The sequence below is a fragment of the Castor canadensis genome, chromosome 10, assembly GCF_047511655.1.
Source record: "Castor canadensis chromosome 10, mCasCan1.hap1v2, whole genome shotgun sequence".
In the NCBI taxonomy this organism is placed as follows: domain Eukaryota; kingdom Metazoa; phylum Chordata; class Mammalia; order Rodentia; family Castoridae; genus Castor; species Castor canadensis.
Window position 1 is genome coordinate 109,673,725 of NC_133395.1, and position 288,358 is coordinate 109,962,082.

The window sequence follows — 288,358 nt, forward strand, 5'->3', positions numbered from 1 at the left end:
AGTTTGATCCCCAGCACTGCTAAAACAAAACAAAAAACACAAGGTGAGCCAAGTTCACCGTAGAGCCATGACTGTTTTAGATTTGGGGGGTGAGTTTCAGAGCCGTAATCCATCTGTCTTCCTAGGAGAGAGGTGAGGCCGTTACACACTCTCACAGCCCCATTATAATAACAATGAATGCTAATAGTCCAAGTCTACTGGGAGTTAGGCCCTGGTCTAAGTATTTTACAAACACCATATTATTCTGTTCTCATAAGAACAATGTGAGGAAAAGAAGTATTTTTAAAAAAATCCTTAAATTATAGAGGCAAGGTAGTCTGTGATCACTTGCCTTCAGTGTGAGCCAGGATGTGAAGCAGGTTGCCTGAGCAGTCCCTCTTCATGGCACTTCCCCTGGTTTTTAATTGTACCTGTATCCTTGTAATTTTTTGGATAAATGTCTCTCTTTCCAACTACACCAAGATCTCTATGGGGCTGGGAACTTACCTGTTTCTTCAGTTAATTCTGGTGTCTAAAATATGCTCACAAATTCACAGCAAATCCTAGTGGCTTTTAGAGAACTCATACTCAGCACTGAAGAAAAACAACATGCCAACTGACAAGTTGTTCTTTAGAAGAGAGTACCTAACTTGTAGTTTGGAGGTGAACTGTGAATTTGGAATTCAAATCAGTACAGCATAGAGCTTGAGAATATATGGTTGGAACAGGAAAATCTGAAACACTGACAATCCCCACAATTTACAAACCCCAGAAGCAGGGATCTTATTTTCATTCACCTGGAGGGTTATTATAAGACTCCCACAGGTTCAATCCAGAGCAGGCCCAATAGACCTTTGCAAGAGAAAACCGCTTATAAAGGTCCTTAAATCGTAACTATGGTCCTAGCTAGTTTGACAAATATTTTCTGTTTCCTTCTGAATGAGGAAAAGGGAAGCAAACAGCTCAGCTGGCCATGAATTTGCATGCTGTGGACTTATGGCATCACTGACAAGGTGGCGTGTTCCCTTGTGGCAGGATCTAGATGCACAAAAGAAACACTGCTGCTCTGGCAACCACTCCTGGACCATTACACCTGCTGCTTTCCATCACTTGGCTTTGAAGAGATGGGGCAAGACAAGGTTGACTTTTCAGCATGAGAAGGTGCAGCAAGCCCCAGGGTGGAGTCAGCACTTACATGATTCCTTGCAGAGTCTGTGACATCAGGCAATCCATTTTATTTTTCTACCTGCAACTTTCCCATCTGGAAAGGAAGGTGCCAGACTGAATGATCTCAATGACTCTTCTAGTTCTAAGAACACTGATGCTGTACAAACTATGACAAATTACATGTGTCTTGCTAGGCAGGTGCTCTACCACTTGAGCCACTCCACCAGCAATTATGTTTCTTTTTTTTTGCGGGGGGGTGGGGGGAGGCTGGGTTTGAACTCAGAGCTTTGCACTTGCAAAGCAGGTGCTCCACTTCTTGAACCACTTCTCTAGCCCATGTCTTGCAATTAGATAGTTAGATAGTGCCTGCCACTATCACATATTCGGCCATATGTTTTCAATTTCACTACATTTTAAAAGTCATTTATTTTTTTCTGGCGGGACTGGAGTTTGAACTCAGTGCTTTATGCTTGCAAAGTAGGCGCTCTGCCACTTGAGCCACACCTCCAGTTCATTTTGCTCTCAGTATTCTGGAGATAGGGTCTCGTGAACCATATACCCAGGCTGGCTTCAAACCATGGTCCTCCCCATTTCACCCTTCCAAGTAGCTAGGATTACAGGCATGAGCCACAAGCTCATAGCTTAAAAGTCATTGTTTATGATTTCTAGATTTTCACTTTAAACTGCACATTGCTATTTACTTAATAAATTCCTTGGTTGCTAACAATCTGTCATACATTTTATTTCTCAATTCTATACACTTACTTTTAGTCTCTGCTATTTCCTATTCATTTTTTCCTCCATGTGGAGTTCATTTCTGAGCCAAGAGCCTGAGCTACTGGCTGGCGGTTAGCTGGTATTGTGCAGGGAGTTGCACTACTGCCTAAGTAACAAGCTGAATTAATGTCATAAATGGGATCACACCTAGCAAAGGGCCAATGGAGATGTGCACTGCTAGAGCGCACATGGCAGGAAGCGAGTGATCTCTGCCTGAGCATCGCCTAAACCTTGAGGAAATAACTAACAGGACCTCCAGGTGAAGATCACATATGCTCATCTGGCTCTTGCACCTGGACCACTGAACAGAAAACAGGGGTTGCTGAATATTTAGGGATCTTTTAGTCTTCCAAAATTTGAAGGCAATTTTAGTTTAGGGGAAGAAATAATAAGTCTTCAGCATTCAGTTTCTTTTAAAAATAGCAATGAACTTCCACTGATTTTGAAAATAAAATGTAAAAACACATTTCAAAGCTGAAGGAGACCTGTTTGGGGGTGCATATCAGTGAAAGCGGCAAGGGTAAATAAAGAGGCTGAAGGAGGGTGAATATGGTTGATGTATATGAAAACAGAACAATGAAACCTGTTGAATTTTTTTTAAATAGCTGAAGGAGAAACTAAGACTTTCTCAGACAAAACAAAACTTTAGGGGATCTGCTACCTGTAGGCCTGTGTCCAACTCACTACTGGACTGATTTCAAGGCACCCATCACCAGGGGGAAGATCCAGAAGCCTTAAGAGGGCAGCCATGGGAGTCTGTGTTCACTTTAACTTGGTTGTCACTGCCTTAAGCTGTTGAAACCCTACTAAAAGAAGTCAAGCCAGACAAGTGACTTTTTAACAAACCCATTCCACAAGTAATCGGCTCTTCTTCAGAGTAGTCTATTTTGAACTAGAAAATTTTAAGGTTTCATTAAAAGCATGTACTTCTATTGAAGAAATATCATAAAACATCTCTTTTAATGTGAACACTACTTCATACAATGAAGAGCTATTTACAAAGTGTCGCTTCTAGATTAGTTGCTTTTGCATTGTTGTCCACCCGCGTGCTGATACAGCTTGTCTTCAGCCAGGTAGCTCAGTCAGTCCCATTGCACGTTCTCCTTGTCCTCCATGACTTTTCAAGGTCCCTGGGGATCCAGGGAACCTGCTGACTTACATTCTCCTCAGTAATATGGCTCAGAAAGCATGCCACCAAAATGATCTATAATCCAGAGACTCTGGCAACCACAGGTAAGTAAAACGTGTACATTAGCTTTTTCACCAATAAATACTAATTTGACAATTCAATCCATTTCCATTTTAAGAAACTGTTTCCACTTAGGAAAATGTCTATTTCTCAATGGAACTAGAGTGAATAACCTGTTCTTCATAATGGAACTCAGAATGTTTTTGTATACAAATATAGCATATTTTGGCCAGGGATATAATTTCTTGTTAAAGAGTTTATTTGCCTTCACACGCAGGATTGCTACATACATTCACAGTTTTAATAGACTGTAATTAGCTATTCCAGTTGTGCTTTAAAATCCCAAATATTATTCTCATTAGTGAGTGCAAAGCAAATGTTTGACTACACTTGGTCCTAGAGTTATAAACTCCATAACAATCTGTAGAAGCTCCTTTATTCTCCAGTTTCATCATTTGCTTTTTCAGGTATGACTTCCAGGCTCCGGCGTGGCTTCTGAACCTCGGCATTTTCAGTGCCTGGTTTATTCAGTCCACACGAAACAGCAGCATAATGGATTTGTTTCAGGTTCTCCAAAGTCTCATTCTTAGCGTATTTCAAAAGATCTGCTTGTCCCTGTAACAAAACATGCAATTAAACAGTATTAGATATGATCTGATGGATTGTTAGACTTTATGACTTAGGTCTTCTGCTTAAGTATTTTGATTCTGCAGAGGATACATTTATTTCTTACTGGCACTGCATGTGAACATCGACTTTAAAGGACGAGTTTGTTTGGCTTGTTTCAACACCACACTCTTCAGCATGCTGCCCCTTCAGCCTGTCCACTTATGAACCTGAGCAGAGCTCTGTGTGTGTGTGTGTGTGTGTGTTTGTGTGTGTGTGTGTACTACTCCTGTCTAGCCTGGTTAAAATCGTATCTTTTTGTTGTTTTTTAAAAGAGTTTTTATTCTGAGGACACAATTACACAAAGACAAATATAGTAGCAAGAGGTCTCATGCACTCTTTCCCAAGTTTTGCCTAGGGCTACATCTCATAACTACAGTACAATACTGGAACCAGGACATTGACACACTGGTACCATGTGTCCTAGTTCTGTGTTACTTTGTTACATGTGACCACCACTGCAATCAAGACACAAGACTAGCCCACCACCATAAATAGTCACACCCTTTTCCTCTTCTTCTCCTAACAACCATGGATGTGAAGGCATCCTGAAGACTGGCCTTTAAGCCAACACAGCCTCTAGAAAGTGCTGGCAGTCCTGGGCACACAGCCCTCACTGAGCAGCTGCTGAAAGAAGTAATAAAAGAAAGGATCCTCTACTCTGAATAAGTGTTTCTAACCCATTTTTAATTTTTCTGATGAGGTCTGACCATCCACCAACACAGATGCATAAATATTTATATAGGTCAGAAAAAGGTGGATGAATTGAAGCACAGTCATGGGAAGTCTAAAATTTGAGCTGGGGATGGGCCAATGCCAGAGGATTCTTTGGTTGGGGTTGGGGCTGCCTTGTGTATCTAGGATATTTAGCAGCATCCGAGTCTTTGTTCGCTAGATACAGTAGTACCTCCTCAACTGTGACAACCAAAGATGTCTACATACATTGCTAAATGTTCTTCATGTCTGGAAGTGTATTGGCAGTGACCTGCAAGGTCACTGCAAAGGCCACTGGAGTGGGAAAGAGGATATGTACTCCACTCTTGTGGGCTCCAACCTCCTGGCTTGCATTTTTGTTCTATTTTTCCTTTCAGATGTAATCTGTCTTCCACTAACAGTTCTTTGTACTTGCACAATTACCTTACCTTTTTTCTTCCTCTCCTTGCTCACTATATTTTTCCTTCCATTATTGTCTTTATGAGTCTGTTATAGTTTGGGGTTTTCTTTACCACCTCTCTCTGTTTTTTTTTAACTGCTCTCAATATGTATCCCTTCGAAGTACTCCAATACAAGCAGAGCTTGGTGCCAGCTGCAGAGGGTAACGGGTGAGGACTCACCTTGCCAGGCAAATGCACTACAATCAAACTCAGCCAGTGGTGAGAACAAATCGTGCTGCAGCTTTAAACTGCCATGAGGCCCAAATCCACAGTGGTTTCTTGCTTGCCTCTTACTATTTATGACTTTCCTGCTTTACAGAGGCCTTTAATTAGTAACTACAAATAGATGTTGCATTGCTTAAACTGCAGGAGCTTCACTTGTATTCATTCCTCTGTCATTAAACTCATATGTTGAAAATCTTCTAGTTATGAGGCCTTTGACTATAAATATAGCATACTATATCAGAAATGTAATTTCTTATTAAAGTGTTTGCCTTCACAAGCAGAATTCTACATATATTCAGTTTTAGTAGAGTGTAACTAGATATTCCATTTCTGTTTTAACATTCCAAATCTTTTTAAAATTAACTTCAATTAATTTTTTGTGGTATTGGAGGCTGAACTCAGGGCCCTTCCCTTGCTAGGCAGGTGCTCTACCACTTGAGCCACTCTACCAGCCCTTTTTACTTTTATTTATTTTTTTGTAGTAAACGAATTTAGTATTTAGGTTAAAAGTGGGGAGAAATGAAAAAAAAAAAAAAGAGAGAGAAACAGATCCTGCTTCCCATGCAGGAAACAGGATCAAAGACCCCTGTTTTTTTTTTTAATAGGGTTGGATATGGGCCTGTCTGGACCATGATGCCCCTGACTGCAGGCTCCTGCCTAGCTAGGATTACAGGCTTGAGTCACTATGCCTGGCATGAACTTCTTTTAAGAGAAGTTTTAGGTTCACAGAAAAAATAGAGCGGAAAGTACAGAGTTCCATATCCCATACCCTTCCCCCCATGCACATGACCGCCTCCAGCACTGACATCCCACACCATAGAGGTACATTTGCTATCACTGATGAACCTACATTGACACACATCACTAACACTCAGTCTTTTGTTAAAATTATAGAGTTTCCTCTTGGCCTTGTATACATTTGGCAAATGCATAATGACATATCTGTCATTGTGATATCACACACAGCTGTTTTATTGTCCTAAAAATCCTCTACGCTCTGCAGTCATCCCTTCCCATATCTCTCCAAACCTACCCCTGGCAGTCCCTGATCTTTCTTCTGTCTCCATGTTGCACAACGGGAATCATGGAGCAAGTAGTCTTTCTACATTGGGATTCACCTGGTCATATGAACTTAATGTTCATCCATTTCTTTTCAACACTGAATAATGTTCATTTTCCTAGAGGTACCAGTTTATTTATCCATTCACCTACCAAAAGACATCTTGGTTAATTCCAAATTTTGGCAATTATAAAGAAATCTGCTATAAATGTCTTTGCTTGGACATACATTTTCAACTTATTGAGATAAATGTCAAGGAATCTCATAGGCTAAGAATTTGTTTGTGTAAATTCTTATGTAAGAAACTGCCAAACTGTCTTCAAAGGTGACTGCACCATTTTGCATTTGGATTCTCCAAATCCCCACCTGCATTTGGTGCTATCAGTGTTTTGGATCTTGGCCATCCTAATAGCTATATAGTAGTAGTAGCTTGTTTTAATTTGCAATTCTCTACTGACATAAGACGTTGAATATCTTTTCTTGTGTTTGTCATCTTTAAATCTTCTTTGGTGACATGTCTGTTTACTCTTTTGCCCATTTTAAAATTAGGTTGTTTTTTTATTGTTGAGTTTTGAGAACTCTTTGTGTATTTTGGAAAGCCATCCTTTGTCAAATGTGTCTTTTGCAAATATTTTCTCCAAATTTGTGGCTTCTCTTCTCATTCTTTTGACATGGTCTTTCACAGAGCAGAAGCCTTTCATTTTAGTGGACACCATCTATATTTTCTATTGTCTTCTTGTTCTGTATTTTTGTGCTTTACCTTTAGATCTGTGGTCCATCTTGAATTAATGATTACTAAGGGTGTAAGGTCTGTGCTTAGATCCAATTTTTGGCATATGAATGACCAGTTTTTCTAACATAATTTGTTCAAAAGACTCCTGCTCTACTGTGTTACCTTTGCTCCTTTGTCAAAGATCAGCTGACTGTATTTATGGGGTCTATTTCTATGAGTCTATGCTCCCTCCTGTCTATTCTCTTGCAAACCCATACACTGTTTTGATTACTGTAGCTTTGCTGCAAATATTAAAGTTAGGTAGTTGTTAGTCCTCTGACTTCATTATTGTCAGTTCTTCTCCTTCAATATTGTGTTGGCTATTCTGGGTCTATATATACCCTTTAGAATCAGTCTGTCAAAACCTATAAAATAACTTGTTGGAATTTTGGGATAGCATTGAAACTATAAATCAAGTTGGGAAGAACTGGCATCTTGACAATATTGAGTCTTCATATCCATGAACATGGAAATCTTTCCATTTATTTAGTTATTTTATATCTACTATCAGAATTTTAATGTTTTTGTCACATAAGTTTGATATGTATTTTGCTAGACTTATGCCTAGGTATTTAATTTTTGGGGCTGCATAGCAATGTATTTTTGTAAAAAGCAAGTTTTAAAAAATAAAATTCCATTTGTTGGTGTACAAGAAATCAATTGATTTTTGTGCATTAGAATTGAATTCTGTACCTTTCCGATAATTGCTTACTTTATTACTAGAGGAATTTTGATTTGTTGATTTTTTCAGATTTTCTACATAGACAATTATGTCATCTGTGAACAAATTTTCCTTTTCTTCCTTAATCTGTATATTTTTAAATTTCCTTTCCTTATCTTATTGCCTTAGTTAGGACTTCTAATACAATGTTGAAACAACCTTGCTTTGTCACTGATCTTAAAAGAAAGTTTTAGGTCTCTTACCACTAAGTACGATGTCAGCTGCAGGTTTTTTGTAGCTGTTCTTCATCAAGTTGAGGATTTTCTCATCTATTCCTAGTTTATGGAGAGTTTTCATCAAGAATAGGTATTCAATCTTGGCAAATGTTTTTTCTGCATCTGTTGCTATGACCATGAGATTTTTCTCCTTTAGTCTACTGATTTGATGAATTATATTAATTGAATTTTGAAAACTGAACCAGTGTTACATGCCTGGTATAAATCCCCACTTTGTCATGGATATAATTCTTTAGTGTGTGTGTGTGTGTGTGTGTGTGTGTTGGGTATTACCGAGATAGGGTCTCATGAACTATTTGCCCTGGCTGGCTTTGAATTGCGGTCTTCCTGATTTCTGCCCCCTGAGTAGCTAGGATTACAGGCATGAGCCATGGGTGCCTGGTAAAGTGTATAATTCTTTTCATACATTGTTGGATTCTAGTTGCTAATATTTTGTTGGGGGATTTTTTTCATCTACATTCATGAAGGATACAGGTCTGTAGTTTTCTTTTCCTGTAATACCTTTGGCTGGTTTTGGTATTGCGATAATACTGGCCTTGCTGAAAGAGTCAGGAAGGATTCATACTCTTCTATTTCCTGGAGGAGATCATAGCTAATTAGTGAAATTTCTTGCTTAAATATTTAGAATTAAATATTTCCTTAAATATTGTAGAATTGACCAGTAAACATACCTGGGCTGATGCTCTCTATTTTGGAAAATTATTATTGATTCAACTTTATATAGACATAGACCTAGGCAGATAGTCTACTTCTTAATATGAGTTTTGGCAGAGGTACCTTTCAAGAATTGGTCTATTCCATGTAGATTATAAAATTTGTTGGCACAGAATGGTTCATTATAGTTCTTTATGATCCTTTTAATGTCCATAGGATCTGAAGTCTTCTTTTTCACTTCAGACATTAGCAACTATGTCATTTTTCTTTTTTCTTAGTTAGCCTGGATAAAGGCTTATTGATTTTGAGTTTTTTCAACCAGCTTTTGGTTTTGTTAATTTTCTTTGTTTATTACCTATTTTCAATTGCACTGATAGCTACTTTCATGTTACTTTTATTAGTGAAAATTAGTGGGTCTTTGTTGAAACTGCCTACCTGGTATATTCTCTTGGACTTGATACATCCAAAGTGAGTTCCTAATATCCTGCTACTCTCTCTACAACCAGCTCCTTCTCAGTTAAAGCAACTGAGTTTTTGCAGTCACTTGGATCAAAGCCTGGTATCACTGATTCCACTCTTTTTCTTCTACCCCTCATCCCACTTGTCAGCAACTCCTATTGTCTTAACCTTCAAGTCACGTGTGTATGTGCATGTGGATATGTCTGAATACATAAGTTCTTACCACTTTTTTTTTCTTTTAACATCCTCACTGCCACTATTGCAGTCTAAGCCACTATCATCTTTCTCTGGGTTTATGACTACCCTTTTTACTGGTCTTCCTTATTCTCCCCTTTCAACATGACAGCCTGAGGGCTCCAACTAAAACATAGTCAGTACCCACCCTCTGCTGAAAACCATCCAGTGATTCTATGAACTCCATCAGAGTGACTGTCAGAATCCTTACACATAGCCTTGTATGAGGACAGACCTACAGCTGTCATCACCTGTATCTCCCTGCCTTGTTCACTCTACCTGCATTTTACTGGGCTCCTAAATGCTCCCAAATCCAGCCAGTCCTCCCCAGGTCAGTTCAAGGACTATGCACTCACCATTCTCTCTGCAGGCAAGGCTCTTATCCCCAAAAGACACACAGCTCACTCCCTTACTTCCTTCAGGTACTGACTCTGAAATTCTTTTTACATTGGCACCTACCTTGATACCTCTAAAATTAGAACTCCTGCCCACAATTCTCCTTACCCTTTTTGTGTCTTGCCTTTTGCATCACTTTTTATCAACTGAAATACTCTTTTAAAAAAAAATTTTGTCTGTCTCTCCCATTAAATGTGAGCTCTATGGGAGCTGGGATTTTTGTTTCCTGATCACTGCTGAATCTTCAGAGCTTAGAACAGTAAGGAATCAATAACTTTGTTGAGTGAATGTAGAGTAAAATGTGAACGTCTCCTCTTAAATATCCATAGCTGCCTGAAAGCCATATGTTTTGTCTTTTTCTCTACGACTATATATATTACAAATAGGTATTTTTTATGCAAATGGAATCAAGCAACTAATAGTATTCTTTGTTTTCCCTTTTTCTCACCAGAGGTCATGTCTTGGTAATCCATGTCAACATAGGTATATCTATCACATGATGATAAGAATTTAAAAACAAAAATCCCTGATGGCATAAGATAATTAATGGGGTGATAGCAGAGCTCTTTGAATCTTCTGTTTCCTAGTCATCATGGCATCTTGAACAAATCAGATAGGTGTTCAGCCTCAATGCAAATGACATAGAAGGACCTCCCTACACAATACACCGAGGCTTGAGGAGCTGCTGAACTTGGTCCCCACTGCTTTTATTCTGTTCTGTGAGTCTCAAGCTACCTGCCTGCCATGTCTTAGAGTTTAGACATCTAGCATGAGTAAAGAACAGTTCTGGAGGAGGTGGTGGTTTATTGCAGCTGTGTTCACATGTCAAGACTTCAAAAGACTTCTGAAGAACAAGGGCTATTTAAAACACTGCTTTCCACTGACATAGAGTATCTAGGTTTGAAGCTGGCTTTGCAGTGTTTTCAGGTGAAAAACTTAAAGCTCATTCTGTTTTGAACTTTGAAACTTACTCTATTTGGCTTTTGTCTTGAAAGAGTTACAACAACTTTAGGTTCTTACTTTAGCCCAGAAAGTAATCTTTGAAAGGTGTTACCAGGGTACTGGCTGAATCCAGCAGTTCTTTCTGAAAGCCTGGCTGTGGCTGTGGCTTCCTGGAACTGGATCAGAGGTTATGAGCCACCAGGAAAGAAGTGATGGCAGATACCAAACCCTAGAGCTGAGGTCCCAGCTGCACTCAACACTTGGCTTGCCATTGAGCTTTTTGTATGACTAAGAAGATGTATCAGGGTTTTGTTTGTTTTTTGGTGGTACTGAGGTTTGAATTCAGGGTCTCGTCCTTGCTAGGCAGCTGCTTTACCACTTGAGCTATGTCCCAGTCCTTTTCAGGGGCTGTTTTTGCCTGGGGCTGGTCTCAGGCCATGATCCTCTGTGAGATCTATGATCTCCAGAATAGGTGGAACAATAGCTGCATGCTACCACACTCAAATTTATTAGTTGAGATGGGGTCCTGCTAAGTTTTTGCCTTGAACTGTGATTCTCTTCATTTCTGTCTCCAGAGTAGTAGAATCATAGGATTTTGTAATCCTGGGATTATAGGTATGAGCCATCGTGCCTGGCCTTGGCTTTTAATATACTAAAAATATTTCAAAGCACATTTGTTAGTGCTACATAGTTTTAAACTAAAATTAACAATCACAAATCATTGCTTTTATTCAGGTCTAGAGGTAAAACAACAGGAATTCTATACTCCAATTAATTTTTTCAATGCCCTTCTGTTAAGCCATCTACTGGGGGGCAAAAGAGTGCCTTACTTTGGAAGTGAGTGATCAGTGAAGCCACAAAGCCTTCCCCAGCCTCTGCTGCCTACCTATGCAATGTCTCAGGGCTGGGAGCTGGAGTGAGCCTGGGTCAGCAGATACTTTTCCAAGTCAAGTGAAGCAGGAAAGAGAATTTATACCATCATGGAATCTGAGGGAAGCACAAAAGTTCTACAATTTCTTTTGGTGAAATTCGGGTTTGAACTTAGGACTTCATGCTTACAAAGCAGGATATCACTTGGGCCACAACCCTAGTCCATTTTTCTCTGGCTATTTTAGAGATGAGGTCTTAAGAACTGTTTGTCTGGGTTAGGCTTGAACCACAATCCTCTTGATCTCAGGCTCCCAATTAGCTAGGATTACAGGCATGAGCCCTTGGTACCCAGCTCAAATACTTTTGTAAGTCATCAGTGTCTGGTTTTTCCCAATTGAACCCTTGTGCTTTATCTTCCCTGCAAGTCTCCAAGAGGCCTGGGATACCCTCTGAGTCACTCTGAGGTAACTGTATGCAGGTCTAGGGTTCCTCTGTTGTCTGTCATCCAAGTGTCTTCTGCAACCAAAACCAGAGAACTGAACCTAGAAAGCTCTAACACAAAGTTCATGACAGGAAATAAAAGCTGGCTAGATAGGAAGTTATCATTTATTCACTGGTTATGTATATGGCATGTTAATAGTGCACAGTCACAAACATGTGCCTTTCAGTAAATATTTTGTGGTTAGTCACTGTGAAGTGACGGGAGACTCATTTCAATCCAGTATTTCATGAGCAATAATGACATGTCAATGGTAACAAATGAACCATTCTGGTGGGGATGTTGATGGTGGGGAAGGTGAGGTTTGTGTGTGCGTGTGGGCAGGATATGAGAAACCTCTGAATCTGTCTCTCAATTTTGTTGTAAACTTAAAATTTATCTAGAAAACAAGTCTTACAAAAAAAAAAAGAATGCTGTGGAAATGACTTAATATATTTCTTACAACCACAATTCAAACTGGCTCACAAAGTCTGTGAATGTAATTATTGTACTAAGTTTGAAACCGCAGAAGGTACAATATGCCAAAGACAAAATATGAAGGAACACAAAGCAGCAAAGCCTTCTAAGAACACCAGTTATCATTAATTGAGTGATTACTTTGTGCCAGGTACTATATTAAGGCATTTATAAAGATTATCTCATGACAGTCTCTTAATTCTGTCATGTAAATGCTCTTATTATCCCTGTTTTACAAGGAGGAAACTGATTATGGAACTTGCCCAAGGCAGGATCTAAACAGCAAAGCACACTGAAACACACACAGCTTTCTATGTGTATGCTGTCTTTTCTTTTTAGATAAACCGAACTGTAGGGCCCCACCTACAGAGAGCTAAACCCACATGTTGCACACAGTATCTTAAAGCAAGTAGAGTAGAAACTCTATGTTATTAATGTACTCAGCAATTCAACAATTGCATAGAAAATTCCTGTGATTAAATGCAGAAAGAGAAATACAGATTTTTAATTTGTACGTGTTGAATGAGCAGAACAAAGGAATGAAGGGCTCTGGCAGTCTTAGCTACAGCTTGTAAACCACCCCTAATTATCCTTTGATGGATCCCCTTCCAAGTGGTCTTTTGTGGCAAATGAAGGCTAGCACATTAATCAGAATTAAGGAAGGCCTCTTAGCTTGGCCATACAGGCCTACTTCTTGCTGAAGTCTCAACAAACCTTTCAAGTGTGAAAACAGATTCCAGATCATCAGTTACCTAAAGCTAGAGCAACAGGGCACACACTTTTCTGCAGGACATGAGAGTTGTTAAATGTGTCATTACCTTTTCTGTCTTGTGGTTTCTCCTCAGGTTCACTGCCATGTTTGATGGGGCTGCAGTGTGTGCTGCAAGGTAAGCCATCTCACCACAACAGGATGGCTCCTTCCCTCTGACCTATCTCCACCACCCAGGGTGCCGAGCTGCTAGGGGTGCATGAGGTCTTTGGGGAAAAATGGAAAGAAGACACTGTAAACATGGCTCCTGGCCCTGACTTTTTCCTCCTTAATCTAGAGAGACAGTTCAGTTGTGTAAGGCAGCAGCTCAATTAATGGTGGGTCTATCTGAGGACAGTCCACGAGTCTTGATTCTCCCCACACTTTTTTCCACATCTGAGCTCTTATCACATGTAGTTATTCCTCAAATTACCAAAGGTTTGTACAAACACCAGTAATTTTAATTTCCAGTAAGAGATTCAATTTAATTTATATTCAGAAGGAGTGCCATTCTCCCAAGAAACAATTTCATGTTTCCTTCAGAAAAGATGGGGGGGGGGTCTGAGGTAGCATGGAGGAGAAAGGGAAGGTAGTGCTTGATTTAGGCCTCAACAGTAGGGCAGGAAAGGATATTGGGAAGTCTAGGGGCTGTAAAGGGTGCTGCCTTCCACCCTGAAGAGCCCATGACTCCAGGAAATGGTGCCAATGGAGCCCAGACAGCATTTGGTAGTATATTGCCAAGACTACAAAGCTTCCTAAGTTCTGACTTTGTATTTCCCTCTGTTATGGACCCTCAGTGGAAGAGGCACTCTGGTGGCAGAGGTGGGGTGGGGGTTTCAGGAGCAGTCACTCATATCTCTAGACAACACAAACAGGCCATAACATAAACACAGAAGGCAGGAGCTCAGAAAAGGGTTCCAGGTGAAAGCACTAGAGCCAGAGAGGAGGGAGCAGAGAGGAACATCCCTGAAGACATCAGGGGAAACAGTACATGAGCACTTCCTTAGCACCAGTCATCTTCTAAGTACACCTTCTGCATAATCAAACATTAGCTGACTAATCACAAATTCCACATTGGTGGGATCCGAAGGTTTGAGGTTTTACTGTGCTTTTAAATGGATCAGAAAGAATAGTCTGCCTAATGGTGAACACTACTGTAGTTTGATTTTTTGAGCTACCTTGAATTTTCACAGACTAAATAGAGAAATGGCTCTCAGTCAAGTACAGCTTTTCAGGAAAACTTGCTACATATTACATCACCTACAATAAACAAAATAAAACATATGAGAACTGATTCTTATAAGAAAAAGAATCATCCAAGGCCATCACAGTGATTTTCCAAAAAGAAAAAATGCCAGCCTTCAAGCCTTTGCAGCAAGCACTGCACCTTAGGTAAAATGAAGAAAATCTAAACTAATGTCAGTTCAAAGACCATCTGGTTTATTGATTTATTTTTGGCCAAAGTCCTGTGTTCCTAACAGAGAACAAATCTCTAGTTACTTTCAGAGTCTCCTCTTGTAGAATGGCATAGGACAGGAGAGTCAGCTTGGCAGCCATTCATCTGGGCGACATCTTGGGATATAACTACTTACTTTAAGATGTGGTACAGATGCTATGGAAGCCCAGCCACCCTGGCCTCCTAGCTGAGATGCCAGTCTGGTGAATGAAGCCTGTTTCCAGGTCCAGCTGAGCTCCCAGTAGAACAGCGCCTCACGAGTGATCCCAGCCAACACCACACGGAGTAGGAAAACCATTCAGTTGAGCCCAGCTCACACACAGACTCATGGGAAATAAGAAGTCATTGTTATTTTAAGTCATTACTTTTGAAGTGCTGTGTAACACAGCAGCAGAGAACTGGAATAGCCACTGAAGGTGGCTGTTTTTTGTGCTCCAGGAAAACACCTCCCTAGACACAGCAGATGGAAGCAGGTGGAATACCTTATCCAAGGAGAACTAGTACAAGAGAAGGCTTATACTTTGGGACTTCTGACCTAAAGCTAAAAGGTTGGGTTGAGCTAGGAAATACCAATAGATTAAGCATATGAAATAAAAGCTGAAAAGGTACAGTCAGGAGCAGCCCAAGGCAAGTTACAAAGCAATAGAAACTGCATGAGCAGAGATTGCTCCACAAAGGGAGAAGAATGGAGCAGGTACAGAGGTAAGCAGGCAGAGCTTGGCCCTAGAGAGACGCAGCTGCCCTGGGGCTGCCAGCGTCTCTGACAGCTTTCTAGACCTGTGAGGCTGGGCAAAGTTTGTAATCTCAGAGTTCTCTAAAGGTCCTGTCCCCTTTCTGTGCATGCCAGCATTTACCCCTCTTCTGTTAGCTAGTTTGAGTTTCTACTCCTGGTTAAAACATGGTTCTTCCTCATTGAGGCTCTACCATTTTAGGAATGGCGCTGAATATTACCAACAATACACGGAATACTTCAGCCAATGGAATATGAAGGTGAAGGAATGCCTGGGTATGCTGGTGGGAGGATGATGCATTACAGAATTCTCTTCCCACATCCCTGATGAAATGAACACAAACAGTAAAACAGGCAAAAATAAAACCAAGTACAAGCACACCAGCAGCAACAAACTAAGAACAGGGCAATCATGATTTAATAAATGTCTCAAATTCATAGTAGCTACATTAGTGAGTCATAAAAATCTGGAAATTTCTATCTCATACTCAAGCATACTAGAGAGTCACAAACTGAGTGAGTTTCTCTTCTGTTTGACAGAGCAGCAGAAATGATGGGACAGAGGAGAGAAAAATGAAGTAACACTGAAAAGGCAGGAATAAGGCTAACAGAAAACTGGATGAAATGCAGAAAGCATAGACTTCTGGTAGTGTGAGACAGTGGTGGCTGAGAGAAGTGTGTCAACAAGAGCATCTGCCTCCCTTCTCATGGTTCCAGACTGGTGCAGAAGAGCAGGAAGGCCATAGTGGCTAGAATCTGGGGGGCAGAGTAGTGGAGAGGAAGGTGCTCTAAAATAGCTACTGCAAATGTATTATATACATTTAAGAAGGTAGAGGACATGAGCATAAAGAAGAGAGGCAGGAAATTTGAAATAAAAGGGGCTCAGTGTATAGCTAAGTGGTAGATTGCTTTCCTGGCATGTGTGAGACCCATGTTGTAGAAGATAGCAATATTGAAGATATAGCAATATTGCTTGAAGACATAGTAAAAACTATCAAAAAAAAACTGAAACAGGAAAAGACTTAAAAATAAATGACTAAGCATCTGTGTACTGTGGGACAATATCAGGTAGTATGTTACAGAGTGAAGAAATAATAGTGGAAACATTTCCAAATTTGTTAAAAATTATAAACCCACATGTCCAAGAATCTTAATAGACCCCAAGCAGAAGAAACATAAAGAAAATAACATGAATTCACTTCATATATATATATATATTTTCTTTTTTTCACAGTACTGGGGATTGATCTCAGGGTCCTGTGCTTGCTAGGCATGTGTTCTATTACTTGAGCTATGTTTAGTTTACTTTTTCAAATGGTGTTCTACTCTTTTTCCCTGCTGGCCTTGGATCACAGTCTTCCTACCTGAGTCCTCCTGAGTCCTCCTGAGTAACTAGGATTACAAGTGTGTACCATAATGCCTGGCTTGATAATTTTTTAAAAATGCACATCATAGAAAAAGATGCTCAACCTCCATACACTTACTAGAGTGGCTAATCCAACAATTCCAAGTATTGACAAGGATGTTCCAACTTTCATAACACTGCTGAGGGAAATGTAAAGCAGAAGTGATATTTTGTAAAACAGTTTGGCATTTTCTAATGAAGCCTGACATGTACTTAATATCTATGGGTGATAATTCCACTCATAAATATTTACCCAAGAATAATAAGAACAAATGTCCACACAAAGGTACGTGAATCCTCATTGCCAATTTATTCATAACAGCTAAAAATTGCAAACAACTCAACTGTCCATTAACTTTGTATACACAAAGTAGGGTACATCCTTAACACAGAATACTATTCAAGAGTAGTGGATTCCTGAAACATAACTGACTTGGATGAATCTAAAAGTGAAAGAAGCCAGACATGAAAGACTGCATTCTGTGTTAACTCCACTTCATGACATTCTGGAACATGTGAAGATACACATAGAAATCAGATCAATGGTTGCCAAAACAGAGGATTTCACTCTAGAGGAGCACAAAGGAGTTTTGGAGAATGACAGAAATGCTGTGTCATTGTGGTGGAAGCTGCATGACTGTCTACATTTGTGAAAACTCATCAAATTATATGCTCAAAATCAACGAATTTTATTTTATGTAAATTATACCTCAGTAAAGTTGGCAAAGAAAAAAAAGAATATGCTGACTATCTAAGGGAGTAAGATCTTGAGAGCTGGATCAAAAAAGCAATCAGAAGCTGATGGGGATGGATTACACCGTCCTCCAGCTATGTAGCAGAAATCCTAGAATGGGCCATTTTACAAGTTCCAAGAAGAGGAAACTGGGCACATATATCCTAAAAAGTATGTTTGAAATCACAGTTGAGTTTCATCCTTTCTCCTTGTTATTGCTGTTGGAATGATGGAAAGTAAGGGTGACTTCTCCCACTGGTGGTGATGGTGAACTAATTTAATATTGAATTTACACCAAGAAGTATGAGGATTACAGTCTTGGGACCAAATGTGAATGAGTAACAACATGCCTAATTCCCCACCTAAAAACAGAAGACAGTGCTAATATTCTCATCTTTTTCTTTCCCTTTCCATCTTTCTTATATATATATTCTCTCTCGCTCCCTCTCTCTCTCTTTTTTCTTTCTTTTTCCCCTCTCCTACTCTCTTTTTTTTGAAGACAGGACCTTGCTATATACCCTGGGCTAGTCTTGAACTCATGATCCTCCTGCCTCAGTCTCCCACGTGCTGGAGTTACAGACATGTGCCACCACACCCGGTTCACAAATATTCTCACCTTTCAAAGCAGAAGATAAACCAACGGCGTTTGTAACTGAAACATAGCTTTGAACTCAACAAAACGGACTCTTCACATTTTTCAAAATCTCTTATCTTCAGAGGAACTTTTTAGGAAAAAAAATCTCTTATAGTAAAAAATACCTTTGCTATGCTTGACTTTTCTATTAAATAAAATGAAAATTTAAAATTTAAAAGCAGCACTTACAGTAGAATTTTATCTACTGATATACCATTTTCCATCCTATCTGACACACCAGTACTTGTGAAATGTACGGTATTTTATGTACCACTAAGAAAGAAAAATTATTGCCAATATGACTGTGACACCACACAAAGATGCCATGGACTCTAAGATGTATACCAATTTCAAAAATGTCAAAAATAAAAAAATATACTCAGTAAAATAAATCCCCATCCACCCACTCATCCACCCATCCATCCATCCATCCACCTACCCACATGCAAACAAAAGTTCCTGGAGTAAGTCACCAAGGTTTAATAAAGGTTCTTTTTTTAGAGGGAGGATCTGAGGATCTATTTTTTCTATACTAAAAGTCTTTTTAATGAAGATACATTTATAAAAACAAATCAACACTTTTTATTCAAGGAGAAAAATGATAGTAATATGCCAAAATGTGAATAGCAGGTGATTCTGGGTGTGATGATCATAGACACTGTCACTTTTCCCTTGTTTATTCTTGTATTTAAAAAAAATTTTTCCAAATTAAAAAACTAAACAAAGTAAGTTAAGATTAAAAAAACCCTGGGATGAACACCCTTAGACATAATGACTTTCTCAGTGGCAGGTGCTTCTTCTCTGGGTGACCAAAGGTTCTCAGGTCCAAGAATGAGAGCCCAAAGACTTGGGGCGGCTGTCATCCCAGCTCCTTTGTGGTTCAAATGAACAGGGTGAGGTGTCAGAAATGATACTTTTGAGTCTAGACAAAAAGCTCTCTTTTTTTAGTGTGTCTCAGAACCAACTCCCTGAGGGGAGCACCTGTGGAACAAGTAGGCTTCTGGGTGACATCCCTGGAGATTCTAGTCTAGTAGGTGTGGGGTTGAGGTAATTGCCCTGGCCTCACTGTGTCTTCCTAGTCTCCTTCTCCTCCATATTTGGGGTCAAACGAATCCCTCCCTAAGCCTCTGTGCTACCAGGACTCACTGGCTGATATGCAGACCCCAGGGCTGCCACCTCCTCCCTAAGCTCACTGAAAAGAAAAAGAGGATGGAGGGACTCAGGGCCTTCTATTCCCTCCCTCCAGAAAAATGCTAGAAACTCAAATCAGATCAAAGTCTCCTTTTAGATCTCCACAGGTACTCATTCTTCTACAGAAATAGGGAGGGAAAGTCTTCCTGTCAGACAGGAAGGATACACAGAGCTCTCTAATTCTTCCCCATCCTTCACTTAGATTCTACTATATGCAAACACCATCTGTAGCATCCTAGACAAAAAAAAATTTTTTTTTGGTAGAAATGAGGTTTGAACTCAGGGCTTCACACTTGCAAAGCAGGTGCTCTACCACTTGAACTATACCTCCAATCTTGTAAAAAAAATTTTTTTTAAAGACCTTTTATCCTATCCTGCACGTGTATTTCTCTATGAATACAAGTCTGGAGTGTTAATTCTCTCTTCTGGACATAATTCAAAGATAAGGAGATTCTCTGGTACTGCTATTAGTTCAATGGTCTACTTTTAAAATATGGCACACTACTTTATGTTGTATCTTCATTAATATGTTTATTAATACTTTATGTTGTTATCCTCATTAATATGTTCCCCAGCTGTGAAACACGCTCTTAGGTCTAGTGCTTCTTAAATGTTCATAAGGAGAAGACTCTCCTGGACATCTTGTAAAGCTGCAAACTATGACTCAGTGGCTCTGCATTTCTAATGAAGGCGCTCAGGAATCTCACTCCCAAACAGGGTACCTGGTATGGTGATTGTTTTAAATTAAAGGCTCTTAGAGAGCAGTAGATGCTGGAAGAGCTTTACTGTGAAGTTCCTACATCTGCCTGAAGACCAGCCCCACCAAAGAATAAAGCAAACTACCTCTGGTCTCCTCCCTGAGTTTTCATGAAGTAACCTCATATCTGCAGGAAAGAAGATTAATAATGTAGCTAAGATAGACAGATTTTAGTGAAACCTTCTGTCTACTGCTTAGGACTATTTAGTTCCCACAGAGAATCATTTACCACCTACTGTCTGAACAATGGGCATATTCTTTCACCTAAAATCATTTATTGCCTCTCAAAATTGTCACATTGTCCATCTCCTCCTCCCTTATAAGACAGTGTATTAGCATCTGAACCTCACTGGTTTACTGGGGAATCACACTCCTGTGATTGTCTCCCATGCACATTAAGTACTTTGCACACTTTTTCTCCTGTGGTTTCACTGTCAGTTCATTCCAGTGAACCTGCACAGGGGAAGGGGCAGCTGCCCCTCTGAGGCTACAGAACAGACTCCTGACTCTTGGAACACACTTGAGGAGGAACGATAATTGGCTGGTGAAAGTTTGTTCCCTAAGTTTCTATTTGCCTATAATAAAATAAAAGCAAAACAAGTATTTGCTCCTACCACAGGGCTTAAACAACTGTGCTATTTTTTTCAGGGTTTGCAGGAAATGTGTGGTGCACCCCTCACACACACGGAATGAGTCAGCAAGTTGTAAAGCCAAATCCTTTTCATCGTAAATTCTTATGTCTGTTTACTGAACTGCAAACCGTTTAAGTTAAATTATAGTCAGAAGATCTATCTATCTATCTATCCATATGTATAAAAGTACATGTGTAGGAAGGGAAGTGCTTGAAGAAGTAAAAAAAAAGATTTTAATTATAAAAATGAGTACGGGTTAAACATGAGAAAATGCAAATTGGCAAGCTTTGGAAGGGGGACCTTCTATTAAATGAAATCAGAAAAATATTGTCAGCTGCAGGGATGGATCTTTTAACTTAAGGGGGAATGAGGAAACTAATATAGGCAGCAGTGATGATGTCTTTATAGTCTTGAATTGATCTGAGCATACCACAGCATAATTTTACATTTAGTTGTCCAAGACCCAGAATGAAATAACTTCTCTGTGTTATTATCATTCATGTTCCCAAACATGGGGAAGAACAGAAATAAGTGTTGGGATAAAACTAAAAAAAAAATTGAACATACATACACATCATTATTTTAAAAATCATGTCATATATAATATAGAAAAAAACAGACAAGAAGAATGTACAGCAAAAAGCCAACACTAATTGCCTCTGGATAGTGGGATATGTGCACCTTTGCTTATTGCTCTTTTAACATGTTCTGTAATGAAAATTCACTACTTTTATAATAAAAATAATACATGTTAATTTTTAAAAGCAGAAATGCTGAGATAGATATAATTATAGGTAGCTTCTCATTGATGGGAAATTCCTTTCAAATTCTTTTACATATTTCCTTTGACTATGTTCCATGTAATTCTTTTCTATTTTGGGGGGGGTTTCATACTAATTTTAAAGATGTGATTATACTCTATAGTATAATCACATTATACTGAGTAAGTAGGACCTTTAAATTCCCAATTGTTCCTCTGTAATCAGTATTTTCTATGTCACATACACCAACTGGCATTTATAAACTTTAAAATGCTTCTGGGATAACATGAGAAGGTCCTTTGTCACTCTTCCAGAATCCACAGTGCCCCCTACCCCATTAAGTTCTGTGTGTTCCTCTGAGCTCTATGCCAAGCTACTGTACTTACAGACCCCATGGAGGGCAGAGGTCACCTCATGATTTCTGTGACCATGCTAGAGTCTCAATGGCTGATGATGGACAACACAGGAAATGAGATTCTAAGGGAAAGAGGCAAGGTGAAAATGACTTCGCCATCATTTGGCTCAGAAATGACATAGGTACCTTTAAGATGGTAATATTCCAGGTAAAGCTCTCCACAGCTTTCTGTAGCTTTCGTTCCTTCAGACCCTCTTTGGTGCCTATACTGTGCAAGTGTTCATGGAATTCCATGGCTGAAAGAAATAGAAAAGATGATATCACTTCCCCATCCTATCAGTGGTAATGAACTGGCAATGTTTATTTTTCTAGGTATAGCTAAAAAGATTCCAACTTTCAATAGAATTTCATAAATGTGTCCATTTAAAAATATAGTGGTGAGGAAAAACATTGAAAACCTCAAGCTGGAAGGCATCTTACAAGTCAGTAATTGCTCCTCATAGTTTAGAAGGGCAGATGGGATACATGTCATCACCATCATCACCATTATCATTATTTGAGCAGCAAAAGAGACTTGTTTTTGGCCAAGAATAGGAGAAATAGAAGACAAATTGGTAAATTGACTTCTCAGTGTTCAGCACTAGGAGGTTATAGATACAGAGTAAAAGAAACAAGGCAGAAGGATTATTATTACATGATCTTATTTCAGAGGAGAGATGTTCAGTAATCTTCAGAGATAAAGGCTGTTAAGGAGGCCAAGTCTGCAGAATCTCAGAAGGCAGACTTTACCTCTACAGGGGACATAAGGCCAGCCACTGGCAACTGGGACTAAAAAAACTGCAAAGCCATGTGCCCTCCTGTGGAATAAAGGTCAACATGAAGTCAGATACCAAACCTACTATAAGGGGAACAAAGACGCAACTTAAACTTCCCATTATGATTCTGTACCAGGATTTACCTAATCAAATGAATATTTCCTATTGCCCTTCAAAATAGTCTAAGTGGATCCTGACATCAATAATGCAGGGGGGAGGTTATGATGGTCCTTTTTATTTGTGGTTATTTTAATTCAGGTTTTTCAGATATTCCCTTATAGCCAATCATTCCATGTCTGGCCAATGGGAACCCTTCAAACTGGTTCCCAAACCCTTCTGAAATGGCTAATTGGCTTTTGATACATATGCTTCCTTGCTTAGTGGCAGAAGATACTCTAGACTCACAAAATTCATTTTTCCATTGCAGACTTGAAGCTAGATATTTCTTCAAGGAAATTGTATGTATCTATATGAGAGGAGGGCACACTGTGTGTGTGTGTGTGAGAGAGAGAGAGAGAGAGAGAGAGAGAGAGAGAGAGAGAGAGAGAGGGAGAGAGAGAGAGAAAGAGAGAGAGAGAGAGCGCGAGAGCGAGAGAGTGCACGCCAGAAAGCAAGTGAGAGATTACCCCAATCTGGGTGCTCTTTGTTACTGAGTTTTCATTGTTCTGGATACATGCAGGACAAATGTATTTTTTTGGAGTGGCAAGATAAAATCTCACAAATACTTCTAATTCAAGTTTAATTCATAGATTTTTATATAACTTTTTAAACTTTATGCTTATTTTTTTCCCTTAGGTAGAAAAATGTTAGTAGTAAGATTGCTGGATCCAGTTTAGACTCTCCTAGCACATTTTTTTGTCCTTAAGATTATATCCTATTGAGAAGACATAATAAAAATACTATGTGCTAAGGCCAGTTGGAATAATTCCTTTATCTAGGTGCTTACATCACTAACAAAGTACAATTAGGTTCATTTGTTTTCTCACATTGTGTGTATGTGTGAATGTGTGCTTTGGGCATGTAATTTGTTTTAAGACTATATCAAACTACATATCAGTGTATTCATTTAAATCTTGCTTCCTTCCTGGTCTCCTCAACCTTGATTGTTCCTCCCTTTATATACTTTTAATTAGGTTTTAATTCATAAACATAAGCAAATGTATACATGCATTCATAATAATTTCTTATACCCAAGCTGCATTCTGTGTACATTGTTCTGTACATTGGTTTTTTATCCCATAACTGTGCAGTGGAGGTCACTTCATGTCAACACAGAGCCTTTTTTTGCTCATGCTTCTTTTAACAGCAGCAGAGACTATTGTGTGGATGAGCCAGTGTGTAGGGGCCAGTCCTCTACTGATGCATGCTGAATTGTTTTAATTTTCTTGCTACTATAAATAATGTGAACATTACAAGAAATTTTGTGCATTTTTTCCCATAACTGGAGCTTGAATTCAGGGCCTTGTATATGATAGGCAAGCACTCTATCACTGAGCTGCATTACCAGCCTTTAAAAAAACTTTTTTTTGGTGGTACTGAGGTTTGAACCCAGAACCTTTACCTCTTAAGCCACATCCCCAACCCTTTTTTGCTTTAGTTATGTTTCAACGAGAGTCTCATGTTTTTGCCCAGGCTGGCCTCAAACTGTAATCCTCCTATCTATAGCTAGCTGGGATGACAAGAATGTGCCACCATATCCAGTTTTATTGGTAGAGTTGGGGCCTTGGTAACTTTTTGCTTGGTCTGGTCTTAAACCCTTCTCGTCCTGATTTCTTCCTCCTGAGTAACTGAGAGTACATTTGTGTGCCACCATGCCTGGCTTTCTACATTCTTTTCTATATTTTTACTTTTAGGTTGGGCAACTCAGTTTCTAATCCCTTTTCTATGCAATGCCATTTCAAAGCAACTTGATTGAGAATGGATATTCTTTAGTGTCTTTAAACATCAAGTAAAAGTGGACACAAATATAATAAATATAATAAGCTGTCAATTTAGTCTTTTTCTTCTCTATTTTTCCTTCACCTAATAGGAACCACAGTCAAACTTCCTGTCATGCTAATAAGGCATGAGAACCTACCTGGTTCTGAGAAAGAACAGTCCCTAGTAAAACTTATTCTGCTACCTAGGAAACAAGCACACTCTGCTTTTCCAACTTCTCTTTTGCTAATGATGATATCTGAGAACATCCCAACCTGTCCCATCCTGATTAACTAAACCTGCTCCACGCCAGTGCTGTGAGCAGGCTCAGACAGTGGGTAAGTTCTGCTGTTCATCGGATGTGCTTGGCTTAAGAAGCAAAACAACAAAACCAAAGCAAACAACAATGACCATGAATAGGCAGCAATCATGTTTTAAAACTCAAGAGTTAGAACATGAAAACACTCTTTCTTTCTCTTCTTTCTTCCCATCTGGGAGGTTCCCTGGAGTAGGCTGCAATGACTTAGACCTGCCGGTTGGGACCCTAAAGAAAAGGCACTGATGTGCTGGTTCCCTGTTAAATTCGAATACTAGATGTCTGCAAAAGATCTGGATTTTCAAGCATGAATCCCTCATGTTCAGAATGTTTCTATTTCTGGCAGTCAGGAGGCAGCACAGTCTCATGTCACCAAGACTCGGTAGATAGACTCCATGGTTAGAATACAGGAAAGGAAGGCACAGGAAAGCAGTGGCAGGGGAGTAGCACTGTGCAAATAGGAAAGAACACAACCACATGGACTGCATGGTGCATAAAAGAAACTGGAAAAGGAGAAAGTGATATTAACATGAGACTTCTGACTATAATCACCTGACCAGATGCTTTCTCATTACACATTTTAAAACTGCCACACAGGTGTAACACAACAATAGCGGGGGATTTTCCAACCATCCAGGGATGTACTTGGAAGCCTCATTCTTTGGGAGCTAACTGCACATTGTCTTGCTGAGGAGGTGAAGACAGGAACTGCTATACTGGCATCATTCCAACTAACAAATAAGAACTTGAAATCATGTGAGCAAGGGACAGTGGAAGAAGGCAATGCTGAGTGAAGACACACATCTGCCCTAGATTTTAAGATAGCAGCTTTCAGAAAAGGAAAGCTTCCAGACAGGAAGCCAGGATCAGAGGCAGTAAAAGGACAGGCTGCCTTGAGAAGGACTGGGGACCTGAACAGGCATGACCAAGATAATAAAAAAGGATGTTGGATATTGATAAGGAAGAAATATGGAAATACTTTCAAAAGCTAGGATAACTGCATATATGGAAATACTTTCAAAAGTTAGGATAGTTGCATATATGCTTGTTTTCTAAAAACTTCATTAAAAAACTATATTACCTGTCTATTAAAAAGAGAAATGAGAATGCTACTTTATTTTAAACCTAAAATATCTGTAGTATAACAAAATTTCACAGAAAACTTATCAATGAAGATGTTTTAAAAATGGGCATGAAAAAGATGACCAATTAAAAACCAGAAAAATTATATTAAAAATATAAAATCCAGAATTTTAAAAAGTGACCAAGTCTAGAGGTCAATTGTTATCTCATTATTTGATTTGCTGGCTAACACATCTAGTTCTTGAAACAGATATCTATATTACTAATTTAGAGACTGATCTTTGCAAATCCATTGGCGTAAATTTTGCTGATCTACTGATTCGAAGCATATATTGATTTTATTTAAGGACAGAAAAGGATTCTTACTTTCACCTGTATAGCATGAAGGTACCTTCTCTCTCCTCCTGCCCAGATGGCACATAAAGCCCAGTACAAGGACCAAAAGGACTGAGGATGCACAACCAAGGGAACTACAATGCAACCTGCCAGGTACTTACAAAGACTACATAAGAAATATGGAGAATGCCTGCAGAACTTTGTAAAGAAGGCGAAAAAGGAATTGTATCTTGGTTTGTCTGAGCCAGGTGCCCCAGGGTTTTCCAACCACTAAGCATTATTTCTAGACAAAAGCATCCCAGCTTTTTAACAGGAGCTCAAGATATTATTATGTATACAAAATAATTATGCTGTGAGACACAACTGTGGAAGGCCACTGGACAGGTGCTGGCACAGTTCTGAGGGAATACACAGAGGTAGAAAGAATGAATCAAACTGAACCACTCCATATATATAACAAAAGAAATCCAATAATATACCTAAAATGCAAATTTCATTATTCTCTTGGTACTAAATTACTAGGAAATCTAGTCTTCTATGTCACAGGAGGTCTTCTGGAATCTTTACATCAACAGTGAATATAAAGAACTTGTCTGGGTTAGAGGTTAAGTAACCTCCTCCCTATTTTCCAAATTGTTTATAGCAAAGAACCAGTCCAATGAATAAGTCCTGATCTTTTTTCCCCTCCCCCTCCTCTCCCACCCTCTCTTGATCTTATTAAGATCAAGACTTGATCTTAATAACTTGACAGCAGGGTTTCTTCTTCTGTAAAACATACTATTCTGTGTAAAGAGTGGAGTGACCTTTAAAGTAACAGGTGAAAATCAGATAAGCAAAAAATTTAAGACTAAGCCACACAGCTGCCCCAAAGAAACCTAGTTCTTGTAAAACTCCTTGTTCTTTAATTACAGGAAGACGAGCTGTGGGGAGAAGGCAGGGGTTGACCAGTGCTGGGAAGAGCCCTGTGTGGGCCAGAAGTCAGTGTGAATCTATGGCTGCAGTTGAACAGGCAGAGTGTGGCTGCTTTAGTCATCCAGAGAATTTACAGAGTGTGGCTGTTAGTGTGTGTAGGGGTGGAGCTTGTCAGAGGATGATGGGAAAGGCTTCACAGAGACGAGAGTGGATCTCAAACCCAGTGTGCAACAAAATCCCTGAAGGTATATGTTGAAGGTGCAGATCCTCTGCTTCTGGCAACTTCTGGTTCAGGAGGTCTGGGTGGGCATGTACCCCAGGAGTTTTCCAAGCTGGAGGACAGCTGGACTAGGAGTTGAGAAGACAGGACTGAGACTGGAAGTCATGATGAAGATGGAGAACGTATGCACTGGGTACATACGTTCAGAGATGTACCAGAGACCAGGATCAGAGATGTACTTCTGAAAATACAGGAACTGTGAGACTGCCAACTCTGCCCTAGGAAGGGGATGCAAAAGGAAGGGAGGGAGAAACCATGGGAGAGAGAAGTAGGGCAGGGAGTTAAATCTCTACTTATTTTCTTTCTAATGATTCCCAGCTCAGAAATACAGATATTTATTTCCAAGTTTTTCAGAGATTTTCCAAAGACTTTTTTTCTGTTTTCTTGTCACATTTTTATTTAAAAGTCCCCTAACATGAAACTTAATAATGTTTACTTCAAGTGGTACAACTGAACCACTAGCTAAAATTTCCTTACCATTTGGGTTTTTCAGAATACTTCTCTGATTCTGATATTAGTAGTCAATATCCATAACACTGAGATACAAAAGATTTCAGAATTTTAAATGAGAGGAAATTCCTATATCTTGAAGTAAAAACATTAATTGGTCAGCCAATAACATTTATTGATCACACATCATGTGCAGGTCACTTGATTACCATTAATCAAGTGGTTGAGTGCCATTAAAACCTATTAGTAAAAAGCTACAGATTTGTAGGAGAATATATAATAAAATAACTAGTTTTTATATTATCAGCATAACTTTCATAGAAATATTTATAATTTTGCTCTTACGTATAATGGCTGAGTTTATAGGTATCAGTCTAACAAAGATGGCAAGAGTACTGAAATGATGACATAGAAATACACAATAATTTCTTTGTTTTTTAAAATCAATGCCAAAATAAACTCTGTAGGTGTAATACCAAATCAGGATTTTTGTACTATGAAATATTCTATATATGGAAGATTATAAAGACTATATAATATAATGCAAAGCTTTACAGGATAAATTGTAAATAGTGGGTAATCATTTAAAATCAGATTAATCTTACAGGAAAGTTTTAACAAGAGAGGCTGGGAGTCCTTTATCACTCACAGTTACTGCTCTTTGCTAGGCCTCGTCCCAAGGGAAGCAGTAAGAATGCTGCACCTGACTAGAGAAGGCTATCTGCTTGCTCCATCCTCAGCAGTCTGCCAGTCAGGGCTTGGGATGCAGGCATGGGAGCAGTCAGCACAGCCCAATCATGACCATGGGTGAAGGCTGGGCCCAGGATGCTCGAACTTAGTATAATATACTTGACTCAGAAATGAAACCTGGCCACCCAGATTGCTATTCCTCTGGTTAGTCTACTTCCTGCCTTATTAATAATGATGCTAGAAATCCCACCTGGCATGAAATTACCCCTTTGCATTTACACAATGTATGTGTCATGGTTACCAATGTGTCACTTAATGAATGATCATGATTACCATATGTCCTGGTTACAAATGATCACTTATCTTTACCTGGTTGTCTAGTTGTCAGTGCTCAGTCTCTCTAATATGGGAAGTAGATTGATGCATCCCATGGATGCAGTGTGCAGGAGCCCTTATGAGCAAGTTTTTAACAATACTTGTCAAATGCAGCCTTTACAGCTCTTAAAAGGACAGCAAGACATGGAACTACCCAAACTAGCTTTTCCTTCTGAGCAAGTAAGAAGAACACAGATGCTGTCATTCTCTCAGATGCCTGTGAGAGCTGTCCCCACGCAGGGCCCTGTCACCATGGGAGAAGATGCAGCAGACTAAGAAGGCTTCTGTGTGCAGCTTCTGTTTCTTCTGTGTTAGGGGCTGAAACAGAGGTCTTCCCAACTCTAAAACACAAGTAATTTTTTCATGGATGAGTTACAGCTAAGAGAAACCTGCTCTATTCTGAAAATAACTGGAATTTTATTGATCCTGAGAAAATTACATGTATGATGTTCACCTGTAAAATCAATACCTATAAGTTTCTAAACTATGGATTTAAGCCAAAAGAGTCCTAGTATTCTTAAAGAATGTGGTCTTAGGTATGTGGCCTGAGCATTGCCTTATAGACTTGTGGAGAGCTACCAGCAGATATGAGGAGAATAGAGGCGGATACTTTACTGTGTGGCTGCTACTCTGTTGCTGGATAGTGACAGTGAAAAGAATTCCCACGGTGGACACAATCTTCAGGTTCAGAAATAGAAAGCAGGACAATAATAATGAGGGAATAAAACACAGAGGTCTTTTTTTCCTTCAGGAACAGATCTATTTCCCTGTATGTCTCCAAGTACTATGCTAGCATGTTTTCACCATAAATGTATGCATTTTAGAGCCACGAATAGTTTCTCACATAATCTTGACTATAACTAAATGGCATCATGAAAGTCTCAAAGCATGGTCGTGCCACATTTTTCTTAAAAGTAAAATGTAACATCTTGGGGCACTTGGTAAAGAGGTAGGGGAAGGAACTGGAATTCCTTGATTGTTCAACTATGCTGGCACTCAATTAAGACAAGGGTAACAGTTAATTCTAGGCAAAGAAACTGAAATCTTTCCAAGTTTTATTAAACTTTACTAACGAGGTAAATAGTCCTTTGAAAAGTGTGACATAATTGCAATGTACTACATTATTTAATAGTCAAAATATATATTGTGTTTAAAGGTATCAAACAAGGTTTGAAGACTATGAGCATATTTGATGAATCTGATAAAACACATGAATTAATGCTTAGAGGTGGAAACAGTCCAAAAATCAGTGAATGTTCATTGTCTCACCATAGACCTGGCCAGGCCTGGGATGGCTGCTCTTTTGAAAAAGGATTCTCTCTCAGTCTTGGTTGCTCTGTGCCAAAGAACCTCCAATTAGGTTCTTCTGACTCCAGGAACCCAAGTTTCTGTTCCTAGAGAAAAGCAGTTGGCTATTTTTTTTTCTGAGGTGTTAACCAAGGAGAAAGCCTGGTCAAATTCCTTTGTGGTAACAAACTTGAGAACTAAGGAAATAAATAGGAGGTTCAAACAGCAGAGAAAGGACAAATAGAAAATCCATGGTTGGGTGACATCTATGAGAGTGTAATTCACTTCTGATCTACAGGGAATGGAAGATATAGACCATGTGATAAAGAACAAAGGTAGTCTATTGGTCTATGGCCAGGACTGTACAAATCATTTAACTTTTGATTTATAGCTATTGTATTAAAATTTAAAAATTGGTACAGCCACATGAAGTATACTACTGGATTTTTATGTAGAGAAACATTTGGGAAAGTTCTCAGTTCTTTCCATGCCATTTCTCTAAAATCTAAACAGCTCATATATTTGATACATGAAGGTGTTTCACATAATTTCCAATTATTATTTGAAAATATGCTATAAGTTAAATATTTTAAAGACTTATTTTTGTCATTAAAATTTAATGTAATGTTGATAATCATGTTTTACGAAAATTAATAAATGGGTGTAAAATTTCCAGATGGCATAATTAAATTAACTTAGAACATTAATATAACTGCATATAACTATATTGGAATATACTGAAGAGATATTTCCAATTCTATTGTTTCCTGCTTCCCACCACACATAAAAAAACTTAGATGAAAACTAATTAGCCCTAAAAACTAAAAAATATTCATATCTAATAAAAAGATATTAAGAAGAAGCCTTTGCTTTGCAAGGGAGGTGGGACCAAGCCAGGACCATGGCATGGTCTCCTCTTCCAACTGGAAATGAGTATAACTTTCCCTTGCCAAACATAAAGCAGATGACTTGGCTGGGATTTTCCCTACCAATCGAAATGATCTAAGTCTAATATATAGCACATAGCACATGAATAAACATTTTTAGATGCAAATATAATAAAAAACACTCATGAGAGAGACATATTGATCTTAAACTGATATACTTAAAAATTAGTTTTTCAATTGAAAATTCACTGTTATTCTAAAAATATCTTTTATCACAAACATAAGCAGTCCAAAAATATTTCTGTGTATTAAAAGATAGAAACTGAAAGCAAAAGATAAAATCTTTTTCATTTACCTGGAATACTAGATAGATATAATTTTATTTCAAATTCTTCAAGTCAGGTATAGTGGGATATTTTCTGGAAGATGAATTAATTCTACATGACACAGGTGTATTTGGGATCTCATTCAAGAGGTCAACTCGTCAACAGGATTGTAAGTACCTTTATCTAACATGGTCTGCACAAGTACTGTGATGCACCATCATTCTACCCTGAGGACAAAATGCGCACATCTATCATTTTCTCCCACTGTGCAAGACCGCTGGCTGTGCATCCCAACCTCAGGGGTCTGGAGTATGGGTGTACTCAACATGGGGTATCCCACACACATCCTTGTGGAGGTGTGGTCTCTTTGGTAATCTCTTTTTCTTGGCTGCTCTTGGCCGTCATCCCAAATAATCTTGGCATTAACCAATGCTAAATTATTTTAAGATGATTTTGAAATGTTGAATCCTACTCCACATGAGACAGGATAAAGAAGGCCTCTTCAATTTAGCCCTGAGACCAGATGGATGATGAGCTCTCTGTGATGCCAAATCCACAGCAGTACAGTTTGTGAATGAATTACATGAAGGGGAGGGAGGTTTCGTTTTCTGCCAGAATCTTCCATCTGGGTGAATACAGGTAAGGTGAAACTGTGTGACTGTTAGTCCTTTGTGAATCACTTCAAAACACCAACATTCTAAATACATGGGCACCTGGGGGGGTGTTAATGTGAAGAATACAGTGTTTAGCAGGACCTTCCTCATGTCATTTCACTGAGAAACACATAGGCCCTCTTTACCACAATCTATGTAAATAGAGTATTTTGCAAGACCTGAGGTTTGATTTCCAGCACTGAAAAATGAAGTAGGGTTTTGTATGTTATACACACAAACACACATACACATATATGTAATATTTTTTTTGGATTGCCACCCTTATATTGACTCTTCCCTTCTCTCCTGTAATTTGGCATGGTAACTATAACACGCAAAAACCTCCTTACCATACCTGTCCATGATTCTCCTATTTTACTTATATCTCTTCTTAGATTACTTTTTCTGGTGGTGGTACTAGGGTTTGAACTCAGGGCCTCACATTGCTAGGCAGGCACTCTACCATGTAAGCCACTCTACCAGTCCTTATTTTACTTTTTGACAAGGGAATGTCTTTCCTTTCCCCATCTCCTGGTGTCCTTGTTTTCTTCCTGCCAGGCAACTGCTCTTATTTCTCCTCAGGAACATTCCAGAGACAGCAAAGGCTCTCACAAGCACAGTGTCTACTCCCTGCCTCATCTTTTAAATGTGAGGTCTTCCAATCACTGAATGAAAATAACTTAAATCCTAGGATACTTTACCCAGCAAAACTATCATTCAAAACAGATGGAACAATAAAAGTCTTCCATGATAAGCAGAAACTAAAAAAATATATGACCACCAAGTCACCACTACAAAAGATTCTCCAAGGAATTCTGCACACAGAAAAGGAAAGCAAACAAAACCATGAAAGGGCAGGCAGCACCAAACCACAGGAGAAGAAAAGGCAAGAAAGTAAAGAGTAACACTGCTTCAGCTACGCATAATCAAACTCTTAATCAACAAAGACAACTACATGACAGGGATCACCACTACTAATCAATACTAACACTGATTGTTAATGGACGAAATTCCATTAACATTGACACTGATTTAAACTGGATTAAAAAGGAAGATCCAACAATCTGCTGCCTACAGGAGACCCACTTCATCGACAGAAACAAGCACTGTCTGAGAGTGAAAGGCTGGAAGAAGATTTACCAAGCCAATGGACCCCAAAAACAGGCAGGAATAGCAATACTTTTCTCTGACAAAGTAGATTTCAAACCTACTTTGACCAAATGAGATAAAGGACACTCCATACTAATAAAAGGGGAAATATACCAAACGTCATATGCACCTAATGTCAATGTACCCAATTTCATCAAACATACTCTGAAGGATCTAAAAACATATATAAACTCCAACACAGTGGTAGTAGGAGACTTTAATACCCTCCTATCACCAATAGATAGGTCATCCAAACAAAAAACCAATAAAGAAATCCTAGAACTAAATCACACCATAGACCTAGCTGATATCTACAGAATATTTCATCCAATTTCTGCACAATATACATTCTTCTCAGCAGCCCATGGAACCTTTTCCAAAATTGATCATATCTTAGGGCACAAAGCAAGCCTCAGCAAATATAAGAAAATAGAAATAATCCCATGCATTCTGTCTGACCACAATGCATTAAAACTAGAAATCAACAACAAAACAACAGTAAAAAGCACACAAACTGGAAGCTGAACACATTACTCAACAATGAATGGGTCATTGATGAAATAAAAGAGGAAATTAAAAGGTTCCTGGAAGTTAATGAAAATGAAAACACGACCTACCAGAACCTATGGGACACAGCAAAGGCAGTCCTAAAAGGAAAGTTTATAGCCATGAGTGCATATATCAAAAGGACAGAAAGATCTCAAATCAATGACCTAACACTACAGCTGAAACTCCTAGAAAAACAAGAACAAACAAACCCCAAAACAAGCAGAAGGCAAAAAATAATTAAGATAAGGGCTGAAATCAATGAAATAGAAACAACAACAACAAAAAAACATACAAAGAATCAATGAAACAAAAAGCTGGTTCTTTGAAAAAATAAATAAGATTGACAGACCCCTGGCAAACCTGACAAAAATGAGGAGAGAAAAAACGCAAATCAGTAAAATCAGAAATTCAAAAGGAGATGTAACAACAAACACCATGGAAATCCAGGAAATCATCAGAGACTACTTTGAGAGCCTGTACTCTAATGAATTTGAATATCTCGAAGAAACGGACAGATTTCTAAAAACTTACAACCACCTAAAACTGAACCAAGAGGATATTAATCACCTGAATAGATCTATAACACAAAAAGAAATTGAAGCTGCCACCAAGAGCCTCCCAAAAAAGAAAAATCCAGGACCTGACGGATTCACTGCTGAATTCTATCAGACATTTAAAGAAGAACTAATACCAACTCTCCTTAAACTGTTCCACGAAATAGAATGGGAAGGAACACTGCCTAACTCATTTTATGAAGCCAATATTACTCTCATCCCAAAACCAGACAAAGACACCTCCAAAAAGGAGAACTACAGGCCAATTTCCCTAATGAACATCAATGCAAAAATCCTCAATAAAATAATGGCAAACCAAATCCAACATCAGAAAGATCATTCACCATGACCAAGCTGGCTTCATCCCAGGGATGCAGGGGTGGTTCAACATATGCAAATCTATAAATGTAATACAGCACATCAATAGAAGCAAAGACAAAAACCATTTGATCATCTCAATAGATGCAGAAAAAGCCTTCAACAAGATCCAACACCACTTCATGATAAAAGCTCTAAGAAAACTAGGACTAGAAGGAATGTACCTCAACATTGTAAAGGCTACATATGACAAACCTACAGCCAACATCATACTTAATGGAGAAAAACTGAAAACATTTCCCCTAAAATCAGGAATGAGACAAGGGTGCCCACTATCCCCACTCCTATTCAACATAGTACTGGAATTTCTAGCCAGAGCAATTAGGCAAGAAGAAGAAATAAAAGGAATACAAATAGGTAAAGAAACTGTTAAAATATCCTTATTTGCAGACGATATGATCCTATACCTTACAGACCCAAAAAACTCTACCCAAAAACTCTTAGACACCATAAACAGCTACAGTAAGGTGGCAGGATACAAAATCAACCTACAAAAATCATTAGCTTTTCTATACACCAACAATGAACAAACTGAGAAGGAATACATGGAAACAATTCCATTTATAATAGCCTCAAAAAAAATCAAATACCTAGAAGTAAACTTAACAAAGGATGTAAATGACCTCTACAAGGAGAACTACAAACTCTTGAAGAAAGAGATTGAGGAAGACTACAGAAGGTGGAAAGATCTCCTGTGCTCATGGATTGGTAGAATCAACATAGTAAAAATGGCTATAATACCGAAAGCAATGTACATGTTTAATGCAATTCCCATCAAAATCCCAATGACTTTCATCATTGAGATTGAAAAATCTACCCTAAAGTTCATTTGGAAATACAAGAGACTGCGAATAGCCAAGGCAATACTCAGCAAAAAGAGCAATGCTGAAGGTATCACAATATCTGACTTCGAACTGTATTACAAAGCAGCAGCTATAAAAACAGCATGGTACTGACACAAAAAGAGATATGAAGACCAGTGGAACAGAATAGAGGACCCAGATATGAACCCACACAACTATACTCACCTCATTTTTGACAAAGGTGCCAAAAATGTACGATGGAGAAAAGACAGCCTCTTCAACAAATGTTGCTGGGAAAAGTGGTTAGCAGTCTGCAAGAAACTGAAACTAGATCCATGTCTATCACCCTGTACTAGTATCAACTCAAAATGGATCAAGGACCTAAATATCAGACCCAAAATGCTGAAGTTACTACAGGAAGGAGCAGAAAACACTCTGGAACAAATAGGTATAGGCAAAGACTTCCTCAATAGAACCCCAGCAGCCCAGCAACTAAGAGAAAGGATGGACAAATGGGACTTCATAAAATTAAAAAGCTTCTGCACAACAAAAGAAATGGTCTCTAAACTGAAAAGACTACCCACAGAGTGGGAGAAAATATTTACCAGCTATACATCAGACAAGGGACTGATAATCGGAATATACAGGGAACTTAAGAAACTAAACTCTCCTAAAATCAATAAACCAATTAAGAAATGGGCAACTGAACTAAACAGAACTTTTTCAAAAGAAGAAATTCAAATGGCCAAAAAATACATGAAAAAATGCTCACCATCTCTGGCTATAAAGGAAATGCAAATCAAAACCACACTAAGATTCCACCTCACACCTGTTAGAATAGCCATCATCCAAAACACCACCACCACCAAGTGCTAGCGAGGACGTGGGAAAAAAGGCACCCTAATCTACTGCTGGTGGGAATGCAAACTGGTACAACCACTCTGGGAAAAAATATGGATGCGTCTTAAATATCTAAACATGGATCTGCCATATGATCCAGCAATCCCACTCCTGGGAATATACCTAGAATGCAACACAGGTTACTCCAGAGGCACCTGCACACCCGTTTATTGCAGCACTATTCACAATAGCCAAGTTATGGAAACAGCCAAGATGCCCCACTACTGATGAATGGATCAAGAAAATGTGGTACTTGTACACAATGGAATTTTACTCAGCCATGAAGAAAAATGAAATCTTATCAGTTGCAGGTAAATGGATGGAACTAGAGAACATCATTCTGATTGAGGTCAGCCAGGCTCAGAAGACCAAAAATCATATGTTCTCCCTTACATGTGGACTTTAGATCTAGGGCAAATGCAGCAATGTTGTTGGACTTGGATCACGAGAAAAGGGGACAGCACATACGGGAGATATAGGAGTAGGTAGAAAACCCAAAACATGAAAGTGTTTGATGTCCCCACTCCAGAGGAACTAATACAGAAACCTTAAAACAACAGGTTATCATGAGCAGGGTATCAGGAACCAAGGTAAAGTTCAGTTAGAGTTGAATCAACATGGGTCGTAGCACATGGGTACATGAAAGGAATAGTAGGAATCTTTCTGTATAGCTATCCTTAATTCAACTAGCAAAAATGTTTTGTCTTTCTTATTATGCATACGTCCTTTCTTCAACAAAATCAGTGATAAGGACAGAAGGGACCTGCCTGAAACTGAAGAGCGGAAGGGGGAAAAGGTGGGGGAGGGGAGCAAGGTGGAGAAATGACCTAAACAATGTATGCACATGTGAATAAATAAACAAAAAAAGACATATTTCCAAATTAATTACATTAACTAAAGTGAAAAGAACATAAAATGTGTTAATTTCAAACCAATAAAGGAAAGTTAACCACAGTAGATGCATTTGTTTGGATACAGTGAATCGGATTCACTTTTCTAACTTCTATTGAATAAATTGTAAGGTAATTAAAAAAATACTAGAAATAACACAGTTTTACTTTTAAAATAAATATGTGAATGTTTTACGTGTATATGTATATAAGATCTTCCTTTTGTACGTGCATCTGTGCAATGAATATATAGGGAAACGCATGTACACATACACAGATGTGCTTCTCTATTATGGAGGCATAGCGTTCCAGTATAAGGATGGATCATATGCTGTATTAACCAGAGCCTTCCTATTAAACATAATATCGAGTAGTTCTCGATATTACAAAGAAAACTGTGCACAAGTCCTTCCCCAAGTATGTAATCATATCTGTAGAAAAAACTTCAAAAACTGGAATTGCTGGTTCCACATCAAGTGCATATAATTTGTAATTCTGAAATTTACTACCATATGGCCTTCCTGAGGTGTGGACCCAATTTACACTCCCCCAACAATGTGACAGCCATCACTTTCCCCTATATCCTCACCAAGCTGTCATGATCTGCACGCAATAGGACATAGTTCTCTCATTTAGCTTGGATCTCAGGGAGAAAGATGCACCCCTGAGACAAGCCTCATTCTTTCAGCTTCAAGGAGATGAGTGCCTTCCCCAGTCTCTCTGGTCACAGCACCTCAAATGCCTCTGCCTTTTCTTCTCCATCTCCCAATACCTAAGTGCTGGAGAGCTAGGGCTGTCTACTCTACCCATAGTCACTTAGAAGAGGTCAATGTCCCAGTCTGAAAAGCCACCTTGTGCTTACGGCTTCCAAAGTCATTACCTCCAGTCTGGGCCTCTCTTCTCAACTTTATACTTGGAAGTCAGGGAGGCATATCAAATTAGTTTGCACAAGCAAACCCTAATCTTCCCTCTCAAACTGCACCTAACGTGTCTCTCACACTGGTAAATAGCAGCTCCATTCTCCTAGGATAGAGCACAAAAATCTCAAGTCAGACTCACTCCTGTCTTTCTCTTCTCTTACTCCACATCCAACTCATCAGGAAATCCTGTTGGCATGCCCTTCAGAATGTCAGTTTTGGCCATACGGAATTCTTTAATGCAGTCTAACACCCAAGTTTATTGGTTTAAGGTCCTGTTTGAAGGTCCTTTCTGCATCTCCAGCCTCACTTGCTGCTTGTCTTTGCCACGTGATGGCCCAATTCTGCTGGAGTGCAGACATCATTGCACTGCACATGCTCCTCCCTCTGCCTGGAGCCTTTGTCCACCTGCCCTGGCTTCTAAACAAACCACCTTCTTGACTCAACTCCTGCCACAAATGTGGTTCAACTATTACCCCAGGCCAGCTCCCCACTTCTTGGTGTGGTCAGGGTTGCAGAAAAGTGGCATGAACACTTAGACTCACAATTTTGCTGCTCACCATCCTGGACCTGGATACCACCCTACCCCCAAGGCAGGGTCCTTATTCCATTCATCATTTTTTTTCCTTTGAGTGGGGGTAACTGGGGTTTAAACTTAGGGCCTTCAATTTTCTAGGAATTTTCTAGGAAATGTGGCTCTACCACATTTGAGTCCCACTCCCCTGCCCCAGCTACTGTTCATCTCCAGGATGGAGTCTTCAGCTTCTGGTCAGACTGTGAGTAAATAGCTAATCAATGTCTGCTTAATAAATGAATGAATAAATGACTGCAGCATCCTGTGTCCAATTCAACTCAACAAATACTGAGAACCAGCTCTGTGCCACACGCTACTCTTGGTGTTTGGGATAAGCTGCAAACAAACAGATGCCCTGCCCTTGAGGAGTTTATGCTCTGATTGGAAGAAGAAAGATAAGAAACTATTAACATACCATATAGCAATGATTGTTACAGGAAAAAGACAAAGTAGAGCAGGGTAAGGGATCAGATGTGTGAGGATGTTGTCAAGCTTTGAAGACAATGACACTGGTTCTGAATCACAGCCTCAATCATATCCCAGGATTTTCTGCATTTCCTCCTAGCCCCTTCTTCCTTAGAGAATTTGCCCACTCAAGCAGCTCTTCCATTTGGATGATAGCCAATTCTATATGTAGGACTGACCTCTATTCCAAGCTTCACTGAACTGCTTTGACAATCCATTAGCTATTTCCATTTCCCTACTGTGATGCATGTACAGCACACTAGAAACAGACCTTCACAACCTCTTCCTGGGCTAACACTTCAGGCATCTATTTTCTGTTGCTGTTCTGTTCCTGGAGTGTTTAGGAAAGAGATGAGTTGATCAGTGAATCCCCAAGTGGATCCCTAGTTAACTATTTAGTGACCCCATTTCCTATAGCACCTTCCTGAATTGTTCAAGATATTGATAAACCGAGCTTGAAACATGGTTTTATGACAGAGTAAGTTTGGAACACAATAAGCTCAATGGGAGGGTATTTAGCATGCTAATGTGGACTGAGAATCTCTGAAGAGTACAAGTTGTGTTATGAAAATGTGATTGTGAAATTTTTTGCCCATGGAGCATGACTAGTATTCTTTAAATCAGGCTTTGGGAAATGCTGACCTAAAAAATCAACCCAACCCAAATGCTTTTTGCTGAATTAAAAGGCAGTCATCATTGGGCCCAACCTGAATTTCCAACTCTAATTTCTTCTGTTTCCTTCAGACAGGACAACATACTTAACGCTCACCTGGGTGATGAAGCCCTCTAAGCTTTGCCCACTAAAATGTCACGTCCCTTTGCTTGACGTATTGAATCCTGCATGCCCTCTAGCCCCTCCCCCAAGCACCACCTTCTCCCTACCCAAAACCCTCTGGGAAAGCTCCTTCCTTCATATTTCATTTACACCTGTTATTAAAGTCACTAACTGATAGCAGAAATCTTTTATTTTTTTCAACTCCCAAGAATAACTGAAGTAATATCTTGTTTCGGAACACATTCCACAAATACACCACTGTGTTTTTCCTTTACACTGTTAACATGTTATTGACATGGCATTGACCTATAATGAAAAATGTGACTTACACTGAAACAACGCAAGTTAAAGCTGCTTTAAAATTGTGTTAAAACATTATTAGAATGTGTTTTTCACCTTTGCTGAATCCCATATATATGTATATATACACACATATATATCACATATACATATACATATTCCCTTATTACAATCTCTTTTAATTTGGAGGCTACTTAAAAAGCTAGACATTGATCTACCATTTGATCCAGCAATACCACTCCTGTGGATATACCCAAAAGACTGTGACACAGGTTACTCCAGAGGCACTTGCACACCCATGTTTATTGCGGCACTATTCACAATAGCCAAGTTATGGAAACAACCAAGATGCCCCACCACTGAAGAATGGATTAAGAAAATGTGGTATCTATACACAATGGAATTTTATGCAGCCATGAAGAAGAACGAAATGTTCTCATTCGCTGGTAAATGGATGGAATTGGAGAACATCATTCTGAGTGAGGTTAGCCTGGCCCAAAAGACCAAAAATCGTATGTTCTCCCTCATATGTGGACATTAGATAAAGGGCAAACACAACAATGGGATTGGACTTTGAGCACATGATAAAAGTGAGAGCATACAAGGGAGGGGTGAGGATAGGTAAGATGCCTAAAAAATTAGCTAGCATTTGTTGCCCTCAACGCAGAGAAACTAAAGCAGATACCTTAAGAGCAACTGAGGCCAATAGGAAAAGGGGACCAGGAACTAGAGAAAAGGTTAGATCAAAAAGAATTAACCTAGAAGGTAACACACACACACAGGAAATTAATGTGAGTCAACTCCCCGTATAGCTATCCTTATCTCAACCAGCAAAAAACCCTTGTTCCTTCCTATTATTGCTTATACTCTCTCTTCAACAAAATTAGAAATAAGGGCAAAATAGTTTCTGCCAGGTACTGAGGGGGTGGGGGGAGAGGGAGGGGGCAGAGTGGGTGGTAAGGGAGGGGGTGGGGGCAGGGGGGAGAAATGACCCAAGCCTTGTATGCACATATGTATAATAAAACAATAAAAAAAAATTTAGGTAATAAAAAGTTTAAAAAAAAAACAATCCCTTTTATATTTATATTATGTTACAGGATTTGCAGACTATAACATTTGAGAGCTGGAAAGGCCTTAGAGATCATCTAGGCTACTTCACTTAATTTAAGCTCTGAGGATACCTATTAGGTTTTATATGTGTGTGTGTACTTCTAATCTTCTAAATTTTCTAGTATTTGCACAAAAACATGATTTGTCTGTAGACTTGAATTGTGGGGTTACAAAGGAAGGATAGAGGAAGATGAGGTGAGAGAGTGCAGCTTTGGAATTTGAGCACAGGACAGGCACCCTGGGAAGTACAGGCATCCTCCCGACTCCCCCTACAAACCCCGCTCCAAGTTTCATTTGTGGCACAGGGGAAGTTTCATTGGTGAATGCTGTATTATAAACGAGGAGTGCACTATTTTAAAAAGATAACTTGGCTGTCACTCAATCACACAGCCAGCATCTCAGCAGTCACTCTAAGTGCAGAGGAGAGAGACACAGGTCAAAGCATGTACTCAGATGGGGGCCTGCTCCACTCTGTCCTAATCTCAAGACTGATCATGCTTACTATACTTCTGAGCTCACCCCGAAAGAGTCAATATTTTGCAGGTGATGGAAACTGTGTTTTAAACAAGCATCCCCAGATCACACTTAGAAAAATATCATTATTGTGAAAATTGAGGAATTGTATTAACAGCATCTGGGATGAGGACAGGTGAGTCAGAGGGCTTCCAGGCACCAGTTATTTATTTTGAAGCTTTTTCCCTGAATGAATTGTCACCTTTGTGATCATATCCTTTATGCTCCCTTGTCAGTGATGAGGAGTGGGGAGGAGCAGAGAGGGAGGGGAGAACGACTTGACTTCCCACTGGTTTCACTAATTGTTAGTTAATTAATTAGTAAGTGCCTTGGACAGGATCTAAGTAATATCCAGGCTTTAAGAGAAGGGATACTATGAGATCACTGAGGCACATTTACTCTATTCCAGAGGTGAGGACTGGAATCTGTCCTCAGCTTCCCAGCCTGGGAGTCTGGCAGAGCCTCCCAGGGCCTTACCTTCTGAGGATAGTTCTTTACCTCCAAAGTTAGGAGTTAACGTTCCCCTTCAAATTCATGCAATCTACGTATCTTGCTATACCACATGTAATGACTTGCTTAATTGTTAATCTTTTTAAGTAACTGAAATCAAGCCATTCCAAAACTGCTGCTTCTGCAATTGATCTCAGGCCACAACACTTTTGAACCTATAGGCCATCAGGGAATCACAGGCCACTTAGAAGGAGGAAAGTGGGGCACAAATCAGGGCAGAGAGAGCATGACTCTGGTTTCCCAGGGAAGCTTTTACTTCTGTAAATCAGAGCTGAGAAACACTGTGACAAGCACAAACAAAAACTGTAAGGCTCCTGGGTTTCCTTTAGCAAATCTTTTCAAACAGAATCCCTATGAAGTGCTTTCAGAATGAATCCTACAGAGGACATGATGTTGTGTTGGTTAGCTAATGATGTGAATCAACCCAGTGATGATGGAGACTGGTTACTTATTTGGTAATCTCAGCTTCCAGGAACATTCTGAAGTCTGAGAAGTTTGAAAAAAAAAAAATCAAATTCAGAACAGGCAGGTCAAACTCAGGGCCTTCATACTTTCTAGGCAGATGCTCTACTGCTTGAGCCATCACCCTCACCTGCTTCTTGCTAAGATAAATCATCAAGCTTGGTCATGGGGGAGATGCCAACTGCTCAACAGACTATTACAGCAAGAAAGGGGGAAAAGTAGTAAATGAATAAGTGAGAATTAGCAGTAGGAAGTGAGAGTTGAATAAAAGGAGATGGAATCAAATTACTCATGTAGGAATGGACTACACACACAGCAAGCAGGCCACTGCATACAGTGTAAGGAACCCCCTGGTGGATCCCTGCCATAGACTGCAGCCCAGTCACAGATGCATCTCAGGATGACCCAGTCACAATACAAAAGTCCAAACAAATTGTGACAAACCAATTTAAGAAGGCAGGGATGTATAGGATCTTTTATAGAAAAACTTCCATTAGATAGATTAAAATGAAGGGCAACTAAAGCTTTCATTATTTGGAAGGTTACCTTATGTCCCACTTTACTCAGAAATGATGCAACCATGACCATATGGGAGAATTTCTCAGAGCTTTTAGAAAAAGAGGTTCAATTTACAGAGGCCTGGAGTGGGCTGGGTTTTCTCCTTGGTCACAGTTATTCCAAAGGAACAGAACCAAATACCCTGGAAAAGAGGAGCCAGGCTCCCACCACCCAGCACCCAACTATCAGCTCTGCTCTGGCAGTACCGAGACCTTCTGCAAGCCATCTGTTCTGAGACCTGTGGATATGGCCACAATTCCAGGGACATCCTCAGCTCCCAAGACAGTTTCTGTCCTCATTCCTTCCATCTTTTCTTAAAATTTGGTGGTTTTTTTTGGGGGGGGGGGTGGTACTAGGGTGTAAACTCAGGGCTTGGCATTTGCTGGGCAAGTGTGATACCATTTGAATCATGCATCCAGCCTATGTCCATATTTCTAAGTAACGTGCTTAGGTTGTTAAATTAGATTGTTTTCAAGCATTGCTTATTATACTTATTAAATTCCCCATGTAAAGGATGAGACTTGCTCTTGTTAACTTTGCCACTGTCAGTATACAGGGGGCTAATGCTTTCTCCTAATCTAGCTTTCAACAGTTGTCTTTTAATACTATCTTACCGCAATATCTGCAGTTACCTGGCCCCATAAAGTTCTGAGTGGGTGGTCTGCAGGTAATCAGATGGCTTATCAGCCCCCACCCACCTCTATTGCACCACTTGCCCAGGCCATTTCCTGACCCACAGATAAGTCAATTATCTCTTATCCAGTCAATTATCACTTATTCAGCTGGTTTTCAGTTTCCAAAACTGTTGTTCCCACTCTTTATCCTTACGGATTTGTGCTTTAAAAAAAAAAAATCCCTTCCTGACATTTTAATGAGGTTTCAGAAGGGAGAAGTTGAATGCCTGCGTTAATTCATTAGCAGGAAGTATGTCATTGCAGAGAACAATTTATTTTCCATTTGAAAACACCTGATAAAAACACCCAGCTCAGGCTGGGTAGCGTGGTGGCACACACCTGTAATCCCAGCATAGCCAGGTGGATTGTGACTTTGAGGTCAGCCTGGGTGATATAGTGAGACTGTCTCAAAAACCAGAAAACACACAGCTCACTGAAGCAAACTGGTTTGGGTTTCCTTCCAGATCATCTCCTATCCCTTATGAAGCACATCAAAATTCAGTGCTGAGGAAAACTATAATTCAAAGGGAGCCTATGGTTTTGGCCACTGGAAGAGAGAGAAAGCAGCAAAGATTTTTCCCCTGAAAGAATTTAGCAAATTGTACCAACCTTTATACATTTTTATAAAATGAACTGTTATGGTGCTTCTTCCTTTCAGGTTCCTGTTCAGCTCCCCTATGTGTGTTCCTTACCTGTTACCTACTGGGTAATGTCTCTGTGTTCACCTGGGCATTTCAATTTATACATACTCATTGTTAGACAACTGTGCCATTGATTACTTAACCATCTTATTCCCAGAGTGGCCCAGATTGCTCACCCCACTCACCCTGCATCAATCCCTTTGGGTGGCACTGTTGATCCAACTCCGAATAAATGCCCTACAGGTTTGTCCAGGTCCTGGATCCTCTGACCTCCTCACCCCAGAGCTGGGGTTCTCCCAAGGCATTACTTCCTTGTCCATCTCCCCAGTGGAATGCATTCCTCTCTGCCTCAATTTCTGTAAATGTCACAGCTTTCTTACTATCTCGGGGTGGGGGGGGAGGGGGAGTGGCCTTCCTGAGGTAATGTACTCCACGCTGTGCTTCATTCTTGCCCTCCTCACTTCTTCCACCTATAGCCTCAGCCTCGTTGCTCAATTGCACTAGATCCTTCATATTCCTAGGAAGACATTTTCTTATTGAAATTCCCCTTCACCCCTCAATTCTCTGTGCCACCATCTTCTTTCTGAAGAGTGGACTACACAGCTGCCTTGGCTGTCACCACTGAGCTTTTTCCATATTCTCTCCAGGCTCCTAGGGGCCCTCTCCCTCCTGGGGCACACAGGCTAGGAGGAACCTAGGCTGGCTGGAAGTCTTCACTTGCCAGCTTCTCAGGCAGATACATTAAAAACTTAAATACTTTAATACTTAGGTGTTAAAACTCAATTACAGAGCTAGGAGTCTGAACTTGTCCAAATGGAGTGCTCTTTTTAACATGTGATTGGGGGTGGATGTCTGACTTCTTTTTTTCCATTAAATTATTAAATGAAGTTTTATCTCATAAGAGTATAAATTTGTGTTTTAAAAGTTTGAAATACTTTTAAAATAATTCTTTCTTGCAGCACTTTGGTGATCTATAGTATCTTCCTTTAAAAGATTAAAATTCTGCGAGCAAAATAAAAATGACTTATAAACAGTAAAATCTTACCCAAATGTCTTTTAAGTCCAATGCAAATTAGCAATTATTCATATGACTAATGACCTTAAGTCTTTACAATGATTGTAAACATGAAAAACAAAAGACCAAGGGACACTAAAACAAGTACTCAAGATAACAGGAGCCCTGTGTAGACTTCAGCAGTAACTTGGAAACCAAAAGGTAATCCTGACATGCTTCTAAACACCATTAAGCCTGGGGCACCTGGCCATCAACACAGTGGGCAATTCTCTAACCCAACCCACTTACCCCAAAATCCCTAATAGAAAAGAGTCTTTAGCTTTTTAAGCATAAGCAAACACATTTCCTTACTAAAATCAAATAGATCAACATAAAGCCATATTATGCCATAAATTATCACATTTCATAAACCAATGAATTTGCAAAGAATTAACAGTAACTCAAATAGTTGAATTAATGAACAGTTCTTTTCTCTGATAAACAGTTCTTTCTTTAAAGTTCCACAAAGTCCATAATTCTCATATATTTATTTAATAGAATACTTAATAAAAGTCAAATCACATTTAGTTAGTTAATATTCAAGCCATTACACTGCACAGAATGTTAGAACAGATGTCATGAGTAAGATACAGAGCAGCAGCTTAATGTACAATCTTGGTGCCATAGGAAATTATCATCCTGTTTAGAAGATGGAATACATTAATAAAATACACAGTAACTGAAGAAGCTCTATCAACTAAATGGTTTAAAGGGCTGAACAGAATGGTTTAGTAACACGAATCCTGGAATCATGAAAGGCCTTTTGGAAGACTGAGACAATTAAAATAAAGAAAAGGGGCTGGTGGCATGACTCAAGTGGTAGAGTAACTGCCTAGCAAGCATGGGGTCCTGAGTTCAAACCCCAGTATCGTCAAAAAACAAAACAATGGAAAAGTTCGACAGATTGGCGCAGGATGGAGAGATGTCATCTTACTGGAGGGAGAAGGCAGAATACATAGGAAATGGGAAGGGCAAGGAGCAATCGGGATGTGGGTGGCATACCCTCACTTCCTTTCCTTCCTCGCTACTCCTATTAGCACCTTCTTAACTATTGCCAACAGCTTCCCAGTCTGAACCAGACTTTAAAAACTTTGCACATACCTATTATGCCCATTACCTTGCAGCTCACACACCTCCCGTTCTGCTAAAAAATCAGTGGCTTCCCACTGCATCACAAACAGAGCTGAGACTATTGAGTAACACACAGCAAGTACTCAATATTTTGACTGTGCTTACTTTCATATCTCCTGGAGGATTTGAAGTAGAACCTTCTAGAAGGCAAAAACTAGACTTACTTTTTTTTATATTTTGGTATGTCAGAGCTACCCAGTACTGCACGCTTATAGAAGTTCAAAATATATTTGTTAAATGAACAAATGATATAATTAATAAATTTTATGTAATACTGGCAAAATCATAGGCCAGATGGTTGACAACCTCACATGTAAAGTTAAGACTTCAGTTTGATTCTCGAGACCATGGTAAGCCACTGGGTGATTATGTGTTGGGCAGTGATACGGTATAAATACCGTCTGAATGGTGTAGATTGTGGGGAACTTATCTTGGGAAGGACTAGAAGTAAAACAATCATTTTGCTCACAGTCTTTTGTTGACAAGATGAGAAAGATGAGGATTTTGGAGTTTGTTGATTAGTCAATAAACTCATTTACTGAATATTCCTTCAATAAATACCGAAATAGAAAATGGTCACACATGTCATTATCTTCAATCTACTTTAAGCTAGTCCATTTCTGAAATGAGACTTTTTTTTCCATCATAGCAAGAGTTATAGTCTCTTGATTTTAAAGGCAGCAACCAAAAAAACCTTAGAAAGCAAGGGCAGATAGCCTTATTTAAGTCTTACAAATATTCTCCATATTAGGCTATTACAAACTGACACTCAAAATTGGAGAAGTGAAAGCACTCTTTATGTATTTTTGTAACAACGCAGAACATTTGATTTCTTGATTTTATTACACTTAAAGTTAACTATAGCAGTATGTGAGAGCTCCCAGGCAGCCATGTGCTCACGAGGGCCAACAACAAATGCTCTGTAGCTCACGTTACGCTATGCTCTTTAGTAGGTTAGGTGAATGAAGAATATTTTCACTACATTATATTTTCAACCTACAATAGGTTTATTGGGACATAACCCAGGGAGCATCTGTGCATGGTTGTTTATATAAGCAGAATTTTATAACATAGTACAACATTTGGATATTAAATCAGTATTCATCAGCACTTGAAAATAGCAGTGCATTAAAAAGTTGTAACTGTTACCCGTTCTCTTTTCTAAGAAACTGCTCTTTTTCTGCTCAAGCCTGACCATCCTCTTGCATTTTACAAAGTCATGGGTCACTGGCAGAGATCTGGCAGCACAGGCAACACTGAGGAAGAGTTAGTGTGGAGGATCTAAGCTTGTCTACACATTAGAAATGCCTAGGAATTTTTGTTTTATTTTTTTAATTATTTTTTGATATACAGTCTTGCAATGCATACCAAGCTGCCATTGAACTAAGGATCCTCCTATCTCAGCCTCCCAAGTGCTAGGATTACAAATTGTGCCACTGTGCTCAGTTCTCCTTGGGAATTTTTAATAGCTGTTAATTCCCAGCCAATATCCCAAGCCAATTTTGATGTATATTGGAAGCTCTTCCCCCAAAGTGAGTTTGTTATCTAGGATTGAGAACCACTGAGTTACTGTTTTCTTTTGCCATGGAAAAATAATTCTTTTTTTCTTGACAAAGTATCAAAAGATAACATAGTTTTGAGAAAAAACATAAGATGGTATGAATTCTAAAGGAAAGAAACTTTCACTTACCTGCCTTCTGACAATGCACAATCTTTTCATATACAGCATCTGCATTTTCAATCAATGCCTTGAGGGACTGGATCATCTGCAAAAAGAGAACATCAGACATGAGATTACACGTGACAAGCAGGCACCCTCCTGCACTTGTACACAAGGCACTTCTAAAAACTGGCTCACGTGATGATTCAAAATGCTTTTCTGTCTGACTTCCCACGGCTCAAGTTTGCATGTGTAGGTGAAAAATGGTAAAAACTGTGCGTTTCCATACAACAGTTTAAACAAGACTATGAGTAGTATTATGTTCTAAGTGTAGTTAGGCCAGTACAACACTGAACTTGAACCTTGAGACAATACTGAGCCAGGTTTGTTTCACTGTGAAAAGCAATTGAAAAGAATGTCTTGTGTGTTCATATGATCTATGTTTTAAATCATACTTTTGGTTATTGTTTTAACAAAATGTTCCACTTGATTTTACAGACAGCTCCAACATTCCAGTCAAAATGTCTTCATCTGAAAATATCTGCCAGCTACACATCAGACAAAGGACTGATAACCAGAATATATAGGGAACTCAAAAAAAAGTAAATTCTCCCAAAATTAATGAACCAATAAAGAAATGGGCAAGTGAACTAAACAGAACTTTCTCAAAAGAAGAAATTCAAATGGTCAAAAAACACATGAAAAAATGCTCACCATCCCTAGCAATAAAGGAAATGCAAATTAAAACCACACTAAGATTCCACCTCACCCATTAGAATAGCCATCATTAGCAACACCACTAACAACAGGTGTTGGCGAGGATTCGGGGAAAAAGGAACCCTTTTACACCGCTGGTGGGAATGTAAACTAGTACAACCACTCTGGAAAAAAATTTGGAGGCTCTTTAAAAATCTAAACATAGATCTACCATATGATCCAGCAATACTGCTCTTGGGGATATACCCAAAAGAATGTGACTCAGGTTACTCCAGAGGCACCTGCACACCCATGTTTATTGTGGCACTATTCACAACAGCCAAGTTATGGAAACAGCCCAGATGCCCCACCACTGACGAATGGATTAAGAAAATGTGGTATCTATACACAATGGAATTTTATGCAGCCATGAAGAAGAACGAAATGTTATCATTCGCTGGTAAATGGATGGAATTGGAGAACATCATTCTGAGTGAGGTTAGCCTGGCCCAAAAGACCAAAAATCGTATGTTCTCCCTCATATGTGGACATTAGATCAAGGGCAAATACAACAAGGGGATTGGACTTTGATCACATGATAAAGTGAGAGCACACAAGGGAGGTATGAGGATAGGTAAACACCCAAAAAACCAGATAGCATTTGTTGCCCTCAACACAGAGAAACTAATGCAGATACTTTAAAGCAACAGAGGCCAATAGGAGAAGGGGACCAGGAACTAGAGAAAAGGTTAGTTCAAGAAGAATTAACCTAGAAGGTAACACACACGCACAGGAAATTAATGTGAGTCAACTCCCTGTATAGCTATCCTTATCTCAACTAGCAAAAACCCTTGTTCCTTCCTATTATTGCTTATACTCTCTCTTCAACAAAATTAGACATAAGGGCAAAATAGTTTCTGCCTGAAAGCGAGGGGGTAAGGGGGGAAAGGAAGGGGGTGGGGTGGTTAAGGGAAGGGGTGGGAAGAAGGGGGGAGAAATGACCCAAACATTGTATGTACATATGAATAAAAAAAAAGTCTTCATCTGAGAATTAGTTTAAAACATGCAATAAGAGTTTTAAAAAAGGAAAATGGGTAAGGATTTAGTTTAATGTTAGAGTACTCGCCTAGCCCTAGAGTTTGATTTCCAGCACAGATAAAAGACAAAACAAAACAAAAAACACCATTTATGTGATGTCAATCATCAGATACAGTACTAAAAATACCTGGAATTTTCAATGTTTCTATCAATGGCTCTTAAAATATTTAACATCTATTCATTCATTTAAATTTTGTCATGTTTTTCTTCATAGCATTTATCAGTAACTGCCCTAGTAATTATTTTATAGTAATTAAATACATGTAGATTGAATCATATGTATAAATCAGAGAACACCATTTTTTGTCTATACTTATTTAAAACTAAAGAAATCCAACATGCTTCTTAAGTGTACTAGATTCTTAAGTTAGTCTAACAGCATTTATCCATTTCCTGTTCTAAGAAAACCATGGTAATCACTGCAAGTTTACTATGTCTTCATTACTCATGGATGGCCTGCTACAGGCAGCCTTGAACAGAAACTTTATGTAGATTATAGTTCCAGTCCTCAAGAAGTCTACAGCCTACTGGCAGGGACTGTACTTTGGAATTTGGCATTTTCACATTTCATTCTTCAAGATCTGAGTCATTCCTGTAAATTAAAATATCCCAGTTTACAGCTTGACATATTGAGCAGGCAGTAATAAAAATGAATAGTTAAGAACTCTATTATGCTGATATAAAGTCATTTGTGCTATTACAAATTTGCATACTGAAAAGGTTCATACCGTCATCAGTAACCTTTTTCAGCTTTGATATCAAGTCAAATGAAAGACATAAAGAAGCAAGGATTTTTTCAAGGAAGGATAGTGGTTGTCAGAGCTCAGTATCAAAGAACTGGCCAATCTTGCCATCATTGAGGAAAAGGAGAAAGAAAAAAATGCAGCACTATAATGAACCCTGTAATGAAGACAAGGGAAGGGCATTAACAGCATGCAAGATAGAGAATAAAAAAATGGCATCAAGCAGCAGCTCTCACATGCATGCACACTCACAGGCACATGTACACTACTCACACACACACGTACACACACGTGCACTCACACCACTCATGCACGCACAGCACTCACACCACACATGCACACATGCTCACACACAATCAAAATGCAGTGGAAGCTGGGATGGGGTGGGGCATTTGGCAGACAAGTTTAAATGACTTCTAGCCCTAGTCTGCAGTTCATTAGCTTTGACAGCTAGGAGGGTATTTAACCTCACAGAGTCATAATTTCCTACTTATAAAATGAACTTCTTCAAGATATTGAGTGAGGATTAAATGAAAGGATGCATGTGGGAAGACTGTCTCAAGAAAGACACTTGCAAATGGCAGATGTCACGCTCAACTCCTCATTTGCCCAGGAGGCCTGGCAGACCGTTTTTGATAGCCCAAAATTAGCTGAATGAGTATGCCTTCTTTCATATGTTCACTGGCAATGATTCCAACACTCATCACTAATTTTAGTTTTACTTGGAAAGTCTGCTGTGAGAAACAACAGATCTCACTATTATTCTCAGAAGCATCTTCCAGGAGAAAGCATTGCCAAACATTAAATAATTACGCACCTTTCAGCTATAAAATACATACAAGGCTGAAGGAACGCACATTTCAAGTTATATGGACAGGGAAGCCTGTGCTCTGTAACACATACGTGGAGGATCCTTTGTTCCTGGGACAATCTGTGTGTGACACTCTGAGCTAAGTGCTGAAGCAGAATAAGGAATGTTGCTGGGTGCAGTGACTCAGCCCTGTAATCCTAGCTACCCAGGAGGCTGATATCAGGTTTGGGAGGTAGAGACTGGGCAGATGCAGTTCCAGGCCAACCTGGGCAAAAAGTTGAGAGATCCCATCACAACCAATAAAAACTGTGCATGGGGGTGCGTGCCTGTCATTCCAGCTATTCAGGGAGCATAAACAGGAGGATCATGGTCCAGGCCAGTCCACACTTCAATGTGAGATATTATTCGAAAAAAATAACCAAAGCTAAAAGGGTTGGTGGAGTGGCTCAAGAGGTACTGTGCCTGCTTAGCAAGTCTGAGGCTCCAAGTTCAAATCCTAGTACTGTCAAAAAGAAAAAAAAATAAAGAACTGCTGCTGACTCTGGGAATATAGTATGGAAAGAAGACAGATAAATGATAACTACAGTAAAATGTGACACTGCTGCTGTAGTAGCCAGTGAGCTACTGGGTGTGCTAAAGGTAAGTCCTTTCCAGTCATAGCTCTATGGTGGGAGCACTAGTGGAGAGGTACCTGTGGTGTAAAGACATCTATGCTGATGCTTACCAAAGAATCTATTTTGTCTCTCAGATCTATTTTCTATCTCTCAGATTTCAGTAAGAAAATTCTCTCCTGATAATGGGAGTTAATATGCTATCCCCTCCCTTGTCAGGAGCAGTGTGAAATACAGAGGTGTTTAATACACCAGGGTAGAGAACACACACTGAGCAAGGAGCCATTCTTTTCTAGTTTGGAAGTAAACAGCAGCAGGAATTTCTAGAAGGTGTTAGAGGGGAATTCCAGAGGGAACCAGTCTGGGAGAAAGGAGACCTACACAGTAAACAGTCAGCAAAGCATAGACAGGGCAGGAAGAAAACACTCCAGACCTTAGCAGAGATGATTCACTTGTCACACTTGCTATTTAGAGGTTTGCACCATTTCCTCTGGAAGGAGAAACTGCTGATTTATATCTTTTTATATACTTTGGAGGTAAAAATTTATAATAAATCAATGTTTGGTAAACAGTTTCTAGTTTTTGTCCATAGTATGAGTTCACTAATTCTCAACTCTCACAGTATTTTAAGATCTTCAGTGTCAGGTTCTCCTGAGGAAGCCCTCTGGTCTGTGGGTCCCTGGGAGGGTAGAAGGGTAAGAGTATAGCAGGCTAGGAGGGCAGGGCCAGGCTACGGGCCTTCCTGTAGTTGGTTGATATCTTCCTTTCATTCTGCTGACAATTATGATTAACTGTATTGCACATGCACTGAGGATACAGCAAGGGGCAGCAAGGGTTTGGGGCCAGTTGATCTAGTAGGGACCAATTTCTGCTACTTTATAACAAGCTGCAATTCTAAGTAGCACATTGTTGGCTGAGTGAGTCAAGATGAAAGTCACTCCATGCCTCCTCCCCCACATCAAGTATGTGCTTGGTGCCTTCAACTTCATTAGGTGCTCGCATTAGCTAAGTGGTGAGTATTTAGGATGCCAGCTTCACAGACATGAACACAGAAGACCTACCTAAAAGGCAAGCCATTTTCTCAAGGACATTTGGTACTACAGGTGAAGGGACTGTAATTAATAAATAAGGGAACTGGTCTCCCACTTGCCCTCAAAGCCTCTACTTTTTCCACAGTACCATGACAGGTCCTGACATGTGAATTAGCAGTTGTACAATTAAAAAGGAAAGGACATTCCCACCAGAAGGATCTATAAAAGCAGTAGTTTTGTCACTCCCAACAGCTGTTACATGTAGAATGTCATCTCAGCTATTGACATTGATCCAAAGTCATTTTTTTCTTTTTTTCTTAAATTTATTTACTTACTTTGCCATACTGGGGTTTGAGCCCAGGGCCTCACCCACAGGCAAGTGTTCTACCACTGAGCTGTGCCCATGGCCCCATTTCTTTCAAACAAGATTTCAGTGCAACACTTTGAAAAAACATTTTTTTTAAATGACAACAATAAACAAATAACTTGGCTTCACTTAACAATTCATTATTATATTAATGAACCAATAAAGAAATGGGCAACTGAACTAAACAGAACTTTCTCAAAAGAAGAAAGTCAAATGGCCAAAAAACACATGAAAAAATGCTCACCACTTCTAGCCACAAAGGAAATGCAAATCAAAACCACACTAAGATTCCACCTCACCCCTGTTAGAATAGCCATCATTAGAAATACCACCAACAACAGGTGTTGGCAAGGATGTGGGGAAAAAGGAACCCCTGCACACTGCTGGTGGGAATACAAGCTAGTGTAACCACTCTGGAAAAAAATATGGAGGCTTCTTAAAGATCTAAACATAGATCTGCCATATGATCCAGCAATCCCACTCCTGGGGATATACCCAAAAGAATGTGACACCAATTACTTGCACACCCATGCTTATTGCAGCACTATTCACAATAGCCAAGTTATGGAAACAGCCAAGATGCCCCACTACTGACGAATGGATTAAGAAAATGTGGTATTTATACACAATGGAATTCTACTCAGCCATGAAGAAGAATGAAATCTTATCATTCACAAGTAAATGGACGGAACTAGAGAGCATCACTCTGAGAGAGGTTAGCTAGGCTCAGAAGACCAATAATTGTATGTTTTCTCTCATATGCAGACTTTAGATCTAGGGCAAATACAGCAATGTGATTAGACTTTGGTCACATGATAAGGTGAGAGCACACAAGGGAGGTATGAGGATAGGTAAGAAACCCAAAAAACATGATAGCATTTGATGCCCTCAATGCAAAGGAACTAATGCAGAAACTTTAAAGTGACTGAGGCCAATAGGAGAAGGGGATCAGGAAATAGAGAAAAGGTCAGATCAAGAAGAATCAACTTATACTCCAGAGGCACCTGCACACCCATGTTTATTGCGGCACTATTCACAATAGCCAAGCTATGGAAACAGCCAAGATGCCCTACCACTGACGAATGGATTAAGAAAATGTGGTATCTATACACAATGGAATTTTATGCAGCCATGAAGAAGAACGAAATGTTATCATTCGCTGGTAAATGGATGGAATTGGAGAACATCATTCTGAGTGAGGTTAGCCTGGCTCAAAAAACCAAAAATCGTATGTTCTCCCTCATATGTGGACATTAGATCAAGGGCAAACACAACAAGGGGATTGGACTATGAGCACATGATAAAAGCGAGAGCATACAAGGGAGGGGTGAGGATAGGTAAGACACCTAAAAAACTAGCTAGCATTTGTTGCCCTTAACGCAGAGAAACTAAAGCAGATACCTTAAAGCAACTGAGGCCAATAGGAAAAGGGGAACAGGTACTAGAGAAAAGGTTAGATCAAAAAGAATTAACCTAGAAGGTAACACCCATGCACAGGAAATCAATGTGAGTCAATGCCCTGTATAGCTATCCTTATCTCAACCAGCAAAAACCCTTGTTCCTTCCTATTATTGCTTATACTCTCTCTACAACAAAATTAGAAATAAGGGCAAAATAGTTTCTGCTGGGTATTGGAAGGGGGGAGAGGGAGGGGGTGGAGTGGGTGGTAAGGGAGGGGGTGGGGGCAGGGGGGAGAAATGAACCAAGCCTTGTATGCACATATGAATAATAAAAGAAAAATGAAAAAAAAAAAAGAAGAATCAACTTAGAATGTAACACATTTGTACATGGAAGCAATGCTAGGAATCTCCCTGTATAGCTATCCTTATCTCAACTAGCAAAAATGCTTTGCCCTTATTATTGTTTATACTCTCTTCAACAAAATTAGAGATAAGGGCAGAACAGTTTCTGCCTGGAAGCAAAGAGGTAGGGGAGGAGATGGAGGAGGTGGGGGGTAGGGGGGGAGAAATGACCCAAACATTGTATGCACATATGAATAAACAAAAAACCCAAACAATTCATTATTGCAAAAGAGAAATCATTTGTATTTAATGTGAATCTACTAGAATAAACATCTCAGATCAGACAAAAGTAGGTATGTTGGAAATAATACCAAAAGATGAGCAAAAGGGTAAGTTCCTTTAAGTTGTTTTGTTTTCTGTGTGTATAGTACTTTATATGTCAACAGAATGCAAGACCAAGTAAAATGGCTGATTTTATAAGCATTATTTGCATTCATGCAAATGAATTAATTTCACTGATCTCCTTTAAGCACATAGGTATAAGTCTTGGCACAGCAATCAGATGGAGTAACTCAACATATGGACACCAATATTATATATTCAGAGCAAGATACTTTTATGCTGTTTTTGCTAATGGATTTTATATTAGTGATTTGTTTTCCAGTACCTACTAAATTTCTGGAACTAATGCATTAGAAAAGTCTATGGATTTAACATAGCCTGCAAACCCATTTCATAAATTTGATCAACTTCAATATAAGGTTTTAATACAGGATTTAAGCAGATGAAAAGAGAAAGTTTTAACTAAAGACAAAATAAGGATTAAAATCTTATTTTATTAAGCTAGAAGTAAACCAGCAATGGCTGTCATAACAGTGTAACTTTTTGAAAGTAACTCCCCATGTTAATGTAAGGTAATGCCTTTGTTTATAGCTATAGGGATGGAAATGCTATTATGCTATCAATACATTAAACATTACTAGGTTTTTATAGACTGCTCCTTTATTTTCTGCTTTGAAAATTGCTTATGAACTAGGAAAATTCTGTTTTCAGAATACACAATTTTTTTTTATATAAAGCCTTTATGTCTCATTTTAAACAATTTCATTTGTCAGGAACACAGATTTTATTAATAGTTACAAAAGCAGTTTGCCAATAATTTTAGTTCTTTTTTTGTTGTGTATGTATGGTACTAGGGCTTGAACTTGGGCCCTACACCTTGAGCCACTCCAACAGTCCTTATTTTGTGATGGGTGTTTTCAAAATAGGGTCTCTCTGGCTTTGAACTGCAATCTGCCTGATATCTGCCTCCTGAGTCACTAGGATTACAGGTGTGAGCCACTGGTGCCCAGCAATTTTAGTTCTTGAGTAAAGAAGTTTTGGTGAGAACGTCTTCTGGGTTCTAGACTTTTGTCTTTCTGTCTTGTTTTAAACTTGGTTTCAGATACAAAATTCCCACTTCTTAACACTTTCCTCTGTCTGTTCCTGAACTTAACACAGATACCAGAGCTACTTCTATTGTAGCTATTGCTAGTGAGGCTGCAAAGTTGGAGAGGAACTGGAACTAGATAGGAAGACAGTTTTGTTCTTTGCATGGATTCCGTGGTTATTTGACACAGATCATGATTTTCAAACATGTCAGTGACAAAGTGTACCTGGTCTTCCCCACTGAATGCCCCAGGACTGCTGCAGCCACCCTGGAGATCCATGCTAGCCACTTGACACATGTGGCTTTGGGCACCACCAGGCTCAGGAAAGACTCTGGGGAGACTGGACCAAAGGGGTACTTGCCTCAGGACTCCGGGGATAAGGAATGAAACTAAACATGAGTTAAACACAAAGTCTTCAGAAGACAGGAACTAATTCAATCCAAAGGAGTATTTTACTTCTACTCAGAATTGTCTGAATAACAGTCTCTGCTATGGTTTGAATGTGTTCGCTCCAAAATTCAGGTGTTGTCAATGTGATGGTATTGAGAAGTGGGGTCTTTAAGAGGTGATTCAATCATGAGGGATCTTCCCATTAATGGGATTAAGCCCCTTACAAAAAAATGCTTCATGTGGTATTCATGCCCTTCCCCCATGTTTTGACATGGAAATAAGGCCCTTGATCTTGGACTTTCCAGTTTCAAGAACTGTGAGAAAATAAATTTCAGATTTTATATATTACCCAGTTTGTGGTATTCCACTGCAGCAGCACAAATGGACTGAGACAGCTTTTGAAGCTCAGTGCCACTGGTAGATAGTCTCGAACTGCGCAGTTCTGGGAAGCAAATCAGTTCATGAGCATGTCAATGGGACAGAAAATAAAAGCACCATCCTCTCAGGCATTGGTGTTTTGTTTCTTTTCCTGTGCTCTTGAAAGAAACTATATGTTTTTCTTTTTAACACTGTATATAATTTATTACTTTGTGGCTGAAGAATTTTAGAATCAAATGCAGGAACACTGGGATATGAGACTTCTAAACTAAAATTCAGAGGTAAAATTTTCTTTCACTAAAGCTTTAAGAATAGCAAATTGTCACAAATTTGAACTAATGGAAGCAGCACCATTTATAAAGTTATTGTTAGAAAATGGAGCATAGTTTTTAATTTGAACATAACTTAAAAGATATGTATTTGAATTGGGTTACAAAAGGCTTATCTCCGTTGGGAGGTGGGGTGTCTTTGCAATCCCACACCAGTAGAGGACTGTGGCCACATCTGGCTATGTGGGAGAGGGCAGAGAGCTCGCCTCCTGCAAGGGGCTGAGGTTCCCCATGTCACTAAGAGCTGTGGTCATCATCTCTTCCGGCAGGGTTGCTATGAGAACACTTTCTAAATAATAAACCATTTCCAGAGTAATTTGTCCTGGTTTCCTCTTGAGATTTCACTTCCACTACCACAGTTTTCACTATGCAAATTATAGAAAATAATAGGAAAAAATCTATTATAAAACTACAGAAAGAACCTAAAGATTTACGTGACCCGCTGACAAACATAGAAAGGAGCATAGTTGGGTACTCCCACACATAGAACTCTGTTAGAGCAGGATTTAAAACAATGTAAAATATCTTTCAGTTACCTGGATGCTTTAATTCATGCGAAGAGGAAAGCAGGGAGATGTGGACAGAAAAGGAATGAAGGACCAGAATGAATAAAATGCAGAATTCTACACTATGGGGTGTGAACTTCATAAAAGACCTTCATAAAGAATTTTAGAACCACAAATAATTAGTATGAAGAAAGTGATGAGGTACAGGGAGCCTGGTAGTGGGGACAGGAAGCAGGGGAGGCCACTGATAAGCCATGCTGAGAAAGAAGGGACAAAATGAAGAGATTATGCAAGAAGGACAGAGTAAACTTCTAGAACTCATCTGCTGCGGGTACAGAACAGCCAAAGATGACAGAGAGGGTGAACTGTTTAGGGTAAGAGAGATCATAACACAGCCTACAGTTGTAAAGCACTTTTAAATGTGTTAACTCATTTAGGATGTGAACTTGCACTTTAGCAAAGTCGAGCTGGTGGTTGTAACAGGCAAGAATGTCTTGTGAGAGTCTCCAGCAGCAACCAGAAGTTGTGTAAAGCTTGGCTGTGACATTTAGAAAATTGGGAATTTTCTGCACACTGGTAATAGCTGGGATGAAAGAATGTATTTCCAAGGGAGGAATTTTAAAGATAAATGAGCATCACAGTGATGCTCTAGAATCACCTGAATAACAAGCAGAGAGAGGAACACCAAGTATGAGAGACGCAGGAGTGATCAGAGGAGCAAAGAGAGCAAGGATATTAAACAGTCACAGATTAACCAGGAGAGTTTCCACAAGGAGGGTGAGTTCAGAGTACTGGGAGCTCTAGATTTGGTCATTTGGTGATCTTGGGTAATTGTGGAGAGTATAATTGCAGTACCACCACTTGTGTAATAATTCCTAAAAATTACTGCACTATACAAAATTGTGTAGTAAGAGGGCTTATGAGGAAAATAGGGTTAACAGCAAAACACTCAATAATTTTGAAGTGACATATAAAAAGCAGTACCACAGTTGTGTATGTTAAATGGTTAAAAAATGAAAAATACTGCAATAAATGTGGTACCAAACCTTGAAAAAGACCTGAGGGTCGCTGTGGAAGTGGACATGAGGAGGTCACAGCTTGTGCTTACACGTTACTGTGAAGTTGTGCAAGGCGGGCACTCTGAAATCTAAGGGAAAGTAGTAATGCCAGATGCAGGTGGACATAGCTCATAACATGCTCAGTGAACCGAGTTAACTCGGATGTATGGTATGTTCAGTTCATGTAGGCCCAGTTCTGTGGTTGATCAAGTGCTTCTTATGGACAAAACTGTGCACAAGTTAATGTGAAATTCAAGTTATGCTCAAAGTGTTCCCTAAATCAAGTGCATTTAAACAAAAATACATTTTCAAAGCAAGTGTAATCCCAGTACGACTGCAGAGGCAGAATACTTCAAAATCTTTCTGAGACTAGAGACGATAGTAGATTGCAGATACATACCACATTCCTGTGTCTCCAGGACCCAGACATAAAACCTCAGTTACATGGCTACAAGGAAAAGTGGGCATTCTAGTAAACAAAGGAAGGGTACCAGTAAGACTAGACAGATAGTGGCTGGAGAAAATTAAAAACACCAAACTTTGGATCCATAAAAGAAACAAAGAGAGAACCTTATTCAGGTGGAGTCCAGAACTTTGTTGTGGGAGTAGGACTGGATTTGCTCCATCCCTTGACCATTCCAGTCTAGTTTTCTGTTTTGTTTCTGGCAAGAGTCACTTACACATGCTACCCTGAAAACCAAATAACTGCATAGAGGTCTAAGCACAAGCCAGTAAGCCTAGCCCCAGTCACTGTATAGAAAACAACCAGCAACTGTATCCCTCTGCTCAGGGGAAAAGGTGGGCACAGGAATGAGGAAGCTCTGAGGACATCTTAAATGAGGTACATCTCTAAGAACACCACCCAACCCAGTGGTATACATAAACACAAGCCCACAGGTAACCAAAGACATGTATACATGTCCCTAGTGTGGTGGCTGAGTAAAGGCACTAGGCAACTGGGTCTCTGGCCCAAGACAAAGGGTGGGAATGAGGGCAAGCAAGCCAGCTGGCTACAGTCCAAAATGCACCACCAAATCCAGTGGATTTTTGTATAGCTACAAAGGGCAAGAGCTATTTGCCCTTCACTTTGTAAATGAAACATTAAACTGGTGATCTACGTAGGAAAGGGAAAAGTTCACTGTGGACAAGCTGTGTTAAGGTCAAGGCAAGATGTGGGCTTCAAGAATGGGCATACTTAGCAGAGTGCTCCCTGACCCACTAGCTGTGCTCAGAAACCCCTCCATCTACTCACAACAGCTACTTTACATATTCAAAAATTGCCCTATCCCTACCAGAACCCTTATAGAGGAGCCTAATTTCTGGGAGTTGCTGCTACTCCATAACAGCTGTTCCTGGCCCACAGCCTTAACTGGGCATGGAACACCACACCTGGGTTACATTCAGACAATCCAGGGCCAAGAGGGGATTTATAAGCAAACACAACAGGAGAAATGCAGACAGAGGCTGAGGTCCATTGATTGGAGAAAGCATCCACAATACTTATAGAGTCCAGTAGGCAAACACTCTTCTCAGTAAGGAGGAAATATTGATGTTTTTACTTTTTATTTTCTCTCTTACAAATTTTTCTATTTATGGTTTCTTCTACTTCCTTTTTATTATTCTTTACCTTTTTATCTCTTTGCAATCTCTGACACAATAATCATTTTCCACAGTAATTGAACTATATGCCTGCATACTATTATATTGTTTACTTCCAACACACACATAACCCATCTTCTTCCTATCTTCCTTCTTCCTTATTTTTGCCCCCTCCCCTTATTTTTACTACTTAATTTTTTAACTCCTACACAGAATAAGTATTTATCTAACTCCCTACTGTACTGAGTGAGAACGCAATTCCCTTTCATATATAATTTGATTGATGATATTGATGCTGCCAATGCTTTTTTATTTCATGTAAATATTGAGTTTGGTATGAAAATGGTGAATTTGTTATTACTGAGTTATGTACCCAGGTCAGTGGTGAGAAATGGCACATTAACCCTGTCACTACCCAGTCCTGTCAGAACATACAGAATAATTCAACTGAAAGACTTTAGGTGATTACATTTTCCAACCAATGGCTTAACTTCAGATGAGCAAATCCCAATAGAGGAACACAAGATATATGAAACAACAAGGCAACATGACACCTCAAAAAGCCAATGATCACATAACAAAAGAGCTGAATAACAGTGAAGTAGATGCAATGTCAAATATTGAACTCAGGAATGATGATAAGAATGATCAAAGTGAAAGAATATGTTTAATCACCTCAATGAAATCAAAGAGAATACAAATAAACAGCTGAATTAAAGCAAAGAGGATACAACAAATAAATGAATTCAAATAGGATAAAAATAAGCCGCTAAATGAAGTAAGGAATACAATGTAATATATGAAAGGGGAATTTGAAAAGATATAAAAATTCTGAAAAATATTCAGTGGAAGTTCTGGAAATGAAAAGCTCTATAAGTCAAATAAAAATTCAGTTGAAAGCCTTTCCTGTAGATTGGGTCAAATGGAAGACAGAATCAGGGCTTTTCTTGATGTAATAGAAAAATCAGATGAAAATAAAGAAAAACTAATGAAGTACAAAGGAAATATGCAAGAACTCTGGGACTCCATTAAAACACCAAACCCTTGGACTGTGGGAGTGGCTGAAGTGGTATAGTGCCTGCCTAGCAAGTGCAAGGCCCTGAGTTCAAATCCCAGAACTGCCAAATTAAAACAAAAACAAAATCTATGAATCATGGGCACAGAAGAAGAGGTGCAACCTAAAGGCACAGGAATCATATTCAAAAAAATAGTACCAGAAAATTTCTAAATCTTGAGATAGTAGTGACCATGCAAGTACAAGAGGCTTTTAGGACTCCAACAGACAAGACAACCTCATATTATTGTTGCAACAATAAGTGTAAGAAACAATATTGAAAGCTGCAATGGGGAAGAGCCAAGTCACCTATAAAGGCAGATCTGTCAAAATAACAGCAGATTTCTTAACAGAAACATTAAAGGAAAGGAGGGCATGGAATAATATATTTCAAGCTCTGAAAGAAAATAACTGCTGCCAACTTAGATTACTATATCCAACAAAGCTATCATTAATAACTGAAGAGAAAATAAACCTTTCTGTGATATAAACTAAAGCAATTTGTGACCACTAAAACAACACTACAGAAAATACTCAAAAGAATTCTATACACAGAAGAGGAAGATACACACAATGATGAAAATATGGGAAATAATAAATTCTACCAGACAAGTAGATAAGCAAATGAGGTGTAGGGAAGAATGGAATGCTACAAAAGCAACAAAAAGTTAGTAATTAATACATATTTTTCAATAATAACTCTGACAATGGTCTTGATTCTCTAATCAAAAGACTCAGACTGGTGGACTGCACTAAAAAATAAGAAACAATTGTTTCTGACAATCCTCAAAAAAATATTCACAAACCAAATTCAATAACACATTAAAAAGATCATATACCATGGTCTAGTTCATTTCATTCCAGGGATGCAAGGATGGTTCACCACTCACAAATCAATTAATTTAATACAGAATAGAAATAGTATAAAAGATAAAAATTACATGATCATCTCAATAGATACAGGAAAAAACTGACAAACTTCAACATCCCTTCATTACAACAGCCTTTAAGAAACTTAGATAGAAGGAACATAACCTCAATTTAGTGAAGACTACATAGGATAAACCTATTGCCAGTATCATCCTAAATGGGGAAAGACCAAAACCATTTTCTCTAAAGTCAAGAATGAGACAAGGATGTATACTCCCTGCACTGTTATTCAATATAGTGCTAGAATTCTTAGCCAGAGAAATAAGACAGGAGAAAGAAATAAAAGAGATACAAATAGTAAAGGAAGAAGTCAAATTACTCCCATTTGCAGATGATATGATTCTATACTTAAAGGACCTTGAAGACTTCATCAGAAAATTCTTAGATCCAATAAACACTTTTGGCAAAGTTGAAAGATACAAAATCAACATTTAAAAAAATCAGAAAAACAATTACATTCACAATTGCTTCAAAAAAATAAAAAATACTTACAAATAAAACTAAATAAGTAGGTGAAAGACCTCTACAATGACAAGTACAAAACACTGAAGAAAAAAATTGAAGACACTAGAAGATGGAAAGACCTCTTATGTTCATGGATCAGCAGAATTAATATTATAAAAATGGCTATATTATCAAAAGCAATCTACACATTCAATGCAATCAAAATTCCAAAGGCTTATCTTCACATAAATAGGAAAATCAATCCTAAAATTCATTTGGAGACACAAATGACCCCAAATACCCAAAGCAATCCTGAGCAAAAAGACAATGTTTGAAGTATCACAATACTTGACTTTAAATTATAGTACAGAGCTACAGTAACAAAACAGCATGATACTGGAACAAAAACAGACATGTAGCTCAATGGAATAGAACAGAACTTCCAGAAATTAGCCCACACAGTTATGACCATCTGATTTTTGACAAAGGAACTAAAAACTTAGAGAAAAGAGTCTCTTTGGCAAATGGTGCTGGTCAAGCTGGATATCCACATTTAGAAGATTGAACTAGACTCCTATGTCTCACCTTGCACAAAAACCAATTCCAAATAGATCAAACTTCTTAATGGGAGATCAGAAACTTTGAAACTCATAGAGGAAAACATAGGGAAACTCTTGAAGATATAGATGTAGGCAACACTTTTCTAAATAGAACCCTAATTGCTTAGATAATAAGAACAAGAATTGAAAAATGGGATTGCATCAAATTAAAAAGCTATGCAGTCAAGGAAACAGTTACAAGTATTAAAAGAAAACCTATAGAATGGGAGAAAAATATTTGCTTGTTATTCACTGGATAAAGGATTAATATTCAAAATACATAAAGAGCTCCATAATTTAAACACCAAAAGAATAAATAAATGGGCAAATGAATTGAATAGTTTTCTAAAGAAGTACAGTTTTATAAATATATGAAGAAATGTTCAATATCCTTAGCCATAAAAGAATGCAATCAAAACATCACTGAGATTCTATCTCACTCTAATCAGAATGGCTGTCATCAAGAAAAGAACAATAAACACTGGCTAGGATGTGGGGGAAAAGAGACCCTTATTCACTGTTGGTGGGAACATTAATTGATGCAGCCACTATAGAAATCAGTATGGAGTTTCCTTAAAAACAAAACAAAACAAAAAAACTAAAGGTAGAACATGATCCTTCTATACCACTCTTGAGCATATATCCAAAGGACTGTAAGTTAACATATAGTGATACCTGGACACCCATCTTTATGGCAGCATTATTCATAATAGCCAAACTATGGAATCAGCTTAGGTGCCCATCAATCAATGAATGGATAAAGAGAATGTATGCATTCACACACACACACACACACACACACACACACACACACACACACACGAGTATTATTCAGCCATAAAGAAGAAATTATGCCATTTTCAGGAAAACGGATGAAACTACAGACCATCATGTTAAGTGAAATAAGCCAGACTGACAAAAACAAATACCACATGTTCTCTCTCATATGTGGAATTCACTCCTTAAAAATGAGTGACGGAGCAGGGCACGGGTGGCTCATGCCTGAAATCCTAGCTACTCAGGAGGCAGAGATGAGGAGGATTATGGTTTGAAGCCAGCCCAGGCAAATAGTTCCTGAGACCCTACCTCAAAAAAACAGCTGGTGGAGTGGCTCAAGGTGTAGGCCCTGAGTTCAAGCCCCAGTATCGCAAAAAAGAAAAGAATGACGAAAATGTAAAACAGGTTCTGTTTGGGTGTGGGTACCATGGTGGGGGTACTAAATGAGAGCATGAAGGAGGGAGTGAAAGTGGTCCAAGTACCTTATATACATGTATGAAAATTAAACAATGAAATCTGTTGAAATTGTTTTCAGAATGAGGGGGTAGAGGGATAAGGGGGATGAACAGAGGGGGTGAATTTGATTGGAGTATATTATATACATGCATGGAAATATCACAATAAAACCCCTCTGTACAAATAAAATATGCTAATAAAAATGTTTTCAAAATCTTTTCGTAATTTTTTTACAAAATTATCCTATGGAATTTCATTATGAAGTGTAAGTTAAACTCATTTTCTATCATTCAACCAATGCTTGGATCTGGCATTGCATAAGCCTGTATTAATGCTGTATTCAAGTATTTAACAATCATTTCTTGCCAGAGAAATGATTCTATCTGGACTAGATAGAGAGTTAGAGTGACCCAGAGTTCCAACTCAGAAAGCCAAAAATTCTCTGACTTTTCACAAAGTTCATGTCAGAGCTTAGGTGGTCCTTGGGGATCAAACATGGCTCTCTCATTAGTTTTATCTACACTAGCATAGCCTGAACCTCTTATTTATCAAATTTCACATAAAATCCTGTAAATTGACATTTCATCTTACCTAGCTGAATATTCACTGTCAAAAGCCTCCTCTACCATAATTAGTGACTATCATTTCTCCCTCTGAATTAGTATGTAACTATAATCACAAACTTTGGAGTACATTTCACAGATGAAAGCTCAAGTGCCGTCTGTTTTTTTTATTATCATGTTATTGTTGTATTGGGGAACATTGTGATATTTACTAAAGTTCTTATAACAAATCATGGTTGAAGTGCAGTCTCTCAACTGAATAACCAAGTAAATATAAGATGAAGGCATATGCTTAAGTTACACAGTGTATTATAGGCTCTTCTTACTCAAATAACCACTTGGATTCAGCAAAAAAATTCATGAAAATAACTTAGTTGCATGTAGTCAAAACAACTGATTTATGGCCCTACATTACCACTTCCCACCAGTTGCTGTGGTTACTGGTATACATTCGGTAGACCAAGTGTTTATACTTGTGGGACTTTCTGAGAGTCACTTCCAGAATTAGCCACTAGAAGTCCTTAGAAACACACATTTGTTAGAGGAGAAAGGAGTAGAGATAAGGGAAAAGAGCACAAAGAGGAAACTGGGGGGAAATGCACTTTGAGAGGAATAATAGTAATAATAACAACAATGGCAACAGACACAGAAGTGGAACAAGGGAACTTAAAACACTGTTAGATGAGAAAATTTTACTTTATGCAAGCAACTGAATAAACTATAGTCACAACCAAACTTTGACTTAAAAAGAATTCACTCCGAAGCGGAGGAGAACTGAGAGGTGGGGTAGCTGTGGCGGTGTTGGCCTGAGCAGACTACTAGAGACAAGATGCAGGACCCCAATGCAGACACAGAGTGGAATGACATCTTAAGTAAAAAAGGCATCCTGCCCTCGAAGGACAGTCTGAATGAGTGGGAAAAGGAGGAGGAAGAGGAGGAGCAGCGAATCCTCCAGCAGTCAGTGGTGAAAACATATGAAGACATGACTTTGGAAGAGCTGGAGGAAAATGAAGATGAGTTCAATTAGGAGGATGAACGGGCTATTGAAATGTACAGGCAGCGAAGACTGGCTGAGTGGAAAGCAACTCAGCTGAAAAATAAATTTGGAGAAGTTTTGGAGATCTTAGGAAAGGATTATGTCCAAGAAGTTACTAAAGCCAGTGAGGGCTTGTGGGTAGTCTTGCACCTTTACAAACAAGGTATTCCCTTGTGTGCTCTGATAAATCAGCACCTCAGTGGACTTGCCAGGAAGTTTCCAGATGTCAAATTTGTCAAAGCCATTTCAACAACCTGCATTCCCAATTATCCTGATAGGAATCTGCCCACAATATTCGTTGACCTTGGAGGTGATATCAAGGCTCAATTCATTGGTCCTCTGGTGTTTGGTGGTATGAACCTGACAAGAGATGAGTTGGAATGGAAGCTGTCTGAGTCCGGAGCAGTCAAGACAGACCTGGAGGAGAACCCTAAGAAAGCCCATTGGAGACAAGCTGCTGTCCTTGGTGTGGGACTCTGTCCCCACGAGGAGGGACAGCGATTCTGACTAAGGCTGCGGCGCTGTAACTTGGAACTTTCTTGATGCGACATACCACCTGTGTTTTGTTTTTTAACCTTTCTACAATTATGTTCTAAATATTTTATATTTGAGAAATAATTATTAGTGGAAATTCTATTAAATTTCTAGGAACTCTAATAACATTTCTTTAAAAAAAATTCAAATGGGCTATCAAATATCTGCTTTCCCACATATTTTAAGAAGTCATTAAAGTATTCTCTATTTTTTGACATAACTATACATAGAAAGGAATATGGACTTTTTAAAATTATGTGAATAAATTATACAGTGAGAACTGCAAGCTAAGCTTATTAATTTCACTGTTTAGTCCATCAAGCTAGCAACAGAAAATATGTAAAAATGATCTCTAGAGAAAAAAAACTTAGTATTTATCCTATTTAGAAGAAATGAACAAATTTTTGATAGCACTGTTTTTAGCAGTAACTGACAGATTTCAATTTACTGCCATATTTCTCTGGTTAATTTTTCTAGTTAAAATAATGTTTATCTCGCACTGTTGAGAAACCAGCTAATCTGGATGATTGTAAAAGGTCACAGTAAATTCTTTGGGGGAAATAAGTAAGACTTAAGTACCCACAATAAGCAAATTATATCCCAGTACATCAATAAATAAATGTATCAAAAAAAAAAAAAGAATTCACTCCTACTTCTAGTCTAACTGGGATTTGACATTACTTGAAATTTCTATGTGGTCCCAAACATATTTAAATAGATCAGAGCCTGGCAAACCTCCACTGTATAAAATTGCTTGAGGAAAACTGAAAAGGGCTCTGGAAAAGGCAGTGTTTTCAATTCTACTGAAAGATTAATTCTAAAGTCAGCGTGTAGACTTTAGATGGCTATCCCATGACAAACTGTTGCCTATTTTTTGCAATATCTGGACTTTTGGGGTACTGAATGGAGTACTCAGGCCCTCACACTTGCTAGGCAGGCACTCTGTCACTTGAGCCACCCCACCAGCCATTTTTCCATTGGTTAGTTTTGAGATAGCATCTCAAAAACCTAGGCCAGCCTGGACCATGTTTCTTCTACTTTGCTTCTCTGTGTAGTTGGAATGACAGGTATATACCTTGGTGCCCAGCCATTGGTTGAGATGTGGTCTTGCAAATTTGTTTTGTCCAGGTTGGCCTCAAATAACAATCCTCCCAATTTCTGCCTCCTGAGTAGCTTAGCATTACAGACTTGAGCCATCATGCCTGGCCAAATTTTAGTTTAGTTTTAACTCAAACTTTAAGGTAAGAACTATGCATTATTTAATCTTATTTCAGGAAATAAGCAGAATTTCAAAAAATGGAGAGAATTTTGAATATGATCTTGTACTGTTTCTACTTCTGTGCAATATGATATTCATAGGGAAAACCAAAAATGTTGAAATTTGAGCAACAAAAGAGAACTTAAACTACTCTGAAAAGGAGCTACACTGCAATTATAATACCCAGAAAAGCTATAAAGTTTCTACCAGTTCATGTAGTGCTTCACCATGCTGTGCTTTCTATATGGAGAACATCTGTACAGCAACCTCATGTGCACTTAAATCATGATTCTCTTCTTCCTCTATTTTATGATTAACCTTGTGTGACCAGATGTTTTGTTAGAGAAGAACTCGGTGTGCAAAATATCATTTTGTACATCATTACTGTGGTAGGCCTTGTGCAATATTCCCACAGTAAACAGTCCACAGTGCATGGGGAATTGTTTTACACCATGTTTACCTCAAGGATGTACACACACAAACCTCATCCTCTCCTGGGCCTTTGGTCATGTCAGCCTCTTAACACTACCCAACATTCTCTGCTTTTCTAAACTGTAATAATGATGTGTTTACAAGATATCCTCATACTATCCCAGATGGCACGAAATTTAAGTATACACTGTGCTCACATGTCCTCTATGGTCACGAGGAGAGAAAGGGAACTGGGTCAATGTAGGGGGTTAGCAACATGGAAAGCATGGTTGGCAGGGCTTGTGGGGCAGCCAGGTATGGTCCTGTGAGAATGTCGTCTCCACAAACTTCTGCCTCAAGTGCATGCTGGGGAAGAAGGAAAGAAAGGTCAAACCCTTCTGTGCCAACTTCTGGTCTTGGATTTTTAGAGAGAATGAGTTCAGAGGTTATATCTTATATGGAGAGGAGTGTCTCCAAAGAACTGGTGAGAATGGTTCAAAACCTGACCTGAATCCTTCCTGCAAGAATAATGGGGAACTTGAGCTAGTTAAACCCAATTATTCAGAGAGCAAGCTACTTTGGGAGAGCAGTTAGGAACTTCTGGATGCCACATTAACTCTTTCAAGTCACTGAGGACCATTTAGAGTTCTGACACAGTTGTTTAAAACTATTATTATTACATTAATCAAATTTTGGAAGATACAATTAAACAGCGTACCACTGTTATTGCTGTCTATTTATATCAAGTCTTTTCTCCATGGGGTCAAGGTGATTTAGAAGCTCCTAATTAACAGAAGGTAATTCAGTCATAGTCTTTTTGTAAAGTATCGTCAATTTCTGTCAGGTCTGTGATAACCAAGTATAGATGTTAAGAGAAAAAATGCAATTGGAGACTTATCTGTGATGAAAAGCAATACTTTTGAGCACAGCAGAATCTCCACAGTGTCCCTAAGCAGGACGAAGACAGGACTGAGACCGCATTTGAGCAGCTGGGGAGTAGTTACTATATAAACACAGGCACTCTTCCTGGTACTGACCACAGAACTCACGTGTTCCAGCGTCTTCCCTTTTCTGAATAGAGACTACTGCCTAGTGAGTGGTGGGAAGACCTACCTTCTGCTTTTCACTTTGAACTTTAAACATCCCTTATGAAATGGAGTCACTGACTGCTGCTCTGGAGTCTGGGCTCACATTAAAATATGCATTCCTACAGGTCTTAAAGCTTTAAGGGCTGCCATATCTAGCCTTGGAAAAACCAATAATGCCAATGACGATGACTACCATTTACTCAAGATTCCTTTGCCCTGGCTATTTACATGTACTTTTACAGTCCTTTGAGGTGAGACTTGAAGCCCATTTTATAGATAAAGAAATGGGCTTTCCCCACAGTCTCAGAAATAAGCACTAAGTGGGGAATGCCTCATTACTAGGGCTTGTATTCTTTGTTACTCCCCACTCACCACCCATAAAACAAAACATAATCACCCATCTATTTCCTAGGGCACCCAGAGGGTTTCTCCTTCACCCTTTAATTTCTAAAGATACCTGTATGCCTTATATAAAAACAATCTTGTGCAGCATGTTGTTCAGATGCCATGTACATCTATCTGGGTGGTATGTGAATTCCTTGTTGTATTTATTAGATGTGTCCATTGCAAAACGCACTAGGGGCAGCTCCCAGTGGCATGTGAGATGGGGGTAGACAAGGCTCTCCCTAGGTGAGGTTGGAGCTGAGTCAAGGCCTCCTTACCCAGAAGTTCAGGAGTGCTATATGGCTCACCAACCAGGGCCAGTACTGTGGTGCTACACCCGGGGGACAGGAGCCTATGCCTACCTGAGACTTTCCTCTATTTTTCTACCCACAGTCCACATGGTAAAATCACTGCAGTCCACAGTCTCTGATCATTAGTTCATGCAAAAATCTGCTTATGAGCACACTTGGAAAATCATAACAGTATACACACATGAGGGCTGTTCCACTGTTCAGGGCAGCTTCACTAAGTCTGAACATAGGTATCCAGGAGCCAGGATGCCCATGCCTGCCTTCCTCCCTCCCTCCTGTTGTCTGAGCAGCTTAGGCATCCTTCTCCTCCTGTAACAGCCCTGAGCACCTCTCCAGAACATGAGTCTACCACTGAGTACTCAAACTGAAAGAGCAGTGCCCCTATCCCCTCACCAGCCTCCAAACCTCATCCTGCCAAGTGATTTTTTGTGTGCATATACATCAAAATCAAGCGTTGGGGAAGTGTAGGCACACATGGAAGACAGTTGGAAGGTAGGAAGCCCACTGGGTCCTTGAGATCAAGGTCATTTTCATTCATTTATCGCAAATATATTTTTTGTGTCTGCTGTCAGTGCTGAGAAAACAGTGAGCGGGTATCATGTGGGTCCTGACATTCTGGAGCTCAGATTGGGGGAAGAGGTACTTCAGAAACTAAGAGGGCAATGAAGGGCATAAACAATTGCAGGGTATAGAAATCCACAAGGAGCCTCAGAGCATCCTTAGTCCTCCTGGTAAGAGAACTTCACAGGATTGCTCTCCCCCTGCAGCACTCTTTATGGTCCCTTTCTTTACCAGACAGCTTTACAGCCATGAGGAAAGCATGGATTAAATCACTTGAGAGAAAGCCTCCTCCCTGCCTAAAGGGCGGTGAAAGGAAACTGGGGGTTTTCAGAGACACTACAGAGTAGTTTACCAACTCCACCCAATTCCCCTTTCTCTACCCAACTCTTCACCACTCCACCACACCCCAAGAAATGCTTGATTCGACTAAGAAAAAGAACACAGCTTCAACTCAGTTCTTTGGAAGGCTCTTTTTTAATGCTTCATTACCAAGCAGCACAACAATTATAAATATTAGCAAATACATGAGAAGTTCAATTAGTTATGAGTGTTACTGAACTAAAACATGAAACTCTACTGTTACCATTTTCTACTGAAATAGCGTGCTTGCCTCATGGACACTATGATAATCAAAGCCAAGTGTCACTGATATTTCTCTTCTGCTTTTCATCTCTTCTTTGCTCAGGTTTCTGATCCTAACAATTAGGGCTCCCTACTTTCTCCAGGAGAAGAGGACTCAGGCAACCAGCACACCCTCCTACTGGGTCAGCAATAGGATCATGTTCTTTTGCATCAACATTCACAATGCAATGCATACATTAAAAAAAGAAGGAAAGAAAGAAAAACCATAATTTAAGCTAGCAAAGGAAGATTTGGAAACCAATGCATCAAAATTCCCCAGGGACTTTTTCTAGATCCTCTTTTTGATGTGCTGGCATTTTTGTCTCAAAGGGCCAGACAGTAAATATTTTAAGCTCTAAGCTTAAGCTTAATTTCTGCTGCAGATACTCTACTCTGCTACTATAGTAAGAAAGCAGTCATTGATAAAATTTAATGGATGTGGTTATATTCCAACAAAACTTTTTTTATGGATGCTGGAATTTAAATTTCACAGAATTTTCATGTTGTGAAATACTTTTTAAGTCATTTAAAAATGTGCACACAATTTAGTTTGCAGACCATAGAAAAACAGGATTTTCCAACTTCTACTCTAAAATGTCATCATTTGGTAATATTTAACAAAAACTACTCAAGACAATATAGGTTAATATGCTATATACACATTTTAGAAAACAACGTGAAAAATACAGTCAGTATTTTTTAAAAACTTATGGTATACTGGGGCTTGAGCTCAGTGCTTATTAGGGCAGGGTAGGTACTTTACTACTGAAGCCATGCTTCCAGCCCTAAGGACTTTTCTGCTCATATTTTTAAAGGACAAGCATATGATATATGTAGGCAAATGAAAATCTTGGTTATGGAGAATTCTAATATACAATAAAGATAGAGCTTAGTTTTGGGGAATTACCTAAAAATTAGTGGGTACCATTCCAGTTACATGGACCTAAATAAATAACCATTTCCACTTATAAGATTAGAATTTATGTAATTTTTTAGGCATAAGATAAATGACTTAAAAGTTAAAAAAGTATTTCATGCCATTCAATAACATAAATGAGGTATAACTCCATTTGACCTCTTAACAGTGTCGGAGTGTAATAATTATAAAGGAAACTAGAAAGATCATGTTAATTTCTAAGAAAATAGTTGAGTTAAGGATTTCTATAAGTAGATGAAGGATATCCTGCACAAAAGCTCAATATTATGTGTATGTGTATGTGTATAATATTTAGTCTTAAAGACTTGGTCAACACTAATGTGGTAGGGAAATAAATGTTTTAAACTACCTAATGTGTTATTTTTGAGTTCAACTTAACTCTCAATGCATAATATTGTCCACCCACTCAGTTTACTGTGAGAGTAATGTTCTTATGGTTCCGAATTTAAAATGCTCTATTTAAGTTAGAAATGACTTTAAAACCATTACTAAGCGCTAGTTTTGTTTCTGATAAATCCATCTGGTAGTAAAATCAGTTTTCTGGTATTGAAGGTGGTTATTTTAGTGGGGGTGGCATTTGTTACTTCATAGCAATATGGGGGAACTCAGGTGAAAAGAATTAAGAAATGGGTGCTATTAAAACAGAACTTCAGTGACACTCCTGCAGTCCCCACTAGTCAGCAGGCAGTGCACAAAGGGGAATCCCAGCATGTGGCTTTGGGGGGTTTGGTGAGCGTGAGGGCACGTCTTCTCAAGATGTGAAATCAAGAAATAAGGAACCCATGGGCCATGATGAATTTTGTTTCTCTTATAAACTCAGGTCAAATATAACATCAACAAAATATGAGCTTCATAGCTTTTTTTTTTAACTAAAGTGTCAAATGTTATTTATAGGAATATATCTGGCTGTGGAGAAAAATTATTCCCTTATTATTCAAAAAGCTGTGGAAAAATATCTTTAAATTTTTTTCTAGGTCATGACTAGCGACATAGACAGGAAAAAGGTCAGAAATTAGTATACCCTACTGCCCAGGAAAAGATGCTAGAAGATGGTCCAAGTACTTGTCAACAATTATATTTATTCAAAAACAATTCTGAAATATATGATTTGTTATATAAACTGGTTATTTCAATAGCTTCATCCTTATGAAACAGACACCATTTAAATTATTTCATTCCTTTGAGTTGTCTTTTAAAATGCGATTGCACATCTATAAAGTAGATGTCCACAAACACAGAGTGACTCACTGTATTTACAAACAAATCTATGTGGAACAATAATGATCTGTATGTAATTTCAATCCTTCCAACACTGTTCAATTTTTAAATGGAATAAACACAGGCTGCTCTAAACTGCACAAGAATAGGTGGCAACAGATTAGGTAATCTCTGATGAGTGCATCGTGCATTTATAAAGTCAGAGAATCATGTGGAGACCCTCAAGATCCTAAATAACAAAAACTACACCATCACTGAAACTACGTGCTTTCCAAAGCCTAAACTGAATACGGACAACAGGACACAATGAAATATTAAGTAATTCATTCTTTTGACGAGTCTTTGACAAAGAAAATTTTCTCAAAGATTTGCATGTATAATTCTTACTAGTTAATTGCAGGACATGCCTTGAATCCAGCACTGCTAAAATAATCATTCACACAAAATATTTCCATTATCTAGCCAGAAAACATCCTGAATTCCATGTGGCCCACTAGGGCTAAGTGCAGGCTCAGGTGGCAAAAGGAGCCACCTTCCCAGATGGAATGAAGAACCACCACAGGTTTCATATCTCTCTATCTGTATACCCTATTTAGGTCAACTGTGCAAGTTAAGCAGTGAAGGTGCTTTTCCAGGGTCTTACATTGGGTGGGGCCCAGAGAGTATTTTGGTGTTTTAAAGTGAAGGCCACTTGGGAAGCTCTCAGATTTCAATCATAGGCCCCTGAAAGCTTATAGTGATAAAGAGGAACACATCAATTTCTCTTTCAAAGAAGCCAGCAAAGCTGGCACAGCCACCTCTGTGCCAACAGAGATTAGAGGATCAAAGAGAAATATCGTTCCTTTCTGGGTCCAAGATAATAGGTACCCAGGCAGCCCCCAAACACAAAGGGAGAAGCATTAATGAGCAAAGAACTGCATACTCTAGATCAGCTAGTCTTCATTTTTGTCAATCAGAAAGGATTTGGAACTCAAAAACCACTAAAGATATACAAATTACAATATACTAAAAGGCAATGGGTTCTTTGTTTCTTTGATCATTACTTTTCTGCTTGAAAATAATTCCCATAAAGAAGAAAATCACAATCCCTAGAACTAGATGTAGAGACAATGCAATTTTGTATACACAGAATGATTACAAACCTTAAGATATCACACAGATTCTGGATGCTGTAAAAATCTTTTTTTAGACAGGGCTATATATTACTAGTAGTGTTTGATGGTTGTTTCAATAGAAAAATTAAAACTTTTCATGCTGGAAAGATTCAATTGGTAGAAGAATATATGTGCGAGTTATATATCTTTAAAGTTATCCCCACTTCCAACTTCTTCTTTTTCTTTTGGCAATCATCAGACTTAAAACAAATTCTTCATCGTGCAAATGCAACAAAGAGGTGCCACTTTCCTAAGATGGTCTAGGAATAATATTATTCACCTGACAACAACAGACAAGGTACTCAAGAACGATTCAGCTCTGTTTCTCTCGATGATCACAATGTAATTCTAGCTGGCCTCAATCTTGTCACCACATACTTCTAGCTCTTCTTCCTGGCTTCTCCCTGCAAGGCTCAGGACTTTCTTTAGGTGATTTTCCAGGAAGAATGTCTATAGGGCCATCCAGATGAGGTGCAGTGGGAAGAGGAAGGCTGCCAGATGGGTGGCTTCAGCAATCAGAGGTATAATGTGGATGTGCAGTAATTTCTTTTCACATATGTTGTCATATTTTATAAAGTATGTTGCCCTGGGGGCTTTCCCACCATTCAAAGGATGAATTTCAGAGCTTAGGTGATGGGCAACTAACATAATTTCTCAGATTTAAAGATCAAACTAGATTTTACTCCTACCAAAATGATAGGCTTGAAAGTTAGGATTTGTAAAGAAAAAATGATTTTTCCAAATTTTCTAAACATATCAAGAAACAGCCCACAGCCCACAGAGTTTTATCTCCTGGGGTGGAGGAGATTTTCCTTCCCTCTACAAAGGCAGGGCTCGGGGGTTGTACCTGCCAGACAGAGGAGGGCAGGAGCAATGGAAGAAAAGGGAGAAGCCCACCAACTGCAGTACGGAGTGACTCAAGATGAAGGTGGAGGCCCCCCACTACATCAACCTCAAGGCAAAGAGGGTAAGGAGGGGAGAGGTGGGTTACAGCCAGGCATTCTTTAGCAAGGTCACAAAAAGACTTCTGCAGCACCCCCTTCTCTAGGCACAGAGCAGTCACTCTGAAGAAGAGCAGAGGGAGGAGAGCAAGGCTGAGAGATTGTACCTGAATCACTGAGCAGGTACGGCTCAGATCCTGTAACTAATGTAATACATCGAGACTAACAAATAGAACTAAAATTTGGAGACACCCACCTCCCCCTCAGAGAGATAAGAGAGCTACATTTTCTTTTTCACCTGAGATAGTGTGAAGTCTGGACTCAGCTCTGTCACCTAGGCAGACGGTGACAAAAGGCTATACTGGGATGATGACAATCAAAGTGGAAAAATGGCCATGTTGCTTCCTCTACTCAGTTTAAGTGTATTCAGAATCTAGTGGAGACAAAAGGCTTACTGAGTAAATGGATTGGGAAGCTAGATACTTCCTCACAGTTTTGAAAAATTGCCAGGGTACATGGCTGACCAAAAAGAAGTATCTCTAGAGTAAGCACAGAATTATAAAGATATGTAAAATCCTTTTTAAAACAATTCCTTAGGGGTCCTTGACAGAGGTGCAGACAACTTAGAGGTGCTTTTAGCCACTGCAGAAACAAACACAAGCACTTCTAAGAGAAAATATTTAAAAATCAGTTTCTGAAAAATTCTACCACAGCAAAATCTAATATTCAATGTGGAATTTGATGGAAATGCAGGAAGTGATTTCTCTCCCTTTGCACAGGAAGAGAAAAAGCTTTATCAAAAATGTAATAGTGTTCTTTTGCATAAAGCATAAGTTTAGAAAGAAGCTCTCTAGTTTTTTCTGAGCTTTAGGTTTCAGACAAATTCTCTGTATACATTCTACCAGACTCAGGGAACTAAAATGTTTTAAAAATAAGTGATCTTTCTCTGACCCTTTAAAAAGCTCTAAGAGAGAAAAGTAAAACTGTGGCGGTCCTATCAAATACAAGAAACCAAAACACTGCTCCTAACAGATCTCTAGGAAGCTGTAGCACAAACAAAATCTACCCAAGAAGTAAGTTTTACCAGTAGCAGGCTTGGTTTCTCATTCGCCAATATGGTTGGGAAGTATCCAGCCATTGGTTTCTAGCTTCCTTAGATACCTTCTTAGCTTGCTATTTTGTCAGACAATGGAGTGGCTTGCTTCACACAGGTTGAGTATCCTTTATCCAAAATGTCTAAAACCAGAAATGTTTAATACTTTGGATTTTAAAATATTTTCATGGGCTTTACTAGTTAAGCATCTCTAATTTGAAAATCCAAACTCTCAAATGGTCCAAACTCTGGAACTTTTTGAACACCAACATGATGGGTTTTGAAGCATTCAGAATATGGACTTTCAGATTAGGGATGCTCAACCCGTACCACTGATCATATACTGTCTGAGGACACCATCGAACTAAGAAGAATTCAACATAGTTGATAAAACGTTCTATACAATGGAGTCTCTTTCAACAGGATTGCCAGTCCCCAAAAGGATACTCTTTCACCAACTGTTTCTTACATCTATCTGGGGTGTGTGCATGTTTAGGAATAGGTTTAAATGTGTGTGCCTCAATGGTAAGGACATGTAAAGTTTGAAAACTAGGTCAGAAATTAAGTCTTACAGTAACAACCATGTGTAAGCATTAAAGAACTAGTTTCCAAATCTTACTGCTCCTGGTTGCCCTTGGCAGCCTGCGATCTGCTGATATGTGATGCTATAATCCCACTGTATCCTGTAAATATACCTTTTTCTTTTTTTGTAGTACTGGGGATTGAACCCAGGGCCTTGTGCTTACTATGTAAGGGCTCTACCACTTGAACTGTCCCCCTTTTGTTTTTTAATTTATTTTTGAGATTGGGTCTCTCTACCACTGCCTGGGCTAGCTTCAAACTCGCAATCCTCCTGCATCCATCTCCTGAGTGCTGGGATTATAGAGGCATGACATGAAGCCTGGCTCTTCTAAGCATTTCATTTCCTTTCCTTTAGCAACTGAAACCATTTTGGAGTGGTTCCAGAGACAATGCTTTTGGAAACATCATTTTCTAAACCTCTCCAGCCACCAAATTAAACTCACCCTTTGAGCTTCTGATCTTCCTTCTGCAGGGTACATGCTCTCTTTTCCCTCCCACCTTCCTCTATCTTCACTCAGTCTTATCCCAAAGTATAATATTTTATATGACCTTTTTTCCAGTTATAAAAGTTGGTAAAGTTGACACCTCCAATTAAAAGAAGCTTTTAATGTCAAGTTCTGAGGCAGAAGAGTGATAAAAGAACCCACAAAGGAGCTAGAGATCAGTAGTAACCTTACTGCAGATCATCTCTGGTTTGGTCCAGATCAGCAGACTCCATTAATTATGAACCGTGATTTATCTCCTCATTGCATTAACAGTAGCAAGGAAAACCATACCAGCAACATAAAACAGAATGTTCTGGATGCTGCATGCCAATTGCCAACATTTCTGTGTAAGAAAAAGTCTTCATTTCACATATTTTATTTAAAGAACTATGTTTTAGTTAAGAAGTATTTAAAAGTCATGTATTAGAGGACTACTCAGCTATATACACAAAAGCACATGAAGTGTCTTGTTCCTCCCTTTAAAAAAAAAAAGCTATTCCTGGGCTAGGGATATAGCTTCATGGTGGGAAGCTTACCTAGCATGCACAAGGCTCTGGGTTCAATCCCCAGCAACACACACACACACACACACACACCCCTCTACTAGATTATGTGTACTCCTCAGAATATGCTTTCTTAATTAAACCTGAATTCAAGTAATTAAAGTCAAGATTTTGTGAAGTAGGAAGGAAAAAAATCACAGGAAGTTAATTTCAAATGGAAAGTAAAGATAAGGGAACTGACTGAATTCACATAACATCTCTGAACAGATGGGAGGGAGTTGCCCAGGAGTCTGCTACTAGGTATGAACAGCCCTACTGCCTGTAAGAAAGAGTTGGCTATCTTCATTACTTTTTCCTTTTCTTGTCTTTTCACTCCCTGTAACTTCATCTTCCATTTAATGACAATGATTGAAGCATATTTCATATTATGGAAACACTATAATAAAAACAAAAACAAGTTGCAAAAATTAAATGGCCAATGTTTTCTTTCTAAAGAGGAAGAACGTGAACTCCTTGGTCTCTATATGTTAGTATAGATCACATAAAAGTTTTAGTAATGAGGTCTAAAACAGATGGTAAATCTGAATCTAATAAACAAAAGATAGCTAGAGAGCTGAACTCTCATTCTCATCAACACGAGAAGGTTGGTAGCCACTTGGTCTAGGACGATGATGAATTAGATCACCTATCCGAATGGAGGAGATGTGCTGAGACTCCATCCTAAGGATGCTCCCTGCATGCTTCCTTCTAGAAGTTTAGAAATTCCTAAACTCAGTCAGGACAGCCTTAGTTTCTCACCAGCTGTTAGTCATATAAGGGAACAGTCTTGATATTCAATAGCAACTAGTGGGTACATCTGAGTTCATTTATACAAATTTTACATAAAATATTTAAATTTGTTTACTGAGTAACTATAAAAGATATGTTGAGCTGCTTATAATCAAATTCAAGTGGAACTTGATCTAACTATTGATTACAGTCTTTCTTACTTTAAGATCATTGAATATTCCTTTTAATATATGTCAAGGTAGGCAAAATGAATTTTCTACCTTCAATCAAAAATAAGGTACCTCGGAATTCAAGAGTCCCACATGAATAACTGAAGATAACTGGGCTTTATTGATATACTACTGACCATACGCCTATATACCCCACAGTTAATTTTCCTGTTCCGGATAGCAAAGAACAAACAAACAAAAACAGGCAGAGAGATTATTTGGGCTGTAACCCTGGCACTGCCATTTATCTGATGGTCCACAGGGTTTCAATTTTCTCACCTGCAAAATAAAGACGCCCAAAAGGTGGTCTCTGAACTCTTTCATACCAACCCTTTCAGAGTTCATAGCACCTAATACTGAAAACAGATTTTTGCTGCTAAAAAGTGTGCCCGGATTCCCTACTATCTTCTATAGTCCAAACTGAATTCTCCAAAATACATGTTTCCCACATCTGAGCATTACTCTATGAACTCAGTTTGCCTTTACCAACTGAAATCCTACTTACCGTGTTTGTTTTGTTTTTGGCAGCACTGGGGTTTGAACTCAAGGCTCCATGCCTAGGCAGGCAACTCTTACCACTTGAGCCACTTCACCAAGTTCAAAGCTTGCCAGGGGCTAGCTTTGAACCATAATCCTCCTGCTCTCTTGTCCTGAGTAGCTAGATTATAGACTACCCAAAAGCCCAGCCCAGGTTTTCTTTTCTTTTCTTTTTCCATTATTGTTGTGCTGGGGGTACATTGTGACATTTACAAAAGTTCTTACAACACATCATAGTTGAATTCACCCCCTCCATCATTCTCCTTTATCCCTCCTCCCCCCATTCCTGGAATAGTTTCGACAGGTCTCATTTTCATACATGTGTGCATAATATTGGCACCATATTCACAGTCCTACACCCTACCCCCACATTCTCCCCCTCCCATTGGCATCAGCCCCCCTCCCCTAGGGAGGACCTGTTCTGCCCTCCTGATCTCCAAATTTGTAAAAAAACAAAATGATGGCACAAATCCAAATCTATACATTGTTATGTGGCACCAGAGCACAATCCTCATAGGAGCAGAAGCAATGACACAGGCAGTCGGGAGTGAATTTCTCAACCTACCCTTACTTCTCATTTGGAGGCTTCAAATTATAAATGGGAAGCCAACAAAATGAAATAAGATCTTATTTCTAAGGTTAATTTGGGCCAAGCTCAACATAACATTATAAAAATAAAGAACTATATTTAAAGTTGCAGGTTGTCCAAAACCTTAATTCATTTTCACATCAACATTTAGTGAACTGGCTAGCTTTAAAAAATTAGTTGTTAAAAGATGAGAAACCATCAAGTCACTAAGAAGGGGACTATAAAATACTATGAGTTATACTACTGCTGCAGCAATAATTTGAATTTAATTTAAAATATTTTGTAATGTAAGTTTACCAGATGGAATTAAAATCTGAACAAATTGATAAACATTGGAGTATGTGTCAACAGTTATTTCAATTACACATTACAAAAGGTTAATTTCACAATTTAAAACTTTTAAAGAAACTAGTACATCCTGTCTTATCACTTCTACAACACAAATATAAAGCCAGACGCAAATAAGAGTTATGTAATAAGTTTTGCCATCTACCCGTCCAGGAAGAGGAGGGGCGGGGAACCCAGGAACACTGAGCAATGCCTGTGGGTGCTGTGAGAGTCTGTGATGTCCTTAAGGGGCTTTAACAAGGTCCTGAGAACATAGGCAGGATCACACTCCTGCCCTGATCAGCACTCAGCCCCTGAACTCAGCCAGCCTATCATGAGATCACAGGGGACAGCCACCCCACTCTCAGGAGGTCCCTGTTAAAACACTTCCATAAAGAAATGTCACTGCATGACTACCTAGAAATCAGTGAAACATCTAAGGGGGTAAATCGTGTTAGATCTGGATCAATGAAGTAAGTCTGTGATTTTATTTGTGGTTTAAGGTTAAGAACCATTTATAAATATCAGCTACTGCTTTGGACTTCTCATAAAACTGGGTAGTCTGGCTCACAGCATAGAAAAGCACTTCAAACTTCTCCAATTTTACCCCTTTCTCCTACCTTTCCAAATCCTCTCCCCCAAAGGAATTCCAGCACAGGCTTCTTGTGTCAATTCTGTATTCCCCTTTACTTTATGGTGGACTGAGTGGCTCTCCAAAGATTGGGGCCATCTGCACTGGTCTTTGTAGCCCCTCTGGCACCAGCACAGCGAGTCCCTCAAGGGTTATTAGATAAACTTGACCTTCCTACTGGCCTTCCTACTTCCCACAGGGTGGATGCCCCCTCTCTAGTTTGTTTACAGTGTCCAGTGTTCATTCCCTTGTATCTCTTATGTTTTCTGGTACTCTATGCTGAAATGGCAGGGAAGGATGAGCATTACTACAGTATGTGGCTACTTGACAGGATCCTTTTTAAAAGTAATGAGCTGGTAAGTTGCTTAAACACTGCATTCTCTTAGCCTGTACTTCTAGACATATTCATGAAGAAGCATTTCCCAAAATGTGTTCTTTAGAACTTTGGATTTTGGAAATAGTAGCCCACTGGTCAAGTCAACATGTGAAACAGGAATTACTATACCTAGCATATTCTCAGGACCCACTGTACCAGCAAATAAGAGGCCCCTCAAAATCTTGTAGTAACTACATCTGATCAGTTTTATTCAGACCAGTATTTCCCCAAATTATTTTATCACAGAACTCTGTCCCCATGTGATATTTACTAATGTCCTAAGAAACCAAGGTTCCTCATAACACAGCATGGAAAGTGCTGGAGTGAAGTGCTTTTATTTCCCTTAAATTTTATAAACCCCTCTAAATTGCAGCTTTCAGACCAATTCACAGAATAGTCAAAATGTTTCTGTTAAGATCTGAGTAAGGCAGTATATGCCTGTAATCCCAGCACTTAGAAGTCTGAGGCAGGAGGATCTTAAGTTTAGGCCAGTCTGGGCAACACAATGAGACCCTGTCTCAAAATAAATAAATAGACAAAGTTTCTGGGAAGATGCATGATGCCAGTCCTGTTTTGTCCTTGTGCATGGCAAACTGCATCAGAGGAAGCCTCATGTTCCGTGGCCTTAACAGTTTGTGCTTTCAGTGTGGAGGAAGTGGTGGGTGAGTACTATCAAGTGCCTCTAGTATGCTCGAGGGTAAAGGATGGCAGCCTTGCCCGCGTGGGAGGAAGTGTCCAGTACCACCGTTAGTCCTGCCAGCCTGGAGAGTCACCACAGTACATATAGCAAGCTGCAACTACATCTGGAGCTTGAAATGGGTGCTGTTCACCCAATAAATTCTTAAAGAGTTATGATAAATCACAAAGTACAATGAGAGCAGGATATGATTAAGAAAATGCAAGATAAATCTATGTGCAAAAATGTAATATTCTAAGTATCCTGAGGACACCTCATTAACATTAAGCTGATTACAAATATAGGTGTCTCAGAGCAGTTGACATGAGGAAGGAAATCATCGCACAGTAGAAAGTCATGTGATGGAAGCACCTGCCCCAGACGGCATTTCAAATTTATTTTTTAAAAACATTAAATTTCTCACCTTTACTGGGTTGAGAAATGAAAATAAATCATTGACTGGTTCCAAGAGGAGACAAAAATTCTTTACTACATATGAGTGGGAAATAGAGCATCTCTTAGAAATCAATTCAGACATAGCTCTTGAGAAGCTGACTAATGTTTAATCCAACTGAGGCAAGTGTCTCTGAATCTGCTTTCTAAGACAAAAATAAAACACTTAACTCCTTTAAAGATGGAAAGACCAGGGGAGCTATTTTCCAACATGAGTAAATGAAGCATGGACTAGGAAAGCACACTTCAGCTAGAGCTCCTAAGTATGTCTGCCGTGTTATCTTAAGGCAACTCTCTCATCAGGCTACATGAAAGGACAAAAGCAACTCACCATGTCGTAAGTTGTGACGATCTTCTTCAGAACCTCCGGCACGATTCCCTGCAGCTCCATTGTGGGGTAGGACTCACTGAGATTGAGAACCACCAGGGGTGTGTTATCAGGACCCAGGAAGCGGGGAGACACTGCCAGCATGCACTGCATGAGATTGGCTACTGAGGAGAGGCCGCACAGCTCCTTGAATGACACCACTGCATTCTGTCAAACGGAAAGAAAGAGGCTCTTGGTAATTAAGCAAGGGCTTTAATTCCTCATAGATATTAAACTTAATGCACCTGGTTATAATGACACCGTCTGGTATAACAAAAGTTACTGGCAATGTTATGACAGTATTGGCAAATGATTATTTTATGCATGGAAAAATTACTGCTTTCCAAAGTAAATATAGTTATAGACATCTGTAACACCAATGTACCAATGATATGAAAATATAAATAAGTCAAATTCTTCTAAAGGGCAAAGCTTTTTCAGGTCAAAGTTCACAGTAGTGCCAATGCTGATACATAATTTTGAGCAGCAGAAATAATAGCTTCTGCATTCAAAAAAGATAAAGAAAAAATAAAATCAAGTTTAAAATAAGTGTCAAGTACACTAGCTATCCAAAAAGGAAAGGGTTATTTGTGAGAGTGAAACCGGACTCTCTCTCCCCTGTTTATGTTGCTGGTTCCAAACCTAAAGGACTTTTGAGGACACTGCTGTTGACTTGTGAGTGCCCAAGGCGCCCTGGCCTTCCAGAGGAGCGGATCATCTGTCTACACTGACCTCAAAGCCTCTCTCTCCTTTCTCCCTCTCTCCCCCATTTCTTTCTCTCTCTTTGTCTATTCTAATCACTAGAGGTATGCAATTAAAATGTCCATTAAAGGAAACTCTCAACACTATGAGTACCACAAGTTGGCATTTTTTGAGTACTTGCCAAGTGCTCAGCTGTACCAGGCAGAATTATTTCGCATTACCTTGTTTAATCATCCTAACAAGCCATGTGATGGATGAGGAAGCCGAGCCCTAGCTACCATCTCTCTCAAATCACAGTAGTAAGTGAAAGAGTCAAGATTTTACCTGAAATCTGTTGATGTTGAGTCCCATGCCTTCAATCACTATGCTGTAAGAGTAGGTCAATTCTAATCACAGTACAAGTCAGGCATGGAATGGATTCCAGTCTCACCTGCAACCTATCTGGGCAAAATATGCAGCCAAACTGGGCAAATTTAGGCCCTGAAAGCCTTGTGCCTTGTCTCCCAAGTGCCCTGGGTTCTTGGAAATAAGCAACACTTTAGTTTTAAATGTAAACATTTCATTTTTATTAGTATTGTTTTAAACATGGCCATCAAACTATTAGTTTGTACAAAATCACTTTGATGTTGACTGTATATGGAAATTATTATTTTGATATCTAAAGCAGGGTCCCCCAGCACTCTATCACACCCATTTGATTTTCTTCACAATATTTACCTGCACTTGCAGTTGTCCTATTTGTTTATTTGCCCATGTACAGTTTATTTCCTCTTGCCATGGCCCATCCCCAACTATAGGCACAAGCCCTAGAGGGCAGGCGGCCTGTCTGATTGTTCCCTACAGCATCCCCACAGCCAGCCTGCCTACACATGGCAGGTGCTCACTGAACATCATCACCAACTACTCTGTGGATTCAGAGCACATACAGGCTCTGGAAAAGATGATGCTTGAGCTCTGGCAAGTCCCCAAGGGAATTATGTGCCACATGTATACCAGAAGCCACCAGGCAGGGGACAATGTGGCTTCCTATAAGCTGAGGGTTTACCCAACTACTTGCATCCTCAGAAATGGGGAAAACCTTCAATTTTTAGTTATGCTTTTACTTTGAGAGAAAGAAAATAAATGTCCTGATTGCAGGAAGGTGTTTTTTATTCATAAGGTATCTACAGAATTGGTGGACTGGAAAAACATGCTGAAAGTAGGTTTTCTACTGCTGGTGGCATTTTCAAAATAGTGATTTAAAAATAAACAAACAAATAAACCCCCAGAGCATCTACCCCACACAAAGCACTTCTCACACCCTGACAGGTTGGGATCAGTACCTCCTAGAGACACGCCGTGGCTGCCTCATTCTGCATCACTCACAGGTCAGTATATGATTAGATGTGTGGACCATCCTTCACAAATACACAATTCCTAACTGGTTTCTCTAAGCCATTATATATTTCAGAGGTAATTATTATCTTAGACTTTAATAAATACAGATACCACGTATCTTTTGCTTAACAATCAGCTATATTCTAAAATCAAGAGAAGGGTCAATAAGCGAACATGTTGGCTTATTTATGGGCCTACTTAGCATCCCAGCACCACTGCTCCATAAGGAAGGTCTGGGACTGGTGGTGTGGCTCAAGAGGTAGAGTGCTTGAAAGCAAACACAAAGCCCTGAGTTCAAACCCAAGTCCCACCAAAAAGAAAACAAAAGGTCTGGAACATGTCACTTTTACTTTACCATACATCCCTTTTGATAAATCATTAATTTGTGTTCCAGTCAATGTGTATTCATAACTATCAGAGATTTCCAGGTACACTATCAAAAAAAAAATGGGGACCTATTAATTAGTGATAAAAGGAATTGGGATGAGCACAATGTAAGACAGCAACAAGATTGGCTTATTCTACTATGAAATCAATATTTTCAACAACTGCAGTTTTGGCAAATTAAATGATAATGAGACTAGTGATAAACATTCTAATAATCAACTTCAATTTACAAATTATTTTAAATTAAATACACAATTGTAAAAAAGAATATAGTCATAAACTGTGGACATGCACTACATAGGAAAACTGTTGAGTAAGAACCCGAATTTAAGCACGCACCTGCATATTCTCTCTAAGATCCGTGGCATCCCGTATGGGGGGCTGGGCATTCTTGAACACCTCATCTACAGTTTTAATCCACAATGTTCTCAGAGATGCATATTCCCTGGATTTCTTCCCTTTTCGCACAGAAAGGCCCCTTTTATGAGGCTTTCCTCCTCCTCTTCGGTTAGTGATTGCCACATGGACGAACAAAGAAGCATGTGCAAGAACCTCTCCGGTCAAGGATTGCAGGGGGACGTGGCGGTAGCCTGTCTGTAAACATTCGAAGGGAATTGTGTACTGACCAATAAATTCATCCCCAATGTAGTCATCATCCAGCACTACAAAGCGCACCATAGCCAGTTCAGGGAGGTTGATCTGAAACTCAAAGCTTTCATCAAAAATGGGAGCATCTCCATTCTGGTGCACTGTTTTTGTCCTTTGCTCTGCGCAGTCAGCAGGGATTCCGTGGATTTCTACATAGACGTAAGGATCCACCACATCACCTTTGGCACCTGAACCTTTGGGCTTGGGAAAGTTCTGGCCACTGATGATTTTGATGTGAAGGAGCTGAGGTGAAACTCCTGGGACAGAGTCCTTTGTATTGGCACTGAAGAAGGACACTTCTTCCCTCATGATAGCTGGACGAAGGACATAGCCACAGTTTCCATTCTGCCGAAACCAGCCAATATTCAGGTCCATCATCAGTCCTGGTGTCTGAAAGTTCATGGCTACAATTTGACAACCACATTTCCAAAAATCTTGAGGATTCATGTTACTAGAGTCGATCCTCATTGGACTAGGGAAGACCCTGGCAAGAAAACGCTTGTTATAATTTACAAAGTCCCCTGGATTTTCATTGGCATATTTGCTGGCAAGCACTTCATTAAAGGAACAGACTTCCCAGTACTTCTGAACCTGAAATGATACCTGAAATTCTTTGAACTGAACTGACTTACAGATGCTGACCAGTTCAGACAATTCTTTGCAAAGCTGAAATCGCTTCGCAGGCATATTGTTGGGTTGTTCCATGTTCTCTTTTCCCATCCTCTGAGACATTTCTGCTCCTTCATCTTCATCAGTAACATCTCCTTCTACTCCAGGGCAATTTGAAGATAGCTTCTTTGCTTTAATGAGTATTTTCCCTTTCAGGACATCTGGGGACGGTAGATAAGATTCCTCCACATTAGGTGATGTTGTATATAGCTTATCTCCTAAAATTTTCTTCATGTGTTGAACCATTACCTTCTGTTGTCTAATAGAACAGTGATTTTCTAAACACAAGATAAGAGGATACTCTGAAGCAAAGAATGCATACTTGTTAATAATATCAATGACACTGCGGAAAACAATCTGAGAGGTCATGGTGTGGCCTGTGTAAATGACAGGTTCGTTATCTGGCCCATCCCATACATCTAATTCAACACTCCGGCAACCCATTTTCAGAGCTCTTATGTACCCTGTGATGTCAGAGGGGCCTCGGAACTGATCTTCTATTAAGTATGTATTATGAGATGAGTTTATAAAGTAATGAGAAAGGGGTTGCTTCATATCCTGACAGACTTTCTTATGTTCTGGATCAAATATATAACAGTCAGGTGACATAAGATAATTAGTGAACCCGTCTATGGAGAGCCAGCCCTTTTCCTGGCCCTCTTTAGATGGCTCATATTTATGAATAATTTCAAGGCTTATTTCCTCATTGATATGTGCCACACCCTGTTCTGCCTCAAGAAACATCATAAGATCCTTGGTATCAAGGAATTCTTTATTGCTTGAAAACTGAACTAAAAGGAAGTAAATTTCAGGTCTGGTACAAAGCTCATGGAAAACCTCAATAAATTCTTCCTTTGTGACTTCAGTGCCAGCTTTGTCCTTTGATTTGTGCAATTCTTTGAACTTAAGCTCAATTTTGCTTGTTTTTAAACCAGGATTGAGGTTTCTGATACACTGTACAGCATTACACAGAGTTATATGTCCAAGGTTATCTACATCAATTTCACTAAACATTTGCGAAACCCAAGAAGTCCTCATGTTGTCTTGGCTACTTTCTAACATATCGAGTGTATGCTTTCCATAAGAAATTAGGTACCGGAGTCCCGTAACCCAGATGTTTGCAACATCTGCAGAGTTGGCAACCAAATCAAGTGACTCATAATTCTCTCCATATATGACTGAAAATGCACAGTCTTCAGATATCTGGTCAGAAATGCCATTGCTGCGGAATATGTCTGTGTTTTTTCCTGTTCTCACTTCCTTGATGGATTTAATATCAATCTTGGCTTTCTCAGAATCCTTCTTAGATGGCTCCCACCTCAAGCTCTGCATGTCGGCATCCAGCAAAAAGTATCTGTGGTAAATTCTAGAGTTGGAGCGAACTTTTTTGAGTTCTGATCCCTCCACCATTGAGTTGATACAATCACTTGCACTGCTGATCTTCTTCTCTGTTGGCATGCTGCTGAATGACACTGTTTTCTTCCGTTCCCTTTTCTGTTTTGTGCCATCCTGAGGAAAAAAAAAAAACAAAAACCCAGTGTATTAGAATACCATAAACATAGGTCTCTATGTTCAGGAATAGGAATTAAGACTTAATTTCCCTGAAAAAATTGTACTATGAGTATTTCCTATTCTGGGTCCTATGATGAATGATAGTCACTCATCTCTAAAGATCAGAAGAGGCCTTGGAGTTTACAGCCTAATACCAAATCATTACTGAATAACTGCAATTCATGTTTGTCAAGGGACATAATTTCAGCAGCATACAATAAAATCTACTGATATACATCAGCTACATAATTTTCTGGGCCAGGAGAAAATGAAAATGCAGGATTCCTTGCTCAACAATTATTAAGAATTTCAAGAGGGAAACAGAAAAGTATTATGATAAGCACAGGACCCTTGTGAGTGTGGGGTTTGTGCAACTGCACAGAACACACACCCATGAAGCAAGTATTGGGTATGTATACACATCTCCTACATCAGCATTTCCTAAAGGCCTGCTGTCACCAAACCACTTACCTTAGAATCACCTGGGCAATCTGGTAAAAATATAGATTTCTAGGTCCATGGAATCAGATCTATAGGGATTATGGTCAGAAAACTGCATTCTAGGCAGAACCCCCATGCTATGGGGATGTGGAATAAAGTCTTTAAAACATTCTGTGGCCACTTAGGTTCACTACGATGTTTAGGCTATTTTTGTACTATATAACAAATGAGCAGAAACCACTACATATGAACCATTAAAGTGCATATTAAATAGGTAGACACTGGAATTCTAACAGAAATTTTTGACTCTTCAGAATTTCACAATAGACTAGTCATGGTCCTAAATACTTCAGGTAGATATGGTTTACTGCTGCAGTTGCATAGGTCTGAGAGGGAGGCCTAGACTATAGCTGGAGGTGCTTCTAGAATTCTAGAGCTGAATTTATTAAAATCTATTTCTGTGTACCAGACTAAGTCTTCCTCAAACAATGTTGCCTAATAACTTCCAATATACATATGGATTATTAAAACTAGCCAAGTGAAAAGTTTCAGGTAGTACCTATTTCAAAAGGAGTTTGCATCACCAATAATTTACTTCTGAACTTTCCTACACAATGCAATGTGTTCTCACCTTAAGAGCTGACATCCACAGCTATGTGTGTGTATGTGAGACTTTCTCTGTACGTACCTTTATTTGAATAAGCAAACAAGCAAACTCAAGTGACCTCAAAACATCTTCCACAATTTTCACTTAAAACACAACACTGCCTTTCAGGAGGTGTATGAAATCTGTGATAAAATTTCAGTAAGTTATTGCATTCATAAATAAGGCATAAGAATGGGGGGTTGGAATTATGTAACTTTTGTGGCAATAAAGAAAAGAGCATACAAAGGCAATTCAGATTTTCCTGCTCTATACAGAATCTATTTTGAATTAAATCTTCTCTATATTTTAAAAAGCTAGTATGCTATTCTATGTCTGAAATTTAAAACCATTTTTACTTTTTGATTAGTTATACTTCCAAAAGCAATTTACAGAAAGTAATTAAACTTAAACTTTAAATCATGCAGGTATCATTTCCCTCAAAGTTTCAAAATGAACCATGTAGAGGCTTTTGTGATCTGAGAGCCAAGATAAAACATAAAAGCCACCAGGCAGAGTATTTCTTTATAACTATATACTCAGAACAATAAAGTGAAAAAGAGGTAAAAAGTGTGTTAATTGTATCTATATGATATAGTGTATTCTTGCTATTCCAAATCCCTAAAGCATAGATTGTATTCTATCTATTCAAGTGAGTTGGCATGAAATGAAATTTGTAATCAGTCATGCATAAGGGCATGAAACAAATTTTTCAGAATGAAGGATGTCTTTACTTCTACAAAGACAGGTTTACCTTCTAAAGGCAATGTACTAACTCAGTAAGGGAATTTTATAATCTTTATAAATTGTATTGCAAAGTGCCACTAGTAAAAGAAGTCACAAAGATAAATGGAGGTGTTTATCCATTGATCTATTAAAAATACATAGTACTTTCTTGGCATTGTACTCTTTTATCCTGTCATTTTTACATATTGATTAATATTCTACTGCCACTTTCTAATTTGTTACAAATGATACATTTCAAATCCATAGTTTTCTTTATTATTGAGAGAAAAGACTACATTGTAAACTGGTTAACAGCATACACACAACATACAACAATATATATACACACATACACTCACACCCCCATATTTGTTACACAGGCAACAGCTTAAACAAACACCATTCTGTGTCTTTAAAAACATTGCCTTTCCTTTTTATAACCCAACCTAGACTCTGATTGGAGACTGGGCATCGACTATAGATACATGCACATGATGGCCACCCAAGCACAGGCTGGTGTCATGACAACAAGTATGCCCTTGTCTCTTCTTCCCTCTTGCCTAGGACCATCCTATAGCACATCAAGGCCTGAATTAAAAGATCCATTTCTCCTTCCCCACTAGCAGATGAAGCTATTAGAAAACACCAACAGAAGAGTGTGCTTGCTTAGAGACTGTTATGATTTGAATCTTAAATGTTCCCTCATAGCTCAGATGTTGAGCCTGCTCCTCAGTGCAGAAATGTTCAGAGTAAAGCCTTTGGAAGGTGATTTGATCATGAGGGCTCTGGCCTCATCAATGAATGAATCCATAAACGGGATAATTGGAGGTGATGGAAACTTTATGAGATGGAGTGCAGATAGAGAAAGTAGGTCATTGGAAGTGTGCCCTTGAACAGTTTATCTTGTCTCTGGCCCCTTTCCTATTCTCTCCTTCCCTCCCTCCCTCCCTCTCTCCTATTTTGCTTCCTGGAGGAGGTGCTCTACCATGTGCTCCCTGCTATGATGTTCAGCCTCACCACAAGTCCTGAAATAATGAAGCCAAGTACTATAAACTGAAACCTCTGAAGTCACTAGCCAAAAATAAATCTTTCTTCCTTTTGAGTTGTTTTTCTCAGGTATTTAGGCATAGTGACAGAAAGCAGACCAACAAGGAGAGCAAGTGTGAGCTTGCATTCCTATCAATGGATGGTGCAGAATTGCTCGCTGCGACCAACAGGTGAATGTCATGACAAGAAAAGCAGACAATCTGATTCCCCATGGCCAAGAGAAAAGGAAGGGGAGGAAAGAAGCACTTGAGTGGGAAGGAAGCAGAATTAGGGTTCCATATATAAGACTGGGTCCCAACGCACCTAACTCCTGGAATCTTTATCCTACTGTGCTCATTTCAACTTGGCTTTCATTCTTCAGTGCAGGAGTGATGGAGCACTTGCCTAAGCAAAGCAGCTGGTCGGTAGGAGAGTTGGCATCTACTTTCTATGCTACTTCTAATGTAAGTTAGTTTAAATTGAATGCTGAAAAGTACTCAAGCTGTATGTGTTACATATATAGTTTCTTAACTAAAAAAGAAAACTAAATGGATCTAATGGACATGAATTAGTTGGCTAAGGCTCAAGGAAAACAAAAAGGGTCTCTGCTGAATTCAAGGTACCTGAAAATACTTTAAAAATAGTATAAGTAACTTCTCAGAGCTGGCTGTTATAAGTACTTATCACCTAAAGTGCAATGGTGAATATGACAACATGAAAGCATGGGTCTACCAGTGTGTTTCTGCTACTCCACTGGTACTAATTAACACTAAGAAAGAACATGCAAAAAAGGTCCAGACTGTAGGAAAAACAGTCTCCAAAAGAATCTACTCTGAATCAACCTCAAAATTGTGTACTTCTTGGTAAACAAGCACAAAATTTAGAACTGGAAAAAAAACTTAAAGATTCATTTATACATTAACTAATACTTATTTACATAATGATAATTTTATGACAAGAATTATTTCAGGTAAAGCAATGAACTAGAAAAGAGGCTAAGGAAACTTTTCTGTGCCACAGCAAATTCAGGAAGAACAAAAATATTTATAGAACTCATACTTAGCACTGTGTACTTCAGAAAAACATGTATGTCTAAAAAAACTGCCTACTTTATTTAATAGAAGGTTGTCACTAAAAATAGAAGGCTATCTGTGATATTTAAGTAGTAGCAATTTCATAAATGGGTATGGGAAATTTCATAAAAACCTGAAATGAGGTAACAAATGGATGGGCCTCATTTCTTCCATGGGGAAGAACAAAGTGGTTGGCACTAAACCGTTTGATCTCACTTATTCAGGAGGAGATGGACCTGTGGGGTTGGAGTCTTGTCTAAGGACACACAGATAATTATGCCTTGCTGGAAGAAGATTACCTCCTGCTTCCTATTGTATTTCTCCTAGATTTCAAAACCAATTTGTTTCCATTTTCTGTTTGATTATTCTTCAATAAACACCACGAGAAAACGATGCAACAATATCCAGATTCAATACCTGGGCAAAATAAGTGCAGGCAGTGATTCAGGTGTGCAGGTGGGGACAGGAATCTAGCATGGAAACAAAGCAGCTCTTTATCTCCCTGGCTAATTCTGAGTGAAGTGGTTTCATTTGAAATACAAATAATACTAAAGAAAGGTATGTGGGCTGTATGTTTATCAAGGAGGAGGGGTCTAGAATTAAAAAGAGTGGAGAAACACTGCAAAAAAAAAAGAAATTTTTGTCTTTTACAAAACAAAAGAAAAAACTTGAAGTCCATTAAACCAGCACAGCAAAGGCTGACCTTTCTTCAGCTCAACAGCAATAACTCTGAAGTGAAAGAATTAGTCATGCCAGGCACATCAGGGTTACCTTGCAAGGATTTTCACACATCTTTAAAACTCTGATGTGCTCTCCAAGATGAACAAAAAGATAAAAAATAAAGAAAGAAAAAGAAAAAGGGTCTGAAGCAAAATGGTCTCTCTGAAGGTCATTTTATAAAGTAAGATGAATTGAAGAAGGATAAACCAACTTGAAGAAATCTGGATATGGTCAAATGGTGATTCTGGTTCATGTGGCTAGGCCCTTTACTACAACTAATAGGAGCTACTTGTCCCACAGATGCCTCTCCTCAGCCAGTCTTCCTTGTATATTATATTTCAAAAGCTTACATGTGTCCAGGTTTGGCAAAGAGCCTACATGGGTACAGGTTTGCTAATAGTTTGGGAACCTATAGGTGACTTAAAACTTACAAAGTGGGGCCAGGTGTGGTGGCTCAAGCCCATAATCCTAGCTACTCTGGAGGCAGAGATCAGGAGGATAGAGGTTGGGAGGGGCCGGCCGGGGGGGTGGGGGGGGGTCGGGGAGTTGGCAAGACATCTGAGCAAGCAAGCTATGCAATTAGATATCTAGGACAGAAGGGCCCCTGGAAAACTCCAATATGACCTCCCTGTGATCTTAAAGGGTAGAAAGAAGAAAAAGCAGGACAAACCAGAATGAGGACACTATAAGGACTAGTAGGTATTTCAAACCCCCATGTTTTAAAGGGTAAAACCAATCAGAACGTTGCAGGCACAGCCAATCAGAATGCTGCTTTCTGCACAACTAATGAGTATAGAGATTGAGCAACACTCATGGGTAGACCATGTCACTTCTCTGACAACCTGTTCCAGACCTCTCCCTGTCTCATGTGGGAGCTTTGTTCTACCTCTTAATAAACTTCTTACCTCATAGTATAGGCAACTGTCCGTGGACTGCCTTCTTTACTGTGTGTCTTCATAAGACAAAAGAATTCAGTGTAAATTGGGTACCTACTGCTGAACTAAAAAGAGCTGAGACACAGCCAGTGCAGCAGACCCAGATCTCACAAGATTTGGTTTCATTTTTGGAGGTCTCAATGAGACACTATGGAAGGGTGGTATTTCTCTGTTTTGTTTTGTTTTTTTCTTCCAGGACTTCTATACACCTTTTAGGGAGGTCCACCACCCAAAGGATAGTAGGAGCGGATTTTACTCAACTCTGGGCTCAGTGTATTCCTGGAGTTCTGAAGTGAACCTGACACTTTTAACTACTGGTTTGGGGACTTGCCTTCTCTGCCTCCTGAGCTCTTTATCTTAACGTCTTTAGCTTGGGTTCAGAGCCTGACAAAATGGGACTATGGTGACTCAATTGATAGATCTAGCACATCCTCGCCATATGTGATTACAGAGGGCCAAATTATAAGGACCAAGGGAGACACGGGCCTCAGATACTTCTAGAGCACTGAGTCAAGACGCATAAGCATAATGCTAAAGAGGACAAGAAAGGGATTCAGATGGAATGCAAGTGAGAGGCGCCTCATCCTGCTGAAGTCTGACCCTCCTGGAATAGGTACTAAGTCATTTACACACCCAGAGGTTCACTTAAGGAATGTAACACAAGACTGGCACCAGGGAGATCACACAAGTGAGGGTGGCTAGTCCTGCAGACCTTGACCTCTCCATGCAAGGATATAAGATGGCCACCACTTCCCTATGGCATCTTTGGAGGCCAGGTGCTAGAAAGTGCTAAGAAATGTCTTGCCCTTCCTAAATGAAAATGTGCTAAGGGGTGCCTTCTCTTTTTCTTATCTTCCAGATGGGTAGCCATCTGCAGCATGCACGCTACTGGAGTGCATCCTGAGATACAGGGATTCCTACTGACTCTCAGATCCTAAAAAAAAAAAAAAAGCCTAACATTTTTCTATACCAGAGCCTGGCCCAAATACAAACTGGCAATTGGAAAAGCTTGTCCCCCCCGAGGGAAAAAAATCTTTCACCCTCAGTTAGACATTTGTTTCCTTTTTGTGATGCTGGTTTAAGTCCAGGTCATTCACAAGTCTTCCATTTGTCTTATCTTACTCCCTCAGGATATCCTTTAGTTTGGGTGAGTCTCTCAAGCTGGTTCCAGTCCCTTTTGACTTCTGGGAGCCCAATTAGGAAAAAAGAAAACTTCCCATTTGTTTGTTATGTGTTTGGTGTTTGTTTTGTACATGTGTGTTGTATACAACATGGCTTTATGTTCCATCTAAGCACCCTTTGGAAAAAACTACATGGTTACGGAAAATGCTGCCTATCATTCCAGCTATGTAAGGGAACACAAATAGGAAGATCGTGGTCTAGATCACTCCAGACCTATTTCAAAAATAACCAACTGCAAAAAGGGCTGGCAGAGTGGCTCAAGTGGTAATGCACTTGCTTAGGAAGTGCAAGACCCAGGAGTTCATCCCCCAGTATGGCAAAAACAAAAACACCAAACTTTTAAAGTAGGGGCAGCTCAACGCAGAGAAACTAAAGCAGATACTTTAAAGCAACTGAGGCCAATAGGAGAAGGGGACCAGGAACTAGAGAAAAGGTTAGTTCAAGAAGAATTAACCTAGAAGGTAACACACATGCACAGGAAATCAATGCAAGTCAACTCTCTGTATAGCTATCCTTATCTCAACTAGCAAAACCCCTTGGCCCTTCCTATTATTGCTTATACTCTCTCTTCAACAAAATTAGAGATAAGGGCAAAATAGTTTCTGCCCTAGCCAGGGGGTTGGGGGGAGAGGGAGGGGGTGGGGGGGGGCAAGGGTGGGGGTGGGGGAAGGGGGGAGAAGTGACCCAAACATTGTATGCACATATGAATAAAATACATAAATAAATAAAATATAAATAAATAAATAAATAAAGTAGGGGCAGTTCAGACAGTGACTTAGGAAACAGAAAATCAAAAAAGAATGTCACTCTCAAGAAAAAAACCAGACAATCTATAAAATCATAACTTTTCTTGTAGCCACCAGGGAGGTGTGGTCACAAAGCAACAAAGAGTACATAGAAACTCCTTCAGGTTTGATCTAACATGTGATGAGGTAGCCACTATCGAAGCCCATTAAAAGGAAAATCAGCTAAAATTCTAAGGAATTCCATGGTGAAGTATGGGTCAGTATGTTAGTTTAGAGTAACAGGACCCCAGACACAGGAAGAGTTTTCATTCATTTGTAAGTCTTCCTCCCATAGATGCTTCTGAGAAAAACAGGGGACAAAGGAGGAGAGCAAGCCCCTTTCCTAGCACAGACATGCAGGAAATGAGGCTGCCACTGCAGGACAGCATGAAACTCTGCCTACTTCACCAACCCTCTTCTCATATGAAACAAAAGCCTTCTAGAAGAAGGATAGTACAAACTCCATGTGCCTCTAGAACCAGACAAAGGCCCATAGCCCCAAGAGGTAGCAAAACCTCTTCGACTCAGGAACCTGCACCAAGTAGAGCTCTGCTATGACCAGGGAAGGGGCAGAACACTAGTTCCTGCCCAGACCCAATACAAACACAGACAGAATTTAGCTGCTACATGGAACAGGGCAGATATGGTGAGAAGGCCCACCCCAGAGGACCAGGTGCCAAGTGCTGCCTACGACTAAAACTGGGCCAGAAGGACTAAGAATTCCTACAACCCACCAGAAACTTAGCACCAAGTGACAAGCTGTCTATCAGTAGAAGAGGGACAAGAACATTTAAAAATGAGACCCTCTCTGACACAGGCATTCACAGCTGAAAGCTGAGGGTAGAGAAGGAACACTGAATAAACCCTCCAGGACTTTAGCCATCATCTTCTTTGTCATATCACACAATGTGACAGTACCTCAACAGTGGAGGACAGTGGTGCACTGAAGGTAACATGGCAAGTAAAGCCCAAACCTGGCTAAATTACTGATGAGACTGATTCAAATTCTCCGACAATAATGACCTGGATGCCCATTTCTGAGCATACAAAATTATTTATCGCAGTTTCTATAAAATATGGTGTCTTAACATTCAATAAAAATTATTAAAGGACAAAGAAATTTAAGGAGAAAGCAATCCATTGTTAAGAGAAAAAGCAATAAATACAGCCAGACTCAGAGTTGACTTAGATATTGGAACTGTTAGATGGGGACTTCAAAATAATTTTTATTATTATGCTAGAGGATCCAATAGAAAAAGTAAACAACGTGCACGATCAGATGGTATATTTCCCCAGAAAGATGGAAACTATAAGAAATGCTATTCTAAAAATGCTATAATATCAAAGATGATGAATTATCTTGATAGGCTAATCAGCAGACCAAGCACAGTTAAGGAAAGAATCAGTGAACTTAAAGATAAATCAAGGCTGTGATCAGATTCTGAAAGTGATCTGTACGCCCATACCGCTTCCTCTAAGAAGTTTAGGATCATGGACTATTAGTATAAACTTTAGAAGATAAAGAAAAAAGTTACTACTTCCTAGGAAAGAATGTTAGCCTGAAATGTTAAAAGTGAAGACAAAAGGTAAACACATTATGGGGTTGAAAAGGAAATTTTAATGGCATCCAAAATAAGAAATAACAAACTGAGAGCAAAGAAAAAGGACGCTACATAGTTTATTGATAGAAGTTTAAAAATGTATTAAGAAAAGCAAAACCAATCTGAGAAAGAACTCTTATTGGTAGCCATGAAATGATTTTCTTCATACCAAGGTACAGCAAACTAATTCAATGGTATATAAAGCTTCTAGTTCAGGAACCACCCACAGAAATACTATGGGCCACAAGACGTGAGCTAGTATTACATGTCATCTGTGCCTCAGTTTCCCCACATGTAAGACAAGCATCTAAATAAGACTCACCCTTCATGTGTTATTTATAGTACCTACTTCAGACTTGTTATAATGGTAAAATTAGATCATACTTGAAAAGAGCTTTAAATGCTACCTGGAATTTTGTATACCTTACATTAGACCCTGTTAAAGAAATACATTTTCTTCATGAAAGAAAGTACAATGTGTAACTGTAATAGTCTGATCACTTAGGATTTGTTGAAACTTAATCTGTCTCAGAAGAACAGAACCAATGCCACTCTGACTGGCTTTTGTTTAGTCCAGGCCACTACTTAATGCAAACACCAGGACACCCCGGGAAACTATCAAAGGCAGCCAGGTGCCCTCTCAGTGTTTCACCAGGCTGCACTTCCATACCTCCAGGGGACAAGTAAACCATTCTTCAGAGTCTTGCATTCCTTTAAATCCCATCAGTTTAACAAAAATTATAAATTAATTTATGTGTAAGCATCCACACATAAAAAGTATAAATTAGAAGCAAAGATCCTCTAACCCCCATAATATTTTTGTCTAAAGAAAATCAAATGACTCACTCAAAGCACTTTATGATCAGAATTATTCAGATGATTCCTTCTATTTCACAATCCATGTCAATTCTAATCATAGTGTAGAGAAACCTAGAGTGTTCAAAACAGCTACAAGTAAGAAAACAAATTCCCTACAATGTCTGTCAAATGAGGTCAGGTTAAGGTCAAGTTAAAGCTTCCAAGCCATTTGATGTGATGGGTTATACTTGCCTTTGAAACAATGAGGTCTTTAAATGTGATATCAGAGGACTAGAATAAAATACAATGCCACTTTGCAAGACAACACTCTTGGTGGAACATTTTCATTACTACTGAAATACTGATTCAAACTAGATTTACAAAACTATCATCTACATCTGTGTCCAATATAAACAGCAATAAAATTCACTGGTTTTCTCCAGTAATGAAAAGCAATAATAAAAGCACTGAATGCCTATAAATTAGACTTTACATTCCAATGAAAATATTGATGCTAAGGCATTTTGATTTATGATCTATAATAATGGTAGTCAACTGGACTGATATGATGTGAAAACTAGCAGTGTTTCTCAACTGTATAGATGGTAACTTCATATTCAGCACACTGACAGACCAGCCTGCTGACTGCCTCTGCTGACTGCTGACAGAACTACTTAAAGACATCGTTACTTACATAACTTTAATTGCTAATAACTTTCTAGTAAATTGTACTGAGTTTAAAAAGGTACAAAGTTGAATCATATAATATGATTGCTTGGGTCCACATATGAGCAAAATTTTTTTTTTTGGGTGTTTTGAGACGGGATTTTGCTACGTAGCTCAGGCTATCCTCAAACTCTCTATGGAGCCCAGGCTGACTTGATCTTCCTGCCTTAGTCTCCTGAGTCCTGGTACTGTAGGTATGTACCATCATGCCTTAATATGATCAGTTCTAAGACAATCTTCCCCATCACTTATTTTTCTCCCCTAAACCGTGCTGGTTCTTCATTGTTTCGGAATGGCTGAGAAGGAAGAAATTTGTTTTCCTCTTTTTTTTTTTTCATTCTTAAGTCTGGCATTGCTTGGGGGTCAAGGAAAAAAAAATACAGCAAAGCAGTTAGGATTTAGAAGGAAAACTTCACAGATTTGTCCACTTGGAGGCAAGACTATTGTCTTGAGCCAGATCCACTACACTGAACAGAGAATAGTACTCCATATTTTTTTTAATTAAAAATTTAAGGAACACTGCTTCAATGGCAATTTACTATGAAATTGCTTCATTTGTTTTATTTTGTGAGAAAAGAACTTCTTTCTGGGGCCTTTTTAATTTCAATGGTTTATATTCATATGAAATTTGTGTGTGTTGGGGGGAACAATTAGATCAGAAAAACAAGAAAAGAAACAAAATAATGAGTCATATAAGAGGGAAACTTGGTTCTCTCTGGAGTATTCTTTAAGCTCCAAGCCATTCACAATCTCACACTAGTCCAGCCTCCAGTGTTGCTCCTCTAAACTCCTAGGGTATTTATAGTTTCTACCCTATAATTTAACACTTAATGATAGTCTTACCCAGTTCCCTAATTGTTTTATGTGGGTTAGTCTTATCTCCTTAAGGAGAAGGTAAACTTTATAAAAGAATGGGCCTTGTCTTATATTCTAGAAGCCCCTGGCTAGACCAATGTTGGTAGTCAGAACAGTGCCTTCTTTTAATGCCCTGAATAATTTTAATAAAGCCAATGATTGCCTTGGAATTAACAGAAAGACCAAAAAGTTAAATTTTTATGTAAAGTATATTTGCTTTTTTCAAAAAGCTGAAATCATTTATTGTTTCTTCAATTTAAAGTTAAGATTAAATGACCCTCATATCAAACATCTCAAACAGAATTTTTCAAAAATCTCAGTACAGGAGGATAAAACAGTATGAAGATAAAGTTGGAAGTACAAAGACAGTAGGTCAATAATTAAAGATTTTTCAGCTTTACTATTCAGTTTATATCCATAATATTTATCAGAATATTACAGTGCTATAGCAATACTATTTAATGTTCAAACAACTAGATTTTAGCAAGTTCATGGGTTACCAAGGTCCACAATGAAGAGATGTCTGTTTACAAAACTTTTTTGGGGGTTGGGGCATGGCTCAAGCACCTGCCTAGCAAGTGCAAGGCCTGAAGATTAAACCCCAGTACCGCCAACACAAACACAAACCAAAACAAAACAAAAAACCCAAAACTTATTTTCAGTAGTAGCATCCTCTACCCTATTCCCTTTTTAGCTCTTTCCTCAAATTCCTCTAACACTAACCTTAACTTGTCTTCGTGACCAGCTACCTTACTTTACTGGCCCATTTCTATTGATGGCCCTACTGTGTACACCTTCTGGCTCAGGAAGCCAGAAGCTCTGAGTACCATGCACTTAGCAAGCCTTTACCATGAGTACCAGCATGCCCTCCACTCACAGAGAATGGGTAACCTCTCACAGGTTACCACAGAAGCCCTCAGGAAGGCCCAAATCTTCTTGAGCAACAACACCAACAGCACTCAAGCACTGTCTACTAGTATCATTAGAAACATCAATAAAACAATTGCTATTTCTGCCAATTATTGAGTGTTCTTCATGTGCCAAGCACTCAACTACTAAATGTTTTGTTTCATTCTAGTGCTCAGGACAACTTGGAGTGAGGTATGCTCACTGTCATGTTACAGGTGGGGGACTGATGGTTTGAGAAGCAGGGTAACCAATGAAAACAACCACCCAGGTCTGTACAGCACTAAAGCCCTTCAACACTCTACAGCATTGCTTGCACATTGCCTCCTATTGCCTGGGCTCCTGGAATCTGGTAGCCAGAGCTTCATTGCAATGCTACCTTTGTCTAGAACCTACTGCTACATCTCATGCTATATCCTGTATCCAGACTCCTCAGATTGGTTTTCTAGGCCAACTCTCCACTGTTTCCTAAATACAAACCCTCCCTTCAGATCACTACTTCCTGCAATACAGTGAAGGGACAGTGCTTATTCCCCTGACCATTAGCACCTTCCACCCCATCCTTTCCTCTCTTAATTCTACCTTACTCTAGAGGTCTTGCTGAAACCCAAGCCTTCTTTGAAATATGCAATTACTTGACAGTGGACTAAACTCTGTTAAAATTTTTTGAGCTTAAAGCAAGTACAGATAGCAAGTGTTTATAAAATATGCCAACTTTCTTTTCCCATCTGGATCATATACTTCTAAGAAGCAGAATTCACTTTTTAAAACAATTGAACTATTTACTAATTGAATTCTTCACTGAGTCTAATGCTGCATTTTGTCCAAAACATCATAAAAACAACAAAATTACGTTAGCTGACTGAAAGAAATAGAGTTCAATTTTAGTAATATGATCTCCCTTTTTAAGTCTATAACTAAAATACTAAAGCCAAAGTGGTTTAAAATTTAAAACTTCAAATATTAGATTTTAATGTATTATGTGGAGAGTAATATTTAAAATTTTTAATTTCCATAAAATACACATCACATAAAATTTACCACCTTAACCATTGAAGTGTATACTTTAGTATTATTAAGAACAGTTTTATGGGGCTGGAGGAGTGGCTCAAGTGGTACAGCACCTGTCTAACAAGCATGAGGCCCTGAGTTCAACCTCCAGTACCACCAAAAAAACAAAAAAACAAAAAAAATCAGAAATAAGAATAGTTTTATGGTTACTCTTTGCATTATATATTTTTCCACCTACTTATATCTTTGAATCTGAACTGTAGATAGCATAAATTTTCTCTTCCTCTGATTTTGATTGGATTGTTTCATCCACTCACATTTAGTATTACTGTTACTGATACAGTTGGATTCACATCTTCTATCTCACTTTTTTATGGGCCTAATATCTTTTTTGCTCCTTTATTCCTCTCTCCCGCTTTCTTTTACATTTAGTGAGGTATGTTTGAAATTTGGCAACACAGACTTTCATGACTCCAACACGTACAATTTTAGGGAGATGAGTGAGAAGACCTGGAGGGAGCTAGAGACTAAAGGAAGTGAGGGAGGAAATTGTGAGTAGAGATAACTCTGTGAGGAAGGAACCAAAGAAATGCACTGGTAGCTACAGAGATGGGCAACTACAGAGAATGGAGCAGATTTCTATGCTGAAGGGATTTATCCAGTAAAAAAGGAACGTTAACAGTACAGGAGAAGGGGAACATTATCTGTAAAGGAGTGAAGTCCTTGGAAATGTAACAGGGGATGGGCTTACCAGTACATTAGCTTTTTCCTAAAGGGTGACATTTGAGCTGCATCCAGATGGAAAATGCAACAGAAGAGAAGGCCAGAGGGAATAGTAAATAGAAAGATGTGAGCAAATAGAAAGATGTAAGCAAATAGAAAGACTACAATGTTGGAAGAAGCTGATGAGACCTGGGGCAGGAGAGTGGGAAGTAGTCAAGAAGAGGCTAGATGTGAGCCCTGGGGCAACAATGCAGAGTGGGGCTGGTCCTCAGACAAGGCTTCTGCAGACTGGGAGTATGTTCCAGTGCCAGACAGAACAAATACAAGTACATACGAAACTGACAATGACCTGCATTTCCCTATATGTGCAAATACAATTCACCACCTGTTTTAAAAGGTTAACAAATAGGAAAAAAAAATCATTTGTTTTACAACTTTAAAAACTGCTGGGAAAACTGGTTAGCAGTCTGCAAAAAACTGAAACTAGATCCATGTATATCACCTTATACCAATATTAACTCAAAATGGATCAAGGATCTTAATATCAGACCCCAAACTCTAAAGTTGATACAGGAAAGAGTAGGAAATACTCTGGAGTTAGTAGGTATAGGTAAGAACTTTCTCAACGAAACTCCAGCAGCACAGCAACTAAGAGATGGCACAGATAATTGGGACCTCATAAAGCTAAAAAGCTTCTGCTCATCAAAAGAAATGGTCTTTAAATTGAAGAGAACACCCACAGAGTGGGAGAAAATATTTGCCAACTATACATCAGACAAAGGACTGATAACCAGAGTATATAGGGAACTTAAAAAACTAAATTCTCCCAAAACTAATGAACCAATAAAGAAATGGGCACGTGAACTAAACAGAACTTTCTCAAAAGAAGAAATTCAAATGGCCAAAAAAACACATGAAAAAATGCTCACCATCCCTAGCAATAAAGGAAATGCAAATTAAAACCACGCTAAGATTCCACCTCACCCATGTTAGAATAGCCATCATCAGCAACACCACCAACAACAGGTGTTGGCGAGGATGTGGAGAAAAAGGAACCCTCATACACTGTTGGTGGGAATGTAAACTAGTACAACCACTCTGGAAAAAAATTTGGAGGCTACTTAAAAAGCTAGACATTGATCTACCATTTGATCCAGCAATACCACTCTTGGGGATATACCCAAAAGACTGTGACACAGGTTACTCCAGAGGCACCTGCACACCCATGTTTATTGCAGCACTATTCACACTAGCCAAGTTATGGAAACAGCCAAGATGCCCCACCACTGACGAATGGATTAAGAAAATGTGGTATCTATACACAATGGAATTTTATGCAGCCATGAAGAAGAACGAAATGTTCTCATTTGCTGGTAAATGGATGGAATTGGAGAACATTATTCTGAGTAAGGTTAGCCTGGCCCAAAAGACCAAAAATCGTATGTTCTCCCTCATATGTGGACATTAGATCAAGGGTAAACACAACAATGGGATTGGACTATGAGCACATGATAAAAGCGAGAGCACACAAGGGAGGGGTGAGGATAGGTAAGACACCTAAAAAATTAGGTAGCATTTGTTGCCCTTAACGCAGAGAAACTAAAGCAGATACCTTAAAAGCAACTGAGGTCAATAGGAAAAGGGGACCAGGAACTAGAGAAAAGGTTAGATCAAAAAGAATTAACATAGAAGGTAACACACACACACAGGAAATTAATGTGAGTCAACTCCCCGTATAGCTATCCTTATCTCAACCAGCAAAAACCCTTGTTCCTTCCTATTACTGCTTATACTCTCTCTACAACAAAATTAGAAATAAGGGCAAAATAGTTTCTGCTGGGTATTGAGGGGGTGGGGGGGAGAGGGAGGGGGCGGAGTGGGTGGTAAGGGAGGGGGTGGGGGCAGGGGGGAGAAATGACCCAAGCCTTGTATGCACATATGAAAAAAAAAAAAAGAATCATCAGCCCATTCCACAACTATTCATCTTGTTTCTGCCTTAGCAGTCTAATGAAACCAAACCCAGGACACGCCTCTGGATAACTGGACAAACACAGGATTATTACTTGATAGACCACCATTTGAAACACCAGAGAAATTGGTATCCTTTGAAAATAGTTTTAAATAACATTTAAAATGTTATAATATACATTGTTATAATTCAAATTATAATTATTGGAAAAAATGTAAAACAACAGTAAATTCCAAAGCTACTGCTTTTCTACTTAGAGGTGTTATATGGAAATCAAAGATTTCCTAACACAATTTGTCTGCAAATATGGCACAGACATACCTTCACTGGCTTTGTATCTGTTTGTCATACCCACTGTAAGCCCCCATTTTTTTTTTATTAAAAGCCACACTTGGGTTAAGAAATCAATAAAAATGTTGATGCTTACATGGCAAGACTCCAGAAGACTCAAGCAATTAATCCTAGGGCATTTGCAAAATACAGCCAATGCCAATTTGGATTGCAGAAGGTCCAGTTTTGCCATTTTCCTGAATTATCATATACCTTTTTAAAACCACAAGTCACTTCCAAATTAATTAGCCCATCAAACTAAAATGAAAAGCAGTTTTAAAAACTAGTAAAATCTCATCATTAATGCATTTTAAATGGCACGTACTGCCAGTGACTAAAGCAATTCAACTGCTTCAATGAATCTATATCACCATTTCCAGCCTTCACTGGTGTAAATCCCAACTTCTGAGTGAAAACCACTATTGACAAATGCACAATTAATTCCATACAGCAGGTATAAAATTCATTCTAAACACATTCCTGAACCTGGCTCATGTTTTATATAATACAACACAGAACACACTATTTGTAGAGTCTCTACACCATAAAACTAGATGCTCAGGCAATTCTATGGAGTACATACTGCAAATCTTAGTTCTGAGAGTTGGAACTATAAGGGTTTTACATGCATGTTTCAGGAAGCTTGTGTGAGAATGAAATACAGGCATTTATAAGGCATGCTTAGATTTTATACAGGTATTTTAATGTAAGCTTAAAATGCCACTTGTAATTATACTGTATTTTATTTCACTTAAGTTATCCAGACGTGAAAACAAAGACTAATTCTGAGCCTACTTGAAAACTAATCATCAGAAACCCTTAATAAGCAGGATGCTATCCTTATTCCAGGAATCAGGCTACCATTACCAACTACCAGTTCTAAATAGGATTATGATCCCTGAGTTTTGAAGCTGACCTTTCGGTCCATTATGCAACTCCATAGTGACTTGCTAAAGTACAAGCATAAGAGAGAGCACTGAAAGTGAAGTGGCACCCCAACAAAAGACTCCCAAGGATGTTGGAACTATGGGCAACACCTACTGCAACAGAGTAACATCTAAAGTAAACACCTGTAAGAGTGAAGGCGGATATTAATAAATATGCCCCAATGACTGGGGCCATCCTAGGAAAACTGCCATGTGTGGTCTTTCTACTTGAAAGTGACCTTATTGCACTGGAAATTCAGTTACAATCCAATTATAATATCTGTTCCTGGGGTGCTCCTGACTGGCAGGCAGGCAGGTCTGGTTTGTCTGGATACTTCCAACTTGCAGGCCTTACCTTATCCGGTCTGGTAGCTCACTCTACCCAGGCCAGGAATGCATACGTACCTGCTCAAGTCTTACTGCCTTAAACCAGGTGGATAGGGAGCTCTGAGCACCACTGCATAAGCTGGATCCTTATGACTGCTTCTTGTTTGTTTCCTAAGGCTGCTATAGCTCTCTCCATTCTCTGTTCCTTCATGGGTATGGACCCTTAACCAAATCCCTAACCTGCCTGGATAGAATGGAGTCTTTACACACATATCTGGCTGGAATTCCCCTATGTTTGGCAAGGATCTTATGGGAACACATGCAACTACCTGTTGAGCTACGCAGAGTCCTGCTCATGCATGGCTCCCATGAGGCACAGTCTAGCTGGCCGGGGATGAATGCATACCCTTGGACACTGTAATTCAGATTCCCCAATCTCAGTTCATGCCTCTCCCAGAGTCTGGCCTTCCTGAATATCTTGCCAGAATTTTGCCTTTATGGATCACATGAGGGGGACAGATATACAAACAGGAGCTGTGGTTTGCTAGAAGTGATAACTAACACACATGTGAACACTGTGAGGGGCAGGCAGTGATTGGGAAGCCCTTTACAAAGGGGACACAGTTGTTAGAAGGCGGCCGGCCATTGGAGGCTGTGAGATACCAAGCAGGATGAAGGAACTAATGGCTGGGCTGTTCTAATTGACCTACTTAATAGACCACTGATTAGTTTTTCTGGGAAACAAATCATGTACATTACTACCCTACCCCCTTTCCCTGTTCTTGAGCATGTATATTGTAGCTCTCATTTTAAGTCAAAACATAAATGTATTACACTATATTATACCATTACTACTGTGTCACAATTGTCACTCTAGGACTTCTATATCTTGTATTCACTTCAAAATTGAACTCTCAAGTTTAGAAATCCTTTGTAAGATTGCTGAGTTGAGTCTGTGGCTTATAGCATTTAAGAAATGCATCGAAAAAAATTAGATTAGAAAGAAGTTTATCTTTTAATCTAATTTCATGCATCTTTCTTCTGTCCCCAACCCAAATACAATGTAAAATTCATTCTGGTTTACTGGAAACTATAATAGCAACACAGAAATCACATTTTGTCCTTTGGAAAGAGATGGGGTTTTAGCTGAACCATGTTTTGTTCCAACTATAAATCTGGTGTTTTTTAAAGTAATTTAGTTGTGCTTTTGAAAGCATTCTGTAGAAAAGTTTTTAATTCAGTAAGACTATAACTTGAGACCAAGGACTTTTAAAAATAAGACAGGACTAGGAATATGAGAAAACCAGCTCTCTACAAGGCCTGCCATCAGCCTATGATAGCCTACTACTGCCCGGCAAAACAGAAAGGTTCTTTGATTTAGAAAATGTAATGTATTTTCTTTATGAATTAATTAAGAAAGAGGAAAATTTGAAGAGAATGAATTGTAGAGTAAAATCTAGTTGCATTTGTCCCATGGAAAGAGGAGATGAGCTAACCTCTGTTAGCCACTTTTATAAGCATTATCTCTCTGAGTCCTCAGCTTTGGGAAGTAGGACCTTAACCAGGAAGATGGTTGCTCTTTTTTCTCCCCTGTTCTGCCTTCTGTGGCAGCCCTTCTGCAGCTCCTTCAGATCCCTTGTCTGCTGGATGCCCGCTGGTAATGCCCATGAGGCTCTGGCACTGGACTGACAGCTGGCTAGGCAGAAGGAAGGGCAAAGCAGGGTGGTTCTTCCTCTCCTCTCTTTGCAAGGGAGGGGAGAGCATCTCAGTAGAGGTTGTATCTCCTCTGAGGTGCCCATGTTCCCTGGATGCTGGTACTACTTCCTGCTCCCCATGGTCCTTCTTTGGGGGTGGGGCAGGAGATAGTTTTCTGCTATTGACAACCTCTGGTGGCTTCAGTAATCCTGTTGAGCTCTTGGTTCTTCAACCACCTGTACAATTTCCTTGATTAAATTCTCTCTCCTTTAAATACTGTTTTTCTAGTGGGGTGATTCAGTGCTCAAAGTTGTAGCTGCTAAGTGCAAAGTGAGGCCCTGAAACTAGCTTGGCCTGCCCCCTCCCACAGCCCATTCCTGTCTACTCTGCTAGCCAGACCTGAGTTCTCTTCCAGATCCTCGCTTACTGGCTCTGTGGTTTTGTGAAGGACCTGCCCAAAACCTCAACTGATACCACTAATTTTATAAAATAAGGAAAGTAACCACTTGCCCTTACTTTGTGGAGCTTAGTTAGACATGAAGGAGATAATTAAATGTAAAAGCACTGGAGGGGCTGACTTAACTAAGATGTTGACATTACAAGTTCTCAAGTCATATTTACTAGAATTAGTAGGTGGTGAACAAGGAATTTACCTGAAATTAACCTTCCAGCTAAACTCCATGGCTATAAATGGTGAAATGACTGCAAAGAGCTCGCTGTGAGTTTACAGACAGTTGTCTTGTAAGTAAAGGAAGTTGGTCAGTGGTCTCTAAGACTTCTGCTGAGTAACCCACAGCAGAAGCTGTGCCGTGTGAACTCAGGCAGCCCTTCAAAGGACATCTTGGGGAAAGACAGGCTGCCAGCTTAGTCTAACCTCTGCTGTACCACTTCCCATGTAACTATCCCTGAACAAGGAATACAGTGACAGTACTGTTCTTAGGGTTACTGCTGAGTAGTAAACAAGATAATGTAGAAATGCCTACTACAGATCTTGATTCCCTCAATAAATGTCAAGTGCAATTAACATGGTTTGTATTATTACTATCATCATTGTACTCTCTGATAATGGATTTTACCACAGTTTGTTCACAGCTATCTCTTCTGCCTATGTCATTCCCAGAAGAGTGACAGTTTTAGATCTGACCTTTATGTACATCAAACAGTCATCATTACAGAGAGCTAGCTTTTCCTGCCCCCTCCCACCCCACTGTGTTCCCTTCTTGTTATTTCTAACTCGTCTGAGCACCTGGGAACCTTGGTTTCAGCATCACTAGTATTTTTTAAAGTCATACTATTAAAGCAAAAACTGGGCTATTTAGTCACATATTTATATTTAAAAAGGTAATAAGAAATCCACATGCATTTCTAGAGAAATACTGAATTATCTTTGGACAGATGGATACTTTCCCTTTGATACAGCATTGGAAGGAAGTAGAGACAGCCTGTAGATCAACTGTGTCCAAAATGCATGAGAGCCATATACATAATAGTAAATTTTCTAGTAGTCACATTTTTAAAGCTATAAAAGATAAACAAATGAAATAAACTTTAACAATTTATTTTAATTGCTCAACATACTACCATACAAGTAATCAAGATAAAACATTTGAGATAGCTTGCTTTCTTTTTTCATATTGAGCGACTGAAATCCAGCATAAATTTATATCACATCTCAATTGGGGTTAAGCGCATTTCACTGCTCAGCAACCATGGGGAGCTAGTGGCTCATGTGTCAGATAGAGCTGGTCCAAATGATAGGCTCCTTAAAACTAGGAACTGTCATAATTTGATTTCAACCCTCTCCCGCTTGATGGTTCTAGTATAGTGCTCTGCCCAAAGCAAGCACAAAACAAATATGCACTGAATCTAGGAGTGACTGACTGGAAAGAGGGGTTATCACTCTTAAACGAAAGCAAGGCCAATCTACATCTTTTGGAAGAAATAACACCTACATAAATCTTATATCTTAAAAAATTAGAACTGGATATCACAGCTAAAAACACCACTTTCACCTCAAATCACCTCATATCAAAAAGCCACACTACAGCAAGCACCAGTGGCTCATGCCTATAATTCTTGCTACTCAGGAGGGAGAGAACAGGAGGATCACAGTTTGAAGCCAGCCCAGGCAAATAGTCTGTGACATCCTGTCTCAAAAATACCAAACACACAAAAAAAAGGGCTGGTGGAGTGCCTCAAGTGGTAGAGCACCTGCCTAGTAAGTGTGAGGCCCTGAGTTCAAACTCCAGTACCATCAAAAAAAACCAAAACAAAAAACAAAAACTACACTATATGTAAAGAGAAGGAGACAGAAAAAGAAAGAGAGGGAGATGGTCTAAATTAGATCATAATAAATGATCACAAAGAATCATTGAGAGCTACTTAAATGACCTCGTATGTCTGATATTATATAAGAAACTATAATGGATGTGCTAGTACACAGACATAACTTGAAATGAATTTAAAACTAATATTACAATCAGGTAATTATGAAAATAATGAATGTCTTTTTTCTCATTATTACTAAGAGCATATTTTGCTTGAAAGCATAAAGGCTTAATAAATGTAAATTACATTTTGCTTTGACCTTATTGACACAAATCATCTTGCCTTGTCAGGATAACCACTTAAACCTAATTTGTAGCTCTGAAGGTCACAAAATTACACTGTTTAGAACTACCATATGGACACAGCCAAAAGAGAGATAGTAACTACTTTCAACCTGTGGCATAGAAATTGCAAATGTCAAGTTCCTTGTGACAGCTGAGGCTACAACCCACTGAAAGACCTCACAGACAGCAGCCACTCATCAGAGATGGCTTCTTTATAAAACTCAAGGGGTACTCCATTCCCCTCAAGAAAAGTAAATGGGCGCCCTCAAAAAAAGCTGTATGAAATTGTAAAATGGTTGTTGTACCCTCATTAAGACTGTGAAATGAACTTCTAAGGAAAAGTCAACTAGCATGAAAGGTACCTGCTTGGAAGGAAGTGTTCTCTAGGGGAAAAAGCTTTCTCCTTCATCATGACAGGATTGGGTCTGTCAGTTCTAAACATACCTTGACCAAATGCTTTCAAAGAAAAAGACATCTTTTGCTTTTCAAGTGTGCCTGTCTCCCTTGCTGTAGCCCCTGTCTACTGCTGAAATTCACAGTTCCAACACCACAGAGAGGAGACATCAGATCCCAGGCCCGACAAATCCATGGTTCTAAGGTTCTACTAGAATATCAATTTGTGGCTAATTTTTTACATTTTTATCATCAAAATCCTTGTGAAATACATAGCCAATAGCTTCATTTATTTACCCAGAGTAGCCACAGAATATTAGTTTTTAAATTATTACATTTGCTTTAATTTTCAGTCTGAATAAAAGTTGTTTGTGCTGTCCTTTTCATGGAGATAAAGTCTTTTTTTAAAAAAACTTTGTAACAGTAACTTTTGAACATTTATACTTTATGGGAAAAGAAATGGAACATAGAAGTAAAAAATTTATATAATTACTTTTCAAAAGGTAATATAATCAGTTTACTTTTCTTTGGAGATGCACTTGTCTTTTTAGTTACTTAGAAAACCACTGAAAGATTTAGAGTTTTATTTTGTGTCAGTTTTTCACATAGTGTCCAGTTCTAAACACAGATCTTTAAGCAGCTATACAGTCACACTTCTCAGTAATTCAATAATCTTGTAAAGATATCAAACTTCATATTGCTGACAACTTGCCACTTGCTTGAAATAATTAGTCTTCTACTTTAACTCTGATTTTCATTCACTCAGTAAATATTTACTGAGTAGTCTGCCAGACGTTGCAGGGCCCTGCGGTTACCAAGTACAAGTCAGCCTTGGCCTTCAGCACTCACACTGCCAAGGCCTATCAGGAGGCCTGTCTGAGTTTCAACAGAAGTGGGAGAACAAGGAGCAACAGCCTACACTGTGGCACACCTGGGCCTGAATTCTAGTTTTGCCTGCTACCAGCAGGTGACCTCAGACTATTACACTTGTCCTCTCTTGTCTCACATTTCTTTACCCATTACACAAGGAGACTATGGAAAGTCAAACGAAATAATGAAGGGAAAGGGAGAACATCTACTACTCAGGCCCTATAAACACCATGCTTACCAGACTTCTACCTCACTCATCTTAGAAATGCAGGGCTTTCCACATTCAACAGCATTCTGTTTCTAAAACACAGACAGATGAACTGTAATTCTTGAACACTGCTAGGTTTATCAAATATTCAGGAGTGAAATGTAAACAGCCCTTCTGGTAACCTGTAGAGCATCGTCCACTTAAGTCCCCATGCAAAGTTTCTCTGATGGGTGACCCTCTTTTGGTCAACTGTCAGGTTGTCATTTATTCTTCCTCCATTAGAGCTTTACAAACAGTTCTGCCATCCTCAAAATGAAAAGCCCATGGGTGAGGCTGCTTCATCTGTGGGAGGCTCATGCTAGCAGAAGAACCGAGGGGCAGGGAAGGAGCTGGCATGGTGAACAACAGCATGCCAGACCCAGTGCTAGTTGAATCACATGCATGACCTTGTCATAATCCCACAGCATCCTGGAAGCAGATGTCACCTTCTACTTTCTATAAAAGAAACTTAATGCTGGGGGGAGGGAGAGCAAGAAAACTGACACAGTGACAGAAACAGTAAGTTCAACATCCTTCAACACTGAAGTAGTTTGCTAACCTCAGAGTTAAGAAAGCCTTTTAGTCTTCTGTCTAGTTACTAAGTAAAGCATTGGGAGCCAAATATTATGGAAGTACTAAAAAAGCTCATTTTAGTGTGAAGATGTCAGAAATAAAGAAACAATTTCACAACTACATGGTAAGAAGCTAATCCAAAAGAGTACCCAGAGAGTGATGGCACCCATGGTAAAGCCATTATTTCCAGCCTACAGAAGGCTTCCTGAAAGGGCCTCCCAAGCCTTAAAATAGCTAAAACACATAGAGGTCAAAGTATTACATTCAGACAAGTAATGAGAAGACTTTCACGAAAAGTTCTCTCTGCAAATGACATAATTATACATCCAGAAATCAAAGAATGAAACTTCTTGCACTTACATTTCATAAAAACAATTGTCTTAGCTCCTTTCAAGTAATCTATTTATCCCTGAAATAATTAGGAATAAACAATAACTAAGTCATAACCTTTAAATCATAACTCTGTTGTTTTCTATTGGTTACATCCTCCGCATCAATTGTGAATGAACATTACTCTCATTTTCTAATTTATGGGGATCAGAAGCCAAGTAGGTAAACTATGAGAAGACTCACATATAAATAAAAAACTAACACTCCTGCTCTCACTGAAAGTCTTACAACCAAAGTCTTACAACCAAAAAACCAGGGTTATGATTTATTATCATTATTATTTAATAAATAAATAGTGAAGGCAAAGGGAAAAAATTTGCTGCTCAGGTCCTATAAATATTAGATTCCTTCCTCAGTTGTCTTAGAGATAGATAGCTTTCCACATTCGATAGACATTCTGCTTCTAAAACATAGATAAATGAACTGTAATTTAAACATGTATTATTTATTTAATAAAACCCTACTTTCCCCCCAAATTCCAAAACTTTATAGCTAATTACAAGTCTACTGAGCAGAATCATTAAGTGAAGGGGAAAGGATGAAACAGTGAAAACAGCTAGTGACAAGTTATTTTATTATTAGAATTATTAAATCCTTTCTTAAACGTATCAAAATTTAAAGAACCAAATTAGCTCTATTTGTATAATACCTCATTTCTAGAGAAAACAAGTATTAATACCTATCAGTGGGGACTTCTTCTTTAAGGTTTGCATCTTAGAAAAGAAATACCCTCCACACATTCAAAAACCAAAAGACATTAATAACAGGGCTTCTGGAAAACAATAGATGCATCCTATTTCTTGTCTTGATTATAAAAAAAAATTTACCTAAATGGCTGAAAATAAGTACCTTTCATATTTTAACTAATTGGCTTCACAAAATATTAGAAGGTGTAGTTTAACTAGCCATATTGAGGTATAGAATCCACATTTGAAAAATGTACCTGCAAAATACAAAAGCCTTAGGCATATTCTACTTTAATTAAGGTACCTTAATTAAATAAAGGGTACCTTATAAATGTTTTCGGTGAATCATAACAAATCAAACCCTGAACAAAAATCATCTTTTAGATGTATATTCAACTGGAAGTACTATGTACTAATGAAAACAGCAGAGGGTGGAATGAGACTAGAGAGATTTCCCCTCAAGTATTCCTTGATATATACTTTATATTATTTTTAATACAGAAATTTAAAGATAAAAATGCACTACTGCTATGGAAAAGTAATTCAAAGCAAAAGCCTACTAATGGAAGATTAATCAATTAATATTTACACAAAATACAGATGGATATGTGTGAATTCACAGTTAAATAGAAATAAAATTATATCCATGATGTAAATTTATTTTTGTCATTAAATAAAAAAGAAATTTTGATTCTAGAAACTCTCAAGAATATGGCTTTATTTTAAAAAAGAAAATATTCAGAACAGCTTGTCTCCTTTGAGTAAAGAAAAGGAAGAGCAGTTGATGCAATTGAGAAAAGACGTCACATCTCATAGTGCCAAGAGGCTCCTAAAACAGGAGAAAGTACTAAATTAAGCCAGGCAGGCCCAGGCAACAACCCATCCCATACTCTGTTTCTGACACTTGCTTCTCAGTTCAAAATGGCTGGACAACCCTCTCCCCAAAGCTGAGCGTTTCTGAGTGGGCTTTGGGCCACATTCCTAGGTTTTCTAAAAGCTTGCAAGAGCCTCAATAAGCCGGTAAAACAAAAATGAGGGCACAGGTTTGAATGAAGCAAAAAGGCACAGATGGAAAACAGGTCTTCTTTTTACAATTTGGGGAAAGATCTGTGTGGTGTAGTCACTTTGCCTGGACAGATATTTACGGACTGCCTCCCAGGTACCATGAACTTTTCTAATGGACTTTGGGCTTTTGTACATAAAGCATCTGCATTCTCTGTCCCAGAGACTCCTCTGTGCACCACTTCCTAAAGACGAAACTATTAACCGGAGAACATATTTTTAGAAATGTGTATCCTGACTACTCAATAATCTGAAGAGGCCTATACCCATAGGTATAGGCCTTCAATGAGGACACTTGAAGATAAAGAAAACAGAATTCTAAAAGGAGTTTTGGATAAGATGTCATCATGTTCTAAGGAAAAACTGCTATAGTTCGATACTGAACTTTTGTGACAGAAAGTCATAAATGGCAGCATTTATGACTGCACATCTTCTACAGTCCAGCAAATTTAGGTATGCAAAAGTTCTTGCAGAGGCTAACTTTCAGAAACTAAATTCAAGATTAACTCATCAACTGGTTCTTGTTTAAAGAGCACTGTGAAATAAAGTGGGTGGCTACTATTTTTCTTCTCCAGAAAGGGAAGCTCAAAGACATGAAGGTTAGTAATTAAATTAGCCCTCTGGTACCATCTTTAACCATGCTGCGAACAAAACACAAATCTTTCAAAAGACACACACACACACACACACACACAAACACACACACACACACACACACACACACACACACACACACACACACACATAGATGAGAGCAATCACAACTGAACCAAATAACCACGCTCACAGAAAACTTTACTATTTTAAACTTCATCCAATGTCTAATATTAAAATTACTCTTTCCTTCTAGACAATAAAAATGTAGACAGAGTCACAGTTTTAATCATAAAATTATTGTTGGCTCTCTTTTTTTCTAAACCTTCAATATAATCCTTTAAAATCTGTGATTTGAGAGTTAAAAAAAATAATAAAATGCTAACTAATGTAAAACTCACTTGAGTTAGCCAGGCACAGTGGTGCATACCTGCAGTCCTAGCTATTTGAGAGGCAGAGTTCAGGAGGATCACAGTTCAAGGCCAGCCCACTCAAAAATTTTGCAAGATCCTATCTCAACCAATAAGAAGTTGAGTTCAGTGGTGTGAACTTGTCATCCCAGCCACATGGGGAAGCACAATCAGGAGGACTACAGTGCAGTCACATAAAGCAAGACCCTATCTCAAAAATAACCAAACCAAAAAGTGCTGGCAGAGTGGCTCAAGTAGTATAGAACCTCCCCAGTAAGCACAAGACCCTGAGTTCAACCATTCAGTACACACACACATATAAACACATGTACATATATGTAATACACATTCACTTGAGTTAAAATAGACATTAAACTGGGGAAAGTGTTTTTTGCATTTTTGCTGTTTGATCAATATATTTCAGTATCATGTGAATATATATCACAGTATCATGTGAAACGAACAGATTTCCAGCAAATACAAGTTATGACAACTTTATTTTTTTTCCTTTTATGACTGATTTATTTCACTTAGAATCACATCTTCAGAGTTCATCCATGTATCAAAATTCCCGTCTATTTTTTTCTAATTTTTATTTTTTTATTATTCATATGTGCATACAATGCTTGGGTCATTTCTCCCCCCTGCCCCCACCCCCTCCCTTACCACCCACCCAGCCCCCTCCCTCTCCCCCCCCACCCCCTCAATACCCGGCAGAAACTATTTTGCCCTTATCTCTAATTTTGTTGAAAAGAGAGTATAAGCAATAATAGGAAGGAACAAGGGTTTTTTGCTGGTTGAGATAAGGATAGCTATACAGGGAGATGACTCACATTAATTTCCTGTGCGTGTGTGTTACCTTCTAGGTTAATTCTTTTTGATCTGACCTTTTCTCTAGTTCCTGGTCCCCTTTTCCTATTGGCCTCAGTTGCTTTAAAGTATCTGCTTTAGTTTCTCTGAGTTGAGGGCAACAAATGCTAGCTAATTTTTTAGGTGTCTTACCTATCCTCATACCTCCCTTGTGTGCTCTCGCTTTATCATGTGATCAAAGTCTAATCCCATTGTTGTGTTTGCCCTTGATCTAATGTCCTCATATGAGGGAGAACATATGATTTTTGGTCTTTTGGGCCAGGCTAACCTCACTCAGAAGTTATGACAACTTTAACTGAGAGTGATTAAACCTTTCAAAGTGGCAGTTTGAATTAACCCAAATTCAAATAGAGTTCATATATGGGAAATACCTGGAGAAGGTTATGCATCCTTAAGAGCTAAAAGAAATGAGAGTTCTTTTAGATTTAATTGAGGCTTTTAGTTAGAAAATAAGTGTGGCTTATAATGCATAAGTCACATCATCAGCTGATTTTGAAATATCAGTCGAATTTACAGGTTTCTATTTGCACTTATAAAAAATAAGGTAACAATGACAACAAATTGCTGGTGCTGTGAATGAGTAAACATTCCAAAAATAAGACTTCACTGTGCCTTAGAATTATTTTTTTCTTGACAATTACCCTCTTTTGGCAAGTATGTCTGCCTTCATAAAGTGTTCTAAAAGAACAAGGGCTGAGTAAAAGAAAATCACACACGTTTTCCTATGCATTGGCAAAGGGCAAGATCTGCTTTCTTCATTGCCAATAAAACTTTCTAATGTGAAAAGAGTCATTTTTGATATGTCTCCATCATTTAAATTTGTTGCTAAGACTCTGGGCTTGTTGCATTGACACAATGTCCTCTGGCATCTAAGCATGCCAAAGGCTCTATGGTGAGAAAACTAATGAGCTTGTAAGAGTGTCCTTACATCATTTCATCCCCAGTTCTCCACACTTAGAAGACTCTTCTCCTTTTTAGTGGTGACATAGAAACTAGACCCAAGCTCACTGAACTATAAAAGAAATGAAGGCAGGCTTCTGGCCATCCCTTTTCTACTTCCCATTATATACCTTCTTCTTTCCTTTCCTCATCTGATGGGACTAGGAGTTCCAAAGTGGGAACTCACTGAAATAGAACTGTGAGTAACAGGAGAAATGAAGTTTCTGATTGCTAACGCTAGCCACCAGAGCAAAAATATCTTTAACCAACTTGAAAGTATTGAGGCAAACGGGGCCTACAGTAAACACATCACAAACTGTTTTTGTCCTACAGTTACTGTTTTAAAACCTCCTATAGGTCTTTTTAAATTGTCCTCTTTTTATTATTATTATTATTCATTTATTCACATGTGCATACATTGTTTGTGTCATTTCTCCCCCTGCCCCCATCCCCACCCTCTCCCCACCCTTCCTGGCAGAACGAGGAAGGGTTGCTATTTCTTTTTCTGTCCTCTGCCTGCATCCTAAATATAAAAAAAGAAAAGTTTGAGATTCCAGAAACTAGATGATCAGCTCAAAATAATAACGGATTGGTTGGATAAACTCCTAAAATACATATAACTTTGTCTGAATGTGTTTCCCCAATGTTCAGATGCTGAAAGTGAACCCTCGGTATCAGAGTATCATGAGGTAGTGGGGCTGGGGGTGGACAGGTCCTCTTTGGGAGGGACTGGTCTTACAGAAAAAGATAGTGCCATCTTTTATACAAGAGGCCATACAAAAGAGGCCAAGGGAGCTTGCTTGCCTTGTCTACCACTTGAGGATGCAAGATGGTATCATCATCTATGAACCAAAAAGCAGCCCTCACCAGACACCAAATCCACTGGCAACTTGATCTTGGACTTCCCAACCTATTAGAAGCATGAGAAATAAATTTCAATGTTTATTAGCTACCCAGTCTATAGTACTTTGTCATAGAAGCCAAATAGATTAAGATACATATCAAGCATAACTCAAGACTGTTGCAGGCATCAGGAGTTTTTTTTCATTAACACTCAAAGTGCTAAGCAAGGACACAGTCTGGAATGAGACCCAGACCCTACTCTCCACTAGCTTAGGCGCTTATATGTATCGCATCAGTGGTGAGCCATAAGAGGTTTAGGGAGGGCTGCCATGTTCTGAATACACAGACAGTCTGTGGAATAAGGATCTGAATGGATGAAAACTGAAGGAACTGGCAACAGGAACACGCAAGAGTTAACTATGAAAGGTGGCCATTTGGGGTGGCCTAAGTGCAGGCTGTGGGTGAGCAACAGTGAGAGTGAAGGTAGGAAAGGTAAGCTCAGGAAAACCATAGGTGAGGTGAATGTTATCCAGGCACAAGTACTCACAGGACTGTGTTCTAGGGATATCCCAATCTGACATCACTTCCATCTCCTCAGGGGAAAAGGAAATACAAATCATAATGTAAAGTGGTATGAAATAATTCACTCATTAAACACAGATTCTGATCCTAGCATAGTGCCTTGTGTGAACTTAGAAGAGTACAACATTTTTGAATGAACAATGTCTATTATGTATGAGACTCAGTGCTGAGGTTTGAGGCACCATGGGGCTGCCAAGATCAACAGATATGGATTCTCCCTTAAAGCGCTCCCATCTGTATAGATGGGCTCCAACCAAGGTAGTCTTAAAAGGAGTGATCTAGATAGTCTGCCATGCAAATGCTACCATACTGTAGGTCAATGAAAGACTCAAAGTTCAAGAAGCAGCTAAGGACTGAAGGAAATAAGCCCTACAAATAAGGACAACACTCTCCTGTCCCTTCACCTCCTTCCCCACTTAGGAAAGGGAAAAGGCTTACCGAATGACTTCCTTCTTTAAGAGATGACAGTGCTCCATGAACACTGCTGTGATGGCTAATATTATGTGTCAGCTCAGCTAGACTATGGTTAGAGTTATTTGGTCAAACACTAATCTCTAGATGTAGCTCTGAAGGTATTTTTTAGATGTGACTGAAATTTACAATAAATTGACGTTAAGTAAAGCAGATGAGCCTCCATAATGTAGGTGGGCCTCATCTAACCAGCTCATGGTCTTGGGAGGAAAGACTGAAGTTTCCTGAAGAAGAAGGAATTCTTCCTCCAGATAGCAACACAGAAAAATCTACCTGAGTTTCTAGCCTTTGGATTTAAGACTGAAACACCAATTCTCACTGAATCTCCAGCCTGCTGCTAGCTAGCTTGCCCTGTAAATTTTGGACATACTAGCTCCACAATTGCAAGAGCCAATTTGTTAAAAATTGCTCCCCCTACACACGCACACACACACACACAACTTGGTTTTGGTTTTATCTCTCTGGAGAATCCTGTCTAATACAGTTGTGATCTGGACTGACCTTTTATAACCATCCTTCTCTTTCTCATACCTGTTTGAGACATCCATTTTGCTGACCTGTCCAGATGGGCAAGGTTCCTTTCCTGCCAGTTCTTGCCAAAATGCCTTGAAGCACTAGCAGGTATTGTCTGCTGTAGCCATGGAATAGTGATGACCACCAGCAGCCCAGCCACAAGCCAGGGGAGCCAAGGGAAGCCAAACCTCCTGAGAGACAGGCAGTTGACTCTCTGCCCCATAAGGGGTTAGGAAAATGCCTGCCACCCTAGGCCAGGGCATATCGCCCAAGATGAACTCTGGTCCAAGCACTCCAAAGGGTTCCTTCAGCAGCTTCCTTTTCTCCCAATTCTGCATTCTGATCTTCTCCCTACCAGTCTCTAGTTACCCAGCTAAGGGCAAATCCTCCTACCTCACCCCACCCCTAGCCATCTGTAAGAATCCATATGTAATTCTAGTATGTTCCTGACTCCTAGCATCACATGGCCTAGAAGCCTTTCCTAGGCCCTCAGACCCTTCTGCCAGTATTAAGAGTCAAGAAAACTACATGGTCTGGATCTCATAATCTGGAACTCTGATCTGTCACAGGAGTCTAAAACTATCATAATGAAAGCTCCTAATTAGCTGCTACTGTGCTCCACACAGAACCCACTACCTAGGAGAACAAGCATGAAATCTAAGTGATTCTGGCCTTCATTGAGCTACACCAGGAGGAAGTGAATTAGCAATCAAAGCCTAGCCTCAGTCTCTCCTTATTACTCAGAAAAGGCCACCTGGGAGCTGGCCCCAAATAAGCCCTATAATAAGCCTCTACAGGTATGGAGGGTCAATCTTCCCATCTCCATCTCAGTGGCATCTGAGTCTCAAGGAAAAAGCATGTTACATTCTTTGAGACCTTCCAGAAGAAGGTAGTAGTCCTGGAACCATACCTCATTGCCTCTACTAGACCAGGCAGACCTGAAGCAGACCCTACTGGAGCCAACTGTCTCACATTCAAGGCCTATAATCAGGAAGAGAGGCTGTGCCCTGTTACTTACCAGTGCCTTGACAGACCCTAAATAAAAATTTGCTGAAGAAAAAGTATGTAACAGTTATGGGCCTAAAACCCATGATGGAACAGTGACAGCAGCAGCAGTGGGAACTGAGTTGGGACTTTTCTCACTTGCATGGTGACTTCCTGATCACGATGGAGAGTTCTCAGTGTTTTTATTAGCAGTCTTCAAGACTCATTATTTTCCCTCTTTTCTACCTTAAACATAATTTTAAAGTACTTAAGGGATACAGATATTTCTAGCAATTTATACAGTTCAAAAGCAATTCACTAAACCTGATCAACTTTAAATATTCTAACTTTTTCATCCTTTATCTCAAATGCTTTCATGGACAGTAATGTCTGAGCACAGGCATCAGGAATACTAAACTGAGCAACATACCTTCCACCTGTGCTTAGTAGTTACGATTGTTCAGTGGGCTTTGGAGTCTGGCACCTCAGCTGAAATTCCTAACCAGTCAGTTAGGAGTAGTGTGACTTTGGGAAAAAAAAAAAAAGACTGGACATACATCTCATACTGTAATCCCAGCTACTTGGGAGCTAGAGCTCAGAGAACTGGGGTTTGAGGTCAACAGGGGCAAAAGGATATTCAGAACCCATTCCAACAAATAAGCCAGTGGTGGTAGTGCGTATCTGTAATTCCAGCTATGCAGAAGGCGTAGATAGGAGAATGATAGTCCAAGGCCAGCCCTGGGCGAAAACCGAGACTATCAGAAAAATAACTAAAAGCAAAATAGGGCTAGGACATGACTCAAGTGGAGAGCACCTGCCCAGTCTCAGCTCATTTGCAGAATGGGAACAGTAGTGCTAAGTCATAGGTTATTCGAACACCTGATGTTCTGTGTGTAAGCATTGTTATCACACAGCCTTAGAGCACTTTTTGAGCAACTGTTGGAGATAAAAGGTTAAGACTGCTCTCTGCTTTCAAAGAACTCACAGGCAGAAGGATGAGAAGATGATTAGTAAACAGAATTTTAACACAGAGTAGTAAACGCTGACCTCAGCTATGTACAAGTTGCTAATAAAGGTGCAGAACATGCAATTCTATTATCTGATTTTTAACATCTATCCATGAATTCATGAAAATAATACAGCAATTCACAAATTACTAACATACAACTGTCTCTTGATCCTATTAAATATCTCAAAAAACTTCTCAAGATAAGCTATTCTTTACATCTTCATGATAGCCTACTAGCTTTTTCAGTTTAATAAGATATATTGCTTCAAATACATACATGTATACATGTATGTGTGTAATTTTCAATTTATGTAATTAATCCAAATAAAAGTCTTTTAGTTTTACCCATGTACTATATATGCTCCTCCATCAGCACCCAATAATCAAAACTTAAATATATGCCAAATTGATAGTATTTAAAATTTCTACTAACTGAAATATTTCAATAAACATGTAAAACAATCAACATCAACTACACTCTAAACTATTCCTTACTGCTTTTCTTGGGTGAAAAATATCTCAGCCTCACCAACCAACTTAATCTTCTTTCAATAGAAGCTTCATCTTTGTGATTTTTTTAAACTATGAAACAATATTGCTTTAATACTTGTACATGTGTCTGTATGTTTACATGTATACATGTCCATGCACACCATGGACATGTACACACTCTTTACTTTGTACAACTAGTTCCAGCCATCTTCAGGAAGAAGGAGAGGGAGAATTAACACTTCAGAGAGTAAGAGATTTAGAAAAATATCTGAAAGTTGTTCTGGTTTAGAAAGGGCCTAGTGATTCTTTTTCATGTCAGCTGCTCTTTTTTTAATTTTTCCAAGCAGTTTTAATTGCTTTTGTTCTCTTCGCATTTGAACTTCACAATATAAATTTATATAACGTTAAGTTTTATCATTAATAGGCATTGCCACAGGGCAGGATAAGGATTATGAAAATATCAATGAGTATACCCATTCCTTTAATTCTCTTCACTCATTATTTATAGTTAGATTATTAAAAACAATTGACTCTGAATTATAACTCTGAAGAACAGTAATAGCATGAGTCTCAAACATGAAAGGACGTAGGGAGAAAGGGAAGATCTTGGATGAGGTTTCCCAATGGCAGTGGAATCCTGAGTACCCAGCCATAGGTCATAAGGTGTTTGGAGGAGCTGGGGCTGGCCAGAAGTGTTTTGTGCCCACCAGACCTGGCCCATGTACCTCTGCTAGATTATACTCTGCTGCAAGACTAAACCAACTGACCAGAGTCTTTCAAAACAAACTCCTACATCCCTTCCTCTTCATACCTTCACCCAATCTTCTATTCCAACTACACTGACTGCTACTAGAATAAAGGTGCACTTAGCCCTGTGGGCAGCAGCGCCCTCAATTGCACCTGGCTCCTGTGCCCCCTGAGAGTGCCCACAGCCTGTGTGCATCTTGCACCATTGTTAACTGCCATTCACATTGCTCCTCAGTCCCACATTCCCCCTAGGGCCCTGCCAATGTGGAAGGGAAGTCTTTCCCTGCCCAGCAACTGCTTCTGTAGTGCTGATCCTCAGCTGCGTATCCACCAGGGCTAGCTCAGGACTGTCCCTATTACCGCCTGTGCCCTTCTGGGGCAACAGAGGACTTTGCTCCCTACATTCCTGAGAAGGTCAAGAGTCTTCCAATTCCTACACGGGGGTCTCACACACCCTCTGTTCTCCTCTAACCCCAGCTGTCTCACCACCTTCTGTCTCCCCCAAAGACCCTGTCTCTTATCTCACCCAGAAAATAGCCAGTGTCAGATGAGAATGCTTCCTCAGCTTGTGGTTCTGCTCTTCAGTTGCATTCTGGTTGGAGATGCTATCCCTCTGGGATATAAGGCTAATGCCCTCAACCTACAGTGTCATCCTCTCCACACTGCCTTCAAAGAAGCATCACCCTGCCAGGGGCTCTTCACCACCAAGCCTTCATCCTCTCCCCAAAGGCTGATGCTTTCTTCCTTCAGCTTAAGCTTCTTCTAATCTTTACATCTTTAAAACAAAGCAACCTAAAACAAAAAAGTTTCCCTCCACTTCATGTCGTACTGCATTTCAACTTCATATTGACCTGTCTCCACCACTAGGTTAAGCTCTTTAAAGACCAAACACACACACATACATATCCACATAGACACAAATATTTGGAGCAATATCTTTTTAAATCTAAGTAATAATCACAAGGATGAAAAATGAAATCTTCTTTCCCTTATAAGAAGATTGCCCAGCATTGACCTGACATAGTAGGTAAGTATGTGCTGAATGAATCAATGAGTGGAACACGTGCAAACGTGCATTGAGAAGGGCATTTCATATAACCACACCAGCTTCTAGTCCCCACCTCTGCTCTTGCTAGCATTGTCATCAGTCCCTAACTGCCTGTTAGAGACAACTGTGAAAGAGAAAATTCTGCCAAGGGGTTCTCGCCAAGGCCCCTTCTAGCATTAGCACTTTGTGACTCAGTCTCTGATGGCATGAAACCATTTTAGGTTGTAAGTGCTGGAAGCATTTTCCAAAGTGCTCTCCATCACAATGAAACAAGAGACTGCACACTTCAACATAGACTGCATTTAGAAAACATTCTCTATTTTTTTAATACCAAGAATGTTAGGCCCTGCATGTATTATTAGCAGACACTTCTGGTGTTTTGTTTAATACAGATGATTAGATTGCTTATAATTTTATTTCCTTTAAGTTTTCTCAACTTACTAAGTATTCAAACTGTGATGGCCCCAAATTAATAGTAATTAAGTAGTTATAGAAATTATATTCTGTATATTGTCCTCAGAGGGGACAGAGAAGGAGATGAGATATATTCTCACCCTCAGGAAGCATAAATTAAGAAAATAAGACTACAACACATTTTAAGAAGTGGTAGAAATGGAAAGGAGTCAGCAAAGGTGAGGATTATGCCAGGGATTACTTATTTATCCATAAACAAGTGAAAAATGAACAAATTCAATTTAAGTATAGGGTACAGACTTTACATGGTATCAACTCAGAGAGACTTTGGTGGTCCTCACAAACTGGCTAGGACTTACAGTGGGTGAAGGAGGCAATCTCAACAGGAGGACTTGAGAGAACACACCTGTAAAGAAAGCAAGTGAGAGACAAAGGAAGAGGTAAATTCCCAAGGGCCCAGAGAGTCAGGTTCAGGAGCTAAAACCAATGTCAAAGCAAATGAGGGATGGCTGGATGGTTAGTGGTTGAGTAGATTAGTGGCTGAGTAGATTAGTGTTTAGGAAGAGTCATGAGACAGCAGTGACACTGAGGGACCAGGACAGGAGGAGTCAGGAGACAGAAGGCCCGGCAAGGTAAGATGGGTGGTGGTACTGTACTAGGGGAGCTGACATAAATCAACATGTAACTTCATAAAGGACAGTATGTGGGCTGATTTACAGAAGACATCTAGGTTGTTGAGCAAAACCACTGGTAAAGTTGATTCCATTTACAAAGATCAGAATGAGGCTGGTGATTCGTTGAGGCAAAAGAATTCTGGTAGACTAGTATTATACAGAAGATGACATTCTTTTCACCCAAAGAATCCCAGGTTCTCAAGAGGGAAAGGACATTGTTGTGGGGACAAGTTTTGCCCACAGATGGGACACAGTATTTATAGTACAAAGCATAAGATGTGATAAAGAAGGCAGTATATGTTGCTTGTGAGAGCTCTCCAAGGGAGTGAATACTAAGAGAGAAGAGTATGAACATGAAGAAAGAGCTAGGATGAATGCCTACATTCAGCAGAGGAAAGCAGCCAGCAGAACAAGCTGGAAGAACCAGCAATGAAAATAGAAAGAGAATCAGGATGAATAATGTGAGAAAATCAAGGAGGAAAAAAAATTCTCATAAGGCCATAATGTTATGCAAAGACCAAAGCATGACATGATAACAAGAAACCTTTGAATTGTGTAATACAAAGATCAAGGTTAACAGTAAGAAAAGAAGTTGTTGAACAGATTGGTGGAAATGAAAATTGGTTCAGAGAGCCTAGAGACAGTAAGCCTGGGCTGCCTGTTCAACATGATTTGCAGTAAAAAGGAGCAAAAGAGAATTGGAACCAAGAGGTACAGAATATTAATGTAGTGAGTTTGAATGACCCAAGATCCTGGAGAGAATGACAACGAATACAGAAGCAAGGCCTGGGTGGGTAAGAGCTATGCCATCAAGCACAGGGGAAGAGACTGGCACAGGACACAGTTAGGACAGGTTCCCTATGCCTTTGGAACGGAGCTGGAGGATACAGATGAAGTCAAAGATGAAAGTAGAACTAAGGTTAGCTTTGGTAGTGGAAAATGGAGTGCAAAGATAAGAAACCCCAATAAAGAGGGACGGAGCTATGGGAAAGGTCTACAATAGTTACAGCATGGAACCCTGGAAAGGTGGTGGGGGAAGGGGTGCTAACTGGAACCAGCAGCCTCATCTGGTTTCCACTGCTCCTGACACAGGGGTGCATTCTGAATAGTTCATTAAACATATACAAACTGAAAACAAAATACCAGCTTTTATCTGAGCAGGTATGGAATTGAGTAAGACAAAATCTAATCCATGAGTTGAAAAGTGATTGAAAGTCTTGAAGTTGAAAATGACTTTAACTTTTATATTGAAGAGTTTGACATCACAATTTTAGGTCAGTAGTGCGTTTTTTTCTTTTTTTCTCTTTCTTCTTTCTGATCTGTGCACCAGAATTTAGCTCAAGAATTCAAAATATCACTCTTTTCAATTTATGTGATAAATTTCTAAAGAAAACAATGGCTTTAACTTATTTACTAAGCAAATAACTATGTTCCTTATTTACTAAGGAATAAGTTGCAGATTGAGTTGTTTTGCTTGCACTTTTAATTTGCTTCATTAGTCTTATTTTGAATGCTGTATCCATATTTACTGTATACAAAGTACATTTTCAGACACCAGAAATAAAATGGAGAAACATGAAAACACTATGTATAAAAGCTGAATTGGTGTGAAATTTCTGCAAACATTGTTTAAAAACCCAACTTCATAATTATGCATCATTACTGATTTATTACTCATCCTTTTCTTGGTTGGGCTCTTAGTTGAAGGTTTATGGTAGCTAAGAATTTAAAGAAGAGATAATAGAACTACTCAAGCAATGTAAATGGCACTGAGTGAAAATCATACCCTAATAATGTGTGAAGTAACAGGTGTTTTAAAGTACATCCGTACATTATAAGAAAATGAAGTATCAACTCAAAATTTCAATACTTGCACTGGATCTTTTTAATTTTAAATGATACTTACAACCCATCATAAATAACAAATTCTCCTAAAACTTTTTCTATGTCTACTATGAAAGATACAATGATACAAACTTTATAAGTTTGATTATGTTCCATACAAAATCCTATTTTTTTGAAGTTTGCACTAGTGTTACTAATTTTTACCATCTAATTCCTTTGCAAGTTCAATACCACTTTCAAGATAAATTTCAGTAAAATTAACAGAAATGACTAAGTTCTAAATATTTGACTTCTAGTAAATTACTAAGATAACTATCCACTAAAAATAATGTCTTGTACCTGTGAAAAAAAGGATTTCAGAGAACAGTCTCCTCAGAGATAGTGTTCCTATCTATTTTGCATGCTTATAACACACAGCTAAGCATAAACCATCTGCAGGAAAAAATATGTAGGTGGTTTCTAACTACAGTGAAGTAATTTTCTGCCTTTTAAACTTTATTTTTATTAAAATTTGAAGATTACATGTTTACTGAACACATATTAAAACGGTAACACATAAGGTAAAAATCACCTGGGTTCTGCCCTTTTCTCATACTGATAGGTGTTTCTTGACTATTTCTCCAAAACACTGTAATGCTTTGTGTGAATGTGTGTGTACACACATATCCCACTTTTTAAAAAGAAAAATAGGCACATACTGTACATGGTTTTTGTTTCTTTCATTCAATAATTTATCATCAACAGTTTTTCATGTCTCCATTCATAAATCCCCCTTACTTTTTAAGGCTTGTTTAATGTTCCCTTTTTTTAAGCTAGAACATAATTTATCTGACTAGTTCTATACTGATGGATATTTGGATTCTGTTTTCTAATTTTTCACTATTATAAATAAGCCTTTGTGAAGTACTCTTGTAGGATTAAAGCATAGGAAAGAACTTTCTGGGTCAAAAATGTAAATATTCAAAATTTTAGCAGACATTGCTAAAACATTCTTAGCCTGACACGATTATTGACAGTCAATAGGAATGGAATGCCTATCTTCATTTGATATTATTTTAATTTGATTAAATCTGCTATAAACATTTAAAGCACTTCTGCCTTTATAATTAGATATTATAAGCTATGAAAAGAAATTGTACGGCAAAAGGTGCTTCCAATGATACACATTTTATTATAAAATAAATCCTTTTCATAAAAATTTAGAAAACAGCCCAATATAAACAGCAAAGTAAAATTTATGGCATCACTGAAAAGATAACCTTTTATTCTGTGCATATGTCTAGTATGCATGCATTGTTGTTCTCAAAGTGTGCTAATACCATATTTAGTTTACAGCCTGATTCACAGAGTATTAATTTCCTCAAAACATTAAAAATTCTTTTAAAAATATGATGCTTACTTACATGTTACTATTAGACTTACTTCTGACTTTTAGTTATTTAAAAATATTGCAGAAAAGCATCTTTGATCGTATTTCCTTGAGTCAAATAGGTTCCTAATGTGGTTGAAGCAGATTCCTTGCTTTAAAAAAATGAACTGTGTGTTTATAAACTAAGTCCTTAAGTTTCTAATGTCTGTTGCATACAGCCCCATAGACAGAGTGACTCCTTAATTCCTCAGGATGTGATGGGCATGCAGTCTCAGTGGACACTGACAGCATCTCAATAAAAAATAAATAAGCTTTAGTGTTTTGCATATATTCATAGATAATGATCTTGTATTAGGCCTTAGAAGAGCATTCAAAAACATTCCCAAAACAGCAAACATACTATCTAAATTCTCTGACACATTTGAACAACTAAAAGAATTCTACATATGCAAAAATGTGAAATCACCAAAAGGTTAAAATGAATAATTAAGCACACACTATACTAAGGCCTATATTCTCCTGGAAAAACAAAACCCAGGAAAATTTACAGTTGGAAAAATAAGAATGAAAAAGATCTAAACCTAAAAGAACATAATAGGCAGAACTGACTACATAATTAATTTGTGCAGCCCAGTGCAAAATGAAAACTCAAGACTTTCAAGACAGCAATGGCAGAAAATTAAAGTGGAGAAGAGGATGGTGGAGCTTCTGAGCATGAGGAAAGATAAATTTGACTATACCTAAGTTTCAAACCTTTGCCTTTCACACCATAAACAAAGTCAAAAGATAAGCTACAGATGAAGAAAACCTCTATGATCCACATGAGACAGAAGATTATTCTTCCAAATGCATAAAGAATGCCTAGTGATCAGTAAGAAAAAGTTAAACCTGATATTTGAAAACAAATAAAGGATGTGCAAGGATAACTTGCAGCAAAGGATAATAAAGTGCCATTACACATGAGAAATCTGTTCAACCTCATGAGTTTTCACACAATGGCAAATGCAACTCAAAATAGGAAGGTTTCTGTTCTTGTTTTTGTTTTGTGGTGCTAGGGATCAAATTCAGGGCCTTGCACATGCTAGGCAAATGTTCTACCACTGAGCTCTACCCTCAGGCCAAGATGGTATTTTTTAACCACAGATGAAGTTGAGGGCATCAAGTGTTGACAGTGTGCAGTGAAGGTGCTGGTGTGAGGGCACAGTTGGCAACCTTAAAGGGACAACCTGGTGCTACTGAAGCATGCCTTTTACCTAGCAATTTTCCCTCTTGTTTTCTAGTCTAGAAAAAAAGCTTTCCACATACTTATCCACCAGGATCATACTGTGGAAGTCTACTGCATGCTCATTCATAATAGCCAAAAAATGATCATTAAGAGAGAAATGGTTAAATAATGATATCCATGTTCTCTGCAATACATGCAGAACAATAAATGCTGTCTAACAGTTTAAAAGAATGGTATAAACTCCTATGCAAGCAAACATGAAAAGCTCTCCAGGACACATTATTTAAGGGGAAAAAAGTTACAAAAAAATAGTATGCTATAATTATTTAAGACTTTGAGGGATCACACATCCAAACTGTGTACATGTATTTCCATAGGAACATAATAAATTCCTAGGAACGAGGTAAATACTTAGAAAAAGATTTATAAGGTCTAGCACAACATCCACCAAATCTATTAATAGTGGTGTCATCTCTGGAGAGAAATAGTATTGGATGATGAATCCGTAATATGTTGATATTTTTTAAATGATGTACATTCATAAATTATTTGTATAACTAAAAATACCTTTCAAAGTGTGTAACCATGCACGTTGAGTATTCTGAAGATGGATTTTGTGCTAATACACTCTACCTGGACAGTACTGAACAATTTCAACTCTCTTATGCCAAGAACAGTCCTTCCATCTCAGAGACAAAGGAAGGAAGGACAAATACTTTTTTGAGACCTCTAGGAAAATGTTTTGAACTATTCTTATTTATCATTTCCCCTTCATACATGCAGAATCCACCCAACAATTGCATTGCCTGAACTGCCTTTTATGGTTTACAAAGCTGGTCTGGACCTGGCTTAGCAAGGTCATCTCTAAATCAAACAGCAGAAATATTTTATGTACCTTCATGAAATCCAGCAGAGGTTTTCAAACATTCATTCAGCACATTCGGTGCTCTCAAAATCTAAGATCTGCTCCCCAGTATAAAAATACAATGATACTTTCAAATTTATGGGATAGGGAATTGGTTCTCTCTTCATTCTCACCTGAACAGCTTCAAAGGGATGCTGAAACTTTTCATCAGATGACAGTAAATCAGTACACAATGTATTTCTCTCTGTCACTGAACATGCCATGCACCACTAGTCTCTTTCATTATATTAGATGAAATTGGTGAATGAAAACTAATAGAAAAATTTAAAGCACAGCTTTTCTAAGATATAGTACCCACACTGCACAATTCAACTACTTAAAGTGTATAATTCAATGACTTTTTAGCATATTCACAGAACTTTGCAATTATCACCAAAAGTCAATTTTAGAACACTTTTATCAGTCTAAAAATAAACCCCACAGCTATTAGCAGTCACTCCCCCTGCCCCTAGTCACCTACCCCTGCTGCAGGCAACCACTGATCTACTTTTTGTCTCCATAGGTTCATCTGAAATTGTCAATTCTGGATATTCTGTACCAATGGGATCATAAACATGGTCTTTTGCATCTGGTTTCTTTTATTAAGTTAATTTCTTCAAGGTTCATCCATGGTATAGCATGTGTCAGTATTAAATGTCTTTTTATTGTCAATATTCCAGAGTATGGATGTACCACATTTTGACATTTTATTTGTCCATTAATCTGTTGGTAGATATTTGGGTTGTTTTTAGTTTGGGGGTACCATGAATAATACTGCTGTACATTTCTGCATAAATCAAAATGCTTCTCAAGAAAAACTGAACAATTCTGCAAAAATGTTTGCTGGAAGATTTTGAAAGTAGGGAAATTAAAATACATGTTTTTCTTTATTCATTCCTAACAAATAATATTTAATGAACCAAATAAGCCATTTTATAAAAATAATAAAAAGGAATTATTACTGTCATAGTAACCATAATTAACTTTTAGATTAACCTTCTCTTAAACAATAAATTTAAGAAATGAGTTTCTGTAACTGGAAAAATACTCCCAGTCAGCAATTAAGTTTTTGATTAAAATTTGTGATGAGAAAGGAATGAAAGGGTTTTCTGGGAAGGAGTGGGGAGGGAAGGATTAAAATCCTGCCAGTCCAGGGGCCACTATGGGAAGGGGACCAGGAAGTAGTGAAGAGGTCTGGCAGAGATGAACCAATGTGGGTTGCAATACACACGTGCATGGAAGCAATGCTAGGAATCTCTCTGTATAGCTGTCTTTACCTCAAACTAGCAAAAACACTATGTCTTTATTATCTCTTATGTTTTCTCTTCAACAAAATCCAAGAACAAGAGGGTGGAACACGTTCTGCCACGAAGCATGGGGGGAGGCAAACAATGTATACACAAGTGAGTAAATGTAAAAATGATAAAATTAAAAAAATTAAAATCCTGCCGATCACTAGGGTAATTATAAACATTTTGATGGCAGAGACACTTTGCACTCTGACTTGGAGTGAATTTTTATAATTATTTGGAATACTAAAGTAGCTGAAGACAGAACTATTAAAAAACAGAGGCTTGGATTAGAAGTGTGGCTCAAGTGGTAGAGCACCTGCTTTCCAAGGAAGAAGCCCTGAGTTCAAACCCCAGTTCCACCCCCCAAAAAAAAAAAAAACCAGAGGATATTCCATACTCCATTCCTAAACACTTCTTCCCTGTGGGTGTGATAAAATGACCTCTAAAAAAGTACCAGACAGACATGACACATCCACGCAAAGGCTTTGCAGATAGGCCTTTTTTTCTCTATTCCTTCAGCCCCATTAGCTGAGTGCGATTCTAAAGACTACTTTACTGTCTCTTCTCCTAATGTGCTATATGGCCAACTCCACAAATATGAGTGTTTAGGAACATCTTTATTTACTGCTATTTTAGCAATATTGTTTGAGCTCCCATACAAAACTTATGATGATTCATAAGAATAAACCTCTAATCTTATAATCATTCATTTGCTCTTCTTATGTGGGGAAATCAATATAAAAGGCTTTGGCTTATTATAATCCAATTAAAAGGCAGAGGAAAAAGAACTTTGAAGCAGAATTGTTTGACAGGACTTATAACTTCTATGAGTTTTCTGATTAGCTGCTTAGAGAAACTACAGAATCAAAGGGAAGAAGCCACAATGTATTCCATTTATAGACTACACAGCAAAATATAAACTCATAAGAAAGACACAAAAATTGAAAACTAGGAAAACAGTTCACCACTAAGTTTTATTATGAAAGTTTTCACATCAAGTGTTTGTACTCCCAAATCCATTCTCCCCCAAAAAAGTACAAATAGTCATTATAATCTCAGACCAATCCAGATAAACCTATTTAATCCATTATGTACATGAACCAAGATAATGTACACAACCTAAAAGGATAAGGGAAAGTACCACTGAAATGCTACTAATTAAGTCAAAAACAAAACAATTTAAATTTACTGAAGTAATTTTTTTCATACTTTGATTTATACTCCTACTCAATCTGGTCCAAGAAGAAAAACAATGGTAACTGAAGGAGAAAGAAAACCAGAAATGAGCTGGCATAGTGGCACAGACCTGTGATTCAGCTGCCTGTGATTGGCAGCACTGAGAAGGCTGAAGGAGGAGGACCATGAGTTTGAAGCCAGCCTGGGTTACATGGTGAAAGCCTGTCTCAAGTAAACAAGGGCTGGCAGGGCACAGCTCAGTGGTAGAGCTCCTGCCTAGTGTGTGTGAAGCCCTGGGCTCAACTCCCAGTTCTGAATGACTGGAAAAGCCCATTGAGAGAAGTGGGTGCTCTGCCTCCCCCTTTAGCTTCTCTTTCCCTTTCACTTCACCCACTTTCTCCCCTTCTATCCAAATCCTTCCAGGATTCCATACTCCATTTAAATCTTTCTAGTTCCATAAAGGCCACCTCAGTCTGAAATGATCTTGCTTGTGTTAGTCAGCTTTCCCTCACTGTAGCAAGATCCTAAGAAATACAGCTTCAAGACTTATTTTGGCCCACAGTTTCTAAGGTTTCGTGGTTGCTTGACCCAATTGTCTTTAGGCCTGCGGCAATACATTATCATGGAGCACAGGTGCTCACCTCATGGTGGCAAGGAAGCAGAGACAGAGGAGGAAGGGCTGGGGTCCCAATATCTCCTTCAAGGTTATGCTCCCAAGACCAAACTTCCTCCCATCAGGCCCCATTAGATTCCACCACCTATCCAAAGTGTCATCAGGGATGTGAGGGCGATCTGGCTGCGACATCTGTCACCCCATTGATCGCCAGGGTTGATTCGGCTGATCTGGCTGGCTAGGCGGGTGTCCCCTTCCTCCCTCACCGCTCCATGTGCGTCCCTCCCGAAGCTGCGCACTCGGTCGAAGAGGACGACCATCCCCGATAGAGGAGGACCGTTCTTCGGTCAAGGGTATATGAGTAGCTGTGCTCCCCTGCTAGAATCTCCAAACAAGCTCTCAAAGTGTCATCAGCTTTGGACTGAACCTTCAACATATGAGGGTTTGGGGAACACTTACGATCAAAACCATAACAAAGCTGCTCCTACAAGTTTCTACCATTGCTCTGGCAATTAACATTTACACATCAGCACTAACCCTGCTCTTGTTATTAATGACTCTCTGTTGTCTAATAAAGGGATTGATATGAAAGCAGAAGAAAAGAAATAAAACACTTATAAAGAACCCTAAGAACAAGAAAAGGAGGGAAACGCAAAGCATATATGTGTCATCAGTATGTAGAGATGGAGGGAAGAGATGGGTAAATGGTCTTGGGTCAGAAAGGCCCCTACTAGGGACTGTAGATGTAGCTCAGTGGTAGAGTGCTTGCCTAGCAAGCATGAGATGCTGGGTTCAATCCCCAGCACTGCAAAAGAAAAAGAAAAGGCCCCTACTCTATTCATAAAGTAGACCTATGTGCTCAGTGTCCACAGACTTGCTCTGGGCAGAGAAGGAAAGAGGAACAGAATGGCTGTGTGAATGCTACCTATGCTAGTATCTATACTATCATATTCATTTACAAGCATTACAATAGACAGAAGACCTTTGGATTGGGAAAGGGATGTGATCCATTCATTCAAAAAATACTTACGGAGGACCTAATATGTACCAGGCAGAGTTCTAGGTGCAGTGGATACAGCATGAACAAAATAAGAGTAAAAGTTCGGCTGTTATGGAATCGTTAATTTAAAAAGCAACAATGTAAACTTAAAATACAAATAAAGTACATGGCATGTAAGATGATAAAAGTACTGTAAGAAAATTAAAGCAGGAAAGGGAAAGACAAGTGCTGTGAGGGTATATGTGTGTATGCTGGTGGGTAATTTTTAACTGGGTGATCTGATAAAGCCTCACTGAGAAGACTTTTGAGTAGACTTGAAGAAGGTGAGACTCAGAGCCATGCATATCTACAAGAAGAGTGTTCCAGGCAGAGAGAGTGGGTAAGCGTGAAGGCAATGTGCCAGTTCAGGAACAAGGAGGGTCAAGCAGATTGAGGTGGGGAAAAGAGCTAGAGAAAAGGTGGAAGGTAACAAGCGGCCAGATCATGTAATGACTCATGGACCACGGTATGGATTTTTTTTTTTTGAGGTAGGGTATTGTTATATCTTCCCAGGCTGGCTTTGAACTCTCAATCCTCCTGCTTCAGCCTCCTAAATGCTGGGATTACAAGTATATGCCACCATGCCTGGTTTACATTATAGATTTAAGCTTTGCTTTTACATGAGCAGAGTTTTAGGCAAAAGAGTAACATGATCTGACTCACACCACACCATCCAGCTGTTGGAATAGTCCAGATGATACTAGTTTGGACCATTATCAGTGGAAGGTGAGCAGTAGTCAGTTGCTGGGTATATTCTGGAAGGGGAGCTGACAGGACTTCCTAGTGGACTGGAGGTAAGGTACAAGAAGAAAAGAGGTGCTGTATTAGTTTGCTCAGGCTGTCATAACAGATGGAGTGACTTAAATTAAACAATAGAAACTTATTTTCTGGGGAGATTCCAAGATGGTAGCTAGAGGGAGGAAGCAGAAAGCGAGCCTCCTATAGTGAAATCTTGGAGAGACGCTGGAGACACACTTTGCAGGCATAATCACTGAGAAAAGGCATAACTTTGACCCCTCCACATCTCCAGTCGACGCAGAGAATCTCCACATCACGTTAAGCGGAGAAATGAGGAGGGCCTCCAGGCCGCCAGTGGCTGGCACCCAGACGGCTTGGGAAGACGCGGACCAGGTGAGCTTTGCGGTACCGCAGTTCCCCCACAGACAAGCCTGGGCCAGAGCAGCATAGCCCCCTGGAAAGACTGACCTGCACCCCGGGAAAAAAAGAGAAACTGAGTAATAAGCAATAAGAACAATTAAGACACGCTGGAAAGAGGGTGGGGTGCCCTGAGCGCTAAAGATTGGGGGAAGGGAACCCTTCCAGGGACTGTAAATAAACAAGCCGGGCAGGGGAGCCTCTGTCGGGAGCAGGGCGTGCGCCCACCAACCAGGAGCGGGGAAGCTTGTGAGAGTGGCGGAGGGAGGAAAACTCCACAGGAGAGGGGGGAAGACCCACCTCCCACATGAATTGTAAATAAACATGCAGGCCTGACAACGCAGGGGCAGTGTCACCTTTCCCAGTGCTTGGAAAGGGGAAAGCCTGTAGCAGAGGCTTCTGCACAGGAGAACTCTGAACAAACAAAGCCTGTGGGACCCAGGTGAGTGCTAAGTTCACCCCAGAGATCTGCATAAATAACGCTGCCAGCTACAGGCTGAGAGCAGCAGGCAGGCAAGCCACAGTTGCAGATACCACTCTCAGAACTGTCTCCAGACGCTTTTTTTTTCTTTTTCTCCCTACCTTTGATGAGAGAACAACCGAATTACACCTGCAAGCCGAAAAACTTACTGAAACTGTACTGCATTTGAACTTGGGACACTTGGTGGGGCTTTTTGTGTGTGTGTGTGTGTGTGTGTGTGTGTAGTTTTGTTCTACTTTATGCGTCCCCTTTGATGAGACAACTACAGAACAACATCTGAGGCACCATCTCCAGGACTGGAGACTGAGACGGACACCCAAATTATTAAGACTGAAACTGCATTGCACATAAACTTGGAGGTTTTTTGGGTTTTTTCTTTAATTTTCTATTTTCCATTTTATTTTAATTCATTTTTATATATAGATATTTCTTTCATTTACTTATGTTTTATTTTTTTTATCTTTGATTTTCAATCCTCTCTCTGTCTCTCTAATGTCTGTTCAGCTTACTGTCAATTAGTACAATGACACTCCCTGTTTATACCTTTGAAACTTTCTTATCTGAAACCTTGTTCTGCTTTCTCCCTCTTGTCTGTGTATTTGTTTTCCCCTTTTCTTTAACTTCTTGCTTTCCATCTCAGCTCACCCTTCCATTCTAAATATTACCGTTGTTATTATTACAAGCAAGAAAATACTTAATTGCACACAGTACAGGGACAGTAACAACAACAAAGACAATGACGGGAAGACAGAAAAAACAGGGAAACCAGTTTCCCCACAGCAAAAAATTAGTACAGGAACCAGAGGGGAATGAAGAGAACAGAAACTCAGATCCAGACTCCAACAAAATGAAGATAAACTATGCCAAAGGACCCAACGAAGCCCACAAGAATAATTTAAAAGAAGACATACTACAAGTACTCAATGAGAATTTTATAGAGATGATACTGGATAGGGTCAACCAAAATGTACAGGAGACACTCAAGAAATTCCAAGACAACAAAAATAGAGAATTTGAAAAAGCAAAAGAAGAAATAAAGGAAACCATAGAAGCACTGTATAAACACCAAAGTGAAAGAGAGAACACAATGAATAAACGGATAAATGAACTCAGGACAAAAATAGACAACATTAAAGAGGAAAACGGCCAGGATATGGAAAACCTCAGAAAAAAGAACAAAACAGAACTGCAAAACAAAACAGAAGGCCAATCCAGCAGAATAGAACAAACAGAAGACAGAATCTCAAAACTTGAAGATGAATTGTAATTAAAGGAAAAACTGAAGAACTATTAATTAAACAACTCAAGACCTGTGAAAAGAAAATGCAAGAACTCCCGACTCCATCAAAAGACCAAACTTGAGAATCATGGGCATCGAAGAAGGAGAAGAGGTGCAAGCGAAGGGAATGCGTAATATATTCAACAAAATAATAACGGAAAATTTCCCAAATCTAGAGAAAGATATTCCCACACAGATGCAAGAGGCCTCCAGGGCACCAAACAGACCAGATCAAAATAGAACTACTCCACAACATATCATCATTAAAACAACAAGTTCAGAAACTAAGGAAAGAATATTGAAGGCTGTAAGAGAGAAAAAACAAGTAACATACAAAGGTAAACCCATCAAAATCACAGCAGACTTCTCAACAGAAACATTAAAAGCAAGAAGAGCATGGGTGAGATCTTCCGGGCATTGAATGAAAATAACTTCAACCCCAGGATACTCTACCCAGCAAAGCTATCATTCAAATAGATGGAGCAATAAAAGTCTTCCATGGTAAGCAGAAACTAAAACAATATATGACCACAAAGCCACCACTACAAAAGATTCTGCAAGGGATTCTGCACACAGAAAGTGACACCCAACTTAACCATGAAAAGGCAGGCAGCACCAAACCACAGGATAAGAAAAAGCAAGACAGTAGAGAGTAACATCAAGTTAGGTACACACAATCAAACCTTCAAACAACTAAGACAACTAAATGGCAGGAATCACCACATACCTATCAGTACTAACGCTTAATGTTAACGGACTTAATTCACCCATTAAAAGACACCATTTGACAAAATGGATTAAAAAAGAAGATCCAAAAATTTGTTGCTTACAGGAGACTCATCTCACCAACAGAAATAAGCATAGGCTTAGGATGAAAGGCTGGAAGAAGATTTACCAAGCCAATGGCCCCCGAAAACAGACAGCAGTAGCAGTACTTATCTCTGACAAAGTAGACTTCAAACCTACATTGATCAAACGAGATAAAGAAGGACATTCCATACTAATAAAAGGGGAAATAGACCAAAAGGAAATAATAATCATCAATCTGTATGCACCCAATGTCAACGCACCCAATTTCATCAAACATACCCGGAAAGACCTAAAAGCATATATAAACGCCAACACAGTGGTTGTGGGAGACTTTAACACCCCATTATCATCAATAGATAGGTCATCCAAACAAAAACTCAATAAAGAAATCCAAGATCTAAAATATGCAATAGATCAAATGGACCTAGTAGATATCTACAGAACATTTCATCCAACCTCTACACAATATACATTCTTCTCAGCAGCCCATGGAACCTTCTCCAAAACAGATCATATCCTAGGGCACAAAGCAAGCCTCAGCAAATATAAGAAAATAGAAATAATAACATGCATACTATCTGACCACAATGCAGTAAAAGTAGAACTCAACAACAAAAGTAAAGACAAAAAACATGCAAAACAGCTGGAAACTAAATAACTCATTACTTAATGAAGAATGGATCATCTATGAAATAAAAGAAGAAATTAAAAAGTTCCTGGAAGTCAATGAAAATGAAAACACAACCTACCAGAAACTATGGGACACAGCTAAGGCAGTCCTGAGAGGAAAGTTTATAGCCATGAGTGCATATGTTAGAAAGACTAAAAGATCCCAAATCAATGACCTAATGATACACCTCAAACTCCTAGAAAAACAAGAACAAGCAAATCCCAAAACAAACAGAAGGAGAGAAATAATAAAAATAAGAGCTGAAATCAACGAAATAGAAACCAAAAAAACCATACAACGAATTAATGAAACAAAAAGTTGGTTCTTTGAAAAAATAAACAAGATCGATAGACCCCTGGCAAACCTGACTAAAATGAGAGAAAAAACCCAAATTAGGAGAATCAGGAATGCAAAAGGGGAGATAACAACAAACACCATGGAAGTCCAGGAAATCATCAGAGACTACTTTGAGAACCTATATTCAAATAAATTTGAAAATCTAAAAGAAATGGACAGATTTCTAGATACATATGGTCATCTAAAACTGAACCAAGAGGAAATTAATCACCTGAATAGACCTATAACACAAATGAAATTGAAGCAGCAATCAAGAGTCTCCCCAAAAAGAAAAGTCCAGGACCTGATGGATTCTCTGCTGAATTCTATCAGACCTTTAAAGAAGAACTGATACCAACCCTCCTTAAACTGTTCCACGAAATAGAAAGGGAAGGAAAACTGCCAAACACATTTTATGAAGCCAGTATTACACTTATCCCAAAACCAGGCAAAGACACCTCCAAAAAGGAGAACTATAGGCCAATCTCCTTAATGAACATTGATGCAAAAATCCTCAACAAAATAATGGCAAACCGAATTCAGCAACACATCAAAAAGATTATTCACCACGACCAAGTAGGCTTCATCCCAGGGAGGCAGGGGTGGTTCAACATACGAAAATCAATAAACGTAATAAACCACATTAACAGAAGCAAAGACAAAAACCACTTGATCATCTCAATAGATGCAGAAAAAGCCTTTGATAAGATCCAACATCATTTCATGATAAAAGCTCTAAGAAAACTAGGAATAGAAGGAAAGTTCCTCAACATTATAAAAGCTATATATGACAAACCTATAGCCAGCATTATACTTAACGGAGAAAAACTGAAACCATTCCCTCTAAAATCAGGAACCAGACAAGGATGCCCACTATCTCCATTCCTATTCAACATAGTACTGGAATTCCTAGCCAGAGCAATTAGGCAAGAAGAAGGAATAAAAGGAATACAAATAGGTAAAGAAACTGTCAAAATATCCCTATTTGCAGACGACATGATCCTATATCTTAAAGACCCAAAAAACTCTACTCAGAAGCTTCTAGACATCATCAATAGCTATAGCAAGGTAGCAGGATATAAAATCAACATAGAAAAATCATTAGCATTTCTATACACTAACAATGAGCAAACGGAAAAAGAGTGTATGAAAACAATTCCATTTACAATAGCCTCAAACAAAATCAAATGCCTAGGTGTAAACCTAACAAAAGATGTGAATGACATCTACAAGGAAAACTATACACTTCTGAAGAAAGAGATTGAGGAAGACTATAGAAAGCAGAGGTCTCCCATGCTCATGGATTGGTAGAATCAACATAGTAAAAATGTCGATACTCCCCAAAGTAATCTACATGTTTAATGCAATTCCCATCAAAATTTCAATGACATTCATTAAAGAGATTGAAAAATCTACTGTTAAATTTATATGGAAACACAAGAGGCCACGAATAGCCAAGGCAATACTCAGTCAAAAGAACAATGCAGGAGGTATCACAATACCTGACTTCAAACTATATTACAAAGCAATAACAATAAAAACAGCATGGTACTGGCACAAAAACAGACATGAAGACCAGTGGAACAGAATAGAGGATCCAGATATGAAGCCACACAACTATAAGCAACTTATCTTTGACAAAGGAGCTAAAAATATACGATGGAGAAATAGCAGCCTCTTCAACAAAAACTGCTGGGAAAACTGGTTAGCAGTCTGCAAAAAACTGAAACTAGATCCATGTATATCACCCTATACCAAGACTAACTCAAAATGGATCAAGGATCTTAATATCAGACCCCAAACTCTTAAGTTGATACAAGAAAGAGTAGAAAATACTCTGGAGTTAGTAGGTATAGTAAGAACTTTCTCAATGAAACCCCAGCAGCACAGCAACTAAGAGATAGCATAGATAAATGGGACCTCATAAAACTAAAAAGCTTCTGTTCATCAAAAGAAATGGTCTCTAAACTGAAGAGAACACCCACAGAGTGGGAGAAAATATTTGCCAACTATACATCAGACAAAGGACTGATAACCAGAATATACAGGGAACTTAAAAAACTAAATTCTCCCAAAACTAATGAACCAATAAAGAAATGGGCACGTGAACTAAACAGAACTTTCTCAAAAGAAGAAATTCAAATGGCCAGAAAACACATGAAAAAATGCTCACCATCTCTAGCAATAAAGGAAATGCAAATTAAAACCACACTAAGATTCCGCCTCACCCCTATTAGAATAGCCATCATCAGCAACAACACCAACAACAGGTGTTGGCGAGGATGCGGGGAAAAAGGAACCCTCTTACACTGTTGGTGGGAATGTAGACTAGTACAACCACTCTGGAAAAAAATTTGGAGGCTACTTAAAAAGCTGGACATCGATCTACCATTTGATCCAGCAATACCACTCTTGGGGATATACCCAAAAGACTGTTACTCCAGAGGCACCTGCACATCCATGTTTATTGCGGCACTATTCACAATAGCCAAGTTATGGAAACAGCCAAGATGCCCCACCACTGACGAATGGATTAAGAAAATGTGGTATCTATATACAATGGAATTTTATGCAGCCATGAAGAAGAACGAAATGTTATCATTCGCTGGTAAATGGATGGAATTGGAGAACATCATTCTGAGTGAGGTTAGCCTGGCTCAAAAAACCAAAAATCGTATGTTCTCCCTCATATGTGGACATTAGATCAAGGGCAAACACAACAAGGGGATTGGACTATGAGCACATGATAAAAGCGAGAGCACACAAGGGAGGGGTGAGGATAGGTAAGACACCTAAAAAACTAGCTAGCATTTGTTGCCCTTAACGCAGAGAAACTAAAGCAGATACCTTAAAGCAACTGAGGCCAATAGGAAAAGGGGAACAGGTACTAGAGAAAAGGTTAGATCAAAAAGAATTAACCTAGAAGGTAACACCCACGCACAGGAAATCAATGTGAGTCAATGCCCTGTATAGCTATCCTTATCTCAACCAGCAAAAACCCTTGTTCCTTCCTATTATTGCTTATACTCTCTCTACAACAAAATTAGAGATAAGGGCAAAATAGTTTCTGCTGGGTATTGAGGTGGGGGAGAGGGAGGGGGCGGAGTGGGTGGTAAGGGAGGGGGTGGGGGCAGGGGGGAGAAATGAACCAAGCCTTGTATGCACATATGAATAATAATAAAAAAAAAGGAAACTTATTTTCTCACAGTTTTGAAGGCTAAAGTCCAAGATAAAATTTTTGGCACAATTATTTCTTCTCAGTCTTCTTTCCTTGGCTTGAAGATAACTCTTTTCCCTATGTCTTCATATGGCCTTCATTTCCTCTGTGTCTGTGTCCTAATCTCTTCTTAAAAGGACACCAGGACTCTGGATTAGGATCTGCTACAGTGACCTCAATTTAACCCTAATTACTTTTTCAAAGACCTTATCTCCAAGTGCAATCAAATTCTGAGGCACTGGGGGTTAGGATTTCAATATGAATTTTGAGGGGACACAATTCGGCACAATTCTTATCACAATGGGTGATAAGAATGACTCAAAGGTTTTTTGGTTTGATCACCTGGAAAGACAGAGAGCCATCTGAGCTCCGCTTTGAATGATGGGTAGGCTACTGATGTGTTCAAAAGGATATTACAAGTAAAAATAATAATAGTAAATAATAGTGGTAGTCACAAAATAACGATAGTAAAAAGACTGAAAAACGTATTGAGTGTTTATTACACTCAAGTGCATCATGCTATGCACTTTATATGTATTATGTAATTTAATCCTTATACCACTATAATGTCAGTATTATCATCTCTATTTACAGATCAGGAAGCTGTAACAAGGTTACACAACTCACTCAAGGTCACACCAGTAGTGAATAGGAATGAAAGGAATTCGGATACAAACATTTTGATTGCAGCATTCACTTAACAGACTACAATGCTTCTGCCAGAGAAAGCCACAAGTTGAAGGCATGAAACCATAATCATAATTAAAGCTGACCTTGACTATGCTATCCAAGAGATCATCAAGCTCAATTCCATCCTTTACAGATGGAGGCATGGCTCCAAAGAGTGAGTGAGTTATTTATACAATTCAGGCCTCCTGGAACAGACCTTAATTAGAAAGTCATTTTATTTTGCAATACTAAAACAACTGGAAACACCTAAATGTAGTTGGTTAGAAAATTATGGAATCACCTTATAATAAAACATTATGCAACATTAAAACTGACATAGAGCTACACTGATTACATGCATGTATACCTGCATTAGACTATTTATAAAGCAAGTAATAAGATTTTAGAATAATCTTAAAAATATTAGAGCAAATCCACCTTATTTGCAGATTTAATAATGCAGTTTTGATCAAGTGTGATCAAAGAATAATAAATCAAATTTCAGAAACAAAATTTTTTAATTCCTGCATGCACATTACACAGCTCATCGGTTTGGAGAAGCTTTCAGTCAGCCCCACATTTTCCTCAATTGTGTTTATTTTATTTATTTTCTTATTCATATGTGTATACAATGTTTGGGTCATTTCTCCCCCCTTCTCAATTGTGTTTAAATAGTTGTGTGACTTGCTGAGTATTTTCCTGTCATCCCTTTTGTGAAAATCTCCTTCCCAAAAAGCAAAGTAAAAGTGAATGTGCTTAAATAAAGAAACAAAGTGAAACTTTTTTCTTTTTGTCAGTATTGGGGTTTGAACTTAGAGCCTCATGCTTTCTAAGCAGGCATTCTACCACTTGAGCCATTCTATCAGCCCTAAAGTGAAATTTTTAGATTTGTTGAAAGGCAGCTTGTGGTTAGTGGAAGTTGGGTGGTGCTGTGGATCAAGCATCTACAGTACAGAACTGAACTCTATGCATCCAGGGCATTCATGGTTTTTGCTCAATTGTGGTCTCCTTGGAGCAGATACCAAGGTCTACTGTTTTGTAAATATAAAACTATAGATAAATATCCACTAAAAAGGACAGGTAGAATGTAGCGTTCACTTTCTTCTTAAATTTTTTCTGCCTTTTAGGCTGTCTAGGTGCCAGTGGCTTATGCCTGTAATCCTAGCTACTCAGGAGGCAGAGATCAGGAGGATCACTCAAGGTTTGAAGCCAGCCTGGGCAAATAGTTCTCAAGACTCTATCTCAAAAATACCCAACACAGAACAGGGCTGATGGCGGGGCTCAAGTGATACAACACTTGCCTAGCAAGTGTGAGGCTCTGAGTTCAAACTTCAGAACTCAAAAACAAAACAAAAAAAACAAAACCCAAAAACACCCTTTTTATAGTAAATATGCATTGTTTGTAAAATCTGAAAAATATTCTCATTACCAAGCCATGTGTTTTTAAAAGCTATTTCCTTTATAATTTTGTTAAAATTCCTTTTAAGCTCTGAGATCAGATGGTATGTAAGCCTCATTGCAGTCACCTCTCTCTGGTGACTGAGACTGAACTCCAAGCCACAGTCACAAGGCCACTGTCAATGCCAGGGTTTTAGAGCTGGTACAGGGGATAACTGTTCTGAGTTAAAAACTCATCAGAATCAGAGAATCAACTTTTTACAAATGAAGTATTTGGCCTCAAGAAGTACAAGATTATATTATTCAGCTGGTGTTTTAAATAATATCACTTCTGTCAAGGTTGTCATTTGTGTCAAAGTGTCAGGATTATAAAATAAAGCACCAATAATAATGTTTGAAAAAGGAGGCAGATAAGGACATGAAAGAGAGAGCAGGGGAAAATGCTTAAGGGCAAGTCAACCAAAAAGTAGTTGTAGTATCATACTTATTCCTTATTAATACAATTTAGCCAGACAGCTAGTCATTACTAGCTTACTGTTTCATGCTAGGCCCAACAAGAGCCAAGATAAGTAGTGGCCTAAAGCACTACAGCAATTCTGTCCCCTTTATTATGTGGAGGTGCCCAAATGAAGTGGAAGTCATTTAGTAATTTACATCTTATTAAAAGCTTCATTTACAGTTGTTTTCTTTATCCTTTGCTTTGGGGAAAATAGCGAGGAGAGATAGGATTAAATGAGAAAGAAGGTATAGTGAGAAGAATGGTGGGGAAAATATGAGTGAAAGCAATACAACACTGAGAAACAAATACTGAATTTGTAAAAGAGCTAGAACAACCAAGAAAAATGAAAAAGTGGTCTGAATAATAGAAGAGTTTGGCTCCCTGAAAAGAAACAAGGCAATAGGAAACATGGGGCCACCATGAAGAAGCATCCCAATCTCCAGCACTGCACTTCAGTTCTGAGAATGGTCATCAATGAGCCTGGGAGAGAAGGATGTACTCCTCTTCCTTCAGGGTTGTTTTCTGGCCTGCCAGCAGAAAATGTAAGGGAAAGATGATCTGGAGCCATCCCCTTACCACCTTTTCCTTCCTCTGTTACTCTGACTGCCAGAAAGCCATAATTTATACCATCTGATATGGTAGGAGCTCAGTCTCTAAAGATAAAAGAGAGAGCTAGCTGTTTGCCCCCTAAAGAGTTACAGAACCTGGACATTTGGACAAAAGTGAACAGGTACCCTCCTTGACAGAGTCTCGCCCGAGATTTCCTACATATGGCTCAATTGGACCAGAGGACAAGGAGGCTTCAGAAAGAGGGCCCACAGCTAGCAACTCATGGAAGCTCAGACAAGCAACTTTTTGTACACTCATTTATCTCATCATAGGAATTCATGAACTCCACTATTTCACCACTCCCACCTTTGTATCTTCAAGAACGAACAGATTTCATTTAACAAGTTTTTCATTGACTACATCCTTTTAAGGCTAGAATGATAAGAATGGCCTTTGCTCTTAAGGAGTCTACAATCAATGGGAAATATAAATAGATCATCTCAGTACAGAAGAACAAATTCATGTTATTCAAACTGTTTTTGTGACCATGGATAAAATATGGAGTTTACCACGTAATCCTACATACATTTTCATACAAACATAAGAAACAGCAATTTCTCTTCTAGACTGTTCCATTCACTGCATTTACAAATTTTAAAAGTGTGTTACATTACAGCTTGAGAAAAAGAAGAGATGCTACAGGAGAAGAACAGAGGGGCATTGAGCCTATCAAGATTCAGAGGGTCTTTGGGAGATGAAGACTATGCCAAAGGGAGTCAAAGTGAGGTAAGCAGAACAAGGAGGAAAGGTACTCCAGGCAGAGTCAGGATCATGAAGTGTGGAGACAAAACACGCTATATGCTCGGTAGACCTACTGACATTGACTATTTCAGAGCACACAATGTGAAAGAGGAAGGAGGACAACAGGGTGCTAAGTAGACAAGAGCCAGAGAGTGGCCATGAGTGAACCAGAGATGCTATAGCCAGTACTCAGGGGTCAAAGTTAGGGGAGGTGCTTGGCACTTGGCTGAAAAGGTTTTAACACAGAATCATGTGATTTTCCTTTTCAAGAAACTACCCTGGCTATGTGGAGGCTAAATTTAAGAAAGATGAAAAAAAAAGAAAGAAAGAATAGTTAAGAGGCTAATGCACCAGTGGAATTGAAAGGGGAGGAGATTTTTTGCATGCTATAGTGAAGCATGCGTGGGCCTCTGAGTGATACTGTCGACAGGCAATAGAGATGAATCAAGAGCCATGAGCACATGGGCAGTTAAAACTGGGGGTGTGGACCGCAAAGTGCTGAGAACAGGGGACCAAGGACTAAAGGAGACGGAAAGTCATGGGCAATGTTAAAAGCAAATCTACAGGCTACAGACATGGAAGCCAAGAGATCGAAGCACGAGGCCTGCAGGCCTGAAAAATAAAAGGCAGGAACGGGCCTGGAAACAGGGACCACAATGCAGCAGCCATGCCTGCTGAAGCCCTTCTTGGCAGTTGGCCTCATGCCAAGTGCATTGTATTCTTCACATTCATTACATACATGACATGCTTCATTAAAGCCTATCTATATAATAAAAGAAGATATTATGATCCCATTTTATAACGTGAGCATGACAGGTTAAATAACTGGTCTGATGTCACTCAATTTTATAGAAGAATCAAGATTTAAGGCCCCACCTATCTCAAAAGCCGAGGCCTAATGTTAAAACAACCCAATTTTACATCATGGAATTTAGCTGTGGCCTTTACAAAAGCAAACACAAAATGACACAGTTATGGAGACACAGGAAAAGAGAGAGGAGAGAGAGGATTGATCTCTTTTTCAACAGAAATGGCAAGAAGGAAACCAAACAGAGGACGAGAGGACTGGTTTAAGAAAATCCTTCTAGAGGAAACTCTCTGAAGATAAGGCAAGGGGCAAGAGGGACAATGGGGACAGGCAAGGGACAGAACTTTGGTGGAGGTACAGGCCTCTGGGAGGGACATCTCAGCCACTGTGGTTGGAAAGGGAGAAGGAAAGAGTGTATTGTTGGGTAATTTGTACACGATAGTAATCCAGACATCTCTGTCTCCCTCATTTAATGAATCCTTTCCTTCTCTTCTGTGGTCTCCTCCAAACTCCAGTAGTCATTGAGGACTTTGAATGCTACTGTTTCAGATAAGGATTTTCAAAATTTTTGTAGAATGAATCTTTTTCTTGAAGTCCTGAAAGCCTAGATACACCCCCCATAGTCCACTGCTTGGCTATTCCCTCTTGTTCCCCAACTACCCTACAGAATGAGAAAAACCTCTGTCTCTTCTCCTTCTATACTTCCTGGAAGAAAACATTTTTCTGAGGCTTTCTAAAATATGTTACTTTGGAGGAAAACAGATGGAGTGAAAATAAGAAAAAGAACTGCCTCAGTGAAATCTGCCCCCATATTCTGCATAATGTGAAAAGAATGAGACCTTGGACTTTGTCCATTCAGAAACTATATAACCCTATCATCAGGTTTGTTTCCACCAAAGCCTAAAGTATCCCCATCAATTTTATTGTAGAAAAAAAACCACTTTTTGATTGTTTCACTCAGCTTTAATACTCTGCAAATCCTTATTTGATAATTTTCTCACTAATCTATGTATTTGTAGTCTGTAATGTCTGCACAGCACAACAGATACAAGGAAGTAGAAATGAAATATGCTCTTTGGATCTGGCCCCTGCTTTTTTTGAGGCAGCACAAATGTAATCATGGAATCTGGCAAATCTAAATGCAGAGCTCAAACTCATGACTTCAGCCTGCTTAGTTCTATGACCAATAAACTCAACCAACAGACTTTTCTAAAATGAGCATTCAAAGATAAAAATCTACAGGCTAAAGATATATATTTGTTCTAAATCAACAGACCAAGAAACTCTAGAAGACTAAACACTACTTCTTCAGATCTATCCTAATTCCAACAGCTGTTATCTTGCCCTAACAGAAAATATGCTAAGTAAGCCTATGGGATCACCCATTCACCCTGAGCTATCTACAGCAGGAATTAATTGTACTTTCGGCATTTGTGCAAGAATGCATGGGGCTTAATTGACTTTTACAAAGCCAAGATGTAAAGCATGGACTCAAAGTATTTCTAGAAATGTCTAGATTTAGAAAGAAACAAGGTCAGCTGGTTCGAAGAAACCGTATTGCTAGCTTCTAAATTTTTAAAAATTGAATAAAAGTTAGAAATGGAACTAGTATCCTTCCTGTAAACATCTTTATAATTTTTCTCATGTTTCTGAATTATTTTGCTCTAGTTTTTGCAGTTAGGGTGCTTATTTCAGAAACAAACATAGAAGCTATAAATGGGATGGAAATCCTTAATTTAAAGAACTCAGGCTTGGGTATGGCACAAAGAAAAGGAAAAAAGGGACAAGGAAAGGGGAGAAGAACCTCCAAAGACAACTTATTGCTTCAGGCATTTCCAAGGAGGCAGTCAGCAATGACACATCCTGGTAGCTGGCCCATCACAATGTTTCTACATGCTGCCTTTGCACTAAAATGCAACAAAAATGGGTTACTGTTTCCTGGTTTCATATAGAAATGTATTTAAAGAAGTGCCAATAAAAATCTGTCAGAAAAAAATTGTTAATACATAACTTTCCACAAGTGGATTGCTGTCTCTAAGACTGTAGTTTCCCTGTCTACAGTCAGTCCACTCCTACTGCAGATAAAATGTTAAAGCTGGACAGAGGATGAGAACAGCTGAGAGTTCTTGTATTTCCTTCCAAATGCTTTTTGGTTTTTTGTAATACCTCTTCTATTAGCTGTAATCATTGGGATGTTCACAGGAAGCTGACAATTGTAAGTTCCAATTATTTTATAGTCTTTTAAAACACATTAAAATACAAAAACAGCTCATCTTAATTTAATTATCCAAAAGTTTTTTAATCATCAAAACTGTTTAAAAGTAGATCCAAACATGATTAATTGCTTGTCCAGTATAAGCAAGGCAATGTTTTTGGCAGATTTATTATTATTCACTCCAGTTAAGTAATTTTAAGTAATTAGTAAAAATACATTTAACAATGAATTAACACAGTTGCACTACATCAGCATTTATGCTTGAAAGCATTACTAAAAATTATGTAAGACAAGTACATTTTAGTATGGAACATCAAATTACACATCAATTGCTACCTTTCAAACCGACTTTTCATGAAGTAATTTCTATCACGTTATTTAAAAATCCAATTTTAAACTGTAACCTGTTATCCAAAATTAATATAAGCACAATATTCACTGTTAGAGACTGAATCTGGGACATGGTTCTTTGGATTTTTGTTTGATCTGTACTGTCAGTGTTAATAAAAAGGAAGCATCTTTAAAACTCAGCAACAGTGAGGGAGAAATTAAACCATAGGCCAATAAAACATATGCCACTAATTGCTAGTCAAGTGTGTTAACTTGTAATCATTAAAACATATAGTCAAGTAAGGGTTTTGTTATAAGCTTTGGTTGATATTCCAGATTTTTCACAGCAGGTGGATATTTTATCTGAACAGGTCAACCGTCCACAGAAGGCCACACCAGCAAATTTTGTGCAGTGGCACAGCCTGGAAGGGCAGGTGGATATTTTAGGAAAGAAGCTTCTTATTCTCTTTAGCATGACAAGTAGCTAAATATAATAACCATAACTGACTCGCCACATAAGTGCTATATGATTCCTAGTGCCATATGATTCTAGAAAATCATCTCCCAGACTCTTAACCTATCCTCAGGTCCCAGTTTACTGATTTCATTTTCAATATGATAAATTTAGTCATTTTGAGGACTATGAATTCTCTTGTATTTTTACTTAAGTTTAGGTAAGGGGTTCTTTGTTAGTAGCCTATTCTTCCCCTGAAGACAACCATCTGACTTAAAAGTAGACCATATAAAACACAAACATAAATTCTGATCCAATCTATCTTACCTCCTCTGCACTGATTACACCAATGGTTCTTAAATGGGTATAAGTAGCTTTGTGTGGGGAGATTATGAGAAGCCAATGAGAACTTGACATAAGCACAGTTGTGCTCAATGATCTGCAGGCTAAGTTTGGCACAGCCCCAGCTGCAGAAGGGGGTGAAGGCAAAATGCAGCACAGCTAATTTTCCTAAATTGTTTACGTTCATAGAAAGAAGTAGGAACACAGGTTTATCTTGTTACAATGTCACCCCCTCCCCAAGAACTGTTGCTCCACCTCCTTGTTTACTACTGTATATAAAAGACTCCCTGAGGATTGATGGGAATTTGAATGATGGAAGGATGGACTGGAAGGTTGCTTGTAAGAATGACACTGCTGCTGCTGCTGGCTGTTGTATGTCTGTGAGTCTGAGGACCGAGACTTTAAGAGAGAACTTGGGACAGTGCAAGTATGAGGGCCAAGATTTTAAAGAGAGATTAAAAGAAAGCATGGAAAAAAAAAAGAAAACATGGGACAGTGTAAGTCTAAGGAAAGAGACTTTAAAGAATAGAAAAGAAGCAAGGCTTTAAAGAATAGTAGAGAAATAAGGCCTTAAAGAATAGAGAAGAAAAGTAGCAAAGTGAAAAAAGAGAATAATAGAGAAAAGAAGTAACGAGGCTGTTGTGCATCTCCATCCGAGCACCTAGCACACCTGGCCCCAACTTTATGCATGTCTGTCTTCTATCATTTGTTCTTTCTGCATCTCCAGTCATCCCCAGATAGGTCAGTAGAATAAGAGCTCGTGAGAAGGCTCTCGAGAACTCTGTATCAGAAAAATCCTGGTGAATTAAAGATTTGAAGGGTAGAAAATGGAAATAAATGTGAATATTTATATAAAATCCCAATCTTTATACAAGATGAGGTTGTGAAAGGATTTTCTTGACACCAAAGGCAGAAAATATGAATGAAATATTTTATTACACTAGAAAAACTTTCTGACCAATAAAATAACATAAACAAAAGTAAGCACAAATAACAAACTAGAGAAAGGCTGAAACAAATAGAAAAGACAAAGGGTTAGGCAACCAAATACTTATACAACACTTAGAAATAAGACAATGGATAAAAGAGAGAGAAAAAATTAGCAGAAAAAAAATCCACCAGAAACATGTGATTTGTAGAAGCAAAATTAGTAACAAAGGTGACAATTTTTCAACCAAACCAGTACACAAAGAAATAAAAATTAAGAGAAAGATAAGTGTTTATCTGACTGGTGCCAATTCGTAGCAAAAATACTCAGTGAATTGAAGCAGTGTACTGATAACTAGAAGGCACGCAAATTGGTAAATTAGCCTTTCTGGAGGCATTTTGACTGAATTACTTAAAGATTTTAAAATCTATTTTCTTTGACTCAACAATTTCACTTCCATGGTTATACCAAAGAAATAATAAGGAAAATTCAAAAAGGTGCAGGACTAGTGATGCCAAGTGCATTGCTTATATTTTTGTTAAAGGTAAACAACCAGAGGGCTGAGTGTCTGTCTCTACACTTACAGCCCACCATCGCTAATGCCTGATGATTCCATTGTCTACAGGGTTTCAATGCCTACCTTTTTCTACCACTCTGCCCTTCTTAGTTCAGGCTACCATCGCCTCTCACTTGGATTATTGCAACAGATTCCTAAATAGTATCCAATCCCTTTCTGATTCATTTTCCACCTGGCGGTCAGGGTGAGGCTCTACAAACTCAAGTTAGATAACCTCAAACCCCTGGTAAAAACCCTTCAGTGGCCTCCTATAGCCTTAACTCCAAAGTGTGTAATATTTGTGGAGAGCTATGGATATCCTGACCCCTAATGACCTTGCCAGCCTCCTCTCCCTACCCACACAGATATACCCTTGAAGCTCCTCAAATGGATGGTGCTAGTCTCTGGGCACGCTGCTGTTCCCTCTCCTAGAACATGGCTCCTCACATTATTCCACCTTTCCAAACCTACTCTCCTCAAACACATTATTCAAGGCTCAGTTTCTCTTGATTCTCCAATATAGGAGAAAGATTTAGCTCCTGTCCCACTGTCCACATCACCTGCACTTATAAAAAAAACCAAGCACTGCATTAGTCACCCTGTATGATAATTAGTTGTTTAACTGTGGGTCATTAGTTTGCAGCCATCTCAGGCCACCTTTCTCATTGCTTGGACTTTTCAAAGGACACAAAAGTCTTTACATGCCCAATAGCCAGAGTTCTCACCTTTGTTAATGTACCAAGTCATTCTCTTACACATGTTCGACTATTCTATAGGACATATGCTTCAGGGCAGTTACCTCATGTACTGAAGCTGCATGTTTTATAGTTTTTATGGTCCTTAATTTTGCTTATCTTGGAAACAAGATACTACATCCTTTTATCTAGGGCAAACAATATTATCAACAAAGCACATTATAGGACCACTTTCACAAACTAAGAAGAGAATTTTTAAAACAGCTCATTTGGGCTAGCACTTTTGGTAATAATCAAAGATGAAAACCAACCTGAATTTCCTTCAAGAGGAAACTGGTTAAAAAAAATAAAACACCCATATATCCATACAAGGAAGTATAGTGCAACCATAAGAGAAGAATGACAAACTTTTTATATATCAGGAAATCATGTGAGGTTAAAAAACAAAAGTGGTAAGCAATATTATAATATTGCTCACGTGTACAAAAAAGTGTGCTAGTTTAAGCAGCAACTATCTCTGGAAGAATACTCTGTGGGGAAGGAAACTGGGTAGATGGTGTCAGGATGGAAAGACAGACTTTTCCCTATATGATCTTTTACACTTCGGCCTTTTTAGCATACTACATGTTTCAACAATAGCATGCTTTGGATTTTTATTTAACTAAGTAGGTATAAATGTTTGACAAAATTCTTTGGATGAGAAGCACAAAGGCTAATCCCCTTCTCCCTCCACAAACAAAACAAAACAAAATAACCCTACAATTTCCAGTGCTCTTGAACAAGGCAACAGTAGCACCATCTTCCCTGACAGGGATTTAGAATGTCTCCCTGGGAGCTGCTGCCTTCTCTTGGTCTGCTTTGCTCTTCTTTCTCGGTCCCTCACCCAATGTCCTGAGCAGCAGCTACTGTAAAACACTCCTGCTGTCTAATAATACTTAAATACACTCATTTTTCTTGGAAACAATGTGAAACTAGGAAAGCTTCTTCTCAAAAAGTGGTGCTAGAATCAGCCTTAAAGGAAAAGTGAAAATACGGATTTTTACAGCCAAAGAGAACTAACTATGAATTGTTTTTGTGGCTTATGCTACTACACAAATGAACGGGTAGACTAAAGAAAACAAGAAAAAAAAGATAAAAACTTTCACTCTGACAAGCTTCTGCTTTCCCTTCAACTTGGCAGAGCCATGATGGTGAGGCTGTTTTCCTCTTGAGTAGTACTGCGTTTCCAGCTCCATCCACTGTTAGCAAGCTGTAATTCATGCCTGAGATCTGGTTTTCCTACATCTTAAAGATATGCGCAAGGGAGCAATATGCTCTGCATCTCCTATGTTCCCTAGTACTCACCGGGTCATCACACATAATGTTCTCCTATATAAGTCAGCTGTGGCTGTAGAAAGAAGGCCTCTCTCAAGGAGAATTATAATGGAGAGAGGGAAAAATCAGTGGAAGTTTTTTAATATGATAATTGAAACACCTTTGTCTTGACTCCAAGATGAAAACTAATACCTCCAAAACAAAACTGCTAAATTTAATTACCAAATTTTAAAAAGGGACACCCTTAATTCAATATTATCCAAAACATGGGAGATGAAATTTTTTTTAAATGAGAAAAAAATTCAGTGCAGTTGTCTTATGAAACCATCAACTGAAGTAATACTCATAAGTTGTTACCAAAAAAGGAAGTTACTAACCTGAAATAAAGAAATACTGAAAACAGTCTGGAAACATCATATATCCTTACAGTTGATAACTTCATTAACCACTTAGAAGAAAGATTTTTCAAATCCAAGCCTAACAGGTATATATAAATTCAGATTCAACTAAACATTAATTATGGGCTCTCTAGTTCTGGTGGCTATAATCCTATATAGAGGGAGTATCTTAAATGACGGAAATTGATCTCACACAGTGTGGAGGCTGGAATCCTGAAGTCAGGGTGCCACATGGTTGGGTGAGGACCCTCTTCCAAGGTGGAGGCAGTCACCTTCTCCCTGTAGCTTCACATAGTAGAAAAGAGAGTGAGCTACCTATGTGGGCTCTTCTCGTAAGGGCATTAGTAGGGTTCCACCTTCATGACCTAATTATCTCAAATCATCACACTGGGGATTAGACATTACCATGTGAAGTCAGAAGGCTCACAAAAATTCACCCTAAAACAAGATCATTCTATGTCAGAACTTTCTGTCTTACTACTACGTAAGATACTTTCATCCCCAATTTTAGAGACTTGCCTGGAGTCACTCAAATAGTAAGTGTCAGGAACAGTACTGGAACTAGAACCCTCAGACAAATGCCTTTTCTCCATAATTGTATTTGTGAAGTCTTCATTTCTATTCCTTAATGTTAAAAGAAGTTAAATAAATTGCATTTAGACAGAATACTCACAATGCAACCAGCTTATTCTATCTGCTGAAACAGAATGTTGCATTTAAATTGTTTTTATAGGTACAGAACCTTCATGTGCCTTTTTTCCCTAAGAGAAACAAAGAGAGAATAGGGGAGGGGGAGGCTAAAAACTGATCAAACAAAAAACTGATCAAGCCAAAAATAAGCATCATTTAATGGCTCCTCTTCTATGTCACGTACCTTTGTGTAAATTCAAGTCAATTAAATTTAGCCTATAGCTTCTGTGTTTATATATCTGCCAGACCTGGACCTAGCACAAACTGGGTTCCTACTCTTAATGATCTCATATATGAGCAGGAGAACCAGATCTGCAAAAAAAAATTACCAAATAATGTCATGACTACTAGAATAAACAAAGGAAATGGCAACCCAAAAGAAGTAAATGCACCTTCCTGGGAACAGGGCTAAGGATTTGGAACCTGGAAGCAAGAAAGCATTTCACGCAGAAGACTTCAGAGGTAAAATGGGTCCTACCCTACTACCTGCATTCACAGAGGAAGAATAGAAGACCAGCTTCCCTAGAATGTCCATCTCAGAAAATGGAGTAATCACATGGACACTGGAGATAAGCTAAAAGGATATGAAGGCTCCAAGGTTTCTTATGGGGGTCATAAAGAATACCATCAACTGATACAGGGGCTACTATAGGAGAAACAGACTTAAGGAGAAACTCATGAATGACATATAAGACATGCTGAATTTCAGGTGCCTGTTAGGAGAGCTTCAGGCCTAAGACACACAACTGAGTTAAGGAGAGATGATGGGGTTCACAGATCTGAAAAGCAGTCCTTTGGGGAGGTGACAGAGTATCACTTGTTTACTTCTCTAGGTTCAGTTTTTTTAGAAAGGATCAGAGGCTGAAGAAGGCTGTATGGAAGGGAGACAATGAATTGTGGTAAAAGCTCTAGGAGTTTAAGAAAACAGTACACTACAGCTCTTTTATTTATAGCTGTTCTGATCAAAACAAAGAGATATAATCAGCAAAGGTCCTATTCGTACATTTGTTGGACTATACATCTACTGATAGAATAAATAACAATTAGGAGATTCTCAAACACAGCTGTTCTCAATATTGGCTCTTCCCTGCAGTAGTCGAAGGAGGGCCATTGTTTTCTCTCAGCTGCAAGTGTTTTCATTCTTGGAGCACTCCCTCAAATTTGGATATTATTCCATCTACTCATGATATCTTGCCTGTCTTCAAACTAAGGGAAACAGAAATAGGAACCTATGGGGTTCCTTCTTCAAGTTCAGTGGAGAAATTATCAAAAGCATACTCTCACCTACAGTAAATACTTTTTGGACTAAAAGAAGAAAGGTAAACTAGGAACATTTACTGCAGGAGAACATTATTCTAGATTCCAAGAGAGAAAACATCCTAGGTAAAATCTAGCTAGACAAACACTACTTTGACTCTTCTCTGTCCTTGGGCCAGTCACTTCTCACAATATTTCTACAACTGTAAAGAGAGGCTCTGTCTTCCTGAGAGTCTCTGAGAGCCTGTATGAGGTAACTTACTGTTCTTGGAGAGTCTAAGAAGAAGTCTATAAACAAAGCCCAAGGACCCCAGGTTACCTGTCAGGCCTCTCACAGTATCAAAATACACATAAGCTGTCCACTGGCTCTTTTGCATTCATGCACAGAGGTAGCTCCTATGTCAGGAAATACAGAACATTCTCCTCTCTGCAAGTTTCAGAAGGACCTGACTTCCCCGCACCTCCAAAATTTGGGAATGGTGGAAATTCCCTCTGCAGAGTACAGGAGACTGAGAAAGAGAAAGGGTTTGATACTCCTGATCAGAAAACACATATCAATGGCCAGCAGAGAAGGAAATATTGGAAGATGAATCTGTACACAGAGAAATCAGGACAAAACCCAATGGCTGCAGCTTAACACACTCAGATTTGGGGAAGCTTATTTTTTTAATGTTAAGAATATCTACAAAGTGAGTTTGCATTCCAAGATGACTTTATGAAGATGCTCTGATCCTTGTCTGTCTTCTAGGAGTTCCTTCTCTTGTCTTTCAGGAGTTTAAAAGATGTTATCTTTATGGACAGGACATCAGAATGCTCCACTACACCCTCATTTTCAGGAAACTACAACCTACAAATCTCAATTCCAGCAGTCTGTATTCTCTCTGAGACAAGTTCTACTGTGGAGCAATATCTTACCTGGTCACCAACTGCCATGTCCCCATGTCTGCCTCTCCAAGCTCCTTGCTTTTCTACTCACCTCCCATCCTTTGTTTAGCTTTATTACCTCCTTCTCTTCTGGCCTCATACCCTCAAGCACTTTGACACCCACCAGCCTCTCATCTTTTTCCTTAAAATCTGCACTCAAATTCCAACTGTCCAGCACCAATCCTCCCCATTCTGTTCACAACTAATTGAGATAAACTTCTGAACTCATCATCTCTGCCCTTTCATTTCCTATTCTTCAAACCATCCTCCCCCTGAAATGGATTGTTGTCATCCACAACCTCCATGGTAATAAAATGAGTCTTCATTTCATTTGATAAAATTAAGAACAGTATCATCAAAGGATACTTCTTCTAGATCAAGCAAGGTGCCACAGGCTCTGCAATGATATACCCCTTTTATAAACTGAGCCTTTGAGAAGTAAGTAACATGCACCCAGTGCCATACAACTGGTGAGCCAGGCAAACAGGAGTCAAACACGAGCTCAGCTCTGAAGCACTAGCTTAGCTCTACCTCTTTCTTGCTCCTGTTGAGGCTGACTAGCCTCAGTGCACCCTTTAACACTGATATTCCCAGAGTTCTCTCCTGGGCTCCTTGTCCAAGAGATGCTCACATCCAGTCCCTGACCTCAATTGTTATGTACTGGAACACAAAAATCATTCTTTCCAGCCAGTGTGCTAACTGACACCTCCATAGATGCCTCAGATCCTCCACCTAATTCAAGTGAAGTGCTCTTCTTAGAAGCTCTCTGGGCATCCTCTCTGCCTCCACCTACCCCCAGCACTACCCACACTGTGTTACACTTGCTGGGCTGTTGTCTCTCACCCATGAATTGTCACTGTCTTCCCCATGCCTGACACAGAAACTAGCATGGGGTAGCTCACTTGGCCATGACACAAATAAGTAACCCTTGTTTTCCCAGGAGCTTCTTCTGGATGATCTGGTAACCAACCCCCCAAGGCCTCAGTTTCCCCACATGGAAAATGAGTTGAACAGAGAAATGAAGTGTTGTTCCATCTTCCAAGCTGTCATTTGAAAAAGAGACTGTGGTCAAAAAAAGCTGAGACATGCTACATGTTCTCCTCTTGGCAATTCACATTAGACAATACATTAAGCTTACTGAAACACAGAATCTTCTTCTCCTTGAGTATTCCAGACCTTCTATTATGACTACTGCTCCATGAGGTGCACATTTTGGCAAATACTAGGCCAGCAGTTCTCTCTCTCTCTCTCTCTCTCTCTCTCTCTCTTTCTTTCTGTGTGTGTGTGTGCTGGGGGGAGAGGGTATTGATATCTAATGGGTAGAGGACAGAGATGCTGCTCAACATCCTACAACGCACAGGACAGGCCCTAAAACAAAGAATTATTACCTAGTCAGGCACAGTGGCCCACACCTGTAATCCTAACTACTTGGGAGGCAGAGATTGGTAGGATTGCAGTTCAAAGCCAACCTGGGCAGTTTGAGAAATCCCATCTCAAACAATGTCTAGGCAGGGTGATATGTGCCTATCATCTCCAGCTAAGTGGAGAGACACAAATAAGAAGTTCTCAGTCTAGGCTAGTCCAGGCATAAAACAAGACACTATCTAAAAAAACAACCAACACAAAAAGGGTCGGAGGTGTGTTTCAAGTGAGCAGCTGTCTAGAAAGTGCAAGGCCCCAAGTTCAACCCCAGTCCTGCCAAAAAAAAAAATTCTTCAATACAATGGTGCTCAGATTAAGAAATCCTGCACTAGACCAATCTTTATTATCAAAATCAGTTCCAGCTCCTAAAACTTCTGATGTCACCAAATCATTAAAAAGTTACCAAGGTGCTCTAAAAGTAGATGATGGGACATCTATCTCATTTAGAACAGAGAAAGATACATTCCTTTTCAAATAACAAGAAGGTCTTATCAGAATGATCAGTAACATTCTTGGCTATTTTCATTTTTTGTCTTCCACTGTTTATTTCATGTGTTTAATTTTTGCATTTTTTGTCAATATTACATTTGTAATATATTTGTAGCATTATCCTATGGGAAAGCTATAACTTGAAAACATTCACTTTATTCAGTCACTCACAATAATAAAACATTTTTAAAAAGAAAAGCCACTTTCTGAGAGCTTATGAGAAATATGAAAGTAACAAAATTAAGCAAAATTAAGGGGAAATGTGACAGATGACACCATATTGCGCAATCAAATGTTTTGCAAACATTCTGTGAAGGGTTTACCCAGTTCTTCCTTAAAGAAATTCTAAAAGGCTGATAATTTTGTTAACATTTCATTTTAGCTTAAAAAAATGCCTGTGTTCAAATTTCATTTGCTTCAGGGAAGAAAGAAAAAAAATAAATTGCTTTCATTTTAATACACATCAAAGATAAAATAAATAACCCCCAACAGCAATTTCAAATTGATTTTTCAGCTAACCCTTCACCTTAAGAAAAGTTCTTGATTATAAAATGATTTTGTTTGTTAAAGTAAAAATCTAATTACTATACTAAAACAGATTTCTTCTCCAAGTATCATCAGAGTATTTTTAAAACACTGTTTTTCAGGAAAAATGGAGAAAAATGGAAGCTAAGATACGCAGGATACCAACACACACAGTCTACGAGAACAGAAGTCCTTGTGACTAAAAGTCTACTGAGAGGTAGGTGCTGTGACGAGACTCAAAGAGAAGCAGTAGACAGAAATCCAGGCTCCATCCATTGGTGCAAGCCTAGCAGTTCTTGGCAGCCTTTAGGCTTCTGCTTTCTTGCTGCTCTCCTGCTTCTTTCACAGCTGTGGGCTGCTACCACCTTGGTCTCCCCCACTTTTCACTGACAAATCACCTGATGTCACACCCATCCTTCCTATCCCCACCCCCACTCTCAAATCTCCAGGGTGGTGAGTAGACACCGTTATGAATGAGGTCTGCCTTATCTCTCCAGCAAAAGACAACAGGCTGAGAATCCTGCCTTACATACTGCAGAGTCTGATCTGTTCTGATGGGCTGGTGAGTCCAACACAAACCACACTGTGATCACTGGTTGGTGGGTGGGAGGGAGTCACCTTATTTTGACATTTAAAATATTTTATTATATTTAATGATCTTTTACATTCACTTAAAATATTTTTATAGAAGGGTTATTGTTTTCTCCAATACATTTTTACCTTTACAAGGGCTATTCTTAGGGAAACTGGGATTTTAATATGCAAAAATTTGCCTCCAGAAGCTTTTTAATTTGCCCAAAGCATTAATGGATGCCTTGATGAAGAGCAGATGAGGCAAGGACTGTCTTTTTGACTGAGGCCTGTACTTTGATCACTCCCTTTTGAGATAGTATATTTAGCTGTCTTGAGAAGACTGTTCTTAAAACATAATGTTGTCATTGTGTCTATGGTAGGCTAGAAAAGGATTCTGCACCCATTTATAGATAGAACATTTCATTTCTCATTAACAATTATGATATGTGATGGACTGACAGAAGTACACCTATGGGATGTATTCAATGGACACAAAATACCGTTTCTGAGCCCTTCATTACATGTATTAGACTGTAAACAAGTAGGCCTCCTCAGTAGCTACATATTGTGGAATTAGGAAATCTTTGAGATGGTATCTTTTAATGAAGAAAGTAATGTTTCATGATAGTTAAAAGATACAATGCATTATCAAAGAAGTAACCATCCTTAGACCTTTAGAAAATTTTAGAATTATTTTAAAGTTTTAAGGGGATTTATGTGCTTAAAAATAGGTTTTACTTAGAATTTCTGTTACAAACTCCTAATTGAGGTGCTGTGTTCTGAATACTAAATTCTTCTTGAATAAGTTTAAATATAACAAAAAAAACTTCACAGTTGAATTTTTATAGCAGTAAAGATTCTGCTTCATAGGAATTAATGTTTAAAGTTCATGACTATTAAAAAGTATAATTTTCCTCCTACCCTCACATAGACTAAAAATAGCCTTTGTTGTATCACTTTCTTTTTAAATACTTGCATAGAATGTTTTTCTTCTCTTTTTTATTTGTTCTGCTAAAAATGTATATAACTCAACCACACCACTAAAATCAAAGCATCTTTAACGTTCTTTTTCCCACAATTTCTAGTTTCTTAGATGAGATTCCTCCACACAACTATCTTAATATTTCCTGTGTTTTTATAGAGAGAGTAGTTCTATTTGTACCTCTTGTGATCAAATTTGTTGATGATTGAAAACAGAAAAGGGGCAGTGGTAAAGATCATGCTAAAATGATTTACAACTATCTTTAGGAAAAAAAATCTTGAACTTGTATGTAAACATGAAGAGTAATTATTCAGGGAATTTAGAGCTCTGTTCTCTCAAAGTCTTCCATAAGTCTATTTTGCATTTTTTTTTAAGATACAGACAGCAGTACATCTCCCATTTCTCCTCCACATCCTGACCCAGCCTTGGAAGAATGCTGAAAACCTGGTGAAATAGGATCCCCACTCAGGGAAATCCAGATGCTGTTTTCCTCAAAAGATCATTCCCAGCTCATTTGCTCAATGATTTTAGCCTTTACTAGATATTCTATCAGCTTGCCAAAAATGGGTATGAGATTCACCAATTCACAGTTCTCAAAAAGTGTCTGGCGCAATGAAGGAAGTAAATCAACGTTTCCAATATATCAGTCCTCTGACCCCTTTCTCACTATATTTAAAGTTTTCTTATATGGCAAAGGTAGACGGTTAAGTTAAAAATAAAACAAGCTACTCAGCACTTGTTATTTAAAAGACAGACTCTTCAAAGGCAACTTTAATCTAGAATGGTCCATTTCAAAAGATATAACTAAAAATGCTAATTAGCATCTCCCTCTACCTACCATGTAGAAATCTGTTGCTATAAACACATACCTAATAATCATATCCTGCTCCTGCCATTGGGAAAACTTACTACATGGACCAGATCCACAAGTAAAAGAAAATGTGTAATGTTTAAAGATGCCTTTAAGGGAACTGGGGCTGTGGCTCAAGTTGTAGAGTGCTTGCCTAGCAAGCATGAAGCCCTGAGTACAATTCCCAGTACAGAGGAAAGAAAAATGCTTTTAAGGGCTTGGGTGGTCGTAAGGTGGTAGAGCATTTGCATGGCATGCCTAGGTTCAATCTCTAGCACCAAAAAGAAATAAATAAAAGAAAGAAAAGAAAAGGATGCTTTTAAATCAAAATATTAAGCACTTTTTAAAAAATGGCCTTCATCTATTTCTGTTCATCTGGATAAAATTCCTAATTTGAGTCACAATTGAAGGTAGGATATAATTTTAAAGTCAGTTACCATATTGAATTTCTTCCAAAGGGATTACCAAAATATTCTTATAGATTGTGATTTGGTACTGAGGAATTAATATTCATAATGGTTTACTGTATTCTCATTTATTTGTACTACTTAAAGAACTGGATGTTCTCCAGTTAAATGAGAAATAAATCTATTTTGAAAATAAATAAAAATACCATGCAAGTATTTGTGCTCCTGCATCCTGTGAGCACTCCCTCCCTTGAGGATGGCCCTTTTCCCCCATCAACAGACAAGCCAGCGTGTACACCACATACAGTGCCCAAAGCCTTTGCTCTCTGGCTCTCTAAATTTTTAATTTTTTTGTTGATCTTTCCAACTTATTCAGATTCTCAGTTAACTTATCATATAATCATAATAAAAAATTAACTATACATATGTGGAACACCCTTAGTAGTTAAGATAGTGTTAGCACCTTATTATATCATCTGAAGATTAACATTGTATCTAATAAATGCAGTATTAAAATATTAAATGATATTCTAAAGCCCCTCAATCAATAAAACGTATTATCCTCACTGCCTTCTAAACAGCAGGCCACTGCGGAATCTGGAATCCCAAATCCAGTGACACAGATATCTACTGTCCCATTCACATGCAGAGAAGTAGAGTTTTTACAGATAGTAAAGTAACTAAGCTACAAATAGCACCCTTCACAGACCATTATGAACAAACTATTTCACTTTGTTTAAAAACTCACAGGATCTTTGTCTCACTAATTTTCGTTCACCCTCAGAAGCAGGGAGAGGGAAAGACTGGGTTGATAAAAGTATATTTTGGTGACTAAGTTCTATCTAGATAGATGCCAGACAAATATAAAATATGGATATTTGTTATTTTATGATTTGCCTGAATTTTCAGTTGCCTTACTTTTTCTGGCCTCAGAGCTCCCAGAAAAGACCATTCAAAAGTCCATATTCACAGAATCTTTTTGGTAAAGGGGTCCCAGGAAAGAACCCTATTCACATGTCCCACCTGAGGTGACTCTTCCTCACTCTGAGGGAAACACTTCCAGGGAAACAGGTTCTCTGGAGAGCAGACTCCAGAAAGGGTGAGTCAGAAGAGTATGCATTTGCTGTAAGGCAACAACTATGTGGGCCACAGAATTCATTCTTAAAGGAAGGTTAAATATTAAAGAGCTAAGCAAACAAGTCAGAAAAATAACAAAGAATAAACCAAAGAAAATGGAAAGAAACAATAAAGGCTAAAGGAAATAATAAAGATAGAAGCAGAAATTGATGAAATGAAAAAGGGATACAGTAGATCTAGCAATACAAAAGACCAACAAAGCCACAAGGGGGTTCTTTAAAAAGATTATGAAACTGACAAACCACTGGCACACCTGATCAAGAGGAAAAGAAAGAGCAAATAACAATAGTAAAAATGAAAAGAGGGACATAACTACCTGTGCAGTGAACTGAAAAAAGGCAAGACAATATGGTGAGCATTGCACCAATAGATCTGAAAACTTAGGCAAAATGGGCAAATATTGCCAGAATCTTATAACCATACAGAATAAAAACAATATAGTGGCTAGACTTCAAACTAGCTGTTAGCATACAAAGACACTGTTAAAGTTGAGAAAAAAAGTAACAAGTCTCTGAATCTCAATTCTACTGTTTCCTATTAAACTATGATATAGTAATTCAAAATCTAGATCCAAATGGGTGAATTTAGTATGGGGGTTCAAACGAATATAACTAATAATTTTCACTAAAATATTTCTAAGTATTATATTTGTAAATGTTCTAAATTTAAGGCTTCTGTCTATAAATTAATTTATTTAATCCAGAGTTATTCTTAAGTATTTCTGTTTAATTTTGTGGATTAGTCAATACCAGTTCATTTATGTTACCAAGTGTAAAGTGGCTAGCATTTATAAACTTTCTGAAACTTAACTAAATGACCCTTGTACTCCAGTATTTAATATTAACTTTGAGCTGCCACATAACTGCCTTATTCCAGTGCCGTGCAAGTGCAAAGAGCGACAAAGTCAGGGAATTATGTACCTAGAAGAGATTTCAACCCTGTACTTTACAGATGAGGGAATTGAGACCTGAGCAGGTGATACTGGCTTAGTGTTTTTCCTCCAGCACAGAAAGCTATGATAACTCTGTATCCTATGGCACACAGCTCTGCTCACAAACCTCACAATTAAGGTAATACAGTTATTGCTCACACCCAACACCCATCTCTATGGCATGCTATTTAGTCAACACAGCCATTAGTGTTGAAGGAGAGTTTTCATATATTATCTAAAGAAACTATTTTCCTATTTCATTCTTAGATTCATCTACTATTCTTTGAAATTAACTGCATTTTCATACACAGAGTTCTATGTAGAAAAAGTAGATTAAGTAGAAAGTAGATTAAAGTAGAAAAAGGGAATTATACCACTGAGACTCAAATCAAGTTTATGATTAATAGTCTTTTCTGTCATCAATGTACAAATTTTCAGAAACAAATTATTTTAATCATGACATTTTCATATAGCACACAAAAATTGTCATTGTTTTCAACATTTTCTTTCATCTTCCTGGTTTAAACACCTTATTAACTATAAAGTTCACAGTGACTTTACAATTGCTCTTTCTTATAACTTGACACAATGATATAGACTTATTTTAGTTTCTCAGACTAGGGTTATGAACCACAACTGTGCTGAATACACCTCCTTTGACTTCTGCAGTCATACTAAAGATATATGCCAGATAACAACACACATAAATGAAGAGGGAATATTCAGATACTTATCCAATTTTTTTTTACTTACCACTAAATTTTCAAATTAGACACCTGAATGAGTCATATAAGAAAATAGAAATTTGACATTATGAAATCAAAACCTCAAGATGACCACAGTTTTCCTTCTGTATAAGTTCCCAAGAAGCCTGTCACCATGTCTTCATCCACCCGCCCACCCCCCCCCAACCCCGCCAATCTTCTTGAGTGTGAACTTGCTACTCTTCATCGAGAAGTAGGCTCCCATTTCCCTCTCCTTGAATCTGGGCTGGCCAGTGATTCACTTGTAACTAGGGGAATGCAGTGGAAATGACTGGGTGTGGCTTCTAAGGCTAGGTCAGAAGAAGCCAGCTTCCACCTGGTTCTTCTGGAAGGTGTCTTCTGGGGGACATTCAGATGCCTGGGATTGTCATGTTGGAGAGACTAAATATAAGCATTCAGACTGGCAGTCCTAGCTGAACCAAACTTTCCTATTATCCCCACAAAGGTGCTCAACACGTGAGTGAGGAAGTCATCTTGGGAGTGGACCCTTCAGCCTTAGCACGTAGCCATTCAAGTCTTTTCAGTTGATGCTCCAGACAGTAAGGAGCAGAGACAAAACATCTCTGATACACTTGTCCAAACTGCTGACCCACAGAATCCATGGTCATAATAAAATGGTCACTGTTTTATGACACTAGGTTTGAGGTGATTTGTTATACAGTTTGTAAATAACCAGAAGAACATGTTTTAACTAAAAACAAAACAAAAAAGACTCATTAAAATTCTACATTACTGCTGAGCCTATATTATATATTTATTGGCATGGTAGCCAGATAGACCAGAAGGCTGAAAAGATCCTTCAGATCTGATTTAAATCAAAAAGAAGATGAATCCACTAGTACACACAGGGTGTATGTCCTTAACAAAATAGGACTGTGTCCTATGCACATCCAGACTGTGAAGGACAGAAAGGGGTAAGAACCAGGAAAGGGCTGAGCCAGGGAAGGAAGAGCCTTTTATGGCACAGCTCTCTCATTTTCCAGTTACTGCCAGGCAACATACTAAGGAAACTATTAGTCTCCAAGGGATACATAAGACAAATAACACAGGAAAGGGAAAGGCTAAAGATAAAGAATAAACCAGTCATTCCTATACTCTGATGACACATGGACAATGTATGACCACAAAAGAAAGAAACCCTAGATTTAATTTACTAAAGAGCAAAAATCAAATATTTTACCTATCTTTGCTTTTTACCTTCAAAATTATATTGATAATACATATGTATAATTTTAAGTAATTGATGTGAAAATAATTCTAAATATTCATCATTACCTACTTGGAATTTTCCTCTAAAGTAAAGAGATTATCATCACAGTTACATGAAGCACATTCATTTCATGCCACAGTACCACTGACTCCTTATATGTATGGTATTAATTTATTTCTTTTAGACTATTCTCTTTAACATACTGGATGCCCTTAGTGGTGAGTTATTCCTAGAGTTTCGGTAGTAACAAGTTTAAACACCAAGTTCCAGAATATATTTTTCCATCAGAAATAATTTAATGAGAAACTACTTCCCACCTGGTCATTACTCCATCATATGGGCCATTTTCTAATTTCCCTTCATCTACACTGCAGAATAGACATTCTTGGTATATGTAGGTACTTGTTCCCTATAGAAACTTAGAAATTTCGCCAAAACCTGACAAGGGGTATTAAATTTTCTTGACCAAAAGAGGTTAAAAAAAAAAAACAGTAGCTTAAAAGCCAATTTTAGGTTAAGCACTGTTTTAAAAAGCTGAATAGTCTTCTATTCCACATTCTTCATTCTTCAAATCATTGTTTTCTACATGGCAGGTTTACTGAGTCAACTGTACCCCTCTAATTCAGGTGCTACTATAGTACTGAAGGAGACTATGATCTAGTAAAACACAAAAACAAAAACAAAAAACAAAACACATTGCAATTGGATCAAAACACAAAATGCTTTTCAAGACTTAGGTTCATGAATCACTTCCTGAGTTGTGAGCACTTGGGCCTGGACTTTTTCATGGTGTTTATTATACATTCTCAGCTTCTGAGGTGTAAGATGAATGGCTGTTCCACCTCTCTGACCTTGCTCCAAGTTCTCCCTTCCCCTCTCCCTTTTACAAAGATGGGAGGAAGTAGGTGGGTGGGCACAGGAGGGGCATCAACCTTTTCCCTAAATCAAATCTGGCCTGACTCAAATAATGTTAAAATAACCTTTACAGAAATAATCAGTTTCCCATAGTTCAAATGATTAATTTGGGAAGGAAAAGGAACATAAACAGAACAAATCAATGAGAAGTAATTTCCAAATGACAGAGATGAAACAGTATCTGAATAAAAAGAGGAAAAAAATCTTAAGAATTAAAAGGAAAAATGTGAGTTAGAAGAGTCAAGAACCGTACTCATACAACAAGAGAATATATCTAGACCCCAGGGAAGTAACTGTTTCCACCGCCAAGAAAACCCATGAATTATGAAGCATGAAATACTAACGGAAACACAAACTGAAATCTTTCAGAGATTCTAACAGCAAGGTATGTTGGCTTTACTTCAGGTTTTGGCCAAAAATTAGTATACAGGGAATATAGACATTGATACTCAGAATCTCTCACCTTAAAAATAAGAAAGGCAAAGGTGGAAATAAACATGAAGTTTTCTGTGAGGTCTGAAGTAACTACTAGGTCTTGAAACAAAAGAATTAACTTCCTAGAGAAAAGAATCTACAATGTTACCCATTATTTGGTTCATATTCACTTTTCTTAATTTATTTACTCTAACATCCACTAAGACAGTTTAATAAGCGGATCAAATCTTCACTCCCATAAACTGAAAGCATTGTTCTACAATTTACAGTGACATTTTATGAATTTATCTTTAAAACACACATACCCCCTAGATCCTGTAACATAAAGACTCCAATAATTTCTATAAGGATTTTCTTCACGAAAAGCAAGATTTACCAAATTTATTCCAAAAAAAACCCATATATTTTATAATCCAGTTAAAATTGGATCACCAAGAGAAAAAAATTCAAATTTGAAATTCAAGCTCAATTTATTATGGAAGTATACTAATATTTTAATTCATTAGCTGATTCCAGCTTTGAATCCAATTCTAATCACTAATTTTAATGGATGAATTTAAGGCATGTATCTTGAAAACTCATATTTTTCCTAAATAGTATTGTTTAAGAAAATCAAATGAATGTTGTTCCCTAATTCCTTCCTTTGCTGTATACATGTATGCATGTATGTATATATATATATATATATACATACATATACATATATACATATTTCTCCATATATAAATTTTACTTTATTATCACCATGAAAATCCTATACAATATATTAAGATTTATGTTTCTTTTCTCTCTATTTTCTCCTCAATTCACACTAAAATAATTTCTCATAGGCTATGGCATATCCCAAAAGTTCCACATTAAACAAGAAGAAATAAAAAGATCAACATTGGCTAAAATTGAATTGCAGCTTATAGTCACCAAATTTAAAACATTATGACAATATATGCTAAGGTTGCCAAAAACTGGTCATCAGAAGAATCTGGCAAATCATACATCACAGAGTTTTGAAGTAAACATTTAAGAAAGAAAAGCACTCTAGCAGATGTTATGCTAATGCTACAGTCCTGCATGTCAATGATCTGCAGTAAGTCTCCTTTATTTCTTATAGCAGGAACAAAATGTACCGGCAAATCTTTTACTCCACAAAGTCAGGAATCTCTAAATCTAGCACATCAAATATTCTGCTCAAAATGTTTATGAAGTCTGTTTTTTTTTAAGCAACACACTGTCATAAAACAATGACTCTATGAAAGCTATTTTTAGTATATATACATACATGCAAGACAAATATCTTTATAATAATTTATAATCTACCAGGTAATTGTGCTTCATTGCCCTTTCTCTAAACAAGGTCACTTTATAGCTCATAAGATATTCACTAAATTTAAATATATATCTTCCTTACAGCCAAATTTAAAACTATATTATTTGAAGTAAATACATCAGAAAGCAGACAAGCATTATAACATTAATTTATGTGCTTACTAATCACAACAGAATTTCAGCAATAAATCTGATAACATGATTAAGAAAAATTTTAAATAGTCAATACTAGGCAGTGATCCTAGTTCTGAGTGAAGACATAAGCCTACTCAGAAGAGCCTTCTTTCCCAGCTAAAGATTGCAGGGCAACCCTACAACCCAACTTCCAGCCAATGGGAGAGAAGTGCCCCAAAGAAGGGCCCAGACTTGCTGACCAATAGAGAGGATGTGCATTTCTAAATTAGAATTCTAAAACAGAATTCAAGACTCAAAGAAGGTAAAGGAGCTACAGCCTGTGGGGCCCAATCCCATAGCAGGGAATCTTGGAGGATTGCTATGGACTGACAAAAGAGTGTTCTGGAGACCAGGATGACACTCAAGGCTTCAGCCTCAGAGAAAAGGGTATCACAGAACTATTGAGCCAAGATTTTTACAAAGCAGTGCTATAGAAGCACTAATCTGGAAACTGAAAAAAAGATTTGGGGAAAGGGGAGAGGAACAAGAGGAAGGGAAGTTGCAATGATTGAAGCTTATAGTGGTGACAGAGGTCTGGTACCAGCATCAGAGACAGTAAGGTAGATATGGGGGACGATAAGAACATAGGCAGCTGGTGGGAGGAAGCCATCTTCTAACGCCAATGTCTCAAGAAGCATTTATTTGAGTGATTTGGTTTGGCCTATCTGGTTTGATTAGGAAGTGAATTATTTACAGAACCAAGTGAGATTCACCTCATAGTCAACAGTAATTCAGAATTGTGTTAATATTTTTATTAATTGATTTTTATTTGTAATGCTGGGGATTGAACCCAAGGCCTCATGCATGCATGCCAAGTGCTGCACCACTGAGCTATACTCCCAGTCACTGTGTTGATATTTTTAAAAACAAAGCAGAGTAACCCAAAGAAAGCACAGTAACTCAGCGGAGAGAGCACCTGGTTTCACAGTCAGGAGCCCACAAATCTATTTTTGGCTTTTTGAGCAATGTTGCTCATCACCTTATACAGCAGAACAGATCTCAGTTCCCTTCAAAGAAAAATGGTAAGCAAACAGATGAAACCTATCAAGTATAATGCAGGGAGAAACAAAGAAAAATCTATGGAAAAACAACTGCTTACAAGTAAAACCACTATACAAATATTAAACCACTAATAATAGATTCTAAAATATTTGAGATGGACCTTCAGATTTACCCAACTGGATGCAATTTTTTTTACTTTGATGAAGACACAGATGTTCAAACATATCAATACCAAAACCCATCATTTTAAATCCTTCCATGTCTGTTTTTTACTTCTAAAACTGAAGATCAATCATAGTCTTAATACAAATTTGAAACACTATATGGCTATTTCAAAAACTAACATGCAAAAGAATCCCATAAATTCAAATTCAGATCAAATATTTTTAAACAAAAATGATTTAGTTGTTGCACTAAACTGCTAGGTAGGGTGTCTCTGTGGCAAGGCATCCATTCAATAGTCAATAAAACAAAAGAGTAAACAAATGCTTTACATTTTGCATGAAAATTGATCATAAGGAACACCTAATAGCCCGTTACAGATAGTTTGGGTTTTATTCTGTATGAATTGCAACTGTATGAACTCTTGGAGTCCTGTACCTACATATAACAAAAGTGAAGCTCACAGGTTATTAGCTAATTGGGGAACTCCCCTTTTTTGAAGACTTGGGTTTGTTCAGAAAAAGACATAGTTTAATATGTGAGTTAGACTTAAATTTCCTAGAACCAGAGAGACAAACTAAGTGAATTCAAAAGATATTCTGGAATATTATTATTTTTCCACTCCTTAGTTCAAAATGGTCACCCTACTTTTACATCATTAAGCAATGAAATTAAAATAAAATAATTTTGCAAATATAAAATACATTAATGCAAACTATGTATTTTATATAATAATGATTTTGGAGCCTGACAAATCTGCATTCAAGTAAGATCTATGCCCATGATTAACTCTATAAAGGGGATAATATTTCTCTGAAGATAGACCCAAAAAGATCTGTTGAGAGATTAAATGTGGTGTATGAGAGAAAGAGGAGTCAAGCATTATTTCAAGGCCTGAACAATTAAAAGAAGGCTATCAAACTAAGGCAGACAAGACTACAGATGGAGCAGGCTGGGGAAGGAAAACAGAAAGCAGTGCTTGAAACACAATAAATGGCAAGATCTGGTAGGCAGTAGGATATAGGCGCCGGGAGCTAGAAGACAGTTGAGGTACAGATATAAATTTGGGAGTGGTTGGCGTATAGATGGCACTGAAAGTCATGAGACAAGATGAGATCATCAAGGGAGTGTGAACAGATAACAGAAAGGATAGAAATAAGGCCAGAATAACTCCAACATTTTGAGGTCAAGGAGAGAAAGAGGACTTTGTAAAGGGGACTGAAATGACTGATGAGTTAGGTAGGAGAGAAACCGGGAGGGGGAGGGAGCCTTGGAAGCCAAGTGAAGTTCACTATTGAGAAAGAAGATGATCAACCTTATTGAATGCCACTGATGAATTGATGGATGGATTTAAGGAGCTGGAGGATTGCTGGGGGCTGGTGGCTCACACCTGTAATCCTAGCTACTCAGGAGGCAGAGATCAGGAGGATCGCAGTTCGAAGCCAGGCCAGCCAAATAGTTCCCAAGACCCTATCTCAAAAATACTTAACACAAAAAGGGCTGGTGGAGTGGCTCATGGTATGGGCCCTGTGTTCAAGCCCTGGTACCACAAAAAAAAAAAAAAAAAGAAAAGAAGTTGGAGGTTCCTGGCAACCTTGACAAGAGCAGTTATGGTTAATTGCGGGGGTGAGAACCTGAGTAGTAGAGTGGGCGTAAGAAAAATGGTAGCAAGGAATTGAAGACAATGAGCATAGACAACTCTTCAAGTTGTTTTTGCTACAAAGGGTGGCAAAGAAATTGGGCAAGAGACAGCAAGAGAAGCGGCATCAAGAGAACATGGAAGAAATACCAGATAGTCTTGAGGATGGGAACAATTTAGTAGAGAGTGAAAACTGGTGTTCCAGAGGAGGTGGAGAGACATGCTATATAAATGAGCTGAGCAGCAAGAGGGGTGGGGCCTTTCACCTGAATGGAGATACAGGATCTGGGTGGGATCCAGGCTGCTTCATTTCCGTAATGAAGGCAGAAGCTGTGGGTACCACACTGATAAATGGATAGCTGTAATATGGACCATACCCAGTAACAGTAATGGCAATCAGTCAGACCAATTTGATTGTTATTTGGGGATGGGAAGGGCAGATTCCTTAAAGAGGAAAGAAACCATTCTGAACTTTGAATTTCCTAATTATCCCAATATAGGTTGCTTTAAACTAGAAAAGATAGAAGTACTTTTGACAAATTATTGGCACTTGCTGAGCACAGGTAGGGACTCCAGAGCAATATTAAATCTGTTATAGAATATAAAGGAAGTTATAGATTATAAAAGAACATCTGAACTCCAGGACACACAAAACTTCCTGATTTTCTTCATTAGTCACTGTCTGCTAGAGCACTTTAAAATCAATGGTCCTAAAAGATATTTAATGAGAAAATGTCAGTGAGAATACAAATAATGTACCTAAAACCATTAAGTGCTTAGGTGTGCCAAACTCTGTGCAATATGGTGTAACACACTCATGTTCGCTGACTCAGCACAACAGTCTGGTGAAGGAACACTGTCACTGTAATGCCCTCATGTGACATGCCCAACAAAGTAAGTGACAGAACTAGAATTCACTCCAGGTCCACGCTACCAAGAAATAGCAAAAATCTGTATCTTGAGAGTATACATTTTAAGTTATACAAAAAGCTCAGCCCAAGGATATCAGAAAACTATAATAATGTTTAAGTGCTTTAAATGCATTAGAAAAAAAACATTGAAATAGTGATCTCTTGAGTTACCATATTTTTCTGTCACGCCAACTGCAGCAAGCAGATAACATAAGCCCTTGTAGATTAGTGCTGGGACACAGTGATAACCATGTCTCCCTCTGGAATGTCATCATATACTAATTTTACTTTGATAATAAAAGAAAAAAACTAGAAAGAAAGCTGAAGCATGCTTTGTTCAAACATCTAGTTCATGTAAAATGCCACATTGCTTCTCACACAATACCATAATTTTCCAAATTAGATATTACAGAAAGCAAATGTAGGTTGATACATTATATCATTCCTATAGTGTCTGCTACCATCACATTTTCATTAGTTTCGTCTTTATTTGATAAATAATCTTTTAAACTTTGCATCAAAAATGCATAGTAAACCACAGCCTGGAATGTAGCCTCAATCTCACCATTCCTCCTGAGGCCTCCCACCTCCAAGACAGTTACCAAACATGCTATGCTGTGTGGTGTCTTTGCTCATCTAGTTTATCTACCTGGAAGATTTCCACTCACCTCCACCAAGCAGTGAATGTAGCAGGTGCCCTGCCCAAATCTCTCAACTGCCCTGAGTGCTGGCTGCTCACAGCTCTCAACTAACCCAGGGATGGTATGTTCTCCTATCCATGGGCAATGACTGACGTGGCAAAAGATTAAATACACTTAAGAGACACATCAACAACTGAAACATATGCAACTTTATCTGGACTCTGAATTAACCAAACTAATTTTTATAAAGCTATGACTTTCAAAGATAATTAGATACCTTAGGGTTGATTAGATATTTGATGATCTTTAGGAGTTACGGTAAATTTTAGATGTAACGATGATATTGTCATTTGTATAAATACATGTATAGATCTACAGTGCCTGAGATTTGTTTTAAAAACAACAGCGGACAGAAGTAAATGGTAGGAATAAAGAGGAAACAAGAGAGGCCATAAGTGGACACTACTGAAGTAGACAATAAATATGTAAGGGGTCACTACACCACTCTCTAAATCTATCTATGTTTCATAAGAAGACATTTAGAGACAGAGAGAGACAAAAACGGAAGGAAGGAAGGGAGTCAAACACACAAAGGGAATGACAACCTGTGAATTCCAAATCCTCCCACAATAGTAAGTATACACTTAGCTTGCTTAAACTTTATTCAGAATAAATACTGAAATGAACAGATATCAGAATGAAAATATAGTGAAGTTTCATTAAGTGTGTTTTGAAATAAAACAGCCTGAAATACAATGACAAGAACTGATGCATGTTTTTTCATGCAGTGATAATGAAGGCAGGTAAAGAAAACAATCAAATTCCATCTTAAGGGCATGACATGACTCCTGAAATAAATTTAGGCTTTTTGCTATTCTATAAACTCATCCAAAAGAAATTTCCAATACTTATTAAAAGCTGTGCTTTACACACATGATCTCAGTGAATTCTTACAAAAGCCCAATGAAGTCCATCTCATCGTTATACCCATTTTAAGATGAGGAAACTAAGGCTAGCAGGTGATCTCCAGTCTGGTTTCATACCCAGGCCAACTGCCTCCACAGCCTAAGCATTAGGCTCCTCCTCCTTCCAAGCAGTGCTCTGTAGAGCTGGGCTTCACCTATGCCCTAAGATGCTGTCACAGAGTTAACCAAGAAAAGTTTGGGCAAGGGGCTAAACTAAGCAGATGCTTCAAGACCTGATCAATAAAATGTGTGAGTGACCTAGCACTGTGTCATGGGGCTGCTTTTCTGGTGGTCATGGCTTTGCAATACTCAAGGACTCTCAGGATCCATGACATGATAACAGGCTTGTCCAGTTAATATACAATCCTATAAAGTTGTATTTTTCCTAGGTGATAAGCCTACCCAAGAACTAAACTCATCATCTAGACTCTTTTTTAACACAAATAAGTAGCCACTTCTGTAGACTATCATGAAAAATCCAAGAAAACTTAAAATTACAAGCCGACAAGTTCTGAGAGTATAATTTCTGGTAAAATTCACAATCTCAAAATTTCCTTCCATGGGACAAAGCTTAGGTTAAATGTGTAAGTAGGAAGGAGAATGATAAGGAACTAAAAACTAAACTAATGTGGTCAAACTCCTTTTCAGATAACAACAGCTTGCAAAAATAATTTATCTGAATTGCTAAAGAAAGGAAACAAGATTCAGAAGTTGTAAGAATAAGTTCTTCTTTAACTCTGCAACTGGGTGGGAAATACCTCCTTCCTAGTCACCATTGGCCTTCCCCAAGTCTGCAACCACATGGCTGGGTTTAGGCTGGGTGGAGCAGAGAGTAAATAAACAGAGCTTCTATTCTTAGCATGCTTTTCCTGGCCACTCTGAAATTTCCTAGTCACAAATTATCACCAGTTGTCTTTTAAAATAGATTTTTACTCAGAGAATTCATAGAAAACATCTTGGAACCAGGAAGAGATAGATATAAGTTCTTACATAAAGTTAACTTATTTTAGAAAATATCTGTATGTAAAAAATATTAGATATACTCACAAATCAAGTAAACTAGGAAAAATACTTAAAACTTTTTCCATTGCCAAAATATTTAGAAGAGTAAATCCTCTCATACTTTGTAGATTCTTCATTACTGATGTTAATACCAGAAAAGTTTAATTTTAAAAAAAATTCAATTAAAATTTTGAAAATGACAACTTGGCAAAAATTAACAATACAATAAATCGAAATTAAAGATACAATTTGCATATTAACTAATGTAAAATTCTCTTCAAAATATAAATTTGTATGTTTTTAATTATTTCTATCAACTTTACTTGAAAATAATAGATTACACGTAAAGGAACATATTCATTTGTATATTCTTCATTTTCCCTGTACATTTTAGAAAGAAAATCAAGAGTATAGTTTGCACACATCAGGACCAACTTATGTGTTGGACACAGGTGGGCACAGTGCAGAACTGAGGCTCGTGTTAAAACATTTTCATTTCTTTCAAATCAGAAAAAGAAGGAAGGATCTTAAGGCCAAATAAAAATCATTAGTATACAATATTAATAGATTTGTCTTTATAACAACACTGTCATAAAAAAATATTTTTTTTTGTTTGTGTGGAAGAAGGGATTCACAACAAGAATGTCATCATGCAGCCCTGTGACACATAAGGTCCTCCCCATCCAAGAGCTTCTCTAGGCGGACCTGGGTTGCTCTTGCCAAAGCAAATGCTGCTGAGTGGTGCCATGGCTGAGTCTGCAGATGTGTAGCCTATCAGCATCTACTCCTCCACTTCAGGGCCCTCTCCCATTTCCACTACCCTAAAGGTAAGGGCACAAAACCAACAGGTTTCCTGCCTGTCAATATTCCCAGGAGGTTGAAACATTGAGCTAGACCTGCTACAAGAGGGGAATTTTGTTCTAAATCAATTGTTTAGTTCCTTATTTGCTTTCAGATCCCTTTGAAGTTCAGATGAAAACTTTTCAGAAACATATGCACATAGCTACAAAATTATTCATGCAATTAATTTCTTTTTAGCCACACAATTTCACAGTCAAAAATTCATTTTCTTTACATAGATTTCTTTAAATTTATAAGTAATCAGCTGCTCCTCAAAAAATAAATAAGTAAGCTAGGCACTGGTGGCTCACACTTGTAATCCTAGCTACTCAGGAGGCAGAGTTCAGGAGGATCAAGGTTCAGTTCGAGGCCTGCCTATTTTGAAAATACCCAACACAAAAAAGGGCTGATAGAGTGAATCAAATGGTAGAGCACCTGCCTAGTAAGTGTGAGGCCCTGAGTTCAAGCCCCAGTGCAGCCTAAACAAATAAAAATAGAAACTATGCAAATAAAATACAAAGTACAATTTACAATTTAAACAAAAAAAATTTTCTGACCACACATGGTGGCACAGCATGTAATCCCAGCACTTGGGAGGCTGAGGCAGGAGGATCACAAGTACAAGGTCAGCCTGGCTACAAAGTCTCAAAAAAGAAAGAAAGAAAGAAAGAAAGAAAATTTCCATGAGTGGCCTGTTACTTTGGTTTGATACAGAGGTTGAAACTGGCACCAGGTCTTTGACTTCTAGCATTTGTTTTAAAGATAAGAGTACCAAGTGGTGGACAGCAGATGACTGCCAGCCAGCCCAGCATGTGAAGCAGTGTGGTCCCCCTCCCCACACACTCCTTTTGGTTACATTCACTTGTATCACTCCCTGCCCCCCACAGTCCTGGCCCTTCTGTAGCAAGGATAACACCTCTCATGCTGTCATGTCATAGAGGAGAGAATTCAGTCTGCATTTCAATGGGGCACTGTCAGAACTAAAATAATCTTCAAAAGCGTCTGTACGTTCTCCTGGAGTCTGCAGCTTCTGTTTGCAAAGAGGCTGCCAGGGCTCTACCACTTCCCTACTCTGGCCAATACACACACTTGGTTGCCTGCATCCAGGCTGTGCTTCCAAGAGGTCAGCTGGGCAAAAGTACTCCCAGCTTTTCAGCAGCATCCACTATGGTAATGGCAAAGCCTTGAACTCAAAGATCCCACTGAAAGGGCCAGATGGCCATCAAGGAAGTTAGCCCACCAGTTGGCTCTTCTCTTTTCAAAAACACACATACACGTCTTCTCAGCCCTCTTCTTTCTTAACTTCTCTCATACACATGTTCACCTACATACCTGGTTCTTTACAAAATCACCAAAGCTCAGTGTTAACAAAATGAATATCATACTTTGCTCCTGTTTGTTTTGACCAAGATCTTGTGAAAGGTTAAGAGTGAAATTCATGTCCTTGTTTATTGCCAAACTGACAACTATGCTGGCAGTCAGTACATCATCCACTGTTTTTCAGGATTTGCTAGCAGGCTTGACAAAACTGAGCAGGTACAAAAAAATATTTACAAGTTCCCAGGACACACAAGGGACTATTTTCAGCAAAACTGTATTAGCTGCCCCACATTCAAGGGCTCCCTCTTTCCAGGATCAGTCAGTGTCTCCTTACCATCACAGCTCAAACGTGTCCACAGTCACTGCACTTTCCAAAGACAGATCACAAAAGGTGATTCTTTGACTGTCCCCCCAAGCACATAATAGATGAAAACCACAGGTAGCTGTACTGAAGAACACAGTGGGCTCATGTAGAAGCAGGTTCAAGGGGCCTGCCCTATAGACCCTGCTGCAGAGCATTAGAGGAAATGTCAGCGGCTTGAGTGTGCAAGGCAGAGTTAGAGAATCTGCCACAAGTCTTTTCTCCTACACTCAGCCACAAACCCAACCTGACCATTTCACTGGCTCTCTCTCACTGGGTGTGACTTCTCCCACTTGGCCACATGACACACAGCCTTACTGAATCTTCAGATCTCTGTCCTCTCATACATCTGAGTACCCCCCTGGCAGCCACACTGGAACTCCTTCAGATTTCACACTCACTGGGAAGACCCTGCTGTGAAACCAGCACCGAGGCTTTGTGTCTCATCATATTCAACAACAAAAGTAAAATTAAAGGGCAGACGTCCAGTGGACTTTGCTTTCTTAGCATTTTTCCATTATAAGAGGAGACAGATGTCTGTGATCACATGGCAGGACAGGCCTGCTTTAGTGCTTATCAAAGAAGAAATAAACAAGCCCATGACATGAAAGTCACTACAATGGTGACTTCCAGCTCACACACAGTGATCTCACCTCAAACCCACCTGTAGCAAAACAGCTGAGCAATATCCTCGGCATAAAAACAATTCTTTTACAGAAATAAATCTCAAAATCAATGTCCTATTGATGAGAAAAATTGTAATTCATAGATCCCAGGATAAGATTTTCCCAGGATAAGATTAAACTTAAAAACTTAAGAGAAAATAAACTCGTGTGAATACTCCTTATAAAAATGTTCAAAATTTGTCCCTCTCCGGCATGCAAATATGTCCATTCCTACTTTTTTTTTTTTTGCGGTACTAGGGTTTGAACTCAGGACCTACACATTGAGCCACTCCACCATTCCTTTTTTCTGTTGGGTTTTGTCAAGATAGGGTCTTGCAAACTGTTTCCCCAGGCTGGCTTTGAACTATGATCCTCCTGATCTCTGCCTCCTAAGTAGTTAGGATTACAGGTGTGAGCCACGGGTGCCTATCACCATTCCTAACTTATAACACAACACCTTTCCTATAAGAAACACGTTTCTTATAGGAAACGTGAGTCAGATCCCAATTTTTGCTTTGAAATTTTAAGTGAACAAATACATGGCAGATGATAAGAGACTCTCAAAGATTAATGAAAGTTGAGGGTACAGGCAGATGAGTATTTATATACTTGTACGACCCTTTCCAAACCATTTAGACTGACAAGTAGAAAGTTATACTAAGAGTTAAATCATTTTTAATTCAAATCAGCTCATATTCTTGCTACAGAAATCATGCACTTGTTCAATTTTAATAGCGGTATATTAGCCAGTTTTCCATCACTGTAATGAAATACCTGAGATAATTTAAGTTTATTTTTCTCACAGTTTTACAAGTTCCAGTCCAAGGCTGGAAGGAACCACTGCCTTGGGCAGTATGCTGAATGGCAATGGTGGGAAGCACCAGTCAGAACAAACTGCTTACTTCATGGCTAGAAAGCAAATTAAGAAAAAAAGGAAGATGCTGAAGTCCCCCCATCAGGACATATCCCCAGTGACCTAAAGACCTCTCACTAGGTCCCAACTCCTGAAGGTTCCAGCATTTCCTAAAAAGCACCACTCTAGGGACAAAGACTTTGGAAGGCATTCAACACCCAAACTATAACAAGCAGACAATTGTAGCTCAGGTTCAGAGGGCAAGTCTGAGCTGCAGACATTAACTTGGTTGTCTAGGATGGAGCATGCAACAGGGACTGTGTGGAACAGAGACCCTGATGAGCTTCACCAGGGCGAGAAGGTGGAAGGGTGACTGGAAGGAAAAGACATGGAGGAGGAGGTTGCAGATCAAGATACAGCTGCAAATGGGGCAAAGAGAAGTTGGAAGGAACCTGGGGAGGGAACTAAAGAGAATGTGAGAAGGTTACTGCTAGCTTTCTTGGACATTTACATTCTGATGAGCAAGACACAGGCACAGATGGAGAAGTTAAAGATGCAAGATGTGGGAGGGGAGGATTCAGAGCATAGGGAGAGGAGAGGAAACCCCTACCATAACTTAGGGAGCCTCAGTATACAGGTCTCAAGTCAAAGGCTGAAGGGTTTCTAAGAAGCAAGAGGGGAGACCACACGCTAAGAATGATAAGGACACAATGACAGGAAGGGCTTGCCAACAGTCACACATTTGTGCAAGCAATGCCCAAGTCAGGGAGGGATTCAGGCCTGGACTGTGGGAGGGGGGATCCTTCTCCCATAAAACGGGAGCCACCAGTTCTGTCTACCACACAGGATCATTGTGGGCATACACTGAATAAAGGTTATAAGTGGCTTTTAGAGATGAAAGAACCAGATGTGAATATTTAACATATGAATGAACGTCCCATACTTTTTTATTATGATCCAAAAAATGGTGGACTGTAACCACCATTTTACATCTTTATAGTACCTTACTTCAGGATGGGATAATTATCCTAATGAAAATAGCAGGTCAACACACAGCTTTAGTTCAATATACAGAGAATACGGTGAGATATTTTAGCTGATTTTCTTAAAAGTCAAAACATATGCTTGATGTAAAGTTTAGATCATCTTTCTTCTGAGTTTCTCTATGAGAAAACATGGTAAAATTTGTAATTCCATAAATTTAATGGATGAATTCATCAATTTGTTGACTTTTGAAGTCTACTGAAAATACTAAACATACAGAATTAACCATGTTTAAGTTATTCTTGTTTTCCTTAACAGGCATCCCAAATTCTTCTCTGAATTTTTATTTCTATCAAAAAAGAAAATGGAGATTATTTTCTTTATTATCATGGTTGCTACCCCAGTAGCAGAATCTTTCAAGATGCTGAGATGAAGACCTCAGTGGTTCTACCCTAGTAGTGATTAAAACAATCATGCAGAATGCTGAGAAAAATGATGGATTAGAGTTGAATGTACAGGGCCTGTGGTTATGTAATTCCATTTGAAACAATAAGCAAACATAAACCAGAGTGAACAAAAATCAAAATATCAAACAAATACATGCTATGCAAATAAGGTGAAGCAATGAGTACTGATATCAAAATTTTTAATTATGGATGATAGAAGATGGGAAGAAATTAAATGTGACCTTTAAAACAGGATAGAGTTTTTGGAGGGAGACTAGATAGTTTAATGGATTTATTAGCAAACTTAAGGAATGATGCAGATATTTCTCATGTAAAGAATCAAATCAACAGCAAAATAGAAGAAACTAAGTCATTTAAACAGACCTTCCCAGGACCTGATAGGTTTTACTTAACACATTAGTCAAGCAAAAAGTACTAGCAGCCAAAAGAAACATAAGAAATCTGGTAGTCAAGAATTCACACACTTTTATAGCAAAAAGAGAACAATGCAGAGTCCTCTTTACACATTTAACACTTCAGTCAGGCAGAAACGTACAGCCTTTACCAGGTCCAAGAGCCCGCAGCTCTCTATATACAGCTCCTGGTCACTACCACCAACTCCCCAGCCATGGGAACTGGTATCCAGGGCTCTGGTTTGAATCTCTGCATAGAAATTCAGAGTTCAGCCCCCGTCTACTTGCTGCTCTTTTGTTGCTGTTTTTAAATATGACTCTATGGTCTGCTCTGCTCAGATACAACAGAAAAACCCAAGGCCACACTGTCTGTCCTCTCCATATAGGACACCGGCCCTCTTATGAAGGTGGAGCTGTTCCTCTCATTCTTGAGGTACTCATCCTGTTCAAGTCTCATGTCCCCATGCCAGGCTGACTGGCCTGCTACTGTTGTTGCCACAGTTCCATAGCACATGGCACACTGGAGCCCAACTTCAATCCACCACCCATGTGCTCAGCCACTAGAGCCATGGCATGAAGGAAAGCCCCTCTGCAGTGGATGGCAGAAGGCCCCAGAACTCACTGGTCCTTTCCTTTTCCCTCTGGTCTCTCACTATCTTGGAAGCATAGCTTCTGACAAGCGCCCTATGTATCACAGGTGAACTGTGATCCCTACAGAGTATAGCCCCACTGTGGCCAGAGCTGGAAAGGGCCTTTAGTCCCAGGGAGTTTCCTCAATGTACAATGGTGTAAATATGCAATTATATTATTTTCCACATGTTGTCTGGTATGAAAAGGTCTGAAATACTGTTCCAGAGTATAATCTATGAATCCGATGGCCCCTGATGTTCCCAGGACTGGCAGGCCTGAAAGCTGTCCTGGGAACAAGAGCTTCATCACTCTGTTGTAGGAGTGACATCTTCGAAGCCATCCTCCCCATTTTTACCTTGCTGTCCAGCAGCCGGTGGTGATGAGGACACAGCATGAATGTGCTAAGGTCAGGGCTGCTGCACCAGAAAGATGTGTCTTGTGGACCCCACAGTAAGGAGCCCAGCAGAACACTTGCTTGCTACATGTCCTATTTCTCACACTCTGCTTCACTCTTATTTCTAGGCCCCTCACAGCAGCAGTCATAAGTAGCAGGTATTCTCTGAGACAAAAGGTCTAATTACCTATTGAAGAGTATCTTCCCTAATAATAAAGATGGGTAAGAAGACCTAGATAATGATGTTGGAGGAAAGGAAACTTCCTCCAACTTGGTAAATATCACTGAGCACTGACTTATCACAAAAAGAGCTTACAGGCTTCCTCTTCCTACCAAAGAATGCTAAAGTTCATTGCGACTATCTCTGGTTTAGAACTAAGCAAATAAAGCTGCCTGTTAGAGGTATGTATGTTGACAAGAAGGCCACAATCAAGATCAAGACAGCTCCAGGATACTTCTGCAGTTGCCAAACTGTGGGTTCCCTTCCACCCTTTGAACAGGAGTCCCCCAAAACTCAGCCTTCTCACTACATCATTTCTCTTCCTTGATGCCTACTTAAGACAAGTGAGAGGCATGAGCGTCTCTGCTAGAAAATTCACCAATGTAAATTCACAAGACAAAAATACTGACCCAAGAAAATAAGTAGGAATAATGATGACCTCCCAATTGCACAGTCAAGTTAAGAGGAAAAAAGAGTACATACCATATAACTAAGGCTACAAACATGTGAAAACTGAAATTTTCATGTTACTACTTTGCAGTCAATAAAATAATTATATAGACACTGGGAGTTCAATGTTCACTCTTCCTGACCACAACATGGCAAGAGGAAAATGCTCTGGCATTCAGAAAATCCACATTCACCCCAAGGTCATGACTCACCAGCCCAGCCTGTCAGCCCATCATAAGGAGGGGCACTGGAACATCCCTCCCAGTGTAAATTACCCATTCCAAAAGACACCTGTTTGGCAAGAGTCACTATACAATCTTCTCTGAGTAAACAGCACTTGCTAAATGTAAGGTGTACTATTGGATCACAAGATGAGATGGTTAAAGGAAAAGTATTTGTTTCAGCAAAGGTTGAAGTATCCAATTACCTCTCTCCAGGAATAGTGCTCATGTCTCTGTCACATTAGTTCTTTCTAAAAACTATTCCTCCTGGGGATGCTCTCCCTCCAAGACACAGAGTAACATAGGTACACAGACCGCTCTCCTCTCCTCAGTGGCTGAGGTTAGCAAAACAGCCCCAGGAAAAGCACCAGGAAACACTGGCTGCACAGTGATGACTACTCCAGGTAGACTAAGACTCCAAACAACCAACCAGGGTCTTTGTTTGGTAACTGATACAACATGCTTTTATACCTTCCCTGGATCAAAAGAAAAAAAAAATCCTTATGGCACAGTGATTAGCACACAGATTACCACTTTCAAATATAAAATCCATTTCTCCAAATTTAACTAAGGAATCTTTCCCTTTCATTGGTATTTTATACCCCTCAAAAAAAAGTGAACTGGACTCCTTGAAGAAAAAAATCCAAAAGAGTTGAAAGTTTAATCCTTCTCCCTACCATCTCTCAGTCACAGGGTCACCACTATCTGTCACCTGCAGGATTCTGGAGCTATTTGTTCTCTCATCTCTAACAGAGTTAACAGGGTTCTCTAGACCCCACCATATGAGAAAGGTTTTGCAGATATTCTTAACTCTGGCTACCCCTTAAAATCTCCCTGCCTGCTTTAGGAAACCCCTCGAGATTCTGATTTAATTGGAGTGGGGTGGGAACCATACCAGATAATTCCAGTATGTCCTAAAATGACCCAGATGAAGATGTAATGTTTTCTTTCCCAGCTTCTCTACCTGACAGAATATTTACATGGGACAAAACTGGTGTACAGTAGAGCTAAAACCACCTGGTAATCATGTAGGATCCAAGATCAGTAGTCATCAAACAACTCTCCCTTTTGTCCATAAAGCGGGGGCAGTTAGCAAAACTTCTATATGAGCAGCACACTTGAATATTAAACATTCGAGCACACCTGAAGGAATCAAAACTCAAAACTACACTTACAAACCATTAAAAAATCTGAGCCATTGCAACCACAGAATAAGATGACTGCAATGACCAATGCACTCTTCACCACTGTCAACTTCCCACCTGGGCCCAGCTCCTCTGTGTCCTCACCACAGTGCAGGAAAGAGCCAGTCTTCGAGGTCATCCAGCAAGCTGGCCCTCTCCCACCTCCACACCACTGCTCAGCTCAGGCTCTAGGTCTTAACACGCACAAGCATCCTGCAGCAACACCCTGCAGCACTCTTTATCTGTTGACCCACAGACTGGAAAAGGCTCATCCCTAAGCAGGCAGAGGGAAGTAATTCCAGCAGACCGGAATTTGATTGATGTCCACGTTTAATAAGTTTAAAAGTCAACTTATTTACCAAAGTATAATATACCTCCAGAAAACTCCTTAATGCACAGATTAATGGACTTTTACAAAGTAAATTCATGTGGAACCGCCCCCTGCCCCGCCGCCCAGATCCAGAAGCCAAGCATTATGGCACCCGGAAGGTCCCTTGGCTCCCTTCTCAATCATTATTCCCCAATGTAACCATTATTCTTTTATTAGCCCAAATCAGCCTGCTTTTGAACTTTATGTAAATGGAATAACAGTATGCATTCTTTTGTGTATGGCTTCTTTTCTTCAACATTATGCTTAAGAGTTGTAAGTGGTACACATAGCTGTCATCTATTGTCGTCTGTCTTCCATTCTTTCTTATCTTTTCTTTTTCTCTACAGTATTTCATTACATAATATGCTACCTTATAAGCTTGGCATTTGGGTTGCTGTTTATAATTTGGGGCTGGTACGGTCAGTGTTTGGTGAGCATTTTTGCACATGTCTTTTCATACACATTTATAACCTTTATTTTCTGTTGTGCATATACCTTGTAGGTAATACACTGTGGTATGAACACAAGGACTGGCAAATACACTGATGTAACAATACAGATTCCCCAAACAGACCCACATATAACCAGTCACTTGTTATGACAAAGGGCCAATGCAGTACAGTGGAGAATGAGATTTTCAAATTAATGGTGCTGAATTAATTAACTGGATATTTATATATCTTGATCTGGAGAACTTTTTGCCTGGGCTGGCCTTAAACAGCAATCTCCCCAATCTCTGCCTTCCAAGTAGCTATGATTACAGGCTGCCTGGCCCTAACAGTATTTTTAATGCATAGAAAATTATTTATGGCAATATACATAAAACAAAGAAATCCTTAAAATAGCGCACATATTTCTTTCAAGAAACCATCAAATACTCCAAAGATAAACATTTCCTTAAAACTATTTCATTAGGTAGCCAATTACTTCCAAGATGAAAATGCCTAAATAATTCCATTGGCACTTAATATAAACTGCTAGCATAACTGAGAAATAACAATCTAAGCAACTCATTTTATTTTCTTCAAGAATAAACATTAAACCATAAAACAATTTGAAAATTTATATCTACTGTGCCCACAGGATACCAGAGTTTTTTCTGAGATAAAAAATAAAAGGTAGCAGGAAAGCATATGGGGAGAATCATATACCTTGTGATTCTAACAATAGCTGCAAATGAGGTCACTCATCCCTCTGTGGCCACACTAATTGGTCAAAAGTAACAGAAGCTTCATCAGCAATGCTCATAAATATAACCTACCCCTTCCTGGGCATTTTCAATTTAGAGACCAGACACCTGCTACCCATCAATCTTTCACAACCCACGGCTCATATCAACCTACTGCTACATTATTGGGTTAGCTCTTGATCTTTACTATTTATAAGCAGAGTCTTCAGAGTATGTACATACACAAGTAGAATGTGTACACATGCAGCTATCTATAGCAAAAAACAAACACAAAAAGAACTATCTGTAAGACCATATCGTATTCTATTAATAACCATATACTGCAATATTACATAACAATTTTTTTCCAATTCTGTTATGCTAATATGCAAATAAATGAACTCAACCATAGATAGGAGCTAAATGTACTAATCAGTATGGTCTTGTGTATCTCTAACTACAAAAGAATTTTATATGTTCTCTCTCTATTCTGAAAAATCCCATGAATCTTCATGATTAATTACTCTTAAGCCCAGCTGCTTAGTTTCTGGGATTTTAATACTTCTAGTTTTCAAATCAGTGTATTTAGCGTACTCCAAGAAAATACCCGAATACTGAATTCATAGTAAAGGACAATGGGAATAAAAAGGTCCAAGTCCTGATCTGTGGATCAGACAGAAACCTGGGCAGAGTAGCCAGGACCATGGCTTTGGCTTCATATCCTAAGTTACACATAGCCTCCTCCCAAGATTTAGCCACAAGAAGACAAATTCTTCTCATTAGAACTTAGTCATCTATTTTAGAACTGATAGAAACTTCTAAGGTTAAGGAGCCAGAAGGGCTTAGACAAACAGGAGGAAAAAAAGCAAAAAATAAGTTTCAGAACAAGGAGTAGATGGCAGTGGTAAAGCAGTCAAAAACATGGACTTTCAACATATCCAAGCTTGCTCTCAATGTTGGTTTTGCCTCTTCCAAAGCTCTATGACCTTATTTGAAGATTCTCACTTTATGGAACTGGTTTCCTTGTCTGTAAAGAGAATGTAGTGTCTCCTTGCAGTTTCTGGTAAGAGATGCAGGAAATGGTGGACAGAAAACATTTCTTTGTATTTCTTCTTTATCCAATCCTTGTTTCACAACAAAGGACAGAATTCAAAGCATAATAAAACAAAAAAAACCGCTGAGGGATTAGAGACACACTTCTACAGCTCTGTGGATTCATACTCTAAAGTCCTCAGGTATTTTCTTCTTTATTATCAATTCACAGCACTCCCAATTAGTATCTTTTGACAGTCCAATATTAATGCCACTAAAACATGTAATTTAGTTCCTTAAAAATAAACAAAAAACTAGCAAGCGTGAGGCCCTGGGCTCAACCCCCCAATACTGCAATAAAAGTAATAAGCAAAACTGTGTAGCTTTGTATAGTGATACATGTCATGTGTAGTGACATGTGTCTCTTAAAGAAACAAAATCCCAGAAAAGATACTAGTGCTGTAATGAATAGTAACACTCTCTTGACATACTTTTTAAAACTTTGATAGCAAAATATAAATCAAAAGAAAATTTCAAAGGTCCACTCATTTCAGGAGCATAAAACATTTAACATCATTTAACATGTTGGAGAAAATTCTAGAAGAAAATCCAATCTCCTGGATCCAACTTTAAATGAAGATATTTCCTTCCCTCTGATTGTCTCCAAACTTATGTACATGAGATAAATTTCTTCTTTGATGTACACAGCCCACTGAGTTCTACATTTCAATCGAAACCCACTGAAGTGACACATAACACCATCTTCATCAGACCCATAAGATGAGCTGTCATTCATCTCTGCTTACTCATTCACTCACACATTTGTTCCACAAATACATACTTAATGCATGCTGTCTGCAAGACATTAAACTAGGTGTTTTCACAAACTCGAGGTGAATAAAACGCAGTTGCCTATGAAGGAGGTGGGGCAGTATGGAGGTACTGGGAGACTGGTGATTGGAAGGCAGGAAAAAAAAAAGCAAAAAACCCACTTCATTCTAAGTGGGAGGTGATTATTTGAAGAACTCAGACATGACTAGGAGAAATTCCAAGCAGAGAGGAGAAAGGTGTAAATGTAAAGTCCAAGTTTTGGCACAGAAGGCAGTCTCCTGAGGCTCCAGCAGAGGTTACAATGGCATCTGTGAAAAGAAGATTACAAGTGAGGTGGCCATATTTTTTATCATCCAAACGGGGACACCTTTGAGAATAAAAGGAGGTACTACTAATAATTTGGTCATGACAAAAGATGTAAATCTGAATTTTCCTGGGCAAATCAAGACAGATGGGTACCTGGCATGATGATGAAATTGATGTACATGACCCTCTGGTCTCACAGCGAGGGCTATTTACACATGTGCTCAGTTGTACTAAAGCATCAAATTCAGAAAGGTACCTAAAAAAATAGTTCCTGAGAGCAATGGGGAATATATCATACATCTGGGAAATTCCTCTGGCCACATTCTGCATATTTCAAAAGGCAAATCCTCTAAAATGGTTACAACAGTACTAGTGATCTCTAATTCAAATGAAATTAAAGGTGGCTGCTTATCTCAGGCTAACCTCTTGAGAGACACTGAAGATCAGAAAAGCATACTGGATAATTCATACCTAGTGCTGGTTACACGCCACACTGGTCACACATTGTCTCACTGAATCTTAACAATGGCATGAGAGGGGGTTTATTCTACCCATTGTAGAGATGGGTACTTAGGCACACAGATTCAGTATCTTACCCAAGGCTCACAGAAAGGTTATAGGGAAGTGAGGCTCTAATCCAAGCAACTAACTCCTGACCCTCTGTTTTTCCCTCCACTCTCCCCTCCTGAATAATCTAAACATACAACATGTGGTCTGAGTGCAACCCTCGACTCCAGGGAGCAAGCAAGTTAAGATAATTAGCTAAAACACATTTTATTAACTAGTCCTGCCTTGTGACCATGAGGGCTCAGTTGCTTGGCCTGCTCTGCTGCTCTGGAATGCATAGGTGACAAGTGTCCCACCAGCAAGCTGAACCATTCTCACAATCACTGAGGCTCAATGCAATTAATTCTATACTTTGGGAACTCTAAAGCTACGGAGTTATCCTGACACAGGAAAAACCTGTATGACTCAAACATCCCCAATGACTCTAGCTTCAGTCTGACACTCTCATGCCAAGCACAACCTCCTGATTCACCACTATTATCAGTAGAAAAAAGTAGGTCAGAAAACTTGCAAACACAGTTCCAGATCCTGTGGCCCACTACTGAAAAATGTTTGAATCCACTAATAAAGAACAAAAGGTAGGTAAAGTAATCCAGAAATCTGGTAGAGGAGTAAATAATGCCAGCCCTTAGTAATCATAAGGAACAGAGCTTTTATTTTTGGACACATATGTATGAAGTCTAAAGAGAAACGAAGTGGCTGATATCAGCAATTAATAAAACAATTTCTCATCAGCTGCCTTTATAAATCTGCTGGTAAAAAATATTACAAATCAAATACAAATATTTGGGGGGAAGCTTGGAAAAGAAGGAAAGGAAAAAAAGCAAAAGAGGACCAGTAATTTTAGTGTACGAAAATTAATACACTGTGATTATTTTGGAAACTGAACTCTGACGAAAGCTCTTTGAGTGGACTGAGACAAGCAACCATGCCCTGACATTTCAGCAGTTGTCTCAAGGGTCTGAAATGCATTACACAAAGTCAGATAGAGAACCGCTGATCGGCCATTGGATTCCTCCCGCCTAATGATCCATCAGGATCTGCCTATCTATCCAGACAGCCACATTCTGTGATTCAGCTACTGTCTGTTTAACATTATGACAGGTCCACAAGTTGACTTGGCATGAGGTTGTCTTTGTTTCTCCCTATTCAGGAAAAACAAATCTAAAGTCCAATGCAGATATTAAGATCCAATTAAAAAAATAATTACTGAGTGCTTGATATCTGTGCAGAACTGGTAAAGTTTTTGCCTACAAAGAACATAGTTTATTTAAACCATGGTCAATATCATACATATATGTAAATTTTTACTATTAAGCTTTTACTATTTTGTTTGAGCCTGCATAATACAGGTGAAAAGCCTGCTTGATCTCCATGCTGGGAGAACTCAGCATCAAGATATAGGTATATATGTTGGTGTAAAGATAATAAAAGTATTTCTCATATAAGACATGATAATGATAATACCAAGAGTAAGAAAAATAAGGGTTGCCACTTTGGGCAAGGTCAGACCACTGGTCACGGTGAAGCTGGAAGGCCTGGTCAAGTAGTCACACATGTGACAAAACAGCTGCCTGGCTATATTATCTGTCAACTTCTTCTGCCAGGAGAAACGGGGATTCTTTTTCCCCTAGCAACATCCCCTACACTTAAAGGAGAAAATCAAGTCTGGGGTTCAAAACTACCAATGCTCCCCTCCTTACACAGAAAGTTGAAATGGCCAGCGTAATTTAGAGGGCAGAGGAGCGCAGGTTCAGGAACCAGTCCCAGCTCTGTGGGTGCGTGGTTAACCCCTCTCAACTCTGCTTTCCTCCACCCCTGTGGTTGGTGCAGGACCCAAGTCAGAGAATTAAGCTTAGGCATGGCACTTTTCACGTGTTTTGCACATAGTGAGAAGCTGAATAAGTGGTGGCTACTATTACTTCTTCTAAATACCAAACAATGCAATGGCTTTATTTCCTACATAGTGAAAATGACCCAAGATCAACAGTGCCATAGTCTGGGGAAGTGGGGTAGGGAGACTACAAAGAGACCTGGGGGTAGGCGATGAGGTGAGGGCACTGCTCTGTATCTTGATTGTGGTGATTATTATGTGACTCTGTGTTTTTTCAAAGTTCACAGAACTAGACACCAAGAGCAACCTTACTGTATGCCATCATACCACACTTCTAAAAGCTTCAACCAAAGTATTCAATTAGCTCTGATTAAAACAAACCCTCCAACTAATATAGACATTTTAACTTCATTTATTTCTAAAAACAAAGAGAAATCTATGGCCTAAAATGGTAGCTCATATTTTTAGACTAAGTTCTTGAATTCAAAGATGGAACTATTTATAAAAAAAAAAAAGGAATCATCTGAACAATTAACCAAATTAACTACTTCATAATAAAGCATAGACTGTATTGAATACTATGACAAAATGAATTATGGAAAGAGAAAATGAAAGTGATGTTTACTAGACTATTTAAGATGATAAACATACTGGCTTTCTTCCCTAAAAATCCAGTAATGGGCCTTTGTAAATAATCTCAAAAACATACTGTTACTTTCAATAAGCTAAAGAAAAGTAGAGAAGTCTGGTGATGATATCCATAACTTATTTACCATCTTAAGGAGTTTGTAAAAGGTTCTAAGGCTGCTCACACTAAGTTTTCATCAGCACTGTTACCATACCCAAGGAGCTTCTTTTAGTATAGATCTGTGCATTTATTTTGGAAAAAAAAATGTAGTTTTTACAACAATTTCTTACTGAGTGCCGTATTTATAAAACAGATGGAGTAACAGAAAGGATTTTAAATGGGAAATGTAATTCTGGTCAGCCTGCACTGTAATCCCACACATTCACAACAACCTCCTTTCTTTACCTACCATTTATCCCATTTAATCCTTTCCTCCCCTGATTTACGGATTCCCACACAAAGGGATGCTGAAATTGGAAAGAAAATAGGAAACAAACAAACAAAAATAAGCATGAGCCTGACTTTTCAACTAATACAACCCCATAGCTACTCCTCAGCATTTTCAGCAACTTCCTAGTCACCACCCTGCTCACTAACTACTCCCACCTCTACTCACAGACTACTTGACTGCACTCACTCCTTAGAATCCTTTAAAAGAACACAAGGAAGTCAAGCAACAACGTCATTATTGCCTTTTCACATGGCAATAATAAAATGAAATATAATTTCTGCCACTTATGTGACAAAAATATCTGCAGTATTCACTGCTTTATGAAACCCGACATTAAACTAAAAGGTTTCTTTATTCTGTAAGATGTTATGCTGTATGTATGTCTTTAGAAAATACTGCATTAAATTCCTAAAATCTTAACGCTTCAAGTCACTGATTTAAGGAGAAACATTACAGGTAGTACCTGACTAAATATAGCATCCCCTCTTTCTTACAACTTTCAGCACTACTTCTAGAATTTTCAAGAGTGGTTAGGAAAATGCAAGTTGAAAATAAAGACAAGGAAAAGGAGTCTGTTAGGTCATCTTACGAAGTACAAGATATGAGATTGGTAAATCCAAAACCAAGGCTGTTTTAGAGAACTTGGAGAAAACATGCACTTCCTAATGAGTCTTCTTTTCATGCAGTGAGCAGTTTAATGAGCCTCTACTGTGTTCCTGGCACTGGTTATCTAGGGGTATGGTGATGAACAGGAAACCAAATGCCTACACTACAAAGAAGAAAAATGAAAACATCTCTCCGAAACTTTCAGAATTCAAGTATCAACACTATTTCCCAAACAAATGATTTCTGAACAATTAATCATTTCCCCATGTCAGTCTACAGCCATTAATGAAATGACATCTACTGACAAATTCTCCATTCCACAGATCACAAGAGATCTTCACAAGTGTTCCTTCTTCCTTATCTCCCATGAGTGTAAAACCGAGAGAGATGTCGCTGTGTAGGCTGCTAAGTTACACTACAAATCCCATTATGGACACCGATATCTTAAATGCAAAATCAGGTCCTCAAAACTGTGGGTAGGGGGGGGTTAAAATTGCATAGTCTGGTGTAGTCTCTGATATACTCATCTCACATTTCATTAATACCACAATGCAAAATCACCACCAATATGTGGTGACCAACAAAAACAGAAATGTCACATAACCCTGCAAACAGGATTATCATGAACAGTTGAAAACAACTTTCATGAAAACATACAATACATAGGAAAAGAAAATATTTGTCACTAAAGCCTACATACACAGCAAAAAGACTTTCCTTTCCTTAATTTAAAGGTAAGCTGCAGGTGGGTAACAGGCTTGATCTCCAAGTCCGTCGATTGTGCCTTGTCCAGACATAAACTACACAACACATGACAAAGCGAAATGCGGCTTCACAACTGCCTCTTACATAGAGTAGCAAGTACACTGCATTTCACTCGATGGCTGCAGAAGTTGGTAACACCAGAAGACATCTGCACAGTAGTTGAAGACTTCTGGAGGTCCCATTACATTTCAAATGCCACCATTGCCAACTGTCTCCAATGTTGACCTGTTCTGACTTCTCCCGCAGGTTATCAGCCACGGGAAGGATGGGTGCAGCCCTGTGAACATGTTTTGCTATTGCTGGCTGTCCTTAACAACCCCTTTGTTTTTCAGAATGCCACATTTTCGTATTTGCTCCAAACATGAGGAAGCCAATGGGCTAGTCTTGCCCAAGGCTCTGCTCTTCTTAACTCATCAACTTTTTTTTTTTTTCTTCACTTCATGTCACGAGCGACATTTTTATGGTGTAAACCAAAATGTAATGCTAGAATGAAGCCACCACAAACTGTTACTTAATCTTACTTCTGGGGCTTGAAACGTACAAGACATGCTTTCTTCCGATAAATAACACCATGTAAAAAGATCTCAAAACCCAAGCAGAGTCCAACAGGACTTCACAGATCTGGGAGCCCGTCTACCACAGCCAGGAAAGGATGAATCGTGCGGAACTGTAGTCTCTCTGAGCCTCAGAAAGCGGAAATCTGCATTTGTGTTCAGAAACCTACTCCATTGCTGCCTGCCCCTGAGTGAGGGGAGGCTCTGCACTGTCCAAGTACAACCATTTGCAAGAGGTACCCAACTACAATGTAGGTCAGAAGAAACCATTTAAAAATCTCTGCCCATTGCCTGGGATTTTTTAACAAAATCTCTTCACCTAACCCCTCGCTGTCTTGAAAATACAACAGAAACCTTGCAGGGAGCCTGTCACCAGCCTAGGCTACCACTGAAAGGCTTGCCTAACCAGGCAAGGTACAAGGCCCTCACTGCAAGCCAATCCCCGGGAGGGGTGACAGCCCCAAGTTACACTGGGGACCTGTGAGCACAGCTCCCTGCACAGCCATAGCCGGGGTCGCCCCTCCATTCTTTTCAAATGCCATTTGCTTGCCATCCCTTGCTCCTCCACTCCAAAGCCCCGAAAGCCACCCCTCCCTCCGCCACCACGTCCCCAGGGAGTGGAGATGAAGGGGGGTGAGAGGGAAGGGACCCCCAAGGCGCCCCTCTCACCTACCTTGATGATGCTGCTCCGGCGGGGCAGGCCGCCCGGCTTGCTCTCCCGGGGGAGGGGACAGACGGCTGGACTGGTTGTCGGGGCGAGCGCCACGCCACGGGGTCCCCTGGCCGGACTGGCCGGGGTTTCATCCCCGGACACGCCGAGGCTGCAGTCTCCGTTGGAAACCCCGCCGCTGTCACAGCGCGCCCGCCCGTGGCCGAGGCGACCTCCGCCGCCGCCGCCGCCTTCCCCAGCTCCGGCTTTCAGGGCGCCCTTGGCGCCGAGGGCCGGGCCCGGGGAGGTGGGCAGGGCCCCGCCGGCGGCGCCCCCCCGGCCGCACTCCGCCATGGGCGCCCCGCGACCCGCCTGCACAAAGCCGCGTCCCCGCGTCCCGCGTCCCCGCTGCCGCCGCCGCCGCCGCCGCCTCGGGCCGCCGCGCGCGGCCCCTCCTCCTCGCCGCCTCCTGCCGCCGCCGCCGCCTCGGCCGCTTCTTCCGCTTTTCTCTCTTTCCTCTTCTGCCTGTGCTTTTTTTTTTTTTTTTTTTTTAAATTTAGAGGTGATGGTTGCTCGAGGCTCGCCGGGCGCACCGTCCGCGTTGCGGCGGCGGGGTTCTCGGAGGATTCCTGCAGGGGAGGAGAAGCGAGGCACAAGTCAGCTCGGGCGGCACCTGGGGAAGGAAAACACGCCCCGACACACGCGCCGCTGCGGGCGCCAAAAATAACCGCGCGGCCGCGACGCCCACCGAGCCCCGCGCTCGCCCGACGCTTGCCTCACGCGCGCCCAGCGGGTCGGCCCTTAGGACTCCGCAACGCGGCGGCCACGAAGACACGACTCCCGCGAGTGTCCCCGGGTCCCCGAGGCTGCCGCGTGCAGAGCCCGGTCACGTTTTCCTCAGGGTCACAACGGAAGCCCGCGGTAGTCCCTGGGCCGTCTGTCATGCGACCCCGGGGGCAACCCCCCTGTCACACACTCCCCGCCCTCCCCGCAACTTAACCCCGCGCCTTTCGCCTCCCGAGCTTGGCGCTGCCCCCTACAGGCTGCCCCTAACCCACGGCGGGCCACCGTCGCGGCTGCAGTCGCCCTGGCTGGGCATCCGGCCGCTAGGACCTCGCTGTCCAGCAGACGGCAGCTGCAGGTCGGTCGTGGATAACACCCCCCCCACCGCCGCCCCAGCAGCTGCCGCAACTGCCAATCACCCGCCCGGAGCCCGGGGGCCCAGCCCTGTCCCCCAGCCCCGCACGCGGAACTCGTGCCTTTCAGGCCAACCCCAGCAAAGGCCGGGAGGACGATCCCCTCTGGGCTTCCCAGCCGGGTCAGACCCATTCCACATTCTGGAACCCGTGCCGCTCCGCTCCCTTGGCTCCAGAACTGCACTGTGCAACTGGTTGCCAGGATGCTGGGGCAGGAGGTGAGGGGTGAGGGCGTCAGCAGAGCCTATCCTGTGCCCTCCGGGTCGATCCACTGAGATTTAGCACTGCTGACCCTCCTTGTCACTGTCCTTCCTTGATTCTGCCTGCTCCCACTCGGGCTCTCTTGGCTTCAGCCTCCTGCCCTGTTCTAGAGGCTAGTTCTTCTCCACTGGTGCGCCTTCTTTACTGGGAATGCACGTTCCGCAGGGTTGAACTGAAAAGACCTTGCCTTCATTAGCACCGTGTGGTAGCAGCCTGCAGAAGCCTCTGAAGAAATGGCTTTACATGCATATGCATACCCGCCCTGGCCCCAGAAGCAACATCAGATACTTTGCTGTTATTCTTGGGGGCGTTTTTCATTCTTCTGGTCCTCTGGATTCCTATTTTTGTAACTCATCACAAAAACTTTTATATATCTCTTGCCAACCTGGGCCTACACACTAACAAGATACTTTTGTAGGGATAGACAACATTTGAAAACGTTATCCAGTGCCATCCCTTTTTTCTTTATCTAGTTTCGTTTCAAAATAATGTTTTCTGTCTTGTGATTTTTTTTTTTTTTTGCAGAAAACACATTCAAATCATTCGATCAGGTTCTTAATTTGCCTTATCAAATTTATAGTCATAATAGCCTGTGAGTATACTGTGAGAGAGGAAAGGCAATGCTGGGGCCTTTATTCTTGAAGTTCTCTAATTTCGATATTTTGAATAATCACCTGGAGGGATCCCTGCCCTTTCTGCAGTCATATTCAATCCTGTCTGCATTTACCAATCCCCAGTAAAATGCACTGATGGCCACAGATCCTGAAATTCTTTACCTGGGCTGAGTAGACAAACATATTGAGATTTAAACATCCAGGGTGATTTGTACAAAACCACCATGGAATTTGCCAGTGCCCTCCAAAATGAGCATCTATCCATCTCACTCTAGACTTCCAACAGGTCAAACCAGGGAGACTTCGTTGAAATAAATTTGGCATTTAAATTAAAACATTTCCCAAGGCATTTTGGCAGACCTGAAACTAATGATGCCAGCCGCCCAAGGCCTGTGCCAGGTCCCTTTTTATCCCCTTAAGTGCATGTCTCCCACAAGCCGCTGGTGTTATAGCTATACTTCTTCATAGCACAAACAGCCCAACGGTAGGTACCATTTTTCAGATGTGGTCATAGGAAGCAGAGGGTTCCTCTGACATGTGCAACTCTTGGCTTCCAACAGGCTTTTTAATAAGCTAAACTCTGATATTTTTTTTCATCACAAAGAGCATAGTAAGCGATTGTTTTTCCTCTTTCCTGCTTGTGTCTCTGCAGTTACTAAGTGATTACTTTCCATTTCTCCTATTCCATGAGCAATGTTATTAAAGAAATTGTAAATAGTATGCCAAAATGCTTGCTGAAGTGTTTTCATGGCATTGTGAAATTCATAGAAGTTAAAGTTAGAAAAAGAGCCAAAATATCATAATCATTCCTCAGCAAGTACTGTTTAGTGGTTTCTTCATACTAATTCTCAGAGTAAGGCAATAAAAGATAGGCGTAACGTTAATACAGCTCACTTTATGGATAATTCCATGGTGCTCATGTCAGTTTATGATAGCTCTATACTAATGGCTAGATTCTGATAAGTGAGTTGTTCTAACATTTAAAGTCAATAGGTGCCTTTACAATCTCATTCTGTTGTGTCAGCAATACACAGCTTTATCTCTCAGGCTTGCTTCACATTTCTGTCCATCTAAGCTTTTAATCATTGTTGCCACTCTTCACCAAACTGTCTTCCATTTGTTTGCATCACTAATTTGATGCCTAGAACTTGAGCTATTCAGGCTCCCTGGTCCATAATAGCCTTATTTCAGCTACCCCAAATAACACAGGCACTGTTTACTGACTTCTTGCCATCATTTATACCCTTGTAGGTTAAGAATTTCTATCTAGTTTCCGATTCATAGGCACTAACATTACGACTCTCCAAATTTTTCTGACTCACTTGGCCTTCAGATTATTTCCTCCATCAATGTATTATGACAATTTTCATTTCCAAAACCTAGTCTCATCTTACTTCCTGTATTTTTCTAAAGGTGCAATTTAACCCTGTGACCCTTCATATTTGACTGCTCCCCATATGCTTACTGTGAGAGCTAACTAGAGCAGAAAGGAAAATATCAAAATGCTTCGAAGAAGTAGCAGACTAAATCAAAGTACTGGTCCATACTGGCTTTACCAATTTGCTTCCTGACTCAATCCACAATGTTGATTTTTAATCTTTTATGCTGCTACAGTTTAGATTATATTCGTTTTATTCTGATCCTTAGCAAAAAGAATTGTGTAGCAATCACCTTTCTTCCTGGGCACTAATGTGGCAAGTTGGACCTGCCAAAAGCTCTCATTTCCATATTCTCAGTCTTCTTTAGCACTAAAGATCCTTCACCCATTTTCCTTGGATCTGTCTTGTACAAGTGTACATGGCTGCCAAGAAGCTAGGCACTCAGAGAATTACATCCATGCTTTCCAGCCATTAAGAAACTACATCGTGAATTCATTAAATTTTTTCAGGGGCTATTGAATTAGGTAGCACTTTATGTGTGTGGGGGTGAATCTATTAATTACTGGGGATTCAATAAACTTATTCCATCAACAAAAGTAACAGTACAGTAGTCTAATATGATTCTCTCTAAAATAACTGTTGTTTATCACGCTACTTTTGTAAATTGTCTCTCATATAGCTGAGTATATTCATTATTTTATTACAGGAGTCATTGGTCATTGCAAATTTAAATGCCTATGGAGGCCAAGTAAGTACTATAATGAACGAAGCTGGAGGAATTTGTTTCATAATAACATTATAGTTTATAGTTTTTCAACAGTGATATACTTTGCATATCAAATACAGAGGAATACTTTTCCTGATTCATCTTGATTTTTCTGATTTTCATAGATCCTTAATACAAGAAGTACTTTTCTTTCAACTCTAAAAAAGATGTGAAACATCCTGGTAAATACAGCTGCCACTCAGCCAGTGTGGGACAGCAATATGCACTGGTAGGGACTTGGGTAAGTTGGTGAGGAATCTAACTGCTGCCATGAGGGATTCCTGGCCCAGGGCTGCCAGGATCATTTTATTTTTCCAGAGAAGCCAGAAATCTAGAATATAAAACTTGTGATTTTGTTAGTTCACTCTCTTAAGTAAAGGACATCGATGAAATTAGACAGTGGTATATTATTCTTCATAAGGTTTACAGAAAGGCCTGTTTTTCCCCTCTTGCACCTCCAAAGTGCATGATAAGCAAAGCTTAACAAATGTCTTCTAAATTTTGCATTCCTTTGGGTCATGCTGTCAACCTGATTTTCAAAGACAGATTTATTTTCATGAGTTTTAGAAGTTGAATATTTGATAACCATGTCATCTCATACATTGCAATGTATGTGTTGCTCCCAACTTACTTCCCTTCATCTACCCACCCCACAATCCCAACTTAGAACTGTCTCATCTCTGAAATGCAAAAACTCTGAGCTCCACTGTCTAGCCAGAAACTCTGACATTTCATCAGTCCAGTTCCTTTTATTCCCCCAGACCCACCTGCCTGTCTTAGCATGGCCTATACTTCCTGTACCCCATCTCATTTTCTCGGTCTGTCTGTCCACACTCGTATTGTTTTTCCCCACCCAGTCTGGGCCTCATGATTAAAGCTTCCAACCACATTCTCACTAGCATCCTAGATTTCTCATCTTTATCCTTCAGTGCCCATCTCACCAATCTAAAGCTTTACACATACATTCAACTGTGGATTTCTATATACATACGCTGGGCTGCCACTCTGCTGAAGAAAAAGTTTTCTAGCCAGACTTTATTACAAGTGTATGATTTCTGTCTTCAGTGGGGTCTTTGGTGTTGTTAGGCAATATTTTGCCACTTGGTGATATGCACAGTCTTCATTCTTCAAACTCTCCCAACCTGCCTGCTAGCCATCCATCTCAGATGTCTGAGCATTCTACTTCTCACAGATAATAAACTGCCTCAAGAAATAAACTGCTTTAGCTTTTTCTCCACTCTGCTCATCCTTACTCTGCTAACCATCTCTGCTGTCCAAGGTTAGCCTTGAAGAAATCATTTGGGTATGCCTCATATGATTATTGGACTCTTCTGTTCTAATATGATTGAACCAAGTTTTCTTACCCTCTTGTGGGTAGAAGGAGAAGTGGGGTCTCCTCCTCCGAAGAGACTATTCCCAATGTCCACCATACAAGAACAGGAAGAAATCAGGGAGGGGTTTTGGAGGCAGCCTTGGACCACCTTCCCTTGGATCTGATGTCACAAAGCATTGAAAGATACATGCTCCCAAAGGGGCTAGGAGATGCAGCTGAATTCTGGATGTTTGCCTAGCATGTACAAGACCCCAGAACCAAAAGTAAAAAAATAAAAATAAAGTGTTCCAAAGGTGCTCCAAAGCAATGAGGAGAAAAATAGGGCCTCCAAGAGCCAAAGGGAAGATGTTGTCTTCATTAGAAGCCCCATAAGACTAGGGCTTTGGGCTCTGAGGACAAGCCAGTTTAGAGGTGCTGTGTGATGCAATTCTCCAGCATTGTTAATAAAGAAGGGTTATACCATCTGGAAAAAAGGGATGGTCTCAAGTAACACCTTCACTCTCCTTGGCTTCACACCAAACTTCTATCTAAAAAATATTCTATTCTCTCTGATTCTCACTGCTTTTTCCATTTTCAGCCTGTTGTGATTTGGTTTCTGTCCCTTTATATTGAAACTGCCCTCCCAAGGATCCTGGTTTACATCCTAATTAACACAATCAATGGCTGTTTTTTTGGTTTCAACCTTCACAGAACATTTGACTCACTGAAGAACTCAAAATCAGTCCCAACTCCTGGTATCCCTTACTCCAGGGAACTACTGAGGCATTATAAATCAACCTAGAAAAATCTCCCAAACTCATTCCCACCAGAAGGGTCTGTTTACAGTGTCATCACACTTTGCTCAGATGACTGCAATTGCCTCCTAACCTGGCCTGCCTTCCCCACCCCGCCCCCAGCTTCTATTGATCTATTTCTTAAATTCCATCAGAATTGTCCTGGGGGAGGGAGGATATGCTCAACCTCACAGTCTGCAATAGCTCCACTTCAAGACAAATTCCATTGTCTTAAGGGGGACACACAAGGCCCATCAATAACCTGTCCCCTAGCTTCCTTCCTACATCATCTCCTATGTGGACATACTCCTTACATCTGCTTATGCTGACTATTCCCTGAGAAGACCCAGCACTCGTGCCCTCTTCTGCTTAGGGTGTTGGTAGGTACAGAATTCGCTTTTCCTCCCTCTATTGGGAGCACTAAGACATCCTTCAAGAAGCCCAAATGGTTCCTCTTTTGATAATATGTTCTTAGTGCCAAAAAACATAATTAATTACTCCTCTAGGCTCTTGAAACACTTAGTACATACCTCTACAATGGCCCTCATTAAAATATATTGCAATCATTTATTTATGAGCTGGAGTTCAACAGTCTTTCCTCAGACTTCGACACTACACAGGATTCATCTCATACTCTCTGCACCAGCCTCAACAAATTTGTAGATTTTTATTAATAAACCTGTTTTAGCATCCATCTTTGTCTCACATATACTTATAAAACCTTATTTTTCTTATTTTATGAGGCCTCTTTCCTTGGATGTGCTGGATATGTTTTACGTCACACTTTCTAGTATTTCTATTTTTCCTTATCTGATACAAACAAATTCATTCATGTAGCTACTGTCTATGAAATAAATATATACATACTTTGGGGAAAAGATTGTATTTGATGCTATGGGGTATGGTGTCTAGGAATTTAGGGTAGGCAGGAGATTTATTTTCCATTGTGTATATATTATAGTTCCCAGTTTTTAAAGTAGTTCAAAATAATAAGTAAAAGGAACAGTCCCAGCCTGGCTATGGGTCAGTAAAAATTATGACCTAGCTTTGAGAGCTAGATATAGCAGAACCCTACCACACCAAACACATTGCCTCTCTGGTTTGGCATGATGCCCAACTCCTTCTTAATTAGTTAGAACTTCCCATGATTAACAATCCACAACACAAGAGAGGATGAAATCTCCAGAAGGCTGCTGTTAAAATGTACAAATTACCTGGCAAAAGGAAGCTTCCCTAGATAGCTCCCACATATGCACATGAGCAAAAAATTAACCACATGTCACCTTCTCTTTTTTGAAGAAGACATATGGAGCCCCTGTGAAAGAGGAAAGATAGGTTAATCTTGTCGCCCAGAAAGCAGCAAGAAAAGGCTCAACACACTGTCCTCTGCCCCATGGGTTAGGATGGGGGAGCAGAGGGGTTGGGGGCAAATGAGGAAGGATTAGGAGCCATGAGTTACAGTTTTATAATCTGGCTTGCTATCAGCCCAGAGGCAGAGAAACCCCTAAGTGGGGGTTGGGAAGGCAGTGAGGCTTGAGTGAACCCAGACTTGGAGGAAGCCATGGAGCTGCTTGCTGCAGGAGGTCAGAAGGTCATTGTGAGGAAACGGACAGTACAAGCAAACACATATCCAACTTCTTCTCATCGCTGATTCCTGTGAAAATGTTTCTTGCATTATTAAGCCTTTGTTAAGACACCAGGTGCTGTAAATGATCTTTTAAGATCATGCAATCATAAAATGTGAGGACCTTGAGCTCTTTTGGGAAGAGTGTCAGAACAAGAGGAAGTGGAGAAGCTCCCACAGCAGGCAGGGATTTTAGGCTCCTCAGAAGGGAAATCTTCCTTGCTTAACCATCAGGCACTGGTATGCATTACCAACCAGGCACTGGAATTTCCTTTTCACAAGAACCTTAAGTTTAGGGTAGGCAATTATCTACCAGGATGGCATGGGCAGTTCCAGCCCTAAGGCAAAGGGTCATAATGAATGAATCCTTTTCACCTGCTGATTCTGGGTGTTTTATCACAGATTTTTTTTTTTTGTGGTAATACTGAGGTTTGAATACAGGGCCTTGCATTTGTTAAGCAGATATTCTATCACTTGAGCCACACCTCCAGAGTCTTGCTGGCTGGCTTCAAACCTATCCTTCCATCGGCCTCCGTGTAGCTAAGAGACATGAACCACCATGCCTGACCCTAATCACAGATAACTTTTAAAACTGTTTTTGAAGTCAATTAGATGTTGCATTTTTTTCTGCCAGTTCTTCCTAGTCTTTGTTTTAGTGGGGTTATTATATGTTGTGCTGCAATGCAATATTTTAACCTAACACATGCATTTCTCACCTGGATGATCAATTGCTTGTCATTTGCTTTCTTGAAATCCACTATCTTTGTCATTGTATATTTCTGTAGTCTGAGTTCAAGGGTTTCACATAATTGGTACATTTTTACTACCTTTGAAATTAAACTTCCTTTTTCTCTTTATCACTAAGCCAAAGATCCCAGGACAGTCTCATCTCTGGGAGAACTCTCTACTTGCTAAACTATCAAATTACCTCTCTTCCTAACATAGTAACATCTTTGATGCTGTATACTTGGTGTATCTGTAACAGTCAGGCAATTAAAGTGTCTGGTTAAATACAATGTTAATGTGATTAAAGTACAGGGAGTAATTCTAAATCACCCTCAATCTTCAGTTCTGGTAATGGGTACTTTGGGGTTTAAGCTCTATATTGCATCCAAAATAAAATTGTTTTTACCACCATATTCTCCATGTCAAACTCAGCCTTTCTGCTCCACAAACATCTTGTACATTGAGCCATCTCTGTTCTTTTATCTATCTGTCTCTCAACAAAGACCTTATTAGTCCACACTGACATCTCAGCCATAAAAATGATCCCAACCATCTTTGCTATGTCTTTCTCTTTTCGTTTTAAATACTCAGCTTAATTCTCAGGTCTTTCATAAGCCCTTTTCTCTACAGTGGTATGTAAACATTTCAACCCAATAGCCTACTGTTCTCACTCTGACTCCTGGGGGAATTCTAACCTTCTGTCTGTTTGGGGATATTAGGAAGCAGTCTGGCTGGGTGACTCAGCCCCAGGCCTGAGAGATTCTGCCTGGGGGTGCAGATCAGAACCCAGGATTCAGTCATGCTTGACATAAAACAAATCCTTTAAGCCTTAGGTATTTCATTTTACTCTTTGGTCACACAGGAATATAAATGGTGACTGGGCTATAGATGTGGCTCCCAGGGTGAATGACAGAGCAAAACCAGCAAGACTTAAAGAATAGTATGGATACCGCTTGAAAAGGTAACAATTTGAACTCATAAATAATCTCCCCCCATAGATCCACAAGATACCTCTGACACACACAGGAAGTCTTAGCCTGATCTATACATAATGCACTTCCCTTCTCACTGGTCCTCTTAAAGTTGAGTTTGGGGTCCAATCAATATCTCGTGAGAAAAATTTCTCTGTACCCTGATTTCAAAGCCCAAGCCAGTGGCCCCCTTATCTCTATCTTGAACATAATAAAATATCTGCTCCATCATGGGATATGATATTTGTTAAAACTCACAGACTATATTCCTTTTGCAGTGCTATTAACAACTGATTCTTGTTTGTGATATTGGCTTGAAGACTATTTGAACATCCACTCACCCAACAACTTTTTAGTCTTTCTAAACATAAGCTGATAATACTGAAGAGAAAGAAACACAGAACACTTAGGGTTCAGAACCTAAATTGTGAGTGATCTCATTCACAAAGAGACGGGCTAGTGCAGCAACTAGAGGATATCTTGGGGGAAATCGTCCACCTGTCCAAAAAAATGGGGAAATAATGGGGCTCATAGGTTGGGCATAGGATTTAAGGAATAATAGTATTAAAATGAAAGAAAGCATTAATAGAATTAGAAATTTCCTTGTGCAGCTAGCTCAAGTGCCCTACTTGCTTCTGGCATAAAATAGTGGGTAGGAACAAATTCTTATCTATTTGTTCCCTGGAGCAAGTCCATAGATTTCAGTGTTCAGGATAGAACATTCAGGTATCCTGGGATGAGAATGGCATTTGAGAGTGCCTCCTGTCCCTATCTACGCCTGAATACAGGCCCTTTAAAAGCAAGCTCATAGGGACTCAGGGATGGGCCTGCTTTGAGATTCAGGCTTTTGGAACTCATGTCATCAAGACCCATTTCCAACAAAGCACATTTATCTCCTCCTGAGCCAACAGCTTCCCTCTGGGAGTGACAGAGAAAGAGGAATGCCATCCTAAGAATAGGAGTGGGGACAGACTGCACACATTTATTCCCATTTTATAGCTAAGACACAACCAAAATTGCATAACTCACTCAGGGCCAAATCTATGCATGTGATTACTATGCAATACTGATGGGGAGAAAGCCAGGATGCCCTCCACACAAGTACAGCCCAAGAGAACAGGTAGGTAGGTATGGGGACACACCTATATCTCTATTTTTTTCCAGCAGATTGGGACCCAGGTCAGTTCTCTGGTTAACTCTTCCTTTGCTAGAGGCACAAAGGGTTGGAGAATGCCACCCCCCTTCCCAGGTCCCTTCCTGAGACCACTGTACAAAGAGACAACACCTCAGAGTGATCAAACACCACCACCATCTTGGTGTAGCCATGAGGGTTAACCATGCAGCTCAGTGGAGAAGCAGGGAGCACTTATTATGCACCAGGCACTATTTCAAGGGCTTCTCACACCTCACCTCACATAGCCCTTACAGAAACTCTCAGGAATAGCTATTTCTAAATGTAGAAATACTGCCATTTTCTACATTTTATAGATGGGAGGACTAAGGAAGCTCACAAAGGTGAAGTGACTTGCTAAGGTCAAACCACAAGTGAGACCCAAGCCAATCTCAAAGTCAGCCCTCAAGAGTGCTCCTGTGTGGTTTAGCCCCACCCTCCCCTGTGGCAGCTCTATTCCCCAGGATGCATTGAAAAGGGTTAGAGACCTCCTTCCCTCCTCCAGAGAAGGGCTACAGTTGAAGGAAAGTGAGTATTGCATCCCCAAGGATGATGGGAGGGTTGGCTAAAACAGAGCCGGTTATGAAGGAAAGGGAGATTAAGAGCAGAGTTTACTTCTGCTCCTGCTACTTTTTTTTCCAAACAAAAACCCTGCTAGGGCCTGAGCTGAGTCCCATCTGTTGGACACCTGACCTCAGGCTCCTCTGGAAGTAATGAAGGAAGACGTGACACTAAGTCCAGGAGATACAGGAGAGAACTTTTTGTAGACATTTCACCCTGTATGCAGGGGTGGAGTATGAAGAGATAACCAGACAGTTTTCTCAAAGCTGCCTGGCTAGCAGAGGATCTCATTTAGATGATGGAATGACTTATCTAGAAAATCCAACAAATCATACCCAATCAGCTTATGATAAAAAATGAATCCAGCAAAGTTGCAGAATTTAAGGAACAGGCAGAGGTAATTTGTGGGGGCTCTTTGCAAAATGAAAATGTAGGGCCTCTTGTTCAGAAATTAAGACTTTTAAGATAGTGACAGCAGAGCATTAAACCGAGTTGTAAGAGCAGGAGCCTGTGCAGCTACATGGGTCATAATGCCCTTGAAGCTAGCCCTCCCCCACGGTGCATATGGAAGCTGGCCAAGTACAAGAAGAACCTCAAAGAAATATAATTATAGATCTCGGCACTACAGATATATGGCAGAGTCTGTAGATAAATAAGAGAGAATCTACTTAACTGAAAATATAAGGAATAAAGTAGAAAAATAAGCATATGGAAAGCATAGAATCACAAGGCAAGGGATTATAAAGACTCTTTTTAGTTATACAAATTAATCATATGCTGAGGCAAAAAAATGCACTGAGTTAATGCAAGAAACAACAGCATAAAATCCATGAAACCATATTCTCAATGCAATTATAATTAAATAGAGAAAAACAGAATTGTACAGAAACAAACACGTGGAAATAAAAATTCAGAATTGCATATTAATCTACATAGAGCAAAGTTACAGTAACAAAAAAAACTAAACAGCATGAGATGCTAGCAGAACTGTATTAAGAAGGAAATTTCTCTCTTTAAATACATATTAGAAGGCTGGAGGCATGGCTCACGTAGCAGAGTGCCTGCCTAGCAAGCGCAAGGCCCTGAGTTCAAGCATAAGTACTGCCAAAAAAAGAAAACTACAAAAAAAAATGTATTAGTGATAAAATGAGAATAGAAACATGTATGTAAAGAATGAACTAAAACACAGTAGAAAAATAAAAATACAACATAAATTTTAAAAATAAAGAAGGAACAAAAGAAATAAAGCAATGTAACAGTAGTTTGCCTTTTGATAAAACGGGCAAAATGGATACACTATTAATAAATGAAAAAATTATAAATTAGTGTGATCAGTGAAAACAAATTAGCATAGATTTTTTTGAATGTTAAAGAGCATTGTTCTTAGCTGTAAGTGTATGGCTAGTTGCTTAAACAATAGCATTTATCTGATTTCTCCAAACATGTATTAGAAAGCATCTTCAAAAACACAGAACATTGTCAATTCTGATGTGTAAATATGAAATAGATATTATTGCTCTGAGCCATTAATTGGAGATTTTTCTAAACTTTCAAAGAGTAAATAACTCCTGTACTACTTAAATTGCTCTACACACACACATGTATTTTTAAGTGTGGTATGTTTCATTTGAGAACTATATTTCCAAAGCAAATTTGTTGAGCCTCAAACCTGTCAGGACTTGGCAACTGCATTAATGAGACAATGATGTAAGACCTTAAGCAAAAGTTTAGCAAACAAAATGTAATAGCTTAAGAAATTATCCAATATGAAACAAGCAGGGTTTACTCCAGGAATATAAGGCTAGTTTATTATAGTAAAATATTTAATAGAATTAATTACAAGAAAGAAGCAAACTAAGCATAGAAACTTTAACAGGTAAAGCCACATACAAATTCTAGCACAATGTATTCAAGAAGAAAAGAGAAGTAATGTATAATTAGCAGGTAGACTGAAGTTTAAAATTCTGTTTTTGGCAAGTTAATGTAGCTATTATGTAGAAACTAGAAATAAGCCACAAAAGTATCAAAGATAACTCAGCAAAGGTCAAGAGGATTTAAGAGACTCACAAAATTCAATGACCTTCCTTTACACTGATGACAAGCCAGTAGAAAATAGAGTTCCCATAAAAATGTTAATGACTCAGAAGAGATTAAAAAAAAACAACTGCAAAGCCTGGGTGGAAAAATAAAGGAATATATAAAAGTAAAGCAGAAATTGGGCATTAGAAAGCCTAAAATTAGAAAAAAATGGCAATATTTTTAAGTTAAAAAAAGCTTCAATCCACCATGAAATCAAGTTTCCATAATATAATAAATTATATTTATAAACTGATGATACACGTCATCCGAATACATAAGAAATCAACATTATTTTAAGATGTGGCAATATTCATGTTATAGTTCAAGTATAGTTAAAATCATTAAAGTCATTATCAAAAACACAGGAATTAAATATGAACATTAGGAAAAATAATCAATTGAATAGAAAATTCCGAAATAAATTCAGGAGAGTAATGCTTTCCTAAACAAATACTGTAGCCCGTTGGTACCCCAGGGTGGGTGGCTCCAAGGAGACGGAGGAAACACCACACATGGCCAGAACGCTCAGCGCTGAGTGCTGTACTGCGGATGCTGGAGTCATCTTTCCCGCAATACTGCCCAAATCTGCTAAACACACGCTACCTTTCAACACATCTGAAAATTTCACTTTATCATTTTAATCTTGCTTTTGGAACATGATTTGCTTTTTAGGAGGTAGGTTTTCACAAACTGAAGGGCAGGGAAACACTCAGGAGCTCACACTATGATTTAAACACAACTGGGGATAGCCCAGGGCTGACTGAGAAGTGCTCCACACCAACTCAGTGCTGAATACACATGCGGGATTTTTTTTTTTTTTTTTGACCAAGCTTAGTCAAAACCGTATGTCACAAACGCTCAAACTAGGCCAGTTTGCTGTATAATGTAAGCCATGTAAATAAAGGAATATATAAAAGTAAAGCAGAAATTGGGAAATAGAAAGCCTAAAATTAGAAAAAATGGCAAATTTAAAAATTTTTAAAATGGTAAATTAAAAAATTTCCAGGAGCTATACTTTAAAAGTAGACAAGGAGACAGATGGAAATTAATTTTAATAATGTCTAATTTCACACATGTCAAAAATATCATTTGAGCATGTTATACATGTAAAAATTATCAATGAGATATTTTATACTCCTTTGTTCATACTAATTTTCAAAATTCAAGGTATATTTTACACATAATACAGCTATAAATTCACACTATCCACATTTCATGTGGCTAATGGCTACCATACTGGACAATACGACACAGATAATGGGAAGCACAAGTGTTATCATTGTATCATAATTTATAACCTCAACACACTGGAAACATCCAAACAGCACAAAGTAGAGACCACGCTAAGAAAAATGTGAGATCAATGAAATAAAATTCCCGGAACAAGTCTAGAGATACTGTCAATACACCAACAAGAAATCTAGACTGTAAAACTGCATGAACAAAGGTCAAAGAAAACAATGTGCAATATTCTTTACAACTATATGATAAAGCATTTTGTGCCATTACAAAGATAATATCTGAAATATGAAGAAAACAGTATTAATGTCACATAATAGTACTGTGTGGTACCATTCCACGCTGTATCACATAAGTATGTACAAATTAATAGCAGTGTCCTCTGTAATGTACATGCTAATAGTGATATACTCTTATATTCAATACTCTACTATTACATTAATCAAATGTTCCAAGCAGTTTTACTTTAATCATGTCTTAATAGAGATAAGATTTCTCTTCTTACAAAGATATTTCTGTTTGTGAACAAGGAAAGGAAATACTATGCTATGCTGCAATATGACCACAATAATTACCAAATTTTGGTGATACAGTACAGTTGCACCATGCAAGTGACTTATGGAAGTTCAGCTAGACTTGCCTCTCTCTTTGATGTAACTTAAGCTGTTGCACCTAATGTTTTGCCTTTCTCACTTGGGGTTCCAGGAGAAATAAGTACCAATTCACTAAGGCATTCATCTGTACACTGTAATGTATTAACATCTCTCCCTGGCATCTGGAATTTGTTAGCTACATCCATCCTTGGGAAAATAGTCACTCCAATCATTTTTTGCATTCTGTGGTTCAGAAGAGGAGTCCTGGTAATTTATTAGAAATCACTGAATTCTATACTCAAAAATGAATGAATTTTAGGGTGTGTAAATCATACCCCAGTGCAGTTTTTTTTCTTTAAAAACCATCTGACTATTGGAAAAGCAAACGATTTCCTTTGAAAGAAAACCAGACACCAAGAATGTAGAACAATGTTGTCCAATAGAACTTTCTGGATGATGAAACATTCTGAATCTGCACTATTTAATATTACAGACATTGCCTGGCTATTTGCCATATGAAATCTGCCTTATTGTGACTGAGAAACTGAACTTTTAATTGTATTTAATTTTAATTAAATTTAAATAGCTGTGGTGGCTGGTGGGTGCCATATTGGACAGTGTGCCCACAAAACATTGAAGAGATGTATCCAAAGATTCTAACCCACGAGTGAGCTGGCTTGGAATTTTTTTCAGGAAAATGTTGGCCATGGTAGAATGCTAGAAACACTGACTTCACCGAAGGCAAATTCTGAACTCTATATGCGTCTTCAAAAGTCATGACTCCAATTCAACTCATCCTCACCTCCACCTCTGGGGGAGAGAGAGAGAGAGAGAGAGAGAAACACTTCCTTCATAGATGAAGAAACTGAGATCCAAATGTAACTTAATTACTGGGCTGTTTTATTCCGGCTCCACATGCTGGATGCCAAAACGCTAAGGGTTTCTCAAAGCTATAGAAAATGTTTCAAACCTAAAACAAACTAACAAAATACTGGTTCAAAAATATGAAAAAGGTAAAACAAAATCAATGAAAAATTTTACAGCAAATTTATTACAACTCTCTTAACAGAAAAGAAATCATAAGTATAGGGTTGCTTTAAATGTAGTTAGTATTATGAGAGGTGAGGCTCCACCCATACTACGTAGGTATTTTGAAGTTTCAAATGACTTGACATAAGAGGACTCTGGGGCTTATTATTCTTGTTAGGTCACTTTCCACATTTTACTTACATTTTAATATTAACCTTAACACAGTAGGAAAATTCATCATACTTACTGGGTTGGTTGTTTGTTTGGCAGTATTGGGGTTTGAATTCAGGGCCTCACACTTGCTAGGCAGGTGCTCTACTACTTAAGCAATTCTGCCAGCACCTACTGTTTTAAATGCAGCTCTTTCAGTAAGCAAGCACATGTGCACACGCACGCGCACACACACACACACACACACACACACACACACACATATATACCCCTCCTTGGAATTAGTTTTTGAAATTATACATTATCTGATACTTTTTGACATATTTATGTTTTGTAAGCCACAATATTTGAGTATTTTGGGTTTTACTTAAATGTTGCTTTGATAAGGAGGAAAAATTTATGCTTCATTTTGTTCCCTTTGTCTGAAAATACAATCATCGTCCACATATTAAATGCATTCTTGCAACTGTCCAGGTCATCTTTATCATCTTTACCATGTGCTTTGTGGGTAAGTGGTTTGCACCGGGGTACTTCATCACACCATTGACAACAGTAGGGTATGTTGCTTTAAGCAGTTGTGACATACACTAAATTAATCAGTATCTTTCTGGTAGTCATGAAAATCCACATTTTCTTCGGATATCATTGTATTTCTTAAAGTCCAGCTTTAATACTACACTAATTTGGCTGTTTGTCAACTTTGGTATGCTCCAAGCGTCCACCGTCACCCTAGAATTACACATCTATTTTGTTATAAACACACTACTATTAGAAGACCTTTGAATATTTAGGTTTACATTCCATATATGCTACATTTTACTGCTTGTCAGTGGAGACTTCCTGACTATTATTTTTTGTTTGTAAGTTTGTTTTTGATATAGGGTCTCACTATATAACCGAGGCTGGCCTCTAACTTGATATCCTCCTGCCTCAACTTCCTGAGTACTAGGATTACAGGTGTACACCACCACTCCTGACTTCTCAATTTGTTGATAAAGTTGGTACTACAGCCCCATCTCCAAATCAAATGTTCCTCTTGCTACATTATTTTTTCACTTCTATAGAATTTTATTAATTATTTAAAGCACATATAGTGCTTTTATGTGTTCTAAGTACTAGACATACATTAACCCATGTAAAGCCCATGACAACTTTGTGAATTAGACAGCATTATTATCATCTTTATTATTCAGATGAAGAAATTTTAGGGGGAGTAAGGTTAAGGTAACTTGTCAAAGATCACACAACTAGCCAGACAGAGTCAAAATTTGAACCTGACTCCAGAATATGCCCCATTCACCATTGTGTGGTATTGTTCTCTACAACTCAGAGTATATGGGCCCCACTAGTCTGCTTGAGATTCCCAGGGTGACTGTAGACCTGATATCACAACTAGGGAGAAGCATGGAAAGGGCACAGAGGCACCGATACGATTCTAGTGTCTTCAAACAACATAGTGGGCAGCCTACAGGCTATGAGGGATTTTCTGGATGAGGAACAAATGCAATGACCTCTGGGAAGTATATTTCTCCAACCTTGGCATATCAGCTGCCAGGAAACCAGAGCTCATCCTTTCCCCCTCCCCCACGCACACACCATGTTGTCCTTTCACTAAGAAACCATTGTAGACCTAGTTAACTTACTTTGAGCAAACCTTAATCATATGTCTTTGCCCGCCAATTTTTTTTTTTTCTCTCCTTCTAAATGCTGCCCATTTGGGGACTTCAACAGGATAAAGATTGTCAGAAGAGGGGATGTTACAGGAAAATCTGAATAATTCTGCTTCTGACAATGAGCAGGCCAAAGCACCGTAAGCCCCTGGAGGCCTTCCCAGGAAGATTAATCAGCCTCTGAAAGCAAGTGGAAACAAACTAAAGCCAAAGAGCACTAAATCAAGTCCCAAGTCATCATGGACTCTGAAAGTTCAGCCTTGGATCTTACATCAAACAGAATCCAGTATTTTGAAAAACATAAGAGAACTGGAGGTCGGGAGTTGGGGGATTTGATAGCACTGCTCATGAAAAGGATTTCATTCACCATCAAACTCGAACAAAATGGAAATGCCCACTGTAAAGATGTTGGATGAAGAAATAGCTATCAAAGCTGTTAATGACCAGGGATCCCTCATTCTGTGTTCTACATAATTCTGAAAAATTTGAGTGAATGCCCATTTTCTGGTCTTTCTCTGGTATTGATTGCCTAGGAAACTGACTCTGAGATGGATATTAATGGATAGAAAGTTTTTCAGGCATGTTCTTGGGATCAATCACTGTAATAAGAGAAAAAGAAGTAGGACATTGAACAGAGAGAGAGGTTGAGTTCGGATGCAGTTCCAAGAGAGGCCTTAGCCAGCCCCATGGAGGGCACAAGAGCTGGGCTGGCCCTACAGGCTTGTCCCAAGTTGGGGCAACAATGGAGCCTGGCTTTATGTTCTTCCTTCCATTGGCCAGTTAGTAGATGATGACTGGAAAGAGGACAGGACCCAGGTGGAGTACCTCTGTCCAATTCAGAAGACAGCTGCAGGTCATCTGCTGATAGTGCCCCTAACAGCTGGGGTACTAGTCCTCCAGTTCTGACAGAAGACCTAAGTGACATATGACAGTTCTGCTTCAGCTTTCACAAGCTACATATTTGGAACAAAAACATGTTGCTTTTAACATAGCATAACTCTAAAACATTTTCAGAAAGCTCAGTGCTGAATTCAGAAGATACTAGCCCCCCCTTCCTACAACAAGACATACAAGATTATAAATTAAATCTTGTTCTTGTATGCAATTCAGGGTGAGCCTCTTATTCTAATACACACACACACACACACACACGCACACGCACACGCACACATACACAATATGTGCTCTCCTTCAGCAGCTTAAAAGTGGCCCCCTGAGAATATTATCATTCTTTCCATCGCCAGGATCACTATACTAAAGCCTAGGGGTTTCAAATGGGAAAACAAAGATCACTTGCAAGATCTCAGGGGGAAAGAGTAGATGATTTGTGCTCACTTTTCTAAGCCCAGTACTAGAGGCACAGTAATAAGCACCTAACTGAGGAACTGGAATAGCATGACCCTACTGGCTGAAAACATGGAACTTCAAAGTGGGCCTTTTGAAATTCCTTGACTCATTTCTAATAAGAGCCAAAAATGTGATCCTCAGCGGGGGAAATCTGGGAATGGGGATAAGTAATATACAGAAGGATGAAATGTAGAGGCTTCTAAATCCCATTGGAATGCACAAATTATAAAACATAAAATTCACCCCCGTCAAGGGACTCATGAGTATTTTCATTGACATTTTCATCACAATAGATTTTTTTTAAATCCACTGAAGAAGATGAAATGTCAGCAACCAGCTAGTATATTTTCATGTACATGGGGACCTAGAATGAGTCATCCTAATCTTGTTTTCTGCTTGCTGAAGAACGTTGTTGGTCTGTTTTAAGGTTAGTGCCACCCTTAACTCTCCCAGTGGTCATTTCCACCCAGGTGAAAAGGAGATTCAAGTATCTGTCTACAGAGGTAAAACATTTTAAGAAAGCTCAGTGCTAAAAATTTAGAAAATACTAGCAACCAAGTTGTTCAAATTATCTTCAAAAGAAGCCAGTCAGGAGTCTGAGGACAAATCAGTAACTTACCACCTTACTAAAAAAAAACAAAAAACAAAAAAACCAGTAGCCAATGTCCCTTCAGCAGTAAAACATTAATAAAGTCCAAAGCACAGTATTACTCATTCTCCACTTCTGACTCATGCACATTTTCGGAAATATCCTTTAAACGTCGCTGCACTGGGAAACGCAAAGAGCAAAGTTGTTTTGGCATAACTTCACTCTTGTTTTGTTGAGTTATGAACCATGTTTAGTTTCACACGTTTAATATTGTACATTTTAGGTGCTGTATTTGCCCACATCACATCTCTTTACACATTAGAAATAAACCTGCCGTGGAAGTTCACGTGATTTAAAAAATCTATATACAACTACCCACAGAAGAAATGTCACAGTAATCTATTACTTTCCACCAGGAAAATACTTAGTGCTATCAAAGTAAAATAAATTTCATATAATATATATTGTAATTGTCTTTATTTGAGAGTATGTCAGTGGCACTATACATATGGCAAAGCTGATGAGAAGTACATGTTTATGTATGGTAATTTTACGGTGGAAAATAAAAAGGGAAAAATGGGTGTATAATTGTTGGTGATTTTAGGACTTAAGTTCTCAGCATCACTACAAGAGTCAAAACTGTCTCTGTCAATACAACTCAAAGGAATCCATCTCTTTTTCTTTTTTTTCTAAGGAATTCATTTCTTGGAAACATTCCTAAACAGGTCTGGTTTGCTAAAACTGCTCTCTGTTCTCAAGTTCAATGTTGTCTTGCTCATCTGCTCCCTTACCTACATCCTGCCTTGTGTTTCATGAACTTTGGAATCAGTCAGAGATAGGCTTGAATTCCATCCTGGTTTTGTCAATAAAATGGACATCTTCTTCAAAGATCTTCTTCAAAGGATTATTGTAAAAATTAATGAGCTAATGTAAGCAAAGCATTCATTACAAGGAAAAGCACATGTTCAGAGGCCTAAAGCAATAGCTATTTGAAAGTTTATATAGATAAAAAAGTATTTAGATATGAAGTGTCATGGTGTCTGTAACTTGTGTTTACTAATGCACTATATCCCCCAGCCCTTGCAGCTGACTTTTAAATGGTTCATGCAAAATCAAGATAATAAGTCTCAACTGTCTTGTTCTCACCACCTCATAACAGGTCTCTGATTTTTCTGTCAGACTAAAATTTAACCTGTCCTCTGAGTCAAGAGTGCATTCAATTATATAATTGAAGGCCACAGCTCATATAAACCCATTATCTTATTAAAGACTTATTAGGCCGTTGATAGGTCATAATGAATATTCCTTAGCCAATGGCTCCAATTAATTGATTGATTGAACTTGTTCATCAACCATTTTCAATGTCTACTGTGTACCAGTCCCTAGGCTATTGGTACCAATAAAAAATTAAGTAAGGTAGAGTCTCCATCAAGCATATCATAATTTCTTTTGTGAGAGATTAAAAAATACCTTTCATCATATTATATTACAACATAAAATTATAGTCTAATATGATTTTGTGGATTTAGTCCATATTGTTTATGGCTACTTCTTGACAATGAGGTTACATCTTAACAAATCCATCATAACTTGAAAACATCATAAGTCAAAAATAGGACTTACTATACCTAACTACTGATTTCATAGTTTAGCAACTCAGTCCACTATACAGTATTGGTGGTGTACACTTGTGATTGCATAGGTGTCTGGGAGTTAACTGTGACTTGCTGCCACTACCCAGCATTGTAAAAGTATCATACCACATATCACTAACTTGGGAAAATATCAAAAGTCAAAATTCAAAGTATGGGTTTTTACTGAATTCACTTTGCTTTGTAAATCTTATTGTAAAGTTGAAAACTTGTGGGTTGAACCATCATAAATTGAGGACCATACCAATTTTCACAAACTATCAAACAGCAGCAAGATTCAAGTCTGTTAAAAATCTACTTCATCCAATAGTGACAGCGGAAGTTAGACCTTCCAAAGGACTTGTATAATATGCAGTTCCTGTGTTCTCTGTCCTCCCAAAAGATAAATCCTGAAAATGATTAAGTTGAATATACTTAGGATGTAACCAAAGTAACCAGCCACCTCTGAGCTAACTGTGGTCCACACGACTCAGTGGTTTGGTGCCACCAAACAACATGGAAGTGCAGACCTGGGCTACTATGAACGATACTGGGTAATATATCCATAATACGAGCAAATGGAAGGTTGCTTTCAGCAAATTTCATAATCACCTGAAAGTCTGTATCCATGTCATTATAATAATCTTCCTGACAAATGTTCCCATGCTGAGAACTGAGCATGACACAATAACATCTAAGACATCAGAAAGGTTAGAAGTCACTGTTCTCAAGAAAATCCCAATGGGATGCTTGTACACAATGTACATGCAGTTCTGGAACAAAACTCCATGTTAGTAGTCAGAAGGCAGTTTCACTGGTTATTAACTACATATTTTTAGCATCCCGGTAAACCTGACACTCATCAACAGTGTTGACTTTTTTCTGGCCCAAGGATGCAGTCAGTAGGGTGTAATAGGAGATAGATGGTATTGAATCAAATATTGCCAGCACATAACAGCTGGTTGGCAGAGTATTATATCCAACTCTGCTCCTAAGTAAACCAAGTCCTTTCTTTTTTTTCTTTAAAGCACATATTTTGAGATATAAATTTATACTTGTAATGTGTCATTAAAGATGTAATCATTTTGTAGACTTAAATAAGAAAGTAAAACCTCTGCTCCTCTGGTACCATCAACCTTTTCTTCCTTACATTTTATAAAGAAAATACATTTTCATCACCTTTTCCCAATGAGCTTCATAATTGTTTTGTTCCATGATTGATTTCAAGGCTAACATGAAAGTTATAAATTTTTTTTGTGGACTCAGGGTTGAACTCAGGGCCTTGTGGTTGCTAGGCAGGTACTCTACCACTTGAGCCATGCCCCTAAATTTTAGTTTTTGCTTTTATGATTTTCCCTATGATGAGTCTTTTGTGACTTCTCCATGATGTCTGCCAAAATGGGGGAATTTATACCAAAAATGCTCTGGAGGCTGAGTGACCATTTCTTGCTATTCCAGCAGCTGTCACTTTGTAAAAGAAAGAACAGAGTCCAGACCCTAACATTATACCATCACACCATAAAAATAAATGACTCAGCAGCACATTAACACAAAGAAGGGCGAGAAGTAAATAAAAGTTTAAATGTATTTATGGTACGAGCACTCTATTAAAGATAACCAAAGAGTTATATTATGAAGTGCCTAAATATTTATTTTGGTAGGATTAGGGTTTTGAACTCAGGACTTTGCACCTGCAAAGCAGCCACTCTACCTGCTTGAGTCTCTCTCTCTCTTTTTTTTTTTTTTTTTGCTTTAGTTATTTTTTGGATAGGATCTCACATTTTTTGCCCAGAGTCAGCCTCAGACTGCAACACTCCTACCTATACCTCCTGTATAGCTAGGATTACAGGCATATGCCACCATGCCCAGCTTTTATAAGGACATTCTCCTTCACATAGTCATCTGATTGTACTTGCATGAAATGCCTTCACAGCAAGACCTAGATTAGTGCTTAATTAAATAAATGAGTACTACAGCCTAACAAAATCAGCATATAAAACTAACCATTAGCTTACCAGTTATTGGGATTTCCTTCAAAGGTTGTTAAATGAAGAGCCTGTTTAATGGAGTTTATTCCATTACCCATCACAGTTTCCTATCCTTCCTTTTAAAAACCCTTTCTCACCAAACACAGGCTATCCCATTAAGTGCTCCTTCTACTTTCCAATCCAGCCCTTTCAATGAAACATGGTATTATTTGAGAACAATTTTAACACTATGATATGTTAATTGTTTCAAAAGTGGATAAGGTGTATTCTAAATCTATATTGACAGGACCCCAGGGACCTCAAAAATCTAGGTCTAAACCCTGCATTTTATGTCCAGGGAAATTCAACCAGAACATTCCACTTTCCTACCATGAGTAATAATAGTCTTCTGCAAAAATGTGACTTCCAAACATTATCATTGTGATGCACAGTATTTTATAAATAAGAAACAGAAGAAAAAAGGGTGACAGAATAAGGTAAAGAATTTTCATAAAGATCTTAGCCTGTTGGTTAACATTATTATATCTTGATTTTAAAGCAAATGGTGCTGACAATTGAATACCCACAAGAGAAAGAATGAAGTTGGGCCCTACCTTACAAAACATGAAAATTCACTGAATCCAAGGCAAAACTATCAGAATAAACCACAGAAGGACATCTTTGTGACCTTGGATTAGATAATATTTTCTCTGACATGAAACCAAAATCACAAGTGATCGCAGAAAAAAATGGGTAAATGGGACTTCATCAAAATTAAAAACTTCTGTGCTTCAAAGGATACCATGAAGAAAGTGAAAAGACAATCAAGGGAATGAGAGAAAATATGTCTAGACTGTATGTCTGATAAAGACCTGCTTTCAGAATGTATAAAGAGCTCTCATGACTCAACAATAAAGAAATAAAACAACCTAATTTATTATGGGAAAAGTGTCTAAAGAGAAATTTCTCCAAAGAAAACATACAAAATTCTAATATACATATAAAACAATGATCAACACTCTTATTTACTGGGGTAATACAAATCAAAACCTTAATGAGACACTTCTTCACTCCCACTATGATGGCTAAAAGCTGGTATGCCCACACATTGCTGATGGGATTGTAAATGGTATGGCTGCGTTGGAAAACAGTTTGGCAGTTTCTTAAAATGTTAAACATAGAGGTAAGATATGACCCTGAAATTCACTTTCCACCCAAGAAAATGGAAAACATATGTCCACAAAAAAACTTACACATGAATGTTCAGGATGGCATTATTCACAATGGTAAAAAGTGGAAACAGCCCAGTATTTAAATGATAAATTAAATGTGGTAGACACACACGGTAGAATATTAGTAAGAGATAAAAGTGAATGAAGTACTGATACACACCATGATATGGATGAACACTGAAGACATTTTGCTAATGGAAAGATGCCAGTCACTAAGGACCACACACTGAATGATTCCATTGATATGAAAGGTGTAGAGCAGGGAAATCTTCAGAGACAGAAATTAGACTGCTGGTTGCAAGGGCTGTGGGGAAGGGTGCTAGAAGTGACTGCTAATGGATGTGGTGGCTTCCTTTTGTGGTGATGAAAGTTTCTGAAATTAGTGTTGAGGATTGGAAGACTCCAAATACACTAAAAACTATTGAATTATGTGTTCTAGAAAGGTGAATTCTATGGATGTGAGTTATGTCTCAACAAAGCTGTTAAAAAAAAATAAACGAAGTCCATGCATCTTGCTATCATTTCTATTCTGTGGTGATGGTGTCTTTTCAATTATTGTATTTGTGTATGAAATGAGCATTGGTACTCTTTGAAAATCACTGACATGTATCAAATTATATTGTAATATTTTAACCAGATTAACTCTGGTTTTTCTGGTACAATAAAGGAGTTTCCCCATTCACAATGAATAGTTTTATAATGTAGTGCTATTACTTTACATAGGGAATTATAACTCCAATATTTTCTTTCCTCTGCATCCTATACTCAGAAGAAATGACCACCGAATACCAGGTAGCAGTTACACGATTACATGAACAGACTCATGTCTTTCAAAGAAGCTTTGGTTTAAAGAAGCTGAACTGCCTTGTGGGATTTCACCTGTCATATTATCTTACTCTCTCAATCTACTTTCCACCATCACCTCCTAAGAACCTTCTAGAGCTGTTTTTCCTAATCACTCCTCTCACTCAAGAAATTTTAATGCTGCTGATATACTATAGGTTTGTGTATATACTCTGTGTACAGTATATCTGTGCTTTACCCATAAAAAAGGGTGCATGATTTCTCTCCTATGTGGAAGCTAGACCTAACAGATAAATGTATACATAAATATGTACATCCATATTGTAGAGAGAACACGTGTGGAATAGTGAAAGTGTTTGAGAGAACTAGGGGCAGGCAGAAGGGGAAAGAGAATGACAGAGTGAATTGTGTTAAAATACATTGCATCTGTATGAAGATGGCATGAGGACCCACACGGAGAGCTGCTGAAAATGGGAAAAAGGCAGGAACTGGAAAGAGAGGAATAGAGAGGTTAATCTGATTAAAGTAAAATATATTCATGTGTGAAGAATCATGGCAAAAAAAAAAAAAAGAAATGAAGGACAGGAACATAAAACTGCTCATGGTTGGGGGTAGGTACCAGTAAGGGGTGGGAGGGTGAATGAAGGGGTCAATATGGTCGATGTACTTGATATACTTGTATGAAATAGAACAACAAGACCTGTTAGAATTGTTTGAAGAAGGGTGAGAGGATGAAGGAGAATGATGGAGAGGGTGAATCCAGCCAAGATACATCTTAAGCATACATGGCTATGTCACAATGAAACCCATCTATATGACTAATATATGCTAATAATTTTTTAAAAGGTAAGATATTTTTTCACTCAAAATCAATTTTCACTCCCTTTTTGGGTAGTATCACACTCCCACACACACTGAGGAGGCATGGCAAAATTCATGTGTGTATTTCAGTGTCCACATTTTGCTTTCATTACTGTGACTACAATTTAGAATTCTTTCAGCAACTTAAATTTAACAGCTACTTTTTTTCTTTTTTTTTTGGTCGTGCTGGGAGTTTAAACTCAGGGCCTCACTCTTGTTAGGCAGGTGCTCTACTGCTTGAGCCACTCTGCCAACCCCACATTTACAAATTTAAGAGCTAAAATTTAATTTTCACAAGTTTAACTTAAAAACAATGATTTGGAAAGAACTATATCTAAATAAGTTTTAGATATGCTAAGTATAGATAAAATACAGCTGGCTTTCAGAATTATTTTTCCTAGGCTAGGCACAATGGTGCATACTTGTAATTCCAGTTATTTGGAAGGCAGAGATCAGGAGGATCAAGGTTTGAGGCCAGCCCAGGCAAAAAATTATTGATACCTCCATCTTAAACAACAAGCCAGGCATGGTGGTGTGTACCTGTAAATCCCAGCTATAGACAGGTAGGAGAATCACAATCTAAGGCTGGTCCCAGGCAGATACCTTGTCTGCAAAATAACTAAAAGCAGAAAAAAAGGAGGGAGACTGGGGGCATGGCAAGTGGCAGAGTGCCTACCTAGCAAGCATGAGGCCCTAAGTTCAAATACCAGTACTGCAAAACAAAAAAAATGTTTTTCCTAAGAACAGTCATTGAAATCTGCTTATGATATATACTATTAAGTGAGTGAGGAAGCAAAACTATTTCAAGAATACTTTATGAATTTTCTGAAACTACATACATATATGTGTGTGTCTATATATATACTCTATAAAATTGTATGAAAATAGAACAATGGAACCTGCTGAAATTGTTTTAAGAAGGGGAAAGGATTAGAAAATATTCATTTAAATGTTAAGTAATGGTTACCTCTAGGTGTAAAGACATAGGTGGTTTTCAGTTTCCAATTTATACGTCTGTAGTTTCCAAATTTTCTATAATGAGTTTGCATCACTATTATAATTAGGGAAAAGTGGTTACCAACAAAATATTCATTAAAATTAACTCACATCAGGGAAAAGATACAGTAATATCCATTTTATAATACTTGAAGTAATAGAATAAGTCTGTAGCCTTTGGGGAAAAGGTTTCATTTTGTTTCTGTTCATATGCCATAAATAAAGGTACACCATTCCCTGCCCTTGGTCTTGTTAGTATTTTCAATGTTTTCTCAGCAAAGCATTAACCCTTAATTAATGGTAAGTTGACTATGACCTGGGCTCCCAACAATTGTCCTTCTCTAGAACTAACTGTAAGGTTTTTCAAGGTTACAGGAAAACCATTCAGCAAGCAAATGTTGGCTGATGAGCTTTTAAAGAGAGTACAGGCATAGTCAACGACTTTCTGAACAGGACTCCAGTAGCTCAGGAATTAAGAACAAGAACTGACAAATGGGATTGCATCAAATTAAAAGGCTTCTGCACAGCAAAGGAAACAACTGCTAGATTGAAGATGCAGTTTACAAAATGGGACTCAATCTTTGCCAGCTATCCATTTGACAAGGGATTAATATTCCAGAATATATAACAAACTTGAAAAATTAAACACTAAAAGGAAAAATTATGCAAATTGCTAAATAGGCAAATGAATGGAACAGATAGTTCTTAAAAGAAGTACAAATGTTCAATAAATACATGAAGAAATATTCAACACCCTTAGTCTTAAAACAAATGCAAATCAAAACTAACTTGAGATTTGATCTCACTCTGATCACAATGGCTATCATCAAGGAAACAACAAATGTTAGAAAGGATGCAGGGCAAAAAGAAACCCTAATATACTGTTGGTGGGAATGTAATTTAGTCCAGCTACTACAAAAATCAATATGGAGGCTCGTTAAAAAACTAAAACTAGAACTATCATGTGATCTAACTATATCACTCCTGGATGCATAACTGAAGGGATCTAAGTTATCATCCAACAGAGACATACGCACTCCCATGTGTACTGTAGCACCATCCACAATAGCTACGTTGTGAAACCAGCCTCGGTGCCCATAACAGGTGAATGGGTAAAGAAAATATGGTATATATATACAACAGAGCATTATTTGGCCATAAAGAATGAAATTATGTCATTTGCAGAAAAATGGATGAAACTGGAGACCATCATGTTGGGCAAAGCAAGCTAGATTCAGAAAGACAAGTATCACACACTTTCTCTCTCATATATAGAATCTAGGGGGGACAGAGGAAAATAAAAGGGACTATTTGGAGGGAGAGGGTGAACAGCAGGAGGGGAAAGAGAGACTAAAGAGGGTGATGGAGGTGAATATGATTGAAGTACATTGTATACATAAATGAAATGTATAATGAAATACATGATTTTATACAATCAATTAAAAAGGGGCAAAAAGGAGTGAATCCAGCAAATGACTAAAAGTCATTATGCACCTTATTTCATCAAAGCACATCTAAGTAATGGCTCAGATTTGAATAGAGTAATTTTGGGGGTTCCTGAAGGAAAGTCATTTTACGTATCATTAGAATACACAGTTTGCAGAGCGCTCTTACTCAATGCCCCAGCAACCCTACATGCACTCACCACGTCTCTACTCTGCATGTTGAGTGCACATGAGGCAAGTGAAAGAACTGGGCTCAGATCTTGGGTCCAGCTCCAAGTTTGGGTTCTTTCTCATCTTTACATAGTTAAGCCTCAGTAATTGAAGCAATTGAAAAAATTAATTGTGACTTGCACCCTCACCAAGCAGGGATTGCTATAAACCAGTGTTCAAGGGCATCCCCACTTTCTCCTACTCTCTTGGGGTTCCTTTCAGCCCCATAGTAAGGGAGTTGGAGGTTCAGGTTCATAAGAAAGACTCCACACAGACTTATCACCAGTGAGGTGGCTCTACCTCAAAGCATGATGGGTCCTGTCCTCTAGGACTCTCAGGCCTCAGAGGAGAAGCAGGAGGGGGTGAGGGTGAGGGGCTGCAGACTGAGGATTTCAGAAGGCCACCCACCAAGTCAAACACCAAAACAACCCCAGTTTATGTTTTCCTAATGACCTGGCTAAATTTATATTTGAAGGAAATAAAATAGCTTAAAATTTAAAATGCATATTTTATATTGGTTTAAAAAGATATTACAAACAAAATTAATTTGTAAACATAAAATGTATCCCAGAAAACTATTAAAATGTTGTGGGTTATAACTCTTATCCTCCTAACAGAGCAACAAATCTCACAAATATTCATGATCAGCCTGTTAAATTGGACATGAGTCATCTCCAAAATTTTTACTCCCATCTCCTTTCACTAGCAAATAACAGATCTTGATTTAGTCTTTGATGTTGCTATAAATATAGGTTTAAAAAATACAAAAATATACCAGTACTTAAGCAGACCAGAGATTGTTAATACCTACTATGTGACCCATATACAATTGTTTTTTTACAAAAGTGCCAAAATAATTCAATGGAGACAAAACATAGTTTTTTTAAACAAATGGTACCGGAGCAACAGAATATCCATATGGAAGAAATAGAATTTCAATCCTTACACCATACTGTAAAATTAACTCAAAATAGAACATTATCCTAAAAATAAAAGCTAACACTATAAAACATCTAGAAGAAGTACTACACAAGAATATGTTTGCAATTTGGAGTAGGCAAAGATTTCTCAGGAAATAGGAAGTGTTAACCATATAAGAAAAAATGAAAAACCATGGTCCATCAAAATTAAGAACACCTCAAAATACACCATTAAGAAAATGTAGGATGAGCACATGGCTAAAGTGATAGAGTGGCTGCCTAGCAAACTCAAGGACCTGAGTTCAAAAATCAGTATCACTAAAAAAAAAAAAGAAAGAAAGAAAAAGAAATTATAAAGATAAGCCACCAACTGAGAGAAAACATTAGCAATACACACACCTGACCTAGATCTTATATCCAAATTATGTAAAGAATTCTTCCAACCCAATAGTAAGAAGCAACCAATTGGGAGGAGGGGGGATGAACCAAGACAAATAGCTGTTTGAAAAAGAAGTTACACAAATGGCAAAAGAGCTAAAAAATAAATAAAGATACTCAACACTATTGGTCATCAAAGAAGTAAAAATTAAAAGCACAATAATACCATTACACAATCTCTAGACTTGATAAAACGGAAAAGACTGACAATACCAAATGTTCGGGAGGGCATGAAGAAACTGGAACTCTGGTACAATGCCAGTGTAGAACCTCTTTGGAAAGTAATTTGGAAGTTTCTTATAAAGTTAAATGTTTACCTAACCTAGGACTTGGCAACTGTACTTGTAGGTATTTATCTAAGAGATATAAAAAATATGCATCCACAATGAGAAGTGTATGTACATATGTGCAGCAGCTTTATTCATAACCACTGCAGCTGGTACATAACCCAAATGTTCAGGACAAGTGAGTGAATGAGAAAAAGGTGATGCCTTCATGCTGAGAAAGAAAAGGAGCACAACACCCATGAGAAACATGGGTGACTCTCAAAACCATTATGCTGATGACACAAAAGAGTATCCACTGTGTAATTCCATTTCTAGAAAGTTCCAAATCCTATAAAACTTACCTATAAGAGTAGAAATCAGAATAGTGGCAGCCTACAGTGGAGAGAAGTTGAAGGTGTGCCTGAGTGCAAACAGGCAGGATGGAGCTCCTTGGGTGAAGGAAATACTCAACATCCGGACTGTGGCAGTGACACATAGGTGTATACATTTGTCAAAATTTACCTAACGATTTGCCTTAATTCTATGCATTTCATTACAATCAATTGACTAATAACACATTTTCAAATTATTTATCATGCTTTCTAAAAATAACACTGGCATTACTCTACAAGTATAAAACAACAAGAATACTCCTTTTATAAAAGCACAATTAATTTAAGTGAGTTTTTTGGGGCACATACCAAAATGTAGGATTTTATTTAGTTAATCAAACCCATCATTGTAAGACTGTATGTTTGTGTGTTTCTTCTTAATAAAAGGATAACAATTATCAGTCAAAGGTAGTTTATTATGGGCAGTTCTTCTGACATGGAGACAGGCAACACATTTTGATTATAGGCTGTCAATTTGCAATTTGAAAAATAATTTGATGCCTGTGTTTTTTGTCTGGATCATAGCAGGTAGTCAATAACTGATATTGAATGAGTGAATAAATAAATAAACAGATCCTCATCCTTCTCTCACTATAAAATCAACATTTCATCAGATGTGTACCAAAAATTATATTTGGGACTAATAGCCTTTGCCACTAGTAACTGTAAGCATATAATAAAAATAAAATATTTGAAGGAACTCAAAGGTAATATAGTTTAAGCATAAAAAGTCAGAGATGGCCTGTAAGACTCCTTTTTAATCTGCATGTGATGAGGGGCTATTGTACTGGACAGAAGAGCAGCCAGCCCCACATTACTGAGGTGCGATCCTTGGACTAGGAGCTTCTGTTGTCACCCAGCAGCTTGTTAGAGGTGTGCGGTCTCAGGGTACACCACAGACCTGCTGAATCACAACTTGCATTTAACAAGATCCCAGGTGACTAGTGTGCACACTAAAATTTTAGTAGTATTGCCCTATATCTGGAAGGATAATGACCTAAAAGTTATTGAAGTGAGGCATGAAACTGGAGGAGAGGCAGAAGAGGGCAGTTCTGGAAGGGGGATGACACAGTGGGAAGAGGATTTAAAAGGGTGTTTTAGTTTTTCCTTTATACTTCTGTATTATTTGACTTTAACAAAAAGAACATACACAATTTTTGTGACTTATAACACAGAAAAGATAAAAATGATAGTGACATTTCTATACAGGTTGCATGTGCCTGATGTTTATATGAACCTATCAAGTGAACCAAAAGCAGAACAGATTTGTGTCAAGGAGGAAAGTTCCTTAAAGGTAGGGTTGAGCTGTCCCCTTACCTCTCCCAGTCAGGCAATGCCTGTCATATTTATAAAACATCAATTATATTGTTTCAACATCCAGGTGCCTGCCATAATAGCATCAAAGAGTAGTTACTGAAATTCACCTTCTCCAAGGCAACAACCTTACCACCTGAATTAAATTATGTCCCAGTGATCTTTAAACTTTGGACTACAGTCCACAGCAGGAATTACACACATACATCTGTACCCACACACATAATGGAAATGAAGCCTGCGCTTGCCCTAAGACACATGCCAAAATTTTCTATTTTACTGTATATGATTCTGTATACCCTATTTTATATTATTCTATTCTTTTTCTCTGTTTGTTGTGCTTTGTTTCAGTGCCTCACGCTGAACCCAGAGCCTCACACATGCTAGGCAAGTGCTCTACCATTGAGTTACCATTGAGTGCTGGCCCTACACTATTCTATTCTATTTCAATGCTTTGAAAATGCTTGTTAAAATCCACAACACTGATTTCATCGCCTGCTAATAGTCAAGACCTACAGTTTACAAAACACTTTGAAGGCAAGAGAGGAAAGTGGAGAGAAGAGAGATTGACTGACAACTTCAGGAAAGGAACCTAAGAGAGCAGAGAGAGTGAAAAGATTGGAAAATGCAAGAAGTAGGAAGAAGGGTGACAGGAGAAGAGATCACAGTTCCTACCTGACAGGAAAGGAGATCGCAGATTCTATCATCTGTCTTGTTAGGGTCAATCCTGTTGATTCTAACATGCACTCCCCTCTTCTCAAAAATCTTACCAAGTCCCCCTATTCTGTGCCTCCCCCTTTTCCCCACCATCCCCAACTCCCTTCTTCTGCTGCCTGTCAACTCTTAATCATCATGCTTTGTGCTGTAGCATGTCTAGTCCCCTCTTGGGGGCCCTAATTGGCTTTCTTCATCCTTGTTCCTCTTTATCTTTCTGCTAATGGGTCCTTCTCCATTTTTTTCTCTTTCCCATAGATGTCTAACCTCTAAAGATACAGCCTGATTTTCTTCTTTCTCTTGGTTGTACCTCTCCTGCTTCTGCCAATTACAAGATCAATATACAACATTCTTTTGGTTAAAAAATTCCACATGTACAGCACTATAAAAGGTTAGCTGTTTAGGTGAAAATTTACGAGGGCACTGTTTCTTGAACTATGAGAGCTTCCAGATCTTGGAGAAACCCTCTGAAGACCACCAAGGTGGTGAGGATACGGTAAGACACATTGATCTGAAAATACTGTTGTATGTGGTTGTGAAAAGAGCTGATGGAACAATAGTGGGTGCCAGGGCAGTCAAGAGAAAGCACAAAGACTTGGGGAAGGTTCTGCAAACCACATCATATGAAAGGAAGTGTTTGTAAGGACACCACAGGAGACTGGAGGCATGGGAGTCTCCTGGCAAGAAGCCCAGTTAGCAGACTGGATCTCATCAGTGCTGGCCCTAAGACAGTAAGCATCTAAATTGCCCACAGCAGAAAAGCATCAGAGAGAGGAGAGGGATTTCTAAGGAAGAACCTCAAGATAGTACTTGCAGATTCTCAGCCAGTACCAGGCTTTGTAGATCTGCAAAGGCACTGGAATCTCAATCTCCTCAGTAGGTCTTGCAAACTCAGAGCATGCAGATAAAAATTAATTTACTCAAAGGGGAAAAAAGCATAGGAGATTTTTTGGTAATGCAGAACTGAAGCCTGGTTCCCATTCAGAGAGGGACAGCTTGCCAGCCTTGGCCGCTAGTCCACTTTTTTTCATGGCTAAGTCAGGAAATTACATAGGGCCCCAGATACGCTTTCCTACAACTCCATGCCTGAGTGCAGCTGTTCCAACAGAATTTCCTGCATCCAGGCTCTCTATGTTAGGATTGATTGGTGCACTGCTTACATGTGGTTCTGAGTGCCTACTTTGTGCAAAGTGCTATGTTCAGCCTTGTGTGTGAGCAGGGTTCAAGGAGAGAATATGAGGACATGCTGGCCCCAAGTAAAAAGGTGGCTCATTTTATTGCTGGCCCAGGTCCCCAAGCACTGCCTGTTGCCTAGGTCAGTTCTCTTAACGCCTCCTCTCCTCAGACCTTCAAGGACTTTTTTGACCCCCCGACGCTGCCCTACAACTTTTGACATAAATGCCTATACTGACATCTCTCTTTTTCTACTGCAATGGTGTATTTTCTCAAAAAGAAAAGAAAGGAAGAAAGAAAATAAAGCAAGAAAGGAAGAAAAAAGATGTGATAAACATCTTGATGCTAAAACATGAAGAAAGACGCAGAACTTTTTATTTCCCATAGTGGGAAAAAAATTTTTTTTTAAATGCTTGGCAGAGGAAGTATGGTTACAAATGTTACCGGTACTAAACCAGATTAACTTTCCATTCAAGAAAAAAAGTAAGCAACTCCAGCTAAGGGGAACAAATTGCATGGCCCTATTACTTAGCACCTTTGAAATGAAAGCCAATACTGCTATTGTAGTGCAGGCTGACTAGCTTTCCTTTCCTCCTGCTAATGCCCGCCCACTGGTTGCCTAGCAACCACATTACATCGCTGAGAACACTCCCCACCTATAACTGACCCTGAATTTTAATTTTTTGTCCTGATGCTGAAGTGGGCTAAATCAATAAATAAATGCAATCACCCTGAAACAGTATTCATTTTGACAAATAAACTGCCTCTGAAGATTATAAGCTGGCAAATAGAGTGATAAAAGGAAATTGGTAAAAACCTTTCTCTTTTTTATGGAACATTTTGTTCAAAAAGTATGAAAAATCTGGATAGGTTTATTGAAAAAAATTAATAAAATGATTGTGTGAAGATAAGAATGAAAGGTAAATTTAACAACAAAAAACCTCCTGAAATCTATAAAAGAAAGAATTCTAAAATGTCAATTTTTGTCACTGCTTCATTGGAATAGCTTTTCAAAAATGAGAAATAACAATAAATTGTGGCTGCATGAAAGGCCACATAGAACCTTAGCATTACCCTCCCTTCTCACATGTGGTAAAAATGATCATTTACATTCGAGGGGAGAGAAGGGCAGGTCTAGCTTGTGGTTTCATATCAACGTACGGTTGCTGCTTTGTGTTTTGAACGAAACAGCTTGAATCAAACATGCAATAAAGAGTGCCTCACAGTTCCTCTTGTCACTTATTGCCACTTTTTAAAGCGTGCCCTTATGATTCAAGTGTTCCTAATTCACTTGGGCTGGCAATGCTCCTTTTTTACCATTTCTGAAAATCACCTTCTAGCCCATGGGAAGATGAAAGGGAAATGTGGTATAGCTCTTTTCATTTCAATATGTTCTAAGATTTTTGCATAGAAACTGAAATTCTTACCTGGCAACACTCTTCTAGGGACTTACCAAAACAAATAAAGGCTTAGGGTTCAAATCTGACTCTTCCACTTATCAGCTGTGGGGCCCACTTAGCGTTTGGTCTTACTTCCTCATTGGTCCAATAGCAGTTATGCGGTCTGAGGGCACCTAGCACAATGCTGTCACAGGGTAAGGTACTTAGTTCCACTATTCTTGGCCATCCCGCATAGTTGCAACTGTAATGGAGGCTGTCAAGTGCTGCCTGGATCACCCTTTGGGATCAAAGAGGTATTCTCCCAGCGTGCTGCGATTGCTACTCTAAGGTAGCCTTCACCTGTGAGCCTTCTTTGGGGAACTGCCTTGCCAAAAATTTTGCATTCTTCTAGGGGCACCCTGAAACCAATGAGTGGTCCACTTATGGACCACAGAGGTTTGACCCCTCCGCTCCAACCTTGGACACTTGGAGGCCACCACAGCTCCAGAGTTAGTGAAGGCTTTCTCTTGGCTGACATCACAGCTCAGCCTCTCCCTCTATCTAACCCTGCTTCCTTGTCTTCCCTTTGCCAGATATTAGTTCCAAAGGCATTCTCTCATATACATCTGCATCTCAGAGGCTGCCTTCTGGGAAGCCAACATGCAACAATGAGCCATAACAAATATACACAAGAGGAGTTTTAGGGATAATGGTATAGTTGTGTGTGAAAAGAGGACACAAAACTCATCATAGAGAGTGCTCTAAACTCTATTTATGGGAGAGTGTATGACTAGAAAACTGAAAAGTACACCAAGATTAACAATGTTCTTTTCTGGGAGTAAGATTACAAATGACTTTTCTTTACAATTCTCTGTATTTCCAACTACAAAAAAAACCTTATTTTTTCTATGTGGAAAGGGATGGATCTCCCAAGGGCTGAGCCGCATTCTCTGCTGCTCTTAAGTACAGCAGCTTTCAGATGTTCATGAGTGAGAACAGGTTGAACTAGAATATTCCTCACCACCACAACAGTTAGCTCACTTTCACGCTTTCAATGGTTGGGACCTGTAGCATTCAAGCTTTGGCTAAGGAAGTCTGAACTAGGTTCTCGATATTAAAGCATCCAAAATCAGGACTTCAGAGAGGCCAAAAGTGGGAAGAGGTGGGGGAAGAAGGGAAAAACTGGAAGCTTCTGTGATCAACTCTCTAAGAGGTCACTTTGAAAATCCTGACAGTAAAGATTTTGAAATGTCACAGAGCCCTCACTTTCAATTTTGATGATGTGATTTGAAGGACAAGACATAAACCAAGATTGTAATCTGGTTGGCAGCATTAAGTAATAAACAAGCAACAATTATAAAAGTGGTAAATTTTTGTCACTGTAAACAAGTGCAGTATATCCAGAACAAGGCAAGATGCTTATGGGCTGGAATAATCAAAAAAAAAGTCCCATGAAAGAATGGGTCTTGCCTGTCTTGAAGAATAAATGAAATTTAGCAAAGCAAGATGAAGAAATTCAGAAAAGTGAGGTTATCCTAGATGAGGGTTATGGCCAAAGCACAGAGAAAAAATGAGTATGGGACCTTCCAGCACAGTAAATAGTGCCCTTCTTCCTTATCAGAGGAAGAAGTGCATCCTTAGATGCACTTGGAAAATGAGAAGGTAAGAATGAATCAATATGGTGAGTGAATTTCTGCACGGAAACCATGCAGTGGGGTTCAGACTTCCTGTTAGGCCAAAGAATTCTTGACATGCTGAAGGAGGTCTATCAAATGCTTCACCTGTCTATGGTGCATAGGGTGAAGCACAGAAGGGAGAGAGAGGAAGAGGCACACAAGGACGAAGCTGCTGCCCTTACTTCTAAGTGAGGCTCACATGGCCCACCTGGGGTAGTTTTGGGCAGTAGTTGAGATGCTAAACTTGAGTGCACCTGTGAAAACAAGTCAGTCACATCACACATAAAGGCTGCATCATTCCCTCCTTGACATTTTTCTGTAATACTGTTATTCAACTTGCCCTTTGATGCCCCCCCAACAAGGGTCTCAGTCCTAAAAGAGTATGAGGCAGGAGAAAGTAAAGAATAAGCCAAAAACCTGAGTGTGATTATTTCTGGGCCTGTCTCTGGCTTCTCCCTCATGGAGCAAACACTATTTTAACAACTCTGCCCTGAGTAATTTTGGAATAACCCCAGAATTTCCCTTATTTTATGGCACCCAAGAAAGGAGTGGAAAGAGAGTAGATGTCATAAAATTATGTGTGGGGTTTTTACAATCCCATGTATTTCAGTATATTAGATTAGAACCAACTGGCAGATATTGATGGCTCACTAGCTGCTAGGTAGCTCACGTACATCTCATTTACTCCTCAGACAACTGCATTTTCAGGCAACTGCATTTTGGAGGCATTCATCTCTCTTCATCAAAATACTGAAACATTTTCTCAGGATTTTTATTTTAAAACATGTAATTCCTTCTCTTCACCTCAATAAATTTAAAGGACAAAGACAACAGACCTGAACTTTATGGTTAATTATAGACAGCTGTTTGATAAGTGTGCACTTTCCCACACATGGCACTAAACTGAGGGGTTCTGGGCAGAAGGCAAAGTCTAGCAGATGCAATCACAGACCCCCAAACTGCTTGTTCTAAACCTAGAGAGATCACAGTACACTGAACAATACTGAAGAACAGTCCAAGGAGTTGTGTGATCAGATTTAATGGGGTTACATCAAGGAGCCACCTCTCAAACTCCAAATCAACAGTATTTCTTAAACATCCCAAATGTCCAAATTGACAAGCCACCTGTATCTATATTTCTGCCGACTCTCTTCCCTGGTCAGTCCAAACCAATTGAATTTCCCTTCTTTATTACTTCCTCTTCGACTGACCTCATTCATGGCTTTCTTACCTCTTGCCTGGATTTTTCTCCCCCAACCTCTGGGCTGGGATCCCTGCAAAGATGGCAGTTCATCCAGTTTTGCATTTTACTCTTACCAAACTCACCTTGGGAAAATATTATCTGCATGGTGGCACTCCTTTGCTTCCACTCCTTGTATGGCTCCCACTGCCTATGATTTCCTTAGTTCGTGTAGAGTTGTTCCCTTTTCTTTCCTGTTCCCAGGATGCTGTACCCATTTGTGTCTTCTTGACTCAGTTCCACTTGTGCCTCCTACCCTGTCAAATACATTCTAGTCTCCCAGCATTTCACTGGAGTTTTCTCACACACTTCTAGGGCTGTTATGTAATGTTGTCCTGTGCACTTAGTGTCTTTCTTACTTGACAGAAAGCAATGTACAACCAGTGGTTGTAACTAATGGACTTTGCTTTCTTCCCAGAGCCCTTAGTTTAATGCTTTACACAAAGTAAGTGTTTTGTTACTTAACAACTATTGAGCAAAAAAAACAAAAAACAAAAAACAGAGTCGACCTTTATTGTCTAAAAGTGGCACAAACTTGCCCTTTATATTTCCTAATTTTTGTGTGCGATTCTGCAACATCATCATTGTGTGAGTTCTGGATTTTACCATCTTTGGGTATCTAGATCACAAGCTGCAGCTCTGAGAGCCTAACCCTACACTTGAAGTTACTGCTGTCCAGGGTAAAGTTAGAACTTTACCCTATAGCTGTACTGAACTTTACCCTATAGCTGTACTGCCCAATTTGGTAACACCTAGCCACATGTGGCCACTGAGCACTTGAATCCACTCAAAGACTACCCAGTTTTAAATTTCACTTAACTTGCATTAATTTCATAGACACATGTGGCTAGTAGCAATCGTATTGGACAGTGCAAAAAAAAAAAGAAGACAAATAATATCAGCCCTAGGCCTTTTCAATTCATGGTATAAAGTCAAATAATCCACAAGATTATTGAGAGGTGGTATCAGGAGATTCCACCCCTTTCTCACCAACACAACACACCATTTCAGCCAGGTCTATATCTACTGGCTGCGCATTAACCAAACGTTTCTATTTTATAGAACCATCCAGAATTCTACTAGAGAAAAGGTTAGTTGGAGAAGAATTAATTTAGAATGTAACACATATGTACAGGAAAGCAATGTGAGTAAATTCCCTGTATAGCTATCCTTATCTCAACTAGCAAAAACCCTTGGTCCTTCCTATTACTGCTTATATTCTCTCTTCAACAAAATTAGATACAAGGGCAAAATAGTTTCTGCCTGGTAGAAAGGGGGTGGGGGCGAGAGAGAGTAGGCAGGGGGAAAGGGTGGGAGGCAGGGGGGAGAAATGACCCAAACATTGTATGCACATATGAATAAAAGAAATGAAAAAAAAACAGAATTCTAGAAGCCCAGCTCAGGTGATCTCACAGGTACAGAATAAAATTCTCCCACACACCACCACCTAATAACTAGAGTTGTCTCAGGAAATCAGCTCAGACCTTTCTTTTCTTATATGTGTTCCTGTATGTGTTTTCCTCTTTTAGCTTCAAAGAAACATTTTATGAAAAGGAATAGAATCACCTGCCATCATGCATGCTAATGGAGGGCAGGTACAGCAAAGGTAAACAAGTTCACTGGTAAACCTACCCTGACCCTACCCTGCCCTACCTTAGACAAATACTTCCATCTTTCCCAAGTGATACCAGTTAATATGAGGTCAAGATAACTAATATCAACCTCACCCCTTAGCAAAAATAACAGATGACATTTACTGAACATTTACAATTGGGCGAAGCAGTATGTATGTATTATGTTAATACAGTGCATGCAGCAATCCTCTGAGGCAGGTAACTTATTTTTCATCCCTGTTTTACAGATAAGGAAATAGAGGCCTAAAGTGGTTACAGGATGAGCTCGGTTTGATGCAGCTAGAGGCAGATTTACACCCAGGCTCTGCAACTCTAGGGCTTAAACCCTAACCATTCTGCTATTCTGCTGAGCACAATCTAGAGTATTTGTCATTCATTCATTTCACAGTCAATATATAATGAGCCTTAGCTGCTTGTGTGTATCAGGAGCTATTCTAGCTGTGGGACCAAAAGGCAACGACATCCTTCAAAGAGCAATAGTCAAAGACTCAGGTCAATTGTGTTGACTAGTCACCACCACTGGGCTTGCTCTGAGGACCTTATCATCTGCATGACAGGAAGAGGTAACAAGGCCATTAAGCACTGAAGGATACATGTCAGGTGAGTGACAGGAATATTGTCAGGACATCAGGTGTGGGGCTTAGGCTTAGGGGTGAGTCTTTCTTTTTTTTTTTCTTCCAACATACCCAGCCAGGCCTCAAAGTCTCAATTCTCTCCTAAGTGCTAGAATTACAGGCATGCCCCACAACACCTGGCTCAAGAATGAAGTAAACCCCTAATATGGTAATGAGGCAAACCCAGGGCAATTTCAGGTCTAAATCAGCAAAATTTCAACTTTCCTCAAGTTAGCCTCTCCACTCTCGAAGTGGTGCGATGGGATGCATGCAGTCTTTGGAATTTCCTTCTCCCTGGTCCACTCAGCTCGCTCCCTCTTAGACATCACGTAGGACTTTACTACTTGAAGTGTGGGCCTCAGACCTACAGCCTCGGCATGCATCTACTGGTTTCCATGTGTGAAACACAGAATCCCAGGCCCTGCCTAGACCCACTGAACCAAAACCTACAAGTTCATGGGATCTTCCATTGGTTCTTAGGCCCCTCAAAGTCTGAGAAGCTCTAAGGTAAGAGAGCTGAACGCCATCACCTCCTTGCGCCCCTTGGCTGGGTGAGATCCTCCCCCAGGGAGCACTGCAGCCCCCACTGCACTAACTGTGCTGAAATGGGTTTGCTGGTTCTCTGTCTCCTCCCTGGGAACCTGGAGGGCAGCAATGTTGTTTTCCTTCTCTTAGTTTCTCCAGTGCCTCTAACAATACTGGTCAGAAGAACCAGCACACGGGTGGCTCTGAAGAGAGGCGAAATTTCTTTCTGAACATTAGTACCATGTTGGCAGAACCCATCGGAACCATGAGCATGGCATTTCTTTCTCTCTCTCTCTCTGTCTGCTGCTCTAACCACCTCTGAATAGGAAAATAACTTTTCTAATTAACTTCTGCCTACAGCCTGATCCAGGGTTGGGGTTCTCTGAACTTTCTGCTTTTGACACCTCAACACAGAACCAGTAGGAAAGCCCCAACAAACAAGGGTGGGCCTCTGCTGCTTGGCACGCCACCTCCACAAAAGCTGGGTGCTTCCTGTGGGGCCCAGCCCTGTGCCTACCATTCCCCTCCCCACCCCATACACTTTCCCCTAATTGCTTGGAGGTGAGAACACGCCTGTACTGGGGACAGCATCAGAGACTCAGAGTTCACAGAAGCCTAGTCAGCCTGGAAGCTAACTCCAGTTCAGTCCTCGAACAGCAGGAGGAGCTGGGCCTGCTGCTTCTTTCTTGACAGAGCCATCCATCCCCTAATTTGCCTCCCCCGCCCTGACCTGGGAGCACCTCTACTCCCTACAGAATGTGGAAAAGGGGGTCACCTACCAGTGCCTTTCTTTTGTAAAAGCATTTTCAGTAGCTACGTGAGGTTGAGCAAAGTCCCAGACTTTGCGAGCCTCCTTGGGATTATCTTTTTTGTAACATTTGTGACCACAGATGCTGCCATGGGTGTAATGTGGCTCCCTAACTGTGGCCAGGACAGAGATACGCCTCTCATTTCCCTCTGACCATTGGCTTTGCCTTTTTCCTTTTCCTGACTAATTTACTGAGCTGTCAAATCTAAAGGGACTGTAAAGACTAAAGAGGAAATTGCCCACTTATAAGAAGAATTAGTACAACAAATGGCTTTATAATATTTTTAAATATTTTAGAAGGAATTAATGTTTTGTGCAATGCTTCTATATACTAATTATAAAATTTGGACAATACAGAAAAGTAAAAATTATCCATACTGTCACAGTATCAAGAAAACCACTCTTAACATTTTAGTAAAGTTCTTACATCCACAATTCTAGAATAATGTGAGTTTATTGGAACCCAAGTAAAATTGGTTGAAAAACTGTATTTTACTATAAGGATCATAAAGAGATAATTCATGGGAGAATCAATACAAATAGGTTCTCTTTTTGTATGTGGTGTTCCTTATATCAAACACATTAGACTGGACATAGTGGAACACATCTGTAATCCCAGCAACCATGGCTCAAATGGTAGAGTGCCTGCCTAGTAATTATAAGGCCCTGAGTTCAAGTCCAATACTGCCAAAACCCCAAAAAATCAGAAGAAGAATCAAGACTATTTGGCATCTTATCAGCAGTATCTTGAAATTTAATCACATAAATAATAATATTTGGCAAAGGCAAACTACATATATCTGTGGAGTTTTGTTTTGTGGTGCTGAAGATCAAACATAGGGCCTTGCACATGCTAGGCAAATGCCCTACCACTGAACTACATCATCCCCAGCCCATGGTTTTTTGAGACAGGCTCTTGCCTGTAGACCAGACTGGCCTCAAACTCAGGATCCTCTCAACACTGCCTCCTAAATACTGGGATTACAGGCATGTGCACCATGCCTGGCCCAGACAGTGGTTCTTAACCACAGATTCTGTCTGGGATGAGTGGAAGAGAAAAGGGTACTGCAGCAGAGTCTGGACATAGGCTATAACCCAGAGCCTATCCTGCCGATGCTCAGTTCCAGGTGAACATTCAACTCCAAGCCAGGAAAAGAGAAAAGCAGGACCCAGAGGGAGAACCATTTGCTCCCAGCTGAAATTCTGTCATAGAGGAAGTGGCTGAGCTTGAACTCAACTTTGGATCTTGTGGGCCCAGAGTGGGCCCCAAATCACACAAATTCCCTTACAAACAGAGTCCCAGAACATGAGAACATCAAGTTTATATTCTGAGAGCCTCAAATAAAACTTTTATAAGCAAGGCACCTTATTAGTTTTTATCATCAAAATAAAATATCTGTCTCCAGCAAAGGAGCCCCTCTTCCCTATGAACTCCCTAAGGGAAGGACAGAACAGTCCCTGGCTCATCACCTGCCTGGATCCTTCACTTCCAAGAGAGCAACTGAGGTCAGGGGTTACCCTGACTCCCAGGAAGGCTTTTCTTCTCCCCATGACTCAATTTCCTCTCCTAAAAGAAAGAAGATGGTGAGGGTGCTGCGCCTTGTTGGCCCTTGGAGGAGGAAAATGACTATGGACCATCAGGTGTTCAGGGATGTTTAGCATTTGTCATTCCCATGATGGCTGCTAGTTAATGACCAAAATTATGATGAAAGTCATTTGCAAACACATAGCAGGTTCTGCATGAACCTTGCCATGACTTCTGAATATTCATCTAGTAAAGTTTTAACCATCAAAGTGAGTTTTTTCCCCCACCAGCCCCTCTATCACTATATGTGTCAGGCCATTCAATAGCATTACCTGTAATCTATTACTTAGGGACAATGATTTGAACTCTACTTCCTCCTTGCAGCCTGATTTCTAGGGCTAACTTAATTTCTGGGAGGCACTGAACCATGATGCTGTATTAATTCCTGTGATTGAGTGAATACATCCCTCTCTTCCAGTACTTGGAGAGTTATGAAAACATTCATTCCTCTAAGCTACAGAAATTGATTTTCTTGCTTATGTTCTGCAAAGGCACTCAATGCACTTTGTCAGGAGATTGAGACACGCACTTCTGCCTGTGTCTCCTAACCAGGTGGGGAGGCCAAGTGAGTCACAACAGTCCATGATGACTCACACGGCTCGGTTTTTCATTTTCAGTTGTGTATAAACTCAGGAACCAATTAAACTGGCTGAGGCGTCCACAACACTTAACCAGATTTGCTTCTGCAGAGCAGGCTGAAGTTAACTTCTTTTGCCTGAATTAAGCAAAAGCCACCAGCAGAGCTATCCAGGCCCTGGCATGACAAGATGGCAGCTGCCACACCTTGCCAATCACCAATCAGCATTCAACAGTTGGACCTGACCAAACAACTGTTCTTGACCCTGGCTTTCTGATCATCTGCTGGTGGGTTATAAATAAACCCTGGCGTCATGAAAAGACAGCCAAGTGCTTAATACAGCAGTTCAGGAAATCCATCTGAGAGCAACAGGGCCAGCCTAATGTGACAGTCTAGCTGCAGGACAGTGGAGAATGAAAAGACACCAAGTCTGAGAATGAGAGATCATGCCAACATCAAGACGCATTGCATCTAGTGCTTCTCTAAAATGAAGTCGAGAATATTTGCAGAATACACATGTAATCATGGGAAAGCGGGAAGTAGCAAAATTTAAAGTCCCCTGGGATTGACAGATAACAACTGCTAGAATTTGCTTAATAAAATAGGACAGCATATCCAAAATTCAGTGTCATGCTTTTTCTCCTGAACAAACATTACAGTAGTCCACCATTCTGCATCATGTAATGTATTTTTACCCATTTCTCAGATTTCCCAATAGAGCTAAAACCAGATAGGTATTTTGCTTATTTATATATGGCCTGAATAATCCAAAACTAAAGTATAGAGAAGAGAATCTCTATGTGTTCTGTTGCTAAATATCCATGTTGTCCAAAGACAAAGGACAGAAGATGAGAAAGACACAGAAAATTAACATTTTTTAGAGGCAAAACTGAGATTGTGTTAGATCTGTTGTGTAAAATGGCAACCACACATTCTGAGGAAAATGCAAATGAGCTAGCAAGGAAGGAAAAAGCAACAAGATGAAAGGAGAGAAGGAGGGAGTGAGGGGAGAAAAAGGGAAGCAGGAGGGGGAAAGGACAGGAAAAGGAAAGGAAGGAGTTGAGTTTAAGCTCCAGAGAGACTTCACTAAACTGCCCCTGTTGTTATACAGGGCACAAGGCTGTACTTTCAAAGGCTGAGGCACTAACACAGGCAGGCTCAGGACCCTCCTACCTGTGTCCCCCTTTACCCGGAACAGCTGGATATGGTCTTTCATTGCTGACAACTGGGGCAGGGGACTATGTGGACAGAACCAACAACTGGGGGCTTGTCAGGACTCTACAAAGCCAAGGGCTTTCAAAGTAAAAAATGGTTCTTCGTGTGCCAGTAATTAGTTTCAGAGGTTGAAAGAATGAAAGCCACTAGGAATTCATTAAGGCTTTGAAATATAATTTGTAGTTGGCTCCTCAGAACACCATCTATATAGATTTGGGAGTGAGTCATATAAAATCTATGAAACAAGTTATTTTTCCAGTCTACAGATGGAGGGGTCCCCTGGCTATTCAAAAGCATACACAGAACATTTGGTCCCATGATCTGGCTTTGATTAGAAACCAAGCTATGAGAGCTAAACATGGTGACTCATGCCTGTAATCCCAGCTAATCAGGAGGCAGAGATATGGATGATCACAGTGCAAGGCCAACTCAGGCAAAAAGTTAGTGAGACCCTATCTCAAAGAACAGGCTGAAGGTGGTGGTACATACCTGTCATCCTAGCTAGGCAGGAGGCAGAGGTAGGGAGATCCTGGTTCAGTGCTGACCCAGACAAAAGTGTGAGACCCTACTGAAACAAATGAAAGTAAAAAGCGATGGGGGCAGAGCGCTGGTGGCTCACGTCTACTCAGTAATCCTAGCTACTCAGGAGGCAAAGATCAGGAGGATTGTGGTTCAAAGCTAGCCTGGGCAAATAGTTCTGCAAGACCCTATCTTGAAAAACCCTTCAAAAAAAAGAACTGGTAGAGTGGCTCAAGATTTAGGCCCTGAGTTCAAGCTCCAGTGCTGCAAAAAATATAAATAAAAATCAAAAGGGCTGGAGGTGTTGCTCAAGTGGTAGAGCACCTGTCAAAAAAAAAAAAGAAAGGAAGGAAGAGAAAAGGCATGTTATACCTCTCTCTAGGGCTCTGAAGGCAGAGAGATCTGAAGCCACTTTCTGTGGTGACATTTTCCTTGACCTTTGACTTAGGGTACTGAGTCCCTTCGTCAATAATGTGCCTCCATGGTGGGATTTGATGAATGAATTTATTCCTTCTTTGGTTGTTTTTCATTTTTCAATCAAATTAATGTCAAACCCAGTTTCGACGGACCCTTTTTCCTTTCCTTCACACAGGTCTTTTTCTAGAAGGTTCTATACACATTGGCCCCAGGTCTCAGCCTTCTCACTGAGATTTGAGAAAATCAGTACTATCCCGACAGTGAAGCTATTTCTCTCACAATCTGGTCCTTGAAAAGCAAATGGAGAAAGTGTGATAAACAGCACGTGGCAGGGTTCTGTTTCAGAATTCCCATAATTGCGCAAATGCCTCTCAGAAGGTACACTCGTGAGGTTCTGGGGGACTGTTGGCCCCAAAAGTGCAGTAGGGCCTTCTAGTGAGGCTCATTTTCCACTATTCGTATTCTCTGTAGAGAATCCTCCCAAACCCATGGCCACACATTTTTCATTTTAGCAACCATTCTAATTGGTAGTAGAAACCAATAGGCTTATCAAAGAGAATCATATGAATGCTGAAATTGGAAAGAAACTTGATGAAGTCCACTCCTCAAATTATACACACCAAGAAATGGAACCCTGAGTTTTCTGAGCACAGTACAGGAACCGACAGGTCCACTCCTCAGTGCTTCCCTTGAAAGCATTAATGGTGTGTGATCCAAGCACCACCTGATGTCTAAAATGAAGAACAGTGGTTTTTTGGCCATAATACTTGCTTTGTTGATAAGAGTAACGACTTCCCTAGAATTATACAAGGTCCCACAGCCCTTGGCTTTTCAAGCTAGGGCCAGCATGGTATGACATCTGATTTTCTCATCCTGAGTTCCAACTCCATTTTCTGTCACCTAAAATGGCAAGCCCTGCCTTTGATTTTACTGCAAGTGGGATGACCAATGAGGTCACCAAGTTGCCTTGCCAACCTTGGCGTTTCTCTTGTCTTCTGCAAGTTGAAGGGCAACAAAAATGAGTATAACCGTCAGTATTAACCAGAGAACAGAATCAGCAGGAGAAGGGCTGGAGGGAGGCAGGAGCTGGAGCTGCACGCTGTGGCTGGGACCTTCTCTTCTTCAGAGAAGCCTCGCTGTGCTTATTAAGTTATTCAACTGATTGAAAGAGGCCCACCCAGTTTATCCAGGAAACTCTCCTTACTTATAGCCAAGGATTAAGGCTTTAACCGCATCTATAAAACTCCTCTGTAGTTACACCTAGTTAACTGTTTGCTTAATCAATTGGGGTTATACCCTAGCCAAGTTGACATGTAAAACTGACCATCAACTGTGGGACATGGTTCTGAATTCCCTAGGGGATAGTCTCATACTGAAAAAAACTTCACAGTGTCCCCAGCTGTTCTTATCATAGCTTCAGGCACAAAGTTCACAAAAAATAAGCATTTGTTGAATTAATAAGATCATAACAGAGAGGCAGGGGTTGGATACAGTATATGAGCCCATGGGAATAGAAATAGGCAAACAACACACACCCCATAGGACCCAAGCAGAGCCCCAGGAGAGGAGTGTGGGTAATTGTCAGGTTTGGGGTTAGGGCATGTCACCCCATCCATTTTATTTGAACAAAGGAAGATAATTTTGCACTAAGGATCACATGGGAGGGAGAAAGTCCATAAAGCACAACCATGCAGTGGGAAAAGGCAGACACACTTCAGCCGGTGCAAAGTCAGGGCAGGGGGAAGGCACTGCCAGCCTTCTCCATGGCCTCCCCTACCAACGCTTCTGATCTGCTCTCCCACAGCCTCTCCTGGTGGGGAAGACGAAAGCAAGGAGCCAGAAACTGCAAGTCCTGGTGTATGGGGCAGGACTGGTGGGAATCTCAGCTCCTCCGCCCACTGGCTGGCTGTAGGGCTGCGGCCAAGGTACTCCTTCCATCATCCTTAATTTCCTGACCTGCAAATGGTTATTAACAGCATCTGATTGTCTAGATCACAGCAGGAATGGAGTATGTGTGGGTGCAGCAGTGGGTTTCTGTGACAGGTGATGAAGCTTGCAGGGGTTCCTTCATGGCTCAGTGTAGTGCAGGGGTGTAAAAGGAAGCAGCAGCCCTGCAGGGTGCTGGAGTGCCAAAACAGCCTGGGGCTGTCCTGCGTACCTTCCTGGGTATACCCAGAACCACCAGCACTACTCCCTCATTCACCTGACTCCAGAGACCACTTGCCCTGTAGGAACTAACTGCGTGAGCTGCATTGGGGAATGGAGGAGGCATACTAGTTTTCAAAAATACTAATTACATTACTGTTCGGAAGTCTGACACAGCGCTTGAATGTGTACAGAATAAATAGTAGATACAAAAATGAATGTAGAGGTGCACAGATGCTCTCAGGAGCTGGGTGATCATTTTCCTGCTAAAACGAGCTATTTTTATTGACATTCTAAGTGTGTTCTTTTAATCAGGATATAATGGGTAAAAATAGTGGATTTGCTGGCTAGTGCTAAAAATAAAATATGGTCTTGACCATCCTAACCATCTTTCTTCCCATTTTATTTCTAGATCCCACAGACTTGTTTCTGGCTAGCAAGAGAGTGAGAATGGGATTGAGTGGGCAGAATAGAGATGAAATGAACACATCCAGCCAGGAACAGAGCTCAGCCAATGCACATCTCCTTCCAACAGCTGCCAACCCCTGCTTCCCAGCTGAATGAAGATTTGACATTGTTGCCTCCATTCATGAAAAAATGATGGGAAAAGGTCCAGCCCTGTTTATTAGAATTTGACTATGCTGTCTCCATTATTATTAAGAGGGCCTTGAATCCAACTACAAACTGCCTTCCGGAAACCGTGAAATGTGTCACTCTGCTACTATCATGATTCCAATTGTGAGGGGAATACAGGACAACCCATAAACTGTCTTCCCTGTAAGAAGAAGGCAACATCAAGGAAAACTAAACTTGAGAGGCAGTGGTCAATTTGCAACTGTCATTATCCAAACTGGGTGGAGGCACCATGCAGGTCTGAACATGAGGCAATGGAAGGCAGCACAGTATGTTAGAGTAATGATAAATCTCTCGGCTTAATTGATCAAAGGTTTGTTTCTTACTCTGATACAGTCTTACACAGGTCAGGTGGTACTAATCTATCTCGTAGCTCTGCCATCTGGATCCTGCAGCCTGCAAGAACATCTCTTTAAGGGAATGTAAGGGTGGAGCTAGCTACTCAGGAGCAGAGATCAGGAGGATCATGGTTTGAAATCAGCCCAAGCAATAGTTCATGAGACCCCCCCCCATCTCGAATATGCACATCATAAAAAAGAGCTGGCAAGTGGCTCAGGTGGTAGAGTATCTGCCTAGCAAGCATGAGGCTCTGAGTTCAAATCTCCATGTCCCCATACCCTCACCCCCCAAAAAAGAGAGAGAGAGGGTGAATAGAAGGATGGAGGACATACTCAGATATTAACTGTCTTGGTACTTGCTGTGTTTCATTCCTTACACAGTCAAGAACCCCAAGATCAAGAGAACCAAAGATGACTATTCATTCGTTGACGCATTCAATGAGTATTTTTGAGTATATATCTTGCATCGGATCCTGTCCCGGACACCAGCAATGTCACAGAGAACACAATGGACCACCATGAAGTTTCCCATCTGCAGGGGAAGTGGACATCCAACATGTCTGTATGCAATAACTGTGGTGTGGAGTGTGTGGTTGACAGCCAGCGGCTTTAAGCACTCTGGGTCACTTCTCCACTTTCCCAGGAATTCCTGCTCTTCCATTGTCTGTACAGTTTTCAGACCATGGCTTCTGTTTGCTTATCACAGGAGGAAAACTGAAGCCTCACACACAGAAGCAAAGGCGCTCGCCTGAGGGGGGTCAAGAGCACCCTCCCCAGCCTTGGCACTTCCTCTACAATCCGGTCTCACAGTCTGTTCACCACACAGCAGACAGCATGAGCACTGGGAAGGGGAAGCCAAAGCTTATTTCCTGCTCAAAGCCCTGCAAAAGCTCTCCTCCACCAAGTTCCATAAAAGTCTAAAGTCTTCAGCATGGTGGCCCCTACCTGCCCTCCAGACCCCCTCTGCCTCACTGCCTCCATCCTGTACTGTTTCTCTGCCACCTGAGCCTCCATGCTGCTCTTCAAATGCACCAAGCCCACAACTACCACAGGAGCTTGATATTTGCTATTTCCTCATCCTGGACTCTTTCTCCAGACATCTAGATGGCTCATTTCCTCTCCTCCTGAATGTCTCAGCTGAAACAAATGCCCCCTATTAAAGGGGACTTTCAAAGGGGGTGTCCTTTGAAAAATCCCACTCGTCTCCATCCTTGTCCTTTTTTTCTTTTGTTCTTCCAAGCTGCTGGTACTTTCTGCAAATCCCTGACTTAATATTCTCTCTGTCTCTGTCTCTCTCTTACATACACACACACACACACACACACACTCACACTCACACACACAACTTACTATATAATTAACACATCATATATTCACTCATTTAACATACATAATTCAATGTTTTTAACAATATATTTACAGAGTTGTGCAACCATTATTACAATCAATTATAAAACATCTCCATCACCTCAAAAGGGAACCCTGTCCCCTGTAAGTTATTCCTCTCAAATATATTCCAGCCTTAATCTGTTTTATATAGATTTATATGTGTGCTGATTCTGGACATTTCACATACATGAAATCATATGTGATCTTTTGTGACTTGCTTTTTCACCTAGCGTAATGATTTCAAAGTTCATCCACACTGTAGCATATAGCTCATTCCTTTTTATGCTTGCACACACTGTATGTATATATCACATTTTAACCATTCAACAATTGATGGACATTGGATTGTTTCCATCTTTGAGCTATTATGAACAATACTGCTATGAATATTCACATTCAAGGTTTTTTTTGTTGACTCATTTGATGAGTATTTTTGAGGACATACCTTGTGTCAGATCCTGTCCTGGACACCAGTGAGTGTCTACACCTAGGAGTAGAATTGCTGGCTCAATTTGTAACTCTAAGTTTAATTGAATGGTATCCCAAAGTAGCTGCACCATTTTACACTGCCACCAGTAAGTGTAGTGCTTGTCACTTTTTTTCACAACCTTGCCAACACTTATCATTATCTGACTTTTACAATTTTTAGATGTCCTGGTGTTGTGAATGGTCTATCATGTGGTTTTGTTTTGCATTTCCCTGGTGGCTAATAATATTGAGCCTCTTTTTTTTTTTACTTATTTGTGCATCTTTTTTGGAGAAATGCCTGCTTAGGTCCTTTGCCTTTTTTTTGGTTTTTTTGGCAGTACTAGGGCTTGAACTCAGGGCCTAATGCTTACTAGACAGTGCTCTTACTGCTTGAGCCACTCTGCCAGCCCATATAAGAGTTCTTTATGTACAACACTCCTTAACTTATAGTGGAGTTACATACCAATAAACTCATCGTAAGTTGAAAATATCATAAGATGAAAAAGCATTTAATACACCTAACCCTACTAAGCATCAAATATTCAACTTAGTGGTTCAACGCACTGTAGAGTGCTGGTTGTTTGCTCTCATGATTGTATAGCTAACTAGATACTATAACTCACTGCCTGGCATCAAAAAAGGTCAAAAATCGAAGTATAGTATCTAATGAATGCATATCATTTTCACACCATCATAAGGTCCAAAAATCCTAACTTGGACCACAGTAAGTCAAGGACCATCTGCATTCTAGATAGAAGACCCCTATCAGATATGTTACTTGTAAATATTTCCTTCTGTCACACAGGTGTCTTTTCCCCTTCTTGATGGTATTCTTCAAAACTGAAAGTTTTATGTTTTAGTGAAGTGTTTTTTCTTTTATTGCTTATGCTTTTGGTATCTAAGGATTTACTACCAAAGCCAAGGCAAAAGAAGATTTTTGTGTTTTTCTTTCTAAAAATTTTATAATTTGGGTCCTCATTCTTAAGTCTTTGATTCATTTTGATATAATTTGTATATATGACAAGAGGTAAAAATCCAAATTCAGGCTGGGTATGGTGGCTCAAGCCTGTTATCCTAGCTACTTGAGAGGCAGAGATCAAAAGGATCACAGTTCAAGACCAGCCTAAGCAATAAAAGTTCCTGAGACTCCATCCTCATCTCAACCAATGGCTGGGCGCTGTGGTGTATGCCTGTCATCCCAGCTATGCAGGAAGCATAAATAAGAGCATCACGTATCACTCAGATCCTTTATGCCCAGGTCATAATGGGAAACCATATCTCAAAATAATCAACACATACATGGGAGGGAAAGATTGGGAAGATTGTAATTTGAGGTCAGCTGAGGGAAAAAAGTTTACAAGACCCTATTTCAACAAAAGTAACCTATACAAAACAGGGTTGGCAGTTGGCTCAAGTGGTAGAGCATCTACCTAGCAAGCACATAGGCCCTGAGTTCAACCCCCAGCGCCACACAAACACACACAAAAAATCCAAATTCATTCTCTTGCACAGGGCTCTCTAATTAACCTAAAAGTTTACCTCCTATCAGTACCACTGTTTTGTGGGGGTCTTCCCCCCCCAAGATTATTTTATCTATTCTGTGTCCCTTGAAATTCCATATGATTTTTAGGGTCATCTTGCAAAATTTCTACAAAGAAGTCAATTGGGATTCTCATGGGGATTGTGTGAGCCTATACATCAGTTTGGGGAGTATTTGCTATCTTATTAAATCTTCTAGAACAGCCTTGAATATGGGACATCTTCCAATTTAGTTCTATCTTCTTTAACATCTTTCAATAATGTTTTATAGTTTTCACAGTGTATGTTTTGCAAATCTTTTGTTAAATTTATTCCCAAGGGTTTTATTCTATTTGGTATTATTGTAAATGGAACTCTTTCCTTCACTTCTTTTTAATATTATTCATTGCAAGTGTGCAGAAATGCAACTGACTTTTATATACTGATCAAGTATCCCACAATGCAACCTTGCTTGCTGAGAAATTTATTAGCTTACCTGTATGGCGTTTTAGTGGACTCTTTAAGATTTTCTGTATACAAGTTCTTGTCATCTGCAATAGAAACAACTTTTCCTTCCTTCCTTCCTTCCTTCCTTTCTAATATGATGCCTTTTATTTCATTTTATTGTTCCTGACTTTTCTCCCATGCTTTATACTCTGTTCACAGCCCTTCCCACTGCCAGTTCCATTAGTTATCTATTTATAACCACCCTCCCTAGTATGTAAGCTCCTGAGGTCTGGTGCTTTCTTTTTTCTGTTCATTGCCTTCCAATGTTCTAGAATAGAGCCTGATACATGGTATATGCTCTATAGATAGTTAGGTTCTTTGTCAACTTTTAGGGTGAACCTTCCAAAAGAGTTTCTTAGCATGCCCTCAACACTTTGCCTTGCCTGGAGTTGAAGCCAGAGCTGAGTAGAAAGCAGTTCAGGGCACACCTTTTCAGAAATCAGCAAATAACCAAACAAACAGTAAGAAAATTCCTTTCTATTTCTACCTACTCACAGCAAATCAACTTGCATCTCAGGATCCAAGCCAGGAAACTATAAGATCCTTTACTGTTTCTCTGACCTTAGTGGTTGTGCCTCTTCTTATCACCTGACAAACTAGAGCAGAGGGACCCCTTGTGGCCACAAAGCAGTGGCAGGAGCTAAGGCACCTTTTGAATATCGGGCTCCAGGTTGAGGACTCACTCATTCAAGAGTTGCTTTAGTCAGTGCATTGAACAAAGTCCACCTACGGTGAGACCTGTCCACATGCCACACCATAGCCTCTTCCAGGCATGGCCAGTGTTTCTGTTGCTTCATCTAAGTCATCCTTTGTCACTTCAAAAAAAGATCAGTAATCAGTACAATGAAGGATAATGAGAGGGAGTTTCTGTAAGGCTAAAAAAGAACCAAAGAAGAGCGAGTCTGGAACAAAGTGTGAGTAGTTTGGGCTCCATGACACAAAGTAAGACCCTCGGAATTGAGGCAGGTGACCAGTGGCACTGCCCAAGAAGGTAACTTGTTTGTAAAACTGCATCCCTCCTCTCCCATCCACTCAAGCCAGCACAACTGAGTGAGAAAAACCCATTCAGATTCTTCTGACTCTACTCTCATTTATCTTAAAAAATGAGTAATTTCAGGTAACCCAACAAAGCAAAGTCAAGATTATTATACACAAGTAAGGGAGAGAGTTTGACATTTAGATGTGGTAAAGAATTGTTATCTCAACAGCTCATCCTTGGGTTCTGGCTTCATTTGATCCAGAGTAAGTTAAGAAAACTAAATGAAATTTTCATGCCAAATAAAAGGGAAAAAAATGAAAATTCAAAGTATTCCTCAGGAAAAGGAAGAAAAAAAGAATTGAGTAAATACATAGATAAGGTCTTCTTAAAGGTAGATCTTATATGCTGATGGATTTTTGTCTATTTTGAAGATGCATAGGCAAAAAATTTTTAAGATAAATGCTGTAATCCTAAAATGTTTAAATTGAAAATATCTGGTGAGCTATTATGTTTAAAACATCCATCTTAAATTTTATGATTGAGAGAAGACCCTTAAAATAATAGCTAACACATGTGGTACTTTTCATGAGCCAAGCGTTGTTCATTCAGCAATGCTTCCAGACCCTGTCGAAGGATAGCACTATTAATCCCATTTTGCAGATGAGGAAGTGGACACAAGCAATGCTATGAGCAAATTGTCCAAGGCCCCACAGCTAGTTTGGCAGAGTGTAAATTTGGATTTACAACCTCTAATTCCACAGTCTATTTTTTATGCCATGATAGCTTATGATATATATTCTGCCCCTGAAACTCTTAGTAAGCACCTATATCCATAGTCGGATAGAAAAGTTTCAACCACACAAATGTCTCAATTTATGGGCTGCTGAGATTTTAAGGTATACTTGTACATAGGCCAAGGTATATGCACCAAATGTGTTCATTGAAAGCATTTTTTTCTTTTTCATAATGCCAAAATCTCAAAATTATGGACTGTTCATAAAAATGGAATATTCGGCAGCCACTAAAAAGAATAAGCAAGATTGGTCTGTAGTAATATGGAAACTGTGAAAGACATGGAAAAATACATTTGTAAAAATAATAATGTACATAAAAATTTCTGAAAGGATATAGAAGAATAAAACTGTGGTAAATATCAGGATTAAGATGACAAAGAAAACACAACAATGTGAATATACTTAACATTACTGAACTATCTATTTGAAATAGTTAAGATGGTAAGTTTTATTATGTTTCCTGTATTTTACTACAATAAATAATTTAAAATGAAGGGTAAGAGACATGTACTTCTCATTTCTCACCTTCCTATTCTATTTGATGTTTGTACATATTGCTTTTGTTTTTAGAACTAGTTCAATGAAAAGAAAAGAAATACGTAAGAGAAAGCTTATGAGTGATCAGAGAACATTAAAAGCACTTACATCTGCCTCTAGGTTTATGTTTATCAGTGCCCTATTCAAAGAACTCTAAGTCAACAACACTTACAGTTATGTGTGATTTCAAGTGACTACATGGTCACCCGAAAGTTCCTAAATCAAAACCCAACCTCCCAAATACCTCACATTCCACCAGAGAAAATGTTTTGGTGAACGTGGTCCATGTAAAACCATCAGGTTCAGCACATTTTCCTGGAATTTGTTTCAGATAATCTTGTTTTAAAGAACAGGTAGTTCCTTTCTAATTTCAGATTGAGCTTCTGAGAACACACTGTCCTAGTGTCTTCTTTCTTCTTGATCAAGCAATTCCTTCATCACCTTTTAAAGGCTTTTGCTTTGTTTCTGCTTATTCCCTTCAAAAAGTAAGGCAGAATATAAAAATGTCCAGAGTGTGCCAAACATCATAAATTATGTGTCAAGGTTAGAAATAAAACCTAGGCAAGATCGAACAGAGAACACCACTATTTGTGAGTTGTACTTTGATCATTCCTCTATTATGTGAAAATATTGACTGAGCCCGAGTCCCCATGATTTTATAGTTTTTAAGATCCCATGAGTAAACGAAGCTCAATTTCTGGAAGAGACTTTGGAGATCATCTGATTTGCAGTCTCTGCAGGGGCCATATAGATAAGCAAAAGATGACCTTGAAGAATGGAAGCTTGGGGAGAGAGTGCCCCCCTCAAAGACGGTGCCTGTCTCTCAACTCTGGCCTATGGATGCCTTACAAGATCCAGAATGGCAAGAACATCTCTTCCAGTTTTTCAAAATACGCTGCAAATCTTCATTTGTATGTAAATGGTTCCAACTTTTAAATGTTGGCAATTAATTCAAAAAACTGGAAAGCACTGTGTGGGGGCCAAACAAAACATGCCTCTTGGCTGAACTGAGATGTGGCCTCAAGTGGAATTTGACTCCCTTGATTTTACAGTAGAGGCGGTCAAGGCCCAGAGGGAAGTGGAGCTGCTCACATAAGGCCCCAAGACTGGTCTAGGAGAGAAACTGGGACCAGATACAGTTCATCCTCCAGGCCTATCCTGTTCCTCCAGCCTAATACCACACATGGAATACAACGGTGGGTAATTTTAGACACACACACACGATGAGCCGCCCCTTCCCACACATGCATGTGTCAGTCAGTCTTTAACTTGACCAGTAGACCTCAACCACAAATAGAAGATGCAGCTGACAAGCAATGCCCCCTCTCCACTTAATTCTGTCTGGAACTGAGCTCTCAACATATTTTGGGTGGATAAGGGAAAGGTTGGAAATTTTGCCCTCAGACAGTCCGTGGGAGGAATGGCAAAGTCTGCACTTTTTGGTAGAACTTTAATTTTTAAGCCACTAATTATAAATGTGGCATTGCTTGGGAAGATCTTTAACTGCATTTCCCAGAAAGCAGACAGGGGGCCTCCATCCCCTGTTCCATGGCTGCTTTATGGATCTTTGCCAAGGCCTTGTGTTTCCCATGTTGAAAGAGAAAATGAATCTGTTGGCTAAGAGTATACACTCTGGAGCCAGATGGCCTGGATTCATATCCGCTCCCTGGAATTTACCAGTCGTGTGATCTTGGACAAAGCATGGGTCTTTGCTGTGCCTTGACCTCCTTCTTTGCACAATGGGAACAATGTCAGCACCTCTCTTACAAGACTTTTGTGGGGATTAAATGTGTTAATATGCACAAAGTATGCAGAAAGTGCCATCTTTGTCAGGGACACCCGGAAATCACCTGGAGAGCTTTCCAAAAATACTGATCCTTGGGTCTCACCCCCAGAGATTGTGGTCCAACTGGTCTGATGTGTGTTCCTAGCACTGGAGTTCTGTAAACCTCCTCAGGTGATTCCAAAGCCAAGACAGAGAACCTCTGATATAAGGGCTTATTAAACAAATGAGGGTTCTCAGAGTGAAGGCTCTCTTCATTTAACCACTAACCGCTTTGGAGTTGGTGCTTCTCTACATGATCATCTTTTAGTAGCACTCATTTGCAAATTTGCAAATGTGAATGTCCCCATCCCCCTGCACTTTTCTCACACCTTTGTTCCTGGCTTCGAGATATTCAGGTGGCCCTAGAGGTTCTGATTCAGCTAAGGGATGGAAGATGTGGTGAGAATGCTCATAAGGCGACCAGGCATTTGTAAATGCCAACAGTCTTCAGCTAGTGGAAGAAGCCCGTGGAGGTGAGGCTAGGCAAGAGGGTCTGGTGGAGACTTGGGGGAAAGGGGCATGTCTTCATCTCTCTGACCCTTGTCAATTGCAAGACCCAGGCCCATAGGAGAAAAGAGACTTCAAATGTGGCTGTTCAGCATCAAAAGACAGTGCCTCTGAAATTGTCTCATTAGAGATGATGACTGACTGAATCTGAAAGGTTGCTGACAGAGTGAGCTGTTATCTATTGCATGTGTTGCATCCTACAAAAGCAATGCAGTACACTGGCAAATTAAACTAGGATCATCTGGACTTCACTCTGTCATTAGAGGCTTGCCCCTCAGTCACCCATCCCAACATCTTTGCTGGTGATGAGAAAATCTAATGCCATTGGAAGGAGGTAACATGTGCTAGCCAGGCAAGGTCAGGTGAAATGTCCATGTCACGGAAGGTCCTCCCTAAAAAGGGAAATTTGGGATGACAATTTTAAATCAAAGGAAACCTTGAGGAGGGGGTAGCAGCATCTGTGGTCTGAATCACAAATCACCCCAGGTCCATTGCTAGTACATTTGGTCTTGTTTTTCATTAGCCTCTGTGTTTCCCCTGAGTTTGTTATCTACTAAACACATCTGTTCTCACAGCAGGAATTTGAATTCCAAGGCTTCCTGGGTGATTCTGGAATTTGTCACTAGAAAATGGAGGCAGTCAAGATGCCCCAGCACTGACGAATGGATTAAGAAAATGTGGTATCTATACACAATGGAATTTTATGCAGCCATGAAGAAGAACGAAATGTTATCATTCGCTGGTAAATGGATGGAATTGGAGAACATCATTCTGAGTGAGGTTAGCCTGGCCCAAAAGACCAAAAATCATATGTTCTCCCTCATATGTGGACATTAGATCAAGGGCAAACACAACAAGGGGATTGGACTATGAGCACATGATAAAAGCGAAAGCACACAAGGAAGGGGTGAGGATAGGTAAGACACCTTAAAAATTAGCTAGCATTTGTTGCCCTTAACGCAGAGAAACTAAAGCAGATACCTTAAAGCAACTGAGGCCAATAGGAAAAGGGGAACAGGTACTAGAGAAAAGGTTAGATCAAAAAGAATTAACCTAGAAGGTAACACCCACGCACAGGAAATCAATGTGAGTCAATGCCCTGTATAGCTATCCTTATCTCAACCAGCAAAAACCCTTGTTCCTTCCTGTTATTGCTTATACTCTCTCTACAACAAAATTAGAGATAAGGGCAAAATAGTTTTTGCTGGGTATTGGGGGGGAGAGAGGGAGGGGGGGAGTGGGTGGTAAGGGAGGGGGTGGGGGCAGGGGGAGAAATGAACCAAGCCTTGTATGCACATATGAATAATAAAAGAAAAATGAAAAAAAAAAAAAGAAAATGGAAGCAGTGAGTTGACTAAAGATAGATCCATTCTTTGCACATTTCCAACCTGAAGTACCATGAATGACCCTGTACTGCAGTCATAGGGCTGTGGGGCTCGTCCTAAGAGAACCCAGCCACCAGCCAACACTATTCCCTTTTCTTTACTGGGCTATCAAAATTTCTGACAATGATTCACTTATATATGGTAGCTATAGCAGTCAGACTCAGACACAGAGAACACAAGGATGGCTGTGAGGCACTACAGGCTGGGGCTAAGAGGAGTTGATGTCCAATGGGTGTAATGTCTCAGATCTATTATCCATCATAGTTAGTGCTTACCGTTAACAATACAGTACTGTGCACTGCCACATTTGCTAACAAGCTAGATCTCGTGTTGTGTTCCTGCTACATGCACAGAAATAAAAGTAAAGGGACACAAGAATACTCTGGAAGGTGTTGGATACTTTGATCACCTTGATTATGGTGATGGTATCACAGAAGTTTGCATATGTCCAAACTCATCAAAATACACACTAAATATATGCAGCTCTTCATATATCAATTATGCCTCAGTAAAGCTGTTATCAGGAAAATAACAGCTGTGTTGCAGGAAAAATAAGGTTAATAATACCAGCTAATACTTGCAGAGTGCTAACTACCATAAGCCCTCTCTGTAATCTGTAAATGCAGTTCTCACAAAAAAAAAAAAAAAAACCCTACAGGATAGGAAACTCCACTTTTCAAATGAGGAAACTGAGATACAGAGAAGTTAAGTGAAATGCCCAAAGTCACACAGCTAGAAACTGGAGAGCCTGGAACTGGACAGCCCGCCCAGTTCCAGCTGTCCTGCCTCCCAGAAAAATCTTCTGGCTAGGATATGTGATCAGAATCTTTGTTTCAAAAGACTACTTCCCCTTCATACACCCCTAAAAGTACCATGCCTCTGCACCTACCTCTCAGGTTTCTTCTAGTCAGAACATCTTAGCTGCTTCCCATGACATCCCTTGACAGTCCTCATCTCACACGTCCTTTTCTATACCTGGTTCCTCGTTCTCTGTGCTTTAGAGAGCAAGGTTCCCCACCCCAAGATGAACTTCACACCACTCCTTCCCTCTTGCCTCTGTAGAATGGTGTCTCCCCCGCCTTCCTGAGGCCCACACAAGCGCAGGCTTCACAGAGGCAGAGCGCAGGCTCAGAGTTAGGCTGCCTGGGTTGGAATCCTAGACCTGGACTTTCTTTGTAATCTTGGGCAAGTGTGTTACCCATTCTGTGCCATCTGTACATAGGATAACGAGAGGACCCATCCAGCGGGACTGCTAGTACAAAGATGAAATGAGGGCATCCAAGCCAGTGGTAAGGACAGCTCCAGGCGCTCAGTGAGTGCTCTAGCCGGCACTGCTTGGAATTTTTACTTCCTTTGTTTAAGGCATATTTCATGTGCCCCACTGCTCTGTGAAGTGATTGTCCCATTTCCTTCTTTGATCTCAGAGACCAGTTCACTTTTCAACTCAGAATCCTTCCATCATCTACCGAATAAGGTTAGATCACCTAGGCTCAGTGTTTGAGGCCTCTCCCTTCCTCTGTCTCAGCTGCTTTCTCCATCCTTCACTGCTTGATAAGTCCCTACCCTTTTTTCAAGGCCCAGGTTCCATAATACCATCTGTGAGAAGCCTTCTATGACCACCCCCATCAAGGGACCCTGCTTCCTTATTGGGACCCATGGTTTGACCTCTCCCAGTACTTATCAAGCACCACCATCTGCCATGGGCTTGTCTTCATGTCCAGCATCCAGTAATTTTCTTCTTCCCCTCCTACTACTTCTACCACCAGTGTGCTGAATGCCACCAACTTGAGCACCAAGTTATGAGTATCTTCTCAGCCAACCCCCATAAAGACCAGGGCAGTCATTAGTCACAGGTTTTTTTTTTTTTTTTTTGCAGTACTTGGGGGTGAACTCAGAGCCTTATACTTGCTAGGCAGGTGCTCTACCACTTGAGCCACCCCACCAGCCCTTTTGGCTTCAGTCATTTTTGAGATAGGTTCTCACTATATTCCCTGGACCTTCCTGGAGCATGCTCCTCCTATTTGTGCTTCCCCACATTGCCGAGGATGACTGGCTCACACCATCACACCCAGCCATTGGTTGAAATGGGGGGTCTCGCTGACTTTTTACCAGGGCTGGTCTTGAACTGCCATTCTCCCTATCTTCGCCTCACAAATAGCTGGTATGACAGGCATGAGCAACTGTCTACACTTTGCAGATGAAGCCTAGAGCCTCATAATAGGTCAGAAGGCAGAAAAGCAAGGCGCCCTTACGTGAAACAGAAAGATAAACCCAGGCAGCACTTCTTGGTCCAGCTCCCTGCTTCTTCTACCCCCAGTGTCACAGAGACTCATTCGGGTGCCCTTGGGCTCTTATCTACCTGGTCTGACTGCCTCCAAGTGAAATCCAGAAGGACCTCCTGGCTCCCAGGCTGACTTGGATTGTGTCAGGAAGCCAGTGCCAAGTGCCGTGGTAAAGTCTGTGAGCATGAGCCAATACATCCAATGTAGAATAACTCCCCTGCAACCTCCAGGCACCTGCGCCAGGTAAGTGCAGTCAAGGTGATCACTTCCCAGGGACAACTAACCATTTCTCTCAAGCTTTCTTCAGGAATAGAGCAAATGTGTAGATGGAAAGGAGTAGAGGAATAAGCAGAGCCCTCTCCCCCACCCTGTCCTATCCCAGAGCTACTTCTAAACTCCTTAACTTAGTCAAATACAGTTCTAGCTCTCTCATGGATATGCGTGAAAAATGCCTGCTTGCTGATACTGAAGCGTCTCGTTCTTTCCTTATCAGAACACTTATGCTCCTTCACTTTAATTGTTTTTAAATGGTTGTTTACTGGCAAATGGCTAGAAAGTTCCATAAAAAGAGGGATTATGCCTACTTGGTCATCTTCACGTGCTCAGGCAGGCCACCATGCCTTGCACGTATTCAAATCTCTGTTGAATAAGTGCATGAGTAAGTGAGTGAATAAATAATCACGTCAGCCAAGCCAGTGAACGAACCAGCTGGCTGATGTCCACTTTTCCTCTCTGAAATTCTTGGTTCCCTAGTGGTTAGGTGGGATTATATAACTCATTCTGTTCAATGAACTATGAATGGAAATGACATCATTTCTGATCTGGGGTATTAATTGTTAATACAAGAAACATGAATTTTTCTGTTCCTCTTCCAGGGTGTTTGACAATTTTCCAGGTGGTGAGTTCTTTCTCAGCCTTCATCCTGTGTTGAACATGTAATGAATGAGGAATAGATCTTTGTTGTTTGATACCACCAAGGTTTGGGGGCTGTTATTGTAGCAACACCTAGCTTATCTGAAGAGACACTCAGTCAACACAAATTACTCAGGGGTCTGCAGAACAGAACAGAAAGCCATCCTGTGGCATAGATCAATAGAACTTTCTGCAATTATGGAAATGTTCTAAAGAATTGTCATGAAAGCTGCTAATTGATTACTCTTTAGAAATCTTCTAAACTTTCACAAGTGATGTAATCATGGTTGTCTTTCCACATTTCTTTCCTTGTTGCTGCACTAGGTAAGGGTGTTCAGACCTCACAGTCTGCATTGTGCTTTAAAATGTAAATGAAACCCAGATTATTACCCTTGTTAAATGCCATGTGAAACACAGATCTCAGTTTTTATTAGCTTTGGGAAAAAGAGAGAATTCAATCACAATGTAATATTTAGAGACCAAGCAGAACATTCCAAGACTCCAAATTGCATTCCTCCCAGTCTCTGATTTAAAAAATTTATCCTAATGATGATGCTTTCATTCAGGCTACTGTCTCCCAGGCCCCTGAGGGAGGGGGCTGTCTCTTGAATCCCATGACTTAATTTGGTGTGTAAAATTATGATTTCTCCCCACTCACTGGCCTTGGCTCTATTGGAGACCAATTTGTGATGAAGAGGAAGGCCTGCAGAGTGGCTGGCTCTATGGGGAGCCCTGGTTAGGAAAAGCATCCAAGAATATAGTTCTTACCTAACCCATATGTGCTATTTAAGGGCAGAGCACATTATGATGCTGGTATACTCAAAGATGCATTCTTATGAAAAGAAGCTATCAATTATGGAAGGCCCTTTGAGGCCAGGTCTACACCACAGGATCTCAACCCTGAGAAGGATTATCAGAGACATTTTTTGTAGCTGAGGGAAACTGAGGTTTGGAGACCATAAGGAAATTGGTGTCCAGACCTAACTCAACTTGACTGGAAATTTCCCTCTGTTTTTTATACAAAGCTTAGGATGTGTGTCAATCCCAGAGCTCTTTGGACAAAACAGGAGGAAAATAAAAGCATGGAGTTTTATGTTAAACAGAAAGATTTAGGAAGTCACTATGCAAAACCCACATGTAGAAGATGGAAGTTATCCTTCACCTCCTTGATGAGGGGGGAGTTTTATAAAGTACAACCATGCTGACAATTTTCACTTGGGAACAGATTCCAACTCTAAACCTTATTGCTCCACAACAAACTGAGCCATGAAACTGGTTTACTATATCCAGTCTTTGAAAGGGGCGCTCCCTAATGACAAGGACAAGAGGCTAGAGCCTTGTGCATAAAGCACTTTGCACCAAAGATCGTCCACAGTAGAAGGCTTATTCTCTCCTATTCTGACTTATACAAGGCTTGTTTATTTCTCACAACATTGAGTCTCACTCTTACCTACAAATCTAATGCAAACAGTATTACATATAAAGAGCTCTTTGAAACCAATAATGACAAAAGTACAATCTATCTTTTCTAATGAGCAAAGGAGATAAAAACTAAATTCACCTAAGAAACACAAATGAATAAATGAATATAGATACATGCATACATGCAAAAGTTAAAAGTGATAGGGATGGGCATGGAGAAATTACAGGGTACTGCACCTTCTACTTTGCACTTTTATGAATGTTAAACAAAGACAGATTTTCAATTGTTTCTTGCAAAAGCAATAAAATATTCTTTAAGGAAAATTGTACCCATTAAAATAGATGTAGTAGGATTGCTAATCCGATACTGGCTAGAATACCTGAGATCGGCCTTAGATTCTCTTTCACCTGTTCCTTGCAGTGAGGGAGGACCTGCAATGTTGGAGAACAGATGGCTGGTACCGTGAACATGATGTGACCATTTAGTTGCATCTCTTAATTAGAAATTTAGCATTCAAGGTCACCCCACCTTATATATTCATAATTAGAAATCACAGCTCTCATGTTTCTAGGTTTTTGAGATTTTGCAATTAAGCTGACAACACAGGAAAACTATTGTTAACTGGAAAATTTCAGTTCTACTTGGTATTTACCAGGAAAAACCCTGTAATTTCTGAGGAAGCATTATTACAATTCCGAATACTATCACTTTGCTACTAATATCTGTAGATCACTTCTGGATAAAAGAGTTGTTAAATTTAAGGCCATTTTGATAGTCCAAGGAAATCATAATAAAATCTATCATCTTGCTGGACACCAGTGGCTCACACCTGTAATCCTAGCTACTCAGAAGGCAAAGATCAGGAGGATCGCAGTTTGAAGCCAACTGGGGCAAATAGTTCACGAGACCCTATCTCGAAAAACCCTATCACAAAAAAAATTGGGCCGGTGGAGTGGCTCAAGGTGAAGGCCCTGAGTTCAAGCCCCAGTACTGCAAAAAACAAAACAAACAAACAAAATCTATCATTTCTATACAACTGATCTCAAGCATGAGAAAAATTAAGCTGGGTGTGATGGTTCACACCTATAATCCCAGCACTCAAGAGGTGGAGGAAGGAGGATTTTGAGTTCAAGGCCAGCCTAAGACTACACAGTGAGACCCTGTCTCGAGGAAAATAAAAAAACAATGAGAAAAATTAAGAATAGATGGATCCAAAATTTAACTACAAAATAAATGTATGTCCCTGAAAAGATGATCCTTAAGTGAAGAAGATGATATTATAGGGTGTTCAAATAAGAGAAGAAGAGATATTAAAATTCAACATATTGCTGATGAGTAATGAGCATGTAGCAGAGTGTGTGCTGCTGATATGTGCTATTGAAATGCTGTAGGAGAGAGACATGTGTAAGAGTTGCAGGCCAGGAAGGGGCAATGCCATTTCTGCATTATCCCCAGAGAAAGAACCTCAGATTAACATGGTTGGAAGCAGAGAAATCAGTGCCTACTTATTTTAAGGTGTGATTTTATGTGCCGAAAAGATGCTTGCAGGAGTGCTACACATTTGTTTGTCTGACAAAGGCCTGCACTGTAGCCTAGCCTTGACCTGTGAGGGATTGAATTCACTTTGATGTTATTGTTCTGGGCCTCTGAATAAACTCTAGTCTGCTGTTCACTGATTAGCTGAAGAAAATACGTTCACACACATAACGAAACCTCTCCTATCATCAAGTTTTTATTTAACTGTCAAGGCTGAGCAGCCAAAATAATTTAAGAAGCTACTGAGAACATGAGGCAAGTACATTGTCGAGGTTTATGAGAGGCGTGCAATTTAAGCCATCCTGGATATAGCCAGCCTTTTGAAGCATTCCTTCAGGAAATCCTATTGGACAAATGGTTTGGGGTTTTGGTTTTTTGGACACAGTGCAGACACTATTTGAAACATTTAAATCTTTTGGATGCTATTTCTGAACAAAACTTTCTCTTAGAAATTTCACTCAAAGTTGAGATGAAAGCAAGGAGCCTTAGAATTATTCCAAACCTTCAAATGACATTGGAATATTTTTACTGGAGATCCACAGTGCAACATTACCCAATTTGGTTATCATCTTTCTTTCCACTGTAGTGTGCTGCCAGGCTAAAAAGCAGCTAGAGTAGTGATGGCGGGAGGGAGTTTTAGGGTGGGGGGTGCTTTGTTTTGTTTTGTTTTCTTGTAATCTGGGGGACACTAAGTACAAATAAAATTCTGTAAAGTGTCAACAGCAGATCCTTACAATTTTGATTCATTATTAGAATCAGGTCTTTAAGTATTAGGGAGTCTGTTTTGGAGAACATTCTCCTCAAATGCACACTCCTTATAACCAAATGTTCAACTGATTAATTTCCCAATTTTCTTCTAGCAACTTCTGCCAGAAAAATGATTTCAATGTCCCACCAAGCTGATGAGGTTTCTACTGATACATCCAATAATGTAAGAAGCACTGGTGCTATTGGAATCAAAAGGAGTCACAGAAATTCTCCTAGGAAAATCAAAGGTTCTGTCAGCTGTCTCAGGTGTCTGGCTTGCAGGAAGTCTGGGAAGCTTGTGGTCTCCGGGCTAAGGACATTTTGATGAATGTGTACATTCAATAGGCATCTGACATATTTGTAGCCCACATCAATTCTCTTCCAAACAACTACCACCAACAACAAAACAAACTGTCCAAATAAGTGTCTTTCACATGTCAATCAGAGACAAAGAAAGTCACTAGAAGGTAAAATACAGGTGTTCCCTAATTTACAGTAATTCCATCTTTTTCCCTAGCTAGTGGTACTTGGTAAACATTTTCTCAAGGGACTGGGCAGCAGCAGTGAGCCACAGCTCCCAGTCAGTCACATGACTATGAAGGTAAACATCCAATACTATACAGTGCGCTATCTTGCTGTGCTATGATTTGCAGGGTTAGCTGCGTAAACGTATTTTCAACTTATCATGGGTTTATTGGGATGTAACCACACTGAAAACTGAAGAGCATCTGGACTTCAATTTGATGTTTTCCAAATTTCAGTTGTTTCTATATATCACTATGGAGATCTTTGCTACATACTAGGACTACTGGAGTATCAAGTTGAAGCTTATAAACTCACCAATCTATAAAACCAGGAATTTCATGATTCACTTTAATATTATTTATTTAGCTTTCTCTTCATCTTGACTAACTTTAAAACCTTAAATTCAATCCACTAATTGTGTTCCTTAGTGTTTATATGAAGGAGTTGAAAACTTATGTCTATACAAACCCCAAACAATGATATTTATAGCAGCTCTATTCATAATTCTGCAAACTTGGAAGCAACCAAGATTTCCTTTAGTAGGTGATGGACAAACTGCTTCTAACAATGAAATGAACTATTATTGAGCTCTAGAAAGGAATGGGCCATCAATCTGTGACAAAACAAGGAGGAAACTTAAGGGCATATTACTGAGTGAAAGAAGCCAGTCCAAAAAGGCTGCATATTGGATGATTCCAGCTATATGACAATATGGAAATGGCAAAACAAAGGAGACAATAAAAACATCAATGGTTGCCAGAAGTTAGTACACAGAGACAGATGCATAGCAGGAACACAGAGGATTCCCAGCTTGGCTACTAACCAAATCTAAGACCCTGAGTAAATTATGACTGTGGTAGATTGCTACATTGGAGGCCCCCAATAAAACACATGACTTGCTTTGGCCAGTGGGACATTAGTAAGTACAATGCAAGCAGAGCCTTGAAAAGGACTTGTACCATGGCACTTTTCCTCTTGGAATGCTTACTCTAGGAGCCCTGCCACCATATAAAGAAGTCCAGCAGCCTTACAGAAGAAATACCATAGAAAGAGAGATGCCAGGTAGCCCCAGCTGCTCTAGTCATCCAAGGTCAAGTGCAAGACATGTGAGTAAAGAAGATAACTACCCTGATGGGCCCATCCTACATAACAAATCAAAAGAAATTACAAGTCATTGCTATTTAAAGTCACTAAGTTTGAATGGATCAAGAAAATGTGGTATCTATACACAATGGAATTTTATGCAGCCATGAAGAAGAACAAAATGTTATCATTTCTGGTAAATGGATGGAATTGGAGAACATCACTCTGAGTGAAGTTAGCCTGGCCCAAAAGACCAAAAATCATATGTTCTCCCTCATATGCGGACATTAGATCAAGGGCAAACACAACAAGGGGAGATTGAACTTTGATCACAAGATAAAAACGAGTGCACACAAGGGAGATATGAGGATAGGTAAGACACCTAAAAAATTAGCTAGCATTTGTTGCCCTCAACGCAGAGAAACTAAAGCAGATACCTTAAAAGCAACTGAGGCCAATAGGAGAAGGGGACCAGGAACTAGAGAAAAGGTGAGATCAAAAAGAATTAACCTAGAAGGTAACACACATGCACAGGAAATTAATGTGAGTCAACTCCCTGTATAGCTATCCTTATCTCAACTAGCAAAAACCCTTGGTCCTTCTTATTATTGCTTATACTCTCTCTTCAACAAAATTAGAAATAAGGGCAAAATAGTTTCTGCCGGGTATCGAGGGGGTGGGGGGAAGAGGGAGGGGGCAGAGTGGGTGGTAAGGGAGGGGGTGGGGGCAGGGAGGAGAAGTGACCCAAGCATTGTATGCACATATGAATAATAAAAAAATTAAAATTAAAAATAAATAAATAAATAAAGTCACTAAGTTTAGGCATGGTTTGCTCTGCAGCAATAAATAATAACAAAAACAGAAATGATATCCATGAAATCATAAATATAATAAAATATTTCCTAGGGTATATCAAACCTTTTAAAGTCAATCAACACACTAGCTAAAATTATCTTGTGCACTGCCGAATAATCCATTTATCAGACTTTGAGAATGCATTAGCAATGATAATGAGTATAACAGCAATCAGTAATTGAATATCTACTCTTCAGGACTCTGAGATAAATGCTTTATATGCATGAACTAATTTAATTCTCCCAATAACCCTAATAGGTAACTATTTCATGAGTCTCCTTCTATAGACAAGAAAAGTGAAGCCCAGAAAGGTTAAGTAAATTGCCAAAGGTCACATCAGGATTGTCTTTAGTTACTTTTACAATATGACTTTCTTCTTTTTTTTATAGAATAGAAACTTTCATTGATCTAGAAGCAAATGAATGAGATCTACTATACATAGAAATGTTTATTTATTTATTTATTTTTAGCTATGCTGATATTTTTGCTTATATTATACTTGGGATCTACTTCATGAACAGGGCTTCTCTGTTTGACCAGAAGCTTGGGCTACAGACAGGCTCCTTACTGTCCTCCCATCCACCCATCTCCACTCCCACAGGAGCTGTCAGGACCAGCCCATGGCCTCCTCAGAGCCATTCTGACTCTGGCAAGCAACAGTAGATAGTGGACACTCAGTACACGCTCAGCTTTGTACTGAATGCTGCAGTGGAGCTGGAACATTAAGAAGAGAATTAGAGTAATTATAAAATGTGAACCCCAACTCTCAAGAAATTTATGTATGTGTTAAGGAGACCAGAGTAATTCACACACTTAAAATAGTTACAGATAAAGTAAGGTCATTTAAAATTATATGATAAATAACACAAAACAGATATGCTACAGAAGGTGGGAGAAAAGGAAAAAACCGGGGAGAGTCTGACTGGAATAGACAATTCTTGGATGCCTCAGAAATGAGTGTAGGATTTGCAAAACTGCAGGTGAGAGAAGAGGGCATTCAGGTAAGGAAAATACTCCAGGAAATGATGTAGCAGTGAGGGTGATCAGGGAACAGAGAAATACATAGATTGAGGATGGAGGAAAATCACGTTGGCTCCATAGCCCAGATGTACCAACCCAGTGCACTCCTGTGTCTCCAGCACAGGGTTGGAACATAGTTAAGTACTAGCAGAGGGTTTTTCCCATGCAGTAGTTGTGGGTGGAAGGTTTGAATGCAGAAAGGAAGCCTGGGAGCTAAGAAAAATTACTTCCACGGACTATACAAGGATGGAATCAGAGGCCATGTCCAAGGTCTTTCAGGAGGGCTCCTGAAAGAGGTACGAGGAGCCCAGGCAGATTAAAGGCCTAGACATGAGCATCCTGTCCTTTAATGAAACCACACAGGCCTGGACAAGAGCTTTTCTGTGCCCTTCCCAGCAGGTATGTAAGATTTGAAAGCTCACCCACCTAACTGAGAGCTACACCAATGGCAACCTCCTGTATTTGCCTTGATGGTGCCCAACAACTATCCCCTCTGCTTTCAGAAAGGTTCTTTGCTTCACAATGATCCTCACCACCCAAGAGAACTGAACACTCACTGCGCTCTGGAGGTCTCTAAAGTCTCCATTAGCCCACAGGGTCTGCCAGTCTTCAAAGAGCTTCACCTGCAAAGCCACAGGCCACACCCAAAATCCCTCACCAGGAGACCCTTATGGTGCATAGTCAGAAAAGTCCAAATGGGCCTCCTGACTTCCTGACGTCTGAGTGCTCCCAGCACAGGCACTACCTTTTCACTCACTCTTTGTTCTTCAGGGAACAGTGAGCTTTGGTTTGAGTTTACCTCAAAGGAAAAACAATCTGATGTGTGATAAGCCACTTTGGCTGCAGGCAGAACAAGGAGGGCCTATCAGACCTGGCTTCCAATCAAATAGCTGTGAGTTTTCCTTGTGGGCTAGGCTGAAACCCCAGCATAAGGCTGACACCTGGGGAAACCTTCTAGGAGAATTATAAATAAGTGAAAGAAGTCATTCTTGGGGATCTGCAGAACTAGAAAAGCAATTTCATAAGCCCATACATTTCCAACAGCACCTGGGCAAAACCAGCTCAATTTAAAATGTTCATTTGCATCAGAATAGTCATGAATATTCAAAAGTCAGCCAGTGTTGCAGAACCGTTGTCTATTCCTGGCACTTTCATCTTCCCCACTGAAAAGCAGATCATGGGTTTTCAAGAAAGGTGGGCTTAACTGGTCTTTGCCCTGCCATGCTTGGCAGGAAAGGGGGTGATTATTTTCTGTTTCTTAATATTAAAAGAGAAAAAGCCTCAGTTGGTGCTGATCTTTGCTTTTTGTTCTGATCAGGATAAGGATTTTGCTAAAACCTCCGATCTGACCTATGGGTGCACTTTTCAAACTGCTGGGCAGAGCTTTCTTTGAGAACTGAATATGTTTTCCTGATGTGCAGGTTTCTTAAACAGAATCCCCTGCCAGGGTCATGATCCCAACCAGTGATGTCTATAGGCCTAGGATTTGGGAACTCCTGACACAGTTCTTAGCTTCTCAAGGATACTTTGATCAAGACACTCACCTTTTTCCCCTCCATATTTAATAAATATTTTAATATTTTGTACCTATACTGGTCAAATAAGACTCCTGTATAGCCATCTGCCCTCTCTTCTTTTGCCTCAGTTATACAAAGCTAAGTAAGATGATGCTGCATTAAGTGAAGGTGCTTTGAATTCCTTGAGGAAAAGCAAGAGATATGGCAAAAGCAGTGGCTGGATATGGAAACTTTCACTGCCAGAAAATAATACAATCTCATGATTCACAAGGGATTGTCTTTTTTTTTTCTTTTATTCATATATGCATACAATGTTTGGGTCATTCCCCCCACCCCCCGCCCCTTCCCTCTGCCCCACTACCCCCACTCTACCAGGCAGAAACTATTTTGTCCTTATCTCTAATTTTGTTGAAGAGAGAGTATAAGCAATAATAGGAAGGAACAAGGGTTTTTGCTGGTTGAGATAAGGACAGCTATACAGGGAGTTGACTCACATTAATTTCCTGTGTGTGTGTGTTACCTTCTAGATTAATTCTTTTTGATCTAACCTTTTCTCTAGTTCCTGGTCCCCTTCTCCTATTGGCCTCTGTCACTTTAAAGTATCTGCATTAATTTCTCTGCACTGAGGGCAACAAATGCTATCTAGTTTTTTGGGTGTTTTACCTATCTTCATACCTCCCTTGTGTGCTCTCGCTTCATCATGTGATCAAAGTCCAATCACGAGGGATTGTCTTAAACAGTTGTAATGTGAAGAAAACAAATGCCATTTTAAAATAACAATAAAAAGAAGACTCACCAGTCTACCATTTGTTGAGATGATTGGCAGCTATTTTATCTTCCTTGGTTAAAATTCAACTTCCCCAACATTTCTTCCTTACGCTCCAAACTGATCAATGGTTCAATAACAGGTTTAAGGTGGATTGTGGGAGAGTGCAAGAGGTTGATCTGGCACAGAGTTAATGAGGGATTCATCCCTTTGCCCCCCCAACCCTCCCGTTGAAGCTCATCCTACTGTTGCCTTAAGCTTTGTCTTAAGTGTTCAATTTATGTGACAAAGTCTTGATGGTGTCTCTTTAAGGCTGTCAGAGGAGCCAATGCATTGTCAGTTCAGCAGTGAAGTCATGGTTACAAAAGTACCTTAGTGAAAAATGACAATGTGGGAAGTCTTACCTGTTCTCTTGCAATTATTTCTGTATTCAATTTGCAATAATGAGTACCTCTCTACCCACTGCATACCTCTGTAGCAGGCTGTGCTCCTTCTGTTTATTCCTAGGCATCCTCAGGGTTGCCCTCAAATCAAAACATAGTCCTTGAATGTGGGTACTAGGGAGGACTTTGGAGGTAGGTTTTCTATCTAATTATATTACAGGATTTGTGTATCCAAAGAACATGACTGTTCAAAATAAGTATTTTTATTAACCAAGCATTTTAAAAGTACAAAACAAAGCATGTATTGCTATTATAAGACTAAAAATGATCTGAATCAAAGGAAAAATTCTGGAGATGGGGTCCAGCAGTATAAGGCTGACATACTGTCTCACTGATAAGGGAGGATAAATACCCAAGCTTCCATGCTCCTCATGGGACAACTGTTAGGTGTATTCTGCATGGTCCCAAAAGTTCCCAGTGAAACCACCTTCTTGCTGCCCTCAGCAGTAACCTGTTCATTAGCACAACTGGACTGACTTTCTTCCTTTCCCTAACCCCCTTCCTCTCTCCCTCAAATGTCTTATTGAGATTACCTCCCAAATAAGCTACTTCTACCCAATTCCTTGTCTCAAGGTCTGCTTTTGATGACAGAGAAGCTGATACATCAAAGAGGCATTACCCTTAAGTTTTTTTTCTATCAGGAATGATTTTAGCCCCATGAGGATAAAATCTGGAGACATTTTTGTTGTAATAGTTGGGGGGACAGCATGGATGCTACTAATATGTGATGGATAGAAGGCAGGGATGTTGTTAAACATCCTACAATGCACAGGGCAGCTCCCACAACAAAGTACTATCAAGCCCCAAATGTCACTTGTGCCCAGGGTGGTGGCTCCTGCCTTAGAGTACCTGCTCTGCATGTCTCATAACATCAGCTTGACTCATTACCTTAAAATCCACATAAAGGCCACTTTGGAGAATGAACTCCCAGAGAGGAGCCATCCAGGCTATCTCAGCTCCTCCTCTGATGTAGCAATACAGGGGTCATTTTTTGGGGGGGTGTAGACATGGTATGGTCCTGCCATACCAAATATCAGAGTGGTCCTAGGGAAGGCAATGAGGCTGGCGTTTGGCTAGGACAGTGTGGAGTGTGATTGGCAATGTCAGAGGTATCACAGAGGTCCTATAGGCATCATTTATCTGGGTAGGTAACGTCTCTTTTAACCACTGAAGTGCAATTAAACATGAGCATATTACATGCTAAAATCATGTTGGAGTTAATTGTGCTATTTTTAATTAAACTTATCTAAACTCCTAACATAGTGCTAAATGTACCTAAATAGTCTCAGACATTCTAGGGAAACATGATCTGCTAATGCTGCTCATTTTACAGGTGAAGAAATCAAGGCTCAGATTAAGGATGCAGTTCTTCATCACACAACTAGCTGAGTGCCAAGTGGGGATGGGAATACAGATATCTGAGACTTCCCCACCTTTAGGCCTTCACCTGGGGCCAGAGAGGAACATATGGGATAGCCCAGTATTTTTTTTTTCATTTTTCTTTTATTATTCATATGTGCATACAAGGCTTGGTTCATTTCTCCCCCCTGCCCCCACCCCCTCCCTTACCACCCACTCCACCCCCTCCCGCTCCCCCCCCTCAATACCCAGCAGAAACTATTTTGCCCTTATCTCTAATTTTGTTGTAGAGAGAGTATAAGCAATAATAGGAAGGAACAAGGGGTTTTGCTGGTTGAGATAAGGATAGCTATACAGAGCATTGACTCACATTGATTTCCTGTGCATGGGTGTTACCTTCTAGGTTAATTCTTTTTGATCTAACCTTTTCTCTAGTACCTGTTCCCCTTTTCCTATTGGCCTCAGTTTCTTTAAGGTATCTGCTTTAGTTTCTCTGCATTAAGGGCAACAAATGCTAGCTAGTTTTTTAGGTGTCTTACCTATCCTCACCCCTTCCTTGTGTGCTCTCGCTTTTATCATGTGCTCATAGTCCAATCCCCTTGTTGTGTTTGCCCTTGATCTAATGTCCACATATGAGGGAGAACATACGATTTTTGGTCTTTTGTGCCAGGCTAACCTCACTCAGAATGATGTTCTCCAATTCCATCCATTTACCAGCGAATGATAACATTTCGTTCTTCTTCATGGCTGCATAGAATTCCATTGTGTATAGATACCACATTTTCTTAATCCATTCGTCTGTGCTGGGGCATCTTGGCTGTTTCCATAACTTGGCTATTGTGAATAGTGCCGCAATAAACATGGATGTGCAGGTGCCTCTGGAGTAACAGTCTTTTGGGTATATCCCCAAGAGTGGTATTGCTGGATCAAATGGTAGATCGATGTCCAGCTTTTTAAGTAGCCTCCAAATTTTTTTCCAGAGTGGTTGTACTAGTCTACATTCCCACCAACAGTGTAAGAGGGTTCCTTTTTCCCCGCATCCTCGCCAACACCTGTTGTTGGTGGTGTTGCTGATGATGGCTATTCTAACAGGGGTGAGGTGGAATCTTAGTGTGGTTTTAATTTGCATTTCCTTTATTGCTAGAGATGGTGAGCATTTTTTCATGTGTTTTTTGGCCATTTGAATTTCTTCTTTTGAGAAAGTTCTGTTTAGTTCACGTGCCCATTTCTTTATTGGTTCATTAGTTATGGGAGAATTTAGTTTTTTAAGTTCCCTATATATTCTGGTTATCAGTCCTTTGTCTGATGTATAATTGGCAAATATTTTCTCCCACTCTGTGGGTGTTCTCTTCAGTTTAGAGACCATTTCTTTTGATGAACAGAAGCTTTTTAGTTTTATGAGGTCCCATTTATCTATGCTATCTCTTAGTTGCTGTGCTGCTGGGGTTTCATTGAGAAAGTTCTTACCTATACCTACTAACTCCAGAGTATTTCCTATTCTTTCTTGTATCAACTTAAGAGTTTGGGGTCTGATATTAAGATCCTTGATCCATTTTGAGTTAATCTTGGTATAGGGTGATATACATGGATCTAGTTTCAGTTTTTTGCAGACTGCTAACCAGTTTTCCCAGCAGTTTTTGTTGAAGAGGCTGCTATTTCTCCATCGTATATTTTTAGCTCCTTTGTCAAAGATAAGTTGCTCATAGTTGTGTGGCTTCATATCTGGATCCTCTATTCTGTTCCACTGGTCTTCATGTCTGTTTTTGTGCCAGTACCATGCTGTTTTTATTGTTATTGCTTTGTAATATAGTTTGAAGTCAGGTATTGTGATACCTCCTGCATTGTTCTTTTGACTGAGTATTGCCTTGGCTATTCGTGGCCTCTTGTGTTTCCATATAATTTCACAGTAGATTTTTCAATCTCTTTAATGAATGTCATTGGAATTTTGATGGGAATTGCATTAAACATGTAGATTACTTTGGGGAGTATCGACATTTTTACTATGTTGATTCTACCAATCCATGAGCATGGGAGATCTCTCCACTTTCTATAGTCTTCCTCAATCTCTTTCTTCAGAAGTGTATAGTTTTCCTTGTAGAGGTCTTTCACATCTTTTGTTAGGTTTACACCTAGGTATTTGATTTTGTTTGAGGCTATTGTAAATGGAATTGTTTTCATACATTCTTTTTCCGTTTGCTCATTGTTAGTGTATAGAAATGCTAATGATTTTTCTATGTTGATTTTATATCCTGCTACCTTGCTATAGCTATTGATGATGTCTAGAAGCTTCTGAGTAGAGTTTTTTGGGTCTTTAAGGTATAGGATCATGTCGTCTGCAAATAGGGATATTTTGACAGTTTCTTTACCTATTTGTATTCCTTTTATTCCTTCTTCTTGCCTAATTGCTCTGGCTAGGAATTCCAGTACTATGTTGAATAGGAGTGGAGATAGTGGGCATCCTTGTCTGGTTCCTGATTTTAGAGGGAATGGTTTTAATTTTTCTCCGTTAAGTATAATGCTGGCTGTAGGTTTGTCATATATAGCTTTTATAATGTTGAGGAACTTTCCTTCTATTCCTAGTTTTCTTAGAGCTTTTATCATGAAATGATGTTGGATCTTATCAAAGGCTTTTTCTGCATCTATTGAGATGATGAAGTGGTTTTTGTCTTTGCTTCTGTTAATGTGGTTTATTACGTTCATTGATTTTCGTATGTTGAACCACCCCTGCATCCCTGGGATGAAGCCTACCTGGTCGTGGTGAATAATCTTTTTGATGTGTTGCTGAATTCGATTTGCCATTATTTTGTTGAGGATTTTTGCATCAATGTTCATTAAGGAGATTGGCCTATAGTTCTCCTTTTTGGAGGTGTCTTTGCCTGGTTTTGGGATAAGTGTAATACTGGCTTCATAAAATGTGTTAGGCAGTTTTCCTTCCCTTTCTATTTCATGGAACAGTTTAAGGAGGGTTGGTATCAGTTCTTCTTTAAAGGTCTGATAGAATTCAGCAGAGAATCCATCAGGTCCTGGACTTTTCTTTTTGGGGAGACTCTTGATTGCTGCTTCAATTTCATTTTGTGTTATAGGTCTATTCAGGTGATTAATTTCCTCTTGGTTCAGTTTTGGATGATCATATGTATCTAGAAATCTGTCCATTTCTTTTAGATTTTCAAATTTATTTGAATATCGGTTCTCAAAGTAGTCTCTGATGATTTCCTGGACTTCCATGGTGTTTGTTGTTATCTCCCCTTTTGCATTCCTAATTCTACTAATTTGGGTTTTTTCTCTCCTCATTTTAGTCAGGTTTGCCAGGGGTCTATCGATCTTGTTTATTTTTTCAAAGAACCAACTTTTTGTTTCATTAATTCTTTGTATGTTTTTTTTGGTTTCTATTTCGTTGATTTCAGCTCTTATTTTTATTATTTCTCTCCTTCTATTTGTTTTGGGATTTGCTTGTTCTTGTTTTTCTAGGAGTTTGAGATGTATCATTAGGTCATTGATTTGGGATCTTTCAATCTTTTTAATATATGCACTCATGGCTATAAACTTTCCTCTCAAGACTGCCTTGGCTGTGTCCCATAGGTTCCGGTAGGTTGTGTTTTCATTTTCATTGAGTTCCAGGAACATTTTAATTTCCTCTTTTATTGCAACGATGATCCATTCTTCATTAAGTAATGAGTTATTTAGTTTCCAGCTGTTTGCATGTTTTTTGTCTTTACTTTTGTTGTTGAGTTCTACTTTTACTGCATTGTGGTCAGATAGTATGCATGGTATTATTTCTATTTTCTTATATTTGCTGAGGCTTGCTTTGTGCCCTAGGATATGATCTATTTTGGAGAAGGTTCCATGGGCTGCTGAGAAGAATGTATATTGTGTAGAGGTTGGATGAAATGTTCTGTAGACATCTACTAGGTCCACTTGATCTATTGCATATTTTAGATCTTGGATTTCTTTATTGAGTTTTTGTTTGGATGACCTATCTATTGATGATAATGGAGTGTTAAAGTCTCCCACAACCACTGTGTTGGCGTTTATATATGCTTTTAGGTCTTTCCGGGTATGTTTGATGAAATTGGGTGCGTTGACATTGGGTGCGTACAGATTGATGATTATTATTTCCTTTTGGTCTATTTCCCCTTTTATTAGTATGGAATGTCCTTCTTTATCTCGTTTGATCAATGTAGGTTTGAAGTCTACTTTGTCAGAGATAAGTATTGCTACTCCTGCTTGTTTTCGGGGGCCATTGGCTTGGTAAATCTTCTTCCAGCCTTTCATCCTAAGCATATGCTTATTTCTGTCGGTGAGATGAGTCTCCTGTAAGCAACAAATTGTTGGATCTTATTTTTTAATCCATTTTGTCAAACGGTGTCTTTTGATGGGTGAATTAAGTCCATTAACATTAAGCGTTAGTACTGATAGGTATGTGGTGATTCCTGCCATTTAGTTATCTTAGTTGTTTGAAGGTTTGATTGTGTGTACCTAACTTGATGTTACTCTCTACTGTCTTGCTTTTTCTTATCCTGTGGTTTGGTGCTGCCTGCCTTTTCATGGTTAAGTTGGGTGTCACTTTCTGTGTGCAGAATCTTTTGTAATGGTGGCTTTGTGGTCACATATTGTTTTAGTTTCTGCTTATCATGGAAGACTTTTATTGCTCCATCTATTTTGAATGATAGCTTTGCTGGCTAGAGTATCCTGGGGTTGAAGTTATTTTCATTCAGTGCCCGGAAGATCTCACCCCACGCTCTTCTTGCTTTTAATGTTTCTGTTGAGAAGTCTGCTGTGATTTTGATGGGTTTACCTTTGTATGTTACTTGTTTTTTCTCTCTTACAGCCTTCAATATTCTTTCCTTAGTTTCTGAACTTGTTGTTTTAATGATGATATGTCGTGGAGTAGTTCTATTTTGATCTGGTCTGTTTGGTGTCCTGGAGGCCTCTTGCATCTGTATGGGAATATCTTTCTCTAGATTTGGGAAATTTTCCGTTATTATTTTGTTGAATATATTACGCATTCCCTTCGCTTGCACCTCTTCTCCTTCTTCGATGCCCATGATTCTCAAGTTTGGTCTTTTGATGGAGTCAGTGAGTTCTTGCATTTTCTTTTCACAGGTCTTGAGTTGTTTAATTAATAGTTCTTCAGTTTTTCCTTTAATTACCATTTCATCTTCAAGTTCTGAGATTCTGTCTTCTGTTTGTTCTATTCTGCTGGATTGACCTTCCGTTTTGTTTTGCAGTTCTGTTTTGTTCTTTTTTCTGAGGTTTTCCATATCCTGGCTGTTTTGTTCTTTATTGTTGTCTATTTTTGTCCTGAGTTCATTTATCCATTTATTCATTGTGTTCTCTCTTTCACTTTGGTGTTATACAGTGCTTCTATGGTTTCCTTTATTTCTTCTTTTGCTTTTTCAAATTCTCTATTTTTATTGTCTTGGAATTTCTTGAGTGTCTCCTGTACATTTTGGTTGACCCTATCCAGTATCATCTCTATAAAATTCTCATTGAGTACTTGTAGTATGTCTTCTTTTAAATTATTCTTGTGGGCTTCATTGGTTCCTTTGGCATAGTTTATCTTCATTTTGTTGGAGTCTGGATCTGAGTTATAGCCCAGTATTTTATTGCTGGGTAGATTATATAAGGCCAGCAGATGGCAAACACTGAAGCCAGCCATTTCTCAAAATTCCCAAATCCTAAGGAGTGTCAGTTCATTATGATGAACTGTGACCATCTTCCCTTTGTACTGTCCAAAGAATAATCCTAATAGTAACACACACACACACACATATACACACACGCACACCCCTTATCTAGAAATTCAGCTTTAAATACCTTTAAAATTCTAAGCAAAAATCAACAGAGAAAAGTGAAATCAGGCTTATAGAAAGAATCCCTAGAAATAATGCCTCTGACTTCTTAAGACCATGTCATAGGTACCTGAAGAAAACGTCCATAACTAGCAAGCGTTCATTAAAGAACCAGACAATTTTACATCTGAGAAAGATCCCAAATATCATCTCATCCAATGACTGGCCTTACTTTATAGATGAGGAAATTGAGACACATAGAAAGCAAAGACATGTGTAAGATTAGAATATTAGAATTAGAAGATGGGAATATTCTATCCCATCGGGAGCCAATTTCTAATATGGGTCTCATTTTAAAAAGTATGGTGGTCAAATATCAGTGTAGTTCTAAGCTAGAGTGTTTATGTGCAATCCAAGAGGTAAAAAGGGGAGGTGGAATGGATCAGACACTTTCTCTGTCTATCCTTTTATTATTCTTTAATTGGTTCATTGTAAATGATATAGTGATGGGGTCATGAGTAGGAATTTGGAACCAAACTCTCAGCCACATGACCTTGGACAAGTTATTTTACCCTGTGGTGTCTCGATTTTCCCAACTGCATGATACCACCTATCTTATAAGGCTGTTAGGAAGATTTAAGTGAAACACACGTATATAAAGTGTCTGTCATATGCTAAGTGTCCACTGACCGATAGAAAGACAAACTCCCATCATATTTGGAATCACTCCGCTCTTCTACCATCAGAATACACTCAAGACCTCGCTTGTGGCTGGTTAGCTTGGGGAAGAAAAGGAAACCCGGCAGGTCTAGAGTCAGCTTCTGCACACTGAAGGACTGTGGGCGTTTGTTAAGGTTGAATTAAAATGTGAGCATGGTGTTGTAACTGGGTTCATGTGATGTTTTACCTTTAAGAAGTATTTTGTCATTATTGAAAGGGAAACATTTTACATATTCTGAGACATGAAAATGAATTTTAAAAGAAACGGATAGTCAGTCTTACATATAGGACAGTCCAAAAGTACTCTAATAATCTTTCGAGAAGCATCGAGGCTAAAAAAATTAAGAAGAAAGTAAGACCATGATTATGTCTGTTTCAGTTGTCTATTGTGGTATTAAAGAACCACCTCCCAATCTAGGGGCTCAAAATGCTAAGAGGACCCTATTTCATGTGACTGTTGTTGGGGTGAGTGGGTGGTTCTTCTGCTGGTCTTATCTGGGCTCACTTACCAAAAGTCAGCTGGGGACTAGACCTGGTGGAGACAGCAAGATTTCTGGGGCTCCCTCTCCATGTGGTCTCTCATCTAGGCTTCCTCATGACATAGTGGCCACAGTGTTCCAGTTGAGCAAAGCCTCTTGGGGTCTGGGCTCTAGAGTACGCAAACCACTCCTACCACATTGGGCAAACAAGTCCAGGGCCAGCTGAGTGTATACGAGAGTACAGACTCTGCTTCTCAATGGAGGAACAACAAAGTTCCATTGCACAGCCTCATGTGTCCTGGTATTGGAGAACCTTGTCCTCGTGACACATTCTACCTCAAAATCTCCTCAGCTCACTCAAGCACATCTTTTTGGACTGGACTTTCTTTTTTTTTTTTTATTTGTTTATTCACATGTGCATACACTGTTTGGGTCATTTCTCCCCCCCACCTCCCAGTCCCTTCCCTCTCTCTCCCACCCCCCTGGACTGGACTTTCTCAATCTTCACTTGCCCTTCACAAATCTTCCAATCATTTCATGAAATAGAAATAACAATTATGTAGCCAGTGACAGCTAAAGGATCACACACTAAATCAGTGAACAAAGAGCTTGTGCCCAAAGTAAGCTAGGTACTCAAAACCAGAGCCAAATTCATAAAGACCTATTTTCTAAGAAGCTAATCCAATGACATGGTTGAGGTCATCTTTCTTCCCTGAAATAATCAGTTTAAACATGAGACTTTGAGTTGTTTTGCTTACATTATCTCAATCCTGAATTCAGGTTATCTCAATCCTAGCAAGTGGCAGCAAGGGATCACTCAGATCTCCGTCAAGAGGGAACCTATGGGATAAAAGCAATTTGCTAACAGCCTCCTCTGGCCATATGCTTAGAATTCCCTAGTACTCTCCCTGAGGCCAGGGCTGCCAACTGCCCCCAGGCAGTGACTGAGCAAGGTGGAAATACAAGATCCCCAACATTTCTGTTCTGAAGTTCTCCCCAGGCCTGGCTGCAGTTGCACTTTTCATGTCTTATTTAAGAAATCTTCATTTTCCCTCAAGGACAAAAAAATATTATTCTGTATTTTCACTGATAATTTTTCAATTTGCATTTATAATTACAGGCATTCATTCATCTGGAATTATTTTGGGGTAAGGTGTGAGGTAGGGCTCTAGTTTCATTTTTATCCATATGGATGAACGTATTTCTACCTTCACTTATCATAGATCCTTCTCCTCACTGCCAAGCCACCCCTATCATATCAAAGTTCTGTAGGTATATAGGCCTACTTCATAGCTCTCTGCTATATTCCATTAGTCAGTTTACTGTTGTGCCAGGACCACACAGTCATAAGTACAATAGCTTCATAATAAGTCACGTTATCTGTAAGGCGCATCTGTCCTTCAGAAATGCCTTCATTATCTTTGTTCCCTTATTCTTCCAGGAAAATTTTAGAATCAACCTCTAATTCTATGAAAAACTCTGCTGATGTTTTGCTTGGAATTGCACTAAATCTATAGATCAACTTGGGAGACTTAAATCAATCTCTCTCTCAATCTCTGTCTCTCTCTGTCTCTCTCTCTCTCTCTCTCTCTCTCGTCCCCTCCCTCCCCCCTCCCTCCCTTCCTCTCTCTTTCCCTGTCTTTGCCTCTGATGCCTAGCTGCCCTGTTTTGCACCCAGATGTGATGGGGGTGGGGGATCAATGACTCCATTGCTATTTCCTTCAACTAAGTTCTGTTTTTCCCTTCTTTCTTACTCCCTGGTCTTCTGATTCTCAGTCTTGAGCCTCTGAATCAATTCCAGAGATCAATTCTCTTCTTTGCTGTACTTTAGAAGTAATTTTTATTTTCTCATTTATATCTTTACATTTTTCTATGATGAATATGCATCAATAATGTAATAAAACAAATAAAACGGTTACCTCATTCCCTTGTGTGTTAGTCCGAATTTTTGTTGGCATGACCTGAAAGAAATGCAGAAAGGTTTATATTAGCTCATGGTCTCAGAGGTTTCAGTCCATAGTTCTTGGCTCCATTGATTCTGGGCCCATGGCGAGGTAGAACATCAGGACTGCAGGAGGAGGGTGTCTGCCTTATGGTGGACAGGAAGCAGAGAAGGACCCAGACAAGATACAGTCCTAAGAACATGCTACAGTGACCTATTTCCTCCAGCAAAGCCCCACCTCCCAAAGTTCCCAGAACCTCCCCAATTAGGGACCAGGCCTTCAATACATAAGGCCTTTTGGGGAGGTTTCAAATCCAAACCATAGCACCTTGGTAACAACTCCAAATCCAGAGTTCAACTTCTTAGTAACTTTAACTGCAGCAGAATATGTATACACATGGAAGACACTGAGAAACAATCACATATATTTGCCCAGTGCACCTCATCACCTTTCCCTCATGAGGCTGGGCATGGTGGCCCATACTTGTAATCCCCCATACTCATGAGGCAGAGATCAGTAGGATGGTGGTTTGAAGCCAGCCAGGGCAAAAAGTTAGGGAGACCTCATCTCAGTCAATAAGCTGGGTGTGGCAGCTATGTGGGAGGTATTGATAGGAGGATCAGGGTCCAGGCCAGCCCTGGGCAAAAACATGAGACCCTATCCAAAACATTAATGTAAAAAGGGCTGGGGCTTGTTTCAAGTGGTAGAGTACATTCCTAGCAAATGTGAGACTCTAAGTTCAAACTGCAATACCATCAATGAAAAACTATCTTTCTCCCATGAGCGGCCATTGCTAACTTACGAAAGTGGTTAGAGAAAACTCATTCACCTTCCAAGACATTCTATGAATAATTTCCAGGAAGACAATCCAAGACAGCACTGCACATAGAGCCAGGCCTGCACAAGGCTCTGTAATAGAGACTTCCTCCCATCTGCATCTTGGGACAACTGTTGCCTTCATTTTCAAGTCTTTTCTTCTGTGAAATCTGGGAAGCTGACCTCAGTGCTATCTGAGGTCCATACCTATTATAGCACCTGTATTATTTGCTGCTCACATACCTCATGCTGGAGTATACTCCAGGTTTTACAGCTAAGGAACAGAGAGGGAAAATTACTTGTCTGAGGCCATTCAGCAAGTGAATGGATGTGGATTTGAATCCAAATCTGACTATAGGAAATGCTGTGTTCTGCCCTCTTGTGGCTTGTGCGAGCTCATCCTAGAGACCTAACTGGGAGCGATGGAAGATTAAGAAAGGACAAAAGACAGAAGACAAACATGCAGAAAGCTGGGGTCAGGTGGGCTGGGAGCTCTGATGGAGACACACAACTGCAGCATCCACCTCCAGCGAGTTTATTATATGTAGTGGCAAACCAGGAAGTAGAACAATTCTCGGGGTAGGGGGAGGGGGTGGGGGGGGTGGGGTAACATTGTAGTTATCCAGTACAGGAGGAACCTGCAATCACTATTCTGGACATAAACATCTTAGTAAAAGCAGCTGTGCTGCATTTTGCCCTCACCCACCTCTGTGGCTGGGGGCCTGTGTCCATCCCAGCCTGTAGATTATTGGGCATAGCTGTGCTCGCTCCCTTCTGCAGCTGGGAGCTGTGCCATCTCAGCCTGCAGATTGTGTGACATAACTGTGCTTATGTCAAGTTCTCATAGGCCTCTCATAATCTGTTCCCCATATTGCCCACCAGAGGCAGGAGAAATCAGTAGGAAGTCATCCAGGGCAAAAAATTAGGGAGATCTCATCTCAGTCACTCCCTGATATGATTTGGCTGTGTCCCCTAAAGGTTCATGTGCTGGAACTTGGCCCCCAGTGTGATGGACTAAGAGTTAGGGTATAGGTCATAAGGGTGCCACCCTCAAAAGGCATTAACACCCATCTCACAGGGTGCATTAGTTCTTGCAAGAGTGAGTTGTTATAAAGCAAAGCATCCCACTTGCTTAGTCCCTTTAGCATGGCTGTTCCCTTTTCTGCTTCTCTGCCATGCTGTAGTGCAGCCAGGGGGCTCCCACCAGAGGCCCAACAGATGGGATTACCTTGAACATTTTCACCCAGGACTGACCACACAGCTCTTCATCTCTGTCCATCTTAGTTCCTTGTTAGTATGGTGTGTTTACCTTTTCCTGCCTGTCTGTGTCCTTTACGCAAAGTTTGCAGCTGGGTGAAAATGCTCAGTGCATCCTCTTGGAGAAAGTTGGAATGTCAATCCCACTAACTGCAGTGGGCCCAGGGTTAACTAGGTACCCATTATGATGATTTTCTAAGAAATATCACGTTTAACTGTAGCTCTGAGACACTTCTTTCATCTAATACTTTTACACATTCAGCAATCTCTTTTCAGAATCAATACCAGTTCTTAGTGGCAAAGATGTTACTAACTGCCACGTCCTCTGGGCCTGTGTTGGTGGTGGAAGTTTGTGAGATCTGCTGCAATAATTCTTCCTCTTTCATTTAAGGAATTTTCAGAGAGGCAAAAATCCTAGTAGAACTTAAGCAATGCAGAGAAAGCACCTCATGTGACTTTTCTCCCCTAGGTTCTCTGCAACTCCTGCCTGCCTCAAACTTGGGCTTCAATGTTCATTTTTCCATCTGCTTTGGTTGCAGGTAATTTGGAGACACTGACATCAGACCATCTGTTCAGTAAAACCACGACAATGCTTCACTCCTGAGTTGTTTATGCCTTGACGGTGACTTTGGACTACTTTCAATATACGGTAGGCAGGGACTAAATTGTGTTCCGAATAGTCCCTTAATGTCTCATCAAGGGGTAAAGACCACAGTTCATTCTGTTTCTAATTATGTTAAAAATTCAGGTATAAATAGAGTTGTTAAAACTCACAGTTAATTCCAAGACAAGGAAAAAAAACAGTGTACAAATGAGTACTCCTACAACATGTTTTTTTAAATTACAGATGACTTCTGACAGACTTAGGTTTCTCAGTCTGGTTATTCTAGCTATGCCTGGCAGAAAGAAAGCACTAAAAAATTTTGGGGCATAATGATTGATATTTCCTTTTTCTAAGACATACTTGAACTTAATCCATGTATGTACTTCCAAGACAGCTACCTTCCTGTGCCCAGGAAGATCTGAGCATTAACTTCTACTTCCTCCTTAAGAGGAACTGAGAAGACTGTCAGGGAAATGTAAGTTTCCATTTTTTTGGAGGGTCTCAGATGCCTCTAGATTAGAGTAGATATTCCTTTTGAATCCCAACTGTGTGAAACTGATAGCAAATGTTAAACCAAAAGCAAAACAGACTTGAACTGAAGACTCATTTTAATGCAAATCATGGGTGGGTCTATTTGATGAAACAGATTGCAAAAGAGACAACCCCATAATGGACCTGTGTGACCAGGATGCTCACATGATTTTATGTCACAGCATTCTACATGTGTTATGTTACACAAGGGTTCTGAGACCCCCTTGCTTTGGCTGGATGCTGATTTCAATTTCCATTTTTTTTAAATAAACTCCTTTTCATCTTTATTCTTCACTTCTCCTACTTTTCCTCAGTCCCTTCCCACACTTATTCATTCCTGAGTCCTGTTTAATTTTTCTTTTATGACAAGTTCTCAAATTTGTCCATTTTTATTGTCCCCTCTTGCCTAATTTAGATCATGTTACATTCATCTCTTGTCTGGAGGCCACTGGCCTTTTTATATCCATTTTGTCCCCTCTAATTTGTTTCCCACAGTTACAATATAGATTTGGTCATATTGCCTCCCGTGTTAAAGACCTAATGACATATTATTTGCAGAGTGAAGATCATAATTCTTCACATTCTCTCTAAACCTCTGCAGGATTGTCTCTTCTCTGACTAGTTAGGTCATCTTGTTTCATATTCTTTCCTTCTCTGTACTTCAGATACCATGGACTTTAAAAAATCCTTTAACAGGCTGACTCCTGATTCATGCCACAGGTCCTTTACACATGACGTTTACTTTTTCTGGTCATTTTTCCCTGGTTAATGTCCACCCAGTTTTTCAGATCTGAATTCTCTTAAGTTCATGAAATTGATCATTTTTTTAAGATCCAGCCTTGTCCTTCTGTCTACATTGCATATACAAATATTAAAACAGGACATTTATTTGTATGTTTAGCAGATATCAAAATCTATTCACTATTACTCACTCTCACCTTCCTTTGTGGTAACAGAATCCTGTTTTTAGCAGGACATATGATTTATAAGCCCTTTCAAGTGTACATGTGTGATTAATGATGGCCAAAGATTTATAAGTGGGAGTCCTGGGTCCACTTTCAGGACATGCCCTTCTTTATTCCTTTCTCCTTCTGGATGGAATGCAGATGTGATGGTTAGAGACTCAGCTATCATCTTGGAGCATGAACTGAAATCCACATATTGGGGATAGTAAAGAAGATAGAAGACGACTGAGTGCCTAATGCTGTACGGGCACTATGTCAACACTGGATCATTTCCATTGACATAAGAGAGAAGCAACCTAGCCAATTTAAGTCACCTTCATTTTATTTATTTCAACTTGCATTTGAAATCTAACTTAAAATGATTCAGTGTGATTAAGTTGTCTTCCCGACTAGACCGTAAGCTATATGAGGACAGGGACCAGGTCTGTGTGGATGGTCTTAATATTCTCAGAGCCCATCAAGATGCCTGGTATTCACTACACACTTAAATGAGTGGAGGGTTTGCTGTTTTCTTGCCCCCTCCTTTGTTAGAATGAGTTTTCTCTCACTCCTAGTTATCACTGAACCTAACTGGGTTTAACTGGGGGTGACTGGAGATTCAGAAAAGACACAGGATAGACAGACAGACAGAAAGTGGGGTCAGGTATGTTGGGCACTAGGGTGGAGATGCCCAACCCTCATTGCTTCTTTTCTCTATCTTTATTCTTTAAGGCCTTACTCCTTGCAGCTCTTTAAAACCTCGCTTCTAAAGTCTTCTTTAAAACCTTGCAAAAAACCTCTTTCCTTAGACTCACACAGTCCTATGTTTTTTCTTAGCTTATCTTTAGCTTAATCGCTGTTTTGCCCCCAGGCTTGCAGCTTTTCTTTAGCATTCTCTCTTTAGCTTTCTTAAAGCCTTAGTGCTCAGACTTGCAAAGTCTGGGTCCTCTATCTTGCCCTGTCCCATGTTCTCTTTGGCTTCTAAAGCTTATGTTAAATTTCTTTCTTTGGCTTTCTTTTCTAAGATCTATGTTAAAGTTCTTGCTGCAGACTTTCTGTCAACCCCTCTTTAGCATTCTTTTCCCTTCAGCAATTTTCCTTTAGCAATTCTTTCCCATCAGTAATTCTTTTCCCTTCCGAAAGCTTCCCACACCAAAAAAGCCCAAAGCAAAAGGCAAAAGCCAAAGCTCCCGAAAAAATCCTCCAAAGCAAAAAACCTGTGCCCCCCCTTCAGTGGGTCTTTTTATACTCAAAGGCAAACAGGGTGGAGCAGAGGCTCTCGAGGAGAGGGTGACATTGTAACAGGAGAAACCTGAGATCCTGCTTCTCTGAACATAAACTTAGGACAGGCAGCTGTTCTGCTTTTTTCTGTTTCATGGCCGGGGCTGTGCCTATCTTGGCCTACAGGTAAAAGCAGTTAAGTTGCATTCTCGCCTTGCTTAAGTCCTGTTCTCATAGGCTTTTCATAATCTGCTCTCCACAAATGAGTATTTGTAGAAAGAAAAAAAGGAAGGAAAGAAGCAAAGAAAGAGGGATCTCTTTACTTTTTAGAGTTCAAGAAATTTGTTAAGTATATTTTTATGGCCAAAGATGCAGTCAGATGTGCCAACCCAAGTAGCTATCTAATTGGATTGAGAGCTAATCAACTAGCTATTGAGTGGACTGAGCCCTTGCTATCTCATTAAGCAAAGCTCAAAATTAGTCCCATGATGCTTTCAAAGCTGAGCTGCCCTAGAGAGAGGGCAGGATTTGTATTGTACCTCATTCTAGTAGGACTCAAAGAAACAGACATGTGAGAGGGCAAAGACAGTTAGCAAGAGCCTGGTTGTGAGGGTCCAGCATGTCATACCAAGGGCAAGGCAGGTTTTATCCTAGTAGCAATGAAGGTTTATCAGAAATTTTTGTTTTGATTCATTGTTGTTGTTTGGTGGTATTTGACTTTGAACTCAGGGCCTTCTGCTTGCCAGGCATTCAACCATTGAGTCATGCCTCTAGTCCTTTTAGCTTTTGTTAATTTTCAAATAGGGTTTCTTATTTATGCCCAGACTGATCAGGACCTCAGTCCTCCCATCTCCAACTCCCAACTAGGTCGAATGACAGGCGTGAACCACTGCTCCCGGCTTGTTTGTTTGTTTTGATATAGTGTATTTGATAAATATACTGGTTAATATGAGGAAGATGAATGGCAGGGGAGAGACATTGGAGACTGATAATTAGTCTCAAGTTGAATAATAATAAAAGTAGGTGCTTGTGGTAATCATTGGTATTGTTCATTGATGTCCAGATTTCCTCTCCTTTGGGGACATACAGTAGGATCACAATTCAAGGCTACTTATGGGTTAGTGGTGCCACATGATCAGTTCTAGCAAGTAAGCTGTGAGTAGAAGTAATGTCTCTAATTGCTGGGTGGAGTACTTAATTGTGTAATAACCTCCATACTCTTCCTTCCCACTGCCCAATGTTCCTGACAGTGGCTTCCCCAACAACTTGGCACCAAGAGTTAAGATGTCACAGATCAGAACCCTTGGATAACACAAAACAGACATGGAGTGTGAATGAAAAGTCAATCTTTATTCTTTGAAGATACTCAGAGAATAGGGTTGTTTATCAGTGCAGCAGATCTTAGCCTATCCTGACTGATAAATCAATAAATGTCCACTTTGGGCAATGCTTCGGGCATTAATCCAAGAGAAATCCACAACGGAGATAGAATAAAATATTTTGAGATCAGTAAAACTTAAATAAGCTAAAAGATCATCCTTTTCATTTTCAAAGTTACCAATCAAAACCACTCCATTTTCTTGACAAATCATAGATGTCAGCTTCTAGAAATGTTAGTAGAATTTGCTGTTGAATTAATTAATTATTAAAGAGCAACTCTAAAATAGTATTGTTGAAAGCTATGCATTTGTTTCCACTTCCCATGTGAGTTTTCAGAGCAACCTGATTCATGTAACATTTATGAAGTACTCATAATGCCAATCCATGTGCTGAGTGTGAGCATAAAACAACAATGACACAAAGACCTTGCCTGTGAGGTGCTCAGAGTCAACAAGGGAAGATCAGCACATAAAAGAGTCAGTTCAGCTATGTGACTCAGTTTCCATGCTATTAAAATGGGGATAGTTACAGTAACCATCTCTTGAGTTGTTGTAAGGGACAAAGGTAAAGCATAACCAGGATCTGCTTGATGCATGCTCAACAAATGAACATGGAGTATAATGGGCCTTCCTGAAGGAATTCCAGAGTGTCACTCAATGGGCACCAGTAAGGGAGGAATTAGTCAGAGGATGGCTGGTGTGGTAGCCCATCAATCCAGCTGAAGCTGTGGCAGGCGTTTTCTTTGTAGGCTGACAGCTTCCTCCACAAGCCCTGAGCCTTTCTACTCTCATGCTTGACAAAGCACTTCCTATGGGCCCAGTATGGTGATTGCTCAGCCTGTTTTCAGGGCAGCTTGAAAGTGCTGGGGCTTTCCCACCACCAGAAGCACCCTCAACCAATGAGAGACAGAGTTGAAGATAAACACCCAGCTTCCCTGTCCCATGGTAAGACAATTCTAAGATGTGTCCTACACAGTCACTCAGAGAGCCCGGCAAGGCTAAGCCTGTTGCCCATGACAGGTAACCACTCACCAATGCACACTTGGCTGCTTGCTCTCTCTTCCCATTCCTTCAGTTGTGCAAATAAACAATTTGTGCCCAAGGCCTTGTCACAAGTCTTGCTTTGGGGATGCTCAAACTTTAGGACATTGTGTATAAGGAAGGAAAAGTGGGAGAAGCGACATCTTAGGAGTTCACCAGGTGGGGAGATGGAATGGGATGAACAGGGATGCAAAGGCATGGGGGCTGGTAGGACCTGAGCTTGGAACATGCGGGAGCCTCTGGAGCACAGGGCTCCTGAGGGCACAGGCAGCTCAGGCACTGAGAGATCATCTAAGAGTAGCTCAAGTAAGTCTTTCCTGAAGAGATGCAAACTGTCCTTTTGCTGCATAATGAAATCTATTCAGGAACCACAAAACATCTTATCAAAACCTGTTCTCTTTAGTCTTGCTTCCTGTATGAGCATCAAAGGCTCAGAGGCCCTAAACAGAACATAACCAGTCCTGGTGTTCCAGAGGCACCTTGCCTCTTTTACAGGCTTCAGCAAGCCAGCTGCATTGGGGCTCAAGACTTTCTGTCTTCCGTAGCATCACGGAAGACAAAGATATGCTGACTTAGCACAGATCAAACTCTAGCACCCATTTTCTTAGCTGAGTCCACAAGTGGATCTTTGGGCCAGGGGCTCCCTGAGAACTGGCACCCTAACTCCAGGGGGAAAAGGGTAACCAGCCAGTGCCCTTCTCTGCTCTTAGGGTGTTAAGAGACTCTGAGATCCCCAACAGTCAACTGTTCAAGCACCCTGTTTCTGTATTATTCAAGTTCTTCTACTTTCCTGCTACTCTTAGTAGCTGCTGCTCATGATTTTGTTATTACTTGCAGTCTGTGTTTGGACTTGAGAATGATAAAACTGTGCTCGGACTGAAGCTGCTGTCCATGCCCTGCCCATGTTCCCTGACCTTCCCATTTAGTTTACAACTGCCTGACTTACAGTGGCCTAAGAGTATGCTTGGGACCCCAACCTAAAAGACTACAGGTGTTGGGGACTCCATGCCTATCCCCTGCAGTGGCCCTTAGCCAACAAGATCTGAGAGTTGAAGGGGAAAGAGTCCAGTTATTCTCCCTTCAGGTGGGCTAAGTCTGAGGCACATGTGACACACTGACTTCTAGCTCTGCCTGCAGTGACAACTGGCTTTAGGTTGTGCTTTTCATCAGATCCTCCCAGTCCTTATCCTAATTCTTCATTCCCTGACCAGTGTCTTCAAGGCTCATCACCCACATAAACCGTTTGCACTCAATCCCTAGCCCCAGGGTCCCCTGGGAAGTCATAACAGCCAACATTCACCAGGCACTCTTGTTTAGTGCTACCTCTGACAATGTTCTGTTTCATGAGGCTGTAAATTAGCGGGGTCTTAAAAATCATTTTGATGTTTTATTGGTTAGTTCGAATTCATTCCATAATTATAGAAACTCGAGAGTTACCAATGTGATAAGAATGTGTTACATAGCA

The 288,358-nt window shown here is 39.4% G+C and overlaps 1 protein-coding gene and 1 pseudogene across 3 annotated transcripts; one reads left to right on the forward strand and one right to left on the reverse strand.

Moving 5' to 3' along the window:
• Positions 1-2,789: 2,789 nt before the first annotated feature.
• Plcl2 (phospholipase C like 2) lies at positions 2,790-235,130 on the reverse strand. 3 transcript variants are annotated; one of them, XR_012436308.1, is made up of 7 exons: positions 196,054-196,184; positions 87,241-89,727; positions 84,400-84,603; positions 48,783-48,858; positions 22,045-22,154; positions 13,275-13,431; positions 3,592-3,727 (listed from the first exon to the last, which is right to left on the reverse strand). XR_012436308.1 is itself a non-coding variant. In XM_074043847.1 (6 exons), the coding sequence occupies exons 2-6, from the start codon at positions 89,674-89,676 to the stop codon at positions 3,548-3,550; spliced, it is 3,006 nt and encodes a 1,001-aa protein (XP_073899948.1). In that variant the 5' UTR covers positions 89,677-89,727; positions 234,866-235,130; the 3' UTR covers positions 2,790-3,547. The 3 variants fall into 3 exon arrangements, 2 of the variants coding, with proteins under 2 accessions (XP_073899948.1, XP_073899947.1); XM_074043847.1 differs by lacking the exons at positions 13,275-13,431; positions 196,054-196,184 and adding an exon at positions 234,866-235,130 and having other exon boundaries at positions 2,790-3,727; XM_074043846.1 differs by lacking the exon at positions 13,275-13,431 and having other exon boundaries at positions 2,790-3,727; positions 196,054-196,383.
• LOC109686453 (phosducin-like protein 3 pseudogene) lies at positions 67,134-68,558 on the forward strand (annotated as a pseudogene).
• Positions 235,131-288,358: the final 53,228 nt, after the last annotated feature.

Coding starts and splice junctions, on each gene's coding strand:
- Plcl2 (XM_074043846.1), bottom strand. CDS start 196,383: ATGGCGGAGTGCGGCCGGGGGGGCGCCGCCGGCGGGGCCCTGCCCACC. Junction 89,728..196,053: donor GCCGGAGCAGCATCATCAAG/GTAGGTGAGAGG, acceptor TTTTTTCCTCAG/GATGGCACAAAACAGAAAAG. Junction 3,728..22,044: donor GGAATATTACCATCTTAAAG/GTACCTATGTCA, acceptor GTTTTGTTACAG/GGACAAGCAGATCTTTTGAA.